At 44.1% G+C, this 288,358-nt stretch overlaps 3 protein-coding genes across 4 annotated transcripts in view; 1 reads left to right on the plus strand and 2 right to left on the minus strand.

Annotated features, from left to right (window-relative positions):
• Nucleotides 1-68,088: 68,088 nt before the first annotated feature.
• NUP210 (nucleoporin 210) lies at nucleotides 68,089-186,373 on the minus strand. Its single transcript, XM_088482471.1, has 40 exons — nucleotides 185,829-186,373; nucleotides 163,824-163,960; nucleotides 161,349-161,480; nucleotides 161,173-161,269; nucleotides 160,421-160,571; nucleotides 159,864-159,996; nucleotides 158,330-158,492; nucleotides 155,380-155,444; nucleotides 154,116-154,222; nucleotides 151,515-151,655; nucleotides 143,585-143,722; nucleotides 143,009-143,164; nucleotides 142,413-142,608; nucleotides 141,900-142,045; nucleotides 134,657-134,875; nucleotides 124,534-124,707; nucleotides 123,955-124,147; nucleotides 123,503-123,609; nucleotides 116,332-116,436; nucleotides 109,889-109,990; nucleotides 106,605-106,733; nucleotides 106,139-106,266; nucleotides 105,893-106,028; nucleotides 104,202-104,264; nucleotides 103,899-104,078; nucleotides 103,488-103,568; nucleotides 101,214-101,345; nucleotides 98,530-98,688; nucleotides 98,014-98,105; nucleotides 96,704-96,878; nucleotides 94,584-94,759; nucleotides 93,710-93,930; nucleotides 89,287-89,423; nucleotides 85,797-85,920; nucleotides 83,097-83,243; nucleotides 76,016-76,266; nucleotides 75,108-75,315; nucleotides 74,730-74,822; nucleotides 74,579-74,650; nucleotides 68,089-70,907 (listed from the first exon to the last, which is right to left on the minus strand). Exons 1-40 carry the CDS (start codon nucleotides 185,981-185,983, stop codon nucleotides 70,801-70,803), a joined length of 5,628 nt encoding a protein of 1,875 aa, XP_088338597.1. The 5' UTR covers nucleotides 185,984-186,373; the 3' UTR covers nucleotides 68,089-70,800.
• HDAC11 (histone deacetylase 11) lies at nucleotides 186,273-241,217 on the plus strand. Of its 2 annotated transcripts, none has more exons than XM_088482472.1 (10): nucleotides 186,273-186,458; nucleotides 207,085-207,233; nucleotides 218,657-218,757; nucleotides 224,279-224,395; nucleotides 230,421-230,463; nucleotides 231,743-231,819; nucleotides 232,078-232,140; nucleotides 233,274-233,370; nucleotides 234,624-234,802; nucleotides 239,535-241,217. In XM_088482472.1, exons 1-10 carry the CDS (start codon nucleotides 186,361-186,363, stop codon nucleotides 239,718-239,720), a joined length of 1,110 nt encoding a protein of 369 aa, XP_088338598.1. In that variant the 5' UTR covers nucleotides 186,273-186,360; the 3' UTR covers nucleotides 239,721-241,217. The 2 variants fall into 2 exon arrangements, with proteins under 2 accessions (XP_088338598.1, XP_088338599.1); XM_088482473.1 differs by lacking the exon at nucleotides 186,273-186,458 and adding an exon at nucleotides 191,265-191,469.
• A 45,681-nt stretch (nucleotides 241,218-286,898) lies between these two features.
• Nucleotides 286,899-288,358, minus strand: part of LOC148511946 (inter-alpha-trypsin inhibitor heavy chain H3-like) — a 342,978-nt gene continuing 341,518 nt past the window's right edge. Inside the window, exon 20 of the mRNA XM_088482498.1 lies at nucleotides 286,899-287,028. Coding sequence (XP_088338624.1) covers nucleotides 286,899-287,028 — 130 coding nt within the window. The remainder of the gene's footprint in view (nucleotides 287,029-288,358) is intronic.

Below are 288,358 nucleotides of genomic sequence, written 5' to 3' on the forward strand. Positions count from 1 at the left end.
CCACGTCATCAAAGAGAGCAAGAACCCGTGGGCAGCTCCTATTGTCCTGGTTAAAAAGAAGGATGGGGCACTATGCTTCTGCATGGACTATCGGCGGTTGAACAACTGCACCGTATGGGATGCATACCCTCTTCCCCGCATCGAGGAGTCATTGGCGGCCCTCGTGAAGTCTCGTTTCTTCTCGACATTGGACCTGGCCAGCGGCTACTGGCAAGTGCCAGTGGCCGAAGGAGATCAAGCCAAGACCACCTTTATCACACCCATGGGCCTATTTCACTTCTGCCGGATGCCCTTTGGACTGTCCAATGCGCCAGCTACCTTCCAGCAACTCATGGATTGCTGTCTAGGGGACCTGAACTTTGACTCCATCTTGATCTATCTGGACAATATCATCGTGTTCGCCCCGACACTGGACGAGCATTTCCGGAGGCTGGATCAGGCACTACAGAGGCTGGAACAATATGGGCTCAAGCTGAAGCTGAGGAAGTGCCACCTCCTCCAACCCAGCCTGGAGTACTTGGGGCACATCATCTCCCAAGACTTGGTGGAACCCACACCCGGGAAGCTGGCAGCTATTCAGGGATGGAAGATACCCACCACCGTGACAGAAGTACGGGCCTTCCTGGGGCTAGGCGGCTACTACCGCTGGTTCATTCGGGGCTTTGCCAAAATAGCCGACTCCCCTGCACGAGCTGCTGAGAGGGAAAAGGACATGGCATGGGGTTGTGCGCAGGACGATTCCTTCAACCAGCCGAAAGAGGCCCTCACCCAGGCGCCAGTACTTGCCTACGCGGACTTTGACAAGCCATTCTTGATCTACACTGATGGCAGTCACAAGGGGCTGGGGGCGGTTCTCTCCCAAGTCCAGAATGGGTAAAAATGGGTGATTGCCTATGGGAGCTGGGGGCTGCGGGACTCGGAAAGAAACCCTGAAAACTACAGCTCTTTCAAGCTCGAGTTGCTGGCCTTGGTATTGGCCGTGACTGAGAAGTTCGCAGAGTTGCTGACAGCGGCCGAGTTCGAGGTCGTCACGGATGACAACCGCCTGGCACACCTGGATACAGCCAAGTTGGGGGCCCTGGAGCAGCGCTGGGTCGCCCAGCTGGCAAAATTTCAATACAAGTTCAGATACCGCCCGGGGAAGGACAATGCCAACGCCGATGCCCTGTCCCGCTTCTCCATCGAGGCGCCTAAACGCCCATCTGACGAAGACCAGGAGGGGCTGGAAATCCCTGACCTGGCCAGGGTGAGGCCACCCCCCAACCCCTAGAAACCACCAGCTGCGGCCTCCATCTAAGGAGGACTACCCCCGAGTGGGCCTTGCAAAAGAAGCAAGACCCGGATCTGAGAGCCATTCATGCCTGGAAGGAACGAAGCCATTGGCCCTCCACCAGCGAGAGAGGCCGGCTTGGGGGAATAGGCCAGAGGGTGCTGCACCAGTGGGATCGGCTGACAGTCCACGAGGGGGTGCTGTGTCGGCGCACCTACCTGGAGCAAGAGCTTCGTGAAGCATGGCAGGTGGTACTCCCGGAAGGCCTAGCCTGAGGGTTAGTGGTGGAATCGCATGAGGAGGGGGCCCACCTTGGGGTGGCCAAGACGCTGCAGTGGATCCACCACCAGTATTTCTTCCCGGAGCTGCAGGGTTTGGTGGATGACGTGTGTTGGACGTGCCTAGTGTGTGGGGTCACCAAGCCCACCGAACAGAGGGCCCCAGTGCAGACCATCCACCCAAAGCGACCCCTGGAGCTGTTGATGGTGGACTACATGCTGATTGGAGAATCGACGAGTGGGTATCAGTACGCCCTGGTGATGACGGATCACTTCACTAAGTTTACCGTAGTGGTGCCCACCAGGGATCAAACAGCGGAAACAGCCACCAAGGCCATCATGGAACACTTCATCTGACGGTATGGCTGTCCCTAGCGCATCTATTCGGACCAGGGGGCGTGCTTCCAGGGCCGTGTATTGGAACGTCTCTGCCAGACCTATGGCATGCAAAAGTCCAGACCATGCCCTATCATCCCCAGGGAAACGGGGCCTGTGAACGATTCAATCAAACTCTGCTGCAGATGTTGCGAACCCTGGAAGCCGAGAAACAACGCCTTTGGCCGGAATTCGCTCAGGAGTTGGTTTGGGTGTACAACAACAGAGTACACCGGACCATGGGCACTTCACCCTACCTCCTGCTGTTCGGTCGACCCGGAAGTGAACTGCAGGACCTCGACCTATCTTTACCCATGGGAAAAGATGAGTAGACCCATAGCGGGTGGATTGAAGAACAAAGACGACTACTGAGGACAGCATAAGAAATGGCAGAGCGAAACATCACGTCCGCCAGGCACCCCCAGCTGCGAGGGGCCATAGAAGACCCCTTCCCGGTTGGGCAGTGAGTCATGGTCCGCGACAAACGCCCTAGGAGCAAGCTAAGTCCGAGGTGGGAAGTGCTGCCCTACATTGTGCAGTGACAAGTCTCCCCCGATAACGCGGTCTACGAGGTATGGGCCGAGGACAGCAGCGGTCACACCCGCATCCTGCACCGAAAACTGTTGCGATGATGGGAGGCTGAGGACCCACACACCCAGGGGCCGCAAGGAGTCTGGTCTCAACACTCAGCCGGGCGTACCGTGCCGGGACACACTCATCCCTCCAGCAGTACTGGGTGCCCCGAGGGTTACCCCATTCACATGGTGGGTCCCCCACCCCCTCCCAGTGCCCCTGATGCCTTAGCCGCCGCAGAGGGGCCAGCAGAGGCCAAAACCCCCTACTAGAAGCACAGGTAGGCCCGACCCAGCCCAGACCACCGGACAACACACCTCCAGGCGACACGGCCCCCGATGCTCCAGCCCAAATGTCCATGAGATCAACCCTGGGAGTGATGCCACCGCGGTTCGCGGATCCCAACTTTGAGTGGTCATGTGACTCCGTCTTTGTGGGGACCACAAAAGGAAAAGAGGGGGAGAGTGTGGAGGTCCAGGGCAGGGCGCCCCGCCTCCCACAAGGACGCGCACCCGCGTCGCCGGCCGCACCCAGGTGGTGTGGCGCGCTATCACCAAGCGACGCGGCTGCCCAATGTGGACCCGCCGCGTCATCAACCCCAGGATGACGCGCGGCGGGATATTTAAACCCCGGCGTGCGGCCCAGTACGAGAGAGGTGCGGGAGTGACCAGAGCTGCAGGATCGTCACTGGAAGGGATCTAGGACGCAGGTCAGCGGTGAGGCCCCTTTTTGCTCTCCTTGTTAGGCTACTGTATCCTTGTTAGGCTACTGTATATCCACTGTACCATCACCGTGCGGCGCTAGGCCGAGACCACTGTATCTGTGTTAGGTTACTGTATATCCACTGTACCATCACCGTGCGGCGCTAGGCCAAGACCACTGTATCTGTGTTAGGTTACTGTATATCCACTGTACCATCACCGTGCGGCACTAGGCCGAGACCACTGTATCTGTGTTAGGTTACTGTATATCCACTGTACCATCACCATGCGGCACTAGGCCGAGACCACTGTATCTGTGTTAGGTTGTTCTGTACCCACTGTTACTCTATTGTGTACCCACTGTACGGCGCTAGGCCGCAGGTATTGTTCTTGCGCGGCGCTAGGCGGCTGTGCTCTCTTATAGGAGCAGAGACCAGGACTACTCGCCCAGCAAAGGGACAAGGGGTATACCCGGTGAGCACATTCTGAGTTTGTGTGTTGTATCATTGTCGTGTGTCATCCCCTCTTCCCTTTCCCCTTTTCGGGCGTTTTCGTTCGGGTTGCACTCATGTGCCTGGCACGTGGGTGTAAACCAGTCTGAGGCCAAAAGTGCCAATGATGACCATCTTCTAGTCCTCGTAACATCTGTCTGTCAGTCAGTCTTGTGGCACCAAGGTCCGGTCCATAGTCTCAGCGTGTCTGACTTATCTTACAGGTTAGACCGTCCCCGGCTGTGTCGAACCAGAGAGACCCAGGACCGTCGGTAGGAGTAACAAAGGCGGCCTGAAGGTGAAATCCATGGGGTGCGAGAGGTAAGTGCCCCACCACACCTGCACGGCAGCACACATCAGTCCACCCCTTGCCCCTCTTACACAGTAAGGACTCATTAGGATGTTGTTTTCCAAGAGCTTTGAATTGGTCAGGAAACTCTAAAATTGTCTTGAGAAGAACAATGTAATTGGGTACATAAGAGGGCTATAAAGAAAATGGATCAGTCTATGCAGCTGTAGTAAACAGGAGGTGCTGAATAAAGTGTGAATTCTTGCAAAAGATGCAGAAGACACCCAGGATCAATCAAAATACGAGATTTCATGGGATTGCAAAAAGGCTTGGGCTTTGATGGATTAAAGCTGCAGCAAAAGCAGATCTGTCCATTTTAATAGGTATAATGAACAGTGGGCCTGATTCAGAGCTGAACGCTCTGACCAGAGCGCTCGCTCTGAATCAGGGCCGTCCTATTTAAATGTGGAGCGGCCTTTTGGACGCTCGCATAGCTGTGGGTTACCACCCACAGCTTATGCGAGCGTCCATGATGATGGTCGCGATGGTCAAAGACCATCGCGACCATCGGGCTTGCGACGAGACCCTGCGGTAGGGTCTAGCTGCCGCAAGCCCAGGAGTGATTTTGGCTCTATCAGAGCCAAAGTCACTCCCACTGACATCATTACTGATGTCAGTGGGGCCGGACTCAGACGGTAGGCGTTCCCATGGGAACGCCTCCATCTGGCAGCCACGCCCCCGGCACGCCCACTAAAGGGGGCGTGCTGTCTGTCACCATCGACAGCACGCCCCCTTTGGTGTGAGACCCCGAGCGACGTATTTCTCGTCGCTCGCCGGGTCTCGCGCATGTGCACGACGGAGCTCCCTCCGTCGTGCGCATGCGCATTTGCACAACATCGACCCGCTTGCGAACGAACTTCCCTCGCGAGCGGGTCTGAATGACCCCCAGTATGTGTAGTGAGCGTGAAGATCGGAATGAGAGCACAGGGGAGGCTGAAGTTGGGTGGTGGGTGATGGGGAATAATAGCAGTATAAGCAGCTATACTAAACAACCCCATGTCAACACAAGGTTATTAAAATAAAAATATATATACTCGTATAAAGTAATATATAGCATTCTGCCAATATTAATAAATATAACAGATGCAAATCACAATAAACCCTATACATCTTATGTAGCAGGAAAGTTTTGTGCCAGGTTACAGCAAAACTAAAGATGAAGAACCCTTTGTGGAGACATCATTTGTAAATGTGTCCGTAGTTTAAAATACAACTCTTAATATATCCTTTACTAAAAATAAAAATATAAAGAAAAGAGCACAAACATGAAATAAATAAATCACATTGTCGTGGAAACAAACTCAAATAAGCATGCAAAAAAAAAAAGCATGCAAACACCCACTGATATTGTGTACAAATATTCATCTAAGTTCCTTTAGGGGATATGGCAAAAATTGTACCTATTTCCCCTACTGGGTGAAAATATCTAATCTTCTCAATACCCCTCAGGTGTTTATTAGAAAGAAACATACTGGAGAGACTATAAATCAAGATATAGGGGTCTATTCATTATGTTAATTATCAGGGTCCCGATAATTAACATTCTAACTTGCTACAGAATCTGGGGCAATTCATCATTGCTGCGGTGCCGTAACAGCTGTCCTGCGAGCAGCTTCATTGCTCTTTTCAGAGCAGTGACGCTAGTGTACATGCGCACAGGAGCCCTGATGTCCAGCCCTGATATCTGAAGATGGCGAATGCTCCCGCACTCAAGCTCCGAATATATTGTATTTTGGAGCTTGATTAATTCTGTACCCATACTAGTGTATGGGGACAGCGGGCCATTCCACCAGAAGAAGGTACGCAGGAAACTGTGATATCTCCTGTTACACCTTCTTGATGAATGGCCCGATAACTTAATTTTTACAATTGCAGGTGAAAATTTTCATTTTCTCCTGCTTTTGTAAAAATTAAGTGATGATGAATAGGCCCCATAGCCTAACAGGTAAAATTTTTATGCCATATCCTAAAGGAAATGTAGATGAATATTTATACACAATTTCAGTGTTTTTTTGCATGTTTATTTGAGATTGTTTCCACAATAATGTGGTTTATTTATTTCATGATTGTCCTCTCCTTTCTTTCATTTTTTTAACTAAAGGATTTATTAAAAGTTATATGTTAAGCTACAAAAACATTTACAAGTTGTGTCTCCAGTCTCCACAAAGGGTTCCTCCTCTTTAGTTTTGTTGCAACCTTGCACAAAACTTTCCTAGTATCTAGTTGTCCTGTTGTTAACACATTGGATCACCATTGTTCATAATTATTTTTGGCTGTTATTTCTTAGCCAAAATCGTAAACTCAAAAAGTTGGTTCTAACATCTATCTGTCTATCTATATATACAAAATTCTGTGCATCCGGCAACTCAGTGCCATAGCTAGCACTCCCACCACAGGCCACGCTCCACTCCGCATGACATCACGTGGGGGGTGTGGCCTACACCAGGCAACGAGAGCGGGTGATTACAGCAATGCACGGAGCATCCTCAGGATGCTCCGGGGTGCTGCAAGGGCAGCATTGTGACCGTCTGGAGCATCCTAAGCAGAGATTCTGGCAGCAGGGTGTCATTACAGGCACCTTGCTAGCCAGATGCAGGAGCTGTCGGTGAGTGAGATGCCGCGACTCAATACAAGTATAACAGCATTTACTAATGTGTATGCTTGAAGAAAATCACAAACAACAGCTCTCACGGTAAGAGCTGTCCTTTGCAATAGAAGGATTTCCTGGTTTAGGACCTTGAGGTCCTCCTATGCACCCATCGCAGGGTGTGTGTGGGGGGTTAGAAGGGATATGATTGGAAAATGCGAATAGAAGCCTGAGGGCTGCTATTGGGTAGGGCCATCTAAAGAGAGCATTGCCCACCACATCCAGACTCCAGCATGTATCACATTCCGGCTTGATGCATATGGGGTAGGCAGCCAAACCTCCAAAATAATTATTTTTGGAGTTTTGACTCAAAATATGCTTTGATGCATCCAGTATTTAAATGTAAGGTCTCACGAGCAGGGCCCTCTTCCCTCATGTGCTTCGCCTTCCCTTACTTATACAATCATCTACTGCATACTCCCTACGGGTTGGGCTGGCACGGGTTCCCGACGCCGGAATCCCGACAGATGTAGGGAAGTATACTCTCCTTCCCCTACCCCTCCCTCCCTGCAGCCTAAACCTAACCCTCCCCCCAGTGCCTACACCTAACCTCCCTCCCCTGCAGCCTAAACCTAACCCTGCCCCAACTAAATGCCTAACCCTAACCCTCTCCCTATCCCCAATACTTACTGTTGGGATGCTTCTCTTTAGCAATTATATAGAGACTGCTCAGCAGTTGTTTGCAGGTCTTTAGTGATGTTTCATAGGTCATGATTGATGACATGCTCTTCTCTACCACAGGCTCAGTGAAGGCTCTTCAAAGACTTATGTTGACCATACACTAGTACGACCAGCGTAAGATGCGATTCATCATACATTTTCCCTTGAACTCCCCGGCAGCTCCCTGGCAGTCCCGGCCGCACGATTTGGTGCTTTTTTCACACACGATTTACACACGATCTGACGTACGATCACTCGCCCCTATACGGCGGGTCGTGATACGATTTATTGTCTCACCAAAAAACATGCGATCATATTAGATTTAAATGACGCCGCTTGGATGGTCGGACGCACGAAGCATCACATGCGCAAAAACAGGACACGATCTGCATACGATCACGACGTATAATATGGGCAGCATGTCTGATCATAAGATACGATAGAACAGAGGCGGGAGTGCGCATCGCTTCGTATTCCTACCTAAATACTACATGATTTTCACACAATTCATCGTACGACGCGTCTAGAATCGTGTAATCGGCCCGAAATAGCTCTAGTGTATGGCCAGCATTACACTGCACTGATACACTTGGAAAGGGGAGAATAAACTGTATATAGTTCTTTGTTACATCGGGAGAAAGCTTTGATTACGTTGTTCACCTACGGGATATCCTAGAGCTATCATTATGATGGTAATCTGGTACTACTGCAAAAGAGAACATCAGGGACCAAATGTTATAGGGTGAGAGATTAGAAAATGTGAGAGTTTTCAGTAAACTTTTTAAACTCTGCCAATGTAATAGAGTCCGAGTACATGAAAACTCGCATGTTTTTCAGATTCAAAAACTCTTATGATTTAAAGTCTCATCCACTCAACCAGATGTTTTCCCAGTTTGAAGATAAGACTCAACCAATGTGAGTTTACTGCTAAACTCTCACATTTTCTAAACTCTCACCCTAATACATTTGGCCCCAGGACTTTTAACAGGTGAACTGTGATTTTTGGGCCTAATTCAGAAATGTACATAAATCATACCTGTCTACTTTTGAAAAATCATTTCAGGGAGATTGTAAAAGCAACACCTATGAGCACGGCGGTAAAGTGGGCGTGTACTGCTACATCTGAGAGGCGTGTCATAAAATTGATTTACATCCAAATGTAAATGAGCCCCAAAGCAGTTAGTAAGATCTATTTGTTGATGAAAACACACTAATACTTTTCAGAAAATACATTTATCCATAGGGATCATAGGGCCTGATTCAGAGCCTGACGCTATTTGCGCTCGCTCGTTCAGAAAAAAGGGGTGGCTATTCAAATGAACCGTTCGCTCTTTGCGGTCTGTTCACGCCTCTAGGTCTGAACGAGCGAACCAAATATGCGGTCGTTTTTTGGAAAACTACGCCCCTGGCCGCTCGCATCCTACGTCATGTCCGCTATTTATTAGATTAATCGAGTACATCGACCAGCGTATGAACTGCTCGCTATTCTTGTGGTTGGTTTTTCCTACCGCAATCATGCGAGCAGCTCTGACTATAAAATAACCCAGTGACGTGGTCAATGACGCTGCTGTATTAATTATGCACACCCATAAAACGCCCGTTTTGACCTTTAAGCACGCCTGCGTCCGGATCTCCACTCCCCGTTTTCAAGCACCTTCCCCTGTTACCACCCACATACGCCTCCTCATGTCACTGAAAATAGCAGGCATTCGCTATTTAGCGAACAAACAATTTTCGGCCGCACTGACTGGTTCGCGCATGCGTATTACGATCCGTACGCATGCGCAGTTGTGCAAACATCGCTCGGAACGAACGAGCGGCCGCTTACGAGTGGCTCTGAATCAGGCCCATTGTTCCTTATAACTAGGGGTGTGCACCGGCCACTTTTCGTGTTTTGTGTTTTGGTTTTGGATCTGGATCTTTCTTCGTGTTTTGGATCTGGATTGGTTTTGCCAAAACCACCCTTCCGTGTTTTGGGTTCTGGGTTTTGTGTTTTGGATCTGTATTTTTTTTCTAAAAAGCATAAAAACAGCTAAAATCACAGAATTTGTGTGTTTTTCTGCTCCTATGCTATTATTAACCTCAATAACCTTAATTTCCACTCATTTCCAGTCTATTCTGAACACCTCACACCTCACAATAGTGTTTTTATGTTGCACCGAGGTAGCTGGATGACTATGCTAAGCGACACGAGTGGGCGGCACAAACACGTGGCCCATCTAGGAGTGACACTGCAGTGGCAGACAGGATGGCAGTTTGAAAAACTAGGCCCCAAACAGTACATAATGCAAAGAAAAAAAAGAGGTGCAAGATGGAATTGTCCTCCCACCCACCCTTATGTTGTATAAACAGGATATGCACACTTTAACAAATCAAACATTTCAGCGCCAGGGTCTGCCACACGACTGTGGCTGAAATGATTGGTTCGTTTGGCCCCCACAAAACAAGCTGACAATTAATCTGTCCCTGCACAAACTGGCTCTACGGAGGCAAGATGTCGTCCTCATCCTCCGATTCCTCACCCTCTTCAGTGTTGTGTACATCCTCAGAGTATTAATTCGTCCCCGCTGGAATCCACAACCACAGGTCCCTCTGTACGTTCTGGAGGCTGGTCTCCCTGGAAGAGTTGATAATTCATTTTATGAACATCATCTTCTCCACATTTTGTGGAAGCAACCTCCTACGCCTTTTGCTGACAAGGTTCCCGGCTGCACTAAACACTCTTTCGGAGTACACACTGGAGGGGGGGCAACTCAGGTAAAATAGAGCCAGTTTGCACATGGACCTCCAAATTGCTTCTTTTGCCTGCCAGTACAGGTACGGACTGTCTGACATGCCTACTTGGATGCTGTCACCGATGTAATCCTTTAACAGACAGATGCACGCTTGTCGCTGCTGCTTTAAGGATGCAGGTGCGGCTACAGCCCCCACATTTCACAAAGACAGAAAAAAAAGAAGAATATTTTTATTGTTTGTGGAGCGCACTTTGAGGGTGTCACCACCCTTTAACAGACAGACGCACGCTTGTCGCTGCTGCTTTAAGGATGCAGGTGCGGCTACAGCCCACACATTTCACAAAGACAGAAAAAAAAATAAGAATTTTTTAATTGTTTGTGGAGCGCACTTTGAGGGTTACACCACCCTTTAACAGACAGACGCACGCTTGTTGCTGCTGCTTTAAGGATGCAGGTGCGGCTACAGCCCACACATTTCACAAAGACAGAAAAAAAAATACGAATTTTTTAATTGTTTGTGGAGCGCACTTTGAGGGTTACACCACCCTTTAACAGACAGATGCACGCTTGTCGCTGCTGCTTTAAGGATGCGGGTGTGGCTACAGCCCACACATTTCACAAAGATAGAAAAAAAAAGAAGAATATTTTTATTGTTTGTGGAGCACACTTTGAGGGTTACACCACCCTTTAACAGACAGACGCACGCTTGTCGCTGCTGCTTTGAGGATGCAGGTGCGGCTACAGCCCACACAATTCACAAAGACAGAAAAAAAAAGAATATTTTTATTGTTTGTGGAGCGCACTTTGAGGGTTACACCACCCTTTAACAGACAGACGCACGCTTGTCGCTGCTGCTTTAAGGATGCAGGTGCGGCTACAGCCCACACATTTCACAAAGACAGAAAAAAAAATAAGAATTTTTTAATTGTTTGTGGAGCGCACTTTGAGGGTTACACCACCCTTTAACAGACAGACGCACGCTTGGCGCTGCTGCTTTGAGGATGCAGGTGTGGCTACAGCCCACACAATTCACAAAGACAGAAAAAAAAAGAATATTTTTATTGTTTGTGGAGCGCACTTTGAGGGTTACACCACCCTTTAACAGACAGACACACGCTTGTCGCTGCTGCTTTGTGGATGCAGGTGGAATCTAGACGGGATTTGGAACCGGGGAAACACTACCTCAATCAATTGTCTAAATCCCACTGCACTAATGGCGGATACCGGACCCACGTCTAACACCAACATAGCAGTCAAGGCCTCAGTTATACGTTTTGCTTCAGGATGACTGCTGTCGTACTTCATCCTCATCGCTAGGGACTGTTGGAGGGTCAATTGTTTAGTAAAAGTGGTGGTGTTCCTACTTCCTCTCTGGGATGATGAACAACTCCCAGCAGCAGCAACAGCACTAGGAGGAAGTGGTTCTTGATCTTTCCCTATTTTATTTTTATCGGAGAAAGTTTGGTCCTCCATTTATGTTATATTGATATATACGTGCGGCTAAAGCGCACACAAACACAGAAAATATTTTTTTATTTTTGCTGGAGAGTAGTGCACTTTGTGGGTTACACCACCCTTTAAGAAATGAGCCAGCCGGCTCTTTACTTATGGGACACAGGCGCACGCTTGGCGCTGCTCCTTTGTTGATGCACCTGTGGCTACTGCGCACAAAATTCACAAACACAGAAAATATTTTTTTATTTGGTTTGGAGTGTACTTTGGGGGTTACAGCACCCTTTAATGGTCAAGCCAGCCGGCCCTTTACTTATGACACAGGTGCACGCTTGGCACTACTTTGTTGATGCACGTGCGGCTACTGCGCACACAATTCACAAACACAGAAAATATTTTTTTATTTGGTTTGGAGTGTACTTTGGGGGTTACAGCACCTTTTAACGGTCAAGCCAGCCGGCCCTTTACTTATGACACAGGCGCACGCTTGGCACTACTTTGTTGATGCACGTGCGGCTACTGCGCACACAATTCACAAACACAGAAAAAATATTTTGTTATTTGGTTTGGAGTGTACTTTGGGGGTTACAGCACCCTTTAACGGTCAAGCCAGCTGGCCCTTTACTTATGACACAGGCGCACGCTTGGCACTACTTTGTTGATGCACATGCGGCTACTGCGCACACAATTCACAAACACAGAAAATATTTTTTTATTTGGTTTGGACTGGAGTGTACTTTGGGGGTTACAGCACCCTTTAATGGTCAAGCCAGCCGGCCCTTTACTTATGACACAGGCGCACGCTTGGCACTACTTTGTTGATGCACGTGCGGCTACTGCGCACACAATTCACAAACACAGAAAAAATATTTTGTTATTTGGTTTGGAGTGTACTTTGGGGGTTACAGCACCCTTTAACGGTCAAGCCAGCCGGCCCTTTACTTATGACACAGGCGCACGCTTGGCACTACTTTGTCGATGCACGTGCGGCTACTGCGCACACAATTCACAAACACAGAAAATATAATTTTTTTTGGTTTGGACTGGAGTGTACTTTGGGGGTTACAGCACCCTTTAACGGTCAAGCCAGCCGGCCCTTTACTTATGACACAGGCACACGCTTGGCACTACTTTGTTGATGCACGTGCGGCTACTGCGCACACAATTCACAAACACAGAAAATATTTTTTTGGGGGGTTTGGACTGGAGTGTACTTTGGGGGTTACAGCACCCTTTAACGGTCAAGCCAGCCGGCCCTTTACTTATGACACAGGCGCACGCTTGGCACTACTTTGTTGATGCACGTGCGGCTACTGCGCACACAATTCACAAACACAGAAAATATTTTTTTATTTGGTTTGGACTGGAGTGTACTTTGGGGGTTACAGCACCCTTTAACGGTCAAGCCAGCCGGCCCTTTACTTATGACACAGGCGCACGCTTGGCACTACTTTGTTGATGCACGTGCGGCTACTGCGCACACAATTCACAAACACAGAAAATATTTTTTTATTTGGTTTGGAGTGTACTTTGGGGGTTACAGCACCCTTTAACGGTCAAGCCAGCCGGCCCTTTACTTATGACACAGGCGCACGCTTGGCACTACTTTGTTGATGCACGTGCGGCTACTGCGCACACAATTCACAAACACAGAAAAAATATTTTGTTATTTGGTTTGGAGTGTACTTTGGGGGTTACAGCACCCTTTAACGGTCAAGCCAGCCGGCCCTTTTCTTATGACACAGGCGCACGCTTGGCACTACTTTGTTGATGCACGTGCGGCTACTGCGCACACAATTCACAAACACAGAAAATATTTTTTTATTTGGTTTGGACTGGAGTGTACTTTGGGGTTACAGCACCCTTTAACGGTCAAGCCAGCCGGCCCTTTACTTATGACACAGGCGCACGCTTGGCACTACTTTGTTGATGCACGTGCGGCTACTGCGCACACAATTCACAAACACAGAAAATATTTTTTTTTTTGGTTTGGACTGGAGTGTACTTTGGGGGTTACAGCACCCTTTAACGGTCAAGCCAGCCGGCCCTTTACTTATGACACAGGCACACGCTTGGCACTACTTTGTTGATGCACGTGCGGCTACTGCGCACACAGTTCACAAACACAGAAAATATTTTTTTGGGGGGTTTGGACTGGAGTGTACTTTGGGGGTTACAGCACCCTTTAACGGTCAAGCCAGCCGGCCCTTTACTTATGACACAGGCGCACGCTTGGCACTACTTTGTTGATGCACATGCGGCTACTGCGCACACAATTCACAAACACAGAAAAAATATTATTTTTTTAGCACTTGGGGGGAGCACCCCTGATGGACAGAGCACCCCCTGGACAACACTACAGCACCCCTTTAGGACTGGGACACTGCACAGGACTTTGGAGTGGACACAGCCCCTATGGAGAACTGACTGCACAACACAGTCCAGCCAGCCCCTATGGACTTTGAAGTAGTGGACACAGCCCCTATTAACAACAGCAGCACAGCACAACACAGCCAGCCCCTATGGACTTTGAAGTAGTGGACAACAGCAGCACAGCGCAGCACTGCACAGCACAACACTACTCTGCACTACACTACACTACACTACACTATACAGCCCAGCCAGCCCTAACTCCCACCCTCCCTCTTCACTGTCCACAGCCGAGTGAGAAAATGGCACCGACGCGGGTACCTCATATAGGATCCAAAACCCGCGAGACCTGGAAGGCGGGATGATGACGTTTTGCCTCGATTTCAGATCTGAGTCAGGCGGGAAAAGTCGAGCCTCACTCAGATCGGCCTCGGATCGGGGGGGCTCGGGGGGGTTCGGATTTCAGAAATCCGAACCCGCTCACCCCTACTTATAACCAATGCAGGGAAATTATACTAATGATCCCATTTGAATGTATATATCTCTGTTTTTTTTTAATATAACAGCCGCATGTTTGGGGTAAGGTACAATCAGGGAGATTGCTGGACTCTTCAGGGAGTCAGGGAGATTGCTACTATTTCAGGGAGTCTCCCTGACAATGAGGGAGAGTTGGCCAGTATGACATAAACCCAATGTTTACACAAATCTCCAATGTTTGAGGAAGTGCAGATCTGGGGCTGCAATGTTGGTGGCACGATTAACATGCTGCTGGTGTCTGAAGACAGTGGGGTTCTGCAGCAAGAAGCTTTCCAGAAAACGGGGGCATGCTAAGGCTAGTAGCTGTATCCTTGGATGCAGCGTCACTGGCCCCGACAGCATGATTTTCCCAGACATCCTGAGTAACCTGAGGGTCACTCAGATGTCCGAAGGTCATGCAGCTGATCCGACGACTGCGTCTTCAGATGCAGGAAGGATCAGAGAAGCTGCCACTAAGCATCTTTTCACTTAAGACTCCTTCTGTGGCTTTCCAGATTTTATCACAGCTGCTGCGTCTTTGTACACAGCACTATGCTACTGCGTCTATCTCTGCATCAGGCCCTTTGTCAGGTTAAGGTGCCCATCCACTAGGCGATTAAATTGAGTGATTGAACGATAACGACATCGTTAGCGTTCATTAATCGTTTGAAGATTGTTCACTAAAATGTCTAAAACGACCAGCAATTCGCGTGCCCGCTGGTCGTTTTAGTCCATCTATCATTGGGCAAACATGCTGGTCAACTTGACGACAGCATGTTAGCAGATGATTGATATTCCTACACTGAACGACTGCTCGTTCAGTGTAGGCACATCACTTAATAAACAGACAAACGACTGCACGATTACAATGTCTATAATCGTGCAGTCTTTTGCCTGTCTTCTAGTGGATGGACAGCATTACTATGATGGAATAAAGCAGCTGACATTATCTATTTATACATTTATTATTTCTTTTTAGCTTCATTCTTTGGCTTTCAATCTTGTTTTTAATACACCAGGAAGAGTGATTTATTTCCCCTGGGACAGGAGACACAGTTTTTTGCACTTAGAAATGAATGCATGCAGGGGCGGAGGGAGCGTGGTTCCGGTGGAGCACGAGCTGCAGGTGCCAAAAAGATTAGAAGGCGCACCGCAGCCTGACTCTGACGCAGCACCAACTGCCCGGCCGCCCGCGGCTCGCAGCTGTCAGTGACAGCCTGAGCCGTGTAGACTTTCTCACTCTGCAGTCATGTGCGTGCATATGACATCAGATGGGGAAGATTAGTCAGGAGTAGGACCAAGTCTGGAGAGAGGAGCTGCCCGGGACGCACTGTCACCGCTCAGCACAAAAAAAAAAAATTGTGTTCTGGCTGGACTTTGTTTATAGGCTACAGACAATATGTACTTTAGAATTTATAGGGGTGGCCAGTCCACTGTTGTGTGCAATATTGAATATAAGGGATGGAGACCTGCTACAATCAGTGAGGGGGAGGAAAGTCAGTGGCAGCCCCCCCCCTCACTGATATTAGCAAGTTCCCATCCCTTATATATATTATCGCACCCATCAGCCAGTGTCCTGTTAATTATATATCAGCGTGCCACTGACAATTAACAGGTCACAGACTGATGGGTTTAATAATAAATTTAAGGGATGGGGACCTGCTACAATCAGTGAGGGGGGAAGGCACTGCCACTGACAGTCATAAAAAATGCATGTACTATATAAAAAAATGCATGTACTATATAAAAAAATGCATGTACTATATAAAAAAATGCATGTACTATATAAAAAATGCATGTACTATATAAAAAAATGCATGTACTATATAAAAAAATGCATGTACTATATAAAAAAAGTGTGAATTCTATAAGAAAATGCATGTACTATATAAAAAAATGCATGTACTATATAAAAAAAATGCATGTACTATATAAAAAAATGCATGTACTATATAAAAAAATGCATGTACTATATAAAAAAAGTGTGAATTCTATAAGAAAATGCATGTACTATATAAAAAAATGCATGTACTATATAAAAAAATGCATGTACTATATAAAAAAAGTGTGAATTCTATAAGAAAATGCATGTACTATATAAAAAAATGCATGTACTATATAAAAAAATGCATGTACTATATAAAAAAAGTGTGAATTCTATAAGAAAATGCATGTACTATATAAAAAAAATGCATGTACTATATAAAAAAATGCATGTACTATATAAAAAAATGCATGTACTATATAAAAAAATGCATGTACTATATAAAAAAAGTGTGAATTCTATAAGAAAATGCATGTACTATATAAAAAAATGCATGTACTATATAAAAAAAATGCATGTACTATATAAAAAAATGCATGTACTATATAAAAAAATGCATGTACTATATAAAAAAAGTGTGAATTCTATAAGAAAATGCATGTACTATATAAAAAAATGCATGTACTATATAAAAAAATGCATGTACTATATAAAAAAATGCATGTACTATATAAAAAAAGTGTGAATTCTATAAGAAAATGCATGTACTATATAAAAAAATGCATGTACTATATAAAAAAAATGCATGTACTATATAAAAAAATGCATGTACTATATAAAAAAAATGCATGTACTATATAAAAAAAGTGTGAATTCTATAAGAAAATGCATGCACTATATAAAAAAATGCATGTACTATATATAAAAAAGTGTGAATTCTATAAGAAAATGCATGTACTATATAAAAAAGTGTGAACTATAAACGTTGAGAACTAAAGTGAACGCTGCCGATTCTCGTGTGTGTGTATGTAACATGATATATACATATATATATATATATATATATATATAAAATTATCAGTTATTTATATAGCGCACGCATATTCCACAGCGCCTTACAGAGAATATTTGACCATGCACTTCGGTCCTGTTACAATCTATGGCTGCCATTTATCAAAGAGTTTCTGTCCTTAAAAATGAAAGTGATAATTAGCCCTTTCTTTAAGTTATCAATGCTGATAGTGCTAGGTTATAGCAGCGCTATCAGCACTTCACACCCATCAATTAAGCTGGCTTGTTTTTGTATTTATCAATGAGCACCATCAGCAAAATATTGCTGGAATACCTTATAATTTTTCACCAGCCTCAGCCCAGAACTTACCTAGACTAGCCCATTCTAACATGTGCAGTCCAAGCCCCCTCCTTCCTATAAGTAAGCACCTTGTAAGAGAATAGTGTAGGTACCCATCTGAATGAGGTCACCTTGCAGATGGGCAAATAAAGTTTGTGCACTAAGATGTATTTATATTGTAAAGCTTAGTTTGCTTTAATATACTAAAACATTTCGATGTCAAGAATTTTATTCTGATAAGAAAAATATGTATGTATTCATAATAGAGTCAAACAACCATACCAATAGCATAGGGAAAAGTAAATATAACTATATATATTTGTAACAATATAACTAAAAGGTAATTGAATCATAATAATTGACTAATTACTAATTATTTTTAGATTATTGTACACACCGCATTGCCGGAATGCACCCGGGATTTTGTACATGGGTCCTTCCCAGTGTGAGAACCGGCTGAGACCCCTTCCAGACTAGCCGCCCAACCTGGCAAATTGCCCGAGGCGGTGCTTGGAGATGAGATGATCTCTAAGCACTGCCTCTTCCTATGCAAGAAACGGGACCCGGGTGACATCGACCCAGGATACCCGTTCACACAGCACCTCAGGCCGGGTTGAACCTGTGTTCAACCCTGCTTGTTACCAGGGTTGAAATGCTGGGTCGCTGGACCCGGGTCATTTCACCAGGGTGCTTTCACACTGCACAATAACCCGGGTTGCTGTGCACCTGCAAGAACTCGGGTTATTGATTGCAGTGTGAAAGGGATATTGGTGTGATTTAATGTATGAAGGTCATTGTATGGCCCTTGTTGTAACTATACCACATATCATTCTTTGAACTATAGTTTATAAAAATTAATTTCGCAGCCTGTGCCAGTGCTGTCTGGATACTGGTGCAACCATATGTGTCCACATACACCTTTCCTCAAATCAAGCCATATAGCCATATTTGGCGTGCCATGGACTCTGCGACTTAGCCATGCCTTGTGATATTTTTTAAAATATTCTCCTTTAATCAGCTACTTTTTGACAAATTCTTTTGTGGCAATAAGTTTTGGGAATCCCTCCAATCACTACCAATGGTGGAGCATCTTAGCAATGCTAAATTATCTCTTGCCATACAAAGTAAAAAGGAAAGGTGTGTGAGAGGACACATCTGTGGTATGCATTTCTCAAAATTATTTTTTTTAAGAGGCTGTCTAGCAAATGCAAATTTATTATATTTCTAATAATTTAGCAATTAACATCCTGCATGAGTTCTTTGTGAATTTTGTAGTATATGTTTTCATGACAATCGCATTGACTGGGCCCCAGAGCTCATTATCTAGAGGTGGGTGATTTTTATCTGAGATTTTCATTCCCCTTTGAACCTACTTTACCCATACTGCTATCTTCCCCCTGTTTGCATCTTTGGATTGGTAATTATTAATTCATGGCCCTTTACTATTTGCTTCTGTACAACACTATGGACAATTTCACGCACCCTAATAATAGTAATAATTAGGTAATTAAATTAAGTGTGTTTATTTTTTTAATATGTTATCTATTATTTTCATCATGTCAGACACTGTATATCAAAGATGGCAGGACAGACAAAAATAGGCTCTTACTATAGGAAAAAAACAAAAATTTAAAAAGAGCAAGACAAACTGATGTCTGGATCAATGGAGGAATGGGTTAGAAAAGCAAACCCTCCTGACAGCCAGGGTAGTAAAGGCATAGAAAAAGATGTAGTGATTGAGGATGTGATGGACCAGCCTACAAGCAGTGGTGCCTCCTTTTCTTCACAGCATGCTGTGACCAGTACAGCCAGTTTGCCTGCCAGTGGAACCTCCATCTCTGGTGAGCACACTTTGCCAATTGAAGTCTACCTTCCCGCCATCTCTGAACAAACTGTGACCATCGAAGTCCAACCAGTCACCGATCAAGCCTCCACCACCCTTATACAGGCTGCCCCTACTACTTATTTAGAGACCTCTGGAATTGTAGACTTTGCAGTCTTTCTGGCTTCTTTTAGTCCATCCGTTGATCCAAATGATCCAACAACATGGCCTAATCCTATGTCAAATAAGTTGCGTGACATCTTGGTCCAGATTGGGCCATAGCAGAACAAATGTCTAGTGGCTGTGACTGAGAGTAAGCATAGTGTTAGAGGATTTTGCAGCACTTGGTTCATCAAATGGTCAGCCAATGGCGACATGGTGGAAAGGAAATGGAAAAACAAGTGCTATACTTTGTTTCCCCTGCCTTTTGTTTGGTAAAGTTGGACAGCAGTCAGTTTCAGGAAAGGCCAATTCCAAAACAGGATACAAAGACTGGAGTCATGTTTCAAGAGGCATACAGGAACATGACAAATCCCAAACACACATAATAAACATATGTAAATGGAGGGAGTTGGAGTACCGCATTACAAAAGCATCTGGAATTTATAGTGACTTGCAGAAAGCTATTGCAAGTGGAGCACAAAAATGGAGAGAGCTTCTGACAGTGATCCTCGATGCTATAATGTATTTGGCAGAGAATAATTTAGCTTTATGTGGCCACAAAGAAGATGGTAACTTTCTTAATTTAGTGAAGCTGCTATCCAAGCATGTGCCAATTGTGAAATATCATTTAGAGAAACATCAGAAGCACCAAGTAACTTACTTGTCTCCTGAGATACAAAATTAGTTTATCAACTTACTTGGTAGTGAAGTGAGAAATACAATTCTCAAGAAGATCAAAATGGCATAATATGCAGTGCTATTTGACAGTACTCCGGATATATCCCACACTGACCAACTGTCCCAAATAATTTGTTATGTTCACTGTACTGAAGATGGCACCTGTGAAATACTGGAAAGCTTTATAGATTTCATAGCCTCCACTGCAAAGACTGGTGAAGACCTTACAGAAGAAATTTGAACTAAAATTGAAAAAGATGGACTATACATCATGAACTGTCGTGGTCAGGGATATGATAATGGCAGCAACATGGGAGGAGCCTACAGTGTAGTGCAAGCAAGACTCAGAAACATAAATAACCTAGCTACATTTGTTCCTTGCTCAGCTCATACATTAAACCTGGTTGGAACACATGCAGCGACTGTTTCACCAATGATATCAGATTTTTTTGGTACAGTGAAGAGGCTATTTGTGTTTTTTGCATTCTCAACTAAACGATGGGGTCTGCTTAAGGAGCATGTATCCATCACTGTTACAGCTCAGAGCAATACTAGATGGTCTAGTCGTGCCCAAGCTGTACATGCATTTTGCAAGGATTTCACTGACATCATTAATCAGCAACAACAATTCTTTATCTCCAGAAACAATATCAGAGGGAAAAGGTATTTCACAACAAATAAAATCTTTTAACTTTATTGTTCTGATGTGGTGTGGAATAAAATATTGAAGACTATAGATAGAATAAATAAGGTTGTTCAAAGGGAATCAGTATGATTTACCGCAAGCTGCATGGCCGGCGGTTCTAATCCTGAAAGCGGCAGCCCGGCAGGGGTGAAGATCCCGATCGTTCATTCTGGTAAGTATAGCTAACCTAATTCCCTACCCTAACCCTCCTTTAGGGGTGCCTAAACCTAACCTCCCCCTCTAAGTGCCTAACTCTAACCCCCCTCAAAGTGCCTAAACCTAACCCCCCTTTCCCCACTGCCTAACCCCAAGTCCCTGGGGGGAGGGGTGCCTAACCCTCCCAGGGGGGTGCCTAACCCTAAGTCCCCTCCGGGAGCCCGTAACTTAACCCTCCCCCCTTGTGGCTGTTCACGCCCGGCACCCGGCTTACCTTCGATCGGTAAGACGGGTGTCGGGATCCTGCGTAAGTCTAATGACAGGCATCTGGATTTCGTTGCCCGTCATTAGTACCTTGCTGGGATTAGACAGTTGGAAAGGCGGCGGTCGGGATTTCGTCCGTCGGCTTCCCGACTGCTTCCCGTTCAAAGGCAGGATATTTCGGTGGATGAGTGCTCATCACACTTTCATGGACTGGCAGCTTTAATACAGGCAATGCGTGATGAAACCAGCCTTGATTGATGGCTGGTTGAGACAGAGACGATATGTGACCAAACTGGTGTGCCAGCCACGTCCCCTAACAAAAGAGTCTACAAAAGAAAAAAAACACTTTGATGAATCCTCATCAGAAAAATAGGATGACACAGTGCCTTCTGCAAAGGAGTCTACGAGAAGGTCAATTCTGGAAATCATGGATGCCATTTTATGCCAGTTGAATTGGAGATTTTCAAGTACGCAATCCGTGTCCAAGATATTTTTACATGGAGCTGATCTTGCTTCACTGAAAAAACTCCATGACTTCAACATCACTATTGCCCTCCGTATATTCCTTACCTTACCAGTTACAGTTGCTACATGTGAGTGCTCTTTCAGTAAGCTAAAATTAATCAACAACTATCTCCGAGCAACCACTCGACAAGACCGATTATCCTGCTTAATCATCCTTTCCATTGAGCATGAGACTGCCCAAACAAATAACTTTGATTCGATAATAGACACATAAATATTTATATCCATACGACATGAGTGTTGACCACTGTTCTAAGGGTCTGGGGAGTTTGATTATTTAAAAAGTAACCCCAGTGATAGGGCCATTTGAAAAGTCTCTGTATGAAGCTGAGAACCTTTGTCAATGACTCATATGAATATGAACTGTATAATGGTTACTGGTCTGCGGTCATCCTAACTAAATAAACCGTAGTGCAGAGTCAGTGTGTGCTTCCACTACCCAGCTTCGTTGTCACATAATATAATAAAATTAAATAGCAAAATTCACAAAAAGTCTATTTATTTAGATGTAAGAGAAAAAAAAAAACCCAAAATCTCAGTCTCTTACCTTGATTACTATTTATTGTACACGCAAAGCAAATAACATCACCAACTACAGCCTCTTTACACTTGGGTAAATGCTGTGTTCTACAGGTAGGGGGATATAATCAGAGATTCCAGGGTTCTCAATGTCCCACACTTAAAATATTGTGAATCCGATATTGACTGTAGGCACAATGAAACTATAATTTGTGGCTCCCTTTCCAGTCTGTACAAAATCATCGCTGAAACCAAGCAGTAAATATAAAATCAACTAAAGTTGGGTACAAACTATGCGATCCATTGCACGATATATCATTCCAACACGGATTGGAACAATATATTGCTCAGCTCGCATAGTGTGTACACCTGATCGTTCGTGCTCACGGGTCGTTCATTGCATCGTCCCATTTGCTGTGCAGCACAGCAGATGCGATGATGCAATGAACGACACCCGACACATCGCTCCTTCGTCCACTGCATCGTGCAATGTGTACAGGCGGCACAATGTATCATGCCGTCATATCGTGCCATCGCTGGGCACACACAACGTGTAGTGTGTACCCAGCTTTACACAATATATAAACAGTTATAAACAGATAACACATTTGATATGTACATACTGCAACACTGCCATCATGTGGCTTAAAACAGTAATACTTGTACTTAAGGCTAAATTCTTTTTTGTGCGGCATTCCTTACATTACTAATTAATTAATAGAGATGAGCGAGTCTGACAGAACAGAATTTTGGCTTTCTGTTTGAGGCTCTGATGTGTGTGCCAAATTCGAAACCCAAAGAAAAATTAAATTGTTAAAAAATTCTCTGATCTTACATGTTTTGCATCTAATACAAACAGCTCCCTCCTAATATCATGCTCATTTAACAGTAGCAAGCGTGGGGAGAGCGTACACTGGGCCTGATTCAGTAAGTATAGTGGCTGCTATTACGCACGCAGTCTCACTGCGATGATATGCTAATCCATTGCGATCGCTATGCCGTCGCAGCACTACATAAGGACGCCCACCTTACCTTACACACATCCGTAATGTTTAGCAAGACTGCAAAACCATCGGGACATCGAGTACCATCAGAGCCTAACACACTCTTGCACAAGGTCTGACCATACTCAGAAATTACGGGAGGCAATCGGGAAGCCGACTGCCTAAATACCGGCAGCCGGCTTCCCGACTGTCTTATCCCGGCAAGGGTGAAGTGCCGGGCGTCTAGATGTAGACGCCCGCATTTCCCTGACGCCGGGAGACCGGCGTCACGATCGTAGTGATGCCGGGCGCCGCGAGCGGACAGCCGCGGGGGGGAGGGTTAGGTTTAGGGCTCCCGGGGGGGACTTAGGGTTAGGCACCCCCCGGGAGGGTTAGGGTTAGGCACCCCCGGGGGGGACTTAGGGTTAGGCACCCCCCCGGGGGACTTAGGTTTAGGCAGCGGGGAAGGGGGTGGTTAGGGATAGGCACTTGGGGGGGAAGTTAGGGTTAGGCACCCCTAAGGAGAGTTAGGGTTAGGGGGGTTAGGTTAGTGGATACTTATCTATCCATGATCGGGATTTCCAGCGCTGTCGGGCTTCCGCTGCGTCGCACTCTGCTTCTGTCAGGCTGCCGCTGACGGGAATCGAACCGCCGGCCATGCGGCCAACGGTATTTCATACCAATTCCGAAATTACTAACCTCATCGCATGCACTGAATGCCCAAACTGCGTATGGCATTACAGTGGAAAATGTATGCACGCCCCTGCAACGGTGTTCAAGCACACTGGCACGCCAGCATTTTGCCGACTAACCCCCCTCACCTCCCATAACTGGCAATTCCTGTTAATCACTCTGCGATGGGTCTGCGTAGTCACTGTGATAGCAGTGGCCTGTTCACACACGCGTTCTGTGATGCACGCGCAGATCGCAACAATCGGCCGATTGCGTGCGTAATCGCAGTTGCGATCTTTGCTGAATCAGGCCGACTGTTATCTATTCTCTCTGGCATCCCGTACATGCTTGCCTATTGTACTTTTAAAAAATAATTACAGGGAGATGACTTGCAAGGCCAATGACAGTGTTGCTGGATGTGTGTCCTGCTCCAACAATGGGTTATGTATAGCTCTACCCATGAGGCCTATCTCACTTCCTTATTTATCTTATCACACCAATGTTACTCACTTATTTAGTTTGTTACAAGTCCTATCCATAGGCAAAAGTAGACATTTGGTAATGGGTGGTCCAAGTTCAAACCCCTTACCGTAACTTATGTTATCATCAATGTTGCAAATAGAAATTTTATTTAAAGGGCAGTGTATGCCAAAAAATAGGCATGGCCACACGTCACAAGAGGCGTAGTCACTTGAAATGGGATTGTGTCATCATGACGCTCCACCCACTCCATGATAGTGCCCCCAACTCACATAACTCCACACAGTAGTGCCCACAATTCACATTATGCCAAACAGTAGGGCCCCTTATACACATTATGCCACACAGTAATGCCCCTTATACACATTATGCCACACAGTAGTACCCTTATTGTACATTATGCCACAGTAGTTCCCCTTACTTACATCATGCCACACAGTAGTTCCCCTTATTCACATTATGCCCCACAGTAGTACCCTTATTGCACATTATGCCACACAGTAGTACCCTTTATTCAAATTATGCCACACATTAGTTTCCCTTATTCACTTTATGCCACACAGTTCTCTTTATTCACTTTGTCACACAGTAGTGCCTTATCCACATTAAGACACAGTAATTGCCCTTATTCACATTATGCCAGCCACAGTATAGCCCCTTACTCACCTATTAATCGTCTTTCACCCAAAAAGCCCCATCACCTTTTTTCCTCTCTACAGCCCTTTGGGTTCCTGGGAAAAGAAACCTTGGCTCCCCATTGGTCGACAGTGGCCATCTTTCAGTAGCCTTCTATGGGGGCAGCCATTTTCTGTTAGCCTCTGCTACTCAGAAGTGATGGGCATCGGTGGGGTGATGGTTACCAGCGTTGGGCCCATCAGTGATTTCCATCGATGGCACACAAACTATCTATGTGAACCATCAATGGTTTGCAAACCCTCGATGGCCATCGCTGCTGAACCGCGAGCCAATGGGGGTGGGGCATCGCAGCCATCGGGGGATGAAGCTAAGCTCTGTCCTGTAAAAAGAAAAAAAAAATCATCGGCTCTCAGTCATCCATCAATGGCAGAGAACCATTGGTTATCTGCCATCGAAGGCAAAACTAGTTAACATCGGCCAGCCACCATTGATGCTTTGGAAACATTGATGGTCATTGGCCATCCTTACTACTCAGAAAGATCTCTCCTGGCTGGCAGCTACGGGGTTACAGCACAGAACGGTGGCTGTGGCCCTGGATCATTAACGTTGTACCGGAGTCCGTTCTTACAAGAACACAAGCATGTGCACCCAGCGTCATGACATCACCACACACTCATGCACCAGCAGGATCAGATGACAAATCCGATTGGTGCCAACACAGGGGAGGCAGAACTGGGGAACAAGAATGTCCTCCTGGTCAGGCGCGGGCTATGCAGCTGAGTTAACATAATCCTGACCAGGCAGACATTAATTACATTTAAATAAAACATAGCAAATGGCGCACCTCTGGACCAGCCCTTAGTTTCGTCTATGGTCTATGGTCCTATCTTACTTCCTAGTAAATTTCTCCCGCCGCTCAAGTTTGTATCATTGATACCAGTTATCACATGGAGTTTATTTTATCACACCAATGTTACTCACTTCTTTAATTTGTCTCAGGTCCTATTTCACTTCCTAGTAAATTATCCCACCTCTCTAGTTTCTCCCATTGATAGCAATGATCACATGGAGTTTACATGTACTCCAATGTTTATTTATTTTATCAAACTATTTTTACCTACTTCTCAAGAGTGTCTCAGGTCCTATTTCACTTCCTAGTAAATGATCCCACCTCTCTAGTATCTCCCATTGAGAGCAATGATCACATGGAGTTTACATGTACTCCAATGTTTAGTTATTTTATCAAACTATTTTTACCTACTTCTCAAAAGTGTCTCAGGTACTATTTCACTTCCTAGTAAATTCCTTCCACCTTTCAAGTTTGTCTCATTGAGATCAATGCCACATGGAGTTTACATGTACTCCAATGTTTATAATAAATAACTATATATTTTATTCACTTAGCTTTATACGCAACCAGAGGATATGCCTTTACTGATTCATTAATTCTCTCTCCTTTTATAGATTCATGCATAATAAAATCAATTTTCTTGTCATTTAGTTTTAACCTTATGAGGACCTTCCTGAACACTTAAGGGAATACATACCATCTTATGATTACTAGAGGGAATGTAGCTATCCTGCTCCAATCATGTCTTTTATTTAATTGATGCTCTAAACACAATCCCACACCTGAGGACTAATTCTGCATCTCCTGAAAAGTGCAGTGGTTGGTGCAAACTCAGGATTTAAGCACCTGCCCCCGGACATAGGGTTAGGCTGATTTGTGATCAAGCTTTGTTTAGAGTGAAACGTACGTTAAATCCAGATGGGACCCTGCCTCACAGACATGTCCTCTGCCAGCTAAGGGATACATAGTGAATTGGGTAAATGCCACTGGAAACAAGTTACATATCTTCTACTTTTCTACTTATTGTCACAAGTCTCCCCTTTCTTTGATACATTTGAGTCCTGCAATGCTCTATTAGTACCAGGAATCATCTAACTTCATGAGAACTGGAGAACAAGAGGTGGAGAGGTGGAGCTGCCTGTGCTATCTGATTATCACCAGAAGTGAGGTCTGTCTCATCAGCCGCCCCATACCTAGGCAAGTCGGCTGACAGCAGAGGCACTGACTGCATCTTATTGGTGATATATACACTATCCCTTTGATATATAACATATGTAAACAGGTACCAATCCATGTTAACCTGTAAAAGACTCATTCACCTATATCTGCCTGTGGCAGATATAGGTGGCATATTATTAACTGAGCTAAGCAGGGCCCGAAACTAGGATTTTTATCAGCTGGGGCAAACCAGTAATTTGGCACCCCCCCCAAAAAAAAAAAAAAAAAAAAAAAAAACAACTAAAAAAAAAAAACAACTGCATGTGCCTCCTGCAAGTGTGTGTGGTTTCATGACACAGTAAAGCCCCTTATAATACATTATGCCAAAATAAGTAATGCCCCTTATAACACGTTATGCCACACAGTTATGCCCCTTACACATTATGCCCCAACCCCTCCTGCGGCCTCTTACCCTCGCACCTCTCTTCTCCAGCAGCCTCTTACCTTGCCCCATGTGCCTGTATCAGCAGGTGTTGATTTGGAGCCACACGACCTGCCAGCAACCCACCTGCAGCAGCCCTTGAGACTAGAGACACAGCGCCACTGTCATTCTAATGTGGCGCCCGTCGCCAGCCAATCGGAGCTCGCAGGGGAGCCACTGCTGATTGGCTGCTGATCCACAAGATCCAATTGGCTCATGACAGGCGCCATATTAGAATCACGGTGGTGCTGTGTCTCAAGGGCTGTTGCGTGTGGCAGGTCGCAGTACCAGTGCGGCTGTAAATCAACACTTGTAGCCAACCCAGGCCCCCCATCTCCTCAGTGCCTCCCTCAAGTCTGGCGCCCGAGGCATGTGCTACCCTAGCCCTCCCCTAGTCGCCGCCCTGCTATGAGGCATATTATCAATTGTGGGCAATAATGTGTAGAGTATTATGCATGTAAGTGAGTAAAATCTAAATCTAAAATCAAATACATTTATTTCAAGATATTTGTTTTTAGAATAAGATTGAATCGGAAAAGAACCATTACCTTACAGCTAGGAGCCAAACTGTGATAAGAAATAAAAAAGTATACCCCTGGTCTAGAGCATCAGGGGGACTTGCTATTCCTGACTTAAAGCTCTACTAATGAACTTCTTAATTTGCTCATTTAAGGCGGAGACTTTTGGACAATGTGTATCACTAGCTGCATGGGTAGCTTGTACAACAAGAAGGCCTAGTACTCACCCTGTTACAAGTACTGCTTGGGGGAGGGGGGAGAGGTTTCTGGGGTTATAACTCCATTAACTGCTCAGGTGATCAAGGTGTCAGCAGGCCTTCAAATTGGTGGGTGATGAAGGTTTGGACTCAGAGAACACTGTATGGAAATCTGATAAATTTCTTGAGCTTGCTACTCTTGTGGTTGGTTCCCTTTGAATTAAATACCATGCTGTTTCTATTGGGCAGCTTTGACATGGTGTGTTGGAAACCATTCCCTAACTTGTGTATGAATATGGACTTCCTCGATCAATGTTTTTCAAATACAGTACCTACAATTATAACACACCACTAATACACAATTTGCCTCTATACCTCCTGTAGTTGGGGACCCTATCAAACTCTTGCTTCCTTCTAATGGGTGTGTGTTTGAAGAAAAGTAATAGCAAAAATAAGTTATCTAATGGTCTTTGGTGAAACTTAGGGAGAGATGGGAGGAAGACATTAGTCCCTTAATGACGATGGTTGGAGATGGACTTCAAAAAGTCCTGTTCATGACACCTCTGCTAGATGCCATCAAATTTAGGTATTTATTTTACATATGGTTTATATTACCCCAAGCATATTGCAGAAGTTTGGTCCAAAGGAATAGTGGTGCTTGGCCTAAATACCCTCCACTATCCTCCTGGCAAAGGAAGCTGTAGATGCAAGGGCAACCCCTCTGAGGGACATCAATCAAGATCAGATGGGAATCTGAATAGAAGACAAATGGTCAATATGCAGCTGCACTACGTCAAGGAGTGCTAAGGATGCTGAACTAGAAGACGCAGATGGCATGGAAAAGTTGTGATAACAATATCCTGGTTGAGATGGAATCTCAAAACCAACATAGAAAGGAAAGAAGGCTCTGAAAAACAACTTTGTCAGACCAAGGGAGTTCTAAAAGTCAAAGCAGCTAATTAGATGACACGTCGAGCAGATGCAGTAGTTAGTAGAAAGGCCACCTTCAGCGTAAGGTACCACAATTCCACAGTCTCAAGAGGCTCGAAAGGGACAGCTGAAGAGCATATAACACCAAATTGAAATCCCATGGAGGAACTGGGAGGTATGTATGGTGGCTGGTTAACAATGTACCTTCTGCAGGAAGGCCTGGAGCTCTGGAATGACGGCTAAACGTCTCTGAAAAAGAATGGACAGGGCGGAAACCTGACCCTTGAGGGAAGAAAGGCAAAGGTCCTTAAATAAACCATCCTGGAGGAAGGGGAAAGGTGTGGTAGTTTAAAAGTAGCTGCTGAGAGACTGCGATGCTAGCACAAGGATATATAAAGTTTCCAGACCTGATGATAAATCCTTGAAGACACTGGTTTACGAGCCTGGTCATGGTCTGGATAACCATCCTGGAAAATCCACAGATCCTCAAGATCTGGATCTCAAGAACAGTGCCGTCAAAGCCAGATTAGGTACATTTGGGTACAGACAGAGCCCCTGCCGTAGCACATCGTGTATGAGAGAAAGACAGTAAGGAACCTCGACCAATATGCCCTGATGAAGAGCGTATCAGTGTCGCTGAAGCCAGTCTGAAGCCACTAGAATGACCGGGAGACCCTCTCGTAGAAAACACTGAAGCACTTGGGCTAGTATGGAGAGTAGAGGAAAGAGGTACCCCAATCAAAATGACCAAGACGATGTCATGGCATCCACAAAAAGCACTGGAGGATCCCTCAAGCGAGCTCCATACAAAAGGAGCTTCTTGGTTATGCGGGAGGTCATGACTTTTACATCCGGCATCCCCCACTGAGCCACAATCAGCTGAAACACATCCTGGTTTATTTCCCATTCCCTGGGATGGACAGTGTGATGACTGAGGATGTCCACTTCCCAGTTGTCCACCACCAGAATGTGGATTGCCGCAATAGCAGGAACTCAACGTTCTGCCCAACAAAGAATGAGAGTCGCCACCATCAGAGCCTGATAACTGCGGGTCCCGTCCTATTCTTTTATGTAGGCAAACGTTGTGACGTTGTCCAACTGTATGCTGACTGGTCTCCCTTGTAATACCTGTTGAGTCTAGAGTAGGGTGTTCCGAACTCAACTCTAGGATGCTGATAGGGAGGGTGGATTTGGTCTCGGACAAGAGACCCTGCAGATGTAGGTCCAGAGTGACTGCTCAACAGCCTGTCAGACTCGAGTTTCTTTTAATCAACATCCTGCCCCAAACCGAGAACAGGGACCTCTATGACATTTGATCCTCCTGTGACGTCTGAAGCCGCGACCTAAAGTTACTATCAGGTGGAGGTCGCGGCTGCAGTTCACGATCTGCGCTGGCTTCCTCTGGTGCTGACGGACCTGTTTGCCCCCTGCTAAGCTTTGCACAGCCTGTGACCTCCTGTATAAGTGTTGAGTCCCTGTACAAAGTGCGACCACCATTTTGAGAAGGGGTTCCTCCCATACCACAACTTCGACAGTTATATTAAACACAGTACTTGGCTCATATTGTTTGGGATCACCCTTGGGACATTCCCTTTCATTTTTCTATGAACACTAAGCCTGCCTATATACACTGCAGTGATGGTGTTATTATTCCTGGCATATCACCTTAGTAGTGTATCTGTAGCTACACTTATTGGAACACTGCTGTGTGGAATAAGCCATGCTGTGGAGGCCACGTGCTGATGTGATCCCCTACTATGTTCTCTCTCCACCCATGTCCTCAGTTAGCAAAATGTAACCTAATTATTCTGTGCTCCTCTACTCTGGAAAAGTGTGCCATTCTTATTGATCAGGGTTGATGGTGTAATTTCCAACTTGTTCCTTCATTCATGTAATACCTAAACTTACTGGACGATGCCTAACAAATGAGCTAAAGTTCATATCCCTCCGCCTCTGACCTTTTCCAATCCAAAAGGGTCCCATCTCTCTGGCTTCTCTAAAGATGCCCCACCTCGGTCCCCATCCCCTGTTACCGATTTGAGAGAATCTACTAATTTATTAATGGGTTCTGGTGTTGATCCAGATTCTACTGCTCCACTAACTGTTAAGACCTTGTGTCAAGTTCTAACTGCCTTCAAATCTGACATTATAGCAGTGCTTCAAGAAGTCAGATCAGAAATCTTAGCTATTGGTTCCCGTACTGAATAACTGGAACGTAAAATGAAGGAGTTGGTGGTGTCTCACGATCACCAACAATCTGAGCTGGAGTTATTCAAGAATAGAGTGGCAGACATGGAGAACCATTCCAGGCGGAACAATATTAAAATTCGGGGCATTCCGGATTCTGGTATTAACTCTGAATTAGAAGATTATGTCACTTTTTCAGAAACTTCTTCCTAATGTGAATGACAGAGACCTTCTAATTGATCGTATACACAGTCTCCCCAGACCTCGGTCTGTCTCCGGATCTCTGCCCAGAGATACTCTTTTAGGTGTTCACTATTTTCCTGTTAAAGAGCGTTATTCTCCATGCAGTTAAATCAGAGGAAGACACTGATATTTTAGGTGGCTTACAACTTTTCCAAGAATTCTCAGCAATAACTATTGCTACACGCAGACCCCCCTTACACTGGCCTTATGTTCACATGAGATCCAATACCGCTGGGGCTTCCCGGTCAAGTTACTTGTCACCCATGATGGTTCTTCCTACGTGATCTCGGACCTCGACGCTGGTGCCAAGCTTCTTTCAGAATGGGCATATCAGTGAAATTGCCGAGCACTTCACGAAAATTTCCCTTTCCCGATTTATTTTTGTACTTTTGGGGTATGCTTATATATTTACATAATGTGTTGTATCAATTATTAGAATTTTTTGGGTTCATAAATTTTCCGAACCTTTATCCGCCCTTTTCTAATCTGGTGTAATGGTTCGGATATTTTCATTAAATGTTAAAGTTTAAACTCTCCAAACAAACGGAGAGTTGCATTATCTACAGTACATTCCATAAACATAAGGCGGACATAGTGGCTTTACAAGAAATGCATTTTAATGCTAGAAATCCTCCCGTCCTTAAAGATCATAGGTGCCCAGTAGGTTATTTTGCTAATGGTCTCTTTAAACGAAATGGTGTTGCGATCCTATTTCGCAACTTACTCTCTATTGTTTTACATACATTGGTGTCTGACAAGAGCGGAAGGTATCTTATTTTAGTAGGACAATTAGGTGGCAAATGGGTGACCATAGTAGCGGTGTATGCACCTAGGGCTTGATTCAGACCCACTCGCTAGGATGCGTTCACACGCAGCCAGCTGATCGTTAGCATTCTGCATACGCATCGCAATGCGCATTCAGAAACCAGTGCGAGAGATCGGGAAGCGTTCGCTCGCTGCGCATAGACAGCCCGGCCGAATGAGTGACAGGAGAAGCTGTTTGTGGGTGGTGACAGGGGCAGGCCACTAGAAACGGGCGAGTGGAGGTGCTAACGTAGGTGTGCCTGAGCATCTCAACACAGTTTCAGAGGCGTGCATAATTAAGAGGCAGCATCATAGTACACATCACTTGGCTGAATTTTACACTGAATCACTCGCAGTGCTTATGGTAGGGTATGTTCAGCCACAAGCGCTGCGATCGCATCCGATGGCACTGATGGTTGCATACACTTCCTGGAGAGGACGTGTGCAAGTGGGCGTCTTGTGAATAGGCTGGTGGGCGTCTGCATACACAATGCGATCGCACGCTAAGACAAGGTGGACATGCTAATACCTTGCCGCGCGATCGGCTGCTTTGCCGAAATTTGCATACGCATCTAGCAAGCGGATCTGAATTGAGCCCTAATTCTAACCAGGTTCCATTTCTTAGAAAATTGTATTTACATATTCAAAAATTTAAGCGGGGTTCTTTGATATTAATGAGAGATTTCAATTTAGTTTTACATCCTAAGCTGGATAAATTGCACCAACCCTCTGCTAATTCTCCTTCGAGCCCTCACCTAGCGTTCGGTCTCTCAGATTTTGATTTATATGATGTGTGGAGGAGATCTTATCCTTCTGCACGTGTCTACACAAATTTTTCTCCCGTCCATAAGTCATACTCCCGAACTGATTTACGGTTAACCAATAAATGGACCTTTCAACACTCTCATGCTGTATTACTATGGAAATGGAATCTGTTTAGTCAACTTTTGCCTCCTCGCCCTTGGAGACTTTCTCATTTGTTGTCCGACACTGTTGCTAAACAAAATATAGCGGATAGCATGAAATCCTATGTGGAAACTAATGCCCCATCTGACTTTACTTTCTGGTGTGCTTTTAAGGCTGTTATATGAGGTTCTGTTATACAGGCTGGAGCTGGACTTAAACGTCAAAATGCCCAGTTACAAGTAGATCTAGAAGCTAAACTTAAGGACTTGGAGGATCGTAATAAATCACGTCCCTCTAGACAACTACGTAAAGAATTGTCTGTCACTAGAAGTCAGGTCCAGAAACTTTTTTTTTTAGCTCGCACCCAAGCTACATTAAATAGATTATGTCAAATGTTCTATTTGTTGGGCAACCGTGCAGGAAAACTCTTAGCTCGTAAACTTCGTGTTCAACAAGCTAAACACAGAATCAAACACATTATTTCTCCCAATGGTGCCAAGATAGTAAACCCTTCTGCAATTGCCAATCTTTTTGCCGATTATTATTCTCAATTATATGATCTGTCATCTGACTCATCTATTCCATAACCTTCATCCCCGATAATTGCTTCCTTTCCCTCTCTGACAAACGACCAGGTGCTAGTTTTGAATACTCCATGGTCACAGACAGAGTTGGCAGCGACGGTTTCCTTACTCCCACGTGGGAAAGCTCCTGGCCCCGACGGATTCACTAATGAATTTTAGATTACCTTCTCTTACTGTTTAACTCCTATATTGACGTCCCTATTTAATGTTGTATCAGAAGTCAGTTAGTTTCCCACAGAGATGTTAGAGGTCCAAGTAGTGACTCTACCAAAACCCAGAAGAGACCCAGCCCTTTGCCAAAATTACCATCCTATTGCTCTCCTGAATGGAGATGTAAAATTATATGCCAAACTAATTGCTAACAGTCTTTCTCCTCTCCTCCCTTCCCTAATCCACCCCGATCAGGTGGGATTTGTGCCTGGCAGACAGGCCTCTAACAATACCCGGAGAGTATTTAATCTCATTGATTATGTTAACTCTACTCAATCTGGAATGCTCTTGCTTTCTTTAGATGCTGAAAAAGCATTTGATCGTTTAAATTGGTAATATGCAAGCTGTTCTTTCCAAATTTGGATTTGTAGACCGTATTTTAGTGCAAATTGATTTTTATTAAATTAATATGCTTATGGTAAGAGAGACATAAAAAATCTTGATCACCAATTACATACAAATACACACAAAAAACAAAGAAAATAATAATAATATATAAAAATAAAATACAATACAGCTCCGGTATCAACAAAATCAAGCAAAAAAAAAAAAAAAGCAACTCCACCCTATTGAAGCTAGGTGCCAAACAAATTATAGACCTCGAGGGTATCATAAACAGTCAAGAGATTTAGGGGGGATATACAGCAATAATATTTTTAAAAGTTGTTTGAATCCTTGAAATCCAGCAAACGAGACCAAGTATCCCTAAAAGCTACATAGTTGTCTTCAGTAGAAGACAGAATATCTTCCATTTCCATGTAGAGATCAATGCTATCGAACCAGTCTCTAACCGTTGGAGGAGAAGAGGAGCACCACTTTACCGGGATAACTGACTTGTTACCTCATTGTTTAAAAGGCACAACAGTGACTTCTCATATCTCGAGATGGGGGCGGGGTATAGGTGAAATAGCCAAAACAACTGATCAGATGGAACCGGTTCCCCGATTATAATTGCAGAGACTTTAAGGACTTCAGACAAAAATGGGCGGAGATGAGAGCATTGCCACCATATGTGGAAAGGGTTACCAGGGGCATTTAAGCACCGCCAGCATATATTCGGCACACCTAATCCCATTGTAGACCGTATTTTAATGTCTATTTCAGCTTTATATAGCTCACCATCAGCTCGGATTTGTAGTAATGGTTTTCTATCGGACACATTCCCTATCTTTAATGGTACACGCCAGGGGTGTCCTCTTTCCCCTTTAATATTTGTTTTGGCTATCGAACCTCTTGCTGCTAAATTACAAGCAGACATTGATTTTCCTGGAATTAAAATTGGTGGTATAGCACATAAGCTGTATCTTTTCGCAAACTACGTTCTCCTTTTTGGCAAACTCCAGGCGGGCTGCCATGTGCTTTTTACTAAGGAGTGGCTTCCGTCTGGCCACTCTAATATACAGGCCTGATTGGATTGCTGCAGAGATGGTTGTCCTGGAAGGTTATCCTCTCTCCACAGAAGAATGCTGTAGCTCTGAGAGTGACCATCGGGTTTGTGGTCACCTCCCTGACTAGGGCATTCTCCCACGATCGCTCAGTTTAGACGGCTGGCCAATTCTAGGAAAAGTCCTGGTGGTTCCGAACTTCTTCCATTTACGGATGATGGAGGCCACTGTGCTCATTGGGACCTTCAAAGCAGCAGATATTTTTCTGTACCCTTCCCCAGATTTGTGCCTCGAGAGTCTCGGAGGTCTACAGGCAATTCCTTGGACTTCATGCTTGACAGTGCATCTCAGAGCACAAACCATGTGTGGGACCTTATATAGACAGGTGTATGCCTTTCAAAATCATGTCCAAACAACTGAATTTACCACAGGTAGACTCCAATTAAGCTGTAGGAACATCTCAAGGATGATCAGTGGAAACAGGATGCACCTGAGCTCAAATTTGAGCTTCATGGCAAAGGCTGTGAATACTTATGTACATGTGATTTCTTAGTTGTTGTTTTTTTTATTAAGTTTGCAAATATCTAAAAAAAAAAAAACTTTTTTTTTTTGTTGTCATTGAGGTATTGTGTGTAGAATGTAGAGGACAACAATGAATTCATTCCATTTTGGAATAAGGCTGTTTCAACAAAATGTGGAAAAAGTGAAGCGCTGTGAATTCTTTCCGGATGCACTGTAGGCCTCTTCCTACTATAGGTTAAATACGACTAAGACTGATTCTTTACCTATTAATCTCGCACCTACTTTAGTTACTTCCCTTCGCTCTAGTTTTCAATACTTTGATGTTCTTCCTCTATTCACTATCTTGGCATTCATATTCCCCACTTTTCAAAATTAGTTTTTAATGCTAATATGCCTGCTTTAATTGATGCTTTGCCTAATTATATGGCATCCTGGAGTTCCTAAAATGTCTCTATTACCAAAATGAATGTATCTTTTTTGAACAATCCCCTTTACGTTTCCAAGTAAATATTTGGATAAACGCAGTACCCTTTTATTTAGCCATCTTTGGAAGAGTCATGCACCGCAACTAGCTAGAACTCGAATGATTCTCTCAAAAGGAACGTGGTAGTTTGGCTATGCCAGACTTAAATATATATCAAGCAGCTTGTTTGTTAGTTCCCCTGCAGGAATGGTTTCGTCATCACTCTACTTCCTGTTGGATATCCTTAGAACAAAATAATTCATTGGGATTCCCTTTAAAAGATTTACTCTGGATCCCTAAATCTCCACGTCCAACTGTTACTTTTTTATTGCCCTCTATATGCACCAAGTTTGGGATAAGTCGATATCTAAGATTCCTGAATTTACCCTTCCTTCCTCTGAATTATCTGTTAAGGCATTAGCTAAAATGATCCCTAATCTTACTCTTACTATTTGGTATGATAAGGGATTACGCACGTTAGGAGACCTTTTGGAAGGTAACATGATTCTACCATTTTCAGTGTTACAGTCCCGCTTCTCCTTGCCTACTACAGAGTGGTTTCATTACATGCAGATTCATCTTTGGTTTCGGAGGTTAGTTGGTCTCAATTACAGAAGGGTCAGTCAAAGGGTGGTATTTCATTTTGGTACAGAGTCCTTCTTGACTTATGTCCCTCTGACAAGTCTGCTGCTCAGGTGAGATGGGAGAAAGATTTGGGCCATTCTATTTCCGACTCATAATAGCAGTTAGTGTATTCCTCCTCTTTCGTATGTCACGAAGTTTGACCCATACAGAGATGCAGATTAAATTATTAAACAGACTCTCTCACCCCTGATAAATTACATTCATACTGGCACAAATGTTCTAAATTTTGTTGGCTCAACTGCGGTGAAGTAGGTCGTGCATTTCACGTCTTTTGGTCTTGTCTCCTCATACAAAATTACTGGGCAGAAGTATTTTTATTAATTCATAAGGTTTTAGGATTGTCTTTGCCTCCCTCACAACAGTCTTTAGCTTTGCTACACATTTATCCTAATTCTATACCGCTATATCATCGATATGTACTTGGGCAAATTTGTATTGTGGCTCGCTTCTATCCCCTCCCCCCCGCCCCGCCCCCCCCCCCCCCCCCCCCGCCCCCCCCCCCCCGGTTATTAAAGTGTTTCATAAAATACATTTTCATTTTTTGGACAGAATCTGTGCCATATTCCACTTCTGCTTCTTCTCCATTGGTTGATTGATGACATGCTCTTCTCTACCACAGGCTCAGTGAAGGCTCTTCAAAGACTTATGTTGACCATACACTAGTACGACCAGCGTAAGATGCGATTCATCATACATTTTCCCTTGAACTCCCCGGCAGCTCCCTGGCAGTCCCGGCCGCACGATTTGGTGCTTTTTTCACACACGATTTACACACGATCTGACGTACGATCACTCGCCCCTATACGGCGGGTCGTGATACGATTTATTGTCTCACCAAAAAACATGCGATCATATTAGATTTAAATGACGCCGCTTGGATGGTCGGACGCACGAAGCATCACATGCGCAAAAACAGGACACGATCTGCATACGATCACGACGTATAATATGGGCAGCATGTCTGATCATAAGATACGATAGAACAGAGGCGGGAGTGCGCATCGCTTCGTATTCCTACCTAAATACTACATGATTTTCACACAATTCATCGTACGACGCGTCTAGAATCGTGTAATCGGCCCGAAATAGCTCTAGTGTATGGCCAGCATTACACTGCACTGATACACTTGGAAAGGGGAGAATAAACTGTATATAGTTCTTTGTTACATCGGGAGAAAGCTTTGATTACGTTGTTCACCTACGGGATATCCTAGAGCTATCATTATGATGGTAATCTGGTACTACTGCAAAAGAGAACATCAGGGACCAAATGTTATAGGGTGAGAGATTAGAAAATGTGAGAGTTTTCAGTAAACTTTTTAAACTCTGCCAATGTAATAGAGTCCGAGTACATGAAAACTCGCATGTTTTTCAGATTCAAAAACTCTTATGATTTAAAGTCTCATCCACTCAACCAGATGTTTTCCCAGTTTGAAGATAAGACTCAACCAATGTGAGTTTACTGCTAAACTCTCACATTTTCTAAACTCTCACCCTAATACATTTGGCCCCAGGACTTTTAACAGGTGAACTGTGATTTTTGGGCCTAATTCAGAAATGTACATAAATCATACCTGTCTACTTTTGAAAAATCATTTCAGGGAGATTGTAAAAGCAACACCTATGAGCACGGCGGTAAAGTGGGCGTGTACTGCTACATCTGAGAGGCGTGTCATAAAATTGATTTACATCCAAATGTAAATGAGCCCCAAAGCAGTTAGTAAGATCTATTTGTTGATGAAAACACACTAATACTTTTCAGAAAATACATTTATCCATAGGGATCATAGGGCCTGATTCAGAGCCTGACGCTATTTGCGCTCGCTCGTTCAGAAAAAAGGGGTGGCTATTCAAATGAACCGTTCGCTCTTTGCGGTCTGTTCACGCCTCTAGGTCTGAACGAGCGAACCAAATATGTGGTTGTTTTTTGGAAAACTACGCCCCTGGCCGCTCGCATCCTACGTCATGTCCGCTATTTATTAGATTAATCGAGTACATCGACCAGCGTATGAACTGCTCGCTATTCTTGTGGTTGGTTTTTCCTACCGCAATCATGCGAGCAGCTCTGACTATAAAATAACCCAGTGACGTGGTCAATGACGCTGCTGTATTAATTATGCACACCCATAAAACGCCCGTTTTGACCTTTAAGCACGCCTGCGTCCGGATCTCCACTCCCCGTTTTCAAGCACCTTCCCCTGTTACCACCCACATACGCCTCCTCATGTCACTGAAAATAGCAGGCATTCGCTATTTAGCGAACAAACAATTTTCGGCCGCACTGACTGGTTCGCGCATGCGTATTACGATCCGTACGCATGCGCAGTTGTGCAAACATCGCTCGGAACGAACGAGCGGCCGCTTACGAGTGGCTCTGAATCAGGCCCATTGTTCCTTATAACTAGGGGTGTGCACCGGCCACTTTTCGTGTTTTGTGTTTTGGTTTTGGATCTGGATCTTTCTTCGTGTTTTGGATCTGGATTGGTTTTGCCAAAACCACCCTTCCGTGTTTTGGGTTCTGGGTTTTGTGTTTTGGATCTGTATTTTTTTTCTAAAAAGCATAAAAACAGCTAAAATCACAGAATTTGTGTGTTTTTCTGCTCCTATGCTATTATTAACCTCAATAACCTTAATTTCCACTCATTTCCAGTCTATTCTGAACACCTCACACCTCACAATAGTGTTTTTATGTTGCACCGAGGTAGCTGGATGACTATGCTAAGCGACACGAGTGGGCGGCACAAACACGTGGCCCATCTAGGAGTGACACTGCAGTGGCAGACAGGATGGCAGTTTGAAAAACTAGGCCCCCAAACAGTACATAATGCAAAGAAAAAAAAGAGGTGCAAGATGGAATTGTCCTCCCACCCACCCTTATGTTGTATAAACAGGATATGCACACTTTAACAAATCAAACATTTCAGCGCCAGGGTCTGCCACACGACTGTGGCTGAAATGATTGGTTCGTTTGGCCCCCACAAAACAAGCTGACAATTAATCTGTCCCTGCACAAACTGGCTCTACGGAGGCAAGATGTCGTCCTCATCCTCCGATTCCTCACCCTCTTCAGTGTTGTGTACATCCTCAGAGTATTAATTCGTCCCCGCTGGAATCCACAACCACAGGTCCCTCTGTACGTTCTGGAGGCTGGTCTCCCTGGAAGAGTTGATAATTCATTTTATGAACATCATCTCCACATTTTGTGGAAGCAACCTCCTACGCCTTTTGCTGACAAGGTTCCCGGCTGCACTAAACACTCTTTCGGAGTACACACTGGAGGGGGGGCAACTCAGGTAAAATAGAGCCAGTTTGCACATGGACCTCCAAATTGCTTCTTTTGCCTGCCAGTACAGGTACGGACTGTCTGACATGCCTACTTGGATGCTGTCACCGATGTAATCCTTTAACAGACAGATGCACGCTTGTCGCTGCTGCTTTAAGGATGCAGGTGCGGCTACAGCCCCCACATTTCACAAAGACAGAAAAAAAAGAAGAATATTTTTATTGTTTGTGGAGCGCACTTTGAGGGTGTCACCACCCTTTAACAGACAGACGCACGCTTGTCGCTGCTGCTTTAAGGATGCAGGTGCGGCTACAGCCCACACATTTCACAAAGACAGAAAAAAAAATAAGAATTTTTTAATTGTTTGTGGAGCGCACTTTGAGGGTTACACCACCCTTTAACAGACAGACGCACGCTTGTTGCTGCTGCTTTAAGGATGCAGGTGCGGCTACAGCCCACACATTTCACAAAGACAGAAAAAAAAATACGAATTTTTTAATTGTTTGTGGAGCGCACTTTGAGGGTTACACCACCCTTTAACAGACAGATGCACGCTTGTCGCTGCTGCTTTAAGGATGCGGGTGTGGCTACAGCCCACACATTTCACAAAGATAGAAAAAAAAAGAAGAATATTTTTATTGTTTGTGGAGCACACTTTGAGGGTTACACCACCCTTTAACAGACAGACGCACGCTTGTCGCTGCTGCTTTGAGGATGCAGGTGCGGCTACAGCCCACACAATTCACAAAGACAGAAAAAAAAAGAATATTTTTATTGTTTGTGGAGCGCACTTTGAGGGTTACACCACCCTTTAACAGACAGACGCACGCTTGTCGCTGCTGCTTTAAGGATGCAGGTGCGGCTACAGCCCACACATTTCACAAATACAGAAAAAAAAATAAGAATTTTTTAATTGTTTGTGGAGCGCACTTTGAGGGTTACACCACCCTTTAACAGACAGACGCACGCTTGGCGCTGCTGCTTTGAGGATGCAGGTGTGGCTACAGCCCACACAATTCACAAAGACAGAAAAAAAAAGAATATTTTTATTGTTTGTGGAGCGCACTTTGAGGGTTACACCACCCTTTAACAGACAGACGCACGCTTGTCGCTGCTGCTTTGTGGATGCAGGTGGAATCTAGACGGGATTTGGAACCGGGGAAACACTACCTCAATCAATTGTCTAAATCCCACTGCACTAATGGCGGATACCGGACCCACGTCTAACACCAACATAGCAGTCAAGGCCTCAGTTATACGTTTTGCTTCAGGATGACTGCTGTCGTACTTCATCCTCATCGCTAGGGACTGTTGGAGGGTCAATTGTTTAGTAAAAGTGGTGGTGTTCCTACTTCCTCTCTGGGATGATGAACAACTCCCAGCAGCAGCAACAGCACTAGGAGGAAGTGGTTCTTGATCTTTCCCTATTTTATTTTTATCGGAGAAAGTTTGGTCCTCCATTTATGTTATATTGATATATACGTGCGGCTAAAGCGCACACAAACACAGAAAATATTTTTTTATTTTTGCTGGAGAGTAGTGCACTTTGTGGGTTACACCACCCTTTAAGAAATGAGCCAGCCGGCTCTTTACTTATGGGACACAGGCGCACGCTTGGCGCTGCTCCTTTGTTGATGCACCTGTGGCTACTGCGCACAAAATTCACAAACACAGAAAATATTTTTTTATTTGGTTTGGAGTGTACTTTGGGGGTTACAGCACCCTTTAACGGTCAAGCCAGCCGGCCCTTTACTTATGACACAGGTGCACGCTTGGCACTACTTTGTTGATGCACGTGCGGCTACTGCGCACACAATTCACAAACACAGAAAATATTTTTTTATTTGGTTTGGAGTGTACTTTGGGGGTTACAGCACCTTTTAACGGTCAAGCCAGCCGGCCCTTTACTTATGACACAGGCGCACGCTTGGCACTACTTTGTTGATGCACGTGCGGCTACTGCGCACACAATTCACAAACACAGAAAAAATATTTTGTTATTTGGTTTGGAGTGTACTTTGGGGGTTACAGCACCCTTTAACGGTCAAGCCAGCCGGCCCTTTACTTATGACACAGGCGCACGCTTGGCACTACTTTGTTGATGCACGTGCGGCTACTGCGCACACAATTCACAAACACAGAAAATATTTTTTTATTTGGTTTGGACTGGAGTGTACTTTGGGGGTTACAGCACCCTTTAACGGTCAAGCCAGCCGGCCCTTTACTTATGACACAGGCGCACGCTTGGCACTACTTTGTTGATGCACGTGCGGCTACTGCGCACACAATTCACAAACACAGAAAATATTTTTTTATTTGGTTTGGAGTGTACTTTGGGGGTTACAGCACCCTTTAACGGTCAAGCCAGCCGGCCCTTTACTTATGACACAGGCGCACGCTTGGCACTACTTTGTTGATGCACGTGCGGCTACTGCGCACACAATTCACAAACACAGAAAAAATATTTTGTTATTTGGTTTGGAGTGTACTTTGGGGGTTACAGCACCCTTTAACGGTCAAGCCAGCCGGCCCTTTTCTTATGACACAGGCGCACGCTTGGCACTACTTTGTTGATGCACGTGCGGCTACTGCGCACACAATTCACAAACACAGAAAATATTTTTTTATTTGGTTTGGACTGGAGTGTACTTTGGGGTTACAGCACCCTTTAACGGTCAAGCCAGCCGGCCCTTTACTTATGACACAGGCGCACGCTTGGCACTACTTTGTTGATGCACGTGCGGCTACTGCGCACACAATTCACAAACACAGAAAATATTTTTTTTTTTGGTTTGGACTGGAGTGTACTTTGGGGGTTACAGCACCCTTTAACGGTCAAGCCAGCCGGCCCTTTACTTATGACACAGGCACACGCTTGGCACTACTTTGTTGATGCACGTGCGGCTACTGCGCACACAGTTCACAAACACAGAAAATATTTTTTTGGGGGGTTTGGACTGGAGTGTACTTTGGGGGTTACAGCACCCTTTAACGGTCAAGCCAGCCGGCCCTTTACTTATGACACAGGCGCACGCTTGGCACTACTTTGTTGATGCACATGCGGCTACTGCGCACACAATTCACAAACACAGAAAAAATATTATTTTTTTAGCACTTGGGGGGAGCACCCCTGATGGACAGAGCACCCCCTGGACAACACTACAGCACCCCTTTAGGACTGGGACACTGCACAGGACTTTGGAGTGGACACAGCCCCTATGGAGAACTGACTGCACAACACAGTCCAGCCAGCCCCTATGGACTTTGAAGTAGTGGACACAGCCCCTATTAACAACAGCAGCACAGCACAACACAGCCAGCCCCTATGGACTTTGAAGTAGTGGACAACAGCAGCACAGCGCAGCACTGCACAGCACAACACTACTCTGCACTACACTACACTACACTACACTATACAGCCCAGCCAGCCCTAACTCCCACCCTCCCTCTTCACTGTCCACAGCCGAGTGAGAAAATGGCACCGACGCGGGTACCTCATATAGGATCCAAAACCCGCGAGACCTGGAAGGCGGGATGATGACGTTTTGCCTCGATTTCAGATCTGAGTCAGGCGGGAAAAGTCGAGCCTCACTCAGATCGGCCTCGGATCGGGGGGGCTCGGGGGGGTTCGGATTTCAGAAATCCGAACCCGCTCACCCCTACTTATAACCAATGCAGGGAAATTATACTAATGATCCCATTTGAATGTATATATCTCTGTTTTTTTTTAATATAACAGCCGCATGTTTGGGGTAAGGTACAATCAGGGAGATTGCTGGACTCTTCAGGGAGTCAGGGAGATTGCTACTATTTCAGGGAGTCTCCCTGACAATGAGGGAGAGTTGGCCAGTATGACATAAACCCAATGTTTACACAAATCTCCAATGTTTGAGGAAGTGCAGATCTGGGGCTGCAATGTTGGTGGCACGATTAACATGCTGCTGGTGTCTGAAGACAGTGGGGTTCTGCAGCAAGAAGCTTTCCAGAAAACGGGGGCATGCTAAGGCTAGTAGCTGTATCCTTGGATGCAGCGTCACTGGCCCCGACAGCATGATTTTCCCAGACATCCTGAGTAACCTGAGGGTCACTCAGATGTCCGAAGGTCATGCAGCTGATCCGACGACTGCGTCTTCAGATGCAGGAAGGATCAGAGAAGCTGCCACTAAGCATCTTTTCACTTAAGACTCCTTCTGTGGCTTTCCAGATTTTATCACAGCTGCTGCGTCTTTGTACACAGCACTATGCTACTGCGTCTATCTCTGCATCAGGCCCTTTGTCAGGTTAAGGTGCCCATCCACTAGGCGATTAAATTGAGTGATTGAACGATAACGACATCGTTAGCGTTCATTAATCGTTTGAAGATTGTTCACTAAAATGTCTAAAACGACCAGCAATTCGCGTGCCCGCTGGTCGTTTTAGTCCATCTATCATTGGGCAAACATGCTGGTCAACTTGACGACAGCATGTTAGCAGATGATTGATATTCCTACACTGAACGACTGCTCGTTCAGTGTAGGCACATCACTTAATAAACAGACAAACGACTGCACGATTACAATGTCTATAATCGTGCAGTCTTTTGCCTGTCTTCTAGTGGATGGACAGCATTACTATGATGGAATAAAGCAGCTGACATTATCTATTTATACATTTATTATTTCTTTTTAGCTTCATTCTTTGGCTTTCAATCTTGTTTTTAATACACCAGGAAGAGTGATTTATTTCCCCTGGGACAGGAGACACAGTTTTTTGCACTTAGAAATGAATGCATGCAGGGGCGGAGGGAGCGTGGTTCCGGTGGAGCACGAGCTGCAGGTGCCAAAAAGATTAGAAGGCGCACCGCAGCCTGACTCTGACGCAGCACCTACTGCCCGGCCGCCCGCGGCTCGCAGCTGTCAGTGACAGCCTGAGCCGTGTAGACTTTCTCACTCTGCAGTCATGTGCGTGCATATGACATCAGATGGGGAAGATTAGTCAGGAGTAGGACCAAGTCTGGAGAGAGGAGCTGCCCGGGACGCACTGTCACCGCTCAGCACAAAAAAAAAAAATTGTGTTCTGGCTGGACTTTGTTTATAGGCTACAGACAATATGTACTTTAGAATTTATAGGGGTGGCCAGTCCACTGTTGTGTGCAATATTGAATATAAGGGATGGAGACCTGCTACAATCAGTGAGGGGGAGGAAAGTCAGTGGCAGCCCCCCCCCTCACTGATATTAGCAAGTTCCCATCCCTTATATATATTATCGCACCCATCAGCCAGTGTCCTGTTAATTATATATCAGCGTGCCACTGACAATTAACAGGTCACAGACTGATGGGTTTAATAATAAATTTAAGGGATGGGGACCTGCTACAATCAGTGAGGGGGGAAGGCACTGCCACTGACAGTCATAAAAAATGCATGTACTATATAAAAAAATGCATGTACTATATAAAAAATGCATGTACTATATAAAAAAATGCATGTACTATATAAAAAAATGCATGTACTATATAAAAAAAATGCATGTACTATATAAAAAAATGCATGTACTATATAAAAAATGCATGTACTATATAAAAAAAGTGTGAATTCTATAAGAAAATGCATGTACTATATAAAAAAATGCATGTACTATATATAAAAAAGTGTGAATTCTATAAAAAAATGCATGTACTATATAAAAAAAATGCATGTACTATATAAAAAAAGTGTGAATTCTATAAGAAAATGCATGCACTATATAAAAAAATGCATGTACTATATATAAAAAAGTGTGAATTCTATAAGAAAATGCATGTACTATATAAAAAAGTGTGAACTATAAACGTTGAGAACTAAAGTGAACGCTGCCGATTCTCGTGTGTGTGTATGTAACATGATATATACATATATATATATATATATATAAAATTATCAGTTATTTATATAGCGCACGCATATTCCACAGCGCCTTACAGAGAATATTTGACCATGCACTTCGGTCCTGTTACAATCTATGGCTGCCATTTATCAAAGAGTTTCTGTCCTTAAAAATGAAAGTGATAATTAGCCCTTTCTTTAAGTTATCAATGCTGATAGTGCTAGGTTATAGCAGCGCTATCAGCACTTCACACCCATCAATTAAGCTGGCTTGTTTTTGTATTTATCAATGAGCACCATCAGCAAAATATTGCTGGAATACCTTATAATTTTTCACCAGCCTCAGCCCAGAACTTACCTAGACTAGCCCATTCTAACATGTGCAGTCCAAGCCCCCTCCTTCCTATAAGTAAGCACCTTGTAAGAGAATAGTGTAGGTACCCATCTGAATGAGGTCACCTTGCAGATGGGCAAATAAAGTTTGTGCACTAAGATGTATTTATATTGTAAAGCTTAGTTTGCTTTAATATACTAAAACATTTCGATGTCAAGAATTTTATTCTGATAAGAAAAATATGTATGTATTCATAATAGAGTCAAACAACCATACCAATAGCATAGGGAAAAGTAAATATAACTATATATATTTGTAACAATATAACTAAAAGGTAATTGAATCATAATAATTGACTAATTACTAATTATTTTTAGATTATTGTACACACCGCATTGCCGGAATGCACCCGGGATTTTGTACATGGGTCCTTCCCAGTGTGAGAACCGGCTGAGACCCCTTCCAGACTAGCCGCCCAACCTGGCAAATTGCCCGAGGCGGTGCTTGGAGATGAGATGATCTCTAAGCACTGCCTCTTCCTATGCAAGAAACGGGACCCGGGTGACATCGACCCAGGATACCCGTTCACACAGCACCTCAGGCCGGGTTGAACCTGTGTTCAACCCTGCTTGTTACCAGGGTTGAAATGCTGGGTCGCTGGACCCGGGTCATTTCACCAGGGTGCTTTCACACTGCACAATAACCCGGGTTGCTGTGCACCTGCAAGAACTCGGGTTATTGATTGCAGTGTGAAAGGGATATTGGTGTGATTTAATGTATGAAGGTCATTGTATGGCCCTTGTTGTAACTATACCACATATCATTCTTTGAACTATAGTTTATAAAAATTAATTTCGCAGCCTGAGCCAGTGCTGTCTGGATACTGGTGCAACCATATGTGTCCACATACACCTTTCCTCAAATCAAGCCATATAGCCATATTTGGCGTGCCATGGACTCTGCGACTTAGCCATGCCTTGTGATATTTTTTAAAATATTCTCCTTTAATCAGCTACTTTTTGACAAATTCTTTTGTGGCAATAAGTTTTGGGAATCCCTCCAATCACTACCAATGGTGGAGCATCTTAGCAATGCTAAATTATCTCTTGCCATACAAAGTAAAAAGGAAAGGTGTGTGAGAGGACACATCTGTAGTATGCATTTCTCAAAATTATTTTTTTTAAGAGGCTGTCTAGCAAATGCAAATTTATTATATTTCTAATAATTTAGCAATTAACATCCTGCATGAGTTCTTTGTGAATTTTGTAGTATATGTTTTCATGACAATCGCATTGACTGGGCCCCAGAGCTCATTATCTAGAGGTGGGTGATTTTTATCTGAGATTTTCATTCCCCTTTGAACCTACTTTACCCATACTGCTATCTTCCCCCTGTTTGCATCTTTGGATTGGTAATTATTAATTCATGGCCCTTTACTATTTGCTTCTGTACAACACTATGGACAATTTCACGCACCCTAATAATAGTAATAATTAGGTAATTAAATTAAGTGTGTTTATTTTTTTAATATGTTATCTATTATTTTCATCATGTCAGACACTGTATATCAAAGATGGCAGGACAGACAAAAATAGGCTCTTACTATAGGAAAAAAACAAAAATTTAAAAAGAGCAAGACAAACTGATGTCTGGATCAATGGAGGAATGGGTTAGAAAAGCAAACCCTCCTGACAGCCAGGGTAGTAAAGGCATAGAAAAAGATGTAGTGATTGAGGATGTGATGGACCAGCCTACAAGCAGTGGTGCCTCCTTTTCTTCACAGCATGCTGTGACCAGTACAGCCAGTTTGCCTGCCAGTGGAACCTCCATCTCTGGTGAGCACACTTTGCCAATTGAAGTCTACCTTCCCGCCATCTCTGAACACACTGTGACCATCGAAGTCCAACCAGTCACCGATCAAGCCTCCACCACCCTTATACAGGCTGCCCCTACTACTTATTTAGAGACCTCTGGAATTGTAGACTTTGCAGTCTTTCTGGCTTCTTTTAGTCCATCCGTTGATCCAAATGATCCAACAACATGGCCTAATCCTATGTCAAATAAGTTGCGTGACATCTTGGTCCAGATTGGGCCATAGCAGAACAAATGTCTAGTGGCTGTGACTGAGAGTAAGCATAGTGTTAGAGGATTTTGCAGCACTTGGTTCATCAAATGGTCAGCCAATGGCGACATGGTGGAAAGGAAATGGAAAAACAAGTGCTATACTTTGTTTCCCCTGCCTTTTGTTTGGTAAAGTTGGACAGCAGTCAGTTTCAGGAAAGGCCAATTCCAAAACAGGATACAAAGACTGGAGTCATGTTTCAAGAGGCATACAGGAACATGACAAATCCCCAACACACATAATAAACATATGTAAATGGAGGGAGTTGGAGTACCGCATTACAAAAGCATCTGGAATTTATAGTGACTTGCAGAAAGCTATTGCAAGTGGAGCACAAAAATGGAGAGAGCTTCTGACAGTGATCCTCGATGCTATAATGTATTTGGCAGAGAATAATTTAGCTTTATGTGGCCACAAAGAAGATGGTAACTTTCTTAATTTAGTGAAGCTGCTATCCAAGCATGTGCCAATTGTGAAATATCATTTAGAGAAACATCAGAAGCACCAAGTAACTTACTTGTCTCCTGAGATACAAAATTAGTTTATCAACTTACTTGGTAGTGAAGTGAGAAATACAATTCTCAAGAAGATCAAAATGGCATAATATGCAGTGCTATTTGACAGTACTCCGGATATATCCCACACTGACCAACTGTCCCAAATAATTTGTTATGTTCACTGTACTGAAGATGGCACCTGTGAAATACTGGAAAGCTTTATAGATTTCATAGCCTCCACTGCAAAGACTGGTGAAGACCTTACAGAAGAAATTTGAACTAAAATTGAAAAAGATGGACTATACATCATGAACTGTCGTGGTCAGGGATATGATAATGGCAGCAACATGGGAGGAGCCTACAGTGTAGTGCAAGCAAGACTCAGAAACATAAATAACCTAGCTACATTTGTTCCTTGCTCAGCTCATACATTAAACCTGGTTGGAACACATGCAGCGACTGTTTCACCAATGATATCAGATTTTTTTGGTACAGTGAAGAGGCTATTTGTGTTTTTTGCATTCTCAACTAAACGATGGGGTCTGCTTAAGGAGCATGTATCCATCACTGTTACAGCTCAGAGCAATACTAGATGGTCTAGTCGTGCCCAAGCTGTACATGCATTTTGCAAGGATTTCACTGACATCATTAATCAGCAACAACAATTCTTTATCTCCAGAAACAATATCAGAGGGAAAAGGTATTTCACAACAAATAAAATCTTTTAACTTTATTGTTCTGATGTGGTGTGGAATAAAATATTGAAGACTATAGATAGAATAAATAAGGTTGTTCAAAGGGAATCAGTATGATTTACCGCAAGCTGCATGGCCGGCGGTTCTAATCCTGAAAGCGGCAGCCCGGCAGGGGTGAAGATCCCGATCGTTCATTCTGGTAAGTATAGCTAACCTAATTCCCTACCCTAACCCTCCTTTAGGGGTGCCTAAACCTAACCTCCCCCTCTAAGTGCCTAACTCTAACCCCCCTCAAAGTGCCTAAACCTAACCCCCCTTTCCCCACTGCCTAACCCCAAGTCCCTGGGGGGAGGGGTGCCTAACCCTCCCAGGGGGGTGCCTAACCCTAAGTCCCCTCCGGGAGCCCGTAACTTAACCCTCCCCCCTTGTGGCTGTTCACGCCCGGCACCCGGCTTACCTTCGATCGGTAAGACGGGTGTCGGGATCCTGCGTAAGTCTAATGACAGGCATCTGGATTTCGTTGCCCGTCATTAGTACCTTGCTGGGATTAGTTGGAAAGGCGGCGGTCGGGATTTCGTCCGTCGGCTTCCCGACTGCTTCCCGTTCAAAGGCAGGATATTTCGGTGGATGAGTGCTCATCACACTTTCATGGACTGGCAGCTTTAATACAGGCAATGCGTGATGAAACCAGCCTTGATTGATGGCTGGTTGAGACAGAGACGATATGTGACCAAACTGGTGTGCCAGCCACGTCCCCTAACAAAAGAGTCTACAAAAGAAAAAAAACACTTTGATGAATCCTCATCAGAAAAGTAGGATGACACAGTGCCTTCTGCAAAGGAGTCTACGAGAAGGTCAATTCTGGAAATCATGGATGCCATTTTATGCCAGTTGAATTGGAGATTTTCAAGTACGCAATCCGTGTCCAAGATATTTTTACATGGAGCTGATCTTGCTTCACTGAAAAAACTCCATGACTTCAACATCACTATTGCCCTCCGTATATTCCTTACCTTACCAGTTACAGTTGCTACATGTGAGTGCTCTTTCAGTAAGCTAAAATTAATCAACAACTATCTCCGAGCAACCACTCGACAAGACCGATTATCCTGCTTAATCATCCTTTCCATTGAGCATGAGACTGCCCAAACAAATAACTTTGATTCGATAATAGACACATAAATATTTATATCCATACGACATGAGTGTTGACCACTGTTCTAAGGGTCTGGGGAGTTTGATTATTTAAAAAGTAACCCCAGTGATAGGGCCATTTGAAAAGTCTCTGTATGAAGCTGAGAACCTTTGTCAATGACTCATATGAATATGAACTGTATAATGGTTACTGGTCTGCGGTCATCCTAACTAAATAAACCGTAGTGCAGAGTCAGTGTGTGCTTCCACTACCCAGCTTCGTTGTCACATAATATAATAAAATTAAATAGCAAAATTCACAAAAAGTCTATTTATTTAGATGTAAGAGAAAAAAAAAAACCCAAAATCTCAGTCTCTTACCTTGATTACTATTTATTGTACACGCAAAGCAAATAACATCACCAACTACAGCCTCTTTACACTTGGGTAAATGCTGTGTTCTACAGGTAGGGGGATATAATCAGAGATTCCAGGGTTCTCAATGTCCCACACTTAAAATATTGTGAATCCGATATTGACTGTAGGCACAATGAAACTATAATTTGTGGCTCCCTTTCCAGTCTGTACAAAATCATCGCTGAAACCAAGCAGTAAATATAAAATCAACTAAAGTTGGGTACAAACTATGCGATCCATTGCACGATATATCATTCCAACACGGATTGGAACAATATATTGCTCAGCTCGCATAGTGTGTACACCTGATCGTTCGTGCTCACGGGTCGTTCATTGCATCGTCCCATTTGCTGTGCAGCACAGCAGATGCGATGATGCAATGAACGACACCCGACACATCGCTCCTTCGTCCACTGCATCGTGCAATGTGTACAGGCGGCACAATGTATCATGCCGTCATATCGTGCCATCGCTGGGCACACACAACGTGTAGTGTGTACCCAGCTTTACACAATATATAAACAGTTATAAACAGATAACACATTTGATATGTACATACTGCAACACTGCCATCATGTGGCTTAAAACAGTAATACTTGTACTTAAGGCTAAATTCTTTTTTGTGCGGCATTCCTTACATTACTAATTAATTAATAGAGATGAGCGAGTCTGACAGAACAGAATTTTGGCTTTCTGTTTGAGGCTCTGATGTGTGTGCCAAATTCGAAACCCAAAGAAAAATTAAATTGTTAAAAAATTCTCTGATCTTACATGTTTTGCATCTAATACAAACAGCTCCCTCCTAATATCATGCTCATTTAACAGTAGCAAGCGTGGGGAGAGCGTACACTGGGCCTGATTCAGTAAGTATAGTGGCTGCTATTACGCACGCAGTCTCACTGCGATGATATGCTAATCCATTGCGATCGCTATGCCGTCGCAGCACTACATAAGGACGCCCACCTTACCTTACACACATCCGTAATGTTTAGCAAGACTGCAAAACCATCGGGACATCGAGTACCATCAGAGCCTAACACACTCTTGCACAAGGTCTGACCATACTCAGAAATTACGGGAGGCAATCGGGAAGCCGACTGCCTAAATACCGGCAGCCGGCTTCCCGACTGTCTTATCCCGGCAAGGGTGAAGTGCCGGGCGTCTAGATGTAGACGCCCGCATTTCCCTGACGCCGGGAGACCGGCGTCACGATCGTAGTGATGCCGGGCGCCGCGAGCGGACAGCCGCGGGGGGGAGGGTTAGGTTTAGGGCTCCCGGGGGGGACTTAGGGTTAGGCACCCCCCGGGAGGGTTAGGGTTAGGCACCCCCAGGGGGGACTTAGGGTTAGGCACCCCCCCGGGGGACTTAGGTTTAGGCAGCGGGGAAGGGGGTGGTTAGGGATAGGCACTTGGGGGGGAAGTTAGGGTTAGGCACCCCTAAGGAGGGTTAGGGTTAGGGGGGTTAGGTTAGTGGATACTTATCTATCCATGATCGGGATTTCCAGCGCTGTCGGGCTTCCGCTGCGTCGCACTCTGCTTCTGTCAGGCTGCCGCTGACGGGAATCGAACCGCCGGCCATGCGGCCAACGGTATTTCATACCAATTCCGAAATTACTAACCTCATCGCATGCACTGAATGCCCAAACTGCGTATGGCATTACAGTGGAAAATGTATGCACGCCCCTGCAACGGTGTTCAAGCACACTGGCACGCCAGCATTTTGCCGACTAACCCCCCTCACCTCCCATAACTGGCAATTCCTGTTAATCACTCTGCGATGGGTCTGCGTAGTCACTGTGATAGCAGTGGCCTGTTCACACACGCGTTCTGTGATGCACGCGCAGATCGCAACAATCGGCCGATTGCGTGCGTAATCGCAGTTGCGATCTTTGCTGAATCAGGCCGACTGTTATCTATTCTCTCTGGCATCCCGTACATGCTTGCCTATTGTACTTTTAAAAAATAATTACAGGGAGATGACTTGCAAGGCCAATGACAGTGTTGCTGGATGTGTGTCCTGCTCCAACAATGGGTTATGTATAGCTCTACCCATGAGGCCTATCTCACTTCCTTATTTATCTTATCACACCAATGTTACTCACTTATTTAGTTTGTTACAAGTCCTATCCATAGGCAAAAGTAGACATTTGGTAATGGGTGGTCCAAGTTCAAACCCCTTACCGTAACTTATGTTATCATCAATGTTGCAAATAGAAATTTTATTTAAAGGGCAGTGTATGCCAAAAAATAGGCATGGCCACACGTCACAAGAGGCGTAGTCACTTGAAATGGGATTGTGTCATCATGACGCTCCACCCACTCCATGATAGTGCCCCCAACTCACATAACTCCACACAGTAGTGCCCACAATTCACATTATGCCAAACAGTAGGGCCCCTTATACACATTATGCCACACAGTAATGCCCCTTATACACATTATGCCACACAGTAGTACCCTTATTGTACATTATGCCACAGTAGTTCCCCTTACTTACATCATGCCACACAGTAGTTCCCCTTATTCACATTATGCCCCACAGTAGTACCCTTATTGCACATTATGCCACACAGTAGTACCCTTTATTCAAATTATGCCACACATTAGTTTCCCTTATTCACTTTATGCCACACAGTTCTCTTTATTCACTTTGTCACACAGTAGTGCCTTATCCACATTAAGACACAGTAATTGCCCTTATTCACATTATGCCAGCCACAGTATAGCCCCTTACTCACCTATTAATCGTCTTTCACCCAAAAAGCCCCATCACCTTTTTTCCTCTCTACAGCCCTTTGGGTTCCTGGGAAAAGAAACCTTGGCTCCCCATTGGTCGACAGTGGCCATCTTTCAGTAGCCTTCTATGGGGGCAGCCATTTTCTGTTAGCCTCTGCTACTCAGAAGTGATGGGCATCGGTGGGGTGATGGTTACCAGCGTTGGGCCCATCAGTGATTTCCATCGATGGCACACAAACTATCTATGTGATCCATCAATGGTTTGCAAACCCTCGATGGCCATCGCTGCTGAACCGCGAGCCAATGGGGGTGGGGCATCGCAGCCATCGGGGGATGAAGCTAAGCTCTGTCCTGTAAAAAGAAAAAAAAAATCATCGGCTCTCAGTCATCCATCAATGGCAGAGAACCATTGGTTATCTGCCATCGAAGGCAAAACTAGTTAACATCGGCCAGCCACCATTGATGCTTTGGAAACATTGATGGTCATTGGCCATCCTTACTACTCAGAAAGATCTCTCCTGGCTGGCAGCTACGGGGTTACAGCACAGAACGGTGGCTGTGGCCCTGGATCATTAACGTTGTACCGGAGTCCGTTCTTACAAGAACACAAGCATGTGCACCCAGCGTCATGACATCACCACACACTCATGCACCAGCAGGATCAGATGACAAATCCGATTGGTGCCAACACAGGGGAGGCAGAACTGGGGAACAAGAATGTCCTCCTGGTCAGGCGCGGGCTATGCAGCTGAGTTAACATAATCCTGACCAGGCAGACATTAATTACATTTAAATAAAACATAGCAAATGGCGCACCTCTGGACCAGCCCTTAGTTTCGTCTATGGTCTATGGTCCTATCTTACTTCCTAGTAAATTTCTCCCGCCGCTCAAGTTTGTATCATTGATACCAGTTATCACATGGAGTTTATTTTATCACACCAATGTTACTCACTTCTTTAATTTGTCTCAGGTCCTATTTCACTTCCTAGTAAATTATCCCACCTCTCTAGTTTCTCCCATTGATAGCAATGATCACATGGAGTTTACATGTACTCCAATGTTTATTTATTTTATCAAACTATTTTTACCTACTTCTCAAGAGTGTCTCAGGTCCTATTTCACTTCCTAGTAAATGATCCCACCTCTCTAGTATCTCCCATTGAGAGCAATGATCACATGGAGTTTACATGAACTCCAATGTTTAGTTATTTTATCAAACTATTTTTACCTACTTCTCAAAAGTGTCTCAGGTACTATTTCACTTCCTAGTAAATTCCTTCCACCTTTCAAGTTTGTCTCATTGAGATCAATGCCACATGGAGTTTACATGTACTCCAATGTTTATAATAAATAACTATATATTTTATTCACTTAGCTTTATACGCAACCAGATGATATGCCTTTACTGATTCATTAATTCTCTCTCCTTTTATAGATTCATGCATAATAAAATCAATTTTCTTGTCATTTAGTTTTAACCTTATGAGGACCTTCCTGAACACTTAAGGGAATACATACCATCTTATGATTACTAGAGGGAATGTAGCTATCCTGCTCCAATCATGTCTTTTATTTAATTGATGCTCTAAACACAATCCCACACCTGAGGACTAATTCTGCATCTCCTGAAAAGTGCAGTGGTTGGTGCAAACTCAGGATTTAAGCACCTGCCCCCGGACATAGGGTTAGGCTGATTTGTGATCAAGCTTTGTTTAGAGTGAAACGTACGTTAAATCCAGATGGGACCCTGCCTCACAGACATGTCCTCTGCCAGCTAAGGGATACATAGTGAATTGGGTAAATGCCACTGGAAACAAGTTACATATCTTCTACTTTTCTACTTATTGTCACAAGTCTCCCCTTTCTTTGATACATTTGAGTCCTGCAATGCTCTATTAGTACCAGGAATCATCTAACTTCATGAGAACTGGAGAACAAGAGGTGGAGAGGTGGAGCTGCCTGTGCTATCTGATTATCACCAGAAGTGAGGTCTGTCTCATCAGCCGCCCCATACCTAGGCAAGTCGGCTGACAGCAGAGGCACTGACTGCATCTTATTGGTGATATATACACTATCCCTTTGATATATAACATATGTAAACAGGTACCAATCCATGTTAACCTGTAAAAGACTCATTCACCTATATCTGCCTGTGGCAGATATAGGTGGCATATTATTAACTGAGCTAAGCAGGGCCCGAAACTAGGATTTTTATCAGCTGGGGCAAACCAGTAATTTGGCACCCCCCCAAAAAAAAACAAACAAACAAAAAAAACAACTAAAAAAAAAAAACAACTGCATGTGCCTCCTGCAAGTGTGTGTGGTTTCATGACACAGTAAAGCCCCTTATAATACATTATGCCAAAATAAGTAATGCCCCTTATAACACGTTATGCCACACAGTTATGCCCCTTACACATTATGCCCCAACCCCTCCTGCGGCCTCTTACCCTCGCACCTCTCTTCTCCAGCAGCCTCTTACCTTGCCCCATGTGCCTGTATCAGCAGGTGTTGATTTGGAGCCACACGACCTGCCAGCAACCCACCTGCAGCAGCCCTTGAGACTAGAGACACAGCGCCACTGTCATTCTAATGTGGCGCCCGTCGCCAGCCAATCGGAGCTCGCAGGGGAGCCACTGCTGATTGGCTGCTGATCCACAAGATCCAATTGGCTCATGACAGGCGCCATATTAGAATCACGGTGGTGCTGTGTCTCAAGGGCTGTTGCGTGTGGCAGGTCGCAGTACCAGTGCGGCTGTAAATCAACACTTGTAGCCAACCCAGGCCCCCCATCTCCTCAGTGCCTCCCTCAAGTCTGGCGCCCGAGGCATGTGCTACCCTAGCCCTCCCCTAGTCGCCGCCCTGCTATGAGGCATATTATCAATTGTGGGCAATAATGTGTAGAGTATTATGCATGTAAGTGAGTAAAATCTAAATCTAAAATCAAATACATTTATTTCAAGATATTTGTTTTTAGAATAAGATTGAATCGGAAAAGAACCATTACCTTACAGCTAGGAGCCAAACTGTGATAAGAAATAAAAAAGTATACCCCTGGTCTAGAGCATCAGGGGGACTTGCTATTCCTGACTTAAAGCTCTACTAATGAACTTCTTAATTTGCTCATTTAAGGCGGAGACTTTTGGACAATGTGTATCACTAGCTGCATGGGTAGCTTGTACAACAAGAAGGCCTAGTACTCACCCTGTTACAAGTACTGCTTGGGGGAGGGGGGAGAGGTTTCTGGGGTTATAACTCCATTAACTGCTCAGGTGATCAAGGTGTCAGCAGGCCTTCAAATTGGTGGGTGATGAAGGTTTGGACTCAGAGAACACTGTATGGAAATCTGATAAATTTCTTGAGCTTGCTACTCTTGTGGTTGGTTCCCTTTGAATTAAATACCATGCTGTTTCTATTGGGCAGCTTTGACATGGTGTGTTGGAAACCATTCCCTAACTTGTGTATGAATATGGACTTCCTCGATCAATGTTTTTCAAATACAGTACCTACAATTATAACACACCACTAATACACAATTTGCCTCTATACCTCCTGTAGTTGGGGACCCTATCAAACTCTTGCTTCCTTCTAATGGGTGTGTGTTTGAAGAAAAGTAATAGCAAAAATAAGTTATCTAATGGTCTTTGGTGAAACTTAGGGAGAGATGGGAGGAAGACATTAGTCCCTTAATGACGATGGTTGGAGATGGACTTCAAAAAGTCCTGTTCATGACACCTCTGCTAGATGCCATCAAATTTAGGTATTTATTTTACATATGGTTTATATTACCCCAAGCATATTGCAGAAGTTTGGTCCAAAGGAATAGTGGTGCTTGGCCTAAATACCCTCCACTATCCTCCTGGCAAAGGAAGCCGTAGATGCAAGGGCAACCCCTCTGAGGGACATCAATCAAGATCAGATGGGAATCTGAATAGAAGACAAATGGTCAATATGCAGCTGCACTACGTCAAGGAGTGCTAAGGATGCTGAACTAGAAGACGCAGATGGCATGGAAAAGTTGTGATAACAATATCCTGGTTGAGATGGAATCTCAAAACCAACATAGAAAGGAAAGAAGGCTCTGAAAAACAACTTTGTCAGACCAAGGGAGTTCTAAAAGTCAAAGCAGCTAATTAGATGACACGTCGAGCAGATGCAGTAGTTAGTAGAAAGGCCACCTTCAGCGTAAGGTGCCACAATTCCACAGTCTCAAGAGGCTCGAAAGGGACAGCTGAAGAGCATATAACACCAAATTGAAATCCCATGGAGGAACTGGGAGGTATGTATGGTGGCTGGTTAACAATGTACCTTCTGCAGGAAGGCCTGGAGCTCTGGAATGACGGCTAAACGTCTCTGAAAAAGAATGGACAGTGCGGAAACCTGACCCTTGAGGGAAGAAAGGCAAAGGTCCTTAAATAAACCATCCTGGAGGAAGGGGAAAGGTGTGGTAGTTTAAAAGTAGCTGCTGAGAGACTGCGATGCTAGCACAAGGATATATAAAGTTTCCAGACCTGATGATAAATCCTTGAAGACACTGGTTTACGAGCCTGGTCATGGTCTGGATAACCATCCTGGAAAATCCACAGATCCTCAAGATCTGGATCTCAAGAACAGTGCCGTCAAAGCCAGATTAGGTACATTTGGGTACAGACAGAGCCCCTGCCGTAGCACATCGTGTATGAGAGAAAGACAGTAAGGAACCTCGACCAATATGCCCTGATGAAGAGCGTATCAGTGTCGCTGAAGCCAGTCTGAAGCCACTAGAATGACCGGGAGACCCTCTCGTAGAAAACACTGAAGCACTTGGGCTAGTATGGAGAGTAGAGGAAAGAGGTACCCCAATCAAAATGACCAAGACGATGTCATGGCATCCACAAAAAGCACTGGAGGATCCCTCAAGCGAGCTCCATACAAAAGGAGCTTCTTGGTTATGCGGGAGGTCATGACTTTTACATCCGGCATCCCCCACTGAGCCACAATCAGCTGAAACACATCCTGGTTTATTTCCCATTCCCTGGGATGGACAGTGTGATGACTGAGGATGTCCACTTCCCAGTTGTCCACCACCAGAATGTGGATTGCCGCAATAGCAGGAACTCAACGTTCTGCCCAACAAAGAATGAGAGTCGCCACCATCAGAGCCTGATAACTGCGGGTCCCGTCCTATTCTTTTATGTAGGCAAACGTTGTGACGTTGTCCAACTGTATGCTGACTGGTCTCCCTTGTAATACCTGTTGAGTCTAGAGTAGGGTGTTCCGAACTCAACTCTAGGATGCTGATAGGGAGGGTGGATTTGGTCTCGGACAAGAGACCCTGCAGATGTAGGTCCAGAGTGACTGCTCAACAGCCTGTCAGACTCGAGTTTCTTTTAATCAACATCCTGCCCCAAACCGAGAACAGGGACCTCTATGACATTTGATCCTCCTGTGACGTCTGAAGCCGCGACCTAAAGTTACTATCAGGTGGAGGTCGCGGCTGCAGTTCACGATCTGCGCTGGCTTCCTCTGGTGCTGACGGACCTGTTTGCCCCCTGCTAAGCTTTGCACAGCCTGTGACCTCCTGTATAAGTGTTGAGTCCCTGTACAAAGTGCGACCACCATTTTGAGAAGGGGTTCCTCCCATACCACAACTTCTACAGTTATATTAAACACAGTACTTGGCTCATATTGTTTGGGATCACCCTTGGGACATTCCCTTTCATTTTTCTATGAACACTAAGCCTGCCTATATACACTGCAGTGATGGTGTTATTATTCCTGGCATATCACCTTAGTAGTGTATCTGTAGCTACACTTATTGGAACACTGCTGTGATCCCCTACTATGTTCTCTCTCCACCCATGTCCTCAGTTAGCAAAATGTAACCTAATTATTCTGTGCTCCTCTACTCTGGAAAAGTGTGCCATTCTTATTGATCAGGGTTGATGGTGTAATTTCCAACTTGTTCCTTCATTCATGTAATACCTAAACTTACTGGACGATGCCTAACAAATGAGCTAAAGTTCATATCCCTCCGCCTCTGACCTTTTCCAATCCAAAAGGGTCCCATCTCTCTGGCTTCTCTAAAGATGCCCCACCTCGGTCCCCATCCCCTGTTACCGATTTGAGAGAATCTACTAATTTATTAATGGGTTCTGGTGTTGATCCAGATTCTACTGCTCCACTAACTGTTAAGACCTTGTGTCAAGTTCTAACTGCCTTCAAATCTGACATTATAGCAGTGCTTCAAGAAGTCAGATCAGAAATCTTAGCTATTGGTTCCCGTACTGATCAACTGGAACGTAAAATGAAGGAGTTGGTGGTGTCTCACGATCACCAACAATCTGAGCTGGAGTTATTCAAGAATAGAGTGGCAGACATGGAGAACCATTCCAGGCGGAACAATATTAAAATTCGGGGCATTCCGGATTCTGGTATTAACTCTGAATTAGAAGATTATGTCACTTTTTCAGAAACTTCTTCCTAATGTGAATGACAGAGACCTTCTAATTGATCGTATACACAGTCTCCCCAGACCTCGGTCTGTCTCCGGATCTCTGCCCAGAGATACTCTTTTAGGTGTTCACTATTTTCCTGTTAAAGAGCGTTATTCTCCATGCAGTTAAATCAGAGGAAGACACTGATATTTTAGGTGGCTTACAACTTTTCCAAGAATTCTCAGCAATAACTATTGCTACACGCAGACCCCCCTTACACTGGCCTTATGTTCACATGAGATCCAATACCGCTGGGGCTTCCCGGTCAAGTTACTTGTCACCCATGATGGTTCTTCCTACGTGATCTCGGACCTCGACGCTGGTGCCAAGCTTCTTTCAGAATGGGCATATCAGTGAAATTGCCGAGCACTTCACGAAAATTTCCCTTTCCCGATTTATTTTTGTACTTTTGGGGTATGCTTATATATTTACATAATGTGTTGTATCAATTATTAGAATTTTTTGGGTTCATAAATTTTCCGAACCTTTATCCGCCCTTTTCTAATCTGGTGTAATGGTTCGGATATTTTCATTAAATGTTAAAGTTTAAACTCTCCAAACAAACGGAGAGTTGCATTATCTACAGTACATTCCATAAACATAAGGCGGACATAGTGGCTTTACAAGAAATGCATTTTAATGCTAGAAATCCTCCCGTCCTTAAAGATCATAGGTGCCCAGTAGGTTATTTTGCTAATGGTCTCTTTAAACGAAATGGTGTTGCGATCCTATTTCGCAACTTACTCTCTATTGTTTTACATACATTGGTGTCTGACAAGAGCGGAAGGTATCTTATTTTAGTAGGACAATTAGGTGGCAAATGGGTGACCATAGTAGCGGTGTATGCACCTAGGGCTTGATTCAGACCCACTCGCTAGGATGCGTTCACACGCAGCCAGCTGATCGTTAGCATTCTGCATACGCATCGCAATGCGCATTCAGAAACCAGTGCGAGAGATCGGGAAGCGTTCGCTCGCTGCGCATAGACAGCCCGGCCGAATGAGTGACAGGAGAAGCTGTTTGTGGGTGGTGACAGGGGCAGGCCACTAGAAACGGGCGAGTGGAGGTGCTAACGTAGGTGTGCCTGAGCATCTCAACACAGTTTCAGAGGCGTGCATAATTAAGAGGCAGCATCATAGTACACATCACTTGGCTGAATTTTACACTGAATCACTCGCAGTGCTTATGGTAGGGTATATGTTCAGCCACAAGCGCTGCGATCGCATCCGATGGCACTGATGGTTGCATACACTTCCTGGAGAGGACGTGTGCAAGTGGGCGTCTTGTGAATAGGCTGGTGGGCGTCTGCATACACAATGCGATCGCACGCTAAGACAAGGTGGACATGCTAATACCTTGCCGCGCGATCGGCTGCTTTGCCGAAATTTGCATACGCATCTAGCAAGCGGATCTGAATTGAGCCCTAATTCTAACCAGGTTCCATTTCTTAGAAAATTGTATTTACATATTCAAAAATTTAAGCGGGGTTCTTTGATATTAATGAGAGATTTCAATTTAGTTTTACATCCTAAACTGGATAAATTGCACCAACCCTCTGCTAATTCTCCTTCGAGCCCTCACCTAGCGTTCGGTCTCTCAGATTTTGATTTATATGATGTGTGGAGGAGATCTTATCCTTCTGCACGTGTCTACACAAATTTTTCTCCCGTCCATAAGTCATACTCCCGAACTGATTTACGGTTAACCAATAAATGGACCTTTCAACACTCTCATGCTGTATTACTATGGAAATGGAATCTGTTTAGTCAACTTTTGCCTCCTCGCCCTTGGAGACTTTCTCATTTGTTGTCCGACACTGTTGCTAAACAAAATATAGCGGATAGCATGAAATCCTATGTGGAAACTAATGCCCCATCTGACTTTACTTTCTGGTGTGCTTTTAAGGCTGTTATATGAGGTTCTGTTATACAGGCTGGAGCTGGACTTAAACGTCAAAATGCCCAGTTACAAGTAGATCTAGAAGCTAAACTTAAGGACTTGGAGGATCGTAATAAATCACGTCCCTCTAGACAACTACGTAAAAATTGTCTGTCACTAGAAGTCAGGTCCAGAAACTTTTTTTTTTAGCTCGCACCCAAGCTACATTAAATAGATTATGTCAAATGTTCTATTTGTTGGGCAACCGTGCAGGAAAACTCTTAGCTCGTAAACTTCGTGTTCAACAAGCTAAACACAGAATCAAACACATTATTTCTCCCAATGGTGCCAAGATAGTAAACCCTTCTGCAATTGCCAATCTTTTTGCCGATTATTATTCTCAATTATATGATCTGTCATCTGACTCATCTATTCCATAACCTTCATCCCCGATAATTGCTTCCTTTCCCTCTCTGACAAACGACCAGGTGCTAGTTTTGAATACTCCATGGTCACAGACAGAGTTGGCAGCGACGGTTTCCTTACTCCCACGTGGGAAAGCTCCTGGCCCCGACGGATTCACTAATGAATTTTAGATTACCTTCTCTTACTGTTTAACTCCTATATTGACGTCCCTATTTAATGTTGTATCAGAAGTCAGTTAGTTTCCCACAGAGATGTTAGAGGTCCAAGTAGTGACTCTACCAAAACCCAGAAGAGACCCAGCCCTTTGCCAAAATTACCATCCTATTGCTCTCCTGAATGGAGATGTAAAATTATATGCCAAACTAATTGCTAACAGTCTTTCTCCTCTCCTCCCTTCCCTAATCCACCCCGATCAGGTGGGATTTGTGCCTGGCAGACAGGCCTCTAACAATACCCGGAGAGTATTTAATCTCATTGATTATGTTAACTCTACTCAATCTGGAATGCTCTTGCTTTCTTTAGATGCTGAAAAAGCATTTGATCGTTTAAATTGGTAATATGCAAGCTGTTCTTTCCAAATTTGGATTTGTAGACCGTATTTTAGTGCAAATTGATTTTTATTAAATTAATATGCTTATGGTAAGAGAGACATAAAAAATCTTGATCACCAATTACATACAAATACACACAAAAAACAAAGAAAATAATAATAATATATAAAAATAAAATACAATACAGCTCCGGTATCAACAAAATCAAGCAAAAAAAAAAAAAAAGCAACTCCACCCTATTGAAGCTAGATGCCAAACAAATTATAGACCTCGAGGGTATCATAAACAGTCAAGAGATTTAGGGGGGATATACAGCAATAATATTTTTAAAAGTTGTTTGAATCCTTGAAATCCAGCAAACGAGACCAAGTATCCCTAAAAGCTACATAGTTGTCTTCAGTAGAAGACAGAATATCTTCCATTTCCATGTAGAGATCAATGCTATCGAACCAGTCTCTAACCGTTGGAGGAGAAGAGGAGCACCACTTTACCGGGATAACTGACTTGTTACCTCATTGTTTAAAAGGCACAACAGTGACTTCTCATATCTCGAGATGGGGGCGGGGTATAGGTGAAATAGCCAAAACAACTGATCAGATGGAACCGGTTCCCCGATTATAATTGCAGAGACTTTAAGGACTTCAGACAAAAATGGGCGGAGATGAGAGCATTGCCACCATATGTGGAAAGGGTTACCAGGGGCATTTAAGCACCGCCAGCATATATTCGGCACACCTAATCCCATTGTAGACCGTATTTTAATGTCTATTTCAGCTTTATATAGCTCACCATCAGCTCGGATTTGTAGTAATGGTTTTCTATCGGACACATTCCCTATCTTTAATGGTACACGCCAGGGGTGTCCTCTTTCCCCTTTAATATTTGTTTTGGCTATCGAACCTCTTGCTGCTAAATTACAAGCAGACATTGATTTTCCTGGAATTAAAATTGGTGGTATAGCACATAAGCTGTATCTTTTCGCAAACTACGTTCTCCTTTTTGGCAAACTCCAGGCGGGCTGCCATGTGCTTTTTACTAAGGAGTGGCTTCCGTCTGGCCACTCTAATATACAGGCCTGATTGGATTGCTGCAGAGATGGTTGTCCTGGAAGGTTATCCTCTCTCCACAGAAGAATGCTGTAGCTCTGAGAGTGACCATCGGGTTTGTGGTCACCTCCCTGACTAGGGCATTCTCCCACGATCGCTCAGTTTAGACGGCTGGCCAATTCTAGGAAAAGTCCTGGTGGTTCCGAACTTCTTCCATTTACGGATGATGGAGGCCACTGTGCTCATTGGGACCTTCAAAGCAGCAGATATTTTTCTGTACCCTTCCCCAGATTTGTGCCTCGAGAGTCTCGGAGGTCTACAGGCAATTCCTTGGACTTCATGCTTGACAGTGCATCTCAGAGCACAAACCATGTGTGGGACCTTATATAGACAGGTGTATGCCTTTCAAAATCATGTCCAAACAACTGAATTTACCACAGGTAGACTCCAATTAAGCTGTAGGAACATCTCAAGGATGATCAGTGGAAACAGGATGCACCTGAGCTCAAATTTGAGCTTCATGGCAAAGGCTGTGAATACTTATGTACATGTGATTTCTTAGTTGTTGTTTTTTTTATTAAGTTTGCAAATATCTAAAAAAAAAAAAACTTTTTTTTTTTGTTGTCATTGAGGTATTGTGTGTAGAATGTAGAGGACAACAATGAATTAATTCCATTTTGGAATAAGGCTGTTTCAACAAAATGTGGAAAAAGTGAAGCGCTGTGAATTCTTTCCGGATGCACTGTAGGCCTCTTCCTACTATAGGTTAAATACGACCAAGACTGATTCTTTACCTATTAATCTCGCACCTACTTTAGTTACTTCCCTTCGCTCTAGTTTTCAATACTTTGATGTTCTTCCTCTATTCACTATCTTGGCATTCATATTCCCCACTTTTCAAAATTAGTTTTTAATGCTAATATGCCTGCTTTAATTGATGCTTTGCCTAATTATATGGCATCCTGGAGTTCCTAAAATGTCTCTATTACCAAAATGAATGTATCTTTTTTGAACAATCCCCTTTACGTTTCCAAGTAAATATTTGGATAAACGCAGTACCCTTTTATTTAGCCATCTTTGGAAGAGTCATGCACCGCAACTAGCTAGAACTCGAATGATTCTCTCAAAAGGAACGTGGTAGTTTGGCTATGCCAGACTTAAATATATATCAAGCAGCTTGTTTGTTAGTTCCCCTGCAGGAATGGTTTCGTCATCACTCTACTTCCTGTTGGATATCCTTAGAACAAAATAATTCATTGGGATTCCCTTTAAAAGATTTACTCTGGATCCCTAAATCTCCACGTCCAACTGTTACTTTTTTATTGCCCTCTATATGCACCAAGTTTGGGATAAGTCGATATCTAAGATTCCTGAATTTACCCTTCCTTCCTCTGAATTATCTGTTAAGGCATTAGCTAAAATGATCCCTAATCTTACTCTTACTATTTGGTATGATAAGGGATTACGCACGTTAGGAGACCTTTTGGAAGGTAACATGATTCTACCATTTTCAGTGTTACAGTCCCGCTTCTCCTTGCCTACTACAGAGTGGTTTCATTACATGCAGATTCATCTTTGGTTTCGGAGGTTAGTTGGTCTCAATTACAGAAGGGTCAGTCAAAGGGTGGTATTTAATTTTGGTACAGAGTCCTTCTTGACTTATGTCCCTCTGACAAGTCTGCTGCTCAGGTGAGATGGGAGAAAGATTTGGGCCATTCTATTTCCGACTCATAATAGCAGTTAGTGTATTCCTCCTCTTTCGTATGTCACGAAGTTTGACCCATACAGAGATGCAGATTAAATTATTAAACAGACTCTCTCACCCCTGATAAATTACATTCATACTGGCACAAATGTTCTAAATTTTGTTGGCTCAACTGCGGTGAAGTAGGTCATGCATTTCACGTCTTTTGGTCTTGTCTCCTCATACAAAATTACTGGGCAGAAGTATTTTTATTAATTCATAAGGTTTTAGGATTGTCTTTGCCTCCCTCACAACAGTCTTTAGCTTTGCTACACATTTATCCTAATTCTATACCGTTATATCATCGATATGTACTTGGGCAAATTTGTATTGTGGCTCGCTTCTACCCCCTCCCCCCCCCCCCCCCGGTTATTAAAGTGTTTCATAAAATACATTTTCATTTTTTGGACAGAATCTGTGCCATATTCCACTTCTGCTTCTTCTCCATTGGTGAAATGGAGAGCCTGGCATGAATATGTGACGGATGGAGGGGGCACGGCTCTTTTATCTAAACCATCTTTGTCTGATCATTTACAATTTAGTTTAAATGAATCTTCCATCTCCAACTGGTTTGTGCCTATAACTGTTGTAACTTGGAGACAACTGTTTGTGTTAGAGCTTATGGTTTCTTGTAATTTCTTTTGTATTGTATTAAATTTCATATTATGTATATTGACATGTGTGTGTTCTGTACCCTTTTTCTTTTAGTTCCTTTTATTGCCTGCTCTTTTTTCTGTGCCCCTATCAAAAAAAATTTCAATAAAAATTATTTAGAAATTCATTTTTTTTTCTTTAATAACCATTGTATTTAAAGGAAATTATGGGTTTGATTTCACTTTGGTTTACAAATAAAAGAACATTAAGGCCTGGGGACTGGTTATCTTCATAGCAGAGTTTATCCTATGAATTTAAATGACCCAATCATTCCAATGGCTTTTCTACATACCCTGAACTCCGTTGGCATATGGCCATTACATAAAAAAAAACTATGGGGAAATTTATCAAATCTTGCAGAGAAAGTGTAGAAGTTGTCCAAACCAACCAATTATCTTCTATGCCATTTTATAGGCTGTGCTAGACAAATAAGTTAGGAGCTAATTTGTTGCTATGAGCAACTCCTCTACTTTATCTCTCTCCGTGATTTGATAGGGGGAGATTTATGTATCGTTTGCCCAACATGCATCAAACACAAGTATACCGCATGTCAGAGGTTTGACGTTTATAAGCATTTTTACTTGTTATTTTGATGCAAAGCAACACTATTGGGTAACCGGCCTTATTTGTATGAAGAGTTTTATATACCACTGCTGCTCATATTTTTAAGATTATACACTGAATAACACGTGATGAGTATCAGGTCTTACTTAGGCAGACACAGAACCTCAACATTTTATTAGTGGAGATGGAGCTAAAAACTCTTCAGCTCTTAGGGGTAAATTTACTAAAGTGAGAGTTTTTAGAAGTGAGTTTTAAAAGTGATGTTGCCCATAGCAACCAATCAGATTCTTCTTAACATTTAACTAGCACCTCCTAGAAGATAATAGCTAGAATCTGATTGGTTGCTATGGGCAACATCACTTTTAAAACTCACTTCTAAAAACTCTCACTTTAGTAAATGTACCCCTTAACATCAAATGCACCAAGCAGTATTGAGAGATGCTATTAGAATATCACATCCACGTCAATGTTAACAGACTACAAAACAACATGTATTTAGAAATGTTTTATTGTAAAAAGAAAAATTTGCAATGTAGCAGACATGAGGAAAAAGAAATAAGGCACAATAGGCATTTACAGAGGGTGAGCAGGAGAAAATGAACACATAAGCTGTATGTACATTCAATTTGGTTACTTGAAGAAAAGAAATAGAACCTTTCTACTTGAGGTATTTAAAGACTTCTCTGGCTCCTGAGGACGTTACAACTTCTTAGCACTTTACAGTGACGCCGAAAACAAATTCACATTGATCACATTGCATCCAATTCACATTGATCACATTGCATCCAATTCACATTGATCACATTGCATCCAATTCACATTGATCACATTGCATCCAATTCACATTGATCACATTGCATCCAATTCACATTGATCACATTGCATTCATTCAATTGCCATGTTCCCTCTCACATGATTCCAATACGCAAGGGATAATCATGACATTTTTACCACCAGGGAAACTGGCACATTGAATTATTTAAGCAATGTTAACACGCAGTATCTGTCTGCTTTTTAAATCAATAGTAGTAGAGGAACTACTGTATGCAATAAAATTGTACTTCTCCCTGGTCTCCTCAAGTAGGCAATTATCACATAAAATACACAAAATAGATAATAGGGGGGATGTTGCCATGTACAAAACAAACCATATTCTCTTTATGTAATAGGAGTCATTAACAAGAAAACATGACAAACACTGTATGTAAATACAATAGTGATTGTGAATAAACCTAATGAATGAACACAATAAACAAACTTGTGAACAGACGTGCACATGTAGTACCAAGCCGTCTTAGCACTATGTATACACACTGTAGCATATTGAGTTTGTGTAAAAAGTATTATCGTATTTGGACCATACATTGGGTTATTATTCTATTTGTTATTACAACTTCATAACAATGTAACTATGACAAACCGTGCAATTTGTCATGTCAAAAAATCTTAGACTACAATGGCAGCACTGGGCTGAATGTGAACGGACACAACCGTTAGCTAGTATAGCAGGGAGATAGATGCAAGCTTGCATAGCAGCTCCCATGTACACAGTGTCTACAATCTGCCATGTGTGAAGTTAGAATACAGTATTCTAAATAAATGGTGAGGTACAAAACTATACTTCAACTGGAATGCAAATGAGATGAAAATAATCAGCTGCAGGTACAGCTTTCTTTATTAAGTCATGCTAATTCTTAGGCAGAGATTGCATGCCAGAGTTCTCCAACTGTGGAAAGACCACACAAACACAATGAAATGAGTGGATGACTGCTACTTTTGACAATCATTTAAGAATGAATATCTATTTACCAAAAATATATATCTTCATAATAAAAATGCAACAAAATCAACGCTTCCCAGTTATGAGACTAACAACAATGGCTTTAAATTACAAGATAAAAAACAAAAAAACACACAAAGAACAAAAGGATAGCACAAATAAATTAAAATGTTATACTTTGAAAAAAATGAAAATAAAATTCTAGAATTGTAACAAAATTGTAAATGATTGTAAGTGGTTTCTAGGATACTGTATCAGTGAAAATGAACAAACTCACAGAATACTTCATTTATCTATAGTCAGTGTTTGACTTGTATACCACACAAGAGATTGCTTCGATAGATGTATATTGTTATGGTCAGAAACAACCAGCGATGCGTGTGCCCGCTGGCTGTTTCTGACATCTATCATCGCCCGTACATGCTGGTCAACCTGACGATCCAGTCAGGTTCAGCGTGTACGGGGATGATAGATGTGCCTAGCCTGAACGAGTGAACATCACTAGACATGGAAACAACAGCACGATTACAATGTCGTAATCGTGCTGTCGTTACTATGTTCTGCTAGTGGATGGGCAGCATTAGACTATAATACAGCTCACAACCAGTAGCACTTTGGGGCAAACTGGCATTTACATGTTAATCACTTTTGTAGGTATAAATGAACACGGACAGGAAAGAATTCACAGCTATGTATTTCCCATTAGCCAGGCTCATATTATAAGGATACAATTACTTGTCAGTGCACAATATTCCTGAGTAAAACAGAAAGGGATATAACAAAACACATAAAGAACTCCAAATTCTACAGTATCAACATATTTCAACAAAGCACTACTAAAATCTAGATTATATGGAGAAAGACCTGAGGGGAGGCTGCTCCGAGTAGTATCATTTGTTGCTTGACAAAATGACCAGACATGTAATGGCTTTTTTACTGCCAGGGAAAAAAAAACTGCATTAAAAAGCACATGCTTGAAGCCAGGAAATAAAATTGCAACGAAAGCTACACATTTGTTAAAAGAAAAGGGAAACACAAGTAACAAAAAAAGAAAAGAACACCTGGTCTCAATAAAAATGAAGTACCATACAATCAATAGGACAATGCACATAAAACACTACTGAAATCCAAAAATGGTCCTGTGCATTACACTGCACTGTAAATGGATGCAGGCTTGTTTTCTACCAAATCACCTGTTTTATTCTCCTTTACCAGATGGAAAACAGGCCAATCTGCAAAGCCCATGTACAGCACAATATGATGCAAAAGATAATTAGCAGAGAGCAGTGCTTGTGCGCATAAGCCGAACATAAAAAGGCAAAATACATAAAAATATCAGTCTCACGCTGTGCTGCATGAGACACACATTATACAAGGCACACACATGAAATATCCGAGGTCTTTGGTAAATCACAGGCTTCCTTAATTGGATGCATAGTCTGGACTCCACAGTAGCTGCGACTGAGAATTATTCTTCCAGTTTGGGGAGGATCGGCTGGAATAAATCACCGGTGATGTGGATGTATAACCTAAAAATATGTTATATGTTATTGAAGCTTCTAGCAGGTTTTAGTCATTCAGTCCCACCCAGATATACTCTATGTCACCGAAGCAGTTAATTGTGTTAGACCCATATCTAAGCCTCTGCTTACAGGTATCATATAATGTTGTTATTGATCTTTTATACACTTATTACACAATCTTTCTGTATATAATGTTTACATTTCACAGCTGCTTCATCTTCAAATTCTTAATACACACATGTAAATTTGCTAAGGCTGCATATACATGGACAGAACCAGTCACTTTGTCTGGGTGACGAATGTCTAAATTACACTGACGTAGATGAACATATTGGGTGGAACCAGTTAACCAGAACTCAGGTCAAGGCCCAAATACTGCATTTGTCTGGGTGTCCAAAACGGACAGCAGTTCTGGTGTAACTGGTATTTTTGCCTCAAACATACAAATATTTTTGCAGTATAATTTATTACACAAGAATTTCATTGATTTATCTATATCTAGAGTGTACAAAATGTTTAATCCTCCCTTTTTAAACATCACTATTGAAAGCTTAAAAAAGGGTGTAAAACATTACACACACTGCATCTGTTTGACAATGTTGTTTCTCAGTCAGATGTTCTTTATGTAGTTTATCACTCTCATAGAAATACGAGACCAAAGAAAGAAATACAATTATGGTGCATTCTGTTAAAATTTAAAATCAACACCACGTGAATCACCGCACATGAAAATCCTCCAAGCAGATGTGTGGTAAGAAACACCAATCATTTCTTAGGGTTGTAGTCCGAAGGACTATTAGCAATATCTAGAATCTCCTTGAATTCATCCGTGGGACTAGCTTTTAGCTTTGTGGCTCCGACTCTATGGAACTCGCTTCCCTGCACAGTTCCAGAGGCCTCCAGTCTAGAATCCTTCAAAAACAGACTCAAGACACAGGTTTATGCAGCATTTCACTAATGTCCCTTCACTCAGGTTTCTCTTTTCTATTAAGCTTATTTTGCATTTTGTGTTTTAAATGCAAATAAGTTCTATTGTGAGAAAAGTGCTATATAAATAACATTACTACTAATTTGATATGTAGCACTTGTATATCTTGGTACAACGGAGTCTGAAGCTGTATACACAGTGCTACGATGCAGCAGTCGTGGCTTTTTTCCACGCCAAGTTCCATTATGCTTAATTTACAGAGTGAGTCGCACACAGATATAAAAATGTTGCATATCAACTTAATCAGTGCAGTCTCCTGGTTTCGTCTTCAGTGCATGGCGACTACGGCATTTTCATCCGGAAAAGATGCAAAAAAGATAGCAGGTGACCTGGTGGCTCACTCACACCAGGGGGGTGTGGGTGTAGGATTTTTATACCTACTGCAAAATCCTTTTCTCAGAATCCTTGGGGGACACTGGAGACTAGGTGGATGGAGGAAGAAGGCTGGCAACTTTTAGCTGGAATGTAGACCATTTGGCCGAACAGTAAATAAATTTTTACTAACAAAGACCCAAATAAAGAGACACTGCATAGAGTGAGAGGAGAAGGACACTAACCCTGACAATACTACTAGCAGCGAAAACCACATAACAACCAAATAAGGATTGCAAGGGAAGGCCTTCAGTATCACTCATGGAATCAGAGAAAAAGGATTTTACAGTAAGTACAAACATTTTGACATCTCCTTCATCCACTCGTGAACAGTTAAGATGTCCCAAAGTGGTCTCTAAGGGGGTAAATGCTCCTTGGCAGTGCAAAGCACCTCTCGCCAAAAGCTAGTATCCCCTGATGCAAAGGTATCAAACTTAGTAAAAGCGTGCATGGAAGACCAAGTTGCTGATCTGACCAAAAGCTTAACAGTGGCCCCATGCCTAGCTGCCCATGAGGCACCAAATGAACTAGTGGAACGAGCCTTTAAAATATCCAGAATTTAAACTTTCTCCCTTCAGTTAAGCTTTGCAAATTACAACCATAGTCCTTCGAGCAGTAGTTTGTTTAGAAGCTGGCCAGTCTTTCTTACAGGATATATAACACAAAAAGATCATCTGTATGACAATTTTTTTTCATCTTATGAACATACACCTTTAAAGTGCTAACTACATTCAAAGAATGGAACCTGGAGACAACCTTCGGCTGAAAAGGATATTTAATCCTCAAAACAGCCCCATCTTGATGAAAAACAAGAGAAGATGACCAACATGAAAGAACGCCCAGCTCAGACACTCTACAGGCAGGAGAAATAGCCAGAAGAAACATCGCCTTCTAGGTTAGCCTTCTGTTCACTGGCTCTAAGAGCTCAAAAGGAGAACTTTGCACAACTCACAGTACCAAATTCAAGATAATTGGCATTCCACTTCTTATTTTCTTGGTATTGAAGGCTGTAGTTAGGGCCAGAAGCTATTTCTCTGCCCAGAAGAAAATGTAACTTGTCTCCTTGCACACTCCCTGGAAACCCCTCCTCCAGGTCCAGCAAAAGGAGGCCACTACTGAAAATCTGCACACAACACCCTGCCGCAGCCCCGCTGCCTAGCAAAGGAAACCAGAGAGAAACTAAGTACTGAAACCCGGGACAGAGAGGGAAAGGCAGACTGCATTATAGTAAAAGCAATAGGGAACTGCTTAACTGATCACCATCATCTCCTGTGCGTGGTTAGAAGCCAGGAGAAGCCCAATGGCATTAGAGGCTCTGGGAACCACCTATTTCAGCGGTAGCAGTTTTAGACCTCCTGGAGATGATCCCACAGAGGAAGTGATCCATTGGTAGCAGTGCAGCTGCATGCGACTGCTTCACAATCCACTTCAAGCACCTCCAGCAGCTGCTGAGAGGGGCTTAAAAATGGAAAACAGAAAAAGCAATAAACAACTGAGGCTATAAAACAGTCACATGGAAAGAGCACCCGGCTCTATTGTGCACTCACAAAAACGGATTAAAGTTTGGCCGACAGGGTGTCGAGGGGGAGGAACCGGGGTTTCAGCAACAATTTTTGAAAGCGCCCTGGCTCCTCACTCTACTCACTTAGGGGTCTATTTACTAAGCTGTGTTAGGAGATAAAGTGAACGGAGGTAAGGTACCTATCATTTTTCAAACACAGCCTGTGAGATAGCAGTTAGGAGCTGATTGGCTGGTACCTTATCTCCGTTCACTTTATCTTCTAACACAGCTTAGTAAATAGACCCCTTAACCCCAGTTCTCCAATATCTCCCAGTGGATGAAGGCGAAAAGGTAGTGCTTTCTCCTGTTTGTATTTTTGGAGTGGGGAACCATCCCCATTTTTCCCCATGTCTCTGTTCTCCATATATTAGAGATTCCTGTTTCTTATCACACATCTGCTTTGAGGATCTCTGTTTGCAGTGATACACATGGGGTTGATTTAAAACTTGAACATACTGCACAATGATTGTATTTTTTTGTTTGGTTCTCATATCTCTACAAGTGTGAAAAACGACAAAGAACATCTGAGTGAGAAACAACAGTGTCAAACACATGGCATACACCTAAGGGTCTTGCACCTTTTTAAACAAGTCTTATTTCAGTATTTTTTGGATGACCTGTTATTCTAATGCACAGAACGTATTTCTCACATCTTTCTGTTAATAACATTATTTAAACTCTAATGGACTGTAAAAACAGCCTGATAATTTTTTGCAACCAGTTTAGGGCAACAGTAAAACTGCTTTTAATACTTACTATTATTAGTGGACTGAGGCGGTGACCTTGAATTGAACGATGGGCGATTAATATTCTCCTTGGGTGAGAAGACTGGAAAAGAACATATACAAGTTTTAGAATATGAAATATCAGACAGATAAGTAAATAGTGGGAGTAGCAGAACATTTACCTAAAACAGCAATTGCAGCCCCAGCAACCAGCGCAAACAGCATGAAAAAGAACATCTGGTAGGAATCCAGGAAGTTTTGAAAGAAGCCGCCCACTAGAAGAAAAATATAAACTGTGACATTGGCGGTAATGTCAGAAATCATTTAGAACTGCTTTGTAAATGAATGGATTAGTGCAGATATATAGTATTGCCTGGTTCCATGATTTTTACACTTAGTTACTATGAAGAACGTATTAGCAGAACATGAAATATTTAATTTTCAGATTTTCCGCATGACTGAATATCTGTTAAATCTGCCCCAATTCTTGTGGATAGAAAACAAAAGAGCTGTCAGAACAATCCCCCAGTAAAGAATGGCAGAAAAATACACACACATACCATTAACTGGCCCTTTTGCTGAAACAAGGGTGACGGGAACACGGATGGTTTGGTCAGATGTGTAGCTGGACACAATAAGTGATGTAGATATGGATCCCTGACTTAAAACCCGCACATCACTAATGCTGACTTCATATGTTACAGAGCTGGGCACCCCAGAGAATTTTTCTTTTTGATAGACAGTCACCACCGGGGATCCAGGCTTCACCTGAGGAAATAACATGCAGCTGATGAGAGATTACATAGAACATTCTGTCATAATATTACACAGGCTGTGACTGTATTTCTATACAGTCTCCAAGGTGCTGAGCTGTAAGCTGTTGCTATAACTTGTAACAGAGAATTACAGGGTTCATACATGTGGTTCTGACACCGTCAAGAAATGGTGTGACAGACAGGTTGTTTTTTTAAAGTATGGCTGAATTTCAGATTTGAATTACTGATGTATACATGACACGCACTGCAACTATATTTGGTTTTTAGCTTCTTTCTGTATTGCTATGAATTTATATTGGGCATAATGGATTATTTCCATTGCTATAAAATATGATGCAAAAATGTGTTCGATAAAGTAATCTGAAGGTGCAACAGCAATATCAGCCAAAGACATCTTATTAGTGTCCAAATTATTGTGTACCATACCCTCTTATTTGGGCATAGCCCGCTCACACATAAGGCCACTTAATATACATCTGACTCCGCAAGCAGCATTTTGCAGAAAACATACCATTAGTGTTATTATGTTTCAGAACAATGGCCCTTGAATACATAGTATAAGCCTACACAACGCTAATATATTACTAGGTTTCTTTAGAAGAAAAAGCATTTAATAAACACTCCAAAGATTACAGCTTTTAGACACACAGACAGTCATACTCTACAGCAGACACAAATGTTTCCCATCTCACCTCAAGATTTTTAAGCACTTCAGCAGTTCCAAATATCTTTAGGTCGGCCACTGGATAATGATTGCTTAAAATGATTTCTTTCTGATTGGTATAAAAGCCAGGATTAATGGGAACGTGTGCACTGATCTGCTCCTGGTACACATGATTCCCGAGTACAGACGCTGTTACAGTAAGAGATGTGTCCCCCATGCTGAGAGGTTTTAGCTGGCTCTCCGATAGCTTCTGTCTGGTGAGGGAACAGGTGTAATGACCTAGATAGCACACAGGATGATGGTTAGTGTGTGCAGGACTTAGATGAGACAGACAGGGCAAGAAAGAATCAGCAGACAACTGGCCTCTCAGTAATGACAGGCAGATGCCGTATTTCAGCACATACTTCTAAGCAACAGCTATGGCAAATTAGTAACTGTACTAACCAGTTTAATCGGATAACCCGTCTCTCTCTCAAAGCAGAAAAAAACGGATTTTGGTACTTACCGTTAAATCCATTTCTCCGATTACGCAGGGGACACTGGAGCTTCATAACAGTGGGGTATAGACGGTGCTTGAGTAGAGCCTGGCACTTTAAAGAATCTAAAAGTGTGACTGGCTCCTCCCCCTTTATGCCCCATCAGGCCCAATTTTAAGAACTGAGCCTGAGAGGAGACGGAGAACAGACAAAAGAACACTCAGTCCAAGATACCGACTCACTGCAGGAACACAACAGGCTGCAGTCACACAACTAGAACAGACCAATCTGCAACAGAACAAGGAACTGGTAAGGTGAGAGCACTGGATGGGCGTCCAGTGTCCCCTGTGGATTCCGAGAAATGGATTTAATAGTAAGTACCAAAAACTCAAAGCAGAAGCCGCAAAAGTGTTAAAACTGTAGAAACATACAAACGTATGGACCCCGTAGCTGCTCTACAAAGCTGCGGAGCCCAGGTAACTCTACCTGCCACCCAAGAAGTACCCACGGAGCGAGTAAAATGCGCGGAGATCGATACAGGTGGAGGTCGAGCAGAAGCAACATATGCCTGACGAATGGTCAGCAAACTCCACCGGGCCAAAGTCTATTTAGATGCAGGCCAGCCACGCCAATTGGCGTCAGAGGATGAACAGAGCCTTCAATTTGCATAGTCCATCAGTATGGGCCACATAAATTCGAAGTGCCTGTACAACATCCAGGGAGTGAGAACCCCTGGAAAAGTCTAACAAGGCCGGCACCACAATCGGTTGATTCAGGTGAAAGGCCGAGACCACCTTGGGAAAAAAAAAAAGACGACGGTCGGGTACATAGTTCCGCCCGAACATCGTGAAAAATTAAGTAAGGTGAACAGCAGGACAAAGCTCCAAGTTCCGACACTAGCCTAGCCGAAGCCAGGGCCAATAAAAGAATCATCTTCCAAGTTAAATACTTTGATCCGCTTGAGAACCCGAGTGAGAAGCGGAAAAGGTGGGAACAGGCATACAAGGCTGCATATTCAGGAATCCACAGTATACTTGGGAAACGCCTCCAGAGATTCCGGCCAGGTAGGCGCTAGGATCTCTGCTTCAACGCTCCCCAAGCACTATGGTTTTGTGCCTGGCAAGCAAATGCTGAGTGTAAAAAAGCAGTTGAAGCTATTCCTTTCACAGGTGATATTTTATTTGGTCCAGAGTTGGTCAAGGCTGTATGGTCAAGGAAACAGTAAAGCATTTGCTCCCACTGCTGCTGCCAGATTCATGGTCCCGGAGCAGTAAAGGGGTAGTTGATGATTTGTCCGGGACGCCATGAGATCTATCCGTGGCCTCCCCCATCAGTGAACCAGTTGAAGGAAGACTTCAGGATGAAGGGACCACTCCCCGGGGTGAAGATCCTGACTACTGAGCTGGTCTGCTTCCCAGTTGTCGACTCCCAGAATGAATAATGCAGAGATGGCCTCGATGTGTCTTTCTGCCCACAGAAGGATGTGGCTGGCCTCTCTCTTTGCCAGACGACAACGGGCTCCCCTTGTCGATTTATGCACGCCACAGCCGTGGCATTGTTGGATTGTATCTGAACCAGGAGTCCTTGTAACAGAGGAGCAGCCTGTATCAAGGACCTGTACACTGCCCACAGTTAGAGAACATTGATCGAGAAGAGTCATTCCTGCCGTCCCCAACGCCCTGGAAGTGATTGTCCAGGACCACAGCTCCCTATTCGCGGAGGCTGCAGTCTGTAGTGACCAGGGTCCAATTCCAATTTCTGAAGTGCCGACCCACTAACAGATGGTCCGTTCGGAGCCATCAGAGCAAGGATATGCAGGTCAGAGGAGACAGACTCACCAGCCGATGCATCTGTAGGTGGAACCCCGACCATTGAAACAGAAAGTCCAATTGAAAAGTTCTGGAGTGAAATCTGCCGAAATGGATGACCTCGAAGAAGCCCAACATCTTCCCTAGGAGATGAATCCAAAGATACACAGACACTTTTCTGGGTCTGAGCACCAAGCGAACCAGCTCCTGGATGGCTATGGCCTTGTCCATTGGCAGGAAGATCCGAAGCAGGATTGTGTCCAGAATCATACCCAGGAACTGAAGTCTTTGCGACGGCATCAACTGAGACTTCTGGAAGTTGACAAACCATCCGTGTTGTATGAGAATCTGATGTGTAAGGGACACTTGACACAGAAGGACTTCTGCCGATGGAGCCTTGATGAGCAAGTCGTCCAGGTACGGGATACCCCTTGATAGTGCAGATGAGACACCATGATGGCCATCACCGTGGTGAATACTCTGGGAGTTGACGAGAGACCAAACGGCAGGGCCTGAAATTGGTAATGAGTCTCCTTGATGGCAAATCTGAGGAAAGCCTGGTGAGGCTCCCAAATCGGAACATGCAGAAAGGCATCTTTGATGTCTAATGACACAAAAAACTCTTCTGCTTCTAGACCCGCAATCACAGATTGAAGGGACTCCATCTTGAACCTGTGAAAGGAGAGACATTGGTTCAAGGATTTCAGATTTAGAATGGGTCTGACTGACTCATCCGGCTTCAGAACCACAAAAAGGTTAGAGTAAAACCCCTGTTTTCTTTGTGCAGTGGGAACCGGAACCAGAACTTCGGTTAGCAGAAGTTTGTTGATCGCCTGACGCAAACTAGTTGTTTCAAAGGATCGACAAGAAACCCTGTTGTGAAAAATCGCACTGGAGGATTGAAGGCAAAGTCGACTTTGTATCCCTGAGATACCAGATTCCGAACCCAAGTGTCGGGACAAGTCTGCCTCAGAAGCGCTGGAGACTAGCACCCACCTTGGGATCCCCGAGGTAAGATGGGAGCCCATCATGTCACAGGCTTGTCTGCTGGCTTGGGATCCGGACAGCGGGCACTGGTCACCTGACTACCTCCAGCGTGACCTCCTCGACCTGCTGAAGATGAACCTAGAGGTCGACCCTCAAATCTTGTTGGAGCTCGAAAGGAACGAAAAGAAGGTAATTTAAACGAGCGACGTGGAGGAGGTGCTGACTATAATAGAAAAGTACTCTTACCCCCAGTGGCCAGCAAGATCCACTTGTCCAACTCTGGACCAAATAAAATATCACCTGTGAAAGGAATAGCTTCAACTGCTTTTTTAGACTCAGCATTTGCTTGCCAGGCACAAAACCATAGTGCTTGGGGAGCGTTGAAGCAGAGATCCTAGCGCCTACCTGGCCGGAATCTCTGGAGGAGTTTCCCAAGTATACTGTGGATTCCTGAATATGCTCTGCCAAGGTAATCAGATCTACCCGCGGAGTGTTTGAATTTAGACCCTCCGTCAATTGTGTCGCCCACTTCTCCACTGCCTTGTTGACCCAAGAGCCGACCAAGGCTGGTCGGAGAAGTGCACCTGCAGCTGTATAAACGGATTTCAGCGTAGTTTCTACTTTTCACTCTGAGCTTTCCTTCAATGTAGTAGCTCCTGGAATGGGTAACGTGGTTCTCTTCGACAGACGAGAAACCGAAGAATCCACAAGTGGCGGAGTCTACCATCGATTTCTATATTCTGCTGGAAATGGATAAAGGGAGAATAAATGCTTATGAATCTGGAATTTACAGTCTGGATTCTGCCAGGTTGCCATCATCTGTTCGTCTAACTTAGGAGAAACAGGGAAGGTGACAGAAGACTTGTGTGTCTTAGCAAACAAGAAGTCATCTAACGATTCTGGAGTTTCAGGGTCAGAAACATTAAGTACTTCCCTCACCACCAGGGATGAGTGCATTGCTTCAGGTTCCTGTGAGGAAGCCTCTACATCGGATTCATCAAGCATCTCCCCTTCCTCCTCCTGAGACGAGTGATCTGCTGCAGAGTCCTCATCTGACTGGAGAACCACCGGAAGTGCCCTCTTCTTATACGGCAGACTTACCGTGGCCTCAGGAGCTTTAGACGCAGAACCCATAACCTGGGCAAGGCTTTTCACAGAACGGACTAGATCCTGAGCCCACGCTGGTTCTGTCGCTAGAAAAGAAGGGTGAGAGGTGCTAGGTCGATCTCTGGCAGCCTACCGATCCCTATGGGAAGTGGCTAACTCAGAAGAAAGATCTGTCATGACCCCTGCCAAACTATTTATTAAGGAGGGTGTGACAGTCTGCGTTGTGTTAGCACTCTCTGCTTCACACGCATATCGCACAGGGAAGACCCTTCAGAGCGAGCATGGGTAAATTTCTTTTTGCACTTAGTGCAGGCAAACAATTTTTGTGAAGCAGTTGTGTCTGTCACTCTGGAAGACATCATACCCACTCACAGACAAACACCCACACCCAATTGCAGATAATCTGAAACAGTAAACTGAGGCAAAAATAGGGAGGAGCAGAATTTCAATAATAATGCTACCCAATATAGAAATGGTAGGGTAGCAATAAATGCTACCCCACTGTATGACTCACAGATCCCTTGCAGACTGGAGCAGTTAGTCACTCTTTCTCCCCAAGGATGTGGAGTGTGGAACACGCTGTCTGGACTGCACTTTAGCATAAATGGCGCTACTCCTTGTGAGCAGTGCGCGTCAATACCACCAATGTAGTGAAGGAGGTGGAGGAGAAGGCGGAGTATAACTCTCCGATAGAGATTATGGCCGCCGCTAGGAGGCGCTGCCCCCTTGCAGTTCTCCGTTAAACAGCTCTTAATAGGAGAGCGTACATGTCGGCTGTTTCGGTACAGGAAATGGAACAGGTGTCTCCCGAGGAAGCCGGCGCTTCTTTGATGTAAGCACCAGTGCGGCAGTGAGATAGCCGCGCTGCGGCTGCAACACAAATACCCACATCTGAGTCTGAGGTGCCGAGGAGGCTGGCGCCGGCGCTTCTCTGATTAAGAACCGGTGCGGCAGTGAGACAGCGGCGCTGCGGCTGTAACAGAGGATAAAGGAAGCTGACACCGATGCTTCTCTGATGTAAGCACCGGCGTGGCTGAGACAGCGTGCTGCAGTGGTGTAAATTGACACATGTGCCACCCAAGAATCCGATGCTTTTCTCATCAAGCACCGGCGTGGCATACTAACAGCCGCACTGATAAGAGGCCGTATGAGGGGGCAGCTCTATGAGTGACAGTGCAGCAAGACTGCCTGTCACTAGCCCAGCTATAACAGTACACCTCTCCTGCTAGTCAGGAGAGGTGTGCATACTCATTGTTGCTGTTGCGGCCAGAGTGCTGGGGAGGGAGGGGGAATGCGGGGAACCCGGACACGAGCCGGTTTCAACTGTGGAGGGCCCCGCCGAGTCCGTGGACTCTTCTGTAGGGACCTCCTCTATAGGGTGACCGGACACAGGTTGCAGTAGCCGTGGCGGTACCCTCCCTGGCGGCTCCCACGATACAGGCAGACTGTCACATCCAACAGTTTGCCTGTCCTCAATTCTTGATTAGCTAAATAAATGAAATAAAAGAATAGGGCTGGAGACAGCCTCATATGCACTGGCTCTCTCAGGCACATTCTAAAAACTGGAATCTGTATGATTTACCGCCGGACGTGCCTAACCCTAAATCTCCCTCGGGAACCCTAAACCTAACCCTCCCACCCCCCTCCCCCCCGTGGCTGTCCGCGCCCCTTCGATCAGGATGCCGGGCGCCGGTCTCCCGGCGTCGGTAAAATGCATCTAGATTTAGACGCCTGTCATTAATCCCTCGCTGGGATTAAGCAGTCGGGAAGCCGGCTGTCGGGATTAGGTCCGCTGGCTTCCCGACTGCATACCCTAAAAACTAGGGCTGATGGGGCATAAAGGGGGAGGAGCCAGTCACACTTTTAGATTCTTAAAGTGCCATGCTCTACTCAACCACCGTCTATACCACACTGTCATTAAGCTCCAGTGTCCCCCTAGTAGATGAAAAAGAAACAATGACCATAAAGTGATTATTTTATACATTAACTTAATAGCTGCCTTCACTTTTCTGCACTTCTAATATGAACTTTCATATCTTGAATTAATGAAACCAGTCCTAGGTTAACGACCTATCTTTAAATAATACATTCAGCATAGATCAGTAGACATGAATTGATTTCAGACGATAACCTTCTACATTTTAAAAAGTACCAAACAGCCGCAAGTAAAAACTTATATTTAGTAAGGGATCCCCCCTTACCTTTGCTGACCATCCCTTAGACTTGTGACATCACACCCATGTGGGGATGAGGAGGACAATGAACAGGAATTCACAGCATGGACAGTGAGTGCTTGCTCTATGTATTTATGCGCAGGATATGCAAATGAGCTGAATGTGATGCCACTTATCATAGGACAATTGGTCAGCCTGTAATAAATCTTTTATTGCCTTTATAAGGGGAGGAGTTAAACCAAAATTTAGACAGCAAGCAGGATATTAGATGTCATAGATTGAGTTTAATGCCAGAGTTCTTACTGCAGTGCATATGGTGTGATCCTTCTTCCCAGAAAGACCAGGCTTTGTGCTGCTTGCACTATTGATTCCTGTGTAATACCGTGGACAGATGCATAGAATGCTGTAGAATCATATCCTACCATGTCATGCTTAGTGTCACTATACAGAAAATATAAAGCTTGACTGACATCTTCTGAAAAAAAAAAAAAAGAAGCTGCTCCAGATGATAAAGCCCCTCTGGCCACACAGTGTCAGCTACCGGAAATAATATTTACCTGTCTCCACATCAAAGCCGGTTTTAGTAGTGAAGATTTCAGTTGGAGATATTTCAGTATTCTGGTCTTTAAAATGCAAGTGGCAATGAATTCCATTTTCTGGATGAAGAACTTTGATTGCTTCAATCTGAGTTGCTGAACATTCCCCTAAAAATAAAATAAGACCATATTTACAAAGTACAATCACTTTAAATGATATATTTTACACAATCCAAACTCCTCCTATATTCATTACAGGAGGGAGAAATGTAAAGTACTGTAGTGTGCACAAAAGAATAAATGAGCTGTATTCATTAGAGAGTGAAAAGCCCTGTACATTAAGGGGGTACTGCCGGCAATAGCTATGCGGTCGGTGACCCTCGCCTGTAATATGATTCAGCAGGCGTTACCAGCAATAACTTCTTCATGTAAACCATGGGGAAAGTCTACAAAAATCCCAGGATGGCTAAAGGACAAGAACAATAATACAAAAATGCTTATTATTTGGAAATAAAATCATATTTTTTTATTTAGCAAAAGCTAAATAGAATTTAATTTTTTAAAGATTTTTTTTTCCCCCATCACTATTTAGCTACTTTTTTTTTTAATACATGTAGAGTTCCCTCCATTCGGCCCATGTACTGGATTTGCCAATACTGGGCAGTAGTACACATGGCCATATAAAGGTACAGATATAGAGGTGGACACTGTTGTGGCATCAAATGCAGGCAGCCAATGTTTTCAGTCTGCGCATACGTCTGAGTTGCACTGCGCAGGTGAACCCGATGGTTACCACCAGGGGAACCAGGATAAATTTAGTCGCAGAGAGAGGCAATTTTGGTGGGCATTCCTGAGAAGTAACAGGGGCAGGCGTGTTGCAGCCAGGGACTGCAACTTTTTCGTAGTCACACAAATATTTGCAGCAATATTAAGGTGGACATACTGCACCTCCAAAGGACTGGTGCAATGTCTGATGGCGTGAATTTTTATGCGGTTTAGCGCCACAGCTGGTGGCCGATACGGATTCCATCGGCTGCGGCATTAGCATAAAAAAATGCCAGTCATGCCGGCATTAGCGTCCTTCTCTGAGTCGTTCATTGGCGGTCTTCAATGATCAGAACACAATATGTTGCCTAGTTTAGCAATCTACATCCTATGAATTATATTTTATGATATTTTAATAACACAAAGTTTTAGCAATATATTTTCTGCTGTTTACAAGCACCCTATTTCTCCTTTATCCAATCTGAGGGACACTGCTGTTTTCTCACCCAGAGACTGTTTTATACAGTTGTGTGGACCCTCCATAGATGTCTCGGAGTAGTGATGGCCGCAGACAAGGAAGTTTGAGGTGATATTTTGTGGCTCAGACAGGGTTGAATTTGGGCCAGTTATAATGTACATGGCTTTCATAGGATATGAAAGACATATGATTTGGTGTGAACATAGGGGGTTCTACCCTTCCTTTTTTAGGCTCTCGTCTTTAATTTTCAGTTTGGATTAAGTGGTGGACTCTGACTTTGTTCCCTGAAGGTTAAGTCTTTGGCATTGTCAAAAGTAGTTTGTCCTGATTCTAGAGGTTAAAGACCTTATTACAGGGAGTGTTACACATTCAGCAACCAGAATGGGTATGAAATACTGGTGGCTGAAGAGCCGCCGGTTCAAATCCTGACTGTGGAAGCCCAACGAGGGAAGGTAAGTACACTATCCCCCCTCCTAACCCTAATTTTGTGGTGCCTAACCCTAACCTGCCCAGGGCGGGTGCCTAACAATAACCCTCCTTCCCCGCACCCAAAAACTAAGTCTCCCGGGGGGTGTCTAATCATAACGCCCCCTGGTGGTGCCTAACCCTAACCTACCGCCCCGCAGCCTAACCCTAACACTCTCGGGGTGGAGGGGGTGCCTAACCCTAAGTTCTCCCCAGGGGTGCCTAAACCTGACCCCCCCCTTCCCCAGGGACAAGCATAGACTTACCCAGCCAAGTAGGTTCTGGATTCCAGCGATTTGGGATGCTGACACCGGTATCCCGATCTCATTCGGGATATCAGCGTCAGCATTATGCTGGGCGGCAGGATTCCGGCGTTGGTATATTGACGACCTGCAATATCACTACATCCCCAGCATCTTTTAGTCACTCCCATGGCACCATGGGATCTTAACCAAATAATTTCAGCTCGCTACATTTGAACCCCTGGAGACAATCAAGCTAAATCTTTTGACTTACTTAACTATGGAGAACAGCAGTACAAAGCTTCACTTTCTGAAATCCTCCTACCCAAGGCTATGGAGAGGAGAAATATAGTCATCGAAGTTAGATACTTCACCTCTAATGGTGTAAATTTCTCCTAATGCAAGGACCTGGTAAGGTTCAAAGGAGGAACATAAGGGAATGTACATGAAGCATTCCCTGAAGAAAAGCCTGGTCAGAGTGAGACTTATGTAAATGGCACCAATGATTTATCTTATTTTTAATTTAATTAATTTTATTATTAAAGCATTAAAAATGGATAGGTGCAAATTAACCCTTTAATTAAAGGTCTAGATAAATCACTGCTAGATGCTGCACAATTGAAAAAACAAAACAAAACAAAACTGAGGAATACTGATATTTAAATAAAAGCAGCAAGTTCTAACTTACAACGTCATTTTATCATGCTGTTAGTGCCGCCTGCCAAAACAGCCAATTTAGCCGGAATTGTATGAGAAACATTTGTTACTTACCTTTCAAATTGTTGCCATTACCACCGATTTCAACCACAAATTTATGCATGTTTGCAGCTTGCAAATTGATTTTTTCTCCATTTGCATCTACAGCTCGAGTTCTGTGTGGAGAACGTATTAACACCTGAAAAAGACCAGAAATAAAACTTGAATAATAGATATACAAATATACTGTTGTATAATAGTAGAAATACCACTCAGACAGCATGTATTTAATGTATATATTTTAATCATTTATAGTGATATGCATTATAGGGTTTATACAGCATGTTCTTCTGCTGCTTGCATGGGTTTCCTCTGGATGCTCTAATTTCTCCATACAATGCTAAAAAAAATACTGGTGAGTGTGCGAGTGTTTGTGTTGTATATAATTTAGACTGAGACAGTTATACACATTTCTATATTAGTAGGTGAATCTAAACATTTGGTAATGGGCCCATTCATTACAAGGTAATGCAGGAGATATCACAGAAATCTCCTGCTTTCCTGTCAGTACTGATCTGGCATGCTGTCCCCATACAATAGTATGAGGAGCTAAATTCATCAAGCTCTGAAATTTTTTATTTTTTTAACTTAGCTGCTGGAACTTCAGGTGGCAACTGCTCCCTGACCCACACTCCTTCCTATGGAAAGGAAGTCTAGGTTGTGAAAATTGGATCTTTTATGTACTCACCAGAAAATCCTTTCCTTGTAATCCATCTGGGGGACACTGCAGCTAAAATGTTAACTAACTAGCTACACCCCTTCTAATCCCTCCCGCTTCCTTATACCTCAGTTCATTTTAAAAGCCGTATGGGGGAAGCAAATCCAACAGCAGTCAAGAAAGCAGAAATACAACAATATGAGTGGTCCAAAGAGCGCTGTCCCTCATAGGTCACGTCTTCTCCTATTCTTTCATGGATAATGCAATGATCTCAAAACAGGGAGACAGAATAATACACGATTATACTCCAAATGATAAGTGTTACTTCCAATGGTCCGCAATTAATGTTAAAAGCTATTCACCTAAACTAGGTGAGATGCGTTCATATAAAGGTATCTTTTTGAAGTGTTTTACTCTGGTCATAGACAAACACACCAATTTTCATCGCTTATTCCCCACTGGGAATACACTCACCTGAAATCAGGTATAGGCGTTCACAAAATGGTATCTTTTTATTCCCATTAGGAGAGTTCCATCCTTGACCCAGATGACTTTATAATAACTAAAAGATGATGCAACTCCAAAGGAATAAAGTTTCACTTTTTAATCCAAGAATATAAAAAGGTTGTGTCTATCCTTAGATAATATACAGCCAAAAAATGTACAAAAATCATTTAAAAATACAGTCACAAATGGGTTCCACGGTGAAAAAGGAAACAATTACCAGCCAAACAGGAGCCACTCTTATCCGGAATAGTGTGGAATCATGATGAGATGCACTGGATGTATAAAGTGCAAAGGTAAGTTCCAGTGCCACCATAGATAACCCTAAATCCACCACCAACGCGTTTCTGACTTTCAAGTCCTTCCTCAGGGTGACCACTCATATTGTTGTATTTCTGCTATATTTTGAAGGGGTGGCGCTCCTGAGTGTGGACTGAGCTGCAGTCCTTGAGGGCGCAGGTTGTTTTTAGATTGTTTTTATAGCAGTCAAGAAAGGACAGATAGAACAAGAAACAGCAAGAACACTGGAAAGGGAGGGGTCACAGTGTCCCCCAGATGGATTACGAGGAATGTATTTAATAGTGATCCCATAAAAAAATCCAATTTCCTTATACATTCGATCTGGGGGACACTGCAGAGCTGATGCTGGCACTTCTCAAAGCAAGTTTAACAGGGGGGCCCTCGTCCGGCAAGGCCACGCGCAAACATTGCGCCCAAAGCTAGCATCTGCATAGCTGAAAGTATGAAACCTGGTGAAACTTGGTGAAGGTATGCACATAAGACCAGGTCGCCGCTCTGCACAATTGCTCCACCGAAGCACCATGGCGAACCACCCAATAAGCCCTGATAGCACAAGTGGAATAAGCCTTGAGGGAAGGCAGAACTGGTACATCAGAAGACCAATATGCTTGACAAATGGGCCTCGTAACCCTCCAAGCAATAGAGCGCTTTGAGGCTGGCTAACCATGCTTGGGAGAGTCCACAAGCATCAAAAGACAATAAGTACGGCGAAAGGCCCAGGTATGATTGACATATGTCCGTAAAGTCCGTACAACATCCAGAAGATGGGAGTGTAGAGGCGGTAGAGGATCCAGTAAGAGGGAAGAACTATGTCCTGGTTCAAATGAAACTTGGAAACCACTTTACGTAACAACTAAAGGCTTAGTCCATACAACCACCTTATCGGAGTGAAAAATAATTAAGGGAGACTTACAAGTCAATTCAGAAACCTTCCTAGCCGAGGCAATTGCCAAGAGGAAAACAACCTTCAAAGTAAGGTAGCAGTGAATTCTACAGACTCAAGAGGCTCAAAAGGGAGCTTCTGAAGAGCCTCCAGAACCAATTTTAAATCACATGGAGGGATTGGTGGAATGCATGGTGGAAGCATCCCTGCAGAATGGTCTGCACTTCCGGAATGATCGTCAATCGCCTTTAGGAAAGAACAGAAAATGCAGACACCTGGCCATTCAGTGAGGAAAGACTAGGGTCTTTTGACAACACTTCCTGCAGTCAGGGCCATCTCTTCCATTGGGTTTGTTGGGCAGTTGCCCAAGGGCCCAAAGCTTGTAGGGGCCAGCCAACCCACTCCCCTGCAGCCGTGGCCAGTTGGTAAATTTGTGATATTTTTATAAGCCGACCGCCGGTGCACTGTAGTCTGATCTAACCTCCCCCACCCCATCCCCCCTCGGGTGAGGAGTACTCACCTCAGTCCCAGTTTCACTTCATCCGCCAGCTTCAGACCAGTCAGACAGAGTCTCTCTGCATGTGTGGGAGGTCTGATGGGTGTGCAGGAGGGTTTTATTTTATTGACCATTTACAATTTTTTCCCATAAATGGGTGGGTAGGGGCCCCAGTGCATTGCTTTGCCCAGGACCCACACTGCTGTTAAGACAACCCTGCCTGCAGTAAGAACAAGCAACATGGCACACTAAAGATATTTGCTGGATCTGTTAAGCCCATACATTGCAATCGATTTGTGTATAAAAATCTGCAAATTGCCACAATCGGTTGCTGATGTATGGGGGCCTTTAGAGGCAATAACTCTATGATGACATCCCGAATTACCGATATTAAGAAAAATAAGAAAATCTACCAATATATGTGTTAGGTTGCCAGTCATCCTATCCATATATAGCTTTGGTTTACTATTTATTGGATTTTTTTAAGTAAAATTAACAAAGTTAGCAAGCAAGTGAAAGATCTGTGGCAAACTGCTTGGTGTGGACATAGATGATGCCAATATTTGCTAGATATAATACAAACCTCACAATAAATGCATAAAAACCTATAAAATTATGTATGTGGTTTAGGTAAAACCTAGTCAGCTGAATGTGGTCTCATTACCTCTCTGTATGTCCTCAAGATGCCAGGAATTTCATAATACACAGTCACAGGTCCAGAATCTTTTGCTAAAGCAGCACCTGTCCTAGGATCAATCTGAAGGGTGGAGCTAGAGGAAGAACTCCATGTTCCAGCCAATCCTGTTAAAACAAAGAAGGCCTGTCATTTACTTCTGCTTTTAGTAGTCACAGGTATATTGCCAACTTAGATATGAATGATACACCATTGGACATTTCCACTACCTTCAGCTGCACACATCACTTAATGTTCATTTAAACTGAGAGTGGAGTTGGCTCTTTGGGACGAGTGCCGCACCAAAAAAATAATATAAATTTTTATATATATGGACAAAGGTATTTGCCCACACATGTTAATTAATGAATTGGGGTACACAGATAATGGTACGCACACTAAATATATTAATTTGATGCTATATACCTGATATATACCGGTTGTAATTACACCCCAAATGCCACAGAGCGCTCCCCTCCATCGTAATTTTATTTAATGTACGTTACGGAAGTTTGGACACTTCCTCAGGTAGCAGCTACTGGAATTTCATTCCCCATATCCTGTGAGCGCTGACCATCTATAGTCAATTGCTATCAATCCAGACTTGCTGCACTATTGGCCTGATTCAGGTTTGGGAATAGAGTAAGTCAGCATATAACTGTGCATCTTGGTAAAACCATGTTGTACTGCAGGTAGGGTAGATTTAAAATGTGTTTAGGAGGGGTGCATCCAAACTGAAATCTAAATTGCAGTGTAAAAATAAAGCTGTCCAGCATTTGTTGTAAAAGAAACCATTATTTACTCTACATGCAAACAAAATATATATTTATTTGCACCTCTTGCATTGGCACATGATTTGTCCAGGAACAAAGTTACTTGCTCTATCTTTCCAAATCTGAATCAGACCCTAAATACAGCATTAAAGTCATCCTAAAAAAAAGAAAAAAACCTTTAACGTATATAGTGAAGTACATATGTATTAATAAACTGTACTTCACTATATACTACTTTTTAATTTTTTTTGAGGAACTTGGGCATATCTACTATTTGAATCGTTTGAATATAAGAAAGACGGTGAAAAGGAATATCATAGGAATCCATCCTGGGAAAATCTCTCTCATTTATTAACTTTTAAAACTTGATACCGATCCCAGAGGAGCGCGGGAACTGCAAGTACTGTGTATATTGACGTTAACAGGGTGTAAGTGGCCACCCAAGCATTTCCTGCAGCACCATTGTATTGGTGCGCTTATTTCATTGTGAATTATATGTTATGTTAATTGCCCTAATGCACTGTTTTATGAGCCTTACCTTGGAATTTTACATGGTTTTTTTCTACAATGTTTCCAGAAAGTTGAACAATACACTAAACATAGAAGAAAAGCTTGTTGGATTCATACTGAACTTTGCTTCATCTGCTGCAAAATATCATGCCCAAGTGTCTGTTTAATTAACAGGCTTTGCAGATAGCAATATACCATACGATTACAAATAACAAGAGATATGGTAAGAACTTAGGGCCTGATTCAGACCCACTCGCGAGCGGCTGTCCGCTCGCAAGTGGGTCGATGTTATGGACTGAGCATGCGCACGACGGAGGGAGCTCCGTCGTGCGCATGCGCCAGACGCGACGAGCGAAGGAAAGTCCTTCGCTCGTTGTGTCCGATCAAAGGGGGCGTGCTGTCAATGTTGATTGACAGCACGCCCCCTTTGGTGGGCGTGCCTCCCTGACGGGGGCGTTCCCACGGGGACGCCTCCCGTCAGAAGCCGGCCCACTGACATCACTAGTGATGTCAGTGGGAGTGATTTTGGCTCTGATAGAGCCAAAATCACTCCGGAGCTTGCGGTTGAAAACCTCAACCGCAGGCTCCGACTCGCAATTTCGATGGTCGCGATGGTCTCGACCATCGCGGCCATCACAATGCACGCTCGTATAGCCTGTGGGTGGTGACCCACAGCTATACGAGCGTCCAGGAGGACGCTCCATGAAAATGGAGCCCGGCCCTCATTCAGAGCGTGCGCTCTGCTCAGAGCGTACGGCTCTGAATGAGGGCCTTACCTTTGTTATCTCTGTTTCTACGAAGTCCATAGGGTCCACAGGGTTGACCTTGGGGTATAGGTTGGGAACCAAATCCGGGCACCACGCAGTTAAAGCTTTTAGCTCCCAGGATGCACTTGGGTCCACTCTCCCTATAACCCCACCCCCAGCCAGAGGCACCTCAGTTTGTAAGTAGCCAAAGGCCGGAGGAGGAGAAAAAAAAGAGAGAAAACTGGAACACTCTAGAACCATACTCACAGAAATGGGAGACGGAAAACCGGTGACCAGTCACACAGCCCATTTGAAGCCAGGTGCGTCAGGGCGGGCGCCCTGTGGACCCTATGGACTTCGTAGAAACAGAGATAACAAAGGTAAGTTCTTACAATATCTCTTGTTTTCTACTTCAGGGTCCATAGGGGGTCCACAGGGTTGACCTTGGGGATGTCCCAAAGCAGTTCAACCTGAGATGAAAAGGGCATTATGGTGAAGTAACCCCCAGGTGAGGTACAACAATGGGGCCCACCCGGCGATCCGCAATTGAGAGGATCCCGAGAAAACAAACCTCCCAAGGGGGTCGTGAAAGGGGCCGGCACCAGATGACGCCACACACAGAACCCTTTATGAAACAAATACTCCGCACTAACACCTGCAGCACATGACTTGCAGGATAGCAAAAATGGGTGCAGTATAACGCTCTATCTCCTGGTCAAACATATCTGACCAATCTTGGCGGAAATATCAAGCAGTGCTATACTGGTCCTGACTGATGCTAAAATTAGCCGCAGGGACCCATTTTCAGCGTATGCAACACAGTTCCAACGAAAATGTGGCAACGTGCAGCACGCAACAGTATGTGACAAACCTCACAAATATCAACGAGTATATAAATGTGAGGTCTCAGAACCACCCTAAGTACAGCTGTATTAGGGCAGATAAGGAAAAGGGATAGATATACACTGACAGGTGAGAGAATTAAATACAGACAGTCAGCACTAGCATAAGTCACATACCATGCAGATATATACATATATACATAAACATGTCATATAATATACTGCACTATTACACTGCATTCAACTTACCCAGATTCAGTGTCTGGGAAGGCTACAGCGCTGTGTACACTGACCTGATGGTGAGGTACGCAGGGGGACTGGACTCACTGCCATCTCCGGACCTCTGCTGCTGCACCACAAGAAAATGGCCGCTGGAGACCTCAGAAGAAGCGTGGCCCGCGGAGGAAGCAGCTCAGCGACGCCAGACTATACATACTGAAAGGCGCGCTGAGCTGAGGGGAGGAGCCGCTGTAACAGGGAAAGCTTCCTCCCCTGGCCGGCTATTAACCTCCCGGGACGCCGGCTCCCAGCGCCGATCAGTAAGTCCCTGGTGGTCTAGTGGACACACGGGGTATGGGGGGCCCGCCGCCACTGCCGGCGCCTCCGGTCTGTCCCCGGAGACCGGAGGCACAGGACTGCATATTAAATGCGCGGTGATCCGCGACCTTACCTGCTCCCCGTAGATCCGGCAGCAGTCCTGGGCGCCCGCAGAGTCCGGCTAGTACAGACTCTGGGGTCCCGCTGAGATCCCCAGATCTGTACTGGCGTCTCAGCGCCGGCGGGGTGACGGAGCGGCAGCTTAGACGTCCTATGGACAGTCCGACGCTGCCGCTCTGAAAGTCCAAAGTAAAAATAAAAAAAACTCTGTACTTAGAAAAAATAAAGCTTAGGGGCTGTTAATCAGCTCCCCACTGCACTAAACGGTGACCCGACTCCGGCCGGGCACAACTTAAACTGAGGTGCCTCTGGCTGGGGGTGGGGTTATAGGGAGAGTGGACCCAAGTGCATCCTGGGAGCTAAAAGCTTTAACTGCGTGGTGCCCGGATTTGGTTCCCAACCTATACCCCAAGGTCAACCCTGTGGACCCCCTATGGACCCTGAAGTAGAAATATGGCATTAAGAACTTGTCAGAACTATTTGTAAAATGTGTTTATCTTGATTTGCATATGTTTTGTGGAGCAGTGGGTCTACATAATATCATGCCATGTCTTTTGTGGGCCCCGCCATTGCCTTCCCCTGCTGGATGCTACATTCCCAAATCCAACACTAGTTTTTAGAACACCAAGGAAAAACTATTTTGTGGTCTTAGAACAGGACACAGCTTTGTGAACATGGACGTGAGAGACTATGGCGATATCAGCAGTGATGCATTCAGATGGCAGGTAATGTTACATACACTCTATAGAGTGCAACAAGTTGGCAGGCAGTTTGATTTGTAAAAAAAAAAATACTTTTACGTACAAATATATTTACACACAAAAAACAAAAAGGAAATTGGCCTATTTGTATAGATAGAAAAAAAACAAACAAAATAATCTCTTACCATCCTGAGTATTTATTGTACATGCAAAGCAAATAACATCACCAACTACAGCCTCTTCCTGTACACTTGGGTAAATGCTGTGTTCTACAGGTAGGGGGATATAATCGGAGATTCCAGGGTTCTCAATGTCCCACACTTTAAATATTGTGAATCCGATATTGACTGTACGCACAATGAAACTATCATTTGTGGCTCCCTTTCCAATCTGTACAAAATCATCCCTGAAACAAAGCAGAAAATATAATATTGATACACACAACATAACACATTTAATAAGTACTGTATATACTGCAACACTGCCACCATGTGGCTAGACAATATTATTTTGCTTTAAAAAGGCTAAATTCAGTTTTGGATGGAATTCCCTATATTACACATTAATCCGAAATACTGCTTACTGATGTTCAGCCGATATAGTCCAGCAATGCTCTTCTTGCAGCATATAAATAGGTATTTTCCGAACAAACATTGCTGCCAGCAGTAGCAAGGAGATCATTACTGGACTGTTGCAGGACCAGGTGGAATGCCAGACCCCAGGTAAGTAATAAACCGGATTAACTAATGCTAGTTTATGCAACTCCATCCAAAACTGAATTTTTAGTTTTGGTCGAACGATCCATTAAAAAGTCTTTCCTGTTCTCCATAGGTTTTAACTATTGCAATGTAATGTATTTATGTATGATATAGGTGCTAGGGTAAATACAAATCTGATGTATTTCTTTTAGGGCTAAACATGTGAAAACAAAACACTAATGACATTAAACTGTTGAACACATATAGTGCAAGTCAAATGAGACAGATCACAATAAAGTTAATGGGAGATTACTCTACATCAGGCCACACACCAACCAGATTGAACTGAAAATACACAGACCTGTTAATTGCAAAGTTGAGAACAGAATTCTGTGCATGGAAAACCTCGCCAGTGTTGTCATGGAAACGAGCTGAGAAACGCAACGTTACTCCCAGCGGAATCGCGGCCAGTGAATGACTACTTCCCGTATGAAACACAGGACTGGTTACTATGCTCATATAGGAAACTGGCGATACCTGTTTAAAACAAGAGACTTCTCAAAAAAAGATCACTACAGCAAAGAAATACTTTGACTTCAGCTTTGTTTAAATGTACAAATTATAAGAAAAAAAGGCTTCTTATAAGAGAAGGTATTCACATGATGACAAGTTTAGAACAACCAGTGCTTACAAGGCTTCTACCGCCTCATTTAGGGGGGGATTTATTAAAACTTTCTAATGAGGACAAGTGGAAGTATTGCTCATAGCAACCATTCAAATTAGAGCTATGATTTATCTAGTACATTCTATAAATTGATAGCTGCCATTTCATTGGTTGCTATGGGCAACAACTCCACTTGTCCTTTTTAGAAGGTTTGAGAAATCTCCTTATAGTTGAACTGCTCTTGGGCTCCTTCTACCCACCTGGTGTATCACTTATGCCTATACTGTTCAAGCACTCCCCAAGTTCTACACATCAAGCGTGACTGATCCATATATGAGCTGCTTTTATACTTATATTGTCAGACCTTATTAGCTTGTTGCAAGAGGGACGCATGGATTTGCACCTCTGGTTATCTCAACACTACAAAACCGCAGTGTTGGATACATGCTTGGTCACTATTGGCAAACAGGACATGTCTTCAACCAAAATTTGTAGGCTGAAGGTAAATATTTAATTGTCTGGTTTAGTGCGCCAATGTTAGCGAGTGAATTCCCTGTTATAAAGTTACAACTAGCCCACTTAGCTGTAGACCTAACAGATGCATTATAGAAGTGAATTTAACACCATGCACATTGTTGCTTTATTGTCCAAACAGCAACAGTCATAAGGACCAGCCAATCAGCTCCTGTCATGTCACAGGCTGTGTTTGAAAAATGAGTTTGGAGCAAGGTGGCTGGTACTTTGTCTCTGTCCACTTGATCTCCATCCAAGGCTTAGTAAATAGACCCCATAGTCTCGGTAACAGACACCAACATAGAACTTTGAACACAGGTGCTGATGCAGAGTTGCATCCAAACCTCTTTTACGGATGGACGTTGCAGTTTTTAGCACTGTGCATGATCCATAGCCAAGCAAACACAAAAAGGTGATTCAGAGTCTGAAACATTTCAGGCGTATTTATATTTACAACTCAATGGACATAAATGGGTGGTAACCGGGCGATTGCATGAAGGGTGTGTAGATGGAAGTGTGGGCGATGCAATCAGACAGATTTCTTGCATATGCATTGATAATAACTGTGGCTAGAAGTGAATAGATAGGGTCGGTGCAATCACAAATGCGTACAACTCAGCATTTAGTTCCGTGCACTCAAGGCGAGTAATTGGCGCTAGGTCTCGTGCATCTCTGAATTAGCACCGCTGAGAATAATGTAAATAATATCATTGTATTTCTTCTCTTGTATTTAAACTTTAAAATAGTCCCTTTCAGGATATTTTTGTTCATGTAAAGCAACAAACAACATCCACCAGAACCATCTGTTCTTTCTAAGAGATCCTGCATGCAACATCATACATCCAAGGGACAGCTGACATTGTATCTGATACATCCTTAATCCAGACTGCCACTGCTATGAACTTTTAATCAACTCCCAGAGCCGACTGTACTCCAGCTCTATTGTTCCTTGGTATATCAATCAAAGGTACAGCCCAGCCATAAATAATGGGCTCAGCATCAGCTTTTAGAGCAAGCCAGGAAACGGATACAATTTTAGCTATAACTTATGTCACTTTTCCACCGTTCTATACCAGCACAACTGCGCACTTGTATGATTAAGCTCCTAACACTGGATATCTGCACCTCAGGTGATTTAACTGATGGCTACTAAAAGAGAGTCAGCAATAATTTTCCCTCAGTAAAATCGGGATTACAGATCAGAGATCAGATTTAGACTATAATAATTGTTCAAACAATATTTTTCATTGTAGCTATTGTACAATAAAACATCCCTCTATCTCTCCCAGGTTGTCTGAATTTACCTTAACAGACACAATAATGGTTTGGTTGATCCCAAAAGGTTCCTGAGAGTTAATTTCCACGGTGGAAACTCCAGTGAGAGAACCAGACGTCAGCAGTCCATTATCATCCACCTGAACAACAGGCAACTTGTTGGGACTATTCAGTGTCCGGTAACTAACAGTGGCTGTTCGATCCCTGTAAACAAACATAAATGTGCAATAATTAATGTACTAAGCCCACCGTGTTGGACTAGGAAATCCGACATAGATATTATGTGGGGTAAATAGGAACACAAATGGCTGCACTCCAATAAAGATTAATTGCTCAAGTCCCAGCAAATAGCCCCCTGCCGAGCATTTTTTCACTCAAAATGTGGATCTTATTCACATAAATAAAACTACTGGGAGCGTTAAAACTACACTGCTAGCTTGCACCGATCAACTTTTGTTGAAAATGTGCAACATTTGTACATCTGTGTGCAACTTTGTATGTTTAAAACTATTTCCTGTGCAATTACACAGAGTGGTATTTCTCTGCGTCTGCGAATAAGGCGCAAACCATAAGAGGAAGATACGGTACGCTACTCCTCTTGCAGCATCTCAGTTGCGCTAGGTGTATCGCGCGGTATGCCACATAAACGCTAGGTGTATGAAGACACATCTGTACCAACCCCCAACTAGCCTAACTGCCTGTGTCTCATGTCAGGGATTACATGGTCATGGGGTTAGCGGCATCAGCATCAAAAAACCTATAAAGGGGTCTCAAACACACGGACAAAGCTAATGTATGGAGACCAGGGAGCAATCAGGCATATCATGTGGATCATTCTTGTACAGAGGCTCCTCTTTCCAGGTCAAGTTGTCTCATTCTCTGTAGCGCATTTGTGATGAGGAAGTTGCGTGATTAAGAGGAGGAGTGTCGGGGGCATGAGAGAAAAGAAGATACAATCTATATTAAAAAAAAATAAAAAATTCTTGCAGCACAAAACACCTTCATCTACAATACATGGTCTTTAAACATAATGCAGACCTCAGGCAATTGCAGATTTCCATTAGTGGTAGTACATGTTAGACCTTGAGACCCCTGCCACAAATTAAGCACCACTTATATATAGACCTATTCCTCGCCATTACTCAAGAAAGCTGAAGAGTCAGAGCCATGACTGTCTCCCCAAACCTCCCTGAAACATGACCACTGCACTTATGCCAGATGTGGAAAGTAAGTGGGAGGACTGGCATTTTCAAATGATTCAAGCTCAAGGGACTGTGAATTTATTTTGTTAAAAACCATTATGTAAAGATTAACACTGTAAACAAAGTGGGTGTGTTACCGGTTTGTTTGAAGCTTCAGGATGGAGTTTGGAGACATTAATATTTGTTCAGCTTCCACGTTCGGGTTTATTAAATGTAACCGTTCAAATACCTGACACATAAATTCACAGTTTAGAAGATATACATTCATCATATGTAAAAAAAAGAATAAATATGAAAATTATTATACAGGGAAATCCTAACCAAAATGAAAAAAAATAAAAATTTAATTAACAATTAAAATGTGCACAAAGTTATAGACATTTAGGGGTATATTTATTAAAGCGCGGGTTAATAGAAGTGGAGGTGTTGCCCATAGCAACCAGATTCTAGCTATTATTTTCTAGAAGGAGCCAGATAAATGATAAGTAGAACCCGATTGGTTGGTATGGGCAACATATCCACTTCTATAAACCAGCACTTTAGTAAATATACCCCTTAGTCAAGTGATAGTTGGGTACACATTCACTATTGCACATGGGGAATGTGTTCTATGGTAAAACAATGATTTTTTTTCTTTTTTTTTCATGAGTTACCTGAATCTGTGTCTCATCTGATAGTTCACGTGCCTTCCCAAAGAACTGATTGGCCATAGGGTCAGTCACCCGGACGGTCACTTTCAGCCCAGTTTTTCCTTTCATTTTGGCATAAACGTTCATAGCAAAGTTGTATTTCTCAGGAAGCTCCACCGATGCCTGTTAGGAGAAGTCAGAGCAAAGCAAACATGTTATAGTATAAGTTATCATACATTAACTCCTTGACAAAGGTGGAAGCCGAAACGCGTTGGTGGACATTAGACACACCAAGTCAGGCACGTGTCTCCAGCGGTTTGCCCACACCAGTGAGACCTGCTTTTCCAGCATATGACGAGGCAGCCACAAGATTTTACCCGGACCGCGTACATCCCAGACGACACCCGAAGGAAGGTAAGAGCCGGCAAGGAGAAGGAGCGGCCGCCTGGCAACCACTGAGGGAGGTAAGTGTTCTGTCTATTGGAGGGGCGCAGCGGTGACTGCTTAGGCTTACCGGAGCTTTTGCTGCTGTGTCCCCTCCAGTCAGACGTGTAGGCTCCCTCCGTGTCCCGTGACGCAGGTGGGCGGCTGGCTCACCCGGCCTGCATGCCTGCGCCCACATACACGGCAAGCCGACAGTCACGTCCAGGACCTAGCCCCCAGGCACCAGAGTGTGTAGCCGTACTCCCTCTCCGGGAAGACACCCCCGGGGCATCTACCTGTAAATCATCTGCTACGATTTTTGAGACTTTGGAACTAACATTCAACTATTACTGCTTGGTTCCCTTTTTGCCTCATCCCCAATCCCTCTACACCTGTGACCCACCGTGGTCACTACCCATACAGCTGATCATCATCAGTGCATCTGACCTATGTTATGTCATTCATGATTTGTGATTTATTGTTATTTTGTTTGTGCCACAATACCACATACTCACTATCGTCACTGCATCAGTGAGGTCTTTCTGTGGTTTCATGACACTAGTGCTGGAATATTTTTCCTAATTTTTGATACAGTAAACATTGATATGTTCATAAATACTCCATTGTACTGTTGCATTAATTGACATGCACCATTGGATTTAACCCATTAGAGTGATTTTCTGTTTCAAGCACACACTGACTGCACATGGTGTAGCGCTCCGAATTTTCCTTTGTTATTTACCTTTTGGGAGATAGGACATCCCCATTTCTTCGAAGCAGCTCCCCTGTGTAATACACGCTTATCTTGAAGCGCAAGGTCCTCTCTTTCTTTTAATTATCATACATTAACTGCTTTAGTGCGAAAGCTTTTCTCACCCCAGTGCTGAGCCTATTTTGCAGTTTTGCGCTGATCACATGCCAACATCAATATCAGTAATTTAGGCTTATAATACCCACACAAACAAATTCTAAATGTGTTTCTCTTGACCTCACACTTCTTGCCATTTCTAAAATAAAATTTCAAGTAGTTGACTTAAAGCAAATGTGCACATTTTATTTTCCCACTCACTGCAAAGAGACACTTTGTGGTACTTGCTCCGGCATTAATCCACATTTCCAAAACAAAATTAGGTGTTTCACAATAAACGGCCGGATTCTGAGGCATATGCAAAGTAGCTGCAGCAGTCTTATGCTAATGTCAGTATATGTGCAGCTTCATGAGTCGCAGCGCCCACTACTAATTGTGTATCCCCAGCCATCATCCTCATTATAGTCTGCACTTACACCATCCCCATGCTGAGTGCAGGACTAGGTGTCCCTTCATCATATGCTTCAGAATAGCACGGAAGTCTGGCTACACATACCCATAACACTCCTACAAAAGCGGATGTCTGACAAACAGAGAACTAGCCGCACAAGGAATCTCCGGCAAAGTACATACGTATGGTGGAGCACATGCACAGTTTGTCCACATGTGGCCTTGCATCTAACTCAGAATCAGGTCAAAAATATGCGTTCTCTATTTTCTGTTTCTTTTGTAATAGTTTCAATGAAATGCATAAAAATATCTGGGAGCAATATGGTAGCCCAGCAAAGCACACCATTTTGAAAGGTAGTCTAACCGAATGATATGAGGGGACCATTGTGTTTATTGATGCCTGGACGGGGAGATCTGGACTCTAGAACCCCCACCATCTATGGATATCCTAACTCTTTCTGTAGTGTATGTGTTATTGTCTAGTCACCAGACAACTGCTACTAATTGGCATATCATCAAACTAACAAATACACCTATTATTGCCTGTATCTAACAAAAAAATCAACTAGATATTTGCAGCGGGTGGGTGGCTTCCAAATAATTTATGCATTTCCAAATTAAACACTGGCCTCACATAAGGAAAAAAAAACTGAGCAGAACTTTCTCCAACCCACACTTCCAGCTCTTCAGCGAAGATTAGAAGGACTTTGCCTAGAGCACAGGTTCTCAGACTCGGTCCTCAGGACCCCAAACAGTGCATGTTGTCCAGGTCTCCTCACAGAATCACAAGTGAGATAATTACCTCCACCTGTGGCTCTTTTAAAATGTGTCAGTGAGTAATGAGTACACCTGTGCACCTGCTGGGTGACCTGGAAAATGTGAACTTTGTGGGGTCCTGAGTTTGAGAATCACTGGCCTAGAGCATTGTAGATCCAAGCAAGCTTAATGTGCCCATAGGAAACACTGTTGCTGCTAAAAAACCTTTGTTGTCTATTGAAGATCTACATATTCACTTTGTACATCTCACCTCATCATGCCGGCTCTTCACCTCAATAAAATCTCGTTTAACCACAGACCACTGGAAAATGAGGCCTGGAACAGTGTTACCAAAGGAGAATGGTGTTTGGTTACTGGATATTCCCATTACGTAAACCGGCATCTGTTGTGAAAGACATTCAACAAACATAATAAAATACTGTATATTTACACATAATGTATTTACTAATGTGACAAAAGTATACAATTTTGTAAATTAAAGGTCTATAAAAACAGTTTGCCCTTCGCTTTGGTACTGATAGTAAAAACATTAGTGTAGAACAAAGGTTCACAAACGCTGCCATTACAGTCCAGGTTTTAAAGATATCCATGCCTGAGTCCAGATGGTTAAATCAAAGTGACTGAGGTACTAATTAAGTCAACCATGCTCAATCATGGATATCCTTAAAAAGTGGACTGTAGTGGTGGCGATTGGGAACCTCTGGTGTAGAGTATTGTGTGGTGAAACAGTCATATTAGACGTAACCCAAGAGTCCTATGCCGTGTATATAAGTACACAGTTTTATTAACACAGTACTACCTCTCCTCCCCTAATGACTCTACTTCCACCCTCTCCCAAATCTCTAACTCAGGCCTGTCCAACCTGTGGCTCTCCAGCTGTTGTGAAACTACAAGCCCCAGCATGCTTTACCAGCTGATAGGTGGGAGGGTATGCTGGAACTTGCAGTTTTACAATAGCTGGAGAGCCACAGGTTGGCCAGGCTTGCTCTAACTGCCTTTATGCAATCTCCTCCTGGATGTCCCAGCACTTCCCGAAACGTAACATGTCCAAGACCAAACTGATTCATTCACATCCTTCAAGGGTCCCTCCAACCCCCACCCCCCTACCATCTCTACTTGTTAATATCATCACCCACACTTCTGTCCCTCATCAGAACATAACCTGTATTCAGCCCTTCCACACCCCAGATGCTAAAAAAAACACTCTTCCATGAGATCATTTCCCACCTAGACTACTGTAGTCTCCTCCTTTCTGGCCGTATGAGGTATTTCCCCACTTCAATCTATCCTTAACGTTGCTGCTCATGTCATTTTCCTCTCACACCATACTGTTTTTGCCTCCCCTCACAACAACCTGCTTTACTGGCTCACATTCGCCCCTCAGAATCCAGTTGAAATTCCTCAATCAGATATAAAGTCTTTAATCCACCCCATCTACATCTCCAACCTCATCTCTGTCCACATTCTCTCCTCAGCTGTATTCTGGTCACTTCCTCTCACAGCTGCCTCCAAGACATATCCTGCAGCAACCCCCTCTTCTGGACTGCAGATTGACAAGTTTGACTCTACCACTCTCACCAGCTTTAAACATACCCTAAAAACACACCTTTTCACTAAAGCCTAGCAGCCCTCCTCTAAACACCTCACTCTCTCCATCTGCCCTCCTGGTCTTGGTCCATGTGCATCCTCCTACCGTCCTCCTCCTCCCTTTAGAATGTAATATTCCAGGCAGAGCCATCTCCCCTCTTGTTACACAGCACAGCCTATCACTATGGAAAAATGAAGGTGTTACCCTCTGTAACCAATCAGTGTATAGCCATCATATAATAGGATTACTAGATAAATGATAGCTAGATTCTGACTTGTCCTCTTTAGAAGGAATAATAAATCTCCCCTTGGTTCCTTCTGTCACAGTTATCATAATTTCCTAAAAAAAAACGAGCTGAAGTTTAGAATATAGGAACAGGAAACGGCATGGGACTTTTACAAAAAGTATTTTATTTTAGAGACAGCTTTGGATGCACAGTTTTGTTTTAACTAGTCATATAAAACAACAGAGATGATTTACAACACGCACCAGAATATGCGGATTACGCACAAGGAATATGGAGTTTCATCTGCTCATGTCTCTTGCAAGAAAATATGCCAAATCTGGTGTTAAAGCTGCATACAGTGAGAGCCCCCTGCCCCCACTATAATGCCTGTATGCCATAGTCCTTCAGAGACCACAGACAGCGTGGGGGAGTGTGGAAAGGGGTGGCCAGACCTGATGTGCGGTTTAGTAGTCCTGTGACAGTAACATTCCAATTACATCGTCATAGTGGTGTTTGCTTTCTAATAGGTAAACAACAGTACATTCACAAAATGACTAAACATGGGAACAAACGGCTAACTAAGGGGCACCATGGATGTTCCATAACAATGGCTTCCAAGACAGCCTAACAATGGTGATGTTTTGTTCTGCCCAGTAACATATCTCACACCTGGTGCCTTGGCCCAGTAGCTGCTGCTCTACCAGACTCACCTGTGTGCCACTTTTCATTCTGGTAACAGGTGCAAGAATCCGAACACCTGTCAGTTGCATCACTTCAACCTCCACTTTATCCTGAAATTACAAAAGGGATGAACAAATGCCCTCAAATGCTGTGTAAAGGCTTATACATTTATTTTCCAGACACCACCACATAAGTAGTATTTCCACAAGATACTGTATATGTCCATTCAGTGAATATCTATCATCTGAATCTTGCTGGTCTCTCCGATCTTTTATATGACTGACCCACATAATTATCTGCAAACTCTTCTCCTAATCATATGACCTAAATATAATGACGATTCATCATATACCTAATTTAGCAATATTCCTGCTTTGAAAATCATTTTCATATCAAAATGAATTTTTCTAAATATAATCTTCCTAGCTAAAGAAAATTACCTTCGACACAATCACCATTTTTCCAGATTCGGTATCGACAGCTTGAATGACTCCAGTTACTGTGCCATTTCCAACCATCGTCCCTCTCACCAATCCATTACTGCCTACTGACGCAACATTCCCCTCTGTGAAGGAGAAATTGATGTTGGACTGAGGCTGAGGTCCCCCCTCTGATGTGATCTAGAAAGCAGTGTAATATAAAAAACAGCAGATACATTATATTACTACATGCAACATCATAATATTACATCTACTACTGGTAATGAAACAATCACGACACATTACAACCCTCAAAATATTCACCTGCATTGTGGCACCGATGAGGAGTGTAATCCGTCTGGGTAAAAGCCGAAATGGAGGAAATACCTGTGACACAGTACAGATAAACATGACAAACAAAAATAAAACAGAGTTCCACTGTGGTCTACAATGCACTGGCAGAACATAACACACATGTTCTGCCAATTACTTGGAAGATTCTTTACCAATTCTTTACATTTCTGTTGAAATATTTGTGGTAGGACATTTAAAATATGTGTACTGTAGTATACAAAGACAGAATAGATTTCTTTTGCACTTCTACAGTAAGTAGTCAACTAATGGCTGTATTCAATTAGTTTAGCATCCACGGAAAAGTTTTGCATGCCCGACATCACGTGTTTTGGACGTGGAAACCGCTATTCGCTGTATTCAATTACAAACCAGGTGAAAACGGCAAATTCAGATCAGGCGGAAAGTGCCGTCAGAAATGGGGAAATCAGCCTGAACCACTCAAAAAGATGCACTAACATTGGTGATCAATGTAGATGTGCCCGAATAGCCCTAATAAAGCTGTTTGGTGTACTTAAGTTGTTTCAATAGCTTCTTATTAGTGTCTTTGCACAAGTGGTGAAGAATGGCATTAAGCAGTATTTTTTGGTGAAAATAAGTAGTCCTGTCAAATTTGGGGTACATGAAAATGGGTGCTAGCATATTTTAAAATCTCTAATGTAAAGTTAAAAAAAAAAAAACACGTGAAAAACGCACCTGCTTGCATGCACCTGCAATAATAAAAACACCTGACCCATCTGTGCAGACCCCCAAAAAGTCTATTTCACTAGTTTTTATGATTGTCCCCCCACTTTTTACTCTTTCACCCCCAAAATTAAAGTACTTTTTTGGGGTGTTCTTACGTTTTCCCCCAGGATTATTTGACACAGTTGTCCTTTGGGGGCCTGTCCCAAGGGTTCTGAGTGGTTTCCCCACCTTTGTATCCCAAAATAAAAATGTTGCACTTCTTTTCTCCAGCTATTCAGAAGTGAATCTTTTTCGCCTATTACATTGCATTGACTTTCCGTGTAGGCGAAAACTGGCTGGAATTGAATACGGAGATAACTTACGACCACGTGAAAAGTTGTGATCGGCGATACTTTTTCGCAGAAAACGGCTTTCGCGTCTAATTGAATACGGCCCTAAAATGGAGCAGGGTAGACCACTTATTTTTATATGGAAATTATGCATTTTGTTTTGTTATTAATGTTACTTTCTTCTGATTGACTAAAGAGGCCCATACATCTGAGGAGCATTTCCCTAATGGGATCTGTAGCGGCAATCGGAAATGCCAACCAAACTGCACAATATAACATAGCTTAGGGCTAAAAATACAGTATGTTATGGAAACACACAGCCTTACAACAGCAAATCATCAGAATGAATTATAAATTACAGTAGCAGTTTCAACTATATTAATATTCTGAAATATGAAGTTACAAACCCCAAACTACATGTTTAGGTTTATTTTGTGTACTATAAATTAAAAAAAATGTAACACAATCTCCAAGCTTCATAAATCAATCCAAAGTGAATATACAGCATACAAAAAAAGGAGGAAATCATGTATATTGTGCAGATCCTTAAATAAACTAACTGCCTTACATGATGCCAATGACGGATTTTATTTCCATTAATGGTAAGACCCCTATATGACCCATCAGTGTGTACACTGCTCTAAATACCTCCAGTGACCTTGGTGAAGAATCCAGTTTGTTACCAGCTTTGTCAATGGCAGATGCGGTGAGACTTGTTTGCCCTATGGCAAGTCCATGGACAGCATAGACAGCAGTGAACTCATCAACCTTCTCATTGAGCGCTCTGCAAGATGAAATCTCATTAGTTCTTTAGAAGACAAGGAAAGTCTATATCATGTTCCACAGGTACTAAATCAAATAAACGCCATTAAAATATTGACAAAACATACTCACTTGATTGACACAATCTGTGATGATGACCCCAGCACTAAGTCCATATAGGCAAAATATTTAGCAAGGAATGGCTTTTGGGAAGAGTCCAGGACCTTTACATAGGCTTTAACAGTCTTTCCAATTTCTACCTGTATAGCAATTGAAAACACTTGTTTAGAGGCCCTAGCATAAGGTTTTAGATCATACCTGGCTCAAATAATTAAGGAAATCCATGATAAACGCCACTTTCTTTGGCACCCCTTAATCCGTGACCTGCTACTGTATATGCAACAGATTACTAAACTGAGGGGTTTCTCAGATTTTGGACGTTCTATGATCACCATGCAGTATTTATTACATGCTAGTAATAAGGTCTTGTGATTAGACCAACAAATTAGAACAAGATTTATTATAAAACAAAATTGCAGAAGCCAATTTAGTGCTACCCTTGGTTACAGCTCTATGTTATGAATGAACATAACCTTACCTTATCAACCACTCTAACATCCACCTGTAGAATATCAGACACGTAAACACTGACTGTAGCCGGTGCTGGGAAAGCCAGACAAAGATCATAAACCATGATTGATAATGTCCCTGGGCGCAGAGGATAAACCTGAGAGAGAAATAGAGTCATTACCAAGCACAGGTCTAATAGCCACATACAGAAATACCAAAGCATCATTATAACCTACCTGCATATAATGAGAATTCAGCCATAAAAGTAGTGATTTAGTAGATTTAATAACACAAACAGAGCTCTAGAAAGAGATTAACCTGGGGATGAGCTAGTCCAATCATGCATGGAGCTGTGAAACAACTGGCACATGAAGGTTACACTGCACACAAGGGACATCACAAGAAGATGGTACACGAGGACAAAAGTAGACAAAACGGTATACGAATAAATGGAGATCAGGAAAGAAAATTAAGTATCAGAGCACGTATTTATAAACATGACAACTGACAAGTTGTCCATGTCTCAGCCTGAAGAAGGATTGTTAACACGATTATCGTTTTTTGACATCCTACCACTTTAAGCCCTTACGAACACCGGGGGGTATAGTTACTAAAGTGTGGGTTTTTAGAAGTGGAGTTGTTGCCCATGGCAAACAATCAGATTGTAGCTATTATCTTCTAGAAGGTGCTAGATAAATGATAAGTAGATCTGAATGGTTGCTATGGGCAACATCTCCACTTCTAAAAACTCATACTTTAGTAAATATACGCCCTGGACTTAATTTAGGCAGCACCTGCTGCAGGACACAACATATCCAATCCCACCAATAGCAGTAAATAGGATGATTATACTCTGCACTATTTAGCACCACTGGACTGATCCAGTCCTGAGAGGTGTGAGCCACAGTGGCGGCCGTTATATACACAGCACAGGCCAATTTTTGGATTCTGGTAAAAAGTCATCTTAAGATCTAAAGCAGACCGGTCACCAGTTAACATTATGTTATTGTTCCTATGCATTCTGCCTAGCCAAAAATGCACTCTATGCTCTCTGCTAGGCAAGCTGGCTTTGGGCAGGTCCAGTAGAGCGAGTGACAGTGCTTTGTGTTAAATCAGCTCTCCTGGGTGAACGTGGCCTTTGCTTTTTTTGATGAATACATAGGGGTCTATTCATGTACATTGGTGGCGGTGTCAGTTTCCTTATCACTCAAGTTAGTCCATTTTTGCTGTCTATTTTTGCGGAATTCATGTAGAGCAAGCAGTTTAGCGATGTGTGATCTTATTGGGCCGTGCTGAAATGTTCCATCCCTTCTGGTTTTCGATTTCTTTAATTAAGTTTAGCAGATTCTCTGTTTTCCCCGTTTTCCGTTGCTACATGAATCGCACTCACCTTACAAAAGTAGACTGATTAGATACCAAAACTAAGTGGGGGCACCGCTGGAGAAACCAGATAATGATTATACGAAAGCAGAGAAAAGCCCTGTTTACCACAAAATATTGTTTTCCTCTGCACTATGAATAGACCCCACAGTACCTGCCTGTTCGTTGTTCAGTGTACTGACTAACAAATGGTAAGTATTTACAATATCTTTTAATACAAGCTAAGGGGTATAATTGACAGCCCGATCGAGGGTGCTACATATGGTGTACATACATACACACACACACACACACACACACACACACACACACACACACACACACACACACACACACACACACACGAGGTCTGTCTAAAAAGTTTGGTGAATGGTCTGATATATCTGTATGCAACAAGGTCGCTCATGCGCGCTGACATGCATGGACATGTCTGACCTGCCCCCAGTCGGGGTTAGCCTGAGGACACCACCACACTGCCATTGCATTCATTTCAACAGAGTGTTCTGAGGAGTTGCGTCAAATACAGATATAGATCAGACCATTCACCGAACCTGTTAGACAGACCATGTATGTATGTAGATTATATATATATATATATATATATATATATATATATATATATATATATATATACACACACACATACATATACATACATACATACACACACAAACAAACATACAGGAACTTTTATGCACATATAATGGGTCCGTGACTGAAGTTTTGAAATGACAAATATTTGATACTGCTGGACCCATCTATGTTGTGAAAATATGAAATGTCTATAGTTACAGTATTTGCGGATAGGATTTCTCTCTTTCAGGAAATAACTTTCCAGTTTTCTGAATAACACTTTCGCTGTGTGAATCCTTATGGTAGTGGTTCCCCAACTGGATGCTGTGGCACCATGAGGCGGCGCGGGGCACATGCAGGGGTGCCGCGGGTTGGCGGTTCAGGACCAAATCAGATTATTTAAGGTCAATATAATAGGCAAAACCAGTGCCGGTCAATCATAAAATATATGGAAAAATAGAAACACAACCCTGTCCACCACCATATTAAAAGACTCTGTAAATCACATCAGGGTCCCCGGACTTGGGACCTAATATTAATGCCTTTATCCACTGGTGTGGAATTCTAGGGGTGTTTATGTATCCGTGGGATGTAGCAATACTAGAGGACACAAGCAGGTTTTTTGCAGCATTTGAATCTTGTTTTGTCTTTTCTCCTCATCTCAATTATTCGAGCAATTGGCTTTCCATTTAAATTATACAAGTAAATATTATACCAGATAAATGCTCTTTTAATTAAAATATGTGCAAACCTGACACATAACAGCTGGGCTGGTGCTAGGTTTTTTGTCACCCAGTGCCATCCTGTGCTGCACTGCTCTCCCCGCTCCCTCCCCCTGAGCTTATACTAATAGCGCTGCAGAGTGGGTGGAGGACAGGGTTCTTGCTGAGCCAGCCAGGTTGCGGCAGCTGTTGGATTCTGCACTGAGCAGACTCACCAGCCACGGACCTGTCACCCTCGTGCGGCTGCACAGACAGAATGTGCCTTGAGCCGGCCCTGTACAATAAGAAAGCAGTAATGGAAGTAATTACATTAATCGTCGCATACCTATGTACGCAGTTTCCTCTCCGGGAAAAGCCAGAAGAGGAGACGCAGGTGGGCTGTGTTGGGGGCGGGGCCTGACTAGTTGCATCATACAATCCTCATGGACTACGGATTCCGGGTAATATTCTACCCACTTCACTAGGAAGGGTTCTGGGAGAGTAGGCAAGTATGAATTGTTTCTTGGGTACATGGCATTTTAGGAATTGTCATGAAGTTGAGCTATCACAATGACTATCAAAAGGATGACTTTAGGCTTCAGTTATACAGGACATACAATAAAGAACGTTCAATAATCAAACTACATTTTCCACTTACCGTCACAATTCCCTTTGTTTCTTGAAAAGCCGAATTAACAATATTGGAAACACTGCTGTTAATGAAAAAATATCCCGATCCTTCCATAATTGTGAATTCAGCCTGAAAGTTTAAGTAATTTGCATTAAATTACTTCTCCAATAATTACATAAATAAATTTGTTAGATAAAAGAGTATATTATAAAAAGACAAGGAAAACTTAGTCATTCACAAATACATTTTTATATAAATTAATGCATAGCCATCTTATGAAACGGACAGCTTGTGAGGCTACATATTCAGCTTACAGAGTAGATCCATGAGTTTCTGTTCCAATATGAGAAGAAACAAGAGGGCTAATTTATTACCATTGTAATTATTTGCACATAGCATCACAGCAACCAATCAGCACTTAGTAGTTATCTGTCCACTGCAAGTTATGGAGCTCAAACATCAGCAGCAATCAATTGAATCAATACTGCAGATGATTGTCTAAACAGAAAAAAAAAAAAAAGTATGGGGTTCACTGATTCAGACCTAAGCGTTATCGGAATCAGTATGGTACCAATCAGCCAGTTTGCAGACAATGGTACCGACCAGCCAGATTGCAGACAGTTACTAATAAAATGATGAGCGTTTCATGACTGGCAGATCAGTTATTTGGTGAAAATGATCTGCGAATCGCTGGTACGTCTCGACAATGTATCGGTGCTTATTGGTGGATCGGAGAATCACTATATCGGTGGGAAAAATTGCAGAATCTAAATTTTTTGGTGACTGCTGATGTTTGGGCTCCATCAGATAATGACATCAGGTGTTTGATTAATATATGACACAGTGCAATGTTAGCTAGTAAGATCTAAATATTCAGCTGGACCTATATATTTTCTTTTTAAAAAGGGAGAAGATATATGGGCTGATACTCAGGTGTGAGCAAAGCAAAAAAACAAACAAACAACTGCATCTTGGTAAAATCATGCTGCACCGAAGGTGGGGCAGATGTAACATGTGCTGGGAGATTAAGATTTGGGATGGATGTGTCCAAACTGAAATCAAAATTGCAGCTGTCCAGCATTTGTTGGCTATGTGCAAAAGCAGCCAGTATTACCACACAGCAAGAATAATAAACGTATTTGCACCCCTTGCATTGTAACATGGATTGCCCAGGAGCACAGTTACTTGCTCTTTTGCTTTACTCCCAAAGTCAGAATATGGCCCATAGTGCACTCCAAGCTGCAATATGATGAGAAAACTTGGAAATGACCAAAAAAAAAATAGTTTGTTGAATAGGTCTAATAGAATAATGCTTAAATTATAAAATCTGATCATAACAATGTTACATCTATGTTTGATGACTGATCACCTGGCATCTAAAGCTGTAATCCCAGGTACAGAGAGCTGAAACACTGGGGGCTGCTTCATTCCCCCTTTCAAGCATTATAGAAGGATGATAAACAAGCAGCACTACCCCAGCTACCAGTGAGAGCTGATTTAAAGTAGTAGAAAATACAGCTAAACAACATAACTATAATACACTTTTTGGACAAAGCAACAACAACCTGTTTAAACTGCCCAATTTATAGTTACACAAATTTATTAAAGCTGCAAATATTAATACCGCAAAAAAAAAAAAAAAGTTTCTCAATTAAGTTCCAGCCAGCAAGCTGAGGAAGCACGCAATACTTGTCTGCCAGCAGCAGGACAGACCATTAAGAAAGCTGCTTTCAAAGTAGTAAACGGAATTAAGGTGTCCGGACTATAGACAGACAGTAAAAAGGTTGACAATGTCTAGTAAGACACCAGATGTTACACAGTCAATAGGTCGACAGGGTCAAAAAGTCGACACAAAATGTTACACGCAATATTTGTTGTGTAGGGTTAGGCACTTACTCTGACGGTTAGGGTTAGGCACCAGGAGGGAGAGTTAGGGTTATGCACTTACTGGAGGGTTAGGGTCAGGCACCTACCCCGACGGTTAGGGAAAAAGGGGAGGGCTAGGGTGAAGACTAGGGCTAGAAAAAAATAAAATAAATCATGAGTCAACCATTTTTGTGTCGACATATGACCCCGTCAACCATTTACGTTTGTCGACCTTCGTACATGTCGACACAGTGTGTCGACCTTATGCCCCTGTCTACCTATTGACTGTCGAATATCTGGTCCCAACTAGACACGGTCAACCTTTTAACTGTCTGGTCCCGGAATTAAGGCTTATAAGAAAAACACATAACATACAGCAAGTTCACTAGAGTCCTAGGTGTTGACCTCAGTGACTTGAACATTAAGGGCCTGATGCAGAGGTAAGAGCTAACTGCAAGCAATGCCGGTATGTCCGCAATTGGCTAAAATTACCAGTACAACGCATGCGTCCGAGTCACACTGTGCATGCGTTCCAATGGTTACCGCACAGAGACGCAGAACAAAGTTGGACACAAGAGCTGTGGATTTCAGTGGGCACTCCTGGGAAGCACCAGTGGGTTGGCTAGCCAGACGACGGTGTGTTGTTGACAGCGGTTGCGTCTAAAGATGCAGGAGTGCTGACACACAACGCCATGTTCAGATGGAGAAACTGCGCCTGCCATAGGACTTGTGCAAGCTTCGATGCTGCGATCGATGGAGCGTGTAAAGCAGTGATATGCGGTGAGGTCAATGGCTGTGGAGGCACACATGTATAAAAACAGTTTTTATATCAAAACTCTGGCGCGTGACAGGGAGTATGATAGGGGAGGGAGTATGAGGGAGTCTCTGTCTCCCGACTGCATGTCCCTGGTCTAAAGGTGGACTGAGACGGATTAGCGCCACTGCCTGTGGGCATCTCCTTATGATCAAAATTAGCCATAGCATTAACATAAAGATACAGACATGGCTGCAGCAAAAGACACAGCTGTGACCACATATGAATCAGGCCCTATATATGTTACAGTAATTTAGGATAGTGGTGTAGGTGTTTCATAAACCAGCAAAATAGTAATGCACTTAGGAGCTCATTCAGACCCGCTCGCTAGATGCGTACGCTCGCTCCCAGCATATGCAAATTCGGCTAAGTGACGGCATGGTAGGCGATCGCATGGCAAGGCATAAGCACGCCCACTATGTCTTGGCGTGCAATCGCTTTGTGTATGCAGACGCCCACCAGCCTGTATTAAGACGCCCACTTGCGCACATTATCTCCAGGAAGTGTATGCAACCATCGGAACATCGGGTACCATCGGAAGCGAACACAGCGTTTGAGGTTGACTATAGCATACCGCAAGCACTTAAGTGTAAAATTCAACCAGGTGACGTGTATTATGACGCTCAGTCTTAATCATGCACGCTTCTGCAATGGCGTTAAGACGCTCAGGCACGCCTGCGGTCGCACCTCCACTCGCCCGTTTCTAGTGGCCTGCCCCTGTTACCACCCACAAACGGCTTGTCATGTATGCTTGAACATAGTTTATGGTGTTAAAAAGATTGTAAAGGGAGTGTACTATTATTAAAAGTAATGACTACTTAGATTATTTAGTTTATGCTATTCCAAGGTAATATTGAATACATTTTATTATATAGTTTGTGAGTAATTGATTTTTAGTCCAATATCTCTGGTGATATCATCACTTTAATGTGTTTTCCTAAATCCTTTTAATAACATTTTAACCCAACCCCTGAAAGGTTGAACATCTATCTCTTGAGTACCTGGGTGTTTACTGGTAAAGGAGGGAACACAGCCCATTCCCCATACTTGATAGGCTAAACTGAAATAAGACTCAGGCCCCCATTTATAAAGAAGTATAACCCCTTTAGCGCTCGCAAAAGGGGTTATGACTCCCTTTCTGCATTTAACAAACAGCGGTAATCTAAGATTACCACCGTTTGTCACAGCATCGCTCTCGCAATCTTTAGGTGAAGAGCGCGACGCGGTTCCCATTGACGGCAATGGGGACTCGGCGCTGCCTTTCCAGATTCAGCAAAGCCTTAGAGGCACTGCCGGGTCCCGTGTCATGCACATGCAGAGACAGATGGTCGCACATGCGCATTACACAAGACCCCCGTCGCTGGCAGCGTTAGGCTGCTAGCAGCCCAGTGGTGGACCACGCAGATGAAAAAGACTACGCTGGACATCGCTGGAGGGTTAAGTATTGGTAAATACCAGTGGATTTTTTGTTTGTATCACAGTGATACTAACTGAAAAATTGCACTGGAATTTGTCTTCGTTGATAAATGGGGGCCTCAGACAGAGGCAAGGCCAGAAGGGGAAACGATGTATATCAGTATCATGTGACAATGGGGGTGATGTACTAAGTCTTGGAGAATGATAAAGTGGAAAGAGATAAAGTACTAGCTAATCAGCTCCTAACTGTCACTTTACAGGCTGGGTCTGAAATATTAGGTTAGGAGCTGATTGGCTGGTACATTATCTCCTTCCACTTTATCACCCTCCAAGGCTTAGTACATCTGGCCCCCTGTCTCCTAAACCACATACAGGAGAGTAGGCATTACAGGTGCAAGTGCAATACTGCCTTACATAGGTAACGGTCGGGACACTACAGGCCAGAATTTGGGAGGATATAATTTAAAAAAAGAAACATGCGGTAAATTAATTTAAAAAAAAATTACAGTTAATCGGTTCTATGTCATCTACAAATGATATTCAGAAGTCAGTGATACATTGTCAGTATTAAGAGCTAATTATTTTGTTACAAAGCAATAAAACCAGCCAGCGTGCGTAATATTTTAAACACTGGGTCCAATTCAGACGTGGCCGGTATTGGACAGCTGCAAGGAAGCGGGTGCAAAATACCGTCCAATTAAAATGCTAATGCAGCAGGAGGTGTCGGAAGGAAATAAACACTTAAACACTTCCTACATGCATCTGCGATCCAAGTGCAGCGTCCGCAGACGCTGCATCGGATCACATTCGTGAAGGTCGCAGCCCTCAGCCAGGCCGACAACGCAGACCCTGGGCATGGCATGCCTACAAAATGGTGGCGTCACTCCCACTTTTTGTAGAGAGGTCCCAGTCGCCACCCCCACTTTGCCCCCCAAACGCAGCTGCATGTAAGTCATGCTGCGGATAATGGAGTAAACCAAATGTTAGGATTAACACACTTTCCTTATATGATGGTCTTGTTTGTGTTCAGATATCTAGTATATGTAATACAATGAAAGACTTGCAATAGTGTTATGGATTCATAATCCATTACAAAGAACTATATAGATGTCTAAAAACTATGGGGGTCATTCAGACCCACTCGCAAGTGGCAGTATGCTCGCAAGTGGGTCGATGTTCCCCACTGCGCATGCGCACGACGGAGTGTGCTCCGTCGTGCGCATGCTCGAGACCCGGACAGCGACAGCCAAGCCGTCGCTCCGGGTCTCGCACCAAAGGGGGCGTGCTGTCGATGGTGACCCATGGGAACGCCTACCGTCTGAAGCCGGCCCCACTGACATCACTAGTGATGTCAGTGGGAGTGATTTTGGCTCTGATAGAGCCAAAATCACTCCAGGGCTTGTGGCTGGGAAACCCTACCGCAGGGTTTCCGTCGCAAGTCCGATGGTTGCGATGGTCAAGACCATCGCGACCATCTTTTTGAACGCTCGTATATGCTGTGGGTGGTGACCCACAGCTATACGAGCGTCCAGGAGGACGCTCCATTTTAATGGAGGAGGGCCCTGATTCAGAGCGAGCGCTCTGGTCAGAGCGTCCGGCTCTGAATCAGGGCCTATGTTCATAGAACTAAAAATGGTGACAATTTCTTCTATATCCTTTGAGTCACCAGGGTGTGAATAATGTATATGTTGTCTTGGTTAACCCACTTACCTTTTACACATATTCCCCAGTTCTCGCTGGTGAAAGCTGGGGAAGCCTAATTAACAAGAATTGTAGGGGTACTATGTATGTGTAATAAGGCTACCCTTGGTCAGGCATACGCCTACCCCTGGAAACTGCCCTGGCAATGTGCTAAGTTTACTCTTAATGCGGATAGTCACAATTTCTGAGGCACCTAAGTATTGCTCAGCTGCACTGGTGACATTTTATTGATTAAGCAATAGCAGATTTTGTATTGCTGCAATAAGTGGTGTTAGAAGACAGCCCTAATGACTACTGTTAATAGATAGGTCTGTAAAGCTTCATTTAGAAGACAGCTGTTCACTCAAACTAAGCAAATAAGCAAGATAAAGCCCGCTGTAGGGCACTAAGATGAAAACCTTGTACTTGATGACTTCACAACTAATAAAGACAGGCCATTGTTAACTATTATGTGTGCACCACAAGTAAGGAGAAATAAGCAGTACTCTGGGAGAAGATGGGAAAATAATTACTTAATAAGGGGAAATAGTTAAACATTCAAGTAGGCATAGTTATATGTATCACATTTATTTCCCCTCAGGTTACTTTATAATGCTTTCTAAGGTGCACATTGCCGATGCTTGTAGTCTAAGCTACCACATAACACCAGCAATATACACACAGGCAAACTCACCGTGACATCAGGATGATTGTAAATGGAAATTGATTTAGGATTTACTCTGACATCTTCCACAAGCAGAAGTTCTAGACTAGCAGAGACCGGTGTCAATACCTTGACCTGGAACAAACGGGACCATAAAATAGAACACATGTTAAAAGATATACATGTAAATAAATTGGACAGTAGATACATTTCAACATTACATTTGGTACTTCCCAAAGCATAAACCCTTCCGCAAAGTCATATTACATCTGTGCTCCCAATGACAAAGGAGGAGTTTATTAATAATTATCGCACTTCCTTTTATATTAAATAAACTAGGCCAAAATGGGACAGACTAAGCCCCATGTACAGACCAATGAAATATTGGAAGGTGAGGAATGTACTTGTGTTATGTGTTCCAGTACTTTGTACATATTTAAAATCTGTGCACGCCCAGAGTTCGGAGATAGATTTAAGAGAAAGGTTATAAGATTATAGGAAAAACTTTAGCATTTTAATGTTATCTTGTGATCATTGGCAGAAAGAGGGAACCGCTTTGGAAACCAGCAACATTGAGGCTACGAGGTGGTAAGACTGAAGGTCAATATGGCCGGTTTCCATAAGAAATTCAGGACCTCATTCAGAGGCGGTCGCAAGAAGCGATCGCTCTCTCTGAATGAGGGCGGCCTCTTCATTTTTTAAGTGCGGCCTCCTGGTCGTTAGTGAAGCTGTGGGTTCACCACGATGGTGATCACCATCGTGACCATCAGCGCTTGCGACGAGACCCTAAGGTTGGGTCTCGGCAAACGCAAGCCCCAGGTAGCTTTCTGCTCTGATGGAGCAGGAAGCTCCCCACTGACATCACTGATGTCAGTGCGGCTGCCCATAAAACAGTAGGCGTTCGTTAAGGAACGCCTCTGTTTTGGAAACCACCCCCCCGGCCCGCCTACCAAACGGGGCGAGCTGTCGATCAACATCGACAGCCGTCCCTTTGGTAGCGAGCTCCAGAGCGAGAGAGTTTATCTGTCGCTCCGGGGCTTACGCACGCGCAGTGCTGCCGCTGCGCATGCGCAGGACTAACCATCGAGTCGCTTGCGACTGACTCTGAATGAGGTCCACAATATCTATCTATAGCCTAAGGGGTATATTTACTAAAGTGAGAGTTTTTAGAAGTGGAGATGTTGCCTATAGCAACCAATCAGATTCTACTTTGCATTTAACTATCACCTTTTAGAATATAATAGCTAGAATTAGATTGGTTGCTATGGGCAACATCTCCACTTCTAAACTCTCACTTTAGTAAATATACCCCTAAGAGTTTACCTTCAGTAAAACAAGAGATATGGTAAGAACTTACCTTTGTTATCTCTGTTTCTACGAAGTCCATAGGGTCCACAGGGTTGACCTTGGGGTATAGGTTGGGAACCAAATCCGGGCACCACGCAGTTAAAGCTTTTAGCTCCTAGGATGCACTTGGGTCCACTCTCCCTATAACCCCGCCCCCCAGCCAGAGGCACCTCAGTTTGTAAGTAGCCAAAGGCCGGAGGAGGAGAGAAAAAGAGAGAGAAAACTGGAACACTCTAGAACCATACTCACAGAAAAGGAGACGGGAAACCGGTGACCAGTAACACAGCCCATATGAAGCCAGGTGCGTCAGGGCGGGCACCCTGTGGACCCTATGGACTTCGTAGAAACAGAGATAACAAAGGTAAGTTCTTACCATATCTCTTGTTTTCTACTTCAGGGTCCATAGGGGGTCCACAGGGTTGACCTTGGGGATGTCCCAAAGCAGTTCAACCAAGGGTGGGGACGCTCCTGTGCTGAGAGGAGAATCCGTCGCCAAAAAGGAAGCATCCTGAGAGGCAAAGGAAACCAATGCCTAGAACCTTAAAAAGGTATGGACAGAAGACCACGTGGACACCTAGTAAGGCAAAACAGCCGAGGCGCCACGACGAGCCGCCCACGAGGGTTACACGGCCCGAGAAAAAAAAAAAAAAAAACAAGCCTCAACGACAGAAAAGCCCACCCATGGGTAGGCCCCTGAGGAAGACATACGAGGCCATCCAGCCAACATTTCATTATAGGCCGGCCATCGTTTCCTGTTAAAACCAGAAACCGCAGACCACCAATAAGGAGTCCGATTACCATAAGGAACTTGAACGGATCACATAAAGCCAAAGAGGCCGGACCACAGTCCATGAGGCCACACCAGCCGAGAGGACTGGGAACTGAATGGCCATACCATAAGTTCCAGAATAATATGGAACCTAAAAACCACTTTAAGAAGAAACACAGGGCGAGAGCAACTCACACCCTGACATGATGCCCTCCAGAAGAGGGAGCCACATGAGAACGCTCCCAATTCAGACACTCTCCTGGTTGATTTAAACACCCTGAGAGAGAGAGAGAGCTTAAACAATAGACCATGTAATGGCTATCACAACCAGCGGTTCCATTGACTGTCCCCGGAGAGAACAAAGAACCACTACTAACTCCCCAGGAGTCCCTAGGGAGGACAAGTGGAGGCATAATCCAGAAAACACTCCAAAGGATGAACTGGATACCAGAGCGGAGCAATTCCATATCTTAACCATACCGACAGTGTAGAGATCCGCACTGTCAGGAAGGCCAGGCCAAGGGTGAAACCCAAGCCAGCTGGAAGGAATGCCAGAATATCTGGAAATCCTGGACACCGGAGGATCGTATCGACAGGTACGATACCATAAGAATTATGTATGCCACAGTCCGTGGCAGATCCCAGCAAAGTCTGGCCTATCTGCTCTAAACATCTCAATGAAGACAGAGCCAGGGAAGCCTGAGGACCACAGTAGGGGTGCAGTTAAAGACAAGCGATCCAGATCCAGGGAAAAACAAGGACCCTGAGACAACAGGTCCAGATAGTGAAGCAGTAGGAACGGAGCATCGATGAGGAGGCTCCGAAAATCTTAGTACCAGTGATGTCTGGGACGACCTGGAGCCCCCAGAAGGAAAGCCCCTCCGTCTCGAATTAAACTTCCGAAGACCTCGAGGAAGAAGGGAGACCGGAGGACACAGGTACACAAAGTGGAAGGACCACTTCACTGACAAAGAGTCACTGAAGGTAGCTTCAGTACTCCTAGAGCTGGACTGTAACACCGGTAATGTGTGATCGAGTCAGAAGGCCATGGGGATCAATCCCCTCAGGGAGGCCCCCTCTGCTCACCAGGAGTTGAAACCTCTCTTGGAGAAGAGACTAGTCCCCGGGATGCACGCCGTGACGGCTGAGGAAGCCCGCTTCCCAATGGAGAGCTCCGGGAATAAACACCGCAGAGTTGGCCCGGAGAAGACCCTTGGACTATGTCAGAATGGGTGACATTCCTGACATTGCCACCCAACTACCAGTGTTGCCTAGATGGAAGCCACTGTTGTGACACTGTCGGACTGAACCTATTCAGGTTTACCGTGACATATGGGTTAGGCCAGAGTGAAAGTCCAAGACAGCCTAAAGTATCAACAAGTTAAGTGGCAGGGCAGAAGCGACAGACGTCCAACTGCCCCGAAACGAATGCGGACCAGACACTGTCTTTAGCAAAGAACACCCTGGACAAGATGGCCATAGCCACCCGGACAGAGACCAACTCGCCTCCAGAGAAAGTCTCATCGTTCGAACAGCGATCCGATGGAAAAAACTCGATCCATCTGGAGGGGAGTCAATTATGGCAATGCCTGGAATGGAACTGAGCACATTCCACCCTACCAAAAGGTAGACACTCAGGTAGACCGCGCATCACAAAGAGTAATGACATATGTCGACTGCGTAGATATCCGCACACTCCAAGTTGAAGAGTGGAGATCTTGTCTTCCGCCAGAAAAATTCTCAGATTCTGAGAATCCAGCAGTGCTCCCAGATGAAGAAAACCCTGTGAGGGATGCAGGGAGGACTTTTTCTCCGTTGACTAATTATCTGTGCCGAGAAGAAGCCACGGTTATCCTGACCTGGCGGTAAAGTACCTTGGTGATCCTGCTAAAAGCAGGAGACCGTCCAGAGAAAGGAGCATTCGGATACACTGAACAGGTGAACTGTCAGAAAATCCATAAAGCTGGTAAACCCCGGTGGAGTTGAGGACAGCCCCAAAAGGCAGAGCCCGAAACTTACAAGTGTTGCTGTGGCACAGCAAACCTGAACCCATGCTGATGAGAGGGCTCTGTATGTACCCGTAGGTACGTATCCTGAATACTCGGATATACCATAAAATCCCCAGGTTCCAAACATCGGATGATGGAGCATGGACGATTCCACCTGAGTCAAGGCACCGTTGGAATCTGATTCAGGGATTTGAGACAGAGTATAGGCAAAGGAGGACCAGTCTGTCACCGCCCCAGAAAGAATGTAGAACAATCAGTCCCTCACTGAGATAGTGAGGTTGGCCGAAATAGCTCTGCTTACCACAAAGACTGTATAGCTTTCTGGGATTGTAAGGCCCTGATCAGGTCTGAAGAAGGGCCCGTGTAACAATGCCTGTGAGGAGGCTGCCTGAGCAATGAGAGGCCGTTGAGAATCAGTACCTCACTCTGGAAATTCCCCAGATGTAGACCTGTCCCGTCAGGCTGAGGGTATATCCTCAGGTGTAGAAACAGGGTCGTCCGGAAGTCCAGGACTGCTCGGTACTGGATATGGTGGCCCCCATGGAGGCCGACAGCCTAGGAAAAAACAGGCCTTTAGGCTGACCCTGAGGACAAAAAGACTTAACAGAGTTAGTCCGAATGTAGTGGGAGTAGCTAAAGACGGTATCTCCCCATTAGTGATACTGCCAATGATGCAACGATCTTGTCAAGGTCAGGACCAAACAAGAACTTCCCCATGGAAGGAGTGTGCACCTCTGCTTTCCCATAACGCAGCCATAGGGTACTGCGGCGGATACAGACGCCGCCGAAACCCTGAAAGTTAGAAGACCGGCATCTCATGAGGTAATCCCACATATGACCACTGCATATTTTATGTGAGCGGCAAAAGATATTTGAACCTCAGACGTGTTGGAGGGGAAAAACGTCACAAAAGCATCACCATGCGATGGCCATGGTAGGACGGGCAACAGGTCCTGAAAACGAGTACATTGATTTCAGGCAAAGTTACCACCTACGGATCCGTAAAATCCATCCCAGAAGGGGATTTCCATTACTTGTGAGGACCCTCAGGGAATGGGAAACAGGAGGCCTTTGTGACTCCTCGTATCTGGCGACAGCCAGACTCCCGCTATGAGATCCACCCTTGGGCAGAAAACGGGAGATGTATGATACAGGTGCAAGATCGACATTCTCTATATCCAGAATGAACCTGGCTACCAGCCCCAAAGCAGGGATAATAATACTTGAAATCGGCTCCCCCCATGTGAGAGGGAAAGAGCCGAATATACCATCCAGTTCACGGCAGAGCCACTGGTCAGTAACCACAGGGCGTATATCACGCCAATTAGTATTTTGTATAAAACGACATCCACCAGGGTGGCCGTTGTGGTAATCTCTGCAAGGGGAATGACAGACCGATGTGGTATCGGAGGTAATTCATGTACTGTGAAAAACCCCGGTGGGGAGCGACAGTCTGTTGCACAGGGGTAAATTGCAAGAAATTGCGAGATACCCCGAGTTCAAAAGGGCAGTATGGTGAAGTAACTCCAAGCGAGTGACGACAATGGGGCCCGCCCGGCGATCCTCAAAGGAGAGGATCCTGAGAAACAAACCGCCCTTTAAGGGGGTCGTGCAAGGGGCCCCGCACCAGATGGTGCCGCATACATACACCTTTCTGAGTTAAAATCCTCCGCACTAATTCCTGCAGGCTATGACTTGCAGGATAGCAATAATGGGTGCAGTATCGTGTGCAATCTCCTGGTCAGATATATCTGACTATCTTGACGGAAATATTAAGCAGCGCCATACCGGTCCTGATTGACGCTAAGATTAGCTGCAGGGACCCATTATCAGCGTATGCAACTCACAGTTCCATCTAAAATATGGCAACGTGCAGCACGCAACAGTATGTGACAAACCTCACAGATATTAACAAATATATATATGTGAGGTCTCAGAACCACCCCAGGCAGATAAAGAAAAGGAATAGATATACACTGACAGGTGAGAGAAAAAGCAGACAGTCAGCACTAGCATAAGTCACATACAATGCAGAAAAATATATATAGATACATAAGCATGACATATAATATACTGCACAATGTCGCTACATTCAACTGGCCAGATTCAGTGTCTGGGAAGGCTATAGCGCTGTGTACACTCACCCAAAATGGCCAGGTACGCAGGGGGACTGGGCTCACTGACATCCTAAGAGTTCTGCAGCACCACAGAGAGAAAATGGCCACTGGAGACCTCAGAAGAAGCGTGGCCCGCGGAGGAAGCAGCTCAGCGACGCCAGACTGTATTATTGAAAGGCGCGCTGAGCTGAGGGGAGGAGCCGCTAGACAGGGAAGGCTTCCTCCCCTGGCTAGCAATTAACCCCCCCGGGATGCCGGCTCCCGCTGCCGCTATAATCCCTGGTGGGCTGTGGACACGCAGGGTATGCCTCCATGGAGGGGGAGCCCGCCGCCACCGCTAGCGCCTCCGGTCTGTCCCCAGAGACCGGAGGCATAAGGCTGCATATTCACACGTGGATCACCGCAAGCGGTGACCACGCGACTTACCTGTCCCCGTCGATCCGGCAGCAGCCCAGGGATTCCTCCAGAGCCCGGCTAGTACAGACTCTGGGGTCCCGCTGCGATCCCCAGATCTGTACTGGCGTCGCAGCGCCGGCGGGGTGTAGGAGCGGCAGCTCAGACGTCCATTGGACAGTCTGATGCTGCCGCTCTGAAGAGTAGTAAAAATTAATAAAATAAAACTCTTTTAAGCTTAGCGGCTGCTAAGCAGCCCCCCTGCAGTAACGGTGACCCAACTCCGGCCGGGCACCAACTTAAACTGAGGTGCCTCTGGCTGGGGGGCGGGGTTATAGGGAGAGTGGACCTAAGTGCATCCTGGGAGCTAAAAGCTTTAACTGCGTGGTGCCCGGATTTGGTTCCCAACCTATACCCCAAGGTCAACCCTGTGGACCCCTATGGACCCTGAAGTAGAAAAGTCCTCATCGCCATGTTCTGATGGAGAAACTCACCCTCTGTTCTCAGCCACATATCTAATAACAAATACTAATACAATCAGGGAGAGGAGAGCTTTATGCACATACCGGGGTTCTCACTTTAGCTGCTCTGTGATGCGATTCCTGGTACTTGTTTGCTCTGGCAGTAATAACTGCTGTGCCAGATACTTGATGAACATGAACAGTGTTCAGACCTAATAAAACAAATTATAATTAAATACATACTAAACAACATTAGACTATAGCATCAATTAATATAGGGGTATATAATACGCCAACAAAATTTCATAATGTGCTACAGTGGAAAAGAATGTTTAATATAAGTTAATGTCACAGGACTGTATACTTTATATTATTTGTCGACAGCACTACAGTCGGTGTCATAATCTATTTCTTGGACTAGGAACAACAAGGGAGTAGACAGTTCAGTGTTGTTTCACTATACTTTAAAAGTTAATCCGCCATTTTTCTAATCATTAAGCAGTCAGTGCACATAAGTAATTATCTGAAAAGCCTAGAAACTTGAATTAATGTTATACCATGTAGTTTCTTTTGACCGCTTCCGTCCTCCTTCTGAATATATTCCATGGGTTTGGAAGCCTCAAAGCTGGCTAATAGCACATTGGAGGAGTCCCAATCAAGAGCCAAAGAACTGAAATTGTCAAACTTCCTTCCCTGATGATCATAGGCTGATAATTGCAGTAATTGGTTGCGGTAGTTTGAAACTGGAATCTAGAACATAATAAAATCAACAAACAGCTTGGTTTTACCTTTGATAAAATTCATTTTGAAAATTTTTTTTTACTTGTGAGTTTTGGGTTTGCAAAGCTTTCTACTGAAACGCTCCAAGAAACACTATTTTAGGTGAAAATAAAGTAATTCTACAGGGAGAAAAAGCCTGTAGACTCTTCCACCAAGTTGTTAACACATCCTCTGCACCTAATTTACAATTTGTAGCTAACTCCCATTTTAGGAAAAGTGTCCAAGATTGTGCATGGTGGGAGCATGTGCACAAGTTCCAGAAAGAATACAAAAAAAACCCAAAAACAACCCACACGATTTAATGCTACAATATCTATCTTTAGAGAAGAGAGGAAGACTTCTAGATAGAACCTTACCACTTGCTTCTCTTGCTGCATCAGCGGGCAGATGAGATCCATATGGAAATGTTTGTACACAGGATTCATGGTAAATCGTGATGGAGGAGAACAGGTCAGCTTCACAACTACGCTTTCAACTGCTGGGAATGGATTGGTTTCTGTGGGGTGGTTTCCGACAGACAATGAAATGACCTAACACAAAATATAACAAGTACTTTAACATTCTACATATGTGACAAGCAATGATGATCAGTGATGAGCAACTCTGGGCTTCAACAAACAGATCAAGAAAATAAAGCTGTTTTAATATTTTTCATGTGTGTTCTATACTCTTCATAACACTATAACATACTGCCTTGCACCCTATTACAATGTAAAACACTAGTGAATAGTGATGTATTTAGCACCAATGACAATATGTTGTTCAACAGAAACAAAAAACCTCACCATCTAATGGGATCATATTACCCAAGTGCCGGTATCTAAAATAATGGCTATAAACAACGTTACAGCCACACTGTGGGCGTATGGCCTCAGAAATAAGACTATTATAAAATAGCTTACAGCAGAAAATCCATAGGGTGATTTAGCCAGTGAATGAACGCTACCAGTGATTGAACATTTTCAGGTTTAATACATTAATCTTATATTTAGCATCTACAGTCTTAGATTAGATCTATTGACTAGGTTTTATTGATGTAAGTCCTATTATTCATTTACTGTACTGGTCTGTTTATTTGCTAGCATTGTGCACTCATTCATGGGTCATTTCTACACCTCTCCACTGTTTTGGTTGTTAAATTTTAGCTATTCCTTCAATCTTTAAACCAAAAATGTACTTTAAAAGTATACATAGTAATAATGATGGCACAGGTCTCAAAATAGTAAAAAAAAAAAGAAAAAAAAAAAAGCTTTTATAGCTATAGTGTCCACCGATATATATTTGATGCAGTCGGAATGTACCTCAAAACAAAAAATAAATAAATAGTTGGGAACAATTCAATTAGCTGCAGATTCTGTGCCCTGTTACCATTACATGCATTTCGCAAGAGTAACATTAAAGTGTCTCTATAGTTATACATACAAGTTTGTAAGAAGTTGGAAAATGACACTTGCAGCTCCTTCAAAGTTGAAAAAAACAAAAAAACAAAAAAAAAACCTCTCTCATCATCAATACAACAAAAAACATACATGTCCCAAATCATTTAACCAATTCTTCTGCTTTTTAGAAAAAATCCCCTGAAAAATAACAGGTCTTTATTGCACATATTTTCCTATTTAAATACGTGTAAATACATTACTATTCATTGGGACGGGTGTCCCAGGTGTACTGTACTGCGTCCCAAAATTTTTGCCTTAAAATAAGGATTTTTCAGGTAGTCTGGAGATGCAAACTAAAATCTGTGTTAACTTGATGCGAATTTCAAACTGAATTTCAAAAACTCATGACCAAGTGTTTAACACCCCTACATATTATATACACTGCTCAAAAAAATAAAGGGAACACTTAAACAACACAATGTAACTCCAAGTCATTCACACTTCTGTGAAATCAAGCTGTCCACTTACGAAGCAACATTGATTGACAATCAATTTCTCATGCTGTTGTGCAAATGGAATAGACAAGAGGTGGAAATTATAGGCAATTAGCAAGACACCCCCAATAAAGGAGTGGTTCTGCAGGTGGTGACCACAGACCACTTCTCAGTTCCTATGCTTTTTGGCTGATGTTTTGGTCACTTTTGAATATTGGCGGTGCTTTCACTCTAGTGGTAGCATGAGACGGAGTCTACAACCCACACAAGTGGCTCAGGTAGTGCAACTCATCCAGGATGGCACATCAATGGGAGCTGTGGCAAGAAGGTTTGCTGTGTCTGTCAGCGTAGTGTCCAGAGCATGGAGGCGCTACCAAGAGACTGGCCAGTACATCAGGAGATGTGGAGGAGGCCGTAGGAGGGCAACAACCCAGCAGCAGGACCGCTACCTCCGCCTTTGTGCAAGGAGGAACAGGAGGAGCACTGCCAGAGCCCTGCAAAATGACCTCCAGCAGCCACAAATGTGCATGTGTCTGCTCAAACAGTCAGAAACAGACTCCATGACGGTGGTATGAGGGCCCGACGTCAACAGGTGGGGGTTGTGCTTACAGCCCAACACCGTGCAGGACGTTTGGCATTTGCCAGAGACACAAAGATTGGCAAATTCGTCACTGGCACCCTGTGCTCTTCACAGATGAAAGCAGGTTCACACTGAGCACATGTGACAGACGTGACAGAGTCTGGAGACGTCAAGGAGAACGTTCTGCTGCCTGCAACATCCTCCAGCATGACCGGTTTGGCAGTGGGTCAGTAATGGTGTGGGGTGGCATTTTCTTTGGGGGGCCGCACAGCCCTCCATGTGCTCGCTAGAGGTAGCCTGACTGCCATTAGGTACCGAGATGAGATCCTCAGACCCCTTGTGAGACCATATGCTGGTGCGGTTGGCCCTGGGTTCCTCCTAATGCAAGACAATGCTAGACCTCATGTGGCTCGAGTGTGTGAGCAGTTCCTGCAAGACGAAGGCATTGATGCTATGGACTGGCCCGCCCATTCCCCAGACCTGAATCCAATTGAGCACATCTGGAACATCATGTCTCGCTCCATCCACCAACGCCACGTTGCACCACAGACTGTCCAGGAGTTGGCAGATGCTTTAGTCCAGGTCTGGGAGGAGATCCCTTAGGAGTCCATCCGCCACCTCATCAGGAGCATGCCCAGGCGTTGTAGGGAGGTCATACAGGCACATGGAGGCCACACACACTAGTGAGCCTCAGTTTGACTTGTTTTAAGGACATTACATCAAAGTTGGAGCTGCCTGTAGTGTGTTTTTCCACTTTCATTTTGAGTGTGGCTCCAAAACCAGACCTCCATGGGTTAATAAATTTGATTTCCAATTATAATTTTTGTGTGATTTTGGCGTCAGCACATTCAACTATGTAAAGAACAAAGTATTTAATAAGAATATTTCATTCATTCAGATCTAGGATGTGTTATTTTAGTGTTCCCTTTATTTTTTTGAGCAGTGTATATCTGCAAACCTCAGCAAAATGACAAAACAACGAAAGACATCTACTTATGTTTCCTGGGTATTCCAACCAAAACTCTCACATGGGACAGCAGTCACAGACTTCATATAGCTGGTTCATGTACCTCAACAGCATGAAGAATCACAACAGTTGGACACTGTATAAGAAATTACCTTTCTGTAATCTATTTACATTAAATGCCTGTACATAAAAAAGGAGAAGTAAACAACTTAACTGGGATCCCTAGAAATGCATTAAAGTGGAAGTCCGAGGCCAAATGCAGGTCCACAAAGTAGCATTTAGTAATGATCCAGCAGTCTGTCCCAAGGGAGTCCAACGAGCTAAAGCTGGGTACGCACGGAGATGACGGGCATTCGTTCGGACATCGGAACGAATGCCCTTGAACGGGGATTGCCCGTCCACACTTGAACAAGTTAATGAACAATCACTGTTCCTTCCTTCATTACCTTACCATGGGTCGCTAGCGATGTCGTCAAGTTTGTCATGCAGCCCATGCAACCGAGCGACCAGGTGAGCACGCAATCGCGGGTACACAATGTACAATGTAGGTGATTTGTCTGTTCTCTAGACTTCCTCTGGGACTGAATATCATTTCGAGAAACATACTACATTACACTATATTTATTAAAGATTGCTTTGTTTTTTCCAAAACTGCTGGTTCTCAGCAGATTTGAGGGCTGGATTTAAATGGGCAATAGTACCACACGCAGAAAAGCAAACACCATTTTGCGTGCATCGTTACTTCACTTTTAAATCCAGTGAAAATCGGCAGAGTTAAAATATGAGATATGGTAAGAACTTACCTTTGTTATCTCTATTTCTACGAAGTCCATAGGGTTCCACAGGATACCTTGGGGTATAGGTGTGACGTCAGTCATCGGGCACCATAGAGTTAAGCTTTCAGCCTCCCAGGATGAACTAGGGTCCCCCTCCTATACCCCGCCCCCGAGCCAAGGCATCTCAGTTTTGTACCAAGCCATAGGCCGGAGGAGGAGAAGGAAGAGAGAGAAAAAAGATCTGGATACAGACAAGAATCACATTCTCACCAGAGGGAGACGGAAAAACCGGTGACCATAGTAAAGCCCATCTGCAGCACAGGTGCGACAGGGCGGGAGTCCTGTGGAACCCTATGGACTTCATAGAAATAGAGATAACAAAGGTAAGTTCTTACCATATCTCATATTTTCTACTTCAGGGTCCATAGGGTATCCACAGGATACCTTGGGGATGTCCCAAAGCAGTATCCTTTAAGGGTGGGGACGCTCCTGTGCAGAAAGGAGAATCCGCCGCCCGAAGGAAGCATCCTGAGAGGCGAAGGTGTCAAACCTGTAATACCTCACGAAGGTATGGACAGAGGACCACGTAGCAGCCTTGCAGATCTGGACTGCAGAGGCACCATGTCGAGCTGCCCACGAAGGACCCACAGACCTAGTGGAATTAGCCTTCAGAGAAGGAGAAACCGGCAGACCTTCAGGAAGATAAGCTTCAGAAATAGCCATGCGGATCCAGGCTGCCAAAGTTTGCTTTGAAGCAGGCCAACCCTTTTTACGGAAGCCATAGAGGACAAACAAGGCGTCCGACTTCCTAAACGAAGAAGTGCGGTCAACATAAGTCCTTAAGGCCCGCACAACATCCAAAGTGGCCTCACCCACTGAAAGGCCAGGTGAGTTAAAGGCCGGAACAACTATTTCCTCGTTAACATGAAACTGGGAAACAACTTTGGGAAGAAATTCAGGACGAGTGCGTAGCACTGCCCTGTTCCCATGAAAAATCAAGAAAGGGGGTCTACAAGAAAGAGCCCCTAAATCAGAAACACGTCTGGCCGAAGCTATGGCCAGAAGGAAAACAGTCTTAGCCGTTAGCCATTTAAGATCCACTGAGCCCAGTGGTTCAAACGGCGGTCCCTGGAGAGCCCTCAGGACCACAGCCAAATCCCAAGGCTCCACAGGTGGAACAAAGGGTGGAAGAATGCGTAGAACACCTTGCATAAAGGTGCGAACATCCGGGATTGTAGCAATCCTACGGTGAAACCAGACAGATAGGGCCGAAACCTGCACCTTCAAAGAAGCAAGGCGAAGCCCATGGTCTAGTCCCGCTTGTAGGAAAGCGAGTATCCGAGACAGACGAAACTCCCGCGGTGCATAACCTCTCGGTCGACACCACTGGAAGAACGTATGCCACACGCGATGGTATATCCTCGCGGAAGACGGTTTCCGGGCTCGTAACATGGTACGCTTACAGAGCTGGAAAACCCCCTGGACCTTAACATGGCTGTCTCAACAGCCACGCCGTCAAAGACAGCAGAGTCAGGTCCCGGTGAAGACAAGGACCCTGCGACAGAAGGTCTGGTAGTAGCGGCAACCGCAGAGGACTGTCCACGGACAGACCCTGAAGGTCTGAGAACCAGTGCCGTCTGGGCCACGCGGGAGCTATCAACAGGAGCGCCCCTCCTTCCTGTTTGAATTTCCAGATTACCCGTGGAAGAAGGGAAACCGGAGGAAACAGGTAAGCGAACCGGAACGTCCACCGGACGGACAGAGCATCCACCAGAGACGCCTTTTCGTCTCTTGTGCGAGACCCGTACACCGGCAACTTGTTGTTGTGCCGGGACGCCATGAGGTCGATCTCTGGAAGACCCCACTTGTCCACCAGCAGTTGAAAAACGTCCGGGTGCAGGGACCATTCCCCCGGATGAACATCCTGGCGACTGAGAAAGTCCGCCTCCCAATTTAGCACTCCCGGGATGAAGACAGCTGATATGGCCGGAAGATTGCGCTCCGTCCATACCAGGATCCGAGACACCTCTATGAGAGCCGCCTGACTTCGGGTTCCTCCTTGCCGGTTTATGTAGGCCACGGTGGTAGCGTTGTCCGACTGGACCTGCACTGGGCGACCCTGGAGAACCCAATGTGCCTGCTGGAGAGCATTGAAGACTGCTCGGAGTTCCAAGATATTTATTGGAAGCTCTGCTTCTGTCGGAGTCCACCTGCCCTGGACAAGTGTGGACCCGAAACTGCTCCCCAGCCCCGAAGACTGGCGTCCGTTGTCAACAGGACCCAATTTGGTACCCAGAACGGACGACCCTTGTTGAGATGGGTCGTCTGCAACCACCAGGCACAGGACAGACGAACCTCCGGGGTGAGCACTATCGTCTGGGATTTTAAAGACTGAGGCAGTCCGTTCCATTTGGACAGGATTAGGTGCTGCAGAGGTCTGGAGTGAAACTGGGCATATTCCACCATGTCGAACACCGACACCATGGAGCCAGGTAACCTCATCGCCGAGTGTAGAGACACCCGGCGGCTGTGCAGACAACTGCGCACCCTCGACTGTAAGGCAGAGATCTTTTCCCCCGTAACAAAGATCCTTTGCTGTCCCGAGTCCAATAAGGCTCCAAGGTGCAGAATCCGCTGAGACGGGATTAGAGTGGACTTCTGCCAGTTTATCAACCAGCCATGCCTGTGCAGTAAGGCAATGGTCAGGTCCAGGTGACGCAGAAGGAGCTCCGGCGATACTGCCACTAAGAGAAGGTCGTCCAAGTACGGCAACATGCGGACTCCCTGCAGCCGCAGAGAAGCCGCCATAACCGCCATCACCTTGGTGAACACGCGCGGTGCTGTCGCCAGGCCAAAAGGTAACGCCCGAAACTGAAAGTGGTCGCTGCGGATTGCAAACCTGAGGAACTGTTGATGGCGCAAAAGAATAGGGACATGCAGGTAAGCGTCCTGTATGTCCAATGACACCATGTAGTCCCCAGGTTCCAGCGCCAGAATGATGGACCGTAGGGTCTCCATCCGAAACTTCGGCACCCGCAAAGACTTGTTGAGAGCTTTGAGGTTGAGAATCGGACAATACGACCCATTGGGTTTCTGCACCAAAAAGAGATTGGAATAGAAACCCTGGCCCCTCTGGGAGAATGGAACAGGCACTATAACTCCAGCCTGGAGCATAGTGTGAAAGACCTTCCGCAGCTCCGTGGCCTTGTTCCGGTCTGATGGTAGACCCGTGGTGAAAAATCGAGCCAGGGGTCTGTGTCGGAAGGAGAGGGCATATCCGTGGGAGACCACCTCGAGAACCCAATTGTCTGTCGTGGTGACCGACCAACACCGGGCGAACTGCAGCAGGCGGCCTCCCACCTTGGGATCCCCCAAAGGGAGGCCCGGACCGTCAGGCCGCAGGCTTGTCATCTGGCTTAGGGGCCGGACGTCTGGCACTCCAGGCCTGCTTCCGGGGCTTGGCCGATTTCTTGGGGCCAGCCTGTCGGGGAAAAGACTGTGGTTTGGGCCTGCTCTGGGCCCTATAAGACCGAAAGGACGATGGCCCTGAACCTGAAGGGGCAGCAGCCGACGGGAGACATGCCGATTTAGCTGCCGCCAGTGTGGCTACCATCTTGTCCAGATCTGGACCGAAGAGAACTTCTCCGTTAAAGGGCAACGCCTCCAAATCCTTTTTGGAATCAGTGTCCGCCTTCCAGGATCGCAACCACAAGGTGCGACGAGCAGCCACCGCTGCCGAAGAAATTCGAGACACCAGGGTACTAATGTCTAAGGCCGCCTCGTTGATATAAGTGGCCGAATCATGGAGATTACCAATCAACTCCACCCAGCGCTCCATAGCCCTGGCAACCCAGCAAATGGCCATAGCCGTCCGCGCTGCCCCCCCCGCAAGTGAATAAGCGGACTTCAGGCAGATCTCCACCTTGCGGTCCGTAGCATCCTTAAGGGAGGACATGTATGGCATTGGTAATGTGGCACTACGGACAAGACGTGTCACATGAGAATCCACCTGTGGAGGGGATTCCCACTTAGCAAAATAATTATCCGCGAACGGATAAGCCACCGCCAGACACCTCTGCGGCTGGTATCGCTTGCCAGGCTGTTTCCACGCCTCCTCTAAATGGTCCACCAACTGACCCGAAAGAGGAAAGACTGTGGCGTCACCCTTCACATCCTTAAAAAAGGCATACTTGGATTTAGCCGCTGGGGGAACTCCGTCCTCAATCACCAAGGCTGTGCGGACTGCTCGAATAAGTCCAGGAATATACACCTTGGACCTAGCGTCCGCTTCCTGAGTACGGAGAGGTTCCTGATCGTAAGGATCCAGAATCTCCCCATCATCAGACGTCCCTTCGTCATACTCATAAGGAGCCGACAGACGCCACCGGCCGTTTATGTGGCCGCATTACAGACTCTTCTTGCAACACATCCGACAAGTGCTGTACAGAACTCGTCAGGGAGTTAACCCACGCCGGCTCCTGAGAAACCGGGAGAGGGGAAATAGGGAGACTGCGGGGTAACACCAATTGTCTTGGGAAACCCTGCATGGGTGACGACACCACTGATTGCTGGGACAAACCCATCTGCGTAAACGCGGGCTGCAGAGCTAACTGGCCCACTAAGGTTGTAAGCGCCTGAGCGAAACAAGCCCAGGGCGGCTCCTGTACCGGTGTTGTAACCGTAATAGGCCGCACCAACGACAAACACTGCCGGCAGGGCCCTCCGCGCTACCCTCCCCCTCCGCTAAAGGTACTTTACACGTAGTACACTGCAGCCGGAGAGGAAAGTCACTTTCAGACATGATGGTAGAAAGTATGTGACCCCTCCCACCAATTTTTTTAAAAAGGCGAGAGACCACCCTGCAGCACCGCACCGCAAGGGCTTTAGCAGAAAGAACAGGGACAGTAATAAGGCTGACAGCCAGAAATGGAAAGTACAGGCAGCAGCGCTAGCACAGTCACATACAATGCAAAGAAACTCAATTCCTGCACTAACAGCGCTGATAAATCAACTACACAGACACAGAGTCTGGTAGGACACAGCGCTGCATACACAGACCTGACCACAGCGGCGGAGAGGTATGCGGGGGGACCCAGACCACGATGCCTCCGTCCAGACTTCCAGCAGCGTTCACCATGCGTTCTTGAAGATGGCCGCCGAGGAGCAGAGAGGAGGCTGGCCTGGGGGAGGAGCGCTGCCACAGGGCCAGTCGGCGTGTTGCAGAGAGGGCTGTGTGCAGCGGGGGAGGCGCCGGCTGTGAGACAGGGAAGGCGCGCTCCCCTGGCATGCATTTAACCCCTGGGACGCCGCAGCGCTACTGCTCTGCCGCGGTCCTGCAGTCCCAGGGGGCTAGTGGAAGCGCAGGTTAGTACCTGGCTCCACGCTGCAGCCAGTCCCCAGGGAGCCCCCTGCCTGGGGACTTTTGGACCATGTATCCGCGGTGACCCACCGCGGGACCCCGCTTGCTTACCTTGCTGCCCCCCTTGAATCCGGCCATGGTCCTAAACATCTGGGGTCACCGCTAGCTGTGACCCCAGATGCTCACCAGCATCCCTGGATCGGTACCAGCGTTCTGGTACCGGCGGGGGTGTAGGGAAGACAGCATGGACGTCAAAACTGACTGTCCATGCTGTACTTCCAGATGTGCAGCCACAGCTGCAAAACGAAAACTTCAGGGGCTCTTCATGGCCCCCCTCTAACAGGTGCCTCCGACTCCGGCCGGGCACCTAACTAAACTGAGATGCCTTGGCTCGGGGGCGGGGTATAGGAGGGGGACCCTAGCGCATCCTGGGAGGCTGAAAGCTTAACTCTATGGTGCCCGATGACTGACGTCACACCTATACCCCAAGGTATCCTGTGGATACCCTATGGACCCTGAAGTAGGAAAAAAAAAAAAAAAAATCGATTATAGTAAATATATGTATATACTGTACTTTATTTCTTGAGTCACATTCCATTTGGATCAAAAAATTATCTATGGACACCATGGCAGCTGTTTTGATAAGCACTTAATTTATTCACACTTTGGTACGCACATATGCAACTGAGGTTTTAATAACAGCTCTATTATTAGGTGATCACATTTAATTCATTATATATAGCGCCCGTTCCCTCTGTGATTTTTCAGAATAACTTGCACGGACCAGGTGCATTGACAAAGGAGGCTAGTCAACTCTCTATATATGTAGAACCTTTTAGCTCTTGTCATTTTAAATAATATTTAGCTAGTAGCCGGAAACGCTAGGTAGCTGAATATTCTTCTGCTTATGCCATATGCTTATACCTGTTCGCCGAGGTCTCTGCAGATTGCTCTAACCCAGTGCTGGAAATGGTTATGGGATAGAGAGGTCTCAAGCAGGAACAGACCGGTGCTCTCTTCTTCAGCAGATACATTCCTGAAAAATTTCAATGGTTCGAGAACCCAAGGCTTGGGTCCCCCTTCAAATAGCATGTCTTTTGAAGAACCCAATGTAACTAGAGCTACTGAAGGTGGGTCAATTGTCTAAGAAATGAAAAAAAATATATATATAAATGGCAGGATCTATGTTTCACAGTGCATAAAAGACGACAAAAGAAAATCAAAAGCACAAATTGAAAAAGATCCTACACTTGTATATGAAATATTTAAAAGACAGAAATAATACATGATGCCCAAACCATTGGTATTTAATTAAATACATAAAGAAGGGCTGTTGTGTAACATAGTGCATTTTGTATTATATAGAACACCGCTACAAAATAACTAAAATAAAAATAATCATTGAAGATTATGAATGAAGCTCTAAGCTTGTCATGACACACACACACTTCTTGAGTTCACTTGGAGTGCACACTTACACCAATTAAAATGTAAAGTGCAATCAGTAACAAGCATATGTCAGAGACATGGGTCTCCGCAGTGACTGATCATGAATAATTGATAGTTTATACGACTGATTATTATACATAAGTCCTGGCCTCCAATTTAGACCCGTTTGTACACTAATGCCTTTTTCCTAAGCTTATATTCGCAGATTTTTCTAATCACCACCAGAACTAAATTTAAATTTATAACTGATGATGGCAAGAAAAACTGGGTCTTGCATTGGAAAATACAGATTGTATAATTATTTAAGACTAACAATGTACCAATAATTGTGACAGAGCTTGGGAGGCGATCTATAAATAAAAAATCACCGGGAACTACAGACGATGCTTCAAAAAGAAGTGTAAAAAGAATTACCACTGCTGGTGTACGTGAGCAAATGTAAGGGGGAGTCCAAAGACCCTGGAAGGAGTGCTGACTGGTCACTGCGCTCCACCCGCGGAGGCTTGCGTCTGTGGTGAGGAGCACCCACTCCAGGATCCAGAAGGGGAGACTCTTGTTTAGGTGGACGTCTGTAACCACCAGGAGAGGGATAGACGAACTTCTGGAGAGAGGACCATCGTCTGGGATCTGATCAGATGGGGCAGCCCATTCCACCTGGAGAGGATTAGGTGTTGTAGGGGCCTTGAGTGGAACTGAGCGAACTCCACCATTTCGAAGGTGGATACCATGGTCTTCAAGGTCTGCATTGCTGAGTGAATGGACACTCGGCAACTGGAGTAACCTGTGCACTCGTTGCTGCAGTGCAGAGATTTTTCCTGCTGTTAGGAAGATTTTCTGAAGTTGAGAATCTAGAAGGGCTCCCAAATGTACCATCCTTTGAGAAGGGGTCAGGGAAGACTTTTTCCAGTTGATCAACCAGCTGTGTTTTTTTTTTACAAAGGCCATGGTTATCTGAAGATGGCGGTGAAGGACCTCTTGAGAGTATGCTAACAGCAAGAGGTTGTCCAAGTATGGGAGTAGTCTGACCCCTGACGACGAAGATGGGCTGCCATAACCGCCATGATCTTGGTACAGACCCGAGGAGCTGTGGAAAGCCCAAAAGGCAGTGCTTGAAATTGGAAATGTTGCTGTAGGACAGCAAACCGGAGATATCGCTGATGAGAGGGCACTATAGGTACATGTAGGTAAGCGTCCTGAATGCCCAGAGACACCATAAAGTCCCCAGGTTCCATAGCTAGGACAATAGAGCGGAGGGCTTCCATTGGAAACCTGGGCACTATGATAAACTATTTCAGAGACGTGAGATTGAGGATAGGATGATGAGACCCATTGGGCTACTGAACCAAGAAAAGGTTAGAGTAATAACCTGTCCCTGACTGTGACTACGGGTCCAGAATTATCACCCCTGAGTGCAGCAAGGACTGAATGGCCGTCCGGAGAAGCAGGGCTTTGCTCTTGGCTGATGGAGAGCCTGTGTAAAAGTAATGCTTTGGGGGGCAGTCTCAGAATAGAGAGGGCATACTCTGAGAGACCACTTCTTGTTCCCAGGCATCTGTGATGGTCTGACGCCAGAACTGGGGGAACTGAAGAAGTCGTCTTCCCACCCTGGAATCCCCCAGGGTGAGGCCTGCTCCATCAGGCTGATGGCTTGTCCTCGGATTTGGCAGCTGGACATCTAGTAGTCCAGGCCTGCTTGGTCCTGGGCTTGGAGGCCTTTGTGGAAAAGGACTGACCTGTAGCTTTTCCCTGGAGACGAAAGGACCTAAAGGATGACATCCTAGGCCTTGGTGTAGATGCTGAGGGCAAGAAAGTAGTCTCCATGTGTTAATGAGTGCTGCTCATGTGTTAATGAGCAGCACTAATTAGTAGGGTATTTAAAGGCCCTTAAGGACACACTACCAGCACCTTTGAAAAAGCTGCCACTTGTAGACAGCAAAACGCGTCAGTGACCCAGCCTTTGCCCTCAAGTGACTTTGGGACTTGCCTATTACAAGCCTGGACCAACTTCCTGGATTCACCACTGGGATTCCATCATCTTGGGACTTTTTTCCTTTCTCCTGCACTGGATTTGTGCACAGTGTCATCTGACGATTCCAAGTGCTGCATATGGTTACTATGCCAATAGGAACATTCCTCTATCGGTAAACAGGACTTGGTAATTATACACACCCATTGGAAAGTCCCTATCTCCTGAATGAGAGTGGTGTTCTCTGCATGGTGACTTATGTGCATTGTACACTTGGAAGTATACATAGGAACAGGCTTCAGTAATTGAGTATCGCATGTTTGCTCATATTGTTTTTATGCAATTGCTGATTGTTATTAATTTTTATTAAATTCATCCATTTTGATTATTGTATGCCATCATCCATCATAGCGCTACATTGTTATTTCTTAGTTTCTATGATTGATGTGGAAAGCCGAAACCACTTTAGGAAGAAATTACATACTCGTACGGAGTTCCGCCATATACAAATGAAATCGTAAGTATGGAGGACGGCCGGATAGAGCCCCAAGCTCCGGCATCCATCTGGTTGAGGCCAGGGAGAGTAGAACTACCATTTTCCATGAAAGGTATTTAAACTCCAGATTTCAAAAGGTCCAAACAGAGAAGACTATAAGAAGAAAAAGGACCATATCCAGATCCTATGGAGCCGTAGGAGGCACAAAGGGTGGTTGTAACCGTATAACTCCCTGTAGAAAGGTCTGACCATCCGGAATCAAGGCCAGTTCCTTCAGAAAAATTACAGACACCGCTTAAATTTAAATTTTCATGGAACTCAGATGTAGTCTGGCCGAGAAGCCTGCCTGCAGAAAAAGCAGGAGACTGGCTAATTTACAAACTGTAGGAGGTGACTCTCGCCGTTCACACCATGAAACAGAAGCCTTCCAAATATGGTGGTAATGTCTTGAAGTAACCGCTTTCCAGGCTCGAAAACATAGTAGGGATTACCCTGGATGTGATCCTTTTTGTCGTAATATGGCCCTTTCAACAGCCACACCAAACGTAACCACCTTAAGTCTGGATAGACTAAAGGACCCTGTTGTAAGAGATCTTTTCTCAGTGGTACGTAGGGGCCACGATCAGCAGAAGGCGGAGATTGGAATACCAAGCTCTGCTGAGCCACTAAGAGAACTTTGGACCTCTCCCTCTGGATGCGTTGTAGAATCCAAGGTAGAAGAGTAAAAGGTGGGAACAGAAAGAAAACGGGAACTGCCATGGTGTTGAAAGTGCGTCCACTGCCAAAGCCTCCGGGTCTCTCGTCCAAGAGCAGAACAGAGATAGTTGATGATTCTGTCTGGACGCCATGAGGTCGACCTGCGAGTGAACCCACTGTTGGACAAGTTGTCAAAAAAAAAAAACCCCTGAGGATGGAGTGCTCATTCCCCTGGGAGCACTCCCTGCCAGCTGAGATAGTCTGCCTCCCAATTGTTGATGCCTTGAATGAAAGTTGCTGAAATCGCCACCACGAACCTTTCTGCCCAGAGTAGGATGCGGCTTACTTCCTTCTTTGCCGCCCGGCTGCAGGTGCTGCCCTGTCGGTTTATGTACGCCACCGCCGTGGCATTGTCCGACTGAACTCGGACTGCTCGGCCCCTCAACAGGTGATGTGCTGGCTGAAGAGTGTAGAACACTGCCCATAATTCCAAGATGTTTATTGGCAGACTCTCTTCCTGTGAGGTCCAGCGACCCTGGAAGTGTGGAGAGTCCAATCCCACACTCAGAATATCTTGTCCTCCAACAGGAGCGATGAGTTCAGCCACCAGAGAAGGGATATACATGTTTTGGGACTTTACCTCACACTTTGGTGGAGGAAAAGATGGATCCTGACCATTGGGAGAGGAGGCAACCATCTTTCCCAGTAGACCAATGCAGACGTGCACCGATACTTGACGATGTCAAAGGACCGTCCTCATCATCTCCTGAATGGAGGTTGTGTTTTTTCTGAGGAAGGAAACTCGCTGACATAGCCTGCCCAGGACCATTTCTAGAAACTGGAGCCTCTGTGTCGGTTGCAGATGAGACTTGGGACAGTTCAGGATTCACCAGTGACATAAGAGGAGTTTGTGTGTCACTACGATGTTCTGCAGCAATTGTTCTCTGGAATGAGCCTGCAGAAAGAGATCGTCCAGGTAAGGGATAATTGGGACCCCTTGTTTCCGAAGGAGACCTATCATCACCACCATGACCTTCATGAATACCCTGGGGAATGATTATAAGCCAAAAGGTAAAGCCTGAAACTGGAAATGTGAGTTCCAAAAGGGGAATTTCAGAAACGCCTGGTGAGGAGGCCAGATAGGAATGTGAATTTGCCTTCCTCCAGGCCCACAATAACTGACGCAAGGCACTCCATCTTGAATTTGAAAATCTTCAGGTAGGGATTGAGATCCTTCAAGTTCAGAATAGGTCTGACCGAGCAGTCAGGCTACAGAACTACGAACAAACTGGAGTAGAAACCCTGTCCCAGAGGTCTGGTGCCTGGGCACGTGGACCAAAACTTGCGCACCTCCCCTATGCTGACATCAACCACCGGGTTCCTGGCCTCTGTTCATTCCCTGCGCCAGTATAATTCTATGCCCTGGTGGTCTAGTGGAGTCCCGGACGAACCGGTGTCTACATCAGCACCTCCGGTCTGTTTCCTGAGATCGGAAGTAGGAGTGCGCATAGACACGGATTCCCAAGAGCAGGAACCCGCCTTACCTGTCCTGGCTACAGTCTGGGGTCCTCCTGTGGAGCCACGCTAGCCAGGCCCCCTGGTGCCCTGTTGTAAGTACCAAGCCTGGGGCTGGAGTTGCGGCGCCGCAGAGGGGTGATGGAGCAGCAAACACTGGCGTCCACAGGACTGCCTAGTGCTGCCTGCTCTTCAGTAGAAAACAAATCAAAGAAAACATAAAATAAAGCTCGGGCTGCTTAAAAGCAGCCCCACTGTGTAAACAGTGATCCAGCTCCTGCCGGACACACTGAATTGCCTCAAGCTGTGGGCGGGGTGGGTATATTGGGGGGAGGACCGGAGCATCCTGGGACAGAAAAGCTTTAACTGATGGTGTCCAGTCCTCCTAACCACCACCTATACTCCATTGTCTCCCTTTGGAGCCCTTGGGGGGGGGGGGGGGTATTCTGGTTATTGCTCGTTACAAATCTGAAATGGTGCTCCAACCAATCAGCTCCTAACTGTCACATGTTTTAAAAATTACAGGAGCTGATTGGTTGGAGCACCATTAAAAAGGTTAGGCACTATAAATCTGGGCCTTAGTATGGAATTCAGCAGAGGTATTACTCTCCCAGTAAATTCTGCTATTACCAATTCAACATTATGGGGGCGGGGGGCTATTCAATTAGCTGCGGGGTTTACCCTGCTGCTAATTGTTGCGCCAGAGCTATTCAATTAGCTATTCAATTAGCGGGGATTACCCAGTGTTCGAGTACCCGCACTTGGACTGAACCTCGCAGCTCATGGAGCTGCAAGGTAAGTTCTGTGGAAAAAAAACAAAACACAAAAGCTGGTTCGTGCGAGGGGAAGAAGTTTATGCGGAATCAGTGAGTTTCTGCGTGTGCATCCTGATTTTTCCCAAGCCGAACAAGGCTATTTAATTGAATAGCCTTTCCCCACGCCGTGGGGATTTTTGCCGGCAGTTAGTCGCGGGGTGAACACTGCGGCTAACTGAATACCCCCCTAAATCTACCCTTAAACCATTTTGAGTTTTGCACAATATTCATAAAGATATAACCTATTAATTCACTCGGATGATTTGGAGAACCGAATGTGACCAATGGCAACCCCTTAAGTTTAGCAGAGAGAGCCTTACAAATTTAATCACATTTATTCTCCCAATACATTTGAGGGAGTTCAGATCATCCACAGCATTTTAATTTAAAATTCATATTTCAACCTATATGTTAACTTGGTGGGTCTGAAGAATTTACAACAAAACCAAATACAACTGTGTGATGTATAAAATTCACTGAAGAGATCAGTTATACAAACGGTGTCTAGGATATCAGCTGTAGCACATGAACCATATGTGCTACATATGCAGGTGACATTCAAAGTCCTAACATGAAATAGAAACCATTCCCTTCAACAGGTTAAAATGAAGCAGAGATCTATGTATTCTGCTGTAGCGTCTGTATTGCCTAATCACCTGATGCTTAATCTATAGGACTAAAACTACACAATGCCGATTTACTGTCCAGGTAGGAGGAGAATCCCATAATAATATATACCTCAAAGCTAAAATGTCATCAACTAGCATATACATCTTAACCAACCATGGAGCTCATTTTGAAAGCTGCCTATGGTGTATTGTAGTGCACGGTGTTGACTGACCACCTGATTCCATCATGATCGCTTTATTGGTATTCTCTATAATAACTTCAAATAACGGACAGACCTTGGAGACAGACCGCAAGATGTATATGTGGTCTGTCTGACAAGGTGGTCCTCAAAGTGATCTGTCATTTTTTTCTTAAACAAAGCAACAAAATTGAGGTCTGAGAAAACAGCAGAAAATTGTAGAGCACTATTATGATCCCCAAACCTACCTAGAAGAGGTGACTTACCTTAAGCAGGCAGTTATGTGATATATTATTAATTGGTGTGTACAGTGTACATTAGGCCTTACCTAAAAACGACTGGCTCAAAATGGTTACGCTGGATGATAAAAACACTGTTGCTAAACAAGACCTTCTGTGTGGACTGTTTGGAGTGATACTTACCTTCAGAGGCAGATAGGCAGCAATAATGATTTTGGCAGTTAGATGTATATGGCCATGAGTGTAGCTGACAAATATTGTCGAGTACCCAGGAGCTTCTGCTCGTACTGTGATACCGCTGCAGAAACCAACACCTGGCTTGAGTCTTCCTAGCATAAAAAAAATTAGGGAGAATGAGAAAACATGCAGTATTACAGACAAAGACAGATTTGTAAAAGAAATGTAAGTGACCTAGTTAGAATAACGTGAAGTCAGTATTGCCAACAAATACTTCAAGAGTCTGCTTTAGCTACATTTGGCTATAAATCCTGCTAACATAAAACCGAAGTAATACAATTATGATGATGCTCAGTAAACCACACTCCTAAGGACTTCCACTGCAATTCTCTTCTACAAAACGCTATGAAACCAAAGTGATTTTACAGGTCTATATAATATAATATTTACAGTAAATTATCATTGTCAGCTGCCATTTCCCAGGAATGTCTAAGGTGATTTCCATACTTCTCTACCTACCAGGCAGGATTTTAAATATCCCAGGAGTCTCCATTTCTACAGCCAAGGCAAAGTGTGAGCAGTCGCTCAGTGTCACAACCTCACTGTCCCCATTCAGAATGCCGAATATCCTTAGAGGTAGCTCAAGACTGTTTCCTACACGGGCTTCAACTGGACAAGGGATGAATTCCATGCCAGTGGGCTCAATGACGAAAACCTAAAAAGGAAAAAAAAAATAAAAAATCAACAATTTAAAAACATCTGATTTTCAACAGTCTTCATTTACCCCAAACGTTCAAAATATCAGGTACAATACTTACTTGAGACTACAAAGTACAGTTATAACTTCAAAAGAAATAAATCTCTCAACTCATTGTTTAATTCGTATTGGGTTTTTTATCATCATTGCTTTAAGAGGTCACTAAAGCATAGAAAATAAAATTTCATACATAAACCTTACTTAATGTATATTAATATGAAATGAAGACTTTACTTGCTCTTTAATCAATATGACAGCAACCCTGGACTAGTCACATTACTTCTTGCACAGACTAAATTCAGCTGGTCAAGGACAGAGTGAAAGTATAATATAGTATTAATATGAATGATCTTTTCACCTTCATTTCACCAAAATGTAAAAGATTTTGGACATCTCGAGCCTGTATGATACCAACACCAATGTCATCTCCAGTTGTCATCAGTCCTTTAACAGTCACAGTGGCCACTGCATTATTCGACGAGGACCATGTAAAATTGCCACTTCCACCTTGTACCTTGCAATTTCCAAAAATGAAATGTTTGAAAATATAAATTATAGTATTAAAGTGTTAATTTTCTACAAATAGCAACTAGGATAACATACATTTCTTAAAAAAACAACAACAAAAAAAAAACACTTCAATATAATAATTTTAACATTGTGAAACTACATTCCATTTATCGCAGCTAAAAATCAACGTGTCTATCCAACTTTTTATACAGACGATTGTATTACATGTTCCCTTCATGCATGCTACATATATCGCTATGCTGTACACAGGTAATTGTAAAAACTTCTACCATTGTAGTACTGATATATATATATATATATATATATATATATATATATATATATATATATATAATACTGCTAATGTACATGTATTTGTTCAACTAAAGAATATATACATTACCTGAATAAAATGTAAGATTACCTGAATAATGTACTGATAGGCCCCCGGCTTTGGTTGCCAGGGAAAGGTTAGTATTTTGGGCGACAGGGTAATTGGTGTGTAGATTTCCACTTCCTGCTGATTCCTCACTGGATTTGACAACACGTGAACACCTCCATCCTGCACCAGAAACAAAAGATTGTTTGTTAATCATTTTAATAAGGTAAAAAAATAAAAAGGTTGCTTGTTTGAAGTGTACGGTTTAAGGCAACGATCCATGTCCAAATCTCATCATACGCTGTGCGATTAAACTTAAATAATATGTTCTTAAAGAGCAAATTAGACCCACTTTATGAAAGCCTTTGTATGTATTATCAAGCTAGATGATACATTAGAAATAATGTGTCTATATGTAAACACATCTACCTAAACCCTATTTAAAAATCTTAATAAAATAAAGAAATCTATGCCTTCAAGAAGGCAAAATCTAGTACAGAAGCCAAAGCAATAGTTCCTAGAAAATTATGCAAATGCTTCGCACAGATCAGATTAACAAACAGGGATTCTGCCGGCTACAGATACTACAGTACTATGCGTTTCAGTTTATAACTTTATTTGTAGGTAGCCTACTGATCTACAGAACAAACAAACATACACACATGAAGAAAGGGAAAATATAAGGTGACAGGGCTAAGGGTCACTTAAAGGGTGAAAATCCTAATAAAGCTTTCTGGGTCTTGACTTGCAACCTGATAGTATATAAATAGATTTGAGGTCTTCCCAGTTTAGTCTGAAGAAGAAACACTCTGTAATTTATCAATCACTCTGCCCACCCACGTTGTGATCCAGATGTAAATCTTCTGTCAAATTACAGAAGCTTGGCTAAATTCACATTTCTGGTTACTGCATTAACCAGGCAGCAAGGCTGCGTTTCTCGGCTGAACAATAGCCCCACGAATAAGGTCATGGGGAACCCATCACTTAACATGTTTTTCCCCCATATCCAAAGAAATAACAATAAGTAAAATACAACTACGTTAAAATTTGACCATACATAATAGTTTTGGTGTAAATACATTATGGGATCAATCCAATTAGCAAATATTGCGAGTTACTGTTGCCACGGCGTTAAGATGCCTGGCGGCAATGGCACCGCATCTCGCACCACTCACAGCCCAACTCTTTATTTTTGCTGCAAGAGGTTTTGAACAAATTAAGGTTGCCACGCTGCCTCGCAGCTAATTGGGTTGACCCATAAATGATGGTTGCTGAATAACTGACCAATGTACAATGCAATTAGTTCCAGCACAAATATCACTTAGAGGGGTAATGAAATCATTCAGCATGTCAGAGAACATTCATTTTATCATAGTTCATTTCTTAGATAAATGAGAGATAAGAACAACTTTCTCTGAAATACCAAGAGACCCATAAACAGTGGCCATTAATGTTATTCACTTCCCCTTGGGCTTTTTCACACTTAGCTGTGTTACAACATGATTCCATAAGGAGCTTAATTTAAATTTAGTCTCACTAATCAAAATAGGCCCATATTCAATTAGCCGCGAAAAGCCGAGATCCGCGGAAAAGTATCGCCGATCTCGGGAGAAACTTATCTCCATATCCAATTTCACCCGCTTTTCAAGTACGTGGAAAGTCAATGCAATGTAATAGGCGAAAAAGATTCACCTCTGAGTAGCTGGAGAAAAGAAGTGCAACATTTTTATTTTGGGGTGCAAAGGTGGGGAAACCACTCAGAACCCTTGGGACAGCCCCCAAAGGACAACTGTGTCAAAAAAATCCTGATAAAAAAAGTTCAGGATTTCCCAAAAAAGTACTTTTATTTTTAGGGCAAAAAAGTAAAAATTTGGAGGTGTGGGGGTGGTCAAGCAAAAAAAAAAAAAACTAGCGACATATACTTCTTAGCGGTCTGCAAGGATGGGTCAGGTGTTTTTTGATTGCAGGTGCATGCAACAGGTGCGTTTGTCACGATTTTTAAAACTTCACTTTAGAGACTTTACAATATGCTAGCACCCATTTTCAAGCACCCCAAATTTGACAGGACTACTTATTTAAAAAAAAAAAAAATACAGCAAAATACCATTCTTCACCACTTGTGCAAAGACGCTAATAGGAAGCTATAGAAACAACTTACGTACCCCAAATAGCTTTATTAGGACTATTCGGGCACATCTACATTGATCCCCAATGTTAGTGCATCTTTTTGGGGGGTTCAGGTTGATTTCCCCTTTTCTGACAGCACTTTCCGCCTGTTCCGACTTTGCGGCTTGCCGTTTTCGCATGGTTTGGAATTGAATAGGGCGAATAGCTGGGGCGCGCACAATAAGTTTCCGGTCCAAAACACGCAATGTAGGTGGAAAGTCAGGCAGGCGAAACTTTATCGTGAACGCGAAACTAATTGAATACCGCCCATAGTCGGTAATGTGCCATAAAAAAAAAGAAAGAAAAAAAAAAAGATAATCCAGCCATTTGACGAATTTAGGAACAAAGAACTGAAAATAATTTCATTAGTATTCACACCTTTGCAATATCCATACTAGATTTCTTCTGAAGTAACCAACTTTCTTCACATGTTAGATAAATCAATTATTGGAGGCCATCTGTCTCTGTGAGCTCCCACAGGTAGTTAATACATTTCCCTGCAAAGACTACAAAATGTAGACAAAAGAAGATTCCAGGCACAGAAACAGACAAATCACAAGTGCACAACTCCAAATTACTGATTATATAAAATACATTATGTATTAAAATTTTGCAATCAATAGAGGTTTTTAGCATAATCATAGCCAAGGTTATGGGCCTACCCACCATATCCAGCTAACCTCTGTGGGGTAGGTCTTTAACATAATAGGGTTCAAATCCAGAGCGCAGAACACCCCTAAATCGACGCAGCCGAGCCATCCCAGGGCATCGCTATAATAAGAAAAGTGAAATGTGAAGATAGATAAGAGCAGCTATGGCTGCATAGAAAGGTGAAAATACAAATATAATAAAACTCTTTTTTGCACAATTTTAATACTTTACTGTTTTTATTATACTTGTATTTTCACCTTTCTATGCAGCCATAGCTGCTCTTATCTTTCTTACTTCACATTTCACTTTTCTCATTATAGCGATGCCCTGGGGTGGCTCGGCTACACAGATTTAGGGGTGTTCTGCTCTCTGGATTTGAACCCTAGTATGTTAGGGACCTACCCTACAGAGGTTACCTGGATATGGTGGGTAGGTCCATAACCTTGGCCATGATTGCAAAATTTTATTGCATAATGTATTTATATATAATCAGTAATTTGGAGTTGTGCACTTGTGATTTGTCTGTTTCTGTGCCTGCAATTAGTCTAATCAGGTAGCACCTCCCATTATATTATTCAGGGTGTGCAGTCCAGGAATCTTTCCTATACAAAAGAAGATTCCAATCAGATCCAAAACAAGGTCATGGAGAATCACTGACCAGGTAAATGATACAAGAATATTTCCAAGGAATTGCATATACCCTGAAGCACAGTTAAGTTAATTGCAAACAAATGGAACAAAACATGGCACAACTGTGAATCAGCCAAGAAAGAGCGGTCCTCCAAAACAGAGTGTGGGTGAGAAGAGTTGTAATAAAGGCGGCCAAAGAGACCTATGGCAGCTCTAAAGAAGTTAGTATTTTATGACAGAGATGGGAGAACAATTACACGCATGCTTAATAGATATGGGAGGGAGGCAAGAAGAAAGCCCTTGTTGAAACAAACACATCAAAGCCCAGCTACAGTTTGCCCAAGGCAGGGAGGGAACACAGTGTCCTCCACATGGATTCAGAGGAAGGGAATTTACAGTGAGTACAAAAATCCAAATTCCTCTTCCATGCATTCTGGGTGACACTGAATGATGTGACTGTGGGACTTCACAAAGCAAGCCAATTAGGTGGGGCCACCATCTGGCAGTATGTAGTCTACATACCGACGGCCGGGATGCAGTCTGTTCAAATCCCGATCCGGGACTAAACATATGTGGATAAATCCCGAAGCCAGCCTACACACCGACGCCGTAATCCCGACAGACGGCATCCAGATCGAAGGTAAGCGGGGCACCCCTGTTAGCCACAGGTGAGAGGGATAGCATTAGGCACCACTGCTGGGGGAGGTGTGGTTAGGCACCACTGGGGGGATTAGTTAGGCACCACTGGGGTGGGGTTAGGCAATAAGGGGGGACAGTTAGGTTTAGGCACCAAGGGGAGGGTTAGGGTACAAGAAGGGAGGGTTAGGAAGAGGAGGGGGGGGGGGGGTTATTATACTTACCCAAGCCCTGTCGGGATTCCAAGCACCGGGATGCCGTTGTCGGCATTTTGACAGCAGGCATCCCGACTGCCGGGATATCATACTCAATCCCATCTGGCAAAGCTGCACGTAACCCCTGCCACCCAAACTTAGCATCACAGGAGCCGAAGGTATGGAATTATAGAATTTTGTAAAAGTACGCACAGAGAACAATGTTGTCGCTGTGCACAGCTATGTGGCAAACTGCCCAGGAGGCCCAAATGGCACGAGTTGAAAGAGTATGGAGTAAATTCGGAACAGGCTTATCAGAGGAAATGGAAAGCCTGACTGATGGTAGAGGTAATCTATAGAGCAATGGCATTTTTAGATGCTGGCCAGCCACGCTTCGGGCATCGATGAGAATCAACAAGGAGTCAGTGCTTTGAATAGCAGCTGTATAATCAAAGTAAATACGCTAAGCCCGGACAATGACCAAGAGGGCCAAGGAAGAAGACAGAGTTAGAGGAAATGCTTGAAATGCCGGGAGAACAATGTCCTGTTGAGGTGGAATTTGGAATCCACCTTCAGTTTAGTTCAAAACACCATCCTATCAGAATGAAAAATGATGAGGGGTGCTGACAAGACAAGGCAGGCATGTCTGAAACACTCCTGTGAGAAGCAATCGCTAGGAAAAAAATGACCTGTAAGGTGTCGTAATTCATCAGTCTCCAGAGGTTCAAAGGGAGCCTTCTGAAGGGCCCCTAAAACAATGTTCAAATGCAAAGGTGGAATTGGTGGAATGTATGGAGGTTGAATACAGAGGACCCCTTGAAGAAAAGTTTGCACGTCCAGTATGGTCAAAAAACGCCTTTGAAAAAGGATTGATAAGGCCCACACCTGACCCTTGATAGAAGAAAGGAGTAGACCTACGTCAGACAGACAGTTTTGGACAAAAGATAACAGATGAGACAAACGAAAAATCGCTACAGAGAGCCCCTGATGTTCACATCAAGCAATGTAGAGACGCCAGATCTGTGAAGTGACTAGCTTACGAGCTTGGAACATGGTCTGGACCACCAGTCTAGAAAATCCACATTCTCTCAAGAGCTGGGTCTTGATAACCATGCCATCAGAGCCAGACAAGGTAAATCAGGATTGTGACATGGACCTTGAAGAAGTCTGGTCATAGAGGAAGACGAAACGGAGCTTCCGCCAGCATATCCTGAAGGAGATTGTACCAGTGTCGATGGTGCAATCTGGAGCCCCAAGAATGACTGGAAGGTCTTCCCGTTTAATCCATTGAAGTACTCTGGCCAGCATGGATAGAGGTGGAAACATATCCCAGGTAGAAAGACCAAGGCACCAACATGGCATTCACGAGAATTGCTTGAGGGTGTCTTGAGCTAGCCCTGTAAAAGGGGCATTTTTGTTAAACCGGGAGGCCATGAGGTCGACGTCTGGCATCCCTACCACCAACTGGTACACATCTTGATTTAATTTCCATTCCCTGGGATAAACTGTGTGATGACTCGAAAATTCCACCTCTCAGTTCTCCACCATTTATAGGGACTCAATCTTGAATTTTGGGAACATCAGATTCAGCTGCTTTGAGTTCAGAATCGGTAGGAAAGATCCGTCCTGTTTGGAGTAGAACCACAACCCGCGCTGGTGGTATGGACCGGAGCAGTAACTCTACATCCAAACTGCCCCAGAACACCACCAGTGAGCGATATGTAGCAATTAATGTGATAAAAAGTGTTACAGTAGTGAGAAGTAGCAGCTTAGGTGCCAAAAACAGTTACATTAGTAAAATTATATTTTTTACTATTTTAACACTAACTGCTACATATCACCGACTGGTGGTGTTCTGGGGCGGTTTGGTTGTATTGGCCCGAGTGTCCCATGTTCTGGACTTGAACCTTAGGAATGTTAGGGACTCACCTGATGAGGTCACCATGACGCGGTAGGTAGGCATGCAGTTTTGGCCAAACGTACCAAGTACCTCATCTGTACTCCATGTTAAATGAAAAAGATTACAATGGTTCTGATAGCCTGTGTTCACCTGCATTTGCCTTTTTTCTGTGTGGAACTACTAGTGTCAGCAAGTAGAACCTCTTAAGTTTAGAATTAGGGTGTGCAGTGAGGTATGTAAACATATCCTCTGATTTAGAAAAATAATATTTATAAAAGAGAAACCAGCATATGTATCAGGTTATAGAATGCAGAAATTGGACGTTTGGGGTGGGAGAGGGACAAAAGGATATCATCCACAAAAAGTGACATTTTATATTATTGGTCTACCAACTCCACAGGTAGATTCCGAACGTCTAGTCAATGCTGCAAGAGATTCCATCACAAGAGAGAAGCCCAGAGCTGACAGTGGGGAACTTGCCTTGTCCTATTGCAAACTGGGATAGTATCAGATGGGAAGGAATTGACAAGCATTCGACCCATGGGAGAAGCAGAAAGAGCAGTAATACCTGTGAAAGTTACCCATCATTCCAAAGAACTGCAAATTCAGTTGTTTTTATTTATTCTATGTGCCATATTACTGAATAAAAAAAAGAATTATAAATAGCTTTTCAGTCATGAATTTGAATCCAACTATTAATACACAAATCTAAAAAAGGTAACCCATCCCATTTCGGGTCCTTGTTGACCATCTACAACAGTATTTCCCAACTCTAGTCCTCAGGGACCCCTAACAGTGCATGTTGTGAAGATCTCCACATAAACACAAGTGAAATTAATTAGCATTACATGTAAATCTTTTAAAATGCATCAGTTATGCTGGGCATACCCAATACAATTATCTGTCAGACATCTGTACAATCTGGCTGGGTGGAAGGAAAATCTGGTAATGTCTGGGAGCAAATAATCAACCAATTGGTCACAAACACTGGAAAACAGAGAAAAATGGTCGTTTAGACAAAATGGTTAAATCAAACAAATTTAACCAATTTGAACAATTGTTTTTGTCCGTTTTCCAGTGTTTGGGACCATATGGTCGAATGTCTTTCTCTCATACATTACCAGGTTTTCATTCAAACCAGCCAGATTGGACAGATGTCTGACAGATAATTTTATAGTGTATGCCCAGCATAATTAACGAATACACCTGTGCATCAAGTAGGAGATCTGGAATAAAGTACTGTAAAGGGGCCCATACACCAGCTGACTAATTACCTGATCCTCCGACTGGATACGGCGTTCCGCTGGTAGGAAATGGCGACCATCGATGGCCACCGATCCGTCAGAGGATCGCTGGAATTCTACATGCTAAAAGTTACCAATTTGCAAATTACAATCATATTTTGATCGTGATCGGCAGATCGGTGAAATCCAATATGTTGGATTTCACCCTCCGACAATCAGTCGCTGGTGTATGAGGGCCTTTAGGGGTTCCTGAGGACTGGAGTTGGGAAACGCCGATCTACAACAGGATTTTGATGTAAAGTACAAGTACCAAATCTTTTTGCCAAACTACTAATTTGTTACAGCACTCCATCTAATGCCCTGCAACCAATTTATAAAACAAAGCAGCTTCTACATTGCAATGTATGGGAACATTGTATGACTGGGTGACATCATACAAATAGAAAGCAATCACAAAGGCCCATGTCACCACTGTCTGCACAGCAGATAAAAAAACAAAATTAAACAAAAGAGGGAAAAAAAATAAAGACCGATATAGTGGGTTAGTCACATACCTCATCTACCATACATGTCAGAGCTGCATCAATAATTGTCTGACCACTTTTCAAAGCCTTCACACGATGGTATGACCCATTCAATGATGTTTCCAGCACTTCAAAGAATTCCTTAGGCATTTTCGCTTCAATGCGTATATTCTAAAATCAATTCGAATTACTCAGCAAAAAAGTATAATCACAAAGATCAATTTGAAATTGCAACTATGATAATCTTGAAAACATTCTTCACTTAATTAAAATTTTTGATCTAAGAATTTTTAAATATATTTAGCAAGTCAACCCATAAACTGGTCTTGTACAGATGTGTCCGCATACATCTATCCTCCACGGGCTACAAGTTACGCTAAACATAACGTAGGCGTTCCGTGTGACTCTGTAGCACCGAGCGTTTTTTCGTGCAACTTTTTACCTTGAAATGCTACAGAGACACGCCACGGCATGGCGGGACTAGAAGGGCTGTTTAGCGCACGAGGAGGCTAGATGTATGAGGACACATCTGTAAGTGAATCCATTCGTGGATGAGTTTTTCAAATCTTTATCTGACAAGTAGAACAGCTTTGTATAAAGCATCCAAGGCTGTTACTAAGGTGGTACAGCATGTGCCACTGCTAGTTCGGATCTTCACAGTTACCAAAAGAGACAGAATATAGTGAGAGTCCGTCTAACTTTTAGCACTCTATAATCCCTTACAGACAAAGAATTATATTGTGTGTACTGAAGGCTGGCCCTACCCTGGGACTAGCCACCTTGTTCTATGTGCTATGGATCAGAAGGTCGTTTCTCTCTTAAGGCGCGTTTCCACTTGCCGATATAAATGGACGATTGACCGATCACAACAGCGTTATCGTTCAATCATTTATTAATCGTGTAGTGGATATGCCGTCAACAACCAGCGATTCGTGCTCCCGCTGGTCATTGTCGGCATAGCTCATAGCCCGAACATGACGGTCAACCTGACGATATTGTCAGGTTGAGTATGTTCGGGGATGAGGGAGCGTGCCTGCACTGAATGACATATTGTTCAGTGTGGGCACTGCACAGTATAATGAACAACTGAACGAGAACGAGATCGTAATAGTTTAGTCCTTCATTGTCGGCAAGTGCCTTTAGTGTGGGATGTACTAAGCATCGCATCCGCGACGCCGTACATTCTGGCAATTATCTGGTCTATACCAGAGATAATATTGGCAGTATTTACCTAGAAAATCTCAAAGGACAGCTCTTGTGGTTTATGACCCAGAAGTCTTCTGGTGTCCTTCTGCGCATGCGCAGAAGGACGCACACACCGCAGGGGGTGCTGGGAGGGATCAGACTGGATCTCCCTCAGTTCCAAAGGCTTTTATTGGGTAACGACATCTTTACTGAGGCCAAGCTCTGGAATGTATCGCATTCCCGAGCTTGGCAGATATGGAAATGTGGCCAAAACGCCGAAAACAAGGGTTTTCATAATTTTGACCGCATTTCACCCATTAGTACATCCTGCCCTTACACTTACACTAGTGGCCAAAGTGATCTGGTGGAAAGGACAATTAATAAATCCACCACCACAACAGACTATCTGATAAATTTATATTAGTGGAGCTAGTGGGAAGTAGCAAAGTAATGTGGGTTCTTGTGGGGGTATTATTACTATTTTGGGAATGGTGTATTTGTGTAATGTGGGGTTGGGGCTATTAGTACATCCTGCCCTTATAAGAGGATGCTACAAGCAAGAATGATAATAAACAGAAATTTGACAGTCCCAAACAGCGCCCCCTGACCTGTGGTGCCCTGTGCGATGGCACCGGCCGCACTACCCTAGCTACGGCCCTGGTGGAAATATATGTTTGTTTGTTTTTTTTATTCAAATGAGAATGCTATTAATGCTGGGGTCTGGTTGGGAAATGTGCTTATTTATTAAAAGTACACACTTACTTTAAGGTCACACTAGGCCAGTGATTCCCAACCTCGGTCCTCAAGGCACACTAACAGTCCTGGTTTTAGTGATATCCATGCTTAAGCACAGATGGTTAAATCAAAATAACTAAGGTACTAATTAAGTCACCTGTGCTCGACTATGGCTAGCCTTAAAACCTGGACCTGTTAGTGTGCCTTGAGGACCGTGGTTGGGAACCCCTGCACTAGGCCATGGAAGGAGGCCTAACTATTAAGCATCAAAGCTATTAATTTAATGTTGTGGGATTTGGGAGAAAAAAAAAGGCATATTTATTAAAAGCTAATGCTATTAATTACATTTTGGGCTGGGGAAGGAAGGCCTATGGCGGTGGTAAAGGAGGTTTAATTATTAAATGTGGGTGCTATTGATTTAATGTTGCTCTGGTTGAAGACCTAGAGTATTCACTCATTGCTTGGCTTTCTATTACTGAATTATACCCATTGTTTTTCCAAAAAGGCCACAACATTAAATGAACTAGCCAAGCAGCAACCAACCATAAGACACCTGTAGCAGCACCAGGTAGGCAAAGCTGCAACAATAGGTAGAACAGTTCGAGGCAGTCTATGGATTGGAAAAGGCTAGGCCTTCCCCCCAACAATAGTGTGCTCTTACCAAGGGCACTAAAATGTCTACTTATGGCTCTGACCAAAATATATACTCACATCTGCCAGATAGACCTTGTTACTAGACTTGTCATACACATCAATAGTTATTTCATAATATCGCCCAGTTTCGAGAACCCACCGGTCACCGGGTTGAACAGTAAACCCTGAAAACATGAAAGTGCAGATTTACATACAATAAAAACTAAAAACCCTCTGGAGTCAGGAGAAAAGGTTACGGAAGATGAACAATAACTACAAATAATATAGCTTTTAATCCATCTTAACACAATTATTACATTTAAACATTTAATGATATGGACATCAAAATAAATATTGGATCAAGTGTCAACACTGACATTTTAGATATGGACTGACTGCTATTTACTAGTCCCAGAACGAAGGAGAGTACATTTAGTGATATAAATCAATTGGTACATTTCTAAGCACAGGTAACAAACACAAAGAAGGTCGTACATAAAAGATGAAAAAGAAAAAATCTATATTACACACACAAAGCTATATCATATTAATTGGCATTACAAAAGACAGACTGGATTTACACTGTCCTTTTCAGTCTTCATAACTTAGGTTTTCATGATTTTTGTAGCTGCTGCCTAGATTAGATCTCATATGAAAAGTTAGGGCAAGGTTTAGCAACCTGTGCCACTCCAGCTGCTGTGGAACTACACCTGCCAGCATGCCTTGCCAGTTTTGCTGTTGTTCGGAAATGCTCAAACTGTTGCAGGGCATGCTGGGATGTGTAGTTCCACAGGTTGCCTACCCCTGAGTTAGAGAATGCTTATGTATGTGGTTTGCAATATTTTGTGAAAACTGGTCTATAGAACTTCTAGTCCATTAAAAATCAGAACAATTATAATACAGAATACATTTCAATCGTTTAAAACATTCTATGTACTTCTTTGTAAACTAAACAAATTTAAAAAAATAGTAATAGCCAGTGGTTCTAAAACAACAGCCCTCAAGTTTTCCCCAACAGGTCTTGTATTGATGGTTTTGGTCTGTGGAAGCAGGTGGGATAATTACTGACCCAGCAAAATAGAATAACTCACCTGTGCATGACTAAAGAAATCCACAAAACATGACCAGATGGTCATGACAGCTTACATATACCTTAAATACAATGCTATGTCTGAAGGACAAATGGAGTTTAAGAATTTAAATGGACATATCCTTATTATAGGTCCTATAATAGAGTATAGGAGATTCTGCACGTAAAACAAGTAATAGATAGTTATTTATACATTTAAAATGAATAATGAAAAACCTTACCAACACACGTAGCAAGGTTCTAATAAATTACCTAAATATCCAGGCTCCACCACAAATATTGTGCCATTAGGCAGCCGTGAAACACCTTGCATACGAATATGTTGAAAAAATATCATTAAGGAATATGCAGTATTGTAAAAGGGTGATATTGGTGCACAAACAGTGGTTTATAAAAAGATGACAGAAATAGCTAAATAGACCACACGAGGAAGAATAAGTGCCAGAAAAAATAAAATACCCAAGATGATGATTGCAGAACAGTTGGATATAAAAAGTGTCACCAGCCTAACAAGAGCCTCCCATAATATCTTTTTGCTAGCTTAGCCACCTCCAATCTAAAGCTGGGTAAGCACCTTTGCGATCCCTGGCTGATTGGGTTAAATGCTCTTGAACAGCCAAGCAGTGGGTACCCATCTTGTCCCCCTGTGAACCCTGTACACACTGTGCAGACATAGCTCAGTGTGAATGGGCTTCTATGGGATCAGGAGGTTGGGTCGATAAATATTAAACAGCACACAATATGCGACCTCCTGATCCCGGCCGCAGCAGGAGCATTATATGCCGCTTATCGGCTAATGGTCCTGCATACATACCAAATGCTCCATCACCCAATATTGTATAGGTGTGTACCCCAGCTTTAGGTTAAGCTGATCGAGCCAATAACGGCACAGTGTATTGCTGCGACTGACCATGAAGTATGATTCTGTTGGACATGCTGAAATCGTCCAGCATGTTCGAAAGATCTGATGGTTGGTCGGGCTGCGGTGCAACAGATGACCGCCCCACATTTCTCCTGCTCCTTCACAGAGGAGGAACGGTGAAATATTTCATCCCCAGGGGAGTAACGCAGATATCGTGGCAACACACTGAAACTTTTCCTCATTTATAGCCACAATATCTGATGGTGTCAGCTTGTCATATAAAAGGTCTGTCGGTCAGATAAGCATTTTATTTCACAGTGTATGCCCAGCATTACACATACAAGAGGGTATTGTAACCCCTGCAACCTAAAGCTGGCTATACACCAGACCAACTTTCTTCCAACTAGTTCATTGGTTGGAATGAAAATCCGGTAATGTATGGGAGAAAATGACAATCAGCAATTTGCTCCCAAACACCAGACAAAACGAAAAAAGGTTGATCAGGCAAGTAGGTTACATCTGTTTGATTTAAACAACAGCTTTCATCCATTTTCCGGTGTTTGGGAGCAAATGGCTGATTACTCCCATTGCATTACCGAATTTCACTCCAACCAACCAACTACTTGGATGGTTGGAGAAAAATTGGTCTGGTGTATGGCCAGCTTTAGTCAAACACCTAAAAACAAGCAGGAAAAAGCCAAAAGCAGTACTCTAAATTATTGTGCATACAAACAATGGGGGTATTTTTAACAAACAAGAGGATAAATTAATCCTTCGATAACCAGTAATCTTTTGCAATTTAGATGACATAATAAATGCATGTATTGTTGCTAGGGATTATTGTAAATTAGTGTTCACGCTAGGCAGTTTTAGTAGGGCACCACGCCCTGCCCTATTTTCAAAGGGCAAAATACACCTTGCTCTTTTCAGCAGCACCCTGCTAAAACAGCCTGGCCGCTGTCATTCTGCCGCCGCGTGAATAGATGCCGTGCGTATGCGCATGGCATACATTGACATTTAGGGAGAGTTTGGGGGAAGCCCAGCACCTCCGTAGGTGGTGGGCACACCCCCCATTAGTGACTCCGCTGGCTGCGTACGCCCCAATATTGACATCAGCAGGGCCGCACCGTCACCCAACAGCCGGCCGCGCCACCCTTTTCGGGCGTGCATGCGCTGCTACACCTGCACCCGTGCGCCCTGCCCGCCCAAAATCTAAGTTTCTTTGTTAGCAATAGTCCCCAATGTGTTAGAATCTAGCACTGTGACAATGACAAATTGCAAAAGCAGACTGGTTTTCTGTTACACATACGGGGCTGGCTTCAATTAGCCTCTTTACTTTACCAAGCGTGGAAAAGGGTCGTAGCCTCAGACTTTTACGCCCGAGGCTATACAATTAAAAGCCCTTTTCCTTGAGCTGGAAATCTGCTGCTAACTAGCTTTAACCCATAGATTCAGGGATAAGTACCCAAAGCTATAGGTTTAACGTGTTTGCAGCAGCCGCAATAAGGGCTACTTAACGCAGTTTTCTGTTCAAGCCCCAGGAGGAGGTGAACAGACATGTGCGTTAAGTGACTACTGCAAGCTGTAAATGAATAGGCCCGGGCACTGCATCAAGGGCAAATAGCCATTCGATGCTAATTGAATTTGGCCCAAAAAGTACAACTTCTAGTCCCCTTTCCTCCTCTACCCAGAGTGGCCTGTTACTTTATCCACTGTATTGTCTTGCCCTTTAAACAGCAATATATTGAATATATTGCTATAGTAGATATAAAACTGGGAGGATAAATCTGCCACGATTCAGTGGAGTCATGCCATGATAATTGTCCACTCTTTTGAAGATACTTAGGGGTAAATTTACTAAAGCTAGAGTTTTTAAGAAGCGAGTTTTAAAAGTGAGGTTGCCCGTAGCAACCAATCAGATTCTACTTAACATTTAACTAGCACCTTCTAGAAGATAATAGCTAGAATCTGATTGCTATGGGAAACATCACTTTTAAAACTCAGTATTAAAAACTCTCACTTTAGTACATTTACCCCATAGGGAGATCTTTCTTGCAGCTGGTTAAGCAATACATGCCCTTGTACACTCACACAGCTATGCATCTATTCAGAGTGGGAATGTGCAATCCAGATGCTAATGGATATCATACTGCACCAAGGGACACAGGCTTCTTGTAACTAATGACAATGGGATATTGTTTCCTATTGAGCACTACACAAACTTTACATGTTGCTGCAGGCCTATCGTATCCAGTGTCAGTTACACAAACTATACAGAATAAACCATCTCCCGCTTAGCATATACACAAGTTGGAAAGCACAGGCAATTATCACGGAAGGATATTTTTATGAAGCAACACAATGTTGGTTTGGCCCTGTTGCATTGCGGTGACTCTGGATGTACTCTGCTCCAATTTAGCCACTGGCTCATTCCTATTGGCTCCGGGAGCCGCCACGTGGTTCTGTAGCTGTAGTTTATATTGCTCAGATGGCATCACTAAATCTGAGAGACAAGCACAAGAGATTGTTAAAAAGTCCAAGACAATTGCCAATATCTTACTACCCATATGAATCATTTTATGTGCGAGGATTACATTAAAATCCCCAATTTAAACATTTAGCAATATCAGTTATTAGTACTTTACCTTAGTGTGTGATCTTGTGAATCAAAATGGTATTGTATTTAATGTATATAAGTTACATTGGGCTCTGGCCCAGATTCAGAGCCGGACGCTCTGACAGAGCGCTCGCTCTGAATCAGGGCCGTCCCTGCTCCTTTTTGGAGCGGCCTCCTGGCCGCTTGCATAGCTGTGGGTGACCATCCACAGCTATAGCGAGCGGCCAAAATGATGGTCGCGATGGTCAAGACCATTGCGACCATCGGGCTTGCGACGAGACCCTGCGGTAGGGTCTCGCTGCCGCAAGCCCAGGAGTGCTTTTGGCTCTATCAGAGCCAAAAGCACTCCCACTGACATCACTAGTGATGTCAGTGGGGCCGGACCCAGACGGTAGGCGTTCCCATGGGAACGCCTCCGTCTGGGCAGCACGCCCCCAGCACGCCCACCAAAAGGGGCGTGCTGTCAATCACCATCGACAGCACGCCCCCTTTGGTGAGAGACCCCTAACGACGGCTTGGCTGTCGTTATTCGGGTCTCGCGCATGCGCACGACGGAGCCGCCTCCGTCGTCCGCATGCGCACTTGGGCACCATCGACCCGCTTGCGAGCGCTCAGCGCTCGCGAGCGGGTCAGAATCAGGCCCTCTGTTCACTAAGCCTTGGAGAGAGATAAGGTGGAGAAAGATAAGTACCAATCAGCTTCTAACTGCCATGTTACAGGCTGTTTGAAAAGTGATAGTTAGGAGCTGATTGGTTGGTACTTCTCTTTCTCCACTATATCTCTTCCTAAGGCTTAGTGAACAGACCCCATTGCTTGGTCATAATTTCATAAATGCACATATATTTTTTAAGAAAGGAATTACATCAAGTTTACAATATAAAAAAAAAAAAAAAAAGAAAGAAAGAAAAAAAAAAAAAGATGGCTGAGAGATGCTCTGTTTGCCAAGAATAACAGCACCAAGAGTTCCAACGGCATCAACATTTCTCTTGTCCAAGCAAATCTTTATTTCCATTACCCTTGAATATGACAATAGATAAGCTCAGGTTTGTGCTTTATACTTTTACAGAAAATCTCTTATTGCCAACAAAAATAAATGAATGTGAAATGAAACTATCTGCAGGTAGTTTACTTCTTTAAACCCTTTTCTCAATGGGAAAGATTCATTTTAAGTTAGGAAACCGTTAGAGCACCTGAAGGCTCAGCATAGAAATAAGACCAAGGCGTTTTGGATAGGTATCACACACACAATAATCTCACCAGTGATCTTTCCCTGTTTGACCTTCTGTACTTTGTATACTATAGATGATCCCACAAGCAGATAAATATCAGACGCCGGATTAAGGAGAATGTTTTCTAGAATAAGAAGTCTGACTTCTGCTGGGTTCACTTTCTGAAAAACAAGATAGTTGAGCTGAAAATCACCATTTTCATCAAGTGTCAAATGAGAAAATTACTTTGAAATAAAAGCTTCTCAGATATCCAGCTACAAAATACCAACCAGAAGCAGGTACATGGGATAAACCGCTATATGTAAATGTATGGAGGTATACATATTTATTAATACAACTCTACACAGCTTTCACTATTACTATCAAATAGGCAAAATACTATACATACAATTAAAAAGAAGCAATAGATTATAAAAAAAAAAAAAATGATGGATTATATGTAATTGAATTAAATTTTTAAACGGTCAAATATGAATCATTCCTTCTAATGCTTTGATCCAGAAGGAGTTGGCAAAATCGGCCAGGCGGCAGCTATCATCCATAATTGCTGTATAAAAGACATCAAGGTCTGCCACTATCACTTGCCTCATACACCGATTCCAACATTCTTGCTCTGAGTTTCGAGCTTCCGGTTTTCATACCAGACACCAAAATCGTGTCACCCTGTTTTGCAACTTTCTCCATTTCGGTGATATAAGCTGGAGGTACATAGGTGGACTCCAAAAACTTAAGAATCCTGCAAGTAAAGACTTACAAAGATCACTTTCCCAGCATTTCACTTAGGACTTAAAATGAACATAAAAAATATTTTATAATTGGGCAATTTCATTATATATTGCTTTTACTTTTTCCACGATTGACATGTTACTGAGGAATATGAATGACTTGGTGACAATCTGGCAAACCACCAGTTACAGAAATGTCCTCATACATCCTTTATGCAACAAATGGCACGAGATGCCGGGAGCGCCCAACCAGTAGCAATTCCCTCAATTCTCTGTCTCAGTACATATAGTGTACTACATACATAAGATTAGTTTCTTTTGGTCACACAGGAATCTGTATAAGTTTTCATCACAGTACATGGCACAGATCACTCATATCAGACCTGATACAAGGGGGAGATGTATAATAGTGGCCGGCATCGGTTGTTTATTACACTTTAGTATTTATTGATGCTACAGTGGAAAGGCAAGGTAACATTGCAGTGCCTTTTGCATTCATACCTGAAAAAAAAGTTTGCGTTTCGTTGTACTTTATAGACAAAGGAGTATGTATTAATTTAGCATTGGGACAGTTACCAGTTATTTCAGGCTAATCAAGAGTATCTCCCTTACCGCAATGTATTGTGTGAATCAGAGTAACCTTCCACATCTGCATCCTTCACCACTGTCCAGTCAAAGGCTATTCCAGCTAGTGTGCTGAATGTGTTGCCTGAAGTTAACCAGAACATGTTACATACATGTTTGCATACAATTATGTGCATAGATTACAGGTCAGACTGATTATTTACCTTCAGAGTCCAGAGCTTGTATTTTTAGCTCCAGTGGAGAGTCCTCCAGATAAAGTTCCCTTGTGGTTGATACAATCTGAACCTCATTAATTATATCTACAATTGCATCGCAACGTAGGACTTGGCCAGTATCTGACAATAGGTTAAAAAAAAAAAAAAAAGTGTAGAAAAATAAATGAAGCGGAATGGCAGAATGAAAACATAAAATGGCTGCTCAATTTCAAGGTCACAGAAGGATAGGTAGAAGTATAACCATACAGGGGAGATGTACTAAGCTCTGGAAAATGATAAATTGGAAAGTGATAAACTACCAACCACTCAGCTTCTAACTGTCATGTTACAGCCTATGTTTGAAAAATGGCAGTTAGGAGCGGATTGGTTAGTAGTTTGTCACTCTCCATTTTATCACTTTCCAGAACTTAGTACATCTGCCCCCTACATGTGAAAGCAGCACACATGATTATGTTAACAACCATCTAAAAATAACATTTCTCAACTAGCAGTCATTATACTGTGAGCCAGATTCACCAAGAGCTTGATATGTGCTCTACAAACCCTGAATAAGACTGAAGTCCTACACTGTAGATGAACATACATATATAGCACATTGAAGCATTGGTATAATCAGTGGAATCCCAGTCTTCTGACGCCAGTACAAATTATCATTTAGCATTAGTTGTGGATGGGAGATCATGGATGGTTATCTATTAACTGAGAATTGTGCTTAGAGACATAAATCTGTTAACTTTCTGCTTAACTGGCCAAACGAAGTCAGAGCCTCTGGTATACAAACATGAATACAACTAAGGGCCCGATTCAGCATGGATCACAGCTGCGTAACCGCACGCAATGAATCTGCGAAAATATGCTGCCACCACTCAGCCAGCACAGAGACGCCCACTACTGCCTTCTCACATCCGTAATACCTCGCAGTCTTGCATATACATCTGGAACATCGTCCCTTCAAGCAAAATTACAGCTGGTCTGACCTGTCTCTAAGAAATAGCAAGTCTCGTCGCACGCAGTGAGTACTCAGGCTGCGTAAGCAATCGCAGTGGCTAATTTATGCACGGCCATGCAACGGCGTTGAAACAGACAGGCACGCCTGCATTTTTTGCAACCACCACCCCCTCGTCACCACCCCCAAACGCTCAATGCCTGTCACTTACTCGGCGATGGATGTTACAGTGCGTCCGTAATCGCAGTGCATGCGCAGTAGGCAACAACCGGACGATCTCCGTACCCTGTTGCAATTGCGATCCATGCTGAATCAGGCCCTAGATACAGAGAGCCACAAATACAGCTTGCTGGCTATGCGGCCAAGTAATGAGGGACCCGCATGTCTATATCCACAAATCCGCAGGAGAGTTCTAATCCTTCACTCCCGTCCAGAGCGATACTACACTTGTTATGTTCTAGTTGTGCGCAAGTGAAAATCTCTTTACAGCAATTTCTTCATCCCTAAAGTGACATTTCAATTTAGTTAATGTTATAAAACTATTGGAATAGGACTTTCCAGTTTGTCTTCTTGATTTAGTACCATGTAATCAGTGTGTACTGGCCAAGGGAACGATAGGGGAATGCAGAGTGATTAAACAGATGACAGTGCACATTTTCATGATCCATAGACTACAATATGCCTCCGTCCATTAAAACCTATCTATTTGGAGGACTGGGAAGGAATTCCACATCTTAAGGCAATGCCTTTATAGGAGCTTTCACTTTTCAATAGTAATAATCCAAAACAGCCTCAAAGAAATGTGGAATATTATTTAGCCCATAGGAATAGAAGAGAATATTAAATATTAGGAGTAATTCTGGCAGCATTCCCATAAACCGTGGGAAAACTGTACAACATTTCTATGTTAGAACGAGTAACAGAACAAAGTTAATTTTGCACTATTCCAGCTTGTAAGGTACACCACAGTCCGTACAATGGAAAAAGTGACAACTACACAGATGATTGGGTGTAATGGCAGAAGCTTTAGAAGAATGAAGAGTAATGGATTAAAAAACACACCCAATATAATGTAATTATGTAGCATGTTGTGTATTTGGTTCCTCTCAAGTTCTAGGGTCCAATAATGCTATACAGTACTGCCCCTTGGTAGCCTCACACTGACCAAAACATTCACGGAATGTAAAATAGACAGCAACAGGTACAAAGATTATTTTGGGAACAGAGGGGTTAGTGTTATAGCACACCAACTGGCTTCCATAATAATATACCACTAAATGTGACAGAAAAGGCTTGTCCGCATGGTAAACAACTGGACATAAGATTAGCTTAGAAAACTTGCACAAACAGTATATGAATAATATTTACACGAAGGACAATTATCAAATGGAAGTGAAACCTGCAATATGTTCTTCAGTTATAGCATTATTATTTATTAACCACCGGTAGTTTGTGTTCTACCTATTTATACAATTTTGTATTCTGGACAACCCCAAATATGGACGGACACGACTCACATATTTCTTCAGCAAATATGATGCTGGTTAGCCGTGTAGGATGAGATGCACGCGCTTGTACCACAGCCCGCTGTGAGCACTGCTGGTCATCAATGTTTACAGGCACTATACTGGCAACTTCTGGTCTTGTTGAGGACCTAGAAATAAACAAACACATTAATTTACCATTTTAAAAATTACATGCAATTACTGGGGAAAGTGTAAAAAGATAAACCTCCATCTTAACTGCTCCACAAGTCCCCAAATAATGTCATAAACAATGATCTATAAACCAGAATTAAAAAAACGTTTTAATAAGAAGTGGCAGAGATGCCACTACTGCAGGGGTGCGGTGCAGTGGGGACCAGGGCTGAGGGCTCCCAGCAATGCCTCACCACCCTTCAGAGCTAACTGTTCTGCTTCCCTGGACATGTGCCGGCAGGAAACGCATGAGCAGAAGAGAACAGTAAAGACCTATTCTGGGGATATTTTTGTTGCATAGTAATTGTAATACCTAATGCTAATTAAGTCTCTATGCATTTTTTTTTTCTCCGGCCGCTCGCAAAGCTGTGGGAGACCACCCACAGCTTGTGCGAGCGGCCAGGAGACCGTCGCGATAATCGCGACCATCGGGCTTGCGACCAGATCCTGGGGTAGGGTCTAGCTGACGCAAGCCCGAGTGGACTTTCTCTAATAGAGCAGGAAGACCACTACTGACATCACGAGTAATGTCAGTAACCCCGCCAACATACGTCAGGCGTTCCTAAGAGAACGCCTGCGTTTGTCTGGCCACCCCACCTACCCGCCCACAAACCGGGGCGAGCTGTCAATCAATATAGACAGCCGCACCGTCTTGCTGCGAGCCCCGTAGCGACTGAACTTCAGTCGCTCAGCGGGGCTCGCGCATTCCGGACGCGGCGCGTGCGCAGTGGGCAACCATCGAGCCGCTTGCGAGCGGCTCTAAATCGGGCCCTAAGTGTCTCTCCCTAATAGAGGAAACATATCCCCTCCATAAGTTTCTCAATACTTGTTGTACTGACATTTTAAAAACCATTTACTTATACCTGAATTAAGTGTACCCTATGCAGGATCACGCCCATCACATTCACATTTTGTTCAACAAACCCCCTATTCCATTGAATATTTCGGTTATTTAAAAAAAAAAAATGTATTAAGTTTTAATTTGCACAATGAAAAACAAAAGCAAGATGGAATGGAAAGGTATACAGAAGGCAAAAGGGGGAGGGAAAGAATAAGGATAAGCCCAAGGGTATGGAGAGGGCACAAAGCAAATATATATAGATATGTATGAGAGCAAATGAGCCAAAAGCACAGATGAACAGTATGTAAGATCAATTATCATAATTGTAATAGAGGACATCTCCAAATCAAAAGAAACAATACAGCAATCAATCTAACATCAGGAGAGCATAAAACAGTTTGGTCCACGGTTTTATCAAAGCCCACTTGAGCTCATCTACCGGTCCCAGTATTCGCTTCAACTAAACTAATCGAGGGGGAGGCAGAGGAGGAGAACTTACAATCGGCCGTTTCAAACTCCTAATGCTTCTGCACTGTATTTTCAATAAAGTTCAGGCATGGCATTAAATCAGAGCGCCGGTTTTGAGCGTTCGCCGCCTTAGCAGCTATGAGACTTTAGAATGGTACGCTATGCCGCTATGCCGATATTTTTGCAGTTGAGAGAAAGTCGGCAAAATGATTTGTATTGCATGCATCAAGGCACATAACCGTAGTCGCTCACAGTGATTGACAGTCAGAGTGTTTGGGGGAGGTAACGGAGAGTGGTAGCAAGCAACGCAGGCGTGTCATGAATTCTTCGGAGGTGTCACAACCTGCGTATGAGATCCTGTACACAAGAAATATGGCTCCAGCGTCTCAATTCCCGTGGCCATTCACAAAAAAAAGTCTTGAGGAGAGGATATTGCAAAAACACGTGAAAAAATACTGCCTACATGGCCACAGTTATTTCAATAATATTTAGAAATCTATGTAGTAATTTGTAATACATATCTGTGCGATCAATACATTAAGACATGTGAAAACAACCATCATCTGGTTTTGGAGAGATCGGTCTCCCATTTCACCTGGACCCAAAGCCTATCCTTTTTAATAAATGTTAACATCAGGTACCACCAAGTGACACCACCACCACCAGTAATCAAATAAGTGCCTGATATATCACAGGGCCTAATTCTGAGCCACATGCAACGCCAATGTTCATGGAGGTGAGCGATTTTTTGCTACTGAGCGTACGAAAAAATTCTAAATACTCTTACGGTGCATGCGGTACACTGTGCGCACAGAGCCGCAGCTGCAATTGAGACACACGGTATCAGATGTGTACTGGAAATGTGCTGGGCGTCTCCTGAAGAACTGGTTAATCACTTGCATTAGAGGCCGTACTCAGACAGAAAGTTTGCCCCTGCCAAGCAGTATTACAGCATCTATAGGTACTCATAGCGGGCGTCCCAGGTCTTACACAACCAGACGAATGCTTGGACACCAGGGGTTGGTCTGTTACTAGCATAACGTCTCAGACGCGACTTCAGATAAGAGGCTAAAGTGGCCGCAGCAGAGTGCGCCTCAGGATCAGGCCCACATTCTGGTATTTGCCCAGGTACAAGAGGTGCTGAAGCAGTGAGTGTACTATGGCAACTTGCAAAGTGCCTCTTGTGTTTCGCATTGCATGCGCTCAGAATTCACAAGCATGCATGATGCACATTTCACACCTAATAACTGTAGAAGCAGAAGAGCTCTAGTACAGGCAAAGTTCAATTAGGGTGAGTACACAACATACAGATCTGGCTCATGCAGTAAAGCAGTTACACATGTTAGGAGGTATATATTTTGCACTTGCTGATAATGATGACTTCTTGCAAACTTGAGACCTATGTACGTACGGCTCAGAGTACAAATGCGGAAAAGCTCTATATTTACATGAATTTATTATTATGTTTTTAATATATACAGATTTGTACTAACTCTGCATCAGTACCAATATGTGATCGATTAGTTTAAACAAAATCGAACACATAATAAAAGCATGCATTTTTTTTTTATGTTTTTGCGTTAAACATTTACATTACATATACACAAGCTTCTGATGCAGCACACACAGCACTTTTAATAGAGCTAAGAGTTACTAGAGGAGAAAGAAAAATCATTAGGCACTTAGGTAAAGACATTAATCCCCATGTAAAGAGCAGCTGTCACGCACAAAGAATCTAGAACACACATGTTGTAATCTAACTTAACAGGCATTTACAGAGATCACAAAACAGAATTATATACATACAATATACACTAATCTGTAATTAGTGGATTTACAAATTGTTTTTATTTTGCTGCTTTACAACCAGGAAACAGCATTACTATCATTTATGGCAAATAATCTGTATCCCAAATGTTAATTTGCAGAACAACCCGGGTTTTTTCTCTGTGTGAAAGGATCAACCCAGGACTTAATTCCCGGGTCTACGACCTTGCAAAAAAACAGCATCAGAGACCCGGGAATTTAGTCCCGGGATGACCCTTTGACACAGTGAAAATCCTGGGTTGTTTATCAAATTACCGAGTAAAGAAGTGTAAAAAGTGAATTACCCGGGATTTTCATTTTCAGTGTGAAAGGGGTATAACACTGTACACAGGGCCTGATTCAGAGCTGGACGCTCTGACCAGAGCGCTCGCTCTGAATCAGGGCCCTCCTACCTAATATTGAAGCGGCCTCTTGGACGCTCGCATAGCTGTGGGTTACCACCCACAGCTTATGCGAGCGTCCAGGATGACGGTCGCGATGGTCAAGACCATCGCAACCATCGGGCTTGCGACGAGACCCTGCGGTAAGGTCTCGCTGCCGCAAGCCCTGGAGTGATTTTGGCTCTATCAGAGCCAAAAACACTCCCACTGACAACACTAGTGATGTCAGTGGGGCCGGACCCAGACGGCAAGCGTTCCCATGGGAACGCCTCCGTCTGGCAGCCACGCCCCCGGCACGCCCTCCAAAGGGAGCGTGCTGTCACTCACCATCGACAGCACGCCCCCTTTGGTGCGAGACCCCGAGCGACGGCTAACCCGTTGCTCGCCGGGTCTCGCACATGCACACAACGGAGCTCCCTCCGTCGTGCGCATGCGCATTTGGTACCATTGACCCGCTTGCGAGCGTCCTGCGCTCACGAGCAGGTCTGAATGAGACCCCACAGTACCTGCGCCTACAACAAATGTTGTCTATCTGCTATTCACAAACAAGCTGCAGCCTGGGACTATACTCCTGCCTGCAGCAGCTCTTCGTGCACTCTCTCCTAGGGCACTGCACAAGGTATTATATAGCCTCTATGTCGCAGCTGCCGGAGTCTAATCTGGTGCTGCGGCACACCACACTCTCCAGACTTTCTGACACGGAAGAGAAACCACTGTCCATTAGATACAATGTTAAACGTTCAAGCAAAGTGCCCATGTTCGGGTTCCCGAAGGTCAGAATCCCGAAAGATTTCTCTAAGTATTATAACCCTTACCATAACCTTCCAGCAGCCTAACCCTAACCCACCCATCCCGCAGCCTAGCCCTAATACTTACCTCTGCAATATGTCTGTATTCTGACAGTCAGGATGCCACTGTCGGTATTGTGACTGTCGGAATGATGACTAAATCCCCCATGCACATAGTTTAATTGGTTAAAGAGACCAGGCTGGGCTTATCTCCTGTGGTATTATATACGGAAACTGAATAAAAACGAGGTATTGAAAATAGAGCTCTGAAAATATATATCATCTGACCATTTTTAGCGGAGCATACTTGTGCATTATCTTGTATGCAATTGGAGCAATAAACATCCTCTTTTCAAGAAAATGCCTGCTTGTGTCCGTTATCTGGCTGTCTTGAACCCAGCGTCTCCTAGCTCAAGAGCTTTTCCAGTTACCAAGAGCAGACTGGTCCATAGTGAGTGACCGGTGGAGATTAGCTGACACCATCCAGGAAGTGTAACAGAAGCATGACCATGCATACCCAGAAGTGGTTCCAGGTGGCGATGTAAGAGACTGGCGGTGGTAACAAGTTACCCCCACAACAAATTGGGAATAACAACAGGTGATTACTGACAGTGAAAGGGATTCCCTATACCCTAGAAGTGATGAAATATGCCCACTCAGGTTGCTTAAGGTAGAGTAAACTACTTCTATGACACAAATCTGATCGCCCCAGCGGCGTGAGGTCATCCCGTCACACTTCTATTTATGGTCGCAGTACACAACAAGTGGGTGCCGTGTGACTCGGTAGCACAGTGACTTTTTCCCTTCAAATGAATCTTATTTGCATAATAATGTTGTCATGCTTAGCATAATGACATTCATCACCTACACACTATCATGTCGACAAACCATCTTTGGTGGTCTAGGGTGACTTATGGATGTGTCCACATACATGTAGCCTCCTTGCACGTTAAACAGTCCTTCTAGTCATGCCATGCTGTGGAGTGACTCGGTAGCACCGAGCGTCTATTCGAGTAACTTTCTCTTCAAATCTGTATCTTCTTTGCAAAACGGTGCAATTAGGACACACAAACCGCTTCTGCTGATCAAAATGATATATGGCATTCCTATATTCTATACGCGACTGCAGGTGTATCTGCATGCAAAATGCTACATTACAGTGTCAGCGGCTGTGAAACTGTAACGTAGCATTTCGCATGCAGATACAGTCGCACATAGAATATAGGAATGCCAGAAGCGGTTTGTGTGTCCTAATTGCACCGCTTTGCAAAGAAGATACAGATTTGAAGAGAAAAAGTCACATGAAAAGACGCTCAGTGCTACCAAGTCACTCCACGGCATGGCTAGAAGGACTATTTAACGTGCAAGGAGGCTACATGTGTGTGGACTGTGGACACATCCATAAGTCACCCTAGACCACCAAAGATGGTTTGTCGACATGATAAGAGTTTATACGTGATGAATGTCGTTATGCTAAGCATGACAACATTACGTTGTCGACCTTGTATACCACACCAGCTCAACTTGCTTATGTTGCACGAGGAATGACGTCTAAGGTGATTGACTGCAAGGGACAAATGTAATAGCATGAGAGTTGTGCAAGTGCAGAGAATATCTGTTTGTTTTCCTTTGAAAAATATTGCAGAATTAATTCTCACTGCAGCTGTGGGCTATTACAATTGCCCACATATTTTAGCAATTGCCGTCTGCAGCTAGTTTCATCAAAAACAATCAAACTATTCCAGTGCATTATATTAGGTATGTAGTCAAACTCGACATTCAGAAGGTCAACAGCCAATTTTAGGGAAAGTTTGAGGTTAGAGTTATGCAAAGGTTACATGACAATTACATTTGACATGCCAACATTCTGGTGTCGACCTACTGAATGTCAATTAATACACCACATCAAGATATCAGTTGGGTTTCATGCAGTGCATAAACTGCTTATCGGTGTGACACGGAATAGTCGCAAGATCAGTGGTGCTAATAAAACAGGCAGTGGTCTACCAAGCAGTAGAGCAAGGGGGTATGGTCAGAAAAACTAACCTTCATCATGTTCTAACAGACTAATGCCAACCTAACCAACTCTGCAGCAGAGTGCTTGTTTCCAAGGGGGTGATTCAATTGTTTGTGGGAATTTAGCTCCCGTGTAATGTGTCCGGGAGCTATTCAATTATTTTGCGTGGCCAGCCCCGAGGCTGCACTTATGTAAAGTATGGCTTTGGTACTGTTTGCGAGTGCCATGTGTGCCATAACTGCAGCACGCCTGGCACATAGCAATAGATTACCTACTTAAAGCGCAAAAAAAGGGTCAGTCACGGGAATTGATTAACTCCTGGGCACCTAGACTGGGAGCTACATTCTAGACTAACGATTGAATCGCCCCCCCCAAGAGTGATAAGTACTGTCAGTCGGTGAGAAGTTTTCTAGCTTTTTTTGGGTTCTGTTATTCCCTTAGAAGGCAAGGTTAATTCTACTCACTACTATCATAAAGGGCTCAATTCTATTCTGCGCGAAGAGAATAGCGCCGGGAATCGGCTCCTGGAGCTATTCAATTCAGCGCGCTGCTAAGCCCGACTAAGGATTTCTTCTCGCAACCTTCCGGGGATGTGTAACACCCCCCTAACACTGGCTATACGTAAGAGTGGAGTTTCTAGGTTCTTTCTTATGTACAGAGGTAAAGAGGTGAGTAAGCCGATTTTAGACAATTATAGTTGGTATTTTATTACAATAAAGTGATCATAACATGTCAATTTCCATTTTAGCAATGAGAGTTACAAGTTCAACTACTATTGCAATTCACAAGAATAACACAACAAATTAAATTTTATTATTCAGGAACACAGCCTCCTTGCAATCAATAAAGATTCCTCTCCTCCTGCTGGTTCTAAAGGATTAATACATGCAATACTTTTCCTGTAACAGATTATTTTATATGCTTACAAACAAACTGTAGTGACATTGAATAACAGTCTTCAATAATCTACCAGTATGCTAACTATTTTCCTAAGCTTTTCTGGCCAGAAAACTAATAGTTCACAAATTAATATATCCCTTAAGCCCTGTTGGTGTACACTGCGTTGCTCGGGTTGTTAGATGCTAGCATTGACTTTAAACTGTCATTAATAAAAGTTCTCTCCACTTACAGTAGATTAAATCAACCAAGCTGAACTTGCTCCTGTGACAATTGTCTCTCCTTATTAATCCTGGCTGGTGGACTTGTTAGGTTTTGGTATGATTTAGCAGGGCTATGGGCACTCAACTGTACTTCCAAAAGTTACTTATGTTGCAAGTTGGCACTTACAGATGGACTTGATTGTATCGGGATGCCTGCAGTCTCTTTTGTGCTACAAATGTAATCACCGTTATGGAGACCTCTGGAGCCAGACAACATACTCTATTTTATTTCTGTATTATAGGTAGGCTCTGCAGTTAGTCTACACTGGCTCCCTTCCACAAGCGACTTCTTTAATAAGGTAAGTCCTGAGTACTGAGTGTCAGCAGTCTGCTATTGGTTTAATATGGTCGCTTGACAGCGTAAATAGTTTCCTGCACTGCTGAAGGAGGATAGCGCTAATGGGTGGCAGTTCATATGGGGCAGCGGAGTTAAACTAATTGCTGATACAGCAGCTGTTGGTCAGCAACTCTAATGGGCGTGTGTGAGAGGAGGTCTCTTACCACCCGGCAACACTCCCGATCGTGTCAGTCTCCTCTCCCTCCTTGTTGTGGAGCCGGTCACCATCCCCAGCTGCGCACAATCGGCCTTGCCTTTGCCTTGGGGTCGGCCTCCAAGACTCCGCCTCAGCCGCGCCTCCTCCCTACCTTGTTTCCGCTTCCAGCTGACTGGCTCCTCTGGCCACCACGTGGTCTCAAAACTGCTGCTAGATGCACCACTCGACTGCCGGCTCATCTACAATCACCTTCAGCCACCTCAGGTAACAGCCGGTGCGACGGGACCCTCCTTTGTCACCAATGCCTCCGGAACAACTCTCTCTCGGCGGCGCCGCCACCAACGTCCCTGAGGTACGGGCCCCTTAGCACGGGAGCTCTGCTCCACTTAACTGACTCAGGCAACGAACCAACTGTCAGTCCTGCAGCCCTCTATATCTCCTTCCTCCGGGTACCCTGCACGCTCCGGCTTCTCTCCCGCCAGAGTCGCGTGCAGCAGCCGGCCATTCTCTCCATTAGGTGCAGGGCTCCCCTCAAAAGGTCCAACGGTCTAGTCTCTGCCTCGTGCCCACCATTACTACCAGTTTAGAACCGGTGGGAAATGCCACAGTCCCAGGGGAGAAAACAGGGCACAGTCCCGGGCACAAGCACAACATACAGAAACATAATATCAACATCTATATAACAAAACACAGGCAGCATTATTTCCCAGCAAGATAGGGGGTATCTCAACATAAAGGGCGGACTTCAATTGTTTTCGCGGCCCAGATCTCCCGTCTAAAGTAACGGGCCGCTATTCAATTGTTCCAGCTTTTCGTGCTGATCGCGCCCAAAGCGGTAGGGTTTAGCCGCATAAAGCAGCTAACCCCGACCAAAGTGCTGGGCGCGATCGCGTAAAGTGCCGTTTGGGCGCCCAACAGGTAACTTTTCACCAATTTCAGCTCACACCCCTGGGGCTGCGAGCTGAAATGGAGCGCCGGCAGCTGATCGCGACCGACAGGAGTAACAATTGAATAGCTCAGTCGGGCGCGATGGGGGCTGGAAACAGTTGAATTCTGCCCACAGAGTACTAATGAGTGGTACTCCCAGGACTCGGGGTACCACAGATGCGAGCAGAAAACCGACAAAAGTCCAGGCACGAGGCCATTTTCTGCCCTTCGCGCCTGGAAGACAGCATCGCCCCGGGAAGTTAGGTCGGGGAATGTCCGTTCTCGCCCCTTAAACAGGGTGTTTAGTTGCGAGAACGGGCATTCTCCGACTGAACACGGCACAGAATTGAATAGCTCCAGGAGGTATCTCCCGGCGCTGTTACATCACGGGCAATTGAATCGAGCCCAGTGAGTGATCACCTTCACTCCATGTTGCAGCATTTCTTTCCTGACGGGATGCGTGTCCTCATATTGGACAATAGCCCACCTCCACAGAATCTATGTGGTCACTCAATGGTTTGCCCATGTGTTCACGTTGTCTGTAGCTAGGACTTATGCAATATGCTATAACAATGGTTAAAACTGCATTTCCATCCTTAACTAGGCCTATACGGCTATCTGTGATAACTTGTTATCACAATACATTTTTAAGTTGTTATTGTGGGGGATATCTTTGCTGGGATATAGTTGAAATGTCGGCTGTCGGAGTGCTGGCACTCAGAATGCAGGTACCAGAATCCGGACACCAGTCAAAATCCCGGCGCCAGGATCCCAATGTTAATTAGTGGCATTAGGGGGAGAGTTAGGCACTAGGGGGGAGGGGTAAGTTTAGGCACTGGGGTGGAGGATAGGTTTAGGATGCGGAAGTTAGGTTTGGGATACTTACCAGCAAGTGTTTGTATCCTAACCCTGTCTGGATGTCGGCGTCGGGATTCTGACCGCCTGCATTCGCTACCCAACCCATCTTTGCATGGAATAGGTTCGGGCAATAGCAGTGTATATATATTTAGTTACAGTATGCCTACATAGGGAAAATAAATCTATGAATACAAACTACACTTGAGGGGGTATATTTACTAACATTCGATTTTGCATTTTGAGTGATTTGGCATTCGATTTTGTATTTGGGTATTTACTATAGGCCAAATCAAATGTAAAATCGAATTTAAAACCAACTTTTACTAAATCGAACATCGGAAAAACATCGGTACTTTTACACAGACCAACACACAAATCCCTTATATACTATAAGTCGATTTGAAATCGAACACAAAATCGAACTTCAAATCCCCAAATGAATAGACCTGCTTCATGCTTTCGATTTGAGCATGAGCAGGTCGGATTGACAAAGATACATGCATACATCAGTGAGATGCATGCATGTATCTTACTGTAAAAAGCTAAGAAAGAGCTACATTTAGAAAATAAAATTATGTGGGGTTCCCCCCTAAAACAGAACCAACCCCGGACTTTTCATAGCCAGTCCTGGTTGTCCAAGTACATGGAAAAAAATACGTAGGGTGCCACTGTACTTAGGGCCTGATTCAGAGCGCTCGTAAGCGGCCGCTCGTTCGTTCCGAGCGATGTTCGCCCAACTGCGCATGTGTACCGATTGTAAGACGCATGCGCGAACCAGTCAGTGCGGCCGAAAATCGTGTGCTCGCTAAATAGCGAATGCCTGCTATTTTGAGTGACAGTGTGAGGCGTTTGTGGGTGGTAACAGGGGAAGGTGCTTGAAAACGGGGAGTGGAGATCCGAACGCAGACGTGCCTAAAGGTCAAAACGGGCGTTTTAAGGGTGTGCATAATTAATAAAGCAGCGTCATCGACCACGTCACTTGGTTGTTTTATAGTCAGAACTGCACGCATGATTGTGGTAGGAAAACAGGATTTTGGTACTTACCGATAAATCCCTTTCTCCGATTCCACAGGGGACACTGGAGTTCAAGACAGTGGGGTATAGACAGTGGTAGAGCAGAGCCTGGCACTTTAAATAATCTAGAAGTGTGACTGGCTCCTCCCCCTCTATGCCCCATCAGCCCCAGTTTAAGAACTGAGCCCGAGAGGAGACGGAGGACAACAGAAAAATTAGGAAAAGGAGAAGACCACAGAACAGAACAAGACCGACTGAAGGAGAACAAAGGAACCCATTGCAGGGAACCCATGCAGTCACACAACCATAGAAGGAACCAAACAAAACAGCAGGTACGCAGCGCTGGGCGGGTGTCCAGTGTCCCCTGTGGAATCGGAGAAAGGGATTTATCGGTAAGTACCAAAATCCTGTTTTCGCCTTCATCCACTAGGGGACTAGGGGACACTGGAGTTCAAGACAGTGGGGACGTCCCAAAGCCAACCTCCTGGGTGGGAAGCGTGGAGAACTTGCTGACCCCTCGGCCAAACCAAAACAGGGACCGCAAAGAACCATAGGCCCAGCGGAAGCTGAGGATTAAGTGTCGTAGAGCACAGGAGACAAACACCACTCCTCGCTAAACAGTCATAGAAACTTCCATAACGTACAGGTTAAGTCAAAAGGAACAGAACGGCTGGCGAGAGAACAAAGACAGTTGAGAAACGTCAGAACCAGTAATCTCAACTGAAATAGACCAAACCGGACCGTTGGCAGCCGAGAGCCCCAACAAGAATCCATAGAAGGGCCGTAAACGAGAACAAACTCGAGAAACCGTACTAGAGGCTATACAGGAAGCTGCAACAGGTGCAGACAGCAGAATCCCAGCACAGCTGGACATAAATCGTATATACAGAAGTATAACAATATCAATATACAGAGCTAAACTTGTCCACAGACTCCAAACAGAGTATGCAGGGAGTCAAAAGACTAGACCGAACAGTCGCCCTGAACCCTCCTTGAGGTCCAACTACAACAAAGTTGTTAACCAGCGGAAGGGTTAGGCCATAGAAGTCTCCAAAGAGTGGAGATCCCACTGGACCTGAGACCGAGTCGAAATAGAGATTATTGAGACTACAAGACCCTTCAGAGGGTCAGACAGCAGTACATCCCATACTGAAAACATGGATAAAACAGCAACTGAAACGCTGCCGCTAAAAAGAAAACAACTTCCAACATTATGGAAGTGCCTAGTCAGTACCAACTGCTGGCCCGAACCCTACCAGTAAAAGAGCACGAATGCAACAGTCAACCAGGGAGAGCTACCAATATAGGGAAGCATCCAGTCAGCAAGGCTAGAGCACTAGGACAACCATGAAAGTACCCGTTAGGTACCTGTCAGTGTGATCAAATATCAACAGATATAGAACAGAAAGCCCAACCAGGCCCCCTGCGTGGAACATAGTGACTGTTACACATCTATGTAAAGACGCGCACTAGCCCATAGGTGCGCTTCGGTCCATAACCCCAACAGATTCTAGTAGATAGTGTCACTAATCCAATGTTGTAACTATGCACCAACACACCAGGAAAACTCTAAAGTGTAGAGCCAACTGATTAAAAGAGTGGATGGCTGCTAGGACAGCAGCTAGGGTGCATTAGGGAGAATAATACTATGTATGTCAGGTTGCATGAAAAATGAGCATCTTCCTAGGCATCAGTGAGGTATGCTCTTACCTGTGAGCGACCAGAATCCCTCTGGACGCTATGTAGAATGTCACTGACCTTTACCAACACACAGCAACCTGCCACGTTAGGAATAGAGAGTAGCTTCAGTGGGCAAAGACCAATGCTCTACAGCACGGACATCCATCTGGAGATGTGCAGCATAAAATACTGTGGAAACTAGCAAAAAGTTAGTGGAGACAAGAAAGTCGTACAACAGGACTCTATACTTGAGCCTGTTCCATAAGGGATGTGTATCTGTATAGTCGTGTTAGACCATACATATACCCCTAAAACGGTCTACTAGTGTAAGCCCTTACATAAATATTTATAATGGTGAAGTGCGTATTATGCCCACCAATCTAATACCACCCAGGCATTCAAATAGACGACCTCAATGCTGTGAGGCAGTAATGCCACCGCACTAGCCGCGCATCACTAACTTCCTCTTGTATGAGCCACCGAATTGAGCACAGAAGATATAAATCTATATAGATGCACATATGCATACCCTCTAACGTAAGCACAGAATGAAAAAAGGTTTTAAGATCAGCCTATAATGTAGTATATGGGTTTTCACATATATGCATGGGAAGAGTACTGCTCCTCTCAAAGGCGAGCCAATGTGAGGCATAAGCCTGGGGAAGGACGCAAAAAAAAAAAAAGAGCTAACCCTGAGTGAAGGGTATGCTATAACCATAAGTTCTGGCCGCAGCACCAGAACAGTGGCTAATACTATACATTTAGGCAAGGTAGCTAGTATACCATGAGGTAGCTCAGACTTTAGATGAAGCTAGGCACCCTCTGTGATAGATGCGGTGAGGCAGTTCCAAGGGGAAGTCTGACAGGGGGTAATAGCAGGTGCTGCAATTGGCGGGACTGTGTCTCGTCAGCACAGCGCTACTAGCCAGGATGTGCACCAGCTGAATAACTGGCCCCTCTGAGAACCTCATAACGCGGTGTTATAGTTCAAAAATAAAAGGGGATTGGGCTAGTTCCCATTCTGCTAGCAAACCAGCCATCACTATACTCCTGTCATCCAGTGACAGGCATCCCTACCCTTTGCGCTGAAGGACTCCCAGCGTGGGAGAGGGAGGGCATAGGAGACCCACGCTAAAGCACTCCCTGCTGCAGGTAGTGCCTAAGCTATACTACTTGCGTGCAGGAGATGACAGTAATATTTCTAAATAAGAACATGAGCAATAATTAAGAGCCATGAAATGAACGGAGCCCAAGGACAAAATTCACCCCAGCCTGTGTATGTTCTATAACTACTGTCCTTAGAAGGGAAGCAGGGGGCGCTGGAATACTGCTCTGAGTGTGCGAAGTGTTACACTCTAGTCAGCACAGCGCTGCTAACCCCATTAATAGAACTGACACTACTTATATCGGCAGGTGGCTCTAGGCCTTCATGATATGAAGTGTACACAAGGGCCCCTTAGAGACTAATTTTATTGAGATATGCGACAATAATATGGAGTACCAGAATTGATATTGAGAAGGGTACCTGTACTTAGACATATAACGCGTTTGTCATCCCAAGTATTCATACAAGGAATGGGTGTCTAATAAGTTTGCTACCAAGTAATAATAGGTCCTCTGAACAGGGCGCTGTAGATATAGACTGACGGAAACCGAACTATAACCCCAGGAGGGTGTAAGTACGTATCTTTATATACATGTGTGGACATACAAGAAGGCCCCAGGACATGTATAGGGTCCATACTGGAAGCAATGCCTAAGAGTATCACTATGTAAGCCGCATCACATGACTAGTTTATAGAGCACCATATAATATGTATGGAACTAGCCTACAGCTTCTGGTAAGCCCAGGCGGCTTTCGCATGCGTGGAATTATAGGTAAACCTAATGATAGTGGAAGTATAGGCATACCTACACATATACATAAATATATATATGAATATATACACACACACACACACAACTCAAACCCCAAGGAGAGATAGTGTAAAGCGGAGATATTGTACCAACTAGCGCATCAGGAGAGCCAGCAACCAATCGCAGCCTCCTTCTTTCAATATGCTAGGTATCCGACATAAAACTGATAAGAACAGATCCTACCTCTGCTCTTATGGTAAGGCTAAGAAGCGATATCCACATATGGATACGCGTACCTCATACACATATTATATATATATATATACACATACACACACACACATACATATATATATATATATATATATATATTATACATACACCCACATATATGTACACACATACACACACGTGGCCTACCTCCACTCAGGGAGACTGCTCATGTGCCGCATGTGGCCATCATTCTGCCACTGCGTAGGGGCAGGATATTTTAGCAGCGTGCTGTCCCCGACTGGTTTTGCATAAAGCGGAAGCATTCAAGGCTCCTGATGCAAAACCCCTCATTAACTGAACCTCTCTCCTGCTAGACCGGAGAGGGTTCATGGGAGCACTGATGTTGTTCTAGGCCTACAGTTCCCGGTATTCCCAGGCGGTCGTAGGCTGCTATGGCAGGGCGTGACGGTCATACATCGCTACATTGGGGAGCTGCATTTGGTATAACGTTAAGGCTATTAGCCCTATGCTATAGACTAGCCAATAGGGAAGCCTGCTCAGCCCCGCCAGGAGCTGCGGGATGCAGCGTCTCCTCCTGAGTTTAGATGAGAGCTGCTAATAGCTATTTGGTGGTTTCACTGGGGACTGAACCCAGGACCTGCTGCCTGTAAAGCAGATGTGATAACCACTACACGATGAAACCTCAGGTAGTGCTGCAAGCACAGGGAGTACACACAAACTCCACACAGCAAGGGCTGCGGTGGGATCTGAGCCCACAACGTCAGCGCTGAAAGGCAGTCATGTCAACCATTATCTGTGTTATAGAACAATGATAGCAGAACCACGCTGCTCTATGTCCAGCAGGTCTGCTGTAGCTTTGACTGTGCCTCAGCTGCGTATACTAGCTCGCCCTTTGAAAAGGCAGACGCAGCGCTCCTGTTATGGAGAATGTCGGGCCTCCGCGCGGTGCTTAAGATGATTCTTTGCACTTGCTGCCTGGGGCACATAGACTGTACTGGGGAATACAGGGCAAGAGGGTGCACGGTGCAACGGAGAGTCTCCCGCTATCATCGCATCACTCCCCTAACCAGAGACCTGACTCGCAAGCCGTGGTTCTATAGTCCGCGGTGCAGCATCTCCTCCTGTAACAAGAGGAGGGACATTGCAGGTAGACAGGCGCGCTGTAGCGGCGTCCAACGGGCGCGCAGGAGATCAACCCGGCGCCGGTGTTCTTTTAAGCACTGGCGCGGTGATTACAGACAGCCGCTGAACGGCTCTGTTAGGGTGCGCGGTGCATGCACTGAAGCGGTGTCCACGTGCCCCCGTCAATGCCGTCGCCGGAGCTTCTACATTACAAGCCCCGGCGCATCTACAATTATTTGTACAGGGAAGCTCCTGCTAGTGGCGGGCGTTTAGCGCGCTTACCGCAGCTACCCCTCCTGCTCCCCATCTGGGGAGGAGGACCCGGACTGCGGCCTGTCAGCGCTGCTTTGACCTCGCTGCAGTGCAGAGCACTGAGGGGGAGAGCCCGCCTTAACGCTGAGCCACAGACGCTCTGTTACAAATGGCACCGCTGAAATGGCGGGCTCAACAGTGACCGCTAGCGGCATGTCACTGATCCCAGCTAACGTCCACTGCTCCTGCTAATCAGGAGCAGTGGTCATACTTACGGACTGCTGCGGGCGGGATGCTGGGCTGAGGGGGCGGCGTGGAACCCGGACACATGCTGGTGTGAGCAGTGGCGGGTCCTCGCAGGGTCGGATGACTCCATTATGTGTGCCCCCTCCTTAGGGTCACCGGACACAGGCTGCAGTAGCCGTGTGGTGCCCTTCCCGGCAGCTCCCACGTAGCAGGCAGACTGCCACAGTAAGCAGCCTGCCTGTCCTCAGTGCTTGTAATAATAACTAAAAATATATATGAGAAAGGCTGGAGACAGCCTGATGTGCGACCGGCTCTCTCGGGCACATTCTAAAAACTGGGGCTGATGGGGCATAGAGGGGGAGGAGCCAGTCACACTTCTAGATTATTTAAAGTGCCAGGCTCTGCTCTACCACCGTCTATACCCCACTGTCTTGAACTCCAGTGTCCCCTAGTGGATGAAGGAGAAAAACCAACCATAAGAATAGCGAGCAGTTCATACGCCGTCCGATGTACTCGATTAATCTAATAAATAGCGGACATGACATATGATGCGAGCGGCCAGGGGGCGTTTTTTTCAAAATTACGTTCGCATGTTTTGTTCGCTCGTTCAGACATAGAGGCGTGAACAGACCGCAAAGAGCGAACGGTTAATTTAAATAGCCAGTCCCTTTTTCTGGACGAGCGAACGCAAATAGCGTCCGGCTCTGAATCAGGCCCTTAGTACAACCAGCACTGGGCTCTGGGAACCAATCCTGGTTCTGGAATTACACGGGAAAAAAAAAATTGCATAGGTTTCCCCTGTAAGCTCCAGAACCAGCACTGGACCCTTTCTAGCGGGGGCTGATGCCACAGCCAGAGGAGCCCTTTCAGCAGGCCCCCCCAGCCTTAGCATCAGCCCTGACTACTAGTCAGCCCAAGCCATGGATCCCTGGGGAGTTGGGGACCCCCTCAATAAAGGGGTCCCCCTCTCCAGGGCACCCCTAGCCTAGGCTGATAGCCCTGGGTGGTGGGTTGACAGTGTAGGTGTAGTGTAAAAAAAATTAAATATATTATCTTTACAGTAGAACTGCAGGTCCCAGCAAGACTCCCCCCAATGCTGGTACTTGGGGAACCACAAGTACCAGCATGCGGGGCATTAAGGGCCTGCTGGTACCTGTAAAATGTTTAAACAAACACAAGACACACACACACCCCGTGAAATTACAGTTTTAATACATACATACTGTGATAGAAGCACTGGAGAAGTTACGGATGGCGTGTATTTGTGTCCCAGATTCCTGTAATATGTGTTTTAACCCCCAGGAAGAGTCTGTTTTACAAACAGATCTGAGTGTCAGCTTTTGGTAAAAGCCGGAGAATGGGTCCTGGGGGTGTGTATGTGAGCGAGAAGGGAGGGCTCCATCCACAGGGCCGTTTCAGGTGTTAGGCCTTACAACCTGTGAGCAGGCTAATTAGGGATTACACCTGGAAGTGGCTCAATATAGCTGTGTAAGAGTTTTGATGCAGTGTCTCATACCTGGGAGATCAGGCCCGCAGGTTAGCTTGCTCTGAGACACTGTTTGCTACACTCCAGAAGGTACTGTGGACGTGAGTTTATTTAGTGTTCGGTTAGTGAGGGAATTTACTGTTTAGTTAGAGCCCAGATGGGTTTTGTTTTGCTTATTTGATTATTGGTGTTGCACAATAAAAACTGGCGCCTGGCTGCTGTGTGCAAGGAGGTGTCCATCTACCCCAGGAGAGGGACCCCTACACCGATCAAATTACAATACATACACACACACACACACACACACACACATTACCGGGAGTGGTCCCCTTGCTCCTGTAGGCAACCATGGTCTTCTTAAAATAATAAAAAAAAAATAATAAAACAGACCCACGCACTAGATAACAATCATCCTGGTTGTTATCTCCCGAATTAAGAGCTCAGACACGGTCCTAGCCTTTGTAGATCCGTATCTGAGCATTCATTGGCTGAGAGAGGTCAGTCCCCGTCTCTCAGCCAATGCACGGCTCCTCCGTTGAAGTCAATGGTGGGAACCGCAGAATAAACTTTAGTTACCCTGCGGCTCTCCATTGACTTCAATGGAGGGAGCCGTTCATCGGCTGAGAGGCGGGGGCTGACCTCTCTCAGCCAATGAACGCTCAGACACGGACCTTCGAAGGAAGAAGCCGCGTCTGAGCGCTTCAGTCTGGAAGTAGCAACCATCCTGGTTGTTACTCAAGTGCGTGGTTCATGTTTTCAATTTTTTTGTTTTAAGAAGACCATGGATGCCTACTTTGGACCGAAGAGGACCAAACCACGCATAGGAGAAGGGGAGTATGTTTTTTTTTCCACAGGTACCGTATGCAATTTCTGTTGGTCAAGGGGACCGATGCTACAGGGATATATAGGTTAGATTGACACGTGTGTGTGTGTACATGTGTGAGTGCATGTATGTTTAATAAAATTATACTGTGTACGGTGTGTGTGTCCTGTGTTTATTTTATATTGCTTTTGCAGTGGAACTACAGGTACCAGCAGGCCCGTAATGCCCCGCATGCTGGTACTTGTGGATCTCCAAGTACCAGTTTGCGGGGGAAACTTGCTGGGACCTGCAGTTCCACAGCCAAAGACAATATTGAAAACTATATAAAATGCACTACATTTACACTATCAGCCCGCCACCCACCGCCCAGGGGTGGCGGGGATAGCCCCGGGCTATCAACTTAGGCTAGCAGTGCCCTGGAGAGGGGGACCTGTTTATTGGGGGAGGTCCCCAACTCCCCAGGGATCCCTGGCCTGGGCTGATGCTGCGGCTGGGGGGCCTGCTGAAAGGGCTCCCCTGGCTGTGCCATAAGCCCCCCGCTAGAAAGGGTCCGATGCTGGTTCTGGGAATTACAGGGGGACCCTACACAAGTTTTCCCCCTGTAATTCCAGAACTGGTTCTCAGAGCCCAGTGCTGGTTGTACTAAGTACAGTGGAATTTTTTTCCTGTACTTAGACAACCAGGACTGGCTATGAAAAGTCCGGGCTGGTTCTGTTTTGGGGGGACCTCACGTCATTTTTATTCTATATTTAACTATTTATAAGCTTGTTTCAGTAAGATACATGCATGCATCTCACTGATGTATGCCTGTGTCAGTGTGAAAATAAACTGTTCATGCTGAAAGTGAAAGCATGAAGCAGTTCTATTCAGTCGGGGATTTGCAGTTCGCTTTGAAGTGGGATTTGCTGGTTGAATTGTACATGAACATGCCAAATCGAACAGCAAATCACTGTTCCAGACTGAACCAAATCGAATTCGATTTGGGAAATGCTTATCAAATCGAATGTTAGTAAATGAGGAATTTGGACTTTCGATTTGAGTTGGTTTGAGGTGAGCTAAACCAAACTACAAAACGAAAGTCATATCGAACCTTAGTAAATTTACCCCGAGCTGTCTCAACATTTTCATATACAGTATAGTTCTAAATTGTACCAATAGTACTCGATTCAATTGATCGCAAAGTAAATGGCTCCGGGAGGGAGCTCCCGGGGCTATTCAATTCTGCGAGCTGTTAGGACGAGGAATGTTCTCCCGCCCCTTAAACAGGGTGTTTAGTCACAAGAATGGGCATCGCGGTGCGATACTGTTTTCCCGGCGCTAAGGGCAGAAAACATCATCGCGTCTGTATTTTTGCACTCACCCCTAGAGGGATGTGAGAAAAAGTCCTTAACAGCTAGCTGAATTGAATAGCGCTGGGAGCTCCCTCCCGGTACTATTTACTTTGCGATCAATAGAATCGAGCCCAAAGAGACCATTTATAAATCGCCATCTTAGTGGCCCTTACATGAAAGCTAATAGTTACATTTTCCCCTTAAATCATATGCTATAGCCACAATCCTATCCCTCATTTCGCTGCCGGAACTCCAACCTAACTGGTACAAATAGTAATCTACTACAACTGGCTACAAGCACTGCCAACAAATCTTATTTAATTAACTCTAGCATCCAATATAAAATATTCCTCCTCTTAGTATGCATCGTAACCTATAGATATCATAGGCATATAGCCAAACCACTTTACAGTATTTATAAATCCCTTTACACAAAGTGCTGTGGTTACTGGAGAGTTGACTTCCTCCATACACTTATGGTTTTGTATGCTGTGCAACTGCACAGTAACGGATATGAGTAAAATCTACTTTTTCCTGACATTTCAAATCAAACAGAAACATGCCTGTAACAACCAGGCAAAGAAAACCTTCCCGCCTGCAATGCAGGTTTTTAATAATTAACGTAGAACACACCATTTCCTTATTCCCAGCCATTCAGTGAAGTCTGGATAGTCTTTCATTGGTAAGACTTCAACAAATGATCTACCTTCATCTGCATTACAAGGACCTTCTGCTGTGAACATGCTAGAAACTACAAAACAGTCATGAATGTAGACCATCTGAAAGTACTAGTGGAGTGTCACACTACATAATGATGTGTGATAAAGTATTTCCCCTATTCAAAATATATATCTATAGTGGTCATAACTTAAGGGTGACTGTATGTAAACTCACTATTACAGATGTGTCCTCATTCACCGAACATTTGCGCAGCAAATGGCATGACAAACTTGGAGTTACTTAGATGCTCCGTCACAGGTAGCGATTCCCATCCTTTACGTACTTTTCAAAATTGGGTGTTCACTAAGCGATTTAAACAAGCGATTGCATGACAACGATGTTGTCGTGCAATCGCTTGCAATTCGCGCATGCATCGGGCATGTTTTTGACGGGAGCGACCAGCGATGCGCGTGCCCGCGGGTCCCTTCCGACATCGCCCGTACATGCAGGTCAACCTGACGATCTCATCAGGTTCAACATGTGAGGGGATGAGGGATGTGCCGGATTGAACGAGTGAACGTTCAGTCTAGGCACGTCACTAGCTATACAAACGACAGCTCGATTGCAATGTCGCAATCGTGCTCTAATTTGTATATCTCTAAGTGGATACCCCCCATTACTCACATCAGAGCCGGATTCAAAGTTACTCACAGTGTACCAGACACACTAGATTAGTACTTCTGTCGCAGACGAATTGGAATACAGTTGTAGATTAAGCATAACAATATTTGCTTGAGGCTCATATTAGAAATGGCTTTTGTATCTGGATAAGCAACTTAATGGCACATACAGATATGCCAAGCTACATCCTTGCCGCTGGCATGACAAATCGCACCATGTATGACGCGAGATGCATGCCCACGAGTGGATACGCACACTGCGATCGCACCCGCATCTCCATAGGAATGCATGGTGCAATTGCACTGCGTGCCATAGCGTACCATAGAGCATGCAGGTGCGGGGAACCGCATGGCGTGATGCGTGCGCACTTTTGTGCTGCGATCAGCCACAATGTAACTGGGCGCATCTGTAGAAGTACGTAATGCCAGCACTAGTAGTCAGCGTACCCCTGCATTGTACTTTTGTCACATTTACTATGTGCCCTTAGTGCAGCTAAGATGCATCAAACTGAGTTATTTGTCACAATGTCAGTAAATGTGCATGCAGACACATCTGTAGCACCATAAATAAGGATAAATGAAATAAATGCAATGAGAGCACCTCACAGGTGGGTGGGGGAAGCTGGTGGTAGGCTTATCTGCACCTATAACATAAGGGAGATAAGAAGAGGGTCACTCACCACTTGTAGCACCCCTCTGTCACCTCCAATGTGAAGTTAATTCGGGTCCCCCGGGTGAAAGGCAGGAGGACTTTAGGGATGTTCAGTTTGGAGGAGGAAGAGATGTGCAGCCCGCTCAGGAAAACCCCCAGCACCCATACAGTCATGTGCCCCATTTCTACCAGCAGGACTCTCCTGGGGTCCCCTCAGTCCTCCAATTGCCCAGAAGCCCAGTAAGTACCCCCTGAATTTTGCTATTTGAAATGATCCAGCTCTCTCGGTCTCCTCCAGGTGACCCTGTGGCTGTGCCCGGGCTGCAGCACGCGTTACTCTTGTGTCCCAGTAATCCGCCGCCCGAGGCGTTAGTGTTCCGAGTGTCTAGTTCTGGGTCACAAAAATGTCTCTGGGGAGCCTGCCCGAGGCGTTACAGTGTTCCGGGAGTCTGGTTCTGCAGGAGGGTCACAATGTCTCTGGGGAGCCGCTTCACGCAAGGACTCTGCACTACACAGATCACAGTAACCAGGAGGCCGGCTGCTTATTATCAGCTCCCGCCATGTGTTTCATGGTACAGCAGCTCCCCCTCCTCCACCCACAGTCACACTATACCGCTATCCGCCTATGGAGAGGAGGAAGCGCCGTAAAGAGAGTGAGGTAGGGGGCTGTACATACACATACACACTACTACTACTGCTGCTGCCGAACCGAGCTACAGCTTGTGTCAGCGCTACAAGGAGGGACAAAGGATTAATACAACCAAACTGCATCTATATATTGCATACATTCAAGGTAGGGGCACATGCACAATTGTGTGTGGTTAATATAACTTCTGATGACAGGTTAATGCGCTTTATTGAGAATTATATATATAAATATTAGTAGACATTCTGTACAGGCAGTATGCACCCAATGAGAGGTGGAGCAGCAGGTGAGAGAATGCACCTCCTATGTACACAGTGCCCGGGGGCAGATGAGGAGACGTCTGGTGCATCCCAGAGAAAGGAGCATTGTTTAAGCCTTATAGCTTTTAAGGAAAATGCATCATGGTAATATTATCTAGTAGAGTCTAATCTAATGCAGGCATGCGTAAGCCAGCTTGTCACCATTTGGAGGATAAACCCTTCCTATTCATTTACACTTAATAGTAAAATTATCTTGGGGAAGCTTCTTCCTTGTATCCAGGGGCGTATCAATAATGGGTGCGGGGAACACGGGCCCCTGGGTTCAGGGGGCCCGGCACCCTGCACCCATAATATTACTTACCTCTCCAGAGTCCCACGTCGGCAGGGGTGGAGCGCTGTAAAACAACTGGAAAATGGTGGCCATTTTCCCGTCGTTTGCGCATGCGCAGTAAAGGGAAATCTTCCCGGTGACCTGTGCATTCATTATAGACTCTGGGCACATTCTAGTGCCCAGAGTCTATAACTCCGGCGCTGGCCGCTCACAGCTCAGTGCGCTGCCGGTTGCCGGGCGGAGAGGAGGGGGCCCATGTCGGAGACTGCACACGGGCCACCTTCTCTAGAAACGCCCCTGCCTGTATCCTAATCCGAGACTCTGGATCTAACACAGTGGTTTCCCAACTAGATGCCGTGAGCAGGGCCGGCAACAGATATCTCGGGGCCTGGTAGGCTGATGTCTCTGGGGGCCCCACCTTCTCACCACTACCCCCCTGCCCCCCGATCCAGCACATCCCTCCCCTGCATGTGTGATATGTGAAGCATGATATGTTAACTGAAAGATATGCCAGCCTTTAAATAAAGTAAAAATACACTATGACTTACCCCACTGTCTGTCTGTCACGGACGATGCAGGCTGTAGTTCTTGTCTGCTGTCTCTTGTAAGGTCTTCTTGATGACAGTGCTGTCATTGGTAGGAGAGATGGTGTCTGCAGCCAGCCATCCTCAGTCCTCAGCCCCTCATCACGTCCTCAAATTCAGCCTCTCATTACCATCCTCAGCCCAGTGCCCCATCACCTTTTTCTGCCCCCATCCCCAGACCCCATCACCTTCCTCTGCCCACATCCCCTATCACCTTCCACTGCCCCAGTCCCCTTCATCTACCTCTGCCCCAGCCCCCTTCATCTTCCTCTGCCCCTTCACCTTTCTCCATCCTCTATCAACTTCCTCCGTCCCCAACTCCCTTCACCTTCCTCCGTCCCCTTCACCTTCCTCCATCCCCAGCCTCTATCACCTTCTTCTGTCCCAGCCACCTTCACCTTCTTCTGCCCCCAGCCCCTATCAGTTTCCCCCTTCACCTTCTTCTGTCCCCAGCATCTATTATCTTTCTCTGCCCCCAGCCCCCATTCCTCTATCATCCCCTAAACTCCTCAAAGTTGTTGCTAGATCCAAGTTCCCTCACCAGCACATCGGCACAGCATGCCTGACGGGCAGGGAAGAAGTGCGGCGACGTGATCTATGACGTCACGGCGCCGTGTTTCTCACTTAAAGGTCATGGCCGGGCTGTTGCTGGGCCACCTGGAAGAGTCCAGCGCTGCCTGGGCCAGGCTACAAGGGAGGCGGAGCTGGGGCTGGGCGGCGGCTACGGGTACTGGCGGCCGCAGCCAGGTTTCGTGCCCGTCCGGTCCTCGGGGCCCCTCTGGACCTTGGGACCTGGTACGGGTGTACCCTTAGCCCCCCTGTCGCCAGGCCTGGCCGTGATACACTTGCAGGGCTGCCACAGGTTGATAGGCCAGGACCAGATCAAATTATGTTTATAATCAATGTTATAGTCAAAACCAGTGCTAGTGCCTATCAATCATAAAATGTATGGACAGACAGTAGCGCAAACCTGTACACCACCATATAACTGACCTAGGGAAGAGAGGTAAGCACAATTTACTTCATTTAATATTTTTTTTCTGAATTTTTTACCTAGTAGTGCCGTGATTCAAGAAAGTTGAGGACCACTGATCTATCATATAGTGGGCGATTCAATTGTTTTTAGTGCGGCTCTTGTGTAATAGGCGTCCGACAGAATAATTGAATTGTTGCTCAATTCGGGCGCGAATAGCCGAGGCAGCACACATTTCTGCTCGCATTTTCTAAACTCGGTCTAAGCACAATAAAAAAAAAACAATTCAATGTTTCCCTGTCTATTTAGACAAAACAATTGAATCGCCCCCATAAGGTGTGTGTCACGTGGTCATCACAAAACTTTTTTTAATATTACTTTTTGGTAATGTGCAATGGAACATGGAGTTATATAAGGAAATGTTAATAAATAATAAAATAAGTGGAGCATATGGAGTATTCTTCACACCATTTAACAGTTTCAGTTACCTCTGTTTAGGTGTGCAGTGAAGTACAATTGGTGCCGTTTGAAGTGTTATTTTTTTGTAATACTTTTGTTTGGATAGCCAGACAGCTAAAAATACATCATAGCTACCTATCTATAATGCGTATTATTCATGTTATTATAAAAATTTTAATACATTTCCTGTGAGGCAATCAGTGTTTTACATCTGTGGACATGTAAATGTGTCATGTGACATAAATAAATCATTACTCAACAAATCTAACAAATGGTGGACACTTTTTTTTTTTTGTAATTTTAAGTGTAATCCTCATCCTACCCTCCCAGGTGCCCAAACCTAACCGTCCACTTCCATAGCCTAAAGGTGCCCATCCACATGAGACATGATTACGACATTGTAATCGTGCAGTCGTTTGTCAGTCTGTGATGAGCCTGCACTGCTCGTTCAGTGCAGGCTCATCAATCATCTGCAAACATGCTCAACCTGACGTTATCGTCAGGTTGACCAGCATGTTTGCACGATGATAGATGTCTAAATGACCAGCGGGCACGCGCATCGCTGGTCGTTTTAGACATTTTTGCAAACGATTTCTAAACGATCGTTATTGTTCAATCGCTCAACTTAATCGTCTAGTGGGTGGCACCTTAACCCTAACCCCTAACCTTAAAAATTTTGAAAAAACATGAAAAATTATGTGTCAGCCTTTTGTCTCTGTCAAGCTATTGCCTGTCGACCTGTTGAGTGTCTATCTAGACCAGTGATTCCCAACCTCGGTCCTCAAGGCACACTAACAGTCCTGGTTTTAGTGATATCCGTGATTGTGCACAGATGGTTAAATCAATATAACTGAGGTACTAATTAAGTCACTTGTGCTCAAGTATGGCTATCCCTAAAACCTGGACTGTTAGTGTGCTTTGAGCACCCCTGTTGGGAACCCCTGATCTAGACACTGTCAATCTTCAATCCGTATACCAGTCACACCACCAGTGTTTCCAGTTTCAAATGAGCAGATTTCCTGGTCTCTACAAGTTGTTTTTTTTTTTCCTGGTTTTCCAGAAAAAAATTCCTTGGCAATTTTATTTACTTAAAATGTTGTGGTAATTACATAACAGGAAAGCTAACAAAAGATGCCGGCGTCGACGGTCCCAGCAGCAAGTGTACGGATGGGCAGCTGGTCGCCTGTACACACAGCCAGTTGTCTCGGCATCAGCAGTGCACTCGCGAATGAACAACTTATCTGCTAGTGGGTACCCAGCATTATCCACATCCAATCCCTGACTTCATCCTGGTTGCTGTTATTTATTTAACACCTGTCTCTGGCCCTAATTTAGAGATGGATGTTAATAACACAGCCACTGCATCTGTGCTAAAATATGCAAATACCGCAGGAGGCATCTTTTTACACAAGACGCCTCCTGCAGCATTTGCATAATTTAGCACAGACGCAGCATCTATGCTAATAGCATCTATCTCTAAATTATGTATGTGCCGCAGATGGCTTCTTGTGTAAAAATATGCCTCCTGCTGGCTTTTCTGATCCGCCGCTGCACCTGAAGACGCAGGAACAGATTAAACTGCGTGAACATCGGACATCTGAGTAAGCCTCAGGTTACCCAGGATGTCTGGTGAAATCACGCTGCCGGGGCCATTCAATTCAGCCACTGGCTTCGTACGCCCAGAAAACGGGGCCAACATCTCAGGCCTAGATCTGCACATGAGCAGTGCGGCTTCTGCGCAGATCTAAAAACATTGGAGATTTGCGTAAACATCGCATTTATGTAAATCTCTGGATTATTCAGTAAATGTAATACACAACCAAAATCTCTGGGTCCCATGTCCCAACAATGGGGGGGATTTCAGGTCTGTGCGAAGGCTGCAATTTGCAGATTGGGAACAATAGAACATCATGCTTTATTTGGCTTCTGGTCTATTTACACAATGTTACTTTCAAGCCACACATTTTGTTAAACATAAAGGTTCCCTTCTGCAGTCATTCTTTGCTGTTGCATGTGGCAAGTCACCTGGAATTGTTACACAGAGGAATAGAAGCTGTTTATACTTCCTTATGTTAGTCTACCTGATGCTGGGACTATTGTGCATTTTGTCTCCACCCCTAGTCACTCCCCCCTAAATACATAAACACACACACTTCCTAATCCAGGCAGCCAGGGGCTTTGCTATGGTTCTGTTTCACATTTCTTCTCCTCTTATAGCATTCAAGCTGGGAAAGGATAATTTAATAGCAGGAGAGCACAGAAACCCATTACATGCTTGTCATTCTCACACTCTGTTACAATATAGACCAGGTTACCATGATGTAATTGTGACAAGTGCACAAGTCCCTCCTTTTGTCTGACGTCATTTGTCAGTCTGATTTCCTGAGAAGTGATCCGGCCTTGCGGAAGGAAACATGTGAGTAACCCAGGGAGGGGGGTGGTTGGGGGCTACATGGTGTAGTATCTTAAGAAAACAATAGTGCTGGCTGCTGGTTAGCATGTAGACTGTATGAGAGGGAGCGAAGATTGTTGGTTTGTGTATAGACATGGGAGGGAAATTTAGGCTTTTAATCAATGTGTAGGAAGGAGAGAAGATTCAGACTGCTGGTCAGTGTATAGACAGAAGTGCAGTGAGTGCAAGCTTCTGATTATTGTAAATAGAGATAACGGGAGTGTAGCTGCTGGTCATTATATAGATACAGGCAAGATAATAGGGAGGTCAGACTGCTGGCCTCTGTATGTGTAGTGTAGGAGGAAAGAGACTGGGTCACTATAGACAGTAGAATATAGTTAGTGCTCAGGTCACTATAGACATAAGAGAGAGTGTAAGCTGTTGGTCTATGTGTAGGTTTCAGGATAGTTTATAACTGGGAGAAGAGAGTGCAGGCTGTAGGTCACTGAATAGACAGCAGACGATAGTGCATTCTGTAGGTCACTGTATAGACAGGAGAAAGAGTTCAGGCTGCAAGTCACTGCATAGACTGGAAAGAGTGCAGGCTGCAGGTCACTGCATAGACAGTAGAAAAGATTGCAGGCAGCAGGTCACTGTATACATGGGAGAAGTGATTACAGGCAGCAGGTCACTGCATAGATAACAGTACAGGCTGTCGGACATTGTATAGACAAGAAAATAAATTGTAGGCTGCAGCTCACTATACAGCAAGTCTATGTATACATGGGAGAAGAGAGTGCAGGCAGCAGGTCAGTGTATACATGGGAGAAGAGATTGCAGGCAGCAGGCCAGTGTATACATGGGAGAAGAGAGTGCAGGCAGCAGGTCAGTGTATACATGGTAGAAGAGAGTGCAGGCAGCAGGTCAGTGTATACATGGGAAAAGAGATTGCAGACAGCAGGTCACTGTATACATGGGAGAAGAGAGTGCAAGCTGCAAGTCACTACAGACAGGTGAAGAAATTGCAATTTGCCAAAAAATGTATAGGCAGTAGAAGAGGATGCAGGATGTGGTTCAGTGTATAGGCAAGAGAAGAGGATGCAGGCTGTGGTTCAGTGTATAGGCACGAGAAGAGAGTGCAGGCTGTGGTTCAGTGTATAGGCAGAAGAAGAGTGCAGGCTGTGGTTCAGTGTATAGGCAGGAGAAGAGTGCAGGCTGTGGTTCAGTGTATAGGCAGGAGAAGAGGATGCAGGCTGTGGTTCAGTGTATAGGCAGGAGAAGAGGATGCAGGCTGTGGTTCAGTGTATAGGCAGGAGAAGAGAGTGTAGGCTGTGGTTCAGTGTATAGGCACGAGAAGAGTACAGGCTGTGGTTCAGTGTATAGGCAGGAGAAGAGGATGCAGGCTGTGGTTCAGTGTATAGGCAGGAGAAGAGAGTGCAGGCTGTGGTTCTGTGTATAGACAGGAGAAGAGAGTGCAGGTTGTGGTTCAGTGTATAGGCAGGAGAAGAGAGTGCAGGTTGTGGTTCAGTGTATAGGCAGGAGAAGAGAGTGCAGGTTGTGGTTCAGTGTATAGCCATGAGAAGAGAGTGCAGGCTGTGGTTCAGTGTATAGGCAGGAGAAGAGAGTGCAGGTTGTGGTTCAGTGTATAGGCAGGAGAAGAGAGTGCAGGTTGTGGTTCAGTGTATAGGCAGGAGAAGAGAGTGCAGGTTGTGGTTCAGTGTATAGGCAGGAGAAGAGAGTGCAGGCTGTGGTTCAGTTTATAGGCAGGAGAAGACAGTGCAGGCTGTGGTTCAGTGTATAGGCAGGATACAAATTTGAATGCTGCTGTCATTATATACACAGGAGGAGAGGGTGCGCAAGCTGTTGCCCATTGTATTGTCGAGAGAAGAGGAAGGCTAGTGTATTTGTTGACAAAACATATATAGCCTTGGACAAAAATACTTGGGGGTATATTTAAAATTGCATAGAGATGAGTGCAAGACCAGGGTTCTTTAGTACTCATTCTTATTGCCATTTTAAAACTATTGGTCAAAGGGGATGTAATTTAAATCCGAGTGGTTGGGACGCCGAGGCTGGAATCCCGACACCAGTCAGAATCCCGGTGCTAGCATCCCGACCGTAAGTAGTGGGGTTAGGTTTAGGCACTGGAGGGATGGGGGGGTGGTTAGGCACTAAAGGGGGAGGGTTAGGTTTAAGTACTAGGGAAAGAGGTTAGGTTTAAGCTGCAGGGAGGGAAGGCTAGGGTTAGGATACTTACCAACAGGTGTCTGTATCCTAACCTCGTCAAGATTACTGTATCGGGATTCTGACTGCCGGGAACCCGAGTGCCGGCATCCTAACCCCCCCCTCCCCCCTTAGTGCCTAACCCTCCCCCTATTGCCTAAACCTTAACCCTAACCCCGCTACTTACCTTCGGGATTCCGGCGGTCGGAATGCCGGCACCGGTATTCTGGCAGGTGTAAGGCATTTTTACCGCATTCTGTGCACAGGCTATGTACTGTAGTTCTGGTAGAGTTCGGAAAGTACAGTGTGTACATATAATACTGTGCAAAAGTTTTAGGCAGGTTTGGAAAAAATGCTGCTAAGTAAGAATGCTTTAAAAAATAGAATTGTTAATAGTTTATTTTTATCAATTAACAAAATTCAAAGTGAATGAACAGAAGAGAAATCTAGATCAAATCAATATTTGGTGTGACCACCCTTTGCCTTCAAAACAGCATCAATTCTTCTAGGTACTATACACTAGCACAAAGTTATTGAAGGAGCTCGGCAGGGAGGTTGTTCCAAACATCTTGGAGAACTAAAGGGGCATTAGCAGATGTATTTCTGAGCAATGAAAGACAAAAGATATCCCTTGAAAATTCCGGTGGCTGTGCTGAACGATATCTGATGTACATGACAGATTTTGGCATACTATGAACGATATCGCATGACATCATTCAGGGAGTGGATTTTTTTCTCTGCAGTGATCTGTAGCTGCTGCTAATATCTTTCGTCGTTTACAGCATATAAACTGCTCGATATTGGTAATATCGTACAGCTATATGCGATAATTGACCAACATGTTGGAGAGTTGATAGGTGCGATTTATCGGCTGCGGGAGTGCGCATCTGTCATTGTTCAGGGCCTATCCATTAGCAGATATAATGAACGATTGAACGATATATCGTTCAATCGTTCATTTTCTCTGCTAATGGATAGGCCCCTTTACCAGTACTGTACCCTGGCCCGATGTCTGCTAATTTAAAAGCATTCTTCTATGCAGACAAGACAATTTGAAATTGAAAGGATCATTTGGAATGAAACGATTATCGGGTAGTGTGAACTGTGTATATTGCCTATTTTCGGGATCGTTTTGGTTGATCTGAAATGATTTAGTCGTTAGCATCATTGAGCAAAATATTATAATATGAACCCAGTTTATGTTTTAAGAGAGATGATTTAGCATCTGTAGATGCTGCAAATGGTGCCTCTGTCAGTGCATTTTGTGGCTTGTGAGGGTATTCCTGTATATTTATGGAGTTCACTTGGTCACTGAGAAAGCCAATGATTGCAAATATAGGACCTCATTCAGAGCCGCTCGCTATTTGCGGTCGTTCGTTTAAAAAAAAAGGGGTGGCTATTCAAATGAACCGTTCGCACTTTGCGGTCTGTTCACGCCTCTAAGTCTGAACGAGCGAGCAAAACTTGCGGTCGAAATTTTGAAAAATACGCCCCCTGGCCGCTCGCATCATACGTCATGTCCGCTATTTATTAGATTAATCGAGTACATCGAACAGCGTATGAACTGCTCGCTATTCTTGTGGTTGGTTTTTTCAACCGCTATTTTGCGAGTAGTTCTGACTAATAAAAAAACAAGTGACGTGGTCGCTGACGCTGCTGTATTAATTATGCACAACCATAAAACGCCCGTTTTGACCTTTAAGCACGCCTGCGTTCTGAATTCCACTCCCCGTTTTCAAGCACCTTCCCCTGTTACCACCCACATACGCCTCCTCCTGTCACTCAAAATAGCAGACATTTGCTATTTTGCGAACAAACGATTTTCGGCCGCACTGACTGGTTCGCGCATGCGTATTACAATCCGTACGCATGCGCAGTTGTGCGAACATCGCTCAGTGCGAACGAGCGGCTGCTTACGAGCGGCTCTGAATCAGGCCCATAACTCACGTGCACTCGTACTAACCATGTACAAGTGGTCAAAATGCATTATTTTATTTACTAAGGAAATGCTACCTACCTTTGTATGGGGCACACAAATACTGGAAAGCTTTATTTTAGCACTATAATTAAGCTAGGACATGTCTCCCATACAACGCCAAATAATTTTGCACATATTCAATTTTCTACCCTCAAGCAGGATACAGTGTTCAAAGAAGAGTATTCAAAATGTGGGAGGAAAAGAATCATGCAAGTTAAGGCCCCCATACATCTGCGATGCAAGATGGAGGAAATTCTCAGCGCCTTAACTAATGTGACCACTACGCAGCAGGCGCTGTTGCTGCCCATTGCTGAGGCCCAGGTGGAGCGCAACAAATTTTTGCAGGCAGAGATCAGTCAGCTACAACTGGATGAACACGGGTTTGCCGTGATGCAGAAAATTACACCCTCGGACAATGTTGAGGCCTTTCTGAGGATGGCAACTCTGCTTAAATGGCCAATAGAGGAGTGGGTATCAAAATTGGCTCCTTATTTGACGGGCGAAGCACAGCGGGCTTATGTAAATATATCCAACAGCCCAGGCGGCGAATTATCAGCAATTAAAGGCTGTAGTTCTGGCGCGGATAGGGGTGACAGGGCCCGGGAAGTCCTAACATATTTATGATTGGCAATATAGAACTGGCAACATAGGCCAGGGTCCGCAACTTGTGCCCATCTAGCTGACCTGGCGGAATTAACTAAGAATTGGGTACAGCCCGAGCAAAATCTGCCTGTCAGAATTTTGGAAATTCTCACAATTTGCCATTGCATATGGAACCTAAAGCAGGAGCTGCAACGATGGGTTCTGCAGAGCGTTCCGCAATCATTTGAAAAGCTGTCGATTGACATTGACCGCTATTACACTCTGGGAAATGTGGCCCAGACAGCGGGAATGATTGTCAGGCCAAAACCAGCATACAATGTTGCCACAGACTGCAAGGTGATCCCAGAAGGGTGCTTTGAGTGTGGCGAACTGGGACACTTTAGGAGGAATTGTCCAAGTTGACAGGAACAGATGGACTGTTCGGTAGAGTGAATAGGCCGTGTGTACCCTGTTTGTTTGACTATGTCCTCATCCATGGATAGCCTACTGCTGTTTCGGGTGCCTGTCATGATACAGCAAAAGGAGGTATTGGCGGTGATGGATTCAGGCAGTGAAGTCACCCTGTTGTCCAGCACTTTAGTTCTGGAAAACCTGACAGTCTGGCTACTGCCAGTAAAAGTACTGTGTGTAATTGGGGGCACTGAGGAATATGACAGTGTTTGTCTTCCCGTGATGGTGAGAAACAAACGGTGCAAGTAGTGGCAGCAATACCTCCAAGACTGACATACCCCCTTATTCTGGGGCGAGACTTCTCCATGTTCCAGGAAATTCTACTTGACCGGATTGGTCCGGAAATGTCGGCAATTGAATCACTGGCTGGACGTCCGACCCTACATGATCATTTACTCACACCCCGGAACCAGAGGAGGAAGTCGGGAAGCAGCAATATTTGGAGCATGGGTACCAGGCTGTTGCTGCAAACAGACCAGCGTCACATTCCAGGACACGTGAGGAAGAAGGCCTGGTCAAAGAAGGTTTGAAGAAAACCTGGCCAGTTGGTGGAGAAGATCTTTCTGTGTCCAGAACTGTAACACTCCAGGACTTTGCTCCAGATCAATTAAATGATTGTGCATTGGGGAGTGCTTACAAGAATATTATGGAAGGCTGGGAGACCGACTGAGAAAGAACCATACTTTATGGTTGAAAAAAAACATGCTGTATAGGGTAGTGCTGGTACAAGGGAGGATAGTTCAAAATGGTTGACACACAAATATTTTTTATATTTGTGTTGCATTACATTGTAATGATTCATTAAACTACATTGGGCCTAACTCAGAGATGTACACAAACCCGATGGTATATCTTATTGCATCTCAGCATCACATATTCATCTTAATATAAGAGACATGTACCTGTGATATCAGAATATCCTCTGATGTAGTTATAATAGTTGTGTAGTTATGAAGATGATGTCCTCAACGACATGTCTGTTGATGACGACTCCCTGACATCATCCTTTAGCGTGCACTCGTATGTGACTAGCGAAGCCGAACTTGGTCTTGAAAACTCTGAGGCAGACGGCACAGTATAACTGTCCACTAAGGTTGACTGTGTAGTTATAGGAGGGTTTCAAGCAGGTTTTCCGCTTGGTGCCAATATCTTCTCAGCGCAAACGTTCAAATTGCCAGTTCCACTTTTTACAGCATTTTGCTTAAAGCCAGGTGATGCTTCAAGACATCCTTGTACAGCAGGTATTGACCCCCAGCCTTGTGTTTTCCACTAAAAAGCTCTGAGTAGAACACAAACTTTGGCAACCTTGAGTCAGTCATTCGCACTATGGAGCTCATTCAGACCCGGTCTCAAGAGGCCGCTCGCTCTTACGCGACCGTTGTTAAGCGATCGTGCATGTGCACGCTTAGTACTGCACGTGCACGAACTACTCAGAGTGATCGGAATCCGATTGCTCGCCAAGCAAAGACAGCCCAGTGTAATGAGTTACAGGAGAAGCCATTTTTGGGTGGTGACAGGGGCCTGCCACTAATAACGGGGGAGTGGAGGTGTGAACGCAGGCATGCTTGAGTGTTGCAACGCCGTTTCTAAGGCGTGCATAATTAACAGACAGCGTCATAGTACACGTCGCCAGCCTTTTTTTTTTACACAGAAATCCACGCAGTGCTTGCGGTAAGGTAAGGCAACCTCAAGCGCTGCGAACCCTTCCAATGGTCCTCGATGTACCAATGTTTTAATACACTTCCTGGAGATGACGTGCGCTAGTGGGCGTCTCTACATACACTAATGGGCGTCTGCATACACAAAGTGATCCCTTGCCCAGACAAAGTGGGCATGCTTATGCCTTTCCGAGCGAGCGCCTGCCATGCTGTCACTTTGCCCAATTTGCATACTCTGGGGGCGAGCAATCGCATCTAGCGAGCGGCTCTGAATCAGGTCCTATATGTCCATACCATCTGAACAATCAGCAAGCAATCCATGCCGTTTATCTTGAACCGACGAAGAATCGTGGAGTTAGTGACACGATCCTGCCAATTCACGCGCAGAATTGCCCAGAGGCATTTCAGGTGGAGTCTTCTAATGTCTTCCCTGTAGTAGCACCAGGTCTCAGAGGCGTACAGTAATAAGGGTAACACGATTGCTATATATACAGTGAGTTTACTCTGCAGTTGGACAACATGAGACTTCCATACTCTCAGATTGTGTTTGCAGAAAGCAGCAGCATTTTTGCCAATACGTGTAGCATTTCAGACACGAGGCGGTTGTTGTCGCATAATATTCTTCATAGGTACCGAAACGTTCATACTTCTTCCAGCTGTTACCCACCCAGGTTGACAACAGCATCGTTCGCAGGTGTACCTTTTGCAGGTTGTTTCAGTATTTGCATTTTCAACACGCTTATCACCAGGCCAATTTTGCGGCACAACACATCCAAGTAGCCCATGTATTGCTGCAAGTTTTATATGCTGTCAGCAAATATCATCGGCATACAGAACTTCTAACACAGAGACTTGTCTGACTTAACTTTTTGCCCTGAAGCGAGATAGATCGAAGACACTCTTATCAGTACTTATGTTTATTTGTATTTGTCCACTGCAGTTCTTCAGAATACCATTCATCACAGCAGCGAAGTAAATGGTAAAGAGTGTGGGAGCCATTAGACAGCCTTATGGAGCGTACACACGGTCAGATTTGTCAGACTTGTCAGATTTGTCAGATGAACGATTGAACGATTTGAACAATTTGAACGATTTTACCAAAGTTTTGAACGATTTGAACGATTGAACGATTTTTGACTGCATTAAAATGAATGGAATCGTCCAAGTCTGACTGCAAACCCATCAGATGTCAGATATCGTTATCTGACAAACGGGAACGCGCATCGTTGATCGTCCGTCGTTCAGGCATGTCAGATATGAACGATTTTCCTTCAGATATGAACGACTGAACGATTTTTAAATCGTTATCGTTCATATCTGAAGGAAAAATCTGATCGTGTGTATGCACCATTACTTGACACTGCTGGTGACTGGGAATCTGTCTGTGAAGTAATTATCATATTGTACTCTGGCAATCATGCCGTCGTGGAATTGGCTTACTAAGTTAATCAATCTCGCAGGACATCCAATCATCTTGAGCATATTTCAAAGAGCAGTCCATGGTACCCTGTCAAAAACTTTCTCAAGGTTGACGAAGCACATATAGAGAGCCCAATGTTGTTCCAGGCTTTTTTCTTGAAGTTGCTTAACAACAAAGATTGTGTTAACCGTGCCTCTATTAGGACGAAACCCGCATTGACTCTCTGGAAGAAGTCGCTCTACCAGCGTGTTCAGATGTTTATTAATAATATGACTCAGAACTTTACCAGCTGCACTAAGAAGAGCTATGCCCTTGTACGATCTGCAATCTGACAAATCACCCTTGCCTTTGTACAGCTTACATATGTAAGTGTCTTTCCAGTCCTGAGGTATGGCTTCTGCCTCCCAGATATTCAGTATCATCTTATATAGTCTATTTTTTATATTTTTACCGACATACTTATAGACTTTTGTGGACAGATCTGAGCCAGGTATTTTACCATTTTTGAGTCAGTTCACTGCCTGAAGGAATTCCTCGAAAGACGGTGGGTCTTCAAATTCTGACGCTGTTGTCAGATTCTCAAGCAAGCTTATGTAGGGTAGGTCTACTCCCTGGCTGCCAGGGTTTAACACTTCATTGAAGTGTTCGGCCCATCGTGCAAGAATGTCTTCGGGATCAGTAAGTCGCTTGGTTTTACCACGCGAGTAGACTGGAACTGTCTGCTTACATCTGGGTCCGAAGACACTTTTGAACCCTTCAAAGAACTTTGAGGTCTGGTTGGTATCTGCAAAATGCTGTAGTTCCTCGGCCTTTGCAAGCCACCACCAATTTTTCAGTTCTCGCACTTTCAATTTCAGTTCCTGCTGGATGATTCTGCATTGCTCATTACATGTTCAATTCGGTATACGTTTAGGAAGCCGGCGGTCAGAATGCCGACTGCCGGCTTCCAGACAATTTAATCCCGACGAGGGACGAATGACAGGCGTCTAAATCTAGACGCCTGTCATTTTACCGACGCTGGCAGACAGGCGCCCGGCATCCCGACCGAGCGGATGCCGGGCGCCGCAGAGGGGGGGTTAGGTTTAGGGTTCCCGGGGGGGACTTAGGGTTAGGCACCCCACCGGGAGGTTAGAGTTAGGCTAGAGGGAGGGAGGGTTAGGTTTAGGCACCCCCGAGGGGAGGTTAGGTTTAGGCACCCCCCCGGGGGACTTAGGTTTAGGCGGCGGGGAAGGGGGGGTTAGGGTTAGGCACAGGGGGGAGGTTGGGGTTAGGCACCCTAAAGTAGGGTTAGGGGGAAAAATAGGTCAGTTTATACTTACCTAGGGACGATCGGGATTTCCTTCTCTGTCGGCCAGCCGCTGTTGGGATTTGAACCGCCGGACAGGGGTCCAGCGGTAATTCATACCGATTCCGTTCATTTCTTTAGGACATCCCTTGATTCTTCAACGAGCTTCCGTATATTACCATCAGATTCATCAAACCGATCGTTTTACTTTGTGGTCTACCAATTTCTAGCTGGCAAACTGCATGTAGGGATTTTGCAAAAATCCGCCAGCCTTCATCAATTGACGCACCCTTTTCAGGCATGAGTGTCGTCATATTACCAAATTAAGCGTTCAGTTTATGACCGTGTCTCCTTATCATGCACAAGTTTAGCAAAAGCCAGTCTAGATGGAATTTTATGTTCTGCTATACCAAAATGGTTAAAAGGAAAAAAGATAGTTATACAAAGCTAAAGGGCAAACCGGTCCTGGAGCAGGGCTCCACGATGCCCTTTGTCGGCCCCAAACACGTGGTTACGCAAGGTGGCGAGGCCGCCAACAAGAGAAAATGTAGAACTGCCCAGACGCTCCACGCACTGCAAGGCGCATGCCCGAAGTGTCCATTGTACGCTCCAAATAGTAGTGCTTCTGGCTACAGGGTGCTTTTCTAGGAACCCTGCTAGCCAGATGCAGGGGTATCTATGGCGACTGTTCCACCCGAGGTCCCTACGCCCTGAGTGACAGGACCACACGTATTCTCCTACTTACCGCCCTGAGTCAAAACTGGTTAACTGTCCCAGGTGTTTTCAGGAGCATTGGTTCTGAAAAGCTGGTTCTGAAAATTTTTTTTGTTTTGTTAATCTGTTTATAAACTCTAGGTAACAAACCTCAGACACTGACAATTCATTACAACAACAGATCATTACATCATGCTTTGATGTAGGTTTACATATATGAAATAAGGGGGTTGGGCATGAAATCCCAGCGGCTCAATAGCCGCTGGGATGAAATGCTGACGCCGGAAGCCCGACAGAGAAGAATCCCAACGGAGCATGTAAGTACCCTAATTAAACTCAGGATAGTTCAGGAAACATTCTGTGTGCCACGCTCCTCTTCATGTGCATATTTGCCATTTTTTTACCTTTACCTCCCACCAATACTGCAAGGCTTGACTTGCTGGATAGTGTAGTTCCACAACTTGCTGGGCTGTGTAGTACTGCAATTGATAGTGGACACAAGCATACATCCTTTGCCTTAATAGGAGAAAGAAAAACTGGAGCGCTAATCACTCAGGTGTTGTCTAATATAGAGACTTGCTGCTGACACCAGAGGGATACCTGCAAATCACCCTCAAAAAGGAACAAAAAATACAAATAAGGTGTCTGCGCTAATCACTATATGAAAAATATAGGCTGTGAAAATTATAAATATATTATTACTTTATTGAACATATGAAAAAATTAACTGCAGTTCAACTCTAAAAACATATATAAACATTACACATTGAATGAAAAAATACATTAAATGTTACATTAATAATCTAAACACATACTGTTACCAATATATCATAGGACAAAAGATAGATGTTCTAAACTCTATGTAGAGCCTTGATGGTAATCAGCATATGTTGCTAATGGCAACCAGAATATCAATCTGTAAAGTAGGTATAGTCACTCTGTTGAAACCTGATCTAGGGTATAGTGACTCCCTAAATTAAGGAGCCGTGGAGCTAACAAAATCTTGGTATGGTGAATATAATAGCGGGGGTTCTCCAGACCAAAACCCGCAGTCCAGTATCTCACCTGTCCCAGTGGACTCAAAGCTCCAAAGACTGCCTAGGGACCAACTGCTCCTGCGACTCCCAGACAAATAGAAACAAGTAGGTGTGATGTTGGTCCCTGTGACCAGCGCCGCTCCGGCAACTAACTGTGGGACTGTGCGTAGCTCCAATGACTCACAAGCAGGGAAGTCGTGCAGGATGGTGAGCTGTTCGTGCCTCAGCGACTCCCAATCAGGCCGCAAGGGGTGAAGGCTGGACAGTCTGCCTCTGTGGGGAATCGCCCCATCCAGCGGAGGCAACAGATAGCAGAAATGATGGTCCGCACAAACAGGCTCAGCAATGTCCGTCAGTGTTTCTCAGCAGCACTGGTGGGTAATTAATATGCAGGTAGTGCAAATCACCAAACAATGGTTCCACAGATGGAATACAGCAGTGTAGTTGGTCAGAGTTGAAAAAGCAGTTCAGAGAACACCTTGACATGTTTCTCCCCTCTTACAGGTTTTTTTTTTTTTCATTACCTTTTGAAAAATTATATGTTGGAAACAGTATGTGTTTAGATTATTAATGTAACATTTAATTTATTTTTTCATTCAATGTGTAATGTTTATATATGTTTTTAGAGTTGAACTGCAGTTAATTTTTTCATATGTTCAATAAAATAATATATTTATAATTTTCACATCCTTTACCTTAATACCTTTGCCTCACCTCCTATACTGCAAGGCTTGGCTTTCTGGAGAGTGTAGTTCCACTACTTGCTGCAAGAATACAAGCTCGAGCCTTCCTTTTTCTCAAAATCAAACTCATGCTGGAGAATGACAAAGACAAAAGAAGGTTCTGTACTAAAACTACTGGACAGAAACGAACGGACGTAATAGCTCTGAAAATATTTACGTAGGCTTGTTTTGGTCTTATAATTACACCCCCCCTGCCCTGCCCATTATGTTAATTTTAGGTACACCACTGTGAGCACAGCCTGATATCGGGAAAATGTGTATGCTGGTACAATCATTTCCTTGCGATATTTTGGCAGCGCAGGATCGAAGGTCGCACAGTGTGTACACATGTATCGGGACTGTGATCGGCACTTCAGGATGTGAGCATGGTCGATCGAACCGTCGCTTCGAGTGTGTGATTGTATAGGTGTGTACCCAGCTTTACTGGGTCATAGCAGAATCTGCTCCAGGAGACTCTTTGGTTGAGGCCTGGTTATTGTGGAATTCATGTGGTATCAGAGTAGGGAGTATATTTACTAAAGTGAGAGTTTTAGAAATGGAGATGTTGCCCATAGCAATCAATCAGATTCTACTTGATATTTAACAAGTACATTCTAGAAGATAATAGCTAAACTCTGATTGCTATGGGCAACATCTCTAATTCTAAAAACTGTCACTTTAGTAAATATACCCCTAGGAGTCCAATTGCAAAAGTGAGAAGGAGCCAGGTACAAGCCAAGGTTAATGCGGGCAGGAATGAACAGACGTGTCAGGATATTCCTGGGTTGTGCCCATTTTTTAATAACACGGCTAATATCCGCATAAGCTTCAAATAGAATGTTCTACATCCAATGGGTAGAGCGACCTTACACAATAAAAACATTTCATGGAGTGGAGAGAGGAATGGACAGCAGTACACCTCATACGGAATTTATTAACTGGTCCAATCAAATTGCATAACACCTGATTGGATCTTCCCGTTCTTACTTCAATGTCTGGTCACTGTAGATGATGTCACTTCCGTTTGTAGAGTGTACCAAAAGCATGGCTGAAAGCACAGTTCAGTGTGTTTGTTTATACGTATCGTTCATGTAGGTACATTATTGTCCTTAGTCTGTATTGGATACATATTCCAGGGTCGTCTTGTATGGGTGTTTTATGACAAAACTATATGTAGTTTTGATGTAAACAATAGGTGTCACGTTGCGGCCTAGGATTGTCCGCTACTCAACGCGGCGCCGGCTTCCCCTGATCCCTCAGGTGGTTAGACGCCAGGTGCGGTGGTGCGTGATGTGCTGAGTATTATACCTAGAGCCATGTGGACATCCGTGTGCTGCGCTGTGCCTTGGTTGCTACGGTAGCCGTCATGGACGCAGCCATGACAGTTCACATCACCTGACTGCCCTTGACCCAATGGTAGCATGGGGTTGGTCGGCTGACTCTGTCCACCAATAACCTGCTACCTTAAGGTATAAAGCCAGTCTCCTGACAGAAGGAGTTGCCTGTGCAACGCTGTCGCTACCCTGTGTGTTGCTGATACCCTGTTCCAGGTTCCCTACGCAATCTCCTCGAGAATCAAGTACCAACTCATTGTGCAACAGTGTGTCCTAACACCTTGCCTATGTGCGTTGTTCTACCACCTGCTGACACAATTGTGCATCTTTCACCACTCCTCCAGTGTAAGCTGCTAGTGCCATACGGTAACAAACAGTGCCTCAAGCACTTACCCCTTACTCATACGAGTACTAGTTCTCTGTACTTCTTGTAGAAGTATACATTCAGGGCCACCGGTTATTTGTCTCCATTCCCACAGTATCAGACACCTGTCCAAAGGGCCACCACCTGCCAGCTGAGAGCAGCATAAATACCCATATCCCGTTTGGAGGGGTCACTGGTGAACACCTCCCAGTTGGTTAGACTCCGCGCCTTTGGACAGGTCTCGCCAATGTTTGATACTCGTGGATGAGGAGGTCATATATACAGGCCCCACACCTACAGTTCCTATCTTATCCAAGGACCTCAGCTTCCATCCCCTCAGTAAGGGATTCCACTCCACCAAACGTGACACAGGGCCTGTCCATAAATGGTCATCACATAACCTTTAATCACCGTTTTAAGTGTTTAACTTAAAAAGAGATTCGGTTAGCAAAATATATTAATTATTATAAAAGTGTTGGTTTGATGTATTTATTTAAAGAGAGTAAACTACAGCAATTGTATGACAAATATAGAATAATAGTGAGTAAAAATACACTTAACGTTGCAATGTAACTGAAAAGCAGATCAACTAATGATTTGAATCTTTTACCAATATTTTACCCCTTTAACAGCTTACCTTATGTCTTTGTAACCGACAACGGGTATTACTACACATTACCAGTACCGATGTTTGTATTTTGAACTGGTTATTATTTGCTATTACCGTGTGGTGAACAGATCAGATCCAGATCAAGGGTTTTTTTTATATGTTGCATATATTAAATTAATTTTATTAGTAAAGTAAATATTTTTAATGTGCACTGGTGTTAATCTCAAAACAATGCCTTTGGATGGAGTAAAATCCACAATTACACATTCCTGAATCTACATAAAATGTCGAGACTCATATATATTAAATGGTAGATAATGTGTTAATTTTCATAGCACTTCTGTTACATTGAACACTACTTGGGAAATTCTCTACCACTGTTTGTAGATTGATTTTTTTTTTTTCTTTTTTGTGGGAGAATTGCCTGTTCAGGCAGGCCTCTCCCTAATTTGAGTATCTCCTGCATTTTCCAAGAGAGTAAGCAACTGTTAATTATTGCAATTTAAAGTACATAAAAAAAATTAGATTAGTGACAATTAGGGGGATTTGTTTGCACACCCATAAGTAATGGGTGCCAGACGGAGTAATTCAAGTGTTGCTCCGATTGGGCGCAAGTGCCGTGGGAACCCATTACTTATCACCCTTGTCGCGCAAAAATGTACCTAGTCCTGGTAAGAGCACCGTTTGGGCACCCAAAAGCCAAACTTTTCGCAGATTTCTGCTCACCACCTCAGGAGGGTGTGAGCAAAATCTGGACGGCACTCGTGCCCGATCGAAGCAACAATTGAAACGCTCTGTCGGGCAGCCATTGCTAATGGGCACACAAAAAACTGTTGAATTCCCCCCTTATAGTAATCAAATGTTTAAACATAAACTACAGTTAGGGGCCTATGTATCAAAGCTGGGAGAGAGATAAATTGTGAGAGATAATGTACCAATCAGCTTCCAATTTACATTTAGCAGGCAGTGTTTAAAAAATGTTAGGAGCTGATTGGTTGGTAATTTATTTGTTACAATTTTATCTCTCTCCCAGCTTTGAAACATAGGCCCCTTAATACATTGATTCTGCTTTTTGTATTCTGTTAATGCTTTTCAAGAATCTACAATTGTAAAAATTACAGCGGGTCATGTCCAAGCCAGTGCATTATTGTCTCGATATTGTGCAAGACCACTTTACGTAAAGTGTAACATTCTATTAATATTTAACACCTAAAAATGTGTTGTTTCTGTGTGTTGTATAGGTCTCATACAACAAAACTGTATCAGGAAATTCCTACAACTTGTTGGCCAATTGTATATTCTACTGACTATAACATCACGTTTATCGGACTTGAGAAACTCCATCCTTTTGACTCCGGTAAATGGGGAAAAGTTATAAGCTTTCTCAGAGGTAATGTCATGTTCTTGAACATTCTATGGGCTACTTTACTGCTGACATCTATATCATGTGACATTTAAGGAATGTAAAAATGACACTATTGACAGAACAGGGCACCAGCACATATAATATATACATAATACTGTTGAGGCTGGTTGCTTTCAGAAATAGACTCTCATTCTTAAACTGGGTACTTATGTAGTAAATTTAGGAAGCAAGGAGCTTGCTGGTGATTTGTGGGAGTGTGGTATGAGATGTCAACAGTCATAATGTCGACATGGTCATAAAGTCGACATTCATTATGTGGACGCTGATGAAATGTCACAGTGTTAGATTGTCTGCATATTGACCCTGGTGGGTCAGTGGTGACTTATTTGCTCCCTACGACTGTACTGACCCCAGCTGCGTTTTCCCTGTCCTGGCAGTGTGACGTCCGGCACGGACATCTGACGGAGTGGCGGTTCCAGTGAGTATACCTGCCATAACCCTAATCCCTAACCATAGTGGAGCTAGAGGTACTTGTGATCAGGCAGTGTGAAATCACAGTATCCCTGATTGCCCTGGCATAGACCTAAATGAAAAAGCGCTTCTATGGAAGGTCATTATGCTAATAAGGTGTTTTTTTTAGTCTGAAAAAGGAAGTAAACAGGGATTGCAATAAGGAGAGGATATATACAGTACAGTAAATGGCATATACATTATATACACACCAGTTTTTATTTGCTTTAAAATGATTTAATTTGGCCTACATAGTACAATAAATTAATTTTTTTCTAATAAAAGCCATTTAAACCTTAATAGAGGCGATTATTCATTAGCTCATTAATTCGCCTATGCATTTTGCTAGTAAATGTTCTATGCAGCCTGCAGAATGTATTTTTTATTTATTTATTGACAAATTGTCATTAATTTAACCTTACTGGTATAATCAAAAACACAACAGATTCAGAACCTCATTAGTACTTTTTACTTACGATCAATAACAAAAATGGAACATAAACTACAGGTTGAGTCTTCCATATCCAAAATGCTTGGGACCAGGGGTATTTTGGATATCGGAATATTCCGTATTTTGGAATATTAGCATATTATAATGAAATGTCTTGGGAATGGGAACTAAATCTAAACATAGAATGTATTTATGTTCTATATACACCTTATACACCCAGCCTGCAGGTCATTTTATACAATGTTTTTTATAATTTTGTGCATCAAAAAAAGTTTGTGTACATACATGAAAATCATTTATGTTTCATATACACCTTATACACACAGCCTGAAGGTTATTGTATATTGTATTTTAATAATTTTGTGCTTTAAACAAAGCTTGTGTACATTGAACCATCAGAAAGCAAAGGTTTCACTTTCTCAGTCATGCTAAAAATATTCCATAGTTCGGAATATTCCGTATTTCGGAATATTTGGATATGGGAGAGTCAACCTGTATAGTTATGTAAAAAGTAAATAAATAAATGAAACGCCTGCACCCAGTAAGTATTTCTTATTAAATATCAGTATGCAGCCTGGATTAACCATAGGCTCCCAAAATAACTCCCAATACTATTCATTCACTTGTGCAGATTTCAATGCAGATGAAAACCCAGAAACACATATAAGGACCATATTGTGTAGATCTTTTCAAAATTAAATATAGTGAATTAGTAAATAAGTCACATTATTTTAAGGTGTGATGTGCCTTCAATAAAAACCAACTTATGACTTGTGTTTTCCCTCCATTTTCAAATGGATCAACTTGTGACTTGTAATAATGACCCTCTTTTTTATTGAGCTCTTGGATCTTCAAAATGTCATTGTGAATATGCTCAGAGCAAAAATAAGGAAAACATAGTATTCTCTGCATTCTTTTATTACTTGTAATATGAAAAATATAAATGCAATATTTAAACTCCCCTAACAAAAGGGAGCAATGTCTATCAAACAGTAATATTCTCAATAATCTTCACAGTGGACAACCTATCTATGAGTGGGCTAATTCCCTTTGATTTATTACTTAGGGTTTAATAGTAAGGACAATATTATATTCACCATTTAATAGCTACTAGCTGAAGTACTCTGTGTTGCCCAGGTTTAAATCTTCAAGTTATTTAGTTTTATTATGTGATGGCGTCCAAATCCATCCAGTGGAAGGCCCAGAACAGGCTCCTTGGGTCTAAGTTCTGTCCGGCGCACTCCGCCGCGAGGTCCGACCGGGGCCCCAACCACTCCATTAGGAATCCCAGACCAATTGCCACCCCTCTGAGAAGTTTTCATCCAAATCCATCCAGTAGAAGGCCCAGAACAGGCTCCCCGGGTCAAAGTTCTGCCCAGCGTACACCAACGGGCGATCCGATTGGGACCTCAACCCCCTAGTATATCTTCTGGGATCCAATGTTACCACTCTGAAGTTTTTGTCCAAATCCATCTAATGGAAGGCTCAAAACAGGCTCCCTGGGTCAAAGTTCTGCCCAGCGTATACCGACCCTAACACCCCCCCCCTTTAAAACCTGGCCAGGACCAAACTGGACCACCTCACATTGGTTTCCGAATACATAATGGGACAAACAGACCAATTCATTTTATTAATAAGATCTAAATGGGTGAGAAAAGCATCACAATGTAGTGCAGCAGTGGCCAACCCGCAGCTCTTTTGTTGTGGTGATGCAGCTCCCACTGCAACTGTGAACACTGGCCTCTGAAGTGATCAGAGCCTAAAGAAGACTCTGATCACTTTAGAGGTCAGCGCTCCCAGTTATGCAGTGCAAGGATGACGTCACCCGCGATGTGAGGAGCCTGCGCGCCTGCTGGATCTTATTAGATCCAGAGAGTGGGAGCCCTGACAGTGTGGAGCTGGCGATGCGATGAGGTAAGTACTGGGGGCACTACATTAGGGGACACTGCCTATGGGGCACAATTACAGGAGGCACTGCATATGGGTCACTACTAAAGGGAGCATTGCATAATGGAAACTACTACAGGGGGCACTGCATAAGGGGCACTACTACAGGGGGAACTGCATAATGAACTACTACAGGGCACTGCATAATGGAAACTACTACAGGGGGCACTGCATAAGGGGCACTACTACAGGGGGCACTGCATAATGAACTACTGCAGGGGGCACTGCATAATGGGCACTACTACAGGGGCCACTGCATAATAGGTACTACTACAAGGGGCATTGCATAATGGAAACTACTACAGGGGGCACTGCATAAGGGGCACTACTACAGGAAGCACTGCATAATGGACTACTACAGGGGGCACTACTACAAGAAGCAGTGCATAGGGGCATTGCATAAGGGGCATTCAAAAATGATTGAAAACCAGGTTTGTCAAAAGTCCCACTAATAAAAAATGACAGCAAATTTAAAAGCTAAAAAAAAAATTATTTTCGAAAGATTTTGTAAATTGTGTATTTTCAATGTCCTGGGCTCGCCCCCAGTGTGATTAAACACGGGGATGTGACACATGGTCATGCTCCTACAACTGTCATACCAAAGGCGTGAGCACAAAAATGGGGCGTGGCCTTGTGACAGCGCATTCTATCTGCTCTTTAACTTGACTGACGATATTTTTTGGCTCTTTGCCTCTGACAGGTTGGCCACCACTGATCTAGTGTAACATATAAAAACTCTTTGCACTTTGATTTTCTTATATATTCCAAAGAGTCAAAAAAAAGACACCTATTGCTGGCATCGCAGATCCGAGGGCTGCGCCCAAGTCGCAGCATCGGATCACTCTGCTTGAATATCATCTGAGTAACCCTCAGGCCCTCACAGACACAGATCGGCACGTGCGCAGTACAGAAGTTGTACGTAAACCTTTGGTTTTGTGCACAACTCTGAGTCAGGCCCAATGATGGTTGTATTGCTTATCTGAAATATTGAGGCTGAAGCCTTAAGCCGCATACACACTACACGATGTGTGTATGTGACGATATCGTCATCGGCGTGGGTGCCGGCATATACACTCTTGCCGATGTCGTCCAGCGACTGACGATATTGTTATCATTCAAAATATCGGCAAGTGCGTACTCTGCTTTAGAGGTTTTCTTTTCATTAATTTTTGCTGGTTTTCTGAACATGTGAAAAATCATATATAGCGTAATACCTAATATATACGTGTGTGTGTATGTATGTATATATATATATGTGTGTGTGTGTACTAATATATATTTTATATACACAGCTACACAGTCAAGGGCTAGGGAAGGAACGCACACAGGGCCTGATTCAGACCCGCTCGCGTCGGGCACAGGCGGCTCCGTCGTGCACATGCGCGAGACCCGAATAACGATGGCCAAGCCGTCGTTATGGGTCTCGCACCAAAGGGGGGTGCTGTCGATGGTGATTGACAGCATGCCCCCTTTGTGGGGCGTGGCTGCCCAGACGGAGGCGTTCCCATGGGAACGCCTACCATCTGGGGCCGGCCCAACTGACATCACTAGTGATGTCAGTGGGAGTCTGATAGAGCCAAAAGCACTCCAGGGCTTGCGGCAGACGAGACCCTACAAGGGTCTCGTCGCAAGCCCGATGGTCTTGACCATCGCGACCATCATTTTGGCCGCTCGCTATAGCTGTGGGTGGTCACCCACAGCTATGCGAGTGGCCAGGAGGCCGCTCTTAAAAAAAATAAGGATGACCCTGATTCACAGCGAGCGCTCTGTCAGAGCTTCCGGCTCTGAATCAGGGCCACAGTTACACAGTCAGGGATGGGGGGCTGTACACAGTTATGCTGGGTACACACTGGCAGATATATTGGCCGATCAATTGATCGGTCAATATGTCGGGTGTCCACCAGCCAGTGTGTACCAGCCATTTGTACTGTCCGTACACTTGCAGCAGAGACCGCGGGGAGGGGGGCGCGACATGCCTCCTGGCCAGCGGGACCAGCGGCCATATGACAGGTGATGGTTGATCAGTGTTTATTAACAACCATCATCTGCAGATATATTTGCAGATCACTCGATCTGCACATATCTGTCAAGTGTGTACCCTGCTTTACACAGTCAGGATTAGGGAGGGCTGCACCCAGTTACTCAGTCAGGATTAGGGAGGGAGGAGTGCGCACAATTGCAAAGTCAGTGTTAGGGGGTGGTAGACAAAATTACAATCAGGGAGGTTTAGGGGGCATGCACATGGTCACACAGTCAGGATTAGGGGGGGCAGGGGCTGCACACAAGTACACAGTCAGGGTTAGGGGGGCTGCACCCAGTTACACAGTCAAATTGGGGGGGGGTGCACAGTTACAAAGTCAGTATTAGAGGGGGGGTGGCCACAGTTACACAGTGAGGGAGGGTTAGGGGGAGATCACACGGTCACACAGCAGGAGTTGGGGGGGGGGACTCTGCACAGTGATGACAGTAGGCTGTAAGTGACTGACCTGTCTGAGCTCAGGATCTCCTCTGCCACCAGCTGTCAGAGCAGCACATCCCCTGTACATGCTGAGAGGCCTCCCAGCAGCTCCGAACCTGAGTCCTTCTGGCTGCTGTCCGTGTCTCAGAGTCCATCCATCTTCTGGAGAACGCGCGGAAGGAGGAGGGTAATGTCAGGCGGCAATTAACTCAGATGCTGCCGGCAGCGATTAGTTGAGGAGACGCTGCCGGCAGCAATAGGTTATAGCGTCAATCCGCCGGCGGTGATTGGTGGAGAAAACTTCGCCGGCGGTGTTTGGCTGCTGCAGCACTGCACACACACAGGGGGCATACTCAGCCAGCGCATCCTGCGTGACCCGCTGGGTTTTAAAAACCAGGTCCCCAACTTGCACGTTGGTGCTTTCCAGGGATACTTTTTCAGTGTTCCAAAGTATAGTTATAGTGTCATCAAATGATGGAAGGAAGGCACTCTCCAGACTTTGTAGAGTTTGTAATATTAATCCGCTTTATTAGGCATACCAAATTAATGACACAGGACTGATGGTAGCGCTCACCTTTCCTTCTCCGGACAAGCATTTTTCCAGATGCCCCAAACAATCTGAAAGGGGATTCATCAGAGAAAATAACTTTACCCCAGTCCTCAGCAGTCTAATCCCAATACCTTTTGTAGAATATCAGTCTGTCCCTGATGTTATTCCTGGAGAGAAGTAGCTTCTTTGCTGCCCTTCTCGACACCAGGCCATCCTCCAAAAGTCTTCGTCCTGTGTCATGCCGACAGTAAAGCATCCTGAGACCATTCATGTGTGGCGTAGCATATATAATATATATTACACATAATTTCATTAATTGTGCCTAAGGGATCATAGCTGTATAATTGTTCAGGACGGCTTTGAACCATTTCAGATTGGAACAAGCACAAGTGATCTCTTTAAAAATACGGACTGTTTTTTAAATTTTATTTTACTATTTTATTTTTATCACATTATTCAAATCATTTGTAATTCACTGTACTTTAGCGCCCTCAGGTACAACAATCTATTTTGGAAAATCTGCTAGGTTCCCGCTGACAGGGGTCCCGCTTTGAGGTGCTGCTTGCATTGACCTTGGGGTGAAATAAGTGTATGTTGTGGAGACGAGAGAGACAGAGAGAGAGAGTGAGATCATGCTTATTTGTAACATTTAACTGGAATCATTCAGCATGAAGATAATTACATAAGCAGAGAAGAGGATTCAACTTTAGTATTTCACACAGAGCCACAGTATAGTGATATAAACACATTTATTTTTACAACTGTATGTATTATTTATTTAATCTTCACCCTCCCCAGCATTGGAGAATCTTCTTTTGCACATCTATGTGCCCAGTAGGGTCTGGGAAACCCTATTTCCCCTAAGGTTCCAGACACTGTATACCCTTTCGGCACTGCCCACACCTTTTGTAGCTACATATAATATTACGCTATATACGATTTTATTTTTCACATTTTGAAATCTAGATGGGATTTAGTGAAAAAAAAAGAAAACCTCTAAGGATTCAGCCTCAGTATTTCAGATAAAAACTATATATATTAGTTGCACAGTGATAATCGGGCACTTTATTTGATTTTGGGAGTAACTTTTTTTTGTTGGATTAGACTATATATGCATTTTATATCTCAGATTCCTCTAGGTGTATTGAAATGTGTGTATTGGAATCAGGCAATCAAAGATTCAAATTAATAGGTTTCACAGAATTATGCGCTTTATTGGGATACTTTTATTAGCACTGGAGGTGTACTTTATTTACTACACTAAAGGCTGTCCCTTTCTCTTCACTGTTTTCATAAAAGTATTATGCCTCTATATTCAGGCATTGTGTAAACCTGTAAGTGAAGCCAGGTCTGTGCATACTCCTAGCTTCAGCATAGGTCGGTGCATGGGGATTAGTATGAAATACCTCCGGACCAATGTCCGGCGGTTCAAATCCCGACGCCGGAAGACCGGCAGCAGTGAAGATCCCGACAGCTCTGAAAGGTAAGTATTTACTAAGCCTACTCCTCCGCAGCACCCTAACCCTAATGCTGGCCATACAATATACGTGCCGATCCGACGATGGGCACGACATTGTACCTGATATTGTGCTGCGCGCTCCCACGGGATCGTACATCGCATCCCCAGATCTTCCCGCAGGTTCATCTGATCTGGGATGCGATGTACGATCCCATTCAGATGGTGGAGGGGGGAGCCGGCGTATCGTGGGGCCAGCACGATCCTTCTGCCGACCGGGATTTGACACTCGGAAAGCCGGCAGTTGGCATTTCGACCGTCTGCTTCCTGACTGCATCCCGGTGCATACCCAAACTTTTTCAGTTCAATATATATGGAAATAGGAAAGTCTCTCTGCGCTCAACCCTTATATTGCTATGTGTGGTATATAAATAAATAATGAATGGTGATACATTTATATGCTGCACAATGTTTTCATTCTAGTTCATTCAGCATATGTTGCTTGGTTAGGGGTGTGGGTAAAAGCCGGAAACATAGTAAATGCATTGAAAAAGCCAGAAACCATGTAAAGTGTATTGAAAAAATCCTGAAATCATATTAAGGGCCATATCCAATTAGCTGTGAAAAGCTGCGGTTTGGCGAAAAGTTTACACTTGTGCAAACTTTTCACCAAAAATGCGTAACTGCTATCCTATTAGCCGCGGCTTTTTTCGCAAATGCAAATTTTGCGCTGCTAAAAGCGGAAAATAGTTGTCCCCAAAAAATTAACAAAAACCCTATTTTGTGCTAAAAATGTGGGGACTTGATTCAAAACCCTTTGGACACCCCGCCCCCCCTAATGACTAATTAAGCAACAATATATTTTTAAGTAACTTAATTCCCCATAATAATGACGTAATTTTGGGGCTCAAAATGTAAAAAGTGTTAGAAAATGGGTTTAAAGTAGTGTGGTAGGTATTTTGTGGGCTGTATGGATGGGACAGGTGTTTTTGGGATTGCAGATGGCTGCAGCAGGTTTTCTTTTCTACCCTAAAATGACAAAAAATATACTAGCACCCAGTTTTATGTACCGCTAATTTAACTGCAGCATTTATTTTGTGCAAAAAACTTGCTTTCCATCATTTTTCCACTGTTAAAGCAAAATGAATAAACAGCCATTTGACGCAATTTAAAAATGAAACTATTACCCAATGGTAGTTACCTTTTTTGGGGTACAGGCACGTTTCCCAATTTTCAGGCACACTTTTTGCCGTAGTTTTTTTTTAGGCAAATGCCGCATTGCGTTTTTTGTAATAGGATTGCCCGAAAACCTGCATATGCGATAGCGGCGAAAAGTGACACATTCGAGTGAACGGTGCAAAAAGTTTGAACATGCGAAAACGTAACCAAATATGATTTCCGGCTTTTCCAATACATTTACTATGGATTTCCGGCTTTTTCAATACATGTAATATGATTTCCAGCTTTTCCAATACATGTAATATGATTTCCGGCTTTTCCAATACATGTAATATGATTTCCGGCTTTTTCAATACATTTACTATGGATTTCCGGCTTTTTCAATACATGTAATATGATTTCCAGCTTTTCCAATACATGTAATATGATTTCCGGCTTTTTCAATACATTTACTATGGATTTCCGGCTTTTTCAATACACTCTACATTGTTTCCGCCTTTTTCAATGCATTTACTATGTTTCCGGCTTTTACCCTCTTCCCTTGGTTAGTGCGGAGGTTGTGGCAGTATTTCATGCAGTTGTGTTCTCATAAGCATATGTCTACACAGTGCATTGATATAAGGTACAAATGTAACAGACCGATGATAATACTTGTAACAATATATTAATAAAAAAGGTTACTCAGTATCAGTGGGAAACGTGGCACTATGGTGCTGGCAGAGCTTCGGGCTCGGTGGCTTGCTTCGCTCTCCACAAGAATATGTTCCCCCTTTATGCCCACTTGGATGGTAGGGAATGACGTTGGACACTGGCAGATGATATCATCATACGGAAGGGGATCTATCTCTTCCCCAATATGTTTCAGATTCGGATCAGTAGTTATTTGATTGATATTGATTGGCTGCTAACCTCATGGAGGATGTGGTTCAATTGTAATGGCACCTTATTTTTATTACGTTTTGTTTTTTCAGTTCAAGGCACCCTTCGGGTCTCCATGATTTTTTCAAGGCACCCCAAGCCAAAATAATTACAGAGCGGTCCCTTTTTTTAAAGTAGATGGGCCAAACTAACGTAATTGGTATTTACGTCAGGACAGAAATACTTATTAACTTGTTTGCAAAAATAATACACATAAATCCAAGGAAAAAGAATGTGTATATATATTTTTTATTCTTTCAACAAATAATTTACAGCACTCATTAACAGTTCCCTATGCAGGGAGACCCACCCTATAGTATACTTATACCAATGCCACTCATAGCCATCCCCCCCCCATACTATAGTTCAGAGCCGTAACTAGACTTTTTGGTGCCCTGTGCCAGAGAGAGCATTGGTGCCCCCCCCCCTATTTTTTAAATAGGGACATAAGATAGTGCACCTGAAAAAGGACCATGGCCTCATGGGGAAGAGCCAGGGAATAGACAGGGGAGGCCAGGAGATGGTGGGAATAAAAGAAGAGGAAGCTACAAGTGAGAATGATGATAAACAGGAAAATTGACAGGCCCAAACAGCGCCCCCAGCCCTGCAGTGCCCTGTGCCATGGCAGTAGTCGCGCCACACTAGTTACGGCCCTGCTATAGTTTACAAAGCAGCCCCCTTTACTTACCTTTACTAAAGATCTCCCTCCAGCACCGCGGCCGTTCCTTCAGCTCTTCAAGCCAGCGTCAACACAGGCAGCCCAGACCACTCCACTGCCTGATGACAGCCTCCCATGTGATCACCTCTAAGCCGCCGCCCCGCCTCCGCTCCAGCTCCAATCCACAAACTCTCTTCGGCTATGCACTGAAAAAAAAACTGACAGCAGCTACCCTCAGGCCGTGGCACCCCGGTGACAGTCCTGCGGCACCTGCACAGTTTGGGAACCACTGCTATACTGCCTCACCCTTCTTCCATCAGATATGTGGTGGCACATTGGGTCATCAACAGTTGCCACATTTAGGGTAGCTCATCAGAGTAATGCGGGGTACACACCTGACCGACGCAGCGGCCGGCTGACCAAGCTACCGATTTGGTAAGCATAAACACTTACTAATTGGCCACTTGATATGTCTGGCCAGACATCACAACTGGGCAGGTATTTAAATGCCTGCCCAGTTGTGATGTCATTGTTGTTGGTTCCTGCGGCTAGCATAACGGATTGGTCAGTCGCCTGTACACGCAGGCATAGCTATAGTAGCGTCACAGATATCTCTCTGATATATCCACTAGCAACACCCCTTGTGTGTACTTCTCCAGGCTGCTCGTAGCATAACAGTTGGTCCCCTGCTGTTTACCAAGTGAGAGGCGCGCTATTCACCCAGCATTCAGCAGACAGCGCTCACCCTCTCTAGGTTCCAGCTGCATACAATGCCATTACCTGGTTATTTATCTGCAGCCAATGTAAAATATCTCCCCTGTGAGTGCAAATGGCAAAAAAATTCTCACCTTGCTTCACTGTAGACTGTGTATTGGTGTTTAAAATACATAGTACAGAATTATTGCATTATAGTGTATTGCATAGAATATGAGTGTTATGCCTAGCCTTTCAGGATGTGCTAAAGTGATGCTGTGGTTCATATAGAAAGAGACCGCTATGGATAGTTCTACTAAGAACAATAAATGAATCGACAAATGTTGGTGTTGTGACTGAGCTTTGAAGATTGGATTATATAGGGTCCCTGCTGAAGTGGATTTAATGTCAACAATTTAAGGTAAAGGGGCACCTAAGGAGTAATACATAATATGTTAGTTATCCAATACATTTCAGTGATGGAGCCTCACAGTCCTCATTTACTCATAATCCAGATTATGCTCCATTTTTGATTGATAAAATAACACAATTTACAGTAATTGCTGAACTTTTTGTCTGTTTTCTATCCAGCCACTTAATAGCAAATGTTCAATTTTCCCTTTTTAGATGAGAAGTTGATTACAGATGACACTATTGTACTGGCTAAGGAGGCGACTGAGGAAGATTTACTGGTCGTACATACTAGACGTTACCTAAACAAACTGAAGGTAATGTATTTTTAAACGAAATGACCCTCTTGGTTTCTGAAGTATATCAGCCCCTCCTATATGACCTTCTTTACAGTCTGATGCATTTTTCACCATGACCTTGCACAGAAATATTCTGCTGCACTAGTCACATAAATGCACATATGTACTCTACACGATAGCATACAGGTGCGACATGACATTGTTAGTAGTAAGGGCAGCAGTAGTACAGTATAAGTCATATTACTAAATCATGCACAATGTAATGAAGGTTCATATACACTGTACACAAGATAAACTAGTATCTTGACAGTGTTATTAATTATTATTATTATCATTTATTTATATGGCGCCACAAGTGTTCAGCAGCGCCTTGCAATGTATGAAAACAAATAGGTGACAAAAGACTTACAGTACAATACAATACAGGACAAGGACATCGATAATATGCCACATTAGCGACCATAACACCCACATACTGTAAGCAGCAGAGCTTAAGCAACCAAGTGTTAGGTGCCCTAGTGGGGAGTAAAGCTGGTCACACACTAGACCAACTTACATTCAACCAGCCAACTTGCTGATTGGTTGGAATGAAAATCTGGTAATGTATGTGAGTAAATGATGATCAGCAATTTGCTCCTAAATGCCAGAAAACAGATGAAAATGGTCGTTCAGACAAGTTTCAACAAATAGTTTAGATCAAACATTTAACAAACAACAGTTTTGGTCCATTTTCCAGCGTTTGGGAGCAAATTGCTGATTGTCATTTGCTTTCATACGTTACCAGATTTTCATTCCAACCAATCAAATAGTTGGCTGATTGGACAGATAATCTTTAGCTGTGTGGCCAGTTTAAGAAGTAGATGAAAGTATAGAAGGGAGAAGCACAAGAGGGTAGAGGGCCCTGCTAGCAAGAGCTTACATTCTAAAAGGGTAGGGCAGACAAACAGGTGTGACACAGATGGGGTAAATGGGGAGGATATACTCACGGCCAGGTCACCAAGTTCTAGCTGATGATAGTATCCAGGATATGACTCCGTAATAGGCACAATATCCAGAACGTACTTTGGTACTATTGCAGTTAATTCTTAATATTTTATCAGCTCAGCTCCTATCATTTCAATACGGGAACATCACATTTTCCTTGTGAATGCAAAAACTCACATATATTCGTCATTTACTGCTTTATAAATCCAACGGGAATCTAATTTCCTCCAGCGGTCCAAATGGAAATAAATTAGTAATCTGAATAGACGCCCTTGACTTGATGGAATGTATGCGCAATGCTAATGCATGAAGGTGGGGTCAGTATCCGTGGCGGATTTTATCTAGGGGCTGCAGATCCACCACAGCCCCTAGACTCCTAGTCCGTGCACTGGAAGTTGTCAGCGCTCTCTGCAAATTACACACAGGACTGTCACATACACAGTATGCAAATTCATATATTTATGGTTCACAAATATGACTGTGTGTCTAACTTAAAATAAGATTCATACTGTATATTAATGCAATGTATCATGGGATGTGTTCATTCCATAAAAAACACCTTAATCCCCCAGTTATAATATGCCACAGTGTAGTGTCCTCAGTCCACATAATGCCACATTGTAGTGCCCACACTTCACATTATGCCACATTGTAGTGCCCGCAGTTCACATTATGGCAAACAGAACAAAAAACTGTGGAGCGCTAGTTTTATCAAGTGACCACACAAATCTTAAAAATACAGTTTATTAAAAGGAAAGCAAAACAATAAAAATGCATTACCCACACATAGTTCACTTGTATGTATAATGGGATGTAGTCAGGAAGGCGATGGTCTAAATGCCGACCGCCGGCTTCCCGACTGTCAAATCCCGGCAAGCTACTAATGACAGGTGTCGAAAACCCGATGCTTGTCATTAGACCTACGCCGGGAGCCCGACACCCGGCATACCGAATTAAGGTCAGCCGGTCGTGGACAGACGCGGGGAGGGAGGGTTAGGTTTTGGGGCTCCCGTGAGTGGGTTAGGTTTAGGCTAGGGGAAGGGGGGGGGTTAGAGTTAGGCACCGTCGGGAGACTTAGGGTTAGCTTGCGGGGAAAGGGGGGGTTAGGTTTAGGCACTTAGAGGGGGGTCAGGGTTAGGCACTTGGGGGGGGGGGGAGGTTAGGGTTAGACACCCCTAAGGGAGGGTTAGGGGGGAAAATAGGGTTAGTTATACTTACCTTATTAGCGATCAGGATCTTCACCACTGCCGGGCTTCTGCTGCCGGGATTTGAACTGCCGGCCATGCGTCCGGCGGTAATACATACTGCACCCTGTATAATGAATAGAATTACACAAGGAGTTCATGGATATATACTGGGGGCATAAGGGGATGGACTGCGGAACCTGAGGGTCCTTCTCCTGTAAATGTCTATAAATAAAGCTCTTAAAGTACAATCCAATCCTATATGAAAATATCTGTGAATGAGACAAATGTTCCTCTTTAGATAAAGCGAGTTGCGTTAGTACAGCTGATTAAATAGGAGGTAATAGCCCTAATGTAACGGAGTATATTAACCACCTCTATCCTTTGTGCACCTGATGGAACATTAATATGGCCAATACCTTGTAATATCCCGGGGAACGCTCTTGATAAGAAACCAGCCATATGCTGCTTGTGTGGCCGATTTATGGCAAAGCCCCGGAAGCTGCTATTGAATATCCATACGGCTGGGAGCTAAGGCGCCGTCTGATAGTATAGGCTATAGAGTCTCCGTATAGGGCTGCGCTTCTTTCGACAATGCAGTGTCCTGAGTGCTCTCCCTGCTGTCAGTCAACTAACGCTGGATACTTTTAGAGGAAATGAAACAAACTGTCCATGCAGGTAAATAACATGCAGTGGAACAGTATATATCCTTGACGCGTTTCTCTCGGCTTGTAGTGTTCCCGGTTTCATCAGAAGGTGTTTAATCTCTGTTGGGGCCAGGATTGATTTAAATAGCCTCCATAATTAACTTCATTAATTAGCAGATGTTACTAATCATATTCCTACCTCAAACATAGTACAACTCAACCAGAAAGCTTTCCTAATTACGTGATACAGGAGTATAACACAATTAACCATTTAAGAACACTGACTACATATAACAAGTACATTTCACAGTGATACAGTTCATTTAAATATCTTGTAGAAGCATCCACTGACCAATCACTGGCTATAAAATAAAAAGTAGCTGTAACCATGTGGATTGGGTGTCATCAAAAAATGAAAAGAGCAATATGAAATGGTCAAAAAAATCATGAGAAATGATAACAATAAGTTCCTGTGGCATATTAAATATATGCACATAGCTTAGCTAGATGTTATAGGGAATAAAATATAAAAAATGTTATATTCTCTATATCTGTACCTATAGATCAATCATACAAATCCTGATTTAAAAACATACAAATCAGTATGCATATCATCATAAAACCTGAATGACAGATACAGAATAGAATAATAAGAAAAGTAGATCAACACCAGTTTAATATAAACATATTGGGGGGAATTCAATTCAGCACGATGTTGAATAGCGACGGGAGGGATCTCCCGAAGCTATTCAATACACCGCGCTGTTTGGGCTAAGGATTTCTTCTCGCACCCCCCTGGGGATGCGAGGAGCAATCCGACAAAAGGTTCGGGCACGCGCGGCGCTAACAGCCACGCGCCCGGCACTTTGGTCAGAGAATGCCGGTTACCGCGCCTTAACATCCTTGTTAAGGCGCGAGAACCGGCATTCTCCGACCACACAGCGCACTGATTTGAGTAGCTCCGGGAGCTCGCTCCCGACGCTATTCAATTTGCGTTGAATTGAATTTCCCCCATTGTTAAGAGAGTTTGACTACTCTTATGGTAAAAAAGTACTACAACATGGGAAAACTATTGGATCTGAAATCAATATTATTATTATTATTAGTTCTCTATAACGTAATATATTACACCTGAAGAATATAATCTAGAACAAACTGAATGTTAACACCTTTTAAAAATCAAGCTCAATAGTTTTGTTTAGTCCATCAGGGATTAATGTATGTAAAGCATGAATCCAATAGGATTCTCTGATACAAAGTTTTTTTTTTATACCTATTCCCACTTCTTAAGGAGATGGGGATTTGCTCTATAATGACCGCTCTCAGAACATCTGGATTGGCTGCATGTTCTTGTACAAAATGACGTGACACACTGTGTTTAATTAGGCGATTGACAATATTTTGCCGATTGTTCCAAGTACCTCAATTTAAATTTTGGAGTTGTTCGTCCAACATATTGGATTTTGAAAGGACATGATAACACAAATTACAAAGTCGGTTTCGCAATTTGCAAAAGAATTGATCTGAATTGACACCCTCCGTTGGGCCTCAAAACCTTTGGGTTGCTATAGATGCAATCATGAAAGATGCATCACATGCAAACAGATAGCGAATCGACAGAACAATTTTTGTTCAGAAAATTCTTGAGGAAAGCTTCAGATCAATTCTTTTTAAATTGAGGTTCTTGGAACCTCAACATAAAACTGAATTGGCTGGGGGCGGGGCTTAGGGGGAGGGGGGAGCCTGGCTGTGATGTGGTGCCCAGACTCCAGCTCACCAACCTATACCCAGCATAGAGCCTATATACCTATGGAGTCGAAGAAAAGGATTTAACAGGTAAGCACATAAATCTCCTTATTGCGTTACCATTTTGATTTCATATACTGATTGGGAAGTCCATGCATCTACACATCGTATCTAAACAGATAAGCCTGTTTTATTTTGCACTGTAGTATGTGAGCACTTGTCACCTTTATCTATGAACCATTTCACACCCTGAAAATAATATACTGTCCACACACTGTATATACAGTATGTTTTTTCCTTTTAAATTATTGTTGCTTTAAAAATATGGGCTAACTTTCCAGAATCACCCCCGTGCCTCCATTTCGCAGGCTATTACATAAGGCACAAAGTATATCCTGTATATAAGGTGGATAATTGCAAATTAATCTCTTCCTTTTCGTATTAATAAATGTGCCTTTGGACGATATTACACCAATAGTTGTAAAACATAACCGTGCTGAGTGCTACCCAGAGTTTGTTAAATACATGGTCATGGCCAGTGCAAGAAAATAGTTATCATAAGATATAGTGCACAGTGTATGTTGGAGACCAAGCTACAGATATGGCACGAGTTGTGTGCCCGCAAAGGGGGGCGTGCCCTGCATTCGCACCCGTGACCCCACAGGATGGCTTGGCGCGAATGCAGCGCGCGGCATGTCGTACGGTGGCAGCCAAGGCAAATCACATTGCGTGATGCGTTCGCACGTTTGCAGCTTAAGCGGCAAGAATGCAAGAGGACACCTCTGTATTCAAATCTAGTGCAATGTGCTTGCCTTAACTAGAAGAAGTCCGTGTGTGGGCATTCAATACACCAATGTCTGTCATTGTTGCCAGGCAATAATTGGTAGGTATAGTGAACAGAATTAAATGGTTATATTCATCTTCAGCAATCAATTATGTAAAATGATGTAACTGTTCAGGACAACATTTGTCTTCTAGTGGTCTTATGTGGTTGCCACAATAACAGAAATCCCACCACTCTTCCTGCTCCCCAACTTCCTAGTGCAAAGAAGAGTTTTAAAACCCCTGCGGACTCAGACAGGGGGCACTATAATGGTATGTACACAAAATGTTTTTTTCTTCAAACTATCCTTTTAATGTCCTATAGGTTGAATAGTACAGTGCATGGCTTGCTGAACTGCTAGGACCTATTGTCTTCATAAGATCCACTGAAATAAACATGTAGAGTTGATCCTCAGTTGTCTAAATTCTGAAGTTTTATTTGTAAGTGTAGAAATCAATGAAGGGAATCTTGATCACCACTTAGTAAACCTGTTTGCATTTTCTAACATAATGGGGGAATTAATTTAGCTGTGGGAGCCTAACACTAATGCCCAGAGGCAGGATTTTTCCTCGCAGCATCAGAAGTTGCGTGGAGAAATCTGCATTGAAATGCAGGTTCTGCATCTTAACACCCATTGCATCAGCATTTTACACAGGAAGCACGTTAATCCAGTGTTTACTGCGCTGGGAAAAGGCTAATTAATTAAATGGGCACGCTGCACGATTATTTCGCTTCAGGGTATATCCCACGGCTAATTGAATTCCCCCACAATGAGTGCTGTGTGCAATTGTGGCCACTCAGGGGGGAATTCAATTGCATTTTATTATTGTAATACAATTGTTTCTGTGAGTAATTAGACCACATACGTGGCCAAATTGCACATATGTGGCTGACTTGTAGCAATTCTTTTGGGATCTGAATGCAATAAAATTGCACATGCTAGCCCACGAAGAATCTTACACATTATTCACCATCCCTTTTTTTTTTCTTTATTATATAGTTTCTTGTGCACAATGTTTTTGTTTATAAAGAGGGAGTTATTCTGCGACCCTCGAGTGAAAGCACTTCCTATAGCACACTCTGGGGTTCAGACAACTCTCTTTTCTCGCATGCAAATAGCGAGCTTTAGCATATAGTGCAGAAGCCAATATATGCATTTTTACATATTTCACGCCGATTTTGAGCCAGATGTATCTTTGCTGGTTCTCACTTTGCATGAAATGGGTGTTTTGGGGCGGGAAGTGGGCAACGAGAATGCGATGGCATGAAACTGTTCTGTCTTGTGGAAGTATCATGAGCATGTAGCTAGAGTTTTGAGCTATTCTGTGTAGTGCAAATGGAGAGATGTTTGAGATGGATCTCTTGCACCTAGCATGAGACTGGTGCAAGTGCCGATTCCAATCGTTGGAAATGATGTGTGTGCAGGTGGTGTTATTGCAATTATATAGGCACACAACAGCAGATGACTCAAACTATGAAGAGCCCAGTTGTGGTGTTGGTTTTGGTTTATTGAGAGATAACAGGTACAGCCGTACTCACTGTTATATGCACACTGGTGATGGAGCAGAGTGGGGTTCTATACTAATCACCAGCCGGTGAGTGTATGCTGCAAATGGGTAGCAGTGCAGAGATGCTGGAACAGCTTTATAGCAGGTAATAACTAGGCTCTCTAAAGGAGCTAAATAGTACAGCCATGGCCAATAGTTTTGAGAATGACACAAATATTGGTTTTCACAAAGTTTGCTGCTTCAGTGTTTATAGACCTTTCCGTCAGATGTTACTATGGTATACTGAAGTAAAATTACAAGCATTTCATAAGTGACAAAGACTTTTATTGACAATTACCTTAAGTATATGCAGTCAATATTTGCAGTGTTGACCCTCCTTTTTCAAGACCTCTGCAATTCGCCCTGGCATGCAGTCAATCAACTTCTAGGCCACTTACTGACTGATGGCCGCCCATTCTTGCCTAATCAATGCTTGGAGTTTGTCAGAATTTGTGGGTTTTTGTTTGTCTACCAGCCTCTTGAGGATTGACCACAAGTTCTCACTGGGATTATGGTCTGGGGAGTTTCCTGGCCATGGACCCAAAATTCCGATGTTTTGTTCTCTGAGAAACTTAGTTATGACTTTTACCTTATGGCAAGGTGTTCCATCGTGCTGGAAATGGCATTGTTTGTCACCAAACTGTTCTTGGATGGTGGGGAAAAGTTGCTTTGGAGGATGTCTTGGTACCATTCTTTATTCATGGCTGTGTTCTTAGGCAAAATTGTGAGTGAGCCCACTCTCTTGGCTGAGAAGCAACCCCACACATGAATGGTCTCAGCATGCTTTACTGTTAGCATGACACAGGACTGATGGTAGCGCTCACCTATCCTTCTCCGGACAAGCGTTTTTCCAGATGCTCCAACCAATCTGAAAGGGGATTCATCAGAGAAAATAACTTTACACCAGTCCTCTGCAGTTCAATCCCTGTACCTTTTGCAGAATATCAGTCTATCCATGATGTTTTTCCTGGAGAGAAGTAGCTTCTTTGCTGCCCTTCTTGACACCAGGCCATTCTCCATAAGTCTTCGCATAACTGTACGTGAAGATGTACTCACACCTGTGTGCTGCCATTCCTGCGCAAGCTCTGCACTGGTGGTTCCCCGATCCTGCAGCTGAATCAACTAGACTGTCCTGGAGCTTGCTGGACGTTCTTGGGTGCCCTGAAGTCTTTTTCACAACTATTGAACCTCTCTCCTTGAAATTCTTGATGGTCCGATAAATGCTTGATTTAAGTGCAATCTTACTAGCAGCAATATCCTTGCCTGTGAAGCCCTTTTTGTGCAAAGCAATGGTGACTGCACATGTTTCCTTGCAGGTAACCGTAGTTAACAGAGGAAGAACAATGATTTCAAGCTCCACCCTCCTTTTAAAGCTTCCAGTCTGTTATTCTAACTCAATCAGCATAACAGTGATCTCCCACTATGTCTTGACGTGCGATCACTTAGTGTATGCAGGCGCCCACCAGCCATTCATTGGTACATCAAGCACCATCGGATGCGATTGCAGCGCTTGAGGTTGACTATACCCTGCTGCAAGCATTGCGATCACTTCAGTGTGAAATCCCACCAAGTGACGTGTACTATGACGCTGCCATTTAATTATACATGCCTCTGAAACGGTGTTGCAACACTCAGGCACGCCTGCGTTTGCACCTCCACTCCCCTGTTTCTAGTGGCATGCCCCTGTCACCACCCACAAATGGCTTCTCCTGTCACTCTCTCTGCTGGGCAGTCTATGCGCAACGAGCAAACGCATCCCGATCTCTCCCACTGGTGCGCATTGCGATGCATGCGCAGATTGCAACTATCGGTCAGCTATGAGCATTCGCATCCTAGCGAGAGGGTCTGAATCATCTCCTAAGTTCATTGTCATGGCAAAGAGGGACTTTGCAATTAATTGCAATTCATCTGATCACTCTTCATGACATTCTGGAGTATATGCAAATTGCCATGATAAAAACTTGTGTCATTCTCAAAACTTTTGGCCATGGCTGTAGACTTCAGTCTCCCATCATGTCACTCTACACAGTAAAGACAAGATGGCCCCTGCCCTTGCTCCACAGTGACCACAGTGGCCATCTTGGAACAGGACATGAATCCTCCCTGGAGAACAGGAAGACTGTAGTTTGCACAGCAGCGCACTCCTCTTTAAATTTCCTCTCGCTCCAAGCTTCTCCATGTTACACAAACATTTAATTTCAGGTTTTCTGTAGCGACCTGTAAAATAAATTGGGTTAAGCACATGAAAAGGCATCAACATATTATGTGACTTTAGCCTGGATTTCTTGGAAGATACTTTACCAAAAATTCGTTTACTGACAGCTTGTGCCTTAAGAATAGTCCCTTGAGTCACAAACTTGGGACTGCTGCAGCTTTCAAAATTCTTGATGCTTTTCAAATATGTCGTTTTTAAATTTTGCCAAGTCTGTTTGCCAATCTTGGATTTCCATGCACACCAATCAGACTTTAGTTTTGGCTTCTGGATATCTGGAGGCTCAATGACGGCAATGTTTGCAAATTCTTCATCATACCTCTTAGGTGGTTTGCCGATTTTTGATTTTCCAGAAAACCTCCTCTGTGGCTGAACTTCCACGCCGATAGTCTCTAATGCAGTTAAATCTCCAGCTGCTGGGACATACTTGCTCTGCATGTTAGCTTCCAACTGTTTTACAGTTTGTGTTTTTAGATAAACTGTTGTGTGCATGGTTTCCAGACCAAATTGCTAGTCTAGGCCTGCTTCTTTTAGCATGCATCTTGCTCTCTCTACTAGTGTACGGTTTGCTCGTTCACTGACACAACGTTACTCAGGGGTGTAGGCAATGTTCAATTGATGCTCTAGTCTATACTTTAAGAATTTCTCCACGTCTCTGTTAGGATATTCTCCATCAGATCTTAAGAGTCTTCAATCTGTAACCTGTTTGACTTTCTACAAGTCTGCAATCTTTTTCACCATTTCAGATTTCTCTCCACATGTCATGCTAGTGAAGTCCTCTATAAAGGTCATAAAGTGTCTATATCCACTCACAGACTTCCATTGGATCACACACATCTGAATGTACTATTTCAAGTGCTTTTGTAGCTCTGCTTGTTGAGTTTGCAAACAGCTGACGACTTTGTCCCCTGTTATACAGCTCTCACATACGTGTTTTTCAGCGTTAGTCACTAATATTTTTGTGACCATCCGCTCTGTAGCTTCCGAACACTATCATAGTTATATGATGGGTACAGCGCTCTAGACATTAAAATTGTGTGTGCCCTTAATAGCTGCAGTGGAAGAGGTGTCCCAACCTTTTGAAGTCACACAGTAATAATTAATTGAAGCGCTCAGGGGCACTAAGGGTATATTAGTCTTTGATGAGTTTACGATGAGTTTATGATGAGTTTTGAAATCATAAGTGTCAATAGTTCATACAGTAGGATCCCTGCAGGGTTATGGATGAATCAACTTTGCAATCTGTAGGTAGGGTGTTCTTAACAACAATATTAGGTGAACATTGGGAATCTTTATGAAATACCGCGACGGAGGGGATGCCGGCTATCGGTACACTGACAGCGGCATCCCGATGATTCGAATCCTGACAGGGGAACGGTGAGTACTATTCTCCTGTCCTATTTACTCTTTAACCCTAACCTTCCTTTTTTGTACCCTCATGCTAACCCTCCCTACCCCGCACACTAACCCTAACCCTCCTGGTAAGTGCATAAACCTAACCCTCTCGCCTTCGTGCCTAACCGTAATCTCCCCCCACTGGTGCCTAAACCAAACCTCCCCTGTCTGGAGCCTAACCCTAACCTCCCCTCTCCCACAGAGTAACCCCAAGTCCCCCTATTGTGCCTAAACCTAACTCTACCCCCCCCCCCCCCCGCCTTCCCCCCATGGTTGATACTTACCTTGTCCCGGTCTCCTTACGATCGGGATGCTGCCTGCCTGGATTCCAATGTCGGCATCCCCAGTCCTGTCGGGAATTCGAGCGCCTGTATTTTCACAGTGATCGGGATTCCGGCAGCCTGCATCCCGATTGTAGGGATATTAACTACATCCCGAACATTGTAATATGCTAGTTTCTCTGTAATAGCAAGAACAGCACATATAAAAAGTAATATAGTTGTATGTACTGTGGGCCTGATTCAGACCCACTCACGAGCTCTTAGCGCTTGCAAGCGGGTCAATGGTGGGGTACTGCGCACGCGCGCCACGGGAATGTGCAAGCCCCGGAGCGAGAGAGAAATTCTCTCGCTCCGGGACTCACTACAAAAGGGGCGGCTGTCGATGTTGCTCTACATCTCGCCCCATTTTGTAGGTGGGGGGGTGGCTACACAAACGGAGGCGTTCCCGAAGGAACGCCTGCCGTTTGTGGGAGGCACCACTGACATCACCAGTGATGTCAGTGGAGAGCTTCCTGCTCTATTAAAGCAGGAAGCTCTCTGGGGCTTGCGACGGACGAAACCCTACCACAAGGGTCTCGTCGCAAGCCCCGATGGTCGCGATCATTGCGACCATCACCTGGCCACCCGCAAAAGCTGTGGGTGGTCACCTACAGCTTAGCAGGAGGCCGCAAAAAAAACCGCCCTGATTCAGAGCGAGCGCTCTTAAAGAGCGTCCGGCTCTGAATCAGGCCCAGTATTCAGGTATATTGCTGTGAGTAGTATCTACATGAAGTGGTGGTGTACATACAGGCTTCAGTTTGAGAGAGATGGAAAGAAAGTCAGACAACCAGACAATTGACATGTATGTGTACTCTATTTTCAGGCTGGGAAACTGGCTATTGACAGAGGATGGGCGATAAATATTGGCAAGTATAACAATGTATTTTATCATGGCATCTAGTTGATGTAGTATGTAAATACAGGTTGAGTCTCCCATATCCAAATATTCCGAAATACGGAATATTCCGAACTACGGAATATTTTTAGCATGACTGAGATAGTGAAACTTTTGATTTTTTATGGATCAATGTACACAAACTTTATTAAGGCACACAATTATTAAAAATAAAGTATAAAATTACTTATAGGCTGTGTGTATAAGGTGTATATGAAACATAAATTAATTTCATGTATGTACACAAACTTTGTTTGAGCCACCGAATTATTAAAAATATTGTATAAAATTACCTTCAGGCTGTGTGTATAAGGTGTATATGATTCATAAATGCATAAATGCATTCTGTGTTTAGATTTGGGCACTATTCCTAAGACATTTCAATATGGTATGCAATTATTCCAAAATACGGAATATTCCGATATCCAAACTATCCTTGGTCCCAAGCATTTTGGATATGGGAGACTCAACCTGTATTCTTAACATAAAGTCAGGTTTGTGTGGAGCTTTGCCACCCCATGTTGGTGCTACAATAGACCTGTATAATAAACAGGATGAAGACCGGACTGCTGCAACCTTTTTACCAAGTCTCTATGAAATGACTTTACATTCTGTAACATTCATAGACATGCAAAGAATTAGTATTTTTTTCTTTACTATCAGATGTTACAGAATTCAAGATTCAACATGTGTAATGTGTTTTATAAGAGCATTAAGGAATTGGAGTTTTGCAGGTAATATGTTATTCAAGACTTTAATCCATTGTAAACATGTTTATGCCACTTGGTATTGCATGACTGTTGCAGTAATGTGTCTGTTATAAGCAATACAGGTTTATTTACTATTTAACCCCCATTCAGTGTGAAAAAGGTTTTCATTCTCTTCTTATAGCCTTTGGTGGACTTTTAGTGGCTGTTGTGGCTCATTTTGCTAATATTGAGGCACAAATTTACACACAACCAACCAGGCACTGGCTTCCAATACACTTGCAATAGACATATATAAACTAATAACTGATAGGTTGTTGTCATTTAGTGCCTATTTTGCCCATAACTGCAATTATATATAATACTTCTAGAAGTATAAATAAAAATTACAGATGATCAGCCAGTAATATAGAAAAGGACACCTGTCAGAAAGGGAAATATGAGTTATATTGCATTTTTATGTTTGTACACCATGGTGTTGTATCTCCCTGGCTGGGAAACAGACCATCTTATATTAACCTTTTATTTTTGTTTTGTTACAAGGCGGAGGCTTCCATCACTGTTCCAGTGATAAAGGTGGAGGATTCTGTGCATATGCTGATATTACATTAGCTATAAAGGTACAATTAAAGTAGCATTATCCTAAAGCATGACTTAAAACTGATTTTAATCAATTTAATAGTTTCTACAGCTATTGTTGCTTAACAAAACCAGAGTGACCACAGGTAACACAGGGCAGTTTTCTTTTGGGGTCTCGGGTTTTTTAATTTCATTTATATCAAGCAATCAGCGTGGAAGCTCCCAACTGTGATAGAAATAAAATATGTATATAAATAAAGTAATAATGTATTTTTTATATATTATTTGTCTTTTTGCAGTTTCTCTTTGATCATGTTGAAAGTGTATCCAAAGCAACCATAATAGACCTGGATGCCCATCAGGTACAGAAATATTTCTGTATATACCGTATGTTATTTCAAAAATCTCGCCATGGTGATAAAAAGTTAAAATGTAACATCAAAAAGCTACTTTGCTTATTATAAGGGAATGTATATGCTAGACACAATGGTATGCAATTCCTGTTTTTTATGCTATAATAAAAATTGTAAGTATTTGTGTTTAACATACATTACTCCATCTCCAATTATACAGATGTGTCCTCATACATCTAGCCTCAATACGCCACGTCACGTGACTTGCCAGGCGTGAGTGAGCCTCCAGGTCACGTGCTACTCTGCTAGGGTTGGGCGTCCTCTTTGCATCCTAGTCACATTGCATTGTCACTTACGCATTTTTTGAAAAAAAAAAGACACCCTGCGCTAGTAGAGTCTCACGGGACCTGGCGCACCAAGAGGGGCTTTTTAACTTTACTGTAGCAAAGATGTATAAGGACAAATCTGTATCACACACATCGCCTGCTACAAGGCCGTGTCTCCAATCTATTGTATTGGGAGAGGATTATCACACTTTAGTGATACTGACAGGTGGGCTCTGGAGGTAAGAATATTATGGGGAAGGAGAGACAAAGGATGGCACACCTACTGAATGGTGAGATTTGAAAGCATATTTACTTTCACCATAATAGAAAATAGATATAGATGGCATTAATGTACTTCTACAGTCATCCTCTATTTGCATAAGGTATATACAAAGATAAAATGAAAATATACAGTTTGAGTGCCTAAAAACTGTATCATCTAATATAGTAAATAGTGCAATGTTTGCTGGAATATAGTAAATGCTTATGACAGTTGTTCCTAACCTGTTTGCTGTAAGAAGATGTGTCATGAGACCAAACACTGATATACCCAAGCGTTTGGTATATCAGACTGCGCAGTCACAACATGCAACAGCCCAAACTTCAATGCCCTCTGGCAGCCAATCAGAGTTCATTAAAGAAACATTCGGGTTTATTGACAATGACAATACATCATACACCAGAGAGGGTTAGATTACTGGCACTGTGATTGATGCAGGACATGGATCTGTGTATTGGACACATCTTAAACTATATACTGTATGTAATACATGATTTATATCTGGAATTCCCTTGCGTTACTTTTTTGTTCATTAGGGTAATGGACATGGAAGAGATTTCATGGATGATAAAAGGGTCTACATTATGGATGTGTACAATCGGCATATTTATCCTGGAGATACTTTTGCAAAGCGTATGTAATATAACTTGTATAACGCAGCCCATGTAAAGTCCTTAGTGTTCATTTATTTTTTTTGTTTTCATGTCATATTAGGACAGGGATGGGGAACCTCAGACCCCGGGGGCCGTATAAGGCCCGTGGAATAACTTAGTCTGGCCCTCTGAGCTTTTCTCTGCTCACCTCATCTGGCCTGCACCAGGCTCACAAATGTTATATATCAAAATGTCCCTCGCCAGAAATAAGGTTAGGAGATTGAAGAGGTTATGTTGCCAATAACAATCAAAATTGCATAGTATAATAGTAAAATGAGCATTTGCCAACTGTAATTATTGCAATATGTATATACATCAGGCCTGACCTCAAAATCGCACAGAGCTTTTGATATACTCCCACAACACTCTCATAAGTCAGGGCAGTTCCGTGCAGTCGCATTGTTGCTGGCCTGAAACGCTCAATTTCACAGACAGACCGATCCGACCGAGTTCCGTGCGACTCAGAACTACGTGCGACTCAGGACAAAAATACACAAAAATGCTTACATTCGCATCTGCGCATGCGCTGTACACAAAAACTTGCCGCTTGCGTCCATCCACACAGATGCGTCCAATTCAAAATCAACCCCTATGTCAAGAGATTTTTCTTTTCTAGCATAAAGTGGGTCATAAGTATATTGTGAGTCTGTCTTTATGTTTTTGTGTGCTCAGAGGGACAAAGTGAATCCATACTATATTTCTCTTTGGGGGCACAAAATGTCATCACGTTGGCATACAGAACTAACATGCAGATTGCAGATGAAGTATTTTTCATTCCCTGTCTCCACCTTTGTGAAACACTGGCAGGTTTGAGATGAGATATGAGAGAGAGCCAGAGGGATAGAATACAGTGAGAGAGGGAGTGACAATATAGAGAGGGGAAGGGAGGGGGGAGAGAGAGAGCGAAATCAAGGACAAGAAAAAAAAAAACATACACCACACACAAAAACAAACACACCAAACTCAACTCCTTGCTCACATGCTAGTTAAAAATGTTTCTTTCTATATGAGGTTTTTTTTTTCTTTTTTCTGTTCTTGTTATGTGAATTTGTAATATTGACCTGTTGTTTTTGAAAAAATACTGAGAGGACTTTTGCATCAGTGAAGTACAAACTTCTATGAGGATTAAACCTGTTGCAAAGCAGGCAGGCACAATGCCATGTAATTATGCTGTGTAAGACACCCACACAATCTGTAAATACTAGCCTAACCTGTACATCCTACACTATATAGGAGCAATAAAACGGAGGATTGAGCTAGACTGGGGCACTGAAGACAAAGAATATCTGGAGAAAGTAGAAACACATGTGAAAGGGGCACTCAATGAAATCACTCCAGATGTGATAGTGTACAATGCAGGCACAGATATATTGGATGGAGATCCACTTGGAGGTCTGTCCATTTCCCCTCAAGTAAGTAGTATACACTTCTATACACTGCATATGTAGGGTAAAGGACTCATAAATAACATGATGAAAAAATCTCCTGTAACCTATATGAACCATTTACTTTCATTAATTTTCCCAAACAGGTGCAAGTATGTTTGCAATTTTGGGCACTTTTATTCTTCCTATCCCTACATTGTACAGAGTGGGCCAAATGACTGTTGTGCCCCAATAGTTACGTTTTTTTCCAGACTCATTTTTAAATCTGATTGGATGATGATTAGATCTGCAGGTGTGTGCGGGTATCGGCTGACAATATTACATGGCTGAGCTTGTGATGCAAAATGGCCACAGATCTAATCATTCTGCTTTAGGTTGAACAACATAATCTGTCTGTGTGTAGCCAGCATTAATATCATCTGTACTAGATTGAGAAAAAGTTATATCTTGTTGATTACCATGGATTAGTGACTTCTATATCATACTGTAACATGAATAGGGTTATTATAATTACAGCATTAAGCTGGATTTATAGTATAGTGCACGCACCTATGTATTATGTTAGAGAGTAAGGGAAAAATGAAGGTAGCGCTAGTACCTAAACCTAAATACAGGTAGCTGCCTCAAAGGAGGATAAAAATAGGGGCTCACCTTCCCTTAGAATTTTATAGATTGAAGATATATCCTTCCTGTAGGTTCCGTATTTAGTTTGGATATATTTATATTATTTATAGTATTAATGTATTGTTATACCAGAGTAAAATATGCAATGATAGTCAAAATTCTGTCTAAAAAATGGCAATTTTATTGCAGTAATAATAAAATTTTGGCACCTCTGTGCTGATTCAAAGACATAAAAACAAACTCACTTACAAACAAATAACATAAAACAAACACTATGCAGGTAGATTCCAATGTAGACTGACAGACACGCTATATTAGCGTTTTACTCTGCCATCCTATGTGTTATTCCAATTGGGTATTTTTCCATAAAAGTCACGTAATTGTCCCCTGGAGATAATTCCAGTATAGGAAAGAATCCAAATCTGAAGAAAGCTGATGCTTACCGTATCTTCAGAGAGAGAAAATCAGTCAGGTTCGTTTGCCGGCAAACTAGGGGACAACTTACATGCTGCAGACATGAACAAGAAACCCCTCCACTGTCATCAACGCGTTTCACCTAATGATAGGCAATTTCTCATCTCTAGTCCACAGTGAGCACCACCAGTACAGGTTTTCTCATGGAATTACAGGTGGAATAATTGCCACATACAGGGCTAATGGCCCCAATATACCAGCGACAGATTGCTGTGATCCTGCAACCCGGCATCTCTGGATTGATGAATCCAACATGTTGGATTTCACTGATTTGCCAATCGCAATCAAATTATGATCGTGATTTGCAAATCTGTGAAATTTAACATGTATAATTTCATCGATCCTCCGACGGATTGCGGAACATTGATGGCTGACGGTCGACTTTTTTCCGACCAGCGCTTTGGTTTTTCCGATCCCATTGTAGGATCGGGCAATCCGTCGAACAGTTTATGGGGACCTATATACAAACATTCAGTCAATAATTGTTTGCAGGTGGGAAACATGAATTCTAAGCGGGCCCTTAAGATGAAGGTTGAGTAAAGGGACCCATACGCTAGCGATGAATCGCCGGATTGCAGGATCGGTTAAATCCAATATGTTGGATTTCACTGTTTTGCCGATCACGATCAAAATACAAAATATGATCGTGATTTGCAAATCAGTGAAATTTAACATGGAGAATTTCACTGTTCCTCCGAAGGATCGTGGAACATTGGCAGCCGGTTGGCGTATCCAATCCCATCGCAGGATTGCGAGACCTGTCAGTAGGTGTATGAGGGTGTTAACTTTGCCTAATACACCTTTTATACATGATGTTTTATAAAGGCACATATGCCTTATTTTGGGTGCTAAATGCTCATACTCCTGGCATGAGAATGAGAATTCCTAGTACAGTACATATGTCTAATCAGGTATATGAGGGTATTGGATTCTAGGAAAAGAAACATTCTAAATAGTTAGAGATTTCCAGTGTCTACATGCATCCCTGGGAACCTGTTATGTATCAGGTTATTTATCATAACATTCAGAATAGCACTGAGGTGACAGTATATGGAGCAGGTAGACACAGTGGAGCTGGTTCAGAGTTGCGCACAATTTGGCCGCATTGTGTAATTGGAAATAATTATGAATAGCCACCTGTATTGACAGAGGGATGCATCAATGCAGCTGCACTGCCCCATCCATCCTCTTGTGAATGTAGCTGTCATCACTATCAGTCCATATTTGCACCAGGCCTATGGTTGGTGCAAGAATTCCGTCTGAAACCTGATGGCTGTCTGTGTACGGCCATCCCTGAATAGCTCACAATTCCATCTACACACCCACAGAACACTTATCCTTCCTGCAAGCGCCCTATTGCTTTTCAGTTACACCCGCTCAGCTGCAAGTGGAGATGTGACTGAGATACACACAACTCTGATTCTCCCGTAGGTGCTAATATTGCTTATGGTCTGTTAGGAAAATGGACTTATGTGCACCTCTGTATCAGCACGTGTCCTAAGCAAATTATTCGGGGTAATGGATGCTGCTCTGAACGATGGAGCAAATAGGAGCCTGAAATAATTGCAAATGTGTTTAAATATTTGCTTTTGTAGTAAATATGGCAGTAAGGGTCATTTACAAACCTCAAATTCTGAGGACTTTTAATACTTTATTTGCGCAGTAGCACCTACTGTATTGTCTGCACTGCAAGGTGTGTGCCAGTCTCCATCCTGTAACGGTATACAATAACTAGATTTGTGGGTGACAGATATACTTGAGAAGGTGCATAATGCAAACTATAAAAATAATGATAAAAGTAGGTATGACTTTGATATGACATAATATCTTATGTTTTTCTCATAAATACAGTCCCTTAACTATATTTATAGCTTCAGCTAATAATGAGAGCGAAATTATGTCACTGCTATCTTTATTACAAGTGGCATCTCTGAGTGGAGATCTTTATTACATGGGTTAATATGCACCTAAAAATATGCTTTCCCGAGTGTGAATAGGAGGTGCAAAATGCTTCCCATTATACAGATGTGTCCGCATATTGTTCCCGCAGTTGCGCCAAACAGCCCTTCTTGGCACGCCAGCCTGTGAGACTTTTTCCCAAAAGTGCAGCTTAGTTGCAATGAGATGCAATTAAGACACACCAGGAGAGTGCACTGATTAATGTGATATCTGTGTTGCGACGAATCTGTATACAAAGTGCTACAATTCTTTTTTTCTACGCCAAGTTCTATTGTGCCTCATATACAGATCAGTAGCACACAGATATACAAGTGTCGCATATAAAATTAATCAGTGCAGTCTGCTTTGTACGTCCTAGTCGCATCGAATTGAGACTAAAATGCATTTCCTGGTAACAGAAGCAGACTCATATGGGACCTGGCGGCTCACTCATGCCAGACGTCTCACGCCCAATTTTGTGGGTGTTTTTTGTTTTCTGGTGCTTTTATCACTCATAGGGGCTGATTCCGATTTGGGAGTGACTTTGCACCTGGACAAACCAAATACATTTTGTGTGCATGCACGGTACTTACTGGCTGCTTTTGCATGCAGGGTAAATTTTGCATGTAGCCCACAATTACTGGACAGCTTTATTTATACACTGTAATTTAGATTTGAGCTAGGACCCGCCTCTTCCTAATCTAAAGGCCAGAACACTCTACCGGCCTTTAGTGTGTAGTCTGGACTGACCTAGTTAGTGACGCGACCTGGGGGGGGGGGGGGGGGGGTACAGGCATCGGCATGTGCATACACACTTGCCGATGCCGGGAGCGACGGCGCAAGAGCATGGCCCTCTCTAACGATGTCGCCAATCGGATCGGCATGCAGGTCCGACGGGCAATGTCGCTGACGGCGCGAGAGTGCGCATTGTCAGCGACATAGCGGGTACACACTAGACGATGTACCTGATATGTCATCCGATCTGGCCGGATCCGACGACATATCGTCTAGTGTGTACCCAGCATCAATCTCTGTGCACATTTTACATCTGCCCCGACTATAGTGCAACATGGTTTTACTATGGTGCAAAGTTACTCCTTTTTTGCTTTGCTCCCATCACTCAGTCAGCCCCATAATGTACACTGTGATAAATCATGCTGATATGACTTGTGTATCCGCATATCAAAGGACTTTGTAAAACAACTTCATTTTTTTTTTTTTTTCTTTTTTTATTATTATTTGACACAAATTCACAGTATTACATTGTTACAGAATTATTTTTTTTTTAACAATATGGAATTATTACAGAACAAAACCAATTTCTTCTTCCTCTCTCCTTCCCACTCTGTCATTAAATAAACCATTACACAATCCTAGGACACAATGATTGTCTGTTAAATTATGAATAAGTTACTCCAACTGTCATCTGGAGTAATAGTGTCTTGTTTAACCTTTATACTAATCATCAGCTTTATTTATAAATAGTTTCCTCGTAAATCTACCAAAAGAAGAAAACCAAAAACCATACAAATTCTTTAAATCATTAACATTAACACTTATATTGTCCTACATTTTAAAAATGTGTTTGACCTTCAATCAACTTAATTTTTTTAAATAAATTTCAATTAGACAGAACTGACACCGCAGTATTCAATCCGCTGTAAGTCTGATACCCTGTTGTTTGTACTGAACATGACCTCCTCATATTGTGTTTTATGATTAGGGAATTATAAAAAGGGATGAGATTGTGTTCCACCTTGCCAGAAGCCTCTCAATCCCTATCCTGATGGTCACCTCTGGCGGATACCAAAAGAGAACAGCTCGGATAATCGCAGATTCCATCCTCAATCTGCACAACCAAGGCTTTATCAGTAAGACTTTCACCGCATCACATGACTCTGGCATATGATCTCTGACTTAAGAGCTGAACTGACATTTAAACTAACTAAGTGTGAAAGTCATTTTTGTTTTAAAAAATGTAATATTAAATCTAAAAATACTATGTATTTATTTGAGAAAAAATAAGCAGATAATACAGTAGCACATTGATTTTAGGTAATGATTACCAATGTCATTGTTGTTAGTAATAAATGTATAAAGCCATTTCATTACAGTTCAACAGGAAAAAGGACATAACACTGTCTAACCTCTCTATACATTGTTCACATAGAAGAGGTTCTGTAAGTAAACAAAATCACCCAACATTTTCCTAGTGTATAGTTTATCACTGATGTTAGCAACAGCAAATTCCTGGTCTTCTCTAAAGAGAAATAATTTTTTGTCTATTCATTGCCGAGCTGTAACTGTAGCAATAGGGGAATAGGATAATCTCCCAAGCAGCGTCAACAGTTATTTAGTGGGATGGCTGCAGGGTGTTTAGTAACCTACTCCTGGTTGGCTGTGCTGCATACACAATCCAACCTCATCTGCATCATGTCATCACTAAGGAGGTAAAGAGCATTTGCATCTGGCAAAGGTGATTGATGGCTCCATTGCGGCTAACTGGAAGCAGGGGTGTAAACAGCTGTCAGTCACATTAAATACAATTCTCGGCCAGATCATTTTAATTGACCAAGGTTAAAGCTATCGTAGAAGAGCACAGCAATCGCCCAAACCTGGGACAGTAACCTGCATTATTTAATTTTTTAGTGGCATTAATGGGCAATGCATTCAATAATGGTCCCAACAGTGGACACCACCAATAGAGGGCACATCCAAATTAATTTTTACATTTGCACTAATGAGGATCACTATTAAAGGAGAAGCGTTTGACCAACAATGGACATCCCCAATAAAGCCAACAGATGTTTTGCTGAAATTGCTTCAAATAGCTGCATTTTGCACGCCCCAGACTTTGAGACTCAGGCATGCCAACCATCTTTTTCTTTATATATGCGTCACATTTGCATCACTGATGAGACAGAAATACATTGCAAGGGTACACTGACTACTGGGGCTGGCACTACTTGCTCTTCTGTGTGCGACTAAGTCCCAAATCTGGCTAAAAGGGCAAAAGACAGTTCCTTTACGAGGGTTCCACGCCATGCCTCCGGCCACATATCATTGTGTTTAATGTACAAGTTCTAATCTACTGACCTTGGTACACTGTGAGCTACTTTGTATGTAGCTACAAGGTGAATAAGATACAAATTGTAAGAAAAAGTAAGAATCGCTACCTATTGTGAATCACGCCATATGGAGCAAATACACTAGGTGAATGAGGACACATCTGTATATCATAATACTGTATATTTTTTGTCTAATAAGATAAGACTTAAGATAGGTTTCAATATTTTATCATCGCAAATTAGAATTGGAAGCACCGTTTACTAAATAAAGACGCTAATTGATTTATGATTGTACAGTATTCCTGTGATTTCACTGCTGTGACTTGTATGATAATAAATGGCCATTAATAATTCACATGTTCTGTATTCTTGCTTGTGGTCTGTTTCTTCAGCTTGATATTAGAGTGTCACCCATAATTATTACTGTACAAGCTAGTATGTTCCTTATTAAAGAAAAAAGGTTTTTTTCTTCTTCAGGGTCCATAGGGCTCCACAGGGAGACATTGAGGTGTAGGTGGGACCAGGAGGACTGGACACCAACAGCAAAGCTTTTCAATCCCAGGAAGCTCCTGTTCTTCGCCCTATGCCCCACCCACAGCCTGTGGTCACTTCTGTTTCGTTGGTGTCCGGCAGGAGCTGAATCACCATTATAACAGGAGGCTGCATTAAGCAGCCCAAGCTTTTATTTTATGATTTAATTTATTTTCTATTTTTACTATAACGGGTGAGCAGCACCAGACTGTCCTCTGGACATCTGTGCTGCCACCTCATCACCCCCCTGCGGAGCCGTGACACCAAGCCTGTGCTAGGTACTCCCGGCGGAGCTCCGAGGAGGACTAGCTAGCAGGCTCCCGGACTGCAGCCCGGAATTCAGGGTGACAGGTAAGGTGGAACCCCGTTCGCGGGGACCCGCATTTTTGTGCAGTCTTACCTCCGGTCTCAGAAGACAGCCCGGAGGCGCTGATGTGGACACTTGTGCACCCACGACTCCACTAGACCACCGGGGCATATAACATACTGGAGCAGGGCAGATGTAGAGGCCAGGGGACCCGTTGGTTAACGTCAGCAAGGGGAGAAGGCGCTCTCCCTGCAGTCCCCCTCCAGTACAGGGCGCCATTCCACTGTGGTCCTGGTGTTTCCTGGGCTGCTCCTCCGTCACCTCCGCCCCCTCAGAGACGTGTGGCAGCCATTTTTATGCAAACAGGAACTCTGGGTACAGTCCCCCTGTATACCTCTCCCACGGGTCAGGTCATGTAACATGTAATGTTTTTCTGCGTTTATATGTGACTTGTGCTAGCACTAATCTCTACTTTCTATACTGTCAGCTTATACCTTTCCCTTTATCTACTATACCCTGACATTCTAAGGTATAAGGGGGTTCATTGTACCTCACATCTCCTATATAATTGTGAGGGCTATCACATACTATATAGCGCGGTTGCATACTACACTGCCGTATTATACATACTGCAGGGTGTTCACTGCACTGTATCATACTGTGTATTTTATTATTCATGTTTGGCAAAGGAAAGAATAGCAAGCAGGCTGATGCTGCTGCTCCTACTCTGGTGTCTTGTAAGTCCTGCTCATCGGGCTTAGCCACAGAGGACCTCGTTCAGGAGGGTCTTTTGTACTAATTGCTACACAGCCCCAGACCCATCAGCCCCGGTGTCTCTCCCTCAGGACCCACCCTGGGCTGCCTTTTCATAGATGCTGGCAAAACTTGCGGACCACATAGCAGTCCCCGTGGTAGCTCCCCCTGTAGGATGGCCACAGCAGGTACTCCCTGCAAATTCTTTGCCTCCCCCATGGGTAAACATACTGTCTGCCTCAATACAGAGTTTTGCTAATACCTTTACGGTTCTTCAGCAAATGCTGCAAAAGAGAAGCCTTTACCTACTAAGCCTACTAAACGTGCTGTGTTATCTTCCCAGTCCACACAGTTATCTGATTCTGATATATCATCTGGGGAGGCAGAAGACGCAGACCTCTCTCACTCTGACTCCATCTCAGGAGACGAGGAGCCACCCCCTAAACTAAATATACCTGCTCTTGTGAGAGATGAACCCGCTCCTAAGAAAAAACACGCACTTTTTAAACGACAAAAGGTAGTTTACCAGAGTTTCCTCACTCTGACCAGCTATCTGATCACATGAGTGAAGCTTGGAATATGCCCGGTAAAAGGTTTCAAATTCCAAAACGGTTCAGTTCCTTTTACCCTCTTTCAGATACTGATTGTACTAAATGGGAAGTTCCCCTAGCAGTGGATTCTCATGTAACATGTTTGGTTAAAAATGCCACCTTACCCATTCATACTGCAACCTCCTTCAAGGAAACTACAGATAGACTTATAGAAGCTTGTCATAAGTCCATATACTCTCTTACAGGAGCTATTACTCGTCCTGCTAGGGCTACGGCCTTGGTGGCAAAAGCAATTGAGAGTTTGGCAGAGGCTCTAGACGCAACAGGTCCCCCTGATGCTTCAAGGTAACAGCTGTCCTACATATCTCAAATTAGAGATGCAGCCTCCTACTTAGGTAAAGCAGCTATGGATACGTCTCTCCTGGCCTCCAGGATATCTGCCACTTCAGTAGTGGCCCACCTTATTGTTTGGCTACGTTCCTGGAAAGCAGGTGCAGACTCAAAACGGGCTCTGGAGTCTCTGCCTTATTCTGGAGACATCCTATTTGGTCCAGAATTAGATAAAATTGTGACTACTTTAGCAGCTTCCAAGATGGCGTTCCTGCCCTCTGCATATAATACAAAGCCTCGGATGTCATCCTTTCAGTCCTTTCGCCCTCAAGGAAAAGCCAAGGGTCAGACCTTTCCATGACAGCAGACATCAGCCAAGGCCTCCAATCCTAGGGCCAAACAGGCCTGGGCTAATAGACGTCCACCTGCCAAGTCTGAGGACAAGCCTACAGCCTGACAGGGCAGGTCTTTCCCTGGGTGAGAGGCCGACTTCTTCAATTCACCAGGTTTGGAATCAAACCACGTAAGATGCCTGGGTAAGGGAAGTGGTCTCCCACAGATATGCCCTCTCATTCCTGAGGCAACACCCCCAGGAGTACTTTTGCACAGGACCTCCATCGGACCCAACCAAGGCCCTGCTGCTCCAAAAAGCCATTCAGTGTTTACTGAATTCAGGAGTAATCATTCGGGTCCCCTCCTAACGGGCAAGGACTATTATTCTACCCTTTTCTTTGTTCAGAAGCCCAATAGGTCTCATCGACCTATCCTCAACCTCAAATCTCTGAACAAGTTTATCAGGGTGCCCAGAATTCGTATGAAACCCTCCGTTCCATTATCCTAGCTATGGAGCCTGGGAAGGTTATGGTATCTCCAGACATTAAGGACACTTACCTACATGTATCTATAGCACCTTCTCATCAACAATATCTCCAGTTTGCTATACCACAGCAACCTTATCAATTTCAGGTTTCGCCGTTCAGCCTTTCAACTAGGGATGTGCAGGCTCGGATAGGTTCGAGTTTGCACGTGGAGTTCGGATTTTTCCCTCCAAAAAAACGGAACTCAGAACGAGGCAAAACGTCATCTTACATGGACGAACATCATCATTCCTGGTCTTTTGTCCAGGAATGATGATGTTCGTCCATGTAAGATGACGTTTTGCCTCGTTCTGAGTTCCGTTTTTTTGGAGGGAAAAATCCGAACTCCACGTGCAAACTCGAACCTATCCGAGCCTGCACATCCCTACTTTCAACGGCCCCTCGATCTTTACCAAGATCATGGTATTTATGGCGGCCTCCCTTCATCGTCAAGGGATCAGACTGCTCCCATACTTGGACTATCTCATGCTGTTGGCCAGCTCCCCAGAGACTCTGCACCGCCATCTACAGGTAACCATTGTCTTTCTTCAAATGCACAGTTTGTGGATTAACTGGAAAAAATCTTCCCTAACAGCCTCCAAAAGGATGGTACATTTGTGAGCCCTCCTGGACTCTCCAGTTCAGAGAATCTTCCTAATGGCGGACAAGATTTCAGCAATCCACCCCAGACTACGCAGACTGCTCCACAATTGCCGAGTGTCAATTCACTATGCAATGCAGGCCTTGGGATCAATGGTGTCCACCTTTGACATTGTGGAGTTCGCCCAGTTTCACTCCAGGCCCCTACAACTGATCCTCAGGCTTCCCCATCTGCTCAAATCCCATACGATCAGCCTTCCCCCAGAGGTTCGCCTGTCCCTAGCCTGGTGGCTACAGACTTCCCATGTGAACAAGGGTTGTCCCTTTTGGTTCCCGGACAGGGCTCTCCTCACCACGGACTCAAGCCTCCGAGGGTGGGGTGCAGTAACCGGCCAGCACTCCTTCCAGGGCCGATGGTCCCCAGTCGAGGCAGTGTTACCAATCAACATCCTGGAACTTCGAGCCATCTACAGAGCTCTCACTCTGGCTCAGAATATTCTGAAAAACAGGCCAGTACAAGTACAGTCCAACAACTCCATGGCTGTGGCCTACCTCAATCACCAAGGGGGCACTCAATGTCAGTCAGCAATGATAGAAGTGTCCCGCATTCTCACATGGGCTGAACGCAATCTCCCAGCCATCTCCGCAGTGTTCATACCGAGGATTCTTAATTGGGAAGCGGATATCCTCAGCCGTCACGACGTGTATGCAGGAGAACGGTCTCTACATCCAGAAGTCTTTCAGCTTCTAGTGGACAAATGGGGTCTTCCGAAAGCGGATATCTTGGCCTCAAGACACAACAACAAACTTCCAATTTATGGAGCCAGAACACAGGACCCCGACACGGCCTTCATAGACGCATTGTTGGTGAAATGGAACTTCCATTTGGCATATCTCATTCCTACAATATCCCTACTTCCTCGAGTGCTTTGAAAGTTCAGACAGGAGAGGTGCACAGTCCTGTTCATAGCTCCGGCTTTTTCCCAGACGTCATTGGTACTTCGATCTTCAAAGGCTCGCCGTAGACTGTCCTCTTTCAACTTCCTCTACGATTTAGACCTGTTGTTTCAGGGTCCATGTCTACATCCAGACCTAACCCGTCTGTCTTTAACGGTTTGGCTCTTGAGACATCCCTCCTAACGGCTAAGGGTTTAAGGGTCCAGGATTTACCACAGAATATGGTATACATATTTCCAATGGTGTACTCCAAAATACTATGATCCGCAAGTCTTTAAGGTTTCTTGAATTCTTGCCTTTCTTCAGGCTGGACTGGATCTAGACCTCCGTCTAGCATTTCTGAAAGTGCAGGTCTCTACTTTGTCTATCCTGTTTCAGCACAGAATTGCTACTATACCGGATGTTAACCCCTTCATGCAAGGTGGTCTACGTATACAACCTCCCTTTGTGTCTCCTGTGGCTCCACAGGATTTGTTAGTGGTGCTCCAAGCACTTCAGGAACCTCCATTCGTACCCCTGGAATCAGTGGATGTCAAGTGGCTCACTGCGAAGACTCTATTTCTTCTGGCTATAGCATCTGCCTGTAGGATTTCGGATTTAGGGGCGCTTTCATGTCACTTCCCCTTTTTAATATTTCATCAGGACAGGGCTGTTCTTTGTAAACGCCCAGGTTTCTTTCCCAAGGTGGTTTCTTGCTTCCACCTGAATGAGGAAATTGTGGTTCGGGCATTTAATTCACCAGACCTCTCGGCAGGTGAGGCCTCGGTGGTGGTGGTCTGTGCTCTGAAGATCTACGTGGACCGCACTACTTCCATCAGGAAATCTGACTCCCTCTTTGTCCTATATGGATTTCACAAGAAGGGTTGGTCAGCTAACAAACAGACTCTGGCCAGATGGATTCGATGACTATCTCAGAGGTTTACACGCAGACTGGCCTTCCTGTGCCGGCTTCAGTATCTGCTCATTCTACTCGCTCTGTGGGTCCCGCGTGGGCAGCCTGGCATTACGCCTCAGCTGAACAGCTATGCAAGGTGGCCACCTCGTCTTCTGTCCACACATTTCTTAGGTTTTTGCTTTTGATACATTTGACTCTCAGGATGCTTGTTTCGGGCGTAGGGTTCTCCTATCAGCTCAGGAGTGTTCCCACCCTTGAACAACTGCTTTGGGACATCCCCAATGTCTCCCTATGGAGCCCTATGGACCCTGAAGAAGAAAAGGAGAGTTATGGTAAAACTTACCTTGGTTAACTTTCTTTCTTCGAAGTTCATAGGGTCCTAGCTTCAATGGGTTTCTTCTCTCCTATCCTGTTTCTGCCTTGGGCTTGTTAGCAAAACTGAAGTTCCCTCAGGCTGTGGGTGGGGTATAGGGGAAAGGACCGGAGCATCCTGGGATTGAAAAGCTTTGCTGGTGTCTGGTCCTCCAGGTCCCACTTACACCCCAATATCTTCCTGTGGACCCTATGGACTTTGAAGAAAGAGAGTTAACCAAAGTAACTCTCCTTTTTTCTGTTTGACCTTTCATTTATGAATAAGGGTTGTTTTTGCTTTATTTTCTTTAAGTAATCACTAAAAAGCAAGATTAAATGGGGCAATGACTCTAAGCAAATTAGCATTCTGCAGACTAACCAGCTTTTCTTAACCCATTACCTATAAGCCTATATATCCTCACACCAGGGACGCGCAGTCAGGGGAGGCTGAGCCTCCCTGTCATACTCCTGAGATTTAATATAAAAATTATTAGAATAATACAAATAAGATATTTATAACTTATTGTGACTGGATGACCTCAACTCTACACCCAAAAACAGATTGGGTTTGATCCCCACTGGATCTTGGGGTATCAGGGATTTCCACTTACCGTCAGTAACCGCCTGTCACTGACTCTGCCCACTGCACCGTGGGCGTGTAACGATGCTGCCACCACCAAACTTTACAATCGACGTTTGGAACCGCTTCTGCTGCGTATGCACTGACAAGCTGCGGCTGCACCTCCTGATTGGTGTCTGCTGATTCCTCCTGATCCCTCGCAGTGGACCAGGCTCTGCACGGTAGCTGGCAGGGGGCTTGAGCTTGGAGGCACTTGGGCTCAATCCAGAACAGCCGGAGAATGAAATAGTGTGTTGTGCAATTCAGTTGGTCGCAGGATTCAGATGCAGTCGTAAGGCAAAAATGTTTATTGCTCAATAATCTTGAAAGAGACCCTTCCCCTGAGCTTCAAGGGGGTATAGCATACAGATGTTCCAGCAGTCTTGATGGTCAAAATATACACACATACAGGGCTCACATGCCCTCCTTTTTTTTTTTTTATTCTTTTTTTATTGAGTCAGAGACAAATAATTCAATTCAACAGTAAATCCAAAATAGGTTTGTGGATACAAATTAGCAAGCATTTTCAAAATATCTTAAAATATCAGGGTATACATGGTACAAAATGTGAATAACATTGCGTTGGGAGTATAAGTAATATAGGTAGTATAGGTAATATTAGTGGAGGATGCGCCGCATGAGATACCGCTATTGGGCCACTGGGGAGTCATTGTCAAGCAGACGTAGGAGGTACCACGAGGTAGAAGAAAAACATTTGGTAAGGAGTTGTTGTGTAGCTGCTGGAAGTGTAAAAATATAGCTCTCCCATATCAAAAAATGTAGCCACCTTGGATTCTTTGTCCAAAGAAGCCTCCACCCAATCCATTTGGAACAAATAGAATAACTTTTCATTAAATAATGAAAGGGGGGGGAGGGGTGCCTGGTTGGATCCCAACCTGTAGAATGTTTTTTTAGCGGCTGCTCTAATTGCCAACAGTAGTTTGCCTCAACCCTTTTGTTATACGTTGGTCTTGGGGGAAAATACCCAGTATTGCCCAAATAGGATCAAATGGCACAAAATTGACTAAATTATCTAGAGCAAATTTACGAACCCTTAGCCAAAACACTCTAATCAGGGGGCAAGACCACAGGCAGTGGAAAATATCTGCGTTGTCTTCCCCACAACGAGACATGCGCGTGATGTTGAGGATCCCATCAGGAAACTACGGTATGGGATAATATAAGTTCTATGATACACGTTTAAAAATATTTCCTGATAAGAACTAGCAGAGATAAGTCGACAGGAGTCATATAAATTCTTGAGCAGTATGTCAGGTGTGAGCTGAGGGAATTGGCGCTTCCATAAGGGCAGACCTGTTTGAAGAGTTTCGTAATCCAAGCTATCGCGCAAAAATAAGTAGTGATGGGAAATCGCCTTGCATGAAGGTGGGGGAACCGATAATAACCCATCTAAATTGTTAATCCAGTCCTTATCAGAAAAACATTTGGTGACCTGTCTTATATAATGTTGTACTTGGTAGTAGGCAAAAGGAAAACAAGATAAAAATTTTAATTTCTCAACCGCCCGATGGAACGTGAAAGGACTCCTAAGACTAGAATCTGCCAGACATCTCACAGAGTGAACACCCCGGGCTGCCCACATTGAGAAAGGGATTGCAGCAAGACCATGCTGAAATTCCGGGTTGCGGAGCAGAGATACGAATAGAGTTTTATGGGCATTCAACCCCTGTTTATGCCGCAGTATGTGCCACAACCGACGTGTGCTCCACAAAAGAGGATTAGCTTTTTGATCTAGAGTGATTTCACAGTCATGAAGGTGTAAAAATGAGATTAAAGTCTGTTAGAAAGTTTTCCACAAGGACTAAGTCAGTATAAACAGATGTGCCATTTAACCAGTCTCGTAAATGACGTAATAAAGCGGCATGGTTATAATGGACAATGTTAGGGAAATTAATTCCTCCGTTGGATTTACTTTGCTGGAGCCTGATCAGAACAATTCTACGTCGTTTATTGTTCCAAGTGAACTTGACAAATGATGTTAAGTTTTTTTTTTATAGCATCTTGAGAAAGTAGTAACGGTAGAGATTGGAACAGGTAAATTAATCGTGGAATCGCCATCATTTTGAGCAGCTTGCCCTACCCAGATAGGAGAGCCGGAGATGTCCCCATCCACTCAGAACCCCAAGTAAAGTGCTAATAGCCCTGGATATATTAGTATGATAGAGGGATGAGGGATTTTTAGTTATCTGAACTCCTAGAAATGTAAAAGGCCCTTTGCCCAGGTAAAGGGTACATTGGCGTGTAAATCCAGGCCTTAAGTATAAAACTATGGATTTTTCCGAATTTACCTGGACTCCAGAAATATTTCCGAAATCATTAAGCAAAGGCAATAGATAAGGTACAGAAGTAGTGGGCTGGGACAAATACAGGAGCACATCATCCGCAAATGCTGTTACCTTAAGTTCACTAGCACCTATCTTAATACCTCCAATATTAGTCTTGCTGAATTAGACGAAGTAGGGGGTCCAGTGACAAATTGAAGAGAAGAGGAGACATTGGGCATCCCTGCCTAGTGCCTCTATGTAGTCTCATCATGCCACCCAGTAGTCCATTAATTAGAAAATTAGTCTGCGGGGAGTTATAGAAATAACGCATTAAACTAATGAAGTCTTGTCCAAAAGCTCTACTTGACAAAATTTCAAATAGATGTGGCCAAAGGATGGTATCAAAGGCCTTGTGTGTATCGAGACTTAACAATAAATTGGAGGAGGAAAGATCTTGGGAGGAAACCACAGTAGCCGCTATCGCTGACCGAATGCCCTTGACCGAATGTCTGCCTTTTACGAATCCAAGTTGGTGTGATGTCAATAGGTTAGAGAGAATAGACTGTAGTCTATTGGCCATAATTTTTTACCAGAATTTTTAAATCAACATTAAGCAAGGATATAGGTCGATAAGAGGGCACCAACTGGGGGTCTATGTCGGGTTTAGGCAGAAAGATAGTATGAGAATAGTTAAATGATGGGTAGAGGGGGGACTGTCTATGTATTAGACAATATAAGTCTAACAAAATTGGAGACACCTCTTGGCTTAGCATTTTGTAGTAATCGCCACTGAATCCATCAGGGCCTGGTGCTTTATGAGAATGTAAGCTCGAAATAGTGCCTAAAAGTTCCTCCATCGATATATCCTCCTCCAAACAGTCTATTTGATCTTGGGACAATTTGAGAAGACAGGCTCTGTCCAGTAAAATGTCTTGCCTAGCAGTATCTATATTCCTAGAGCTATACAGTTGTTCGTAATAGGAGTAAAAATGCGAAGTGACGTCTGAGGGTTGAATAATGTAGGAGCCTGTAGATTGGCCTCTAAGGAAATGAATGAAAGTTTTTCTTTGTTTAGGCCTAGCCAAATTCGCAAGTAGTTTTCCTGGTTTGTTTCCCCACCTAAAATATTTATTTTTAACATAGACTAACTTAGATTTGGACTGAGATAAAAGATAAGACTCCAAGAGACAACGGGCTTGTTTATATAACAAGAATGTTTCATCACTGGGACCATCCACATATGGCTGAACAGCTAAGGCCATAGTTCTCTGCAAAGAAGCATAGCAAGGCTTATCCGCTCTTCATTTTTTAGTGAGATAGTTAATAATATGGCCCCGCATTACAGCCTTGGACGCTTCCCAAAACAGAATCGGAGTATCCCAGTGACCAACATTGTCATCCTGATAATCGTTCCAGCTGCGCGCTAGATAATTTTTTTAAATGTTAAATCTTCTGAGTTTGGCAAATAAGGGAATTTCCAAAGACGTGAGGATAACATAGGGGAGGGTTAATAGAGAGATACGCTTGTGTGGATCAGATACTGTATTAAAGTCACCACCCAGCACCAGGCCTGGGGTGTTTCGTTGGGCCAAAAATTGGGACAATTCTAGTAAAAATTCTGCAGGGTTATATATAGATATTCAATAGAGTATATTTGATCCCATAAATAAGTAAATCTAAAAGGATAAACCTGGGTCCAAAAATTGATCCACTATCTGATATTGCAATGAACGGCTCAATAATATTGCAACTCCCCTAGCTTTAGTACGAAAAGGGGCAGAAATGCAGTCTTGGATCCAACCATCCCTTAAAGTGGAATCATCTCCAACCTTCCAGTGGGTCTCCTGCAAAAATATTATCTGTGCCTTAAGGCGTTTTAGATATGTGGTAACCCTCTTTCTTTTAATAGGTGAGTTGAGACCCCCCCCCCCCACGTTCCACAAGGCTATTTCAAGACCTGAGCTCTGAGGCAAAGATAACGGATCTTGCATTAAAGAACAGTAAGCCATCCTATACCCTGAGGGGGAAAGCGACTATCAAAGATAGGTAATGTAGAGTAAGGCATCTCCCCGACCCAGCCTTCGAGGAGAACCAACCATGATAAGGGGCCCACGCAGCACATCACCCCAACCACAATAAAGTTCCATATAGGAAAAGTATACAAAGATACCATAAAATGAATCCACAAAATAAAGATAATGCATGACCAGTAACAAAGTATACATGTCTCTGAAAGTAGAAAGTATGGTGGTCACTCACATCAGCTTAATGATATTGCTCAGGTGTCTTTGAAAGTACCAAATTTTCTATTTTTCCAACCAAAAAAAATTGAAATGCCTCCCTCGAACAGGGAGAGTGAAACAATAGTTAACAGTATTATTAACAGAAACCCATAAAGTATTCCGAGTGATAAAGCACTGGCTGAAAACAGCATGTAGAACATGAAATGGGACACTCCAGGTCCCAAATATTCAAAAATCTAATACAGATACAATTGAAAATACAATATATAGAACCATACCAAGTAGTAATAATTAAGGTTAACTGCAGGGTGACGAGCAGGCGACCGCACTGTAGGAGGATTATGTAAAAAATGAGCCTTGGCCCTATCCGGATCAGTGAAAAATTGTGTTTGACCATCTATGTCAACTCGAAGTCTTGCCAGAAAGAGAAGAGCGAATCGAAGATCGTACTCCACTAAGTGGCGATAGACCGGAGAGAAGGCCTTCCTCTTCTGTGCCACCAAGGCCGAGAAATCCTGGAAGATTAATATTTGGTGGTGTTCTATTATAATTTCAGGGCATTTTCTAGTGTCTGCTAAAATTTTCTCTTTGACCCTAAAGTCTAAGAATCTTATTATAACAGGACGTGGACGGTCGTTAATTCCATCCCTCTCCGGGCCTAAGCGGTGCGCCCTTTCAATTTGGGGTGGGGTGGCATCTGTAGAAAGGTTTAAAGTAAAAGGCAATTTATTACTGAGATATTCTATTAGTTGCGGACCTTTTCTTGATTCGGGACTTCGATTCCTATTTTCTAGGTCGTCTAATTTGTTAGACAGCGAGTTCTGGGATTGGGCCTCAATGGTGGCTTGTAGAGAGTGTATAGTATCCTCCGCATCACTCAAACGTTGTTCGAGGCCAGAAATGCGAGAGGTATTGGAGTCGACTTTAGCCATGGCCACATCTAAAGAGGCTTGTATAGTATCAAACTTTTTGTTTATTTGAGGAAGAAAGGCCTTGGTCATTGCCTCCACCATCTCCGCAATCGACGCAGGAGCCACAACAACCCCCTGTTCTGAGTGAGTAGAATCGGAAGTATTAGAGGAGCCTGAAGCCCCTTGTGAGGACGAGGTTTTGTTGTTTCTTTGTTTGTGCCCATTTTTGATGGAGTTTCCTGTGACAGATCACCGGGTTGTGTTAGTCTATCAAAATATTTATCCATTCCACACTGGACGACCAAAAGAAGAAGAAAAAGATATTGCGGTCACCTGCTATAATTTTTTGGAAAGCTAAAGATTTATGGCATGACAAGTATGAAATGAGACCTATAGTGAAAGCTCCCACAGTTTAATTTGTTAAGTCACTTCATAAATTTCGCTATCAAAACACATTAAAAAAAATAGGAATTTCAGACATATTCCAATTTAGATAAACAAATGGGAAGTAATACAGTGTTTGTTATAGCTCTTAATGGGTTAGAGAACAAGAGCTTAAATATATGTAGCTATGTATTCAGAATATTGCTGTCTAATATATAGAAAGGTCTATATGCGCTGCAGTATGATGGGATTATTGAAAAATACCACAAGAGGGCGCCTGTGGCTAAGCATTATTAGGCATGCACAAATAGATCAACATGCATTAGAAATTTTTTCTCTCTTTATCTCCCACCCTCTACTTTCCTCTCCCCACTCCAACCACAATCTGCCATACAAAATAAATGTAAATGTAATATTATGCTATACAAGCCTGTAATAGACTGTTGACGAGTTCCTGAGAGCAGACTTCTGTGTAAAGGTTAGAAAGTCCCCTGAGAGTCCAGAACAACGATAGCAAAGAAGGTAATGGACCAGTCCCAAAGTTATTTGCAGACGTAGTAATTTAAACTTTATTTAAGCTTAGTACACTCTTCCCTTCTTTATTCTAGTATTTTAATTAGCTTCAGCGGTGGGGATAGAGAGAAAAAAAGATCAAGGGGAGAGCAGGAAGGGAAATAGTAGGACAAAGGTCGGGGTGTGGGGAGAAACACCGGGAGTGTAAAACAAAATAGAGAGGGGGCAAAGGCTAAAATGACAAACCGGGGGGAGAGACAGGCAACAGACTCCAAGTGGGTATCCTCCGGCAGCCAAACGGGAATCCAGCAGTATCTCAACGTATTGGTTTCTGTGGTGTGTTTCACATCAGGGTGTGGGGTACTTCACCTCTGGGCAGCCAAATCACCTCCCTCGGATGCAGCAAAAGGGTCCCAGAAGCAAAAGGTCGGGATGTGGGGGGGACTATCCACACCTGCAAGGTCCCGAGGGCAGCAGCAAACCGCCAGGCAAGCAGATCACTGCCGACTTCCAGCAGAGGTCCGGAGCCAGCCAGATCCTCGGCTGTAACAGCAGCCAAGACGGGGAAATTCTTCCTCAGAAGCAGCAGTGAAGGCACCAAGGAGGGTTCTTTCGGCGTTCGGCTATGCAGGGAGATCTAGGGGATGCACCTGATGCAGCTCTCACCTCCACTGCCAGGGGACCGCGCGGACACCCGCCTGAGATCCCGGACACTCACAGGGGTATTCAATATGGGTGTGATAACATCGTTTTTGCGTTAATATCGGAGCTATGACGTCATTATCACAGGTTTTACTTTTACACTGTATTCAATATCAAAGACTTATCGCAGTTTTGAAAAGTCTTTGATAAAAAATGGGGATAACTCTTCACCATTGAATAGGTGTCGAAAAAAAGTGCAGAATTGGGGTTTAGGGGTGCAGGCTTAAAAAAAATAGCCTGCACCCCTGGGACTGACATTTAAAAAAAAACTGTGTCAAAAAAAGTAAAAAAAAAAAATAGGGACACCCCAAAAAATGAATTTAAAAATTGGGGTGAAAAAAAAAAAATTGGAAAAAATTGTTTAACAATAGGGAAATAGGTTCAGGGCTATTCTGCAAGGATGCGGCAGGTGTTTTGAAGAATAGAATTATAGCGGCAGGTGCACAAATGCAGAATTTTTAAAAACTTACTTTAGGGACATCAAAATATGCTAGTACCCATTTTCATGTACCCCAAATTTGATGGGACCACTTAAAAAAACTAAAAAAATAACCTAAGTGCTCTTCTGCATCACTTCTTCAATGTCGGGAAAAAAACACCTGCTGCGGCTAATTAAATCCCCGACTTTCAATTAAAGGCTAAAACGGGGGTACCCATGGTGTTCCCCCATGTTTTTACAACTTTAGGGGGGTCTTACAATTATTTTAAGGAAAAATTCGTAACTTTACGCAAATCCAACTTCGGAGTTTTCCGTTTTCGTTAATTTTATATTGAATACGGGGATAAGCGGGAGCGCGCACCATACTTTAACGCAGGTAAAAACTCCGATATGAAACGTTAACTTCGGCAGTGAAGTTAACGTTTCATATTGAATACCCCTATCAGTCTGCAACCGTCAGGTAAGTCTCGCCGTTTATGGAGAAGGGGACAGGTGTGTGGCAACGAAAACTCCCATAAGCCTTGGTATAGTTCCGGAGGGAGTAAAGCAGTTCTTCAGCTCTCCACTGCAGATAGCTTGGTGAGAGATTCTGCCGTCTCGATCTGGAGAGAGATCCTGCCGTCCATGCCGAGGGGAGCAGAAATACAGCCCCAAGTAACACCACAGAGCCGAGGTGCAGTCCAGTATAATCAGAGGGGCACTCCGATGGTAACCCCTCGTGGGTTGGAGCCCTATACAAGCTCTCCAAAGCAGGTATTCTGCTAATCAAAATGAGCGGTCACAGGCAGCGTCTTCTCCAGGTGTAAACTAAAATAGCAGGGCCCGATGATATGGGAATCTTATCCAGGCTAGGCATTCAGCAGCGTGTGAGGTATATGATCTGCATACGCAAACCAGCATACCGCTACCATATATAATCACCCCATGCGGGTGTAACTGTTCAAGGAGGCCATCAGTCTCGATGGCTTGACTCCGGGGAATAAAGTTGGGTTCCCACACAATAATGGTCTTGATCCTCTCACTTAGATGTTATGAAGCAGATTATCTACTTTGTTCCACCAAAAAAACAGTAATGGAGGGAGGATTTGGGTAGATTAGCAAACCACATGTGGGAGCCTTGTTAAAATGCGGCCATGCTGGATGCCCCGCCCACCCATGCCCTTTTATGCCACTCCAATACACATTGCCACGGGGTAAGTCCCCCCTGTGGTTTATAACCAATCACCTTAAGTGCCCACATGCACGTTTAACATTGTCCCCTATGGACAGTGGGGAGTGGTCACTCCCTTGTGTCTGAGCCCACCCGCAGAGCTTGGCAGAATCTCCGGCTCCGTCCCATCTGGAAGGACAAACATTTTCCTCCAAAACGAACTTCCAGGAATCTGCTAAGGGACCAAGCCTGCCACCTCTGCCTGAATCTGGGCTCCAGAGATATGCAGCCCAGGTCCCCTGGCAGCGTCTCCTGCCCACCGAGTGGGAGCCCTTTGGAGCTCCCTGAAAACACTTAGCTGGCTGCATTAGCCAGCTTCCTATGCACCTCCTCATACCACTTTCAGACATGAAGCTGCATAGGATAGCAGTCCGTTTCCCTGGAAGTGGCTGGGGGGATCCATCAGCCCACCCAGAGCCCTGGGACTTCCAGGGAACAAGGTAAGTGCAATTTACATTTAAGCATTTTAATTTTTACTTGGGGGTCCGGGGAGTGGGCTCTCCCTTTCCCCCAGCGTATGTGCAACCGGCCCTGTGGAGCTGGGGATGCCGGGAGCTAGGCTCCTGGTCCCCAGCTGGGAGTGCAGAGCGGCTCCTTACGCCCTGTCCCCCCCCCCTCCCTGGTGTGGCGCACCGGGGGTTAACATCTCTTGCCGCCGCGGCCCCGGAGCCCATCTCCGCCAGCTGTGGCGCTCAAAACCAGTCCCCCGGGGGACGGAAGGAAAACACATTGTGCTGCCGCAGTCACCAGAGAGGGTCCGGGCCGCGGCAGCTAATATATTTAAAACAACAGTTATTTTAAACACACGGCGCTTAGGAGGCAGTAATACATTTAAACACATGGCGCCTAGTGCGTATTGTCCTTTTAAAAATGTTGCTGCAGCACAGGGGGTTAACCCCTTCAGTGCCACGGCCACCATTACCATGTGGTGGGGGGTTGGGAGCCGGCATCAGGACTGGGACCCGGCCCCACTTATAAACATCTGCTTTGTTTATTGTAATAATTTTTATAGCTTTGTGGTGCTCCCTGGGACTGCAGGGAGACAAGAGATGAGGCAGAAACAGCTCAGCCTTGTTTCTGTATAGTCAGACACTGTTTGCAGAGCTGTGGGCAGGGAATTTTAAAATTGTGTATTTTAAAATTCCAATTACACTAGTCATTTTACATGCACATGCACTTAACTGTTATACTAAATTTATTTGGCAACCTTCAAACACTGCTTAACATTGCAGGGAGCCATTTCAGAGCAGTGATTTCCCTCTGGCTCGGGCTACCACTCCCTGTTTGTTGTAAATTATGTATTATTATTATATACTGTGTTTCTGGTATTTTGTATACTTCTGCTACAGTACCTATTATTTTGTCCATGTTCTTGCACAATCTACTGTTAGGTTCACACTGCCTTCATACAATCCGTATCCCTCAGGTTTAAAGCCACATACAGATGTGTTCTTATCCACTATTGTTGCCGTCACACCAAACAGCCCCTCTCGACGCACCAGTCCCATGTGACTCTGGGCCTAATTCACTACGGATCGCTATTCTGCTTATACGCACGCAACGCAGTTGCTAATGGCAGCCGTGATATGTAAATGTTTGCATTGCGATTGCAGCCTAACATAAAGATGCCCACTTCCCCTTACATCCATATACTTTGACAACATAGCTAAACAATCAGTAACATCGGACCCAGACGCACAGTTAAGGTAGGCCAGACCTCACTAAGGAATTGCTAACTTTAGCGCACGTTAGGAGTCCTCAGGCTGCGCCTGGTATCTCAGTGGCTAATTTATGCACGCCCATGCAACGGCGTTCAAAGTCATTGGCACGCCTGCGTTTGCCCGACTACCCCCCGTCACCACCCACAAATGGCACTTCCTGTCAATCACTCTGCCATAGGTCTGCGTAGCCTCTGCGATCGCAGTCCCGATAGCGTCTGGTTCGCGCTCTGCAATGCATACGCAGTGCGAATTAATCGGCCAATTGCTTGCGTATAAGCAACTGCGTTCCTTGCTGAATCAGGCCCTCTGCTTGCTCTGAGCTTCTTTTTCACTGGAAATATGTCCTAGATTCTATGTGACTAAGGCACATCAGGGACTGCACTGATTAATTTTATATGCGACACTTGTAAATCTGTGTGCAACTGAGTGTGAATCTGTATACGATGCAGCATGTGGATTTTTTCTACGCCAAGTTCTGTTGTACTTCATTTCAGTCACTCACAGATATATGTGTTACATATCAAATCAATGCGGTCTCCTGGTGCATCTTAGACACATTGTATTGTGACTAAGATGCTGTTTTGGGCAAAAAAGATTCTCTGCGCAAACAGAGTCACTGGAGACCTGGAGGCTCACTCATGCCAAGCGTCTCAGTCAGGTGTCAGTCACTTTTACTTCCTCAGTTCAGTGAATTTTGATGGAGGAAACCTGTTCTCCCTGAATTACCATTTGTAAAATCAGGACACCATTCTCAGAGAATGACTGTGTCCCTGGTTGTCGGCCAGGGAGACATATTTTCTTGTTGCCTCCTCTATTTGCCATTGATACGCTCCCTATCTATGGCAGCTCGCCAAAGAAAGCTCTCTCTTTCAACAGCTTATGCTGGGCATACACGGCAAGATAAAATGTCTGTCAGACCGACAGACATTTTATCTGGCCGGGTGCCAGCCGCAGATGTCCACGGCATACACTGTGAGAGAAATCTCACAGTGTATAGCCCGACATCTGCGCTCTGCCCCCGGGGGAGGAGACATTTCCCTGTTCCTTCCGTAGGAAGGAACACAGAAAATGTCTGTCTGTCGGCCGCGCTGGGCATACACTGCCCGATGCGGCCGACAGTTACCGGGTAAATATCGCATCGGACGGGCATGCTGGACAATCCAGCATGCCCGACCAAGCAATATTTAACCCTCGGTCGCCCCCCCACGCTACAATTATCGCGGCGATCCGCCGATATTGGGCGGATCGTCCCGATAATTGCAGCGTGTATGGCCAGCATTAGGCCATCCATCTTCTCATCAGCTCATCGGCTCATGAGATAAGTCTGGCAGCCTTAGAGGGCTAAGTGCTACTCTTCACTGATTCCGTGTAGTTTTAGCCTGTCTGTCTCTATACTGCCAAATGGTAGCTATATAGCTATTGTAGACCATATATATTGTCAGTCTTTATACTGCTGAATATTAGTTGCATGTAGACATATGTATATTAACTGTGCTGTTTCTCCTGAATCTTTTCTGTGTTTGCATATACAGTATGCTCCCTATTTTGGCCTATACATTACTCTTTTGAGGGAACCGCATGACTTTTATTTCAGTTCTTATTTAGACCAAGGGGGTTTGATTCAGTTTTTCTGGCCACAAGTGTATTTGTGACCTTTACCAATATATGCATTATATGTTTTGTTGTATTTTATGTTATATATTATAATGATATAAAATATTTGACATTATATTGTAATTAATGCAATATATGCATTACCTGCAATGCCAGATTATGGCTGTGCCCTGTTTTTTGGTTCCTCACATAGGGGTCAATGTATTAATAATTGCCTTGCTTATTAAGTATCCATTTTGCAGCGGTTATTTGAATTTTTAATGAAAATATCCCCACTATGTATATACTAAGGGAAACTCGCAGGGACAGCAATTGCAAGCTATTTCCTTGGAATTTTGTAGAAGTCTTTTACGTTTGTGAAAGACTTCTCTGGGGGATGCTGACACTGCACATGCACATAGTGTCAGTCTCCACTGCCGGCCGAAGGCTACGGGAGAGAGATAGGAATAACTTTTAATTTATTATGCATCCACCCAGCACATGAAGACAGACTACCCCAGCCCCCCCCCCTCCCCCCTACGACCACCTACCTACCAACTATGTATATTGGCCCTCATTCAGAGCCACTCGCAAACAGCAGTACGCTCGTTGCGTTCCGATGTTGACTAACCGCGCATGCGTCGGTGTAACACTGCGCATGTGCGTACGGCAGATTGCGAGTTTTTTGGGTCTCGTTCGTCAAATAGCGTACAGGAAGTGACATGTCAAATGTGATTGACAGAACAGGGCGTTTTTGGGTGTGGACGGGGGTGGAGATGGAAAAACGCAGGCGTGGCGAGGCGTTTTTGGGGCGTACATACATTAGCAGATGCGAGCATAAAATGTGTTCGGACCGACTCATACGTCACTGGATGATCCTCTTTCCCTTCAAAATGCTCGCACAGCTTAGGGTCTGGATTACTCGACCACATTGGCGATGGCCTTCTCCTCCGTCCCGGGACTCCACGATGTTGTTGCGATTAATCGCGGGTGGTCAGAAAAGCAATTAGTGTTGGATTGAAAACCGGCTTGGTATGTGTTTTGAAATCAGTTTTTGGGATAGCACAAAAGCGTACGCAGGTGGAAATCATAGCTGCTAATGTCAGGATGACACAATCAATTTGCATACATTTGTGGGGGTTTATTTTGTCCTCAATTTGGTGGTTAGGGCCTATTGTAACAATAATGTCATCATGTTTTAATTTTCTCACCTTTTTATATTTGCCTGTTGAATTTGCCTCGTTATGTGATTTTTTAAACGTTCCTTAAAGAGCCCTTTTTTTTAAAAAGTTTTTTTTTTTTTTTTTTCAAGTTTTTGCCTTTTGGGCCAGGATTAAATGTAACCCATTTGTACAATAATGTCACAATACAATGTCAGATTTTTGGCGTAAATTTATTGGTCAAACCAAAACTAAAATAATAAAAAATTTGGGGACATCTTTTTTTGGCAAAGATCATTTCCAAAATCAAACAAATTGGCCCAACATAACTGTAGACATAAACGTACAACAAAAAATTAAAAACATTTCACAAGAAAGGAGAGGGAAGTTTTGACCAGAAAGGAATATGAGCCAAGCACAGAAGGAGTGTGGGAAAAGTCGCCATTGCTGTCACCGTTTTTTCACCCGTTTGGATGGGGGAGGGAGGGCGCCAGACCGGGTCCGGGATGTCATCGGGCTGGCCTGTCCAGAGGCAGATGTTGTGGCCTCTGGACTAGGCACAGGGCTAGGCACATTTGGAGGATTGGCTGATGTTGTGCCAGAGGTGGAGGATCCTGATGTTCCGGCAGGAAGGGAGGTCGGCTCCACCATGTGCTGGCGAACGAGCTGCTCCAGGGCATTGGCGATGCGGATGTTGGCCCTGGTATTTTCCGCCAGGGCCTGACCAATGGTCACGTTGGCCGCAGCATTTTGCTCCAGGGCCTCAGCCACCCGTAGCAGACTGGCGTCCATCCTCTGCAGAATCTCCGTATGGGAATCCGATTTGAAATTGAGTTCTGTGAGGAGGGCCACTGCCTGCGAGGGGGATTGCCCTGGACTGGCTTCTGCAGGGTCCTCAGCCGGATGTACTGGTTCCTCCCCTGCAGAGCCAGCAGAAATTCGGCGGCCAAGGCTCCCCTCTGGAGCAGACTCATCCGCCTGTGTCTCTGTTAGGAAAAATGAGAAAAGACTCACATTAGAATCTACATATTGGCCCACTAACATTTCAGAGTTGGTGACATCAAAAGATTTACCTGGGACAACATGAGGAGCCGCAAAGTCTGGCATGTCCGTATCCATGTTGGACACGCCAAACACCTCCACAGGCTGCACACACCACTGTGCCAGCTCTTCTAAATCCGTCAACTCCAATGACACAGGGGTGGGACCCCCACCTGTCCCCCTTGCATGCCTAGCCCTGTCCGCGAGCTTTTGCTTTAGGCGATATTTGAAGTCGGCCCATCTGTGGGAAAAAATGGAAGCCATTATCCTTTTGTTTAAAATGGTGTTTGTTTTTAGGGGGGGCAAGTGTTTACTTACCGCCGTTTGACATCCCGGGCTAGACGGACATAATCACCCACCCTATTGACAGCAATGGCTACCTCTTCCCACATTCTCCACTTCTGGCTTAGACTCATATTCCTGTCTGCCTGTGGCAGGATGTCCACACACCTCTGAATCAAAACCTCCATCTCCTTTCTTGTGAAATGTGGCTGCCTTTTTTTTTTTGCAGCTTTGGCCGGAATATTGGGCCCAGCAGCCTCTTCCATGTCATCCTCCTCACCTATTTGTGTAAATATTCTGATTTCTCTAATTCACAACTTGCCCAATCTTATGTTTCAAATTAATCATTGATACAAAATGCATGAAAGACTTACCGCCTGACTCTTGGGCATTGTTTCCCTGGTCTGTCGCCATGTCTGAGGTGCAAACAAGAAATACACCAGAATTTAAATGTGTTTTGTGACGTATTTATACACGCGTCCTTATTTTGCGGCCGCATCATTGATTGTGCGTTCCTATGATCCCTCCTTAATTTGTGCGGGAAACGAAACACTATTTATGGCTTGGTGTGTCTCGAGTCGAGGTGGCGTTTTTGGATTGTTGGAGGTTACCTTGGTTGGAGTTTCTTGTTTGCGGATAAAGGAGTTGGCGTTTGGAGTTTATTTTGTTTGGTAGATTTGCGTTTTTATTTTCCGTTCGCTTTTTTGGTATATTTTTTTTGGCCTCGTTTCTTGATTTGGTAAGTTTTGTGAAGTCTAACTTTGGTTCAATTGGTGTCTCATTGTGTTTCTTCTTGTTTTTAATTTTTGGAACCATAATTTCATATCTTTTAGCTTTTTATTAATTTCGGACCCAAAGACCTTTTGATTTGGAATCTTATATATTTGCTCTTGGTAAGTCCATTTTTTATCTTGTATTTGTGAACTAATTAGCGCATTTTTCTCTGTTTGTATAGTGACTTGTATTTGCGAACTAATTAGCGCATTTTTACTACTTACTATTGTGACTTGTATTTGCGACCTAATTAGCGCATTTTTCTCAGTTTGTTTATTAACTTGTATTTGCGAACTAATTAGCGCATTTTTAAATGCTTATTAATCCTGTAAAAAATTTTTGTGGTTGCCGTTTCGTTTTTTTTGCTTACATTTCAACCCATTTTGATGTACTGTGTGCAATGTCTTTTTGCTCTTTGGCCAAATGTGTGTTTCGCATATTTTAAGTGTTGTCTAGCACAAAATTTAGAAACATAAATGCACAGAGTAAAATTTGTAAAATAATTTTTGTGATTAATTTCAGTTTGGACGTATCATGACAATACCCCGGCATGTAAGCAGCAATGGATGGTATCATCAAGCTAAGTTGTTCTTAATTTTCTTTTGGGGTGGGTCCAAAGCCTTACATTCCAATCTTGCCATTTCTGGTTGATCTTGGGCGGATTGTTCTGGCCATGCTCCCAGAAGCCGACCAACCTCAATCTCGTCCCAGGCGTAGGCATCGTAGGCGTGCAAGGCCCCAGATATTTCGAAAACGTGTCACCCTTTTTGGAATGCCCGATGATGAGGTTTTAAGACGCTACCGTCTTCCTCCCAAAATCATCATAGACACTCTCTCATTAATAGAGAGTGATCTTGAGCGGCAAATTGACAGTCCAACAGCAATACCACCACTTACGCAAATTATGGCGGTGTTACATTTCTGTGCCTCAGGATCGTTTCAAACAACGGTTGGAATAGTGGCGGGCATCTCCCAATCCTCCTTTTCCCGGATCCTGAGGGCAGTGATGGAGGCACTTTTCAAGCACCTCCATCATTTTATTCAAATGCCTTTGGATATGGGTGCCCTTAGTGTGGCCAAGGCCAATTTTTACCAAATAGCTGGCTTCCCACACATCATAGGGGTTGTGGATGGTACTCACATACCACTTCAGCCTCCAGCACGGCTGGAGGCCATATTTCGAAACAGGAAACACTATCACTCCCTGAATGTAATGGTGGTATGTGATGCCTCCCTCCAGATCCTGTCCCTGAATACTAAATTACCAGGAAGTGCACATGACTCCTTCGTCATCCGGCAATCAGGGATATGGCACAAATTAACCAACCTACAAGCTGGTGATGCGTGGCTTCTGGGTAAGTGGAGACCTTTAGTACATAACAATGTTAAGCTTGATACACAGTGATCCTGATGTTGTCTATTCTTTTTCACAGGAGACAGTGGATACCCTTGCATGCCCTGGCTGCTCACTCCTTATTTGGCTCCCACACCAGGTCCACAAAGTGAGTTTAATACCGCACTTACAGCCACCAGGCAAGTGGTGGAGCGCTGTATCGGCCTTTTAAAAGGCCGATTCAGATGCCTCCACCGCTCTGGTGGCGAGCTCATGTATTTGCCGGATATGGTTTTGAAAATTGTGGTCCTGTGTGGGATCTTTCACAACATCGCCATAAGGAGTGGTGTTCCAATGCAGCCCGAGGATGCCTTACCTGAGGATGGCCCCCCCGAGGTTGGTCGGAGGTCAGTATGTGGGGGGGCCATACGCGATGATGTGGTGGCCAGATATTTTAGGTAATTATTGACCAAACAACAGTGTGTATACCCAATGTTTTATGGTTTTTTAGCATTCATCTTTTTTATATTAATTCTTGCACCATCTTCTGTTTGTTTGCATAATCTTTGGCACTCCCACGATGACTACTTCCTGCTACCCTTCAAAAACCTTTATGTGGAAACTTCGGGAATATATTCTGACACCAATATTGCAACGCCATATTTTTGAAATCATGTGGGCATGGACCTTCGTCAACCAGTTCTTGATTTGTTGTGTGTTTGTTTCTTGTTTTTGGTATGTGGTGTATTTCTGATTATCACTGTGTGTTTTGTTTGTGAGTGACCACTTTGTATTTTGATTTCTGTTGTGAATAAATATTTGGAGAGTGTAATTTGTTTCCTTTTTGGGTACGTTAGAAGCAAGTGTAAACAAACTCCCAAACGTTTATTTTACCTAAGGGGTAACCCAGTAATGAAGCAAGTGGAGCGAAAATGTAATATGTTTTCGGGGTACTAACCAACACAACAAGGAATCCTGTACAATCAGTTGCCTTCGTAAGATTGTCCTAAGCAGGTTGGCCACCAAATAGGAACCTGAAAAATGGTGTAAACTATCATGTTGACCACCACAAAAAAGGAAAATTACATTGGTACTGGGAGGTGTTTCTTGTGCCTGTTTGCCTTCAAAATACAACACACAATCTGTAGTGAGATTCTGTGGCAATCCTTGCTTGAAGAGTCTACTTATGTCAGTGTAAAGAATCTTGGATTTACTCCAAACGCATGAGTCAGAGCTTGATTTAAAACTGATTTATTATGAAACAATTCAAAAAAAAAACAAAAAAAAAACTAATTCCTAAGGAGGACCAACAGATGGTCAAGGCCCTGCATAAGCCCGGTGACCTGCTCCCGCATACGGCCCACACAATTCAATATCTCTTCCCGACGCCTCTGTTCCTCTGTGGGTGACAAAAGTTTGGGGAATAATAAATCGATAATGAAGCAACATTCTAAAAAAACCCAAAACAAGCAAACCTAAACTTACAAGCTTGTGGGCCAAAAAAACATTACACGGATAAATCCCAGCACCCCAAAATGTCGTAGGGCAAAAATACAAGGGCCCGTAAAAAAAGGCACACAGGTGTGATATGTGTATGGTGACATCAGCAGGAACAGGTAAAGACAACCCCCAAAAATACCCTAAGGCGACAGAAAGGCAAAAAAAATGGGGACGACACATGATTACATACAAACAGTTTGTGGTGTCCAAAATAAAATTTAAAAACATACCGTTCTCAAAAACGACAGAGCCAGAAGCCACTCCCTGGACCACCTCGGAGGTGGCTACATTCCCCAAACCGAGGGGCAAGGTGTTTGAGGAATCCTGGGAGGGGGTATTTGGAGGAGGGACGGATGGAGGAGAGGGGGAATTGGGCTGGAGGGGAAGTAGGCCTGAAATTTCGGCCACAGGGTCTGGGGAGGAGGGGGTAATAGACGAATTGGGGGTTGGAGAGAGGGGCCGGGACCGGCGTCTTGTCTGGCGATGCCGCCGTAGTGTTTGCTGTGCCCCTAAAAAATTAAAAAATATTGTGGTTAGTTTCAACAGGAATCCAAAAAAAAAATAAAAAAAAATGACTCAATAGGACAGACATGAAAACATGCACATGCATATATGACTACAATGACTCAATAGGACAGACATGAAAACATGCACATGCAGATATGACTACAAGGACTCAATAGGACAGTCATGAAAACATGCACATGCAGATATGACTACAAGGACTCAATAGGACAGACATGAAAACATGCACATGCAGATATGACTACAATGACTCAATAGGACAGACATGAAAACATGCACATGTAGATATGACTACAATGACTCAATAGGACAGACATGAAAACATGCACATGCAGATATGACTACAAGGACTCAATATGACAGACATGAAAACATGCACACGCAGTTAGGGCCCACAAGATAAACTTGAAAACCACAGTCCAGAACACTTACTTTCCGCAATCTGCATGCGAAAGCATGCCAGCAAGCGGGGCGTCCGCCGGTGCAGGTCCGACCACCTGCGCTCCAGCTGGCCAATATGTCGGCGTGAGCCGAAGGAGCGCAGGCGTCGACGTACCTCCGCATATGCGGAACGCTTGCGCCTATTGGAGATGGGTGGAGGCTGACTGGTGATCCGCCTGTCCATCACCTCCGTCAGCACCAGCAGTTTGCGGCTGGTGAATGCGGCGGATCTCATGATGGCAATGGTGTTTTTTTGGCAAAATATTTTTAATAAAGCACCCCAAAAAAATTTGATTGGCTAATGTATTTGGGAAATTAACAGGACAAATTCTATTGGTTAGTGTATGAGTCATGTGTTCGACAGGGCCACAAATCTCTTGAGAGTTATGATAGGCTTGATGCAGTGACATGCGTAAGCAAATTTAAATAAAGAAATGAACCACAGAAAAATTGTGGAAAGACAAACAAATAGAACAATTGTTTAATTGGGGCTAACATGTCTTTTGAAGAATAAAAGCGAAGGTTTCAGCCGTACGTATTCTGCGAGCAAATACAAACACGGACAAGATTAAAGTTTATTGCATTGTGTTGAAAAAAAAAAACCAATTAAGCTAATTGATACATTGATTGCCATGATACGATTGAGGGAGGTAGGCAGAAAAAACGAGCAGGTAATCGGAATCTGACAGACCCACTTCCGGTTTGTACTTGTGCGTGCGTTCCCTTCAAGCCATTTCGGGGATGTACGCTCGCTATTTGGCACGCTCGTTAGTTAGAGGAGGGGTCGCCTGAGTTTGGGGCGGATTTTTTGCTGCGTACGAAAATACGAGCGAGTGCTTGAATTTAAATATTTTTTTACGTACGCTGAACGTGCGTACGCCCACTTGCGAGTGGGTCTGAATCAGGCCCATTGTCATTTCACAAAGCCACAAATATGTTGGTAAGTATGATAGTACTTATGAGCCTATTACTCCTACATACAGTCAGGTGCATAAATATTGGGACATTGACAGAATTTTCATATTTTGGCCTCCATTCACCACCACAATGGCTTTGAAATGAAACAAACAAGATGTGCTTTAACTGCAGACTTTCAGATTTAATTTGAGGGTAATTACATCCAAATCATGTGAACGGTGTAGGAATTACAAGGGTTTCTATATGTGCCTCCCACTTTTTAAGGGGCCAAAAGTAATGGGACTATCAACTCAGAAGCTATTTCATGGACAGGTGTGGGCTGTTCCCTCGTTATTTCATTATCAATTAAGCAGGTAAAAGGTCTGGAGTTGATTCTAGGTGTGACATTTGCATTTGGAATCAGTTGCTGTCGACTCTCAATATGAGATCCAAAGAGCTGTCACCAGTGGCGGAACTGTGGGAGACAATGGAGTCAGCTGCCGCCGGGCTCCAGCCCTGAAGGGGGCACCTCCGCTCCTCCATTGTCTCCAGTTCCATGTCCTCCTGCTTGCAGTGCTGTTACAGAGTACCGCTGAGCTGAGTGCGGATCTTTAATCTGCCGGGCCGGTTGACATTGCCTGTCAGCCCAGGCAGACTCATGAATCTACAGTACCAGGGCCGGCTACTGTGCTTCCAAAACTTGCGTTCCGCTGTGTAAAGCAAACTGGAAACTCCCGGCTCCTGTGTCCCCTCCCACAGCCTCTGCCGACTGTCAATTACCATCTCCTGCCTCTGTGGATGTACATTGAGTTCCCCGCAGGAACAGTGACAACAGGGCCCCTCTCCTTCCGCTGCCTGTGCAGTGTGCACCAGCGTCAGGAATTAGAACATGACCCCAGCCTCCTACAGAGCAGTGGTTCCTGGTGTCAGCGGCCAGCCCCTGCCGGCCGGCGCGGTCTCCCTGCTGCTGCCCTGGACTTAGCACTCAGTCAGAAGACACCTCTCACTTCTCCCCATAGCAGTGAACCACTGGCAAGGACCGGGGAGCTGCATAGAGGACTTCTTCCCGGTAAGTCCCTTCTCACTACTACTCCTGTCCCCTGCTTCCCACTACTCCTGCCATCCTGCCCCTGCTTCCTACTACCCCTGCTATCCTGCTTCCCACTAACTACTCTTGCCATCCCGCCCCCTGCTTCCCACTACTCCTCCTATCCCTCCCCCTGCTTAACACTACTCCTCCTATCCTTCCCCCTGCTTCCCACTAACTACTCCTGCCATACTGCTCCCTGCTTCCCACTTCTCCTCCTTTACTGCCCCCTGCTTCCCACTTCTCCTATCCTGCCCCCTGCTTGCCACTACCCTTGCCTTCCTGCCCCCTGCTTCTCACTACTAATCCCATCCTGCCCCTAGCCCCCACACCCCTAGCCCCAGTTACATACACTATACACCCTACGACACCCCCACCCCCATAACTAGGGACATACACCGCCTACCCTACCTCCCCGCCAACCCAGAGACATACATTATCCACACTATCCAGGCCAATTTGCTTGTTTTATTTTTTTTCCTGTCGGGTCCAATGTCTTTTACATTTTCCTGCGGTAGCTAAAGTGCTTTTTTATTTTCTGTTGGGGTCAATGTGTTTGTTTTTTTGTTTTGTTCTTCTGTGGGGCAACATGTTTTATTTTTTCTTCTGGGGCCAATGTGCTTTTTTTATCCTGCGGGGGCCAATGTGTTTCATTGTTTTATTTGGGAGCTAAGGTGTAATTGTTTTCCTGCAGGGCCAATGTGTTTCATTGTTTTATTTGGGGGCTAAGGTGTATTTTTTTCCTGTGGGGGCCAATGTGTTTTTTTTTCTTGTACAATGTTTTTCGTCTGCGAATGCGGTTGAGTTGCACCGTGCATGCTTCGTGCAGGGCTGCAGTACAGATACAGACACAGGCAGTTGGTTAAGAAGACGCAGATGTAATGTAGTATGGGCGTGTTGATGACTTTGCTTGTGTACAGTATAGAGCCGCTAAATTGCTCACATTGGAGGCCATACTCAGATAATACACCTAGCATAGGGCTGGTGAAAGTTTTAATGGTCTGAGCGATGCTGGCATCTAAAGACTAAAAAGCATGTAGAAATAGTGTAATAATAAAATAGACCAGATACACCTCCAGTGCTACATGTATACAGTATAATATATACATATATATATATATATATATATATATATATATAATACTTGCAGGGATTCGGCACTCCAAATCTCAAACAGATTAACTCACCAGGTGCCCTCCGATGGGATTGTAGGTACACAGCAGGGAAGCACGGCGGCACTCACGTTTTTTTTTTAGAGAAATAAGGACAACAACCCACTTGAATTCAACGTTTCGGTAATTTAAACCTTCATTTCTGATGAAGGTTTAAATTATCAGAAACGTTGAATTTAAGTGGGCTGTTGTCCTTATTTCTCCAAAAAAAACGTTAGTGCCTCCGTGCTTCCCAGCTGTGTGTGTGTGTATATATGTATCTATATTCTTTTTTTCCCGGTAGCACTTTTAAGTTGGGGGGGGGCACCAACACTTATCTTGCCTCCGGGCAACTGGGATGAAGTTACGCCACTGGCTGTCACTATCAGTGAAGCAAGCCATCATTAGGATGAAAAATCAAAAAAACATATCAGAGAGATAGCAAAAACATTAGGTGTGGCCAAATCAACTGTTTGGAACTTTATTAAAAAGAAAGAATGCACCGGAGAGCTCAGCAACACCAAAAGACCTGGAAGACCACGGAAAACAACTGTGGTGGATGACATAAGAATTATTTCCCTGGTGAAGAAAAACCCCTTCACAACAGTTGGCCAAGAGAAGACTTCATAAGAGTGAATATAGAGGGTTCACCACAAGATGTAAACCATTGGTGAGTCACAAAAACAGGAAGATCAGATTAGAGTTTGCCAAACAACATCTAAAAAAGCCATTACAGTTCTGGAACAACATCCTATGGACAGATGAGACAAAGGTCAACTTGAACCAGAGTGATGGGAAGAGAAGAGTATGGAGAAGGAAAGGAACTGCTCATGATCCAAAACATACCACCTCATCAGTGAAGCATGGTGGTGGCAGTGTCATGGCGTGGGCATGTATGGCTGCCAATGGAACTGGTTCCCTTTTATTTATTGATGATGTGACTGCTGACAAAAGCAGCAGAATGAATTCTGAAGTGTTTCGGGCAATATTATATGCTCATATTCAGTCAAATGCTTCAGAACTCATTGGACGGCGCTTCACAGTGCAGATGGACAATGACCCAAAGCATACTGCAAAAGCAACCAAAGAGTTTTTAAGGCTAAAAAGTGGAATGTTAAGCAATGGCCAAGTCAATCCCTTGACCTGAATCCGATTGAGCATGCATTTCACTTGATGAAGACAAAACTGAAGGGAAAATGCCCCAAGAACAAGCAAGAACTGAAGACATTTGCAGTAGAGGCCTGGCAGAGCATCACCAGGGATGAAACCCAGCGTCTGGTGATGTCTATGCATTCCAGACTTCAGGCTGTAATTGCCTGCAAAGGATTTGCAACAAAGTATTAAAAAGCGAAAGTTTGATTTAGGATTGTTTAGTTTATCCCATTACTTTTGGCCCCTTAAAAAGTGGGAGGCACATATAGAAACCGTTGTAATTCCTACACCGTTCACCTGATTTGGATGTAATTACCCACAAATTAAATCTGAAAGTCTGCAGTTAAAGCACATCTTGTTTGTTTCATTTCAAAGCCATTGTGGTGGTGAATAGAGGCCAAAATATGAAAATTCTGTCAATGTCCCAATATTTATGCACCTGACTGTACCTATCAAATATCCTCAGTTTACAGCGAATACTTAATCTCATAATTGTGCAATCACTATTATCTTCAAACCTAGCCAGTAGCTAGCAATTTACCACTACAGCATATAATACGGCCTAGATCACACCACAGAACTATTATAGCATCTGCTGCATACTAACACAAATCATTACAGACTTACAAAATACAGTTAATACTGTTCAAACTACTGCATTATGTCTACAATCGATGACATAAAGTTAACCGTTAAAGCCAAGTCCATGTAAGCCATCTATTTCACATATTTAACTATGCTATGACATTAATCCATTTTCCCTTTTCTATAGTTTGATACTTAGCCATTCCTCCTGGCATGCTAAGACCCATCCTTCTAGTATGGTTGTTGCAGCAGGGTGAGTGAATGTGTGTCTGAACTCTATGTGATTCAGATGCAACCGCCAGTCTGCCCCTCAACTGTGGGCATGGGTATCCCTAGGGGATGGTTCTTAGCTCTAACCTTTTGTGTTAGGTATCGTGACTGTAAAAACCAAGAAGCTCATGCCCAGGTCTGTTGATATGGTAATCAAAAGCTTTGTGTGTGAGATGGCTGTGTATTCAAATGCTAAAGGACCAACCAAACTAGTTTCTGGGCCATGATTGAATAAGATCATTTAATATTTATATATATTGATTGTATACCCTCCAAAGTCACTCTTATTATAGTGTGTCCTTTGCTGGTTTCTATACCTGTTTGCATTTCTATCCATTGCTGAAGGTTAGTGATTCAGTGACCTTGAATGCATTGGTTATGAAGAATCACAGCGGTATAGCTGAAGTGCTCATAGAACTATATACAGATGTATCCTCATCTAGCTTGAATACGCCATGTGGTGCGAGATGCCTGGTGTGAGTGAGCCGCTAGGTCCTGTGCAACTCTGCTAGTGCTGGGCTTCTTTTATGCCCGAAAATTCATCTTAGTCACAGTGCGATGTACTAGGATGCACCAGGAGACTGTGCTGATTAATTTCATATACAACATATATATCTGTGTGCAACTTGCCGTGGAAAACAAGCCTCTGCATCGTAGCACTTTATATACAGATTCAGAGACTCATATCAAATTAATCAGCACACTGCTGCATCTTTGTTTCATCACATTGCGATATAGATGCCTGGCGATAGCAGAGACGTACGGGACCTGGCACACAAAGAGGAGCTGTTTGACAAGAATATATGAGGACACATCTGTATCTACCCTAAGATAAGTACCTTTTTATATACATTTTCGTCTATATGAAAAGGTGACTTCATCAGCAAACATCCCTAGATGGGGACCACTGAGATGTACACTGGTCAGGTCAGACTTTCTGAAGTCAATCTGGACCAGTAGGTCCTTGGGGAGGCACGGACAGTCATAGGCCTAGTATACTACCTCACCTGGTACTGCCTCCAGGTAGTTTACTGAAACGTTGCCCGAGCCAGTTTGGGCTAGCTCTTAGGCAGTCCAATAGTCATATGGTTTGGACTAACACCTACGTCCTTTGGCAGAGATGTTCTCCGGCAACTTCACTTCAGCATCTGTTTTTTTTTGTCTATCCCACGGTCTATTATTGTATGACCCCTTGGGTTCGGGGTTTATCACAATCTATACAGGGATTGGTTGAAGCATAGAAGACTGTACACACAGTGCAACGCTATCAGGCTCCATCTTTTAGTCATTAAGAGAATGATCTTCCAGATGTCACATTGTCCTTTTCTCTATCTCTCTCAATGGCATGACCTATTTGAGATGGGATGAACCTATTTAGTTACTTTTTTGCCTACTCTGCTGATTTGGTTGTGCTTTTTGTGCAGCATCTTACTGTGAATGCTGGGATCTAAGGTAGTATTCTTCTGCTGTGACTTCTCAGGGTTTTGCATTACCTTCATGATGTATAATATGTGGTGAGTTGGCAAAACACCTACAGGAGGGCCATCGGATTTGTCAGCCCACACTCTGACTCTTCTCCTAGATAGTTGTCGGCGAGGAAACAGTTGGATATCTTTGGTAAGGCTGATCTTCAGTCATATATAAAAAGAAAGATCCGCGCTCAACATGTAAATCGCACTACCATAGGCAATATAATAATTGCAAATCGAAACTGTGTGAGACCAGTACTTATAGCATTGTGTTTATTTAGATACAATGGGTCATAATTGGGAGTAATATGGCTCCCGATTATTGTTTATTATCAATGTTAGTGAGTGCTGTTTTGCAGTATATACAGTGGTGGATCGTCTGTATCCCCACAATCTCATTCATGTATATAAATAAACATTAAATATGTAAGCAATGATATGAATTTTAAATTGTAAAGAATGAAAAAAAGTTATATTTGGAAAAATTAGAGAATTTTTTTTTTAGAAAATTAGGAAATTAGAAAAAATGGCACGCAGTATTGGAAGAAAAAATCAGGAAAATTAGAAAAAATGGCATGCAGTGAAGAAAAGAATGTGTCTAAAGCTCATGTCACTCCAATGTTATGCTTGTTTAAGGTGGTGTCCAGTGCAGACCTCAATTAGGTTATAGGTAGTAATGTGCATGGTCAGTTGGGTGTTGGGGGCTGTGTCCTGGTGGGGCGGCGTCCCGATCTTCAGTCATGGTTTAATTTCTGCAACATGCGACGGTCTCAGCCAGACACGCTCTCATGATAGTCCTGGTACTGTAGATCTCAGGGTTGCTGGAATTTGTTCACCCAAGGCAGTTCTTTTGGTTTCCTTTACGAATTTTTCGGTTCTGGCTATCCCTAAACACTTGTTGGTAAGACTTCTTTTCTATCAGCCACTGCATTAATGCACAGAGCTATTGGGCCGACTGACTGCCTCCCTACACTACGCTCCCTGATTAACTATTTGCAGGGCTAGTACCTTCACTTTGTGAGAGGATCCCATAGGGGCATCCTTCCCTGTCAATACTACAGCAGATGTTCTCTGGGACCCAGGATAGCTGGGGTTATGGCAGAGTTCTTCCCTTTTGCTTTGGTCATGTAATTTTACATTGCATTGGTCTGGTGCTTCTTGGTTCAACAACCTGAATGTTATGTACCTCACTCTCAGTGGCTGATAACATCTATACAGAAATATGGTGCGAGATGTTCTTCACCAATAACGGACACTTTTCCCAGGACCACACTGTTCATAGGTACTCTGATGCCGCCTGCCCTGGACTTGATCTTAGTAGTGCATGGTTGTTGATAGCTAGAATGTGTTAGGGAGACTTGCAGCTATGACAAAACACGGAGGACAAACAACTCAGACAGAATACAAAGGACAATAACAAAGTGGCAAGCTGGGTCTAGGAGCCGGAGGACAGACTAGCAACATCCCTGGAATCCAGAAGCAGGACAAAACCTCAGGGACAAAGGAACAGGAGCTAGTCAAGGTGGAGCCTAATGGCCCGTACACACGGGACAATCAGACAACGATCAGATATCATTGTCTGATCGTCCTGCATGTGCTGGATGTTCGATATCGAACATCCAGTAACATGCAGCAACCCCCAAATGACGTAACGATCGCGGGTCCCTATAGTAAACAGGCTAACCTGGTCGATATCGACCAGGTTGGCCTGCTGCACGGGTGATGGTAGATATCGATATCGACCATCCGTGCCTGCGCATCGTTTTTTGTCGTTGGAGGGGTTAAAGAAAAAGGACGATATAAATGATATCGTTATCGTTTATATCGTCCTTTTTATCTGACCGTGTGTATGCACCATAATACCAGCAAGGTAGTGACTGCACTGAGTTTATTTATGTGGGTAACACCCAATTAGTTGCTGGTGTGAGAGCATGTGAACATCCACAAGAAACAGCTGTGAAGTAGAAGCCCTGAGAGCTGTCAGTCAGGCAGGTGCTTCTTAATTACTTCTCAGAATTGCAGAGTAGAAAGTAGTTCCCTAGCAACTTCGGCACACAATCCCACTAAAAACAGGCAGAACACAGACAGAAGTGTAACATTACCCGCCCACCACCACCTTTTGAGGAGAAGGCACCAAACCATCAACAGCATGGTTTAAGAGGGTTATTCTTATGAACTTAGGGCCTGATTCAGAGCCGGACGCTCTGACCAGAGCGCTTGCTCTGAATCAGGGCCCTCCTACCTCAACTTGGAGCGGCCTCTTGGACGCTCGCATAGCTGTGGGTTACCACCCACAGCTTATGCGAGCGTCCATGATGATGGTCGCGATGGTCAAGACCATCGCGACCATCGGGATTGCGACGAGACCCTGTGGTAGGGTCTCGCTGCCGCAAGCCCTGGAGTGATTTTGGCTCTATCAGAGCCAAAATCACTCCCACTGACATCACTAGTGATGTCAGTGGGGCCGGACCCAGACGGTAGGCGTTCCCATGGGAACGCCTCCGTCTGGCAGCCACGCCCCCGGCACGCCCACCAAAGGGGGCGTGCTGTCACTCACCATCGACAGCACGCCCCCTTTGGTGCGAGACCCTGAGCGACAGCTACCCCGTCGCTCGCCGGGTCTCGCACATGCGCACGATGGAGCTCCCTCTGTCGTTCGCATGTGCATTTGGGTACCATCGACCCGCTTGCGAGCATCCTGCGCTCGCGAGCGGGTCTGAACGAGACCCTTAATTCCTTAACTTCTCAGCATGGAGATCTTTCAATGGCACACAGGATCTTTCATCTGGGCCGTAACCCTTCCAGTGGACAAGATATTGGAGCTAATTTCTAACTACTGTTTGTAAATCCAAGATATTTTCTTTCTTTTTTTTTAAACTTATTTTTATTCAGAATGGAACAAATAACAATGATACATGGATCATACAGTATCCAGTACGGGATGTAGTTACCAGACTGGCGGACAGTGTGCCGCCGTTCTGAATCTCGACGATGGAATTCCGACCAAGGAATTAAGAAAGGCGTTGAAATACTGACGCATATATTAATCCCTAAGCCAGAATACAGACAAGACGCCAGCACGAACAAGGTAAGCCGGGGGCATTTTAGCTGCTAGACGCAGGGGGGAGTGTTAGGTTTAGGTAGTTGCATGGTCGCATTGCATACACTTCCTGGAGATGACGTGCGCAAGTGGGCATCTTAAGGCAAGCTGGTGGGCATCTGCATACACAGGGTGATCGCACGCCAAGACATAGTGGGCGTGCTTATGCCTTGCTGTGCGATCGCCTGCCTTGCTGTTGGTTAGCTGGATTTGCATACGCATTGGTCGAGTGGGTCTGAATCGAGCCCTCTGTCCCCTACTTTAAATTTGAATTCTGGGCTCGATTCAGACCTGCTCATTAGATGCGTACGCTCGCCCAAAGCGTATGCAAATCCGGCTAACCAACAGCAACCTAACGAGTGGGTCATTCATAATCGCGCCCTCTGTGCGATGAGTGTCGGTCGCTGCCTTTGTCTTGGTTTGGGCTTTCTACAAAGCTCCGTGCACCTTATACCTTATTTTCTGCAGCTTGAGTAACACCAGCCAAAAACAAACAGAATCTGCTCTAATGACCCTGCTCAGGCCCTGATAAATTAAGGATCAATCCCTGACCCAATTGGTGAGAAATTTAAATCAACGTGTCTGTGTGCAGGAAGAATCTGCCCAGGCCTCTCTGGCTGTCATTGCTGCCAGAACGGAGCCCTTCATGAGCCTTCCAGATAAGTTCACTGGTGACAGAGCGTCATTTTTAAACTTCAAGCAAAGTAGTCTCCTTTATTTTCGTATGAGTTCTACTTCATCCAGCTCAGAGTCACAACAAGTGGTCATGGTAATGTGTCTCCTGCAACGGGATCCTCAACGAACCATGGACAATTTCTTTGCAACCCTAGGGCTCTTAATGATCACCCAGATTGGATATCGTCAGCAGAAGTTATTCTGCACAATTTGATGCAAGGCTGGAATTCTACTGAGCAATATAGTGCAGAATTCCGGAGGTGGGCTACTAACACTCAGTAGAATGATCTCCAGAACTCCGGAGTCAATTCCAAGTTGGACTAAAAGATTCCTTAGTCCAGTATTCTCCAAGCACCCTAGACATCTTGATGAAACTCGCCATTCAGAATGATCAGCGATTATAAGAACGAGCCCGAGAGCACAAATAGACCTTTCCTGGTAATAAGCAGGAGGCCTCCTTTACTATCGAGGAATCAAAACCCATGCAAATAGATTGGTCCAAGCTTATTTCCCAAGAGAAAACACGACAACACTTGCAGGCTCTTTGCCTATACTGTGGCCCTAAACATGACTTAGTAACCAACTGCTCACAAAAGCCGGGAAATTCTTGGACCTAGGGAACAGTAGGGAGGTGTCCTTAGGTCATTCCAGTAGCATATCCAACTCTCTACACATACCCATTGAAATTAAATCTAATACTAAACCGATACTGTCCACAGCTCTAATTCACAGTGGGGCAGCAGGTAACTTCATGGATGAATCATTTATTCAGACTCACCCCATTCCCAAATAGACCCTGGTTACTCCCATTTCAGTCTCTACCCTGGATGGCAGACCATTGTTAGGGGGACCCATTCAGTTCAGGACTGTTTCTCTAAAGCTCATAGTTGAAGCTCTGCAGAAGTAATTTCATTCCTAGTGATTCAAGCCCCAGGACATCCAGTCATTTTGGGTAACCCATGGCCCACCATTCATTATCCTTGCATTGACGGACCCATGGCCAGATTACTTCCTGGAAGAAGTCCTGTTGTCAGGCTTGCTTCTCTCCCCATACATTTGGCCAGCTCAGTGTAGGCTCCAGCTCAGTATTCCACCTATACTTATGTCTTCAGCAAACAATCTGCAGACACTCTTCTGCCACATCGAGTCTATGAGTGTGCTACTGAACTAATTACTGGGTTCAAACTCCCTTATGAACACATTCCTTTTTTATCCATATGGGGTATGCCATTACCTCTGGGTTATGCATAGTGAGCTGTAGAGTCTTCAGTCTTGTTTTTAGTGCCTAGCTTTTAGTTAGGATTAAATTCATTATTTTTCTGTTTGGTTTGGGTGCTTAGTTCCTGGCAACAGGCGACAAGCACTAGTAGAGTGGGAGTTAGACAGAAATAGAGGTTTGTGTGAACCCTGTATCCCACTCCAAAGATGGCCCCTGGGAGTCCCTGGGACTCTCTCCATACCAGACACACATCTGAGCGGGCCGCTAGCAAAAAGATAAGCTTGACACATTTTACATGTAAAAGACCTTGGGCCTGATTCAGACCCACTCGCGAGCGGCTGTCCGCTCGCAAGTGGGTCGATGTTATGGACTGAGCATGCGCACGACGGAGGGAGCTCCGTCGTGCGCATGCTCCAGACGCGACGAGCGAAGGAAAGTCCTTCGCTCGTTGTGTCCGATCAAAGGGGGCGTGCTGTCAATGTTGATTGACAGCACGCCCCCTTTGGTGGGCGTGCCGGGGGCGTGCCTCCCTGACGGGGGCGTTCCCACGGGAACGCCTCCCGTCAGAAGCCGGCCCACTGACATCACTAGTGATGTCAGTGGGAGTGATTTTGGCTCTGATAGAGCCAAAATCACTCCGGAGCTTGCGGTTGAAAACCTCAACCGCAGGCTCCGGCTCGCAATTTCGATGGTCGCGATGGTCTCGACCATCGCGGCCATCACAAAGCACGCTCGTATAGCCTGTGGGTGGTGACCCACAGCTATACGAGCGTCCAGGAGGACGCTCCATGAAAATGGAGCCCGGCCCTCATTCAGAGCGTGCGCTCTGCTCAGAGCGTACGGCTCTGAATGAGGGCCCTTGTTTGCTGTATTTACTGTTACCTGGCACACCGGGAAACCGTAAATACTTTAGCAGAGCATCCGGACATGTTATTATTCATGTGGTAGCAGCTGTAGGTGCCCGATGCACGCGCCTCCACCTTCCAGGGCGCCCGCAGCTTTGAACCCCATGACTGTTTCTCACGGGGGACCTCCAGCTGAGGTTACAGAGCAGTACATACTGCTGGCTTTTTTGGGAGGCTCGTTGAACACCCCCATGAAGCAGTGTCTATGACATCATCACTATGAGCCGCGGTAACAACAGAGCTCTGTGGTTCTCCGGATGGAAGCGCCGGCGTCTAGGAAACACCTATGATGACATCAGGCGTTATGAATGCAGCAGGACACCGATAGCGTGCCGGCCACGCCCCTCCCCCCCAGGTATTTCAGTGACAGCAGGCTCAGGGAACTTCACAGCCACGCCCCAAACATTATTTTGGCAGGTGTTTGAGCGCTGCTGGAGTTCTACTTGGCTGAGACTCACTGTATATTATAGGGGGATGGCTGTCCTTTATCAGATAAGAAGTTAAAAAAGGATTATAACTTTGGGTATTAACCTGGTGATATATGTTGGTCTTATAACATTGTTATTTGTGTATATATATATATATATAAATATATATATAAGCACGTGTACTGCACTATTTCTCAGGAATTTAGTCAGTAACATACATTGTTTTGTACTGAAGATTCCCTGTTTGTCTTTGGTTGTTTGCAAGTGAATGTGAACTTCAAGGAGTCCAGGTTTTTTTTGCATTTAAACAGATAGGTGATCTAGAGCAGGGGTCAGGGGACTTTTTTATCTTTTACCTCAAAATATATTTAGATACGCCGACGTTACCCCCTTGATTTGAAAGGGAGGAAATCATATAGTAGTGCCCCCATATAATGCCCCTGTAGTAGTGCCACCATAGTTATGCCCCTGTAGTAGTGCCCCCATAGTTATGCCCCTGTAGTAGTGCCCCCATATAATGCCCCTGTAGTAGTGCCCCCATAGTTATGTCCCTGTAGTAGTGCCCCCATAGTTATGTCCCTGTAGTAGTGCCCCCATAGTTATGCCCCTGTAGTAGTGCCCCCATAGTTATGCCTCTGTAGTAGTGCCCCCATAGTTATGCCTCTGTAGTAGTGCCCCCATAGTTATGCCTCTGTAGTAGTGCCCCCATATAATGCCCCTGTAGTGCCGCTTGTACAAAAAAAATACACTTACCTTAATCCCCGCTCCTGCATCCGCCGCCGTCCTGTCAGCCCGGCTGCTCCTCGGAAATATGGGAGAGATGTCATGATGTCTCTCCCATAGTGCGCATGGAGAGAGGCGGAAGCTGGAGTTCAGAAGAGAACTCCAGCCTCCAGCTAACACAGTGCTGCAGGGAAGGAGCCGGGCGCCCGCTGGTAATAACATCTCAGCGGATGTCCGGCTTAGAGCCTCCCTGCGGCACAGCCGGGCATGCATATGAATCATTCTATATTACAGAATGATTCATAAGCATGCCTGGCTGTCCGTCCATTACCCCTAGGAATTTCATTCTTACCCCATGTGGGGTAATTTACCCCTGTTCCATGACCACTGATAAAGAGTCTTATTAAGCCTCCTCTCATTTTGCTGTTATTTCACAAGCAGTGCTTGTTGTTCTAAAAAAAACAAAAAAAACCCTTCTTTGGTTTTTAATATTCAAACAGTGCTACACTTTTTCCAGTGGAATTTAGGTGGCTATCTGTATTGTTTAGAATTGTATTTCTCTCTCTCAATATGGAGAAGCCAGACAAGGGTTCAAAAAACAGTCAGTCACTTTTTATACTTGTACAAAATGTGATAAAAACTTGCCAAAAGGTTATACAGGTCCAGGGTTGCTCTGGTTCTTCACAGGGAGATTCATTACCGGGAGGTTCGGCTTAACAGTCGGTGATGCCTGATTGGGCCAGGTCTATGGTTGAGGCCATAGGTTATTTACGTCACTCTCAGGCAAATTATATGATACCCTGTGCCCAAGTTCCTAGTTTGTCTGAACACTCGGTAGAGCCCAGATGGGCCCAGGATATGGAATGTTGTCTCGCTGAGATGGCAACATCCAAAAAGAAAATGGTAATGTCAGCAGGGGCCTCAGCCACTAAAAGACATCCAGGCCAGTTCTCAGTGGATTTTCCTGGAGATGAAGCATCAGCCGTCTCCTCCCCGGAAGAAGGGGAATTGGATTATAACTGGGAAGACACCTCAAACTGGGAGGGTGACTTCCATTCTGATTCATGGGTTTCTATGTTGAAAGATGCGGTCAGGGAGACTTTGCATCTACAGGAAACAGCTACTCCAGTGACTAGTTCAGTTTCTTTCTTTAAACGTAAGAAGAAACATGTACCTGTTTTCCCAGAATTTTCACATTTTGAAGAAATATTAAAACAAAGCCTGGTTAAAACCTGATTCCAAATTTCATATTCTTAAAAAAATGTAAGTATCTGTATCCTTTTTCGGAAGAGGATACCAAGCTTTGGGAAATTCCACCCATGGTGGATGCTCCAATTGCTAGGTTGGTCAGGAATACTGTTATTCCCACAACACAGCCTGTAACACCTAAAGAACCTATGGATAGAAAGAATGAGGCTGTACATAAGTCTATATTCACTTTATCAGGAGTCTCGCTGCGCCCTGTTCTGGCCAGTGCCTGGGTGATAAAGGCTATCAATTTCTGGATGACCCAGCTGATTGATGGGTTTCAATCAGAGGATTTGTCTGAAGCTAGTTCTTTAACTGATCAGATTTTGGAAGCTCTGACCTATATAGGTGATGCTTTAATAGATCCTATTCATGTACAATCTCACATTTCTGCTTTGACCATTTCTGCCAGACATTCTCTATGGCTTAAAACGTGGAAGGCAGACAGAGACCAAGCATGTTTTAGAGGCATTGCCTTTTGAAGGAGGTTTTCTGTTTGGTCCACTGAAGTCACTTACTTTCCCATATCAACACCAAAATTAAAATCTCCTAGGTTTCAGCAGGGGAAGCTTTCAGGCCTTCCGGGGTATGCCTTAGGGGCCCTGTAGAGGTGCCTTCAGGGGTCGTGGTGTACCTGATGCCCTGCTGCTAAGTCAGCAGCTCAATTCACATGACTCTCACGGGATTGGGACCCATTCTCTAGTGGGAGGCCGCTTACTCAAATTCCGGTAAATTTGGATTCAATCCAATCCGGATTTTTGGATAAGTCAACTGGTAACTAGGGGTTACATTTTAGATTTGGAGAGTCCTGTACCAGAAAGATTCTTTTCTACTCCATGTGGATGGTTGCAGAAAGGCGTCTTTCATACAGGCAATTTCTGCGCTTTCCGATTCCAGAGTATTAATTCCGGTACAGGTACTACAGCAGGGCCTGGGGTTTTACTCCAGTCTTTTCTTGGTAGACAAACCGGATGGGTTGTTTCGTCCCATTCTCAACCTCAGGGGGTTAAATGCTTATCTCCATTCGGAAAAATTCAAGAAGGAGTCCATAAGGTCAGTCATTGGTTCCATGGAGAAAATTGAATTTCTGGCCTCCATAGATATTAAGGATGCCTACCTCCATATTTTTATATGGAGGGGTCGTTAACATCCTCTGCAGTTTGCAGTGTGGCACCGGCATTTTCAGTTCCAGGCTCTTCCATTTGGTTTGTCAACTGCTCTTAGAGTCTTTACAAAGGTTATGGCACACATGATCTCCCTACTCAGGAGTGGGGGGGTCAATATGTTGGCTTATCTGGACAATTTGTTGCTAAGGGCACCTTCAATAGCCCTATTGCAACAACACCTTCAGATTACCATAGATTTGCTCCAGAGATTCGGCTGGATCATCAATTTTCCCAAGTCAAATTTAATTCCATCTCAGAGGATGGTATTTTTGGGTCTGCTCTTCGACACCCAGTGTCACAGAGTGTTTCTTCTGCAAGCAAAGATTCAGGATCTTCAATCAAAAATAAGGATCATTTTACAGATGCTTCATATCTCAGTCCTCAGGGCTATGCAGCTACTGGGAAAAATGGTGGCTTCATTCGAAGCCGTTCCTTTCGCCAGATTTCATGCCCGACCACTGCAAAACCAATTTCTTCATCGATAGGCAAAGTCAGACCCTCATTTAAACAGGTAGATATTCATATTATCTCTGCAGAGCCGTCACTCACTTATGTTAGAGCCTGTGTTTGTTGTGGACCCGGGCTGGTAACAGGAGTAAACACCGGAAGAGGTTTAAATTGAAAAGTAGTTTGTTTAATGTGAAAGTTGGTAGACATGAACAATAAGGTAAACTAAAGTCCAGAAATATCAAACTAATAAATGTAGCAGGAGGAAACTGTAGTGAGTGGGAATAAACAAATGTCCAGCACGGTGACAAAGATGAATAAGGTGAATCCAGATAGACTGTGAAGGTGAAATGGATATCTGGGTATGCAGAGTAATGGCTGAAAGGGATATCCGGAAAAGCTGTGATGACTGAAAGGAGAATCAGGTAATGCTGTGATGATAACAGAAAGGAGAATCCGATAATGCTGTGATGATGGCTGTACAGGAATGGGTTAACTGCGAAAACAGGCTCAGGCAGGAGTGGGTCTGGTGGAAGGTGCAGGGCGATCTCCAGCAGAGTGCAAGGCAAAGCAGAGCGGTGCAGGCTGCAAGGAGCCAAAGGCAGACAAGGAGCTAGGGCAGGCACCGGAGCACAGGTCTTAGGTTCAGGAGCGCAGGAACTCTCTCTCACAGCTGACGCTGTGAAACACGGTGCACTGGCAACTACAGGGCGCTCCAAACACCCTTAAGTACCCAGCAACAGAACATGATAGGCCAGAGAGAGTGACGCACAGATGATTGGCCTACTATGTCACATGGCCAAAGACAACATGGTGGCGCCCAGACAGCCGTGACGCGGAGACTCCACTAGTCTTACCCCTGTCAGGATGGCCCAATGCTGGCAGACTTCTGTGCACACGCAATGCCAATCTCCACATGCCAGCTCCCCCTCCAGAAGGACCGTGCCACAGTGCCCTCACTGGTAAGGACAGGAAACCCTCACACCGCAAAACCTGGGTCGTGACAACTTCTATGGTGGCTGGTGACATGCTAGTTTCCAGATAGGGATCTCCAGATATAGAGCTAAAGGCTTCTTGTCTCAACAACAAACTTCCAAGGTATGGATCTCTGACGGGATCCTCAGGCATCTCTGGTGGATGACATGACAGCACCTTGGGTATTACAGCTGGAATTCATCTTTCCTCCAATGGTAATGTTACCAAGGACAAGGGTAATTCAGTATTTCGATCAGTGGCACGGTCATACTGGTGGCTCCAGACTGGCTGCGCTGTCATTGTTACTCAGTTCTTCAGAATATGCTGCCAGACATTCTGTATCGTCTGCCCCTGCGTCCAGATCTGTTACTTTGGGGTCCATCGCCACAATTTGCCTCGCTTAGCTTTGATGGCTTAGTTCTTGAATCCAACATCTTGAGGGCCAAAGGGTTTTCAGAATCTGGTTTGCGAGCCTGTATCATGGTTTTCACAACAGTCACTTCTAGATATATCATCAGATATGGAAGATATATACTTCTTGGTGTGAAAGACACCAGTTTAAACCTGAAAGGTTCAGAGTGTCTCGTCTTTTGTTTTTTCTGCAAGATGGGTTGGGCAAGGGTCTTAGTTTGTCCTCTCTTAAGGGACAAGTTTCGGCCCTATCAATCCTGTTTCAAAGGAAATTGGCCACCATTCCTGAAGTTCAAACCTTCTTGCAGGGGGTTCTTCGCATACATCCTCCTTATGTCCAGCCGGTTCCTCATTGGGGCTTGAATTTCTCCAGGACAACGCTCCCGGTTTCTTCAGAAGGAGGGCTCAGAGGAGAAACCGGGAGCGTTGTCCCGGAGAAACGCGTTAAGGCTACAGGGCGATACACTGTCTTTGAACCAGACCTGCTTTTTTGTACCTCATCTGGATAGAGAGAAACATTCTAACCACTTGCCGGTTAGCAGCTGCATCCCACAGTCTCCCTGATTGAGAGCAATACCACCCGCTCGCGGTCTGAGTTTTTCCTCCACTCAGACTGCGCCTGCCCTCTCAGGTTGAGACCCGAAGAAATTCGGCAGCAGCTGCATCCACTTTCCCGGACGAGTACACCCGACTCATCCCACCGGCTGAACGTGTATAGCGGCGGCTTCTGCTCAGACGGCGCATCAAACCTGGGATTGCATATGGTTACACGGCCGCAGACAGCCCAGCCGCTCACGTTACACACTACTGGATTTCTCTCACCAGTTATTGTCTGAGGAACAAGTGAGCCGTTAGATACAGGTACTATACATCACGGCTCCAACAATATATGTGATAATTAGCTGACTTGGAGAAACCACATACCAGCATATTATTTGAAGAATATATACCCATTGGGGTTATAACTTAGTGGAAATTCTCCCCGATATCACTATTATTGTGTATATACCAATTTTTTGAATATATTTGCTACTTTTCAAAGTGTTTTTATATTTACCTTTTATAAGATACAGTGTATTGATATTTGTGCACATGCTTCAATGTTTCATTTATTATTATTATAATTGATATTAAATTGCTTATTGCCTCTACTAGCGCTACAGTATTGATTCTTTCTATTCTTATACTTTTTGGTGGGTTGCAGTTCCCTCCAACTGTAGCAGCTCTGTAGAGTCAATTAATTAATTAATTTTATTTATTTGTTCTTACTGGATTGTAATTGCGCACCATACCTTTTTCTATTTTTAATTAGTTAGTGCCCGACTCCACAGTTCACTATGCATAACCCAGAGGTAATGGCATTCCCTAGATGGACTCCAAGAAAGATTTTACGTTAAGAAAAAATCTTATTTTTCTCCCTGTCCTCCCTGAACTCAAGGCCATGGAGAAATATATTTCTGAAAACCTCAAGAGGGAATTTGGCCCTCTAAATCACCTTTTGGTGCTGGTTTAAAATTGTTATTAATTATAAATAATTTTTTATCCTTTTTACATTAGCAATGTGATGCACATGAAATTAGCAGACACATGCTTTGTGTAGTTCCACAGCAGCTGGAGGGCCACATGTTGGATACTCTTGGTCTACACCTACTCTCTCTTCTCGCTGGCTGCAGAGGTTTAATACATAACCAGTAATAGTAATTATAATAATAATAATTACCTTTTTACAACACCAAATGATCTGAAAAATGAATAATATGTGCTTAAAAGGTAGTTTATTGAATAATCAAGTTGCCTAAAAATGTTTTACACTACTTATGAAGGTAAAGGTAGAATACTGTATATGTATTTTTATTTAGATTTGACCATCGATATATCTGTCAATATCTTGCTCATATTTTTGTTTCCATTTGCTGTAAAGAAGTGGCTATTGACAAGTGAATCAGTCTGATACAGAGTTGAGCGCAAGTCGTCGTTTTTCCTTCTGCACTGAGTGCATGGAAACTAGTTATGTATATTCATCTGTATGCTGAGCTGTTATCATCTCTACGTCCAGGGTTCCCCTATCCGCATGTTTTATATCATAGCTGTCATCGTTATAAGTGCGGATAGTCACCAGTACTATACTAGGTGACAAAGATCCGGCTGCAAACAGCTGATGGTTGTATGTAGAAAATAAACAGGTACACATCAGAGTAGTTGATTGGATCACATCATTATTTATTTATTTATTTATTTATGTATTCAGTAAGAAGAACACATTAAGTAATTACTTCTTGATTATTTCCAATATATTGAGTATCCTAAGCAATGCTGAAGATATCGGGTACAATATAATCTTTATGACTTCCGTCAAGTAGCCCTTTTCCATTGGAATGGACAAACCAGCAGGGGATATTCCTGGGGTCTTTTCTGTAGTCTTTCTGCACACCCCTAAAACCACAATAGTATCAATTATTAATAATCATTGTATTTGTCAAAATTCTGAAGAACAGAAAATGCTGTGTATAATGCATGGGAGAAAAGTACATATGTCACTCTACACTATCACCAGGCTCTAACTATACCGATTCCAGAATCCTTGCATCCAAGAAAATAGCACAATTGCTAAAGATTTTTCTTTTCACTGTTCAGGCTATCAAAAAGGTTTTGTAGCAGTGCTGGATTTACAACAAGTCAACAGAGGGGTGCTTATTGGCCAGGTACAGGTGGCTGTATTGCTACCGCCCAATGTTTTATTTATGTGCGCATGCATCCTGATGGTTACCGCCATGGGACGCAGCTTGGAACTGCATGGAGATCCATACACTTCTGATAGGCATTGCTGGGCGGTAACGGGGATGCTTGGCGGCTTGTTGGGGGCGTGCCGGTGTCAGGAAGATGCAGATTCACTGACACTGGCAGCCAAATACCATCAGACATAGGGTTACTAAGAAGTCTGATGGTGTGGCCGATGTCTGCTTAATGGTGCACCTTTGTGCGCACCAATGCGGATTAGATTTGTAGATGGTGGGCGTCTTAATAGACAACCCATTAGCCATACCATTAGCATATTTTTGCAGTAACAGCTGCAACAGAAGTCGCAGCTGCTACTGCTTAGCATCCACCTCTGAATCAAGCCCCTAGTTCTATGCTCTTGTATGTAGCAATAAGAAAAGATGTAAAGAATAATTACATTTTTGAATAAACTCTGTAACAAAGTAAATGTTTGCTCAAGAAATATGTCTGTGTTTTTATTTTATTAGTGTGTCCCCAGAGATGTCTTTCATAGCAGCTTTGGTGCTTAGTAACAGCAGTTTTCTGCGGGTTTTTTTTTTTTTTTTTAACTTTTCTAATTTGCAAAGATTTTGTTATTAAATTACATTTGATGTCATCCACTGCAACTATACAAGTATTCCAGCAACTGTGCATAGATTTCTCTCCCTCTCTCTGAGGCGTATTCATTATCCATTATTGGCCCATTACACATGTTTTTACCAACGGGCCCATGCATTATTAGGGGCCCAATGGGACTGCCTATATTCAGCAAACTCAGGTCTTGCATACGCAGCTGGCTGGATTGGCAGTGGTAAGTATCACTTCTGTAGCAGTGTTAGGGATTGTGGGGGGACAGCTACTTTTTGGAGCAGCTATTCCCCGCACTGGAACAATGCTGAATTGCTCCAGTAGTTAAGTATCCACTGCCGCACCAAGTGGCGAGTTGGATACTTAATACCCCCGATGATGAATATCATCGAGTATCATCAAGTATCCCTATGACGTA

This window comes from Taudactylus pleione, unplaced genomic scaffold (genome assembly GCF_031769625.1).
Source record: "Taudactylus pleione unplaced genomic scaffold, aTauple2 ptg000289l, whole genome shotgun sequence".
NCBI lineage: Eukaryota > Metazoa > Chordata > Amphibia > Anura > Myobatrachidae > Taudactylus > Taudactylus pleione.

Bases quoted from the DNA above. Each gene is read 5' to 3' on its own strand.
- NUP210 (XM_088482471.1), bottom strand. From the start codon at position 185,983: ATGGGGCACATGACTGTATGGGTGCTGGGGGTTTTCCTGAGCGGGCTG. The intron at 161,481-163,823 runs GTGAGTCGTGTC...ACCTATTGTCAG, and splicing joins CATATTTGCTGAAGAAATAT to ATACTGGCCAAGTCCTACGT. The intron at 74,823-75,107 runs GTATGTGTGTGT...TTTTTCTTCTAG, and splicing joins AGCAAAAGGGCCAGTTAATG to TGGGCGGCTTCTTTCAAAAC.
- HDAC11 (XM_088482472.1), top strand. From the start codon at position 186,361: ATGTGTTTCATGGTACAGCAGCTCCCCCTCCTCCACCCACAGTCACAC. The intron at 207,234-218,656 runs GTAATGTCATGT...TTCCCTTTTTAG, and splicing joins AGTTATAAGCTTTCTCAGAG to ATGAGAAGTTGATTACAGAT. The intron at 234,803-239,534 runs GTAAGTAGTATA...TTTTATGATTAG, and splicing joins GTCTGTCCATTTCCCCTCAA to GGAATTATAAAAAGGGATGA.